At 39.7% G+C, this 288,358-nt stretch overlaps 17 protein-coding genes and 2 long non-coding RNA genes across 47 annotated transcripts; 7 read left to right on the forward strand and 12 right to left on the reverse strand.

Annotated features, from left to right (window-relative positions):
• Positions 1 to 47,502: 47,502 nt before the first annotated feature.
• On the reverse strand, positions 47,503 to 48,601 carry LOC121996227 (transcription factor MYBS3-like). The gene is made up of 3 exons (XM_042550154.1): positions 48,344 to 48,601; positions 48,068 to 48,264; positions 47,503 to 47,987 (listed from the first exon to the last, which is right to left on the reverse strand). Exons 1-3 carry the CDS (start codon positions 48,573 to 48,575, stop codon positions 47,703 to 47,705), a joined length of 714 nt encoding a protein of 237 aa, XP_042406088.1. The 5' UTR covers positions 48,576 to 48,601; the 3' UTR covers positions 47,503 to 47,702.
• A 1,286-nt stretch (positions 48,602 to 49,887) lies between these two features.
• On the reverse strand, positions 49,888 to 56,687 carry LOC121977345 (30S ribosomal protein S20, chloroplastic-like). The gene is made up of 3 exons (XM_042529931.1): positions 56,441 to 56,687; positions 56,171 to 56,343; positions 49,888 to 50,264 (listed from the first exon to the last, which is right to left on the reverse strand). Exons 1-3 carry the CDS (start codon positions 56,610 to 56,612, stop codon positions 50,040 to 50,042), a joined length of 570 nt encoding a protein of 189 aa, XP_042385865.1. The 5' UTR covers positions 56,613 to 56,687; the 3' UTR covers positions 49,888 to 50,039.
• Positions 56,688 to 57,184: 497 nt separating this feature from the next.
• LOC121977356 (multiprotein-bridging factor 1b-like) lies at positions 57,185 to 60,151 on the reverse strand. Its single transcript, XM_042529942.1, has 4 exons — positions 59,924 to 60,151; positions 59,741 to 59,824; positions 57,633 to 57,715; positions 57,185 to 57,517 (listed from the first exon to the last, which is right to left on the reverse strand). The coding sequence occupies exons 1-4, from the start codon at positions 60,063 to 60,065 to the stop codon at positions 57,398 to 57,400; spliced, it is 429 nt and encodes a 142-aa protein (XP_042385876.1). The 5' UTR covers positions 60,066 to 60,151; the 3' UTR covers positions 57,185 to 57,397.
• Positions 60,152 to 60,577: 426 nt separating this feature from the next.
• Positions 60,578 to 61,732, reverse strand: LOC121977334 (putative SNAP25 homologous protein SNAP30). Its single transcript, XM_042529921.1, has 5 exons — positions 61,394 to 61,732; positions 61,213 to 61,306; positions 61,021 to 61,139; positions 60,832 to 60,929; positions 60,578 to 60,750 (listed from the first exon to the last, which is right to left on the reverse strand). The coding sequence occupies exons 1-5, from the start codon at positions 61,730 to 61,732 to the stop codon at positions 60,651 to 60,653; spliced, it is 750 nt and encodes a 249-aa protein (XP_042385855.1). The 3' UTR covers positions 60,578 to 60,650.
• Positions 61,733 to 68,081: 6,349 nt separating this feature from the next.
• On the reverse strand, positions 68,082 to 69,243 carry LOC121977375. The gene is made up of 4 exons (XR_006110795.1): positions 68,612 to 69,243; positions 68,415 to 68,485; positions 68,276 to 68,339; positions 68,082 to 68,120 (listed from the first exon to the last, which is right to left on the reverse strand). It is a non-coding gene; the product is annotated as an uncharacterized LOC121977375 (long non-coding RNA).
• Positions 69,244 to 72,068: 2,825 nt separating this feature from the next.
• On the forward strand, positions 72,069 to 73,190 carry LOC121977365 (transcription factor CPC-like). Its single transcript, XM_042529957.1, has 3 exons — positions 72,069 to 72,339; positions 72,442 to 72,529; positions 72,835 to 73,190. The coding sequence occupies exons 1-3, from the start codon at positions 72,288 to 72,290 to the stop codon at positions 73,037 to 73,039; spliced, it is 345 nt and encodes a 114-aa protein (XP_042385891.1). The 5' UTR covers positions 72,069 to 72,287; the 3' UTR covers positions 73,040 to 73,190.
• Positions 73,191 to 84,449: 11,259 nt separating this feature from the next.
• LOC121977383 lies at positions 84,450 to 93,049 on the forward strand. Of its 2 annotated transcripts, none has more exons than XR_006110800.1 (6): positions 84,450 to 84,709; positions 84,827 to 84,886; positions 90,067 to 90,133; positions 90,777 to 90,837; positions 90,915 to 92,407; positions 92,497 to 93,049. It is a non-coding gene; the product is annotated as an uncharacterized LOC121977383 (long non-coding RNA). The 2 variants fall into 2 exon arrangements; XR_006110797.1 differs by having other exon boundaries at positions 90,915 to 91,015; positions 92,280 to 93,049.
• A 3,198-nt stretch (positions 93,050 to 96,247) lies between these two features.
• Positions 96,248 to 97,440, forward strand: LOC121996303 (MYB-like transcription factor ETC3). The gene is made up of 3 exons (XM_042550260.1): positions 96,248 to 96,378; positions 96,455 to 96,542; positions 96,989 to 97,440. The coding sequence occupies exons 1-3, from the start codon at positions 96,327 to 96,329 to the stop codon at positions 97,158 to 97,160; spliced, it is 312 nt and encodes a 103-aa protein (XP_042406194.1). The 5' UTR covers positions 96,248 to 96,326; the 3' UTR covers positions 97,161 to 97,440.
• Positions 97,441 to 98,772: 1,332 nt separating this feature from the next.
• On the forward strand, positions 98,773 to 110,071 carry LOC121977395 (membrane-bound transcription factor site-2 protease homolog). 18 transcript variants are annotated; one of them, XR_006110812.1, is made up of 14 exons: positions 98,774 to 99,195; positions 99,305 to 99,593; positions 99,760 to 99,825; positions 102,310 to 102,376; positions 103,019 to 103,123; positions 103,199 to 103,299; positions 106,221 to 106,368; positions 106,609 to 106,689; positions 106,765 to 107,205; positions 107,632 to 107,958; positions 108,493 to 108,837; positions 108,987 to 109,204; positions 109,285 to 109,388; positions 109,926 to 110,071. XR_006110812.1 is itself a non-coding variant. In XM_042530007.1 (12 exons), the coding sequence occupies exons 2-11, from the start codon at positions 99,505 to 99,507 to the stop codon at positions 108,661 to 108,663; spliced, it is 1,596 nt and encodes a 531-aa protein (XP_042385941.1). In that variant the 5' UTR covers positions 98,773 to 99,195; positions 99,305 to 99,504; the 3' UTR covers positions 108,664 to 108,688; positions 108,987 to 109,540. The 18 variants fall into 18 exon arrangements, 2 of the variants coding, with proteins under 2 accessions (XP_042385941.1, XP_042385919.1); XR_006110815.1 differs by lacking the exon at positions 109,926 to 110,071 and adding an exon at positions 109,462 to 109,540; XR_006110843.1 differs by lacking the exon at positions 109,926 to 110,071 and having other exon boundaries at positions 108,987 to 109,034; positions 109,142 to 109,204; positions 109,285 to 109,540.
• A 1,146-nt stretch (positions 110,072 to 111,217) lies between these two features.
• On the forward strand, positions 111,218 to 118,766 carry LOC121977470 (UBP1-associated protein 2C-like). Of its 4 annotated transcripts, XR_006110868.1 has the most exons (3): positions 111,218 to 112,629; positions 118,161 to 118,309; positions 118,418 to 118,766. XR_006110868.1 is itself a non-coding variant. In XM_042530032.1 (2 exons), exon 1 carries the CDS (start codon positions 111,321 to 111,323, stop codon positions 112,626 to 112,628), a length of 1,308 nt encoding a protein of 435 aa, XP_042385966.1. In that variant the 5' UTR covers positions 111,218 to 111,320; the 3' UTR covers position 112,629; positions 118,099 to 118,766. The 4 variants fall into 4 exon arrangements, 3 of the variants coding, with proteins under 3 accessions (XP_042385966.1, XP_042385972.1, XP_042385963.1); XM_042530032.1 differs by having other exon boundaries at positions 118,099 to 118,766; XM_042530038.1 differs by lacking the exons at positions 118,161 to 118,309; positions 118,418 to 118,766 and adding an exon at positions 117,483 to 118,092.
• Positions 118,767 to 125,690: 6,924 nt separating this feature from the next.
• Positions 125,691 to 133,410, reverse strand: LOC121977500 (ELF3-like protein 2). 2 transcript variants are annotated; one of them, XM_042530045.1, is made up of 3 exons: positions 132,731 to 133,410; positions 126,976 to 127,020; positions 125,691 to 126,886 (listed from the first exon to the last, which is right to left on the reverse strand). In XM_042530045.1, the coding sequence occupies exons 1-3, from the start codon at positions 132,845 to 132,847 to the stop codon at positions 125,897 to 125,899; spliced, it is 1,152 nt and encodes a 383-aa protein (XP_042385979.1). In that variant the 5' UTR covers positions 132,848 to 133,410; the 3' UTR covers positions 125,691 to 125,896. The 2 variants fall into 2 exon arrangements, with proteins under 2 accessions (XP_042385979.1, XP_042385977.1); XM_042530043.1 differs by having other exon boundaries at positions 126,976 to 127,023.
• A 1,205-nt stretch (positions 133,411 to 134,615) lies between these two features.
• Positions 134,616 to 152,695, forward strand: LOC121977519 (ATP-dependent zinc metalloprotease FTSH 5, mitochondrial-like). 4 transcript variants are annotated; one of them, XM_042530049.1, is made up of 7 exons: positions 134,616 to 134,815; positions 135,612 to 135,699; positions 147,752 to 148,012; positions 149,665 to 149,916; positions 150,023 to 150,150; positions 150,775 to 151,251; positions 151,471 to 152,695. In XM_042530049.1, exons 1-7 carry the CDS (start codon positions 134,789 to 134,791, stop codon positions 152,389 to 152,391), a joined length of 2,154 nt encoding a protein of 717 aa, XP_042385983.1. In that variant the 5' UTR covers positions 134,616 to 134,788; the 3' UTR covers positions 152,392 to 152,695. The 4 variants fall into 4 exon arrangements, with proteins under 4 accessions (XP_042385983.1, XP_042385988.1, XP_042385991.1 ...); XM_042530054.1 differs by having other exon boundaries at positions 150,026 to 150,150; XM_042530057.1 differs by having other exon boundaries at positions 149,671 to 149,916.
• Positions 152,696 to 153,097: 402 nt separating this feature from the next.
• On the forward strand, positions 153,098 to 157,000 carry LOC121977553. 3 transcript variants are annotated; one of them, XM_042530070.1, is made up of 6 exons: positions 153,098 to 153,284; positions 153,872 to 154,178; positions 154,280 to 154,931; positions 155,438 to 155,637; positions 155,715 to 155,959; positions 156,076 to 156,255. In XM_042530070.1, exons 2-6 carry the CDS (start codon positions 153,907 to 153,909, stop codon positions 156,117 to 156,119), a joined length of 1,413 nt encoding a protein of 470 aa, XP_042386004.1. In that variant the 5' UTR covers positions 153,098 to 153,284; positions 153,872 to 153,906; the 3' UTR covers positions 156,120 to 156,255. The 3 variants fall into 3 exon arrangements, with proteins under 3 accessions (XP_042386004.1, XP_042385998.1, XP_042386001.1); XM_042530064.1 differs by having other exon boundaries at positions 153,101 to 153,284; positions 156,036 to 157,000; XM_042530067.1 differs by having other exon boundaries at positions 153,102 to 153,284; positions 155,525 to 155,637; positions 156,036 to 157,000.
• Positions 157,001 to 157,142: 142 nt separating this feature from the next.
• LOC121977580 lies at positions 157,143 to 161,902 on the reverse strand. The gene is made up of 4 exons (XM_042530074.1): positions 161,602 to 161,902; positions 161,391 to 161,485; positions 158,592 to 159,305; positions 157,143 to 158,411 (listed from the first exon to the last, which is right to left on the reverse strand). Exons 1-4 carry the CDS (start codon positions 161,732 to 161,734, stop codon positions 158,082 to 158,084), a joined length of 1,272 nt encoding a protein of 423 aa, XP_042386008.1. The 5' UTR covers positions 161,735 to 161,902; the 3' UTR covers positions 157,143 to 158,081.
• Positions 161,903 to 192,957: 31,055 nt separating this feature from the next.
• Positions 192,958 to 193,849, reverse strand: LOC122041863 (vicilin-like seed storage protein At2g18540). The gene has a single exon (XM_042601722.1). The coding sequence runs from the start codon at positions 193,819 to 193,821 to the stop codon at positions 192,958 to 192,960; it is 864 nt and encodes a 287-aa protein (XP_042457656.1). The 5' UTR covers positions 193,822 to 193,849.
• Positions 193,850 to 200,956: 7,107 nt separating this feature from the next.
• On the reverse strand, positions 200,957 to 202,433 carry LOC121977602 (vicilin-like seed storage protein At2g18540). Its single transcript, XM_042530082.1, has 2 exons — positions 202,135 to 202,433; positions 200,957 to 201,851 (listed from the first exon to the last, which is right to left on the reverse strand). The coding sequence occupies exons 1-2, from the start codon at positions 202,241 to 202,243 to the stop codon at positions 201,025 to 201,027; spliced, it is 936 nt and encodes a 311-aa protein (XP_042386016.1). The 5' UTR covers positions 202,244 to 202,433; the 3' UTR covers positions 200,957 to 201,024.
• Positions 202,434 to 202,817: 384 nt separating this feature from the next.
• On the reverse strand, positions 202,818 to 209,998 carry LOC121977591 (serine/threonine-protein kinase PBL34-like). The gene is made up of 6 exons (XM_042530077.1): positions 209,435 to 209,998; positions 208,175 to 208,512; positions 207,927 to 208,062; positions 205,146 to 205,282; positions 204,953 to 205,076; positions 202,818 to 203,515 (listed from the first exon to the last, which is right to left on the reverse strand). Exons 1-6 carry the CDS (start codon positions 209,649 to 209,651, stop codon positions 203,010 to 203,012), a joined length of 1,458 nt encoding a protein of 485 aa, XP_042386011.1. The 5' UTR covers positions 209,652 to 209,998; the 3' UTR covers positions 202,818 to 203,009.
• A 691-nt stretch (positions 209,999 to 210,689) lies between these two features.
• LOC121977613 lies at positions 210,690 to 213,291 on the reverse strand. Its single transcript, XM_042530086.1, has 2 exons — positions 212,764 to 213,291; positions 210,690 to 210,929 (listed from the first exon to the last, which is right to left on the reverse strand). The coding sequence occupies exon 1, from the start codon at positions 213,237 to 213,239 to the stop codon at positions 212,772 to 212,774; it is 468 nt and encodes a 155-aa protein (XP_042386020.1). The 5' UTR covers positions 213,240 to 213,291; the 3' UTR covers positions 210,690 to 210,929; positions 212,764 to 212,771.
• A 31,369-nt stretch (positions 213,292 to 244,660) lies between these two features.
• LOC121977622 (2-oxoglutarate-dependent dioxygenase AOP2-like) lies at positions 244,661 to 279,088 on the reverse strand. Of its 2 annotated transcripts, none has more exons than XM_042530093.1 (3): positions 278,623 to 279,080; positions 278,189 to 278,549; positions 244,661 to 245,084 (listed from the first exon to the last, which is right to left on the reverse strand). In XM_042530093.1, exons 1-3 carry the CDS (start codon positions 279,009 to 279,011, stop codon positions 244,827 to 244,829), a joined length of 1,008 nt encoding a protein of 335 aa, XP_042386027.1. In that variant the 5' UTR covers positions 279,012 to 279,080; the 3' UTR covers positions 244,661 to 244,826. The 2 variants fall into 2 exon arrangements, with proteins under 2 accessions (XP_042386027.1, XP_042386031.1); XM_042530097.1 differs by lacking the exon at positions 244,661 to 245,084 and adding an exon at positions 251,876 to 252,736 and having other exon boundaries at positions 278,623 to 279,088.
• Positions 279,089 to 288,358: the final 9,270 nt, after the last annotated feature.

The raw sequence follows: 288,358 nt of genomic DNA on the forward strand, positions 1-288,358 counted from the left end.
GGTTCCATAGCTATGGGGTCAACCATAGGTGTAGAGGTCAAGTCAAAGATACTAGGGAAGGAATCCCTAAGAGTACTTTCGACAAGACAAATGTGACTAAGACTTCTAAGAAGTCTAATAAAGTCACAAAGAAGGTTACAAGGGAAGTTATTCCTCGAAGTGACCTAGTAGAGGTGACCAAGACTTCTAAGAAGCCTAGAAAGGTCCTTAGGAAGGTATCTAAGGAAGTCATCCCTAGTGAGCACCTAGAGCATCCAAGGAGCACCAATAGGTTGTGGGTTCCTAGGAGCATATTCTCTACACCCTAGATAGGTTTAGAGAGTGTCAACTCCAATTGGAAGGGTAGTTAACCCAAACTTGTTAAAGTTGACACTTGAGAGCATTTTCAAGGTTATTGTTAACCTTTGAAAATGAAAAGGATTGTAGGGTTATTCTTTAAAAGAGTAATATATGTGCCAAAATTTGAAGAGTTGAATTTAATCTAACTTAGCACACTTAAAAAAAGTATAAGAAAAATCAAGTTAGAATTTTGATACTTTCTTAAGGAATTAAGAGAAAACTCATGCTTTAATCAAATGTGATTAAAGCCTTGAAGAGCAAAATGTGTCAAAATTTGAGGAGTTAAATCTAATTTAAATTAACACACTAGAGAGAAGCAAAAGTAATGCCAAATTTGGAATTCAGCATTTTCTTATGGAAGTAAGGGAAATATAAACCTTAATCTAAATTGTCACTCTTGGAAAGAGTAACATGTGCCAAATCTTAAGGAATTATGTTTGAATTAAATTGACACAATGTGGAAAACCATAAGAAATACCAAATTGGGATTTCGGTACCTTCTTAGGGTAATTAAAGGAAAATTTAGGTCCTAATGTAAGATGTTTACTCTTTGGAAGAGTAAAATGTGTCAAACTTTGAGGTTTTTGAATTTAATTTAAATTGACACATTTAGAAAAGGATAAGAAATGTCAAGTTGGGGTTTTGACATTTTCTTAGAAGGTTAAAGGAAAATCTAAGTCTTAATTTGATTTCATTTACTCTTGAAAAGAGTAAAATGTGTCATACTTTGAGGAATTTGTTTAATTTAAAATGGCACAAATTTAGAAAGAAATTAAAGAAATGTCAAGTTGGGGTTTGACATTTTCTTGATGAAATTGGGCAATCTATGGTTAAATTTTGAGTTAGCTAGGGTTAAGAATACTTAGATAGGTAATCTAGGTAAATTTTATTTATGCTAACTTGCCATGATTGTTTGCCCATCATATGTCATGACATCATATTTAGCATTCACATTTTATTATGAAAAATACAAAAATATCATGTCATGTCATACATACATCATGTAGCTATAACATGTTTTGCTTTTGAAAATTACTTATTTTGATGTATGCCATTAAACATCATGTAGTATGTTAATTTTCATGTAATTAAGGACAAAAGGCATTTATTATGTATGGAAGTGTCCCAATAAGAGGGATCATATTAAGTGACATCATAGATGGATGATCATGATTTTTACAATGCCTAGATAGAGATGCATAATCCCTTAGTTTAGGGCAAGACCAAATATACATCTCACAAAGAACTATAAGGTGACTTATATGTGTTTTAATACACATTAGATACAAGTGAGATGTTAAGATGGTGAACTAAACTCAAGATGTTGATCTAGTGCATCTTATTGAGCTTTAGGTTCATCAAAACACATAGTTATGTGTCTTCCAATCATTGGGAAAGCTAATGTACAAGTCATGTGCATTGAGCCCAAAGAAAGTGGTTGGATATTGATTTTAAAAATGATTTCAAAATACTTTTGAAAAACCTTGGTGAAGACTATCTTTTGATAGTGATCATCATTGGAAAGTTAGACACAAACTAGGAGAAAACATTAAAATTTTCAAGAGTTTTCAAATTTGTGTCAATCTTTGAAAATAGGAAGTATTTTCATAGAAAACTATTTTTCCCTGATAAAGTATACCCTAAATAATGTCTACATGAGTTTTCATGATAAAAACAAGTATGTATTGGTTAAGAAAAACCAAAGTGAAGTTTCGGTTGAGGTTTAGTTTCATTATTGAATTTTGAACCTTAAAACTTCGAGTTTTGGTTTACCTAATTATTTAGGAACCCCAAGTCATTGTTGGTGCAATGATAGAAGTTTGACAATATTTTTAGGGGGAGTTACTCTTTGAAAACATAAAAATCTTTTCCAAGACCAAAAGGAGGTCAAGTGTTAAGGTAGCATATGACATTGGTATGGGAGGTGTTACCAAGGATAAGGGAGAGTTATCCAAGGCCAATAAGAAGGAATATGCTAGGGTAGCATATAATTATAGAAAGGATGAGGTGTCCAAGATTAAGGACAAGAAGAAATTAACCAAAGACAAGGTGTCTAAGGTTAAGAAGGTGAGTTTAGTAGGCCAAGTGTCAACCGAGGTGCACCGAAGTGGCCTAGCCATAGTGGATGAGTCACCAAGGGAGGTGACTAAGGTTAAGATTCCTAAGGTTAGGAAGAGCCTTTGGGACCCATGATAGATGGGTTATCAAATGTGTCAAGTGGTTAGGAGACAGACTTAAGTCTCTAACCTAGTGGGTTGGCACAATTGGGATGTGTTTCGTGCATAGAAATATGAATTGGGTTCATATTGCATGAAAATTAGTTTTTGATGTATAGATGTCATATAAACCCATGCTAGGAAAGTATTGTGGTTTACTATGGGCAGATACATCAAGAGGAAGCCAAAACTAGGACTTTAGGTCAAGATTCAATTGAACCATTTAGCTAGTTTTGAATTTTATGTCAATCTTGGGATCTGTGATAAATATATTTTTATATATATTTTTTCCAAGTAGATATGGACAAAATAGACCTCTCCACAAAATTTAGAATTTTTTGGAGGTCTGTAGAATTTCTGGTACATTTCTGAAGTTGGCCAGAAAAGGTTGATTTTTGCAGAAATAGGGTACCAGTCGACTGGTAACTGCCAGTCGACTGGTAACAATATTTTTGAGTACAGAATGTTTCTGTAAGCTCTTTTTGATGAGGGCAGTCGACTGGTACCAATACCAGTCGACTGGTAATAATATTTTTTGACCACAGAATGCTTCTGTAAGGTTGTGTCGAAGGGGGCAGTCGACTGGTACCTAGTTCAGTCGACTGATACCAGCCTAAAAGTGTTTTTAACGTTGTTCTTGACCGTGTCAACTCATTTAAATGTATGAGATCCATGGGGGATAAATACATGAGTTTAGGGTCAATTTGGATGACATGTTTTCAACAATTGGGATATTGTTGGAGCTCTTTTTGATGTATGGCAAAGGGGGAGAAGTTTAGGTTTAAGTGGGAAACCTATACACCTTTGCAAGAAATCCTAGCTCGATGGGGAGCATAGGTGAAGGGGGAGCGATTGTTTAGGCAAAGGGGGAGAAGTTTACCTTTGTAGGAAATTCTAGCTCAAGGGAGAGCTTAGGTGAAGGGGGAGCCTAGGGATTTAGGTTCCATTATTTATGCATGAGTTGATTTGCATATTTATTTGCATATGTATTGTATTTATGTTTCCCTAACTTAAACAGGTTGCCAAACATCAAAAAGGGGGAGATTGTTGGAGCAATCTAGGTGCCCTAGGTTTTGATGTTTAGACAAAGGTTTAAGTTAGGTTTATTGTTGTATTTGATATGCATTGTGAGTGTGCAGGATACAGGTACAATAAGGAAAGTCCAAGTGTGATCTTGGCAAAGGAGGAAAGTCTAAGTATATAGTCTTGGCGGTGTAAGTCCAAGTATGTAGTCTTGGCAACGTAAGTCCAAGTGTGACTTGACAATGGATGAAGTCCCGGAGGCGCGACCTCTTGGCAAAGGAAGACCCAACAATAATGACAAGGCCGATGGAAGTTCCAGAAGGCAAGACGTGAAGGATGGGGAGGCATCCGAGGGAAGCAAGGCTGATGAAGGAGGCTAGAAGGCTAGGTCTAGGTTGGTCGGGAGAGAACGAGTGCTGAGTGAATGTACTCAAGTCAAAATCCTAAAATTAGGGTTTACTGTAGCAGTATTGTAGCGTTACTATAGCAGTACTGTAGCAGTCGACTGATGACTGTAGCAGTCGACTGGTGTACTGTAGAGAGCCGTTGGGCTGGCACCAGTCGACTGGTGCAAGGACCAGTCGACTGGTAACGAGCAAATCAGCTTACTGATTTCCTCCAAGCTCTATAAAAAGGAGCTTGGCATGGCCGGCCAAGGTGACGAAATTAGATTTGGTTAAAGCCTAATTAGTAGTCACCAAACGTGCTCAAGGTTCTCTTGTGTCCAAGTGTTCTTGGTTGGTGTTGTGGTTGTTGGTTGCTACTCGGAAAACCTAGAGGTTCCACTGTACAAAAATTTTGTACAAAGGTCTGAACCTTTTCCTAGCTACCATGTGTTCTTTTAAATTAAATTTTGGATCGCCTGCGGAACTTAACACGTTTGATCCAAAACTTAATCTATTTGTTCTTTTAGGTTTTGACTTGGATCTCCTGCGGAACTTAACACGTTCGACCCAAGTCACCTTAAGTTATTAATTCCATTAAATATTAATTTCCATAATTGGTTCCCAGTACTGACGTGGCGAGGCACATGACCTTCTTGGATATGGGAGCAACCACCACCAACTAGACAAAACCTTTTATAGAAAGCTAATATTTAATTTCCTAAAATAACTTTAGGTTAACCGAAAAGAACAATCAAATCACAAGGGAAAGAAAAACAAAAGAACACTATATCGAAAACAAATTCGAAACTCTAGAATCGTATGCCTCTTGTATTTAGTATTATTTCCAAAAATAACTAGTATGATGCGAAAATAAAAATTACTAGTTATACCTTTTAGAAAGACCTCTTGATCTTCTACCGTATTCCTCTTCTAACCTCGGACGTTGTGTGGGCAACGATCTTCCGAGATGAGAACCACCAAGCACCTTCTTCTTCCTTACAAGTTTCGGCCATCAAAACTTCTCCTAGGATGAAGAGGTTCGGCCACCACCACCATGCTCCAAGGGATGCTAGAAAAGAGGCTTCTTTTCTCTCCTTCTTCTCCTTCTTAGATCCGGCCACCAAAGATATCTCCACCATGAGAAGGTTTCGGCCACACAAAGGAGAGGAGAGGAAAGAAAGGGCCGGCCAAACCTAAGGAGAAAAGAGAGGAAAAATAGAATAGAGTCGTTCACCTTGAAGTCTCCTCTACCCCCTCTTTTATAATCCTTGGTCTTGGCAAATAAGGAAAATTTAATAAAAACTTCCTTAATTCTTTTGCCATTGAAAAGGAAAATTTATTTAATTAAAATAATTTTCTCTTTTCAAATTATAATGGCCGGCCACTCTTCTCCCCAAAACAAGGAGAGTTTTAATTAAAACAAAAATTAAAACTTCCTAATTTGTTTCTAGAAATTTATAAAAATTTCTCCAATAATTTTAATCCCTTCATGATTGGTTAATAAAAAGAAATTTTATAAATTAAATTTTTTCTTTTAAACATATGGATAATTTCCAAAAAGGAAAGTTATCTCTAAAAATTAAAATCTCCTTTCAATCTACAAATAAGGAAAGATATTAAATCTTTTCTTAATCTTTTGTAGAAACTAATAAAAGAGAATTTTTAATTTGCAAACTTTCTTTTAAATCATGAATATAATTAAAAGGAAAGTTTTTACCAAAATTAAAATCAACCTTTTAATCTACAAATAAGGAAAGAGATTTTAACTCTTCTCTTAATCTTTTGTAGAATCTTATAAAAGGAAAGATTTAAATTTTTAAACTCTCTTTTAAATTATATTATCCACATAATAAAAATTTTAAAATTAAAATTCCTTTTTATTTTAATAGGGACGGCCACATGAATTCACCCTTGAACATACTCATGGTCGGCCTTAGCTTGGTCTCCAAGCTAGCTTGGCCGGCCCCTATAGGATGGGTAAGAAGGTGGGTATAGGTGGGTATAGTACTCTATAATTAAGAGGCTACGATAGGGACCGAGAGGAGGAATTGGTTCTGGTCTCCCGATAAAATTAAGCATCACGTGCTCGCCCCGAACACACAACTTAATTCTATCAATAATAATTCATTCCACTAGAGAACTATTATTGAACTACCGCACCAATCCCAAATTACATTTTGGGCTCCTTCTTATCATGAGTGTGTTAGTCTCCCTGTGTTTAAGATAACAAATGTCCACTAATTAAGTAAGTTACTGACAACTCACTTAATTAATATCTAGCTCCAAGAGTAGTACCACTCAACTTCATCGTCATGTCGGACTAAGTCCACCTGCAGGGTTTAACATGACAATCCTTATGAGCTCCTCTTGGGGACATTCTCAACCTAGATCACTAGGACACGGTTTCCTTCTATAATCAACAACACACACTATAAGTGATATCATTTCCCAACTTATCGGGCTTATTGATTCATCGAACTAAATCTCACCCATTGATAAATTAAAGAAATAAATATCAAATATATGTGCTTGTTATTATATTAGGATTAAGAGCACACACTTCCATAATAACTGAGGTCTTTGTTTCTTTATAAAGTCAGTATAAAAGAAACGACCTCTAATGGTCCTACTCAATACACTCTAAGTGTACTAGTGTAATTATATAGTTAAGATAAACTAATACCTAATTACACTACGACCTTCCAATGGTTTGTTCCTTTCCATTATGGTCGTGAGCTACTGTTTATAATTTATAAGGTACTGATAACATGATCCTCTGTGTGTGACACCACACACCATGTTATCTACAATATAAATTAATTGAACAACTACATTTATCATAAATGTAAACATTTGATTAATGTGATTCTTATTTCTAGATAAATGTTTATACCAAAAGCTAGGCTTTTAGTATACACTCTAACAATCTCCCACTTATACTAAAAGACTAAGTTGCCGTATCTGCTGACATACATCTGATTCCCATGCCTTTCAAAAAGCTCTTGCCTTAAGGACCTTAGGTTATCATCTGATGTAATCTAGGCGGCAACAACTTCTCCTCGTTTATACGATTTCTCGTATTGGGTGATACTTGCGCTCTATTGTGTTTTCTTACTTTATAGACTTATGGTTTCTTCAAGTTTGCTACTGCACCAATGTTATTACAATAAATTGTAATAATCTTTGGACAAACCAGAAATCATATCTAAGTCTATCTTGAGGTTATTGAGTCATTTAGCTTTTATGGCTATCTCAGAGGCTTGCCATATACTCAGCTTCTATGGTGGAGTCCAGAAAAACACCTATGCTTATCACTCTTCCATAGTTATGACTTTACCTCCTAAAGTAAACACAAAACCCCGAGGTTGACTTATTATTGTCCCTATCCGATTGGAAGTCAAAATCCATGCAACCCACAGGTACTAAATTAACTGCCTTGTAAGCTAGCATATAATCTCTAGTTCCTCTAAGGTACTTTAATATATGCTTTACTGCAGTCCAATGTCCTTGTCTAGGGTTACTTTGATATCTGCTAACTATGCCCTTGACAAAACAGATTTCTGATCTCGTGCATAGCATACATTAGGTTGTCTAACTGCCGAAGCATAAAGAACTACCTACATGTCCTCAATCTCCTTTGATGTCATCGGAGACATCTCTTTAGATAAAGACACTCCATGCTTAAAAGGTAAGAAACCTTTCTAGGAGTTTTGCATGCTTAAAACGAGCAAGGATTTTTCTGATGTATCAAGCTTAGGATAAGTATATTTTTGTTGCGATCCTTTGATCTCAAAAATATATACATTCTCCCAAGTCCTTTATATCGAATTATTTGGACTACCATACCCTTACTTCTGACAACATTTTGATATTGTTTCCAACTACCAAAAATGTTATCTACGTATAGTACAAGAAATACCACCACGTTTCCATCACACCTTTTGTATACACAAGACTTATCCGTTTACTCAATAAATCCATAGGTCTGGATTCCTTTGATAAACTGGATGTTCCAAGACCTTGAAGCTTTGCATCAGTCCATAGACTGATTAAGCTTGCACACAAGATACTCTTAGCCCTTTGCAAGGAACCCTTCTGGTTGCTTTATATGGATGCTTTCTTCAAGACTTCCATTAAGGAATGTTGTCTTGACATCCACTTACCAAATAGATAAAAGTATCCGGATAGACTTAAGCATGACTACCAGTGAAAAAGTTTCCTTTTTCATCTAGCCTTGCTTTGAAAGTTTCTACCTTCCTGTCTATCCCTCTTTTCCTATTATAGACCTTTTTATACCCCAAAGGCTTTTACACCATTTGGTGGTTCTACAAGCTTCCAGATTTTATTAGAATACATATATTCTAATTCTGTTATTCATTACTCTTTGCCAAGATATTGCATCTTTATCTTGGAGTGCTTCGTCATATGTCCGGAGATCGTGTTCATGTCCTCCAGGGATCGAGTCCAAAAACTCTCCCAAAACATGAATCTTTTAGGTTGCCTAACAACCCTCCCACTACGACAAGGCACTTTCTGCAATTGTGTATCATTTGTGATACGTGTTGCAGTTTCCTTGTGGTATCTCATCTTGTACAATTGGTACTAGATTAGACATGTCTTTTATTATTTCCTTAAGAACAAATTTTCTTATGGGCACGTGGTTTATTACATAGTCCTTTTCTAAAAATCGGTCATTGATGCTAACAATGACCTTCTAATTTTTAAGACTATAAACCTACTTTCATTTCTCTAGGATAACCCACAAACAAGTGAATTCCTGTCCAACTTATCATTGTCTCTCTTCAGCATATGTGCTGGACTACCCGAATCCGAATATGCTTCGAAATAGGCTTACGCCTATTCAGCAATTCTATATGAGTAGAGAGTTCTGACTTTGGAAGGTACTATATTCACTTCCGTTTCCAGAGTATATCCTAAAAATGATTTTGGTAATATTCTAAATAACTCATCAATCTACTTATTTCCATAAGAGTCATATACCTTCCTTTTTCTACACCATTCTGTTGGGGTGTACCAGGTGCAGTTAGTTGGAATTGAATCCCTACTTCTGATAAGTGACTCCTAAATTCTCCCAAGAGGTACTTGCCACTATGTTCTAACCATAGTGACTTTTACTTTAACATTTCTCCACATCAGCCTTGTACTATTTGAACTAATCAAAGTACTTAGTCTTGCGGTACATTAAGTAAATTTATTTGTATCTTGAATAGTTGTCTATAAAATAGACGAAATATTCAATACTACCTCTTGTCTGGATAGTCATAGGATCACACAAATCAGAATGAACCAATTTCAATATATCTTTGACTCCATACCCCTTAAACTTAAAAACTTCTTGGTTATTTTTTCTTCCAAGTAAGACTCACAGGTTGGAAAGATTTCCACTACCAATGAACCCAAAAGTTCATCAGCTACCAATGAATCCTACTCAAGTTAATATAACCTAGCCTTAGATGCCAAAGATATTAATGGTTCATTTCCGAAGGTTGCTTTCTCTTAAAATTAGAAGATGTGTTACTAATTTCCATTTGTTGCATCGTGGGAGTTATTGGATTTATAAATTGCCAACCAACGTACCAGAACAGATAACTTCCCTCTTTTTCTTAATAACAACTTTGTTATTAAAAGAGGCAGAATATCAAGTTCTTTGAATAGTTTAGAAACTGAAAACTAGTTCTTTCTAAACTTGGTGCGTAAAGACAATTACTCAAAAATCCATGTTTTATTCTTATCAAAAGATAAACATCTCCCACTGCAACAGCTACCAGTGCCCATGTGGATGGTGTTTTAATTTTCATTTAGTTGTCGGATTTCCCGGAACCCTGCAATGAATTACGGACATGATTGATGGCATCTGTATCTACACTCCAGGTTCTGGTAGATAACACCACTAAACATGTTTCAACTAATGAATTAAATACACCTATATTGTTCTTAGTTCTAAGAAGACAGTCTACCTTAATGTCCAAGTCCTATTTCCAATCATTACAATTGGGACTACTAAGTCTTTTCTATAGTATAACAACTAGGGATTGACAAACATTTTAAATCCTAAGAATAACAAAAATATTTGGTCAAGATCAATTCTTTAAAATCCCATGAATTTTGTATGCCACGATAGTGTGGACGTATACAAAATCAAAGAGGAGATTTTATCCATTAATTTTATTATCTCGTCAACTTTACTTTATGACGAATAAAATTAATAGTTGATCTGTCTTTGATCAAATATTTGGTCAAAACTCTTTGAATTTAAAATAAAATATTGATTCCTCAAACAATATTATTTAAATTCACCAACACCTCAAACACCGTGAATTTTGCATGCCACGTTAGTGTGGACGTATACAAATTCAACATTTGTAAAAGGAGGGTTTTACCCATTAACTATCTTGTCAACGTATCTTTATGACAAATAAAATTATCTCAAACACCGTTAATTTTGTATGCCACGTTAGTGTGGACGTATACAAAATCAATCATTTGTAAGAGGGGTTTTAACCCTTTAATTTTATTATCTTGTCAACCTAGTTTTATGACAAATTAATAGTTGGTTTCATTTGGTCACACAAATAATAGCAATGACTGACTTCGATGGGGAGGATACTATTAGATGTGTCTAAGTGTATACCATTACTTGACACTAAGTCCATTAATAAGATTATGCCCCTTCCGTTGGGGAAGATCACACGCTCTTAATTAACTTCCTATAGTCATCCAAAAATGGAAGTATGTTCTAGTGATCCACAAACAAGCTCATCCGTTATGGAGGAAGGCACTCAGAGCCAACGCGCAAGCTTGTTTGCATCACTTACAAACCAGTAATGGAGACCATGGGATTTATTTAAAAATCCCTCTCCCACTTAGTTATTTATAAACGAGGAATTTTAACTATGCTAGCCTACTAGTCATGTATACTAACATGCACACACAGCACAATATAAAAGCAATAAATAGAAAATCTAATTTTAAACTATTATGGCTTTTATCTCTAGTTGTCATCCGTGTGTTGTCATCCCAAGCTGCTGCCATATTTGGCCACCGCCACCGGGTCCATCTTGCTCCTAGTTCCGCTGCGCCTCTGGTCCTTAGAAGGTTCCACGCTTTGCAAGATTCGATCCGCGACATAAATAGAATTTTACATTTTGTTCCTATATTCCATAAAAGGAATGTACATGTATCTAGATCAAAAATAAAATCCTAATAAAACTAAATACAGCTCCTGTTGTATTTTAATACAATCATGCACACACAGATAAATGCCCTTGACATGTCCAAGGGTCCAATCACACACATAATAACTAAAAGTCATAATAGTTGGATCCTGCATCCACAAAGTTAGCACATCCTACTATTAACCTGCCTAAATTATGTATGACATGTGCATAATTAAACTAATACCAAATACACAGAGGCAAAACCCTAGCTCTGATACCAATTGTTGGTTGCTACTCGGAAAACCTAGAGGTTCCACTGTACAAAAATTTTGTACAAAGGTCTGAACCTTTTCCTAGCTACCATGTGTTCTTTTAAATTAAATTTTGGATCGCCTGCGGAACTTAACACGTTTGATCCAAAACTTAATTTATTTGTTCATTTAGGTTTTGACTTGGATCTCCTGCGGAACTTAACACGTTCGACCCAAGTCACCTTAAGTTATTAATTCCATTAAATATTAATTTCCATAATTGGTTCCCAGTACTGACGTGGCGAGGCACATGACCTTCTTGGATATGGGAGCAACCACCACCGACTAGACAAAACCTTTTATAGAAAGCTAATATTTAATTTCCTAAAAAACTTTAGGTTAACCGAAAAGAACAATCAAATCACAAGGGAAAGAAAAACAAAAGAACACTATATCGAAAACAAATTCGAAACTCTAGAATCGTATGCCTCTTGTATTTAGTATTATTTCCAAAAATAACTAGTATGATGCGGAAACAAAAATTACTAGTTATACCTTTTAGAAAGACCTCTTGATCTTCTACCGTATTCCTCTTCTAACCTCGGACGTTGTGTGGGCAACGATCTTCCGAGATGAGAACCACCAAACACCTTCTTCTTCCTTACAAGTTTCGGCCATCAAAACTTCTCCTAGGATGAAGAGGTTCGGCCACCACCACCATGCTCCAAGGGATGCTAGAAAAGAGGCTTCTTTTCTCTCCTTCTTCTCCTTCTTAGATCCGGCCACCAAAGATATCTCCACCATGAGAAGGTTTCGGCCACACAAAGGAGAGGAGAGGAAAGAAAGGGCCAGCCAAACCCAAGGAGAAAAGAGAGGAAAAATAGAATAGAGTCGTTCACCTTGAAGTCTCCTCTACCCCCTCTTTTATATTCATTGGTCTTGGCAAATAAGGAAAATTTAATAAAAACTTCCTTAATTCTTTTGCCATTGAAAAGGAAAATTTATTTAATTAAAATAATTTTCTCTTTTCAAATTATAATGGTCGTCCACTCTTCTCCCCAAAACAAGGAGAGTTTTAATTAAAACAAAAATTAAAACTTCCTAATTTGTTTCTAGAAATTTATAAAAATTTCTCCAATAATTTTAATCCCTTCATGATTGGTTAATAAAAAGAAATTTTATAAATTAAAATTTTTCTTTTAAACATAGGGATAATTTCCAAAAAGGAAAGTTATCTCTAAAAATTAAAATCTCCTTTCAATCTACAAATAAGGAAAGATATTAAATCTTTTCTTAATCTTTTGTAGAAACTAATGAAAGAGAATTTTTAATTTTCAAACTTTCTTTTAAATCATGAATATAATTAAAAGGAAAGTTTTTACCAAAATTAAAATCAACATTTTAATCTACAAATAAGGAAAGAGATTTTAACTCTTCTCTTAATCTTTTGTAGAATCTTATAAAAGGAAAGATTTAAATTTTTAAACTCTCTTTTAAATTATATTATCCACATAAGAAAAATTTTAAAATTAAAATTCCTTTTTATTTTAATAGGGACGGCCACATGAATTCACCCATGAACATACCCATGGCCGGCCCTAGCTTGGTCTCCAAGCTAGCTTGGCCGGCCCCTATAGGATGGGTAAGAAGGTGGGTATAGGTGGGTATAGTACTCTATAATTAAGAGGCTATGATAGGGACCGAGAGGAGGAATTGGTTCTGGTCTCCCGATAAAATTAAGCATCCCGTGCTCGCCCCGAACACACAACTTAATTCTATCAATAATAATTCATTCCACTAGAGAACTATTATTGAACTACCGCACCAATCCCAAATTACATTTTGGGCTCCTTCTTATCATGAGTGTGTTAGTCTCCTTGTGTTTAAGATAACAAATGTCCACTAATTAAGTAAGTTACTGACAACTCACTTAATTAATATCTAGCTCCAAGAGTAGTACCACTCAACTTCATCGTCATGTCGGACTAAGTCCACCTGCAGGGTTTAACATGACAATCCTTATGAGCTCCTCTTGGGGACATTCTCAACCTAGATCACTAGGACACAGTTTCCTTCTATAATCAACAACACACACTATAAGTGATATCATTTCCCAACTTATCGGGCTTATTGATTCATCGAACTAAATCTCACCCATTGATAAATTAAAGAAATAAATATCAAATATATGTGCTTGTTATTATATTAGGATTAAGAGCACACACTTCCATAATAACTGAGGTCTTTGTTTCTTTATAAAGTCAGTATAAAAGAAACGACCTCTAATGGTCCTACTCAATACACTCTAAGTGTACTAGTGTAATTATATAGTTAAGATAAACTAATACCTAATTACACTACGACCTTCCAATGGTTTGTTCCTTTCCATTATGGTCGTGAGCTACTGTTTATAATTTATAAGGTACTGATAACATGATCCTCTGTGTGTGACACCACACACCATGTTATCTACAATATAAATTAATTGAACAACTACATTTATCATAAATGTAAACATTTGATTAATGTGATTCTTATTTCTAGATAAATGTTTATACCAAAAGCTAGGCTTTTAGTATACACTCTAACAGTGGTGAGGTTTCTCCACCCACAAGGAGTTGCTTAAGTAGCCGGAGTTTGTCGGGGGTTAATCCACCGAAGGATCGGGATCGTCCACCTTACGGACAGCCGTGGAGTAAGAGCAAGTTATCTCCGAACCACGTTACATTGACGTTCATTGGTTTGCATTTCCTTTCTTGATATTTAGCTTTCATATTCGTATTTAGTTTCGTATTATTCCGCTGTGCAACTAACGAATACGTAGGAAGCCATCGATTTGGGTGAGACGCTATTCACTCCCCCTCTAGCGGGCACATCGATCCCAGCAGAGATCACCAAGCAAAAGAATAAGAGTTGTATCTCATGAAGCCCCCTCACCCCTTCTTTTATATTACTTGCCCAAGGCAAATAAGGAAAACCTTTTACAATTTTCCTTTTCCCTTTTTATTTTCTTTTTCTTTCCTCTTGATTGAATCAATCATCAAATCAATGGTTGTGATCAATCCTATTTGGTTTAGGATTGGGTTTGGCCGGCCCCTTGCTTAGGCACCAAGCAAGGTGGCCGGCCACCATATTTAGGAAAGAAATTAATTTTTTTTATAAAATTTTACAAGAAGAAAAAAAATTTATAAAATTTTACAAGCTCTCTTTCCTAGAGTTAAAAAGGAAAGTTTTAAAAAATTAAAACCATGTTTTAAAATTTAAAACTTCTCTTATAAAATTTTCTTTTTTAACATGATGATAGAAAATTTTAATTTTAAAACTTATCTTCCTCCTTTTTTCTTAAACCATGAGGATAGTTAAAAAAGGAAAGTTTTAAAACTTTTAAAACTCTCTATTAAAACATGTGGCCAAATTCAAATAAGGAAAATTTTTAAAAATTAATATCTCTCTTTTAAAACTTATAGTTTTCTACAAAGAGAAGATTTTAAAAATTCAAAAACAACCCTCCTTGTTTGAATATTGTGGTCGGCCCCTTCATGCTTGGTCACCAAGCAAAGGGCCGGCACCTATAAAGAGGATGTGGCCGGCCCTTGCTTGGTCACCAAGCATTGGACCGACCCACTTCTTGGACACCAAGAAGAGTCTTACATTTGGATGGACTTGAGGCTATAGTGAGGCTACGACAGAGACCTAGAGGAGAAATTGATTTTGGCCTTCCGATGAGCTTGAGTATCCCGTGCTCGCCCCGAACACACAACTCAAGTTCATCGATAATAACTCATTCCACTAGAGAGTTATTACCGCACTACCACACCAATCTCAAATTACATTATGGGCTCCTTCTTATCATGAGTGTGTTAGTTTCCCTGTGTTTAAGATTACGAATGTCCACTAATTAAGTAAGTTACTAACAACTCACTTAATTAATATCTAGCTCCAAGAGTAGTACCACTCAACTTCATTGTCATGTCGGACTAAGTCCACCTGCAGGGTTTAACATGACAATCCTTATGAGCTCCTCTTGGGGGCATTAGAGGAGAAATTGATTTTGGCCTTCCGATGAGCTTGAGTATCCCGTGCTCGCCCCGAACACACAACTCAAGTTCATCAATAATAACTCATTCCACTAGAGAGTTATTACCGCACTATCGCACCAATCTCAAATTACATTATGGGCTCCTTCTTATCATGAGTGTGTTAGTTTCCCTGTGTTTAAGATTACGAATGTCCACTAATTAAGTAAGTTACTAACAACTCACTTAATTAATATCTAGCTCCAAGAGTAGTACCACTCAACTTCATTGTCATGTCGGACTAAGTCCACCTGCAGGGTTTAACATGACAATCCTTATGAGCTCCTCTTGGGGGCATTCTCAACCTAGATAACTTGGACACAGATTCCTTCTATAATCAACAACACACACTATAAGTAATATCATTTCTCAACTTATTGGACATATTGATTTATCGAGCTAAACCTCACCCTTTGATAAGTTAAAGAAATAAATATTAAATATATGTGCTTGTTATTATATTAGGATTAAGAGTACACACTTCCATAATAACTAAGGTCTAGTTCTTTTATTAAGTCAGTATAAAAAGAACTTACCTAAATGATCCTACTCAATACACTTAAAGTGTATCAGTGTAATTTATTAGTCAAGATAAACTAATACTTAATTACACTACGACTATTCTGATGGTTTGTTCCTTTCCATCTTAGTCGTGAGCAACTGTTTATAATTTATAGAGAACCGACAACATGATCTTCTGAGTGTGACACCACACTCCATGTTATCTACTATATAAATTAATTGAACAATAACATTTAACAAATAAATGTAGATATTGACCAATGTGATTCTTTTATTTCAAAAATAAATATTTACAAAAGCTAGGCTTTTAGTATACACTCCAACACCATAAGCTTCCTCCTTCGAACTTTGGCGGATCTATCAGACCGGTCATCTTTGCTTCCTCGGTTGTTAGTCGGACGGAGAGCGGCCTCGCTCTGATACCAATTGTTGGAGGAGGATCTTATGACCGGCTAGAAGGGGGGTTGAATAGATGGCGCCCCCAAATCCTTGCTTCCTACGATGGTAGCGCAGCGGAATACAAAAAGAACACAAATAGAAAGCTAAACACCAAATACAAGAATGGAAATGCAAACCGCTAACACGTTCATTTACGTGGTTCAGAGATAACTTGCTCTTACTCCACAGCGTGTCCGTAAGGTGGACGATCCCTCAATTCGTCGGTGGATTAGTCCCCGGCAAACTCCGGCTAGCTCAATCTCCTTGTGGGTGGAGAAACCTCACCACAACACTCACCAAAAACACTTGGACACAAGGGAACCTTTGAGCACTTAGTGACTACTAATTAGGCTTTAACCAAGTCTAATTTCGTCACCTTGGCCGGCCATCCCAAGCTCCTTCTTATAGAGCTTGGAAGAAATCAGTAACCTGATTTGCCCGTTACCAGTCGACTGGTCCTTGCACCAGTCGACTGGTGCCAGCCCAACGACTATCTACCAATCGACTGGTCCCAGGACCAGTAGACTGATCCCAGCCATTTCGGGTACAGAGAGCTTCTGTGCTCACCACCAGTCGACTGATCCCGTACCAGTCAACTGGTACAACCCTATACCTAGGGTTCTCATCCCGAGTACATTTCTCTCAGCACTCGGACCCTCACGACTCACTTGACTCCTCTTTGCAGCTTTGACCTCTTGCCTTCAAGCCTACTTCTTTTGGCTCTCGTCCCTCAGATGCATCCAAGCCCGCGGCTCGTCCACAATACCATCCTTCGCGTATGCCTCGAAGTCGCTTCTCTCGGCCCTTGTCCTTGCTGCCTTGTCCATGGTCCCTCGGATGCTCCATCCTTCACCGGACCCGAAGCCATCAAGCTAAATCACATGTGTATCCTGTAAACCTGCACACTCACATACACATATCAAATAACGAGGGTAATCCTAACTTAAACCCTTTGCCCAAACACCAAAACACATGGTCCCGCGGACCATTGGGATTGCTCCAACAGATTATGCATACCTCAGTCTCATCCGGTCTTACAGGAGCTACTTCAGGAGGCTCATCGCTCTCGATTTGTGATCCACCCAGGCGAGACCCGCATGTATCGAGATTTGAGGCGTTCCTACTGGTGGAACGGTATGAATAAAGACATCACGGAATTTGTAGCTAGATGTCTTGTCTGTCAGCAGGTGAAGGCTGAGCACCAGAGACCTGCCGGATTACTTCAGCGGATTCCTATTCCTGAGTGGAAATGGGAACATATTACTATGGACTTTCTGGTGGGTTTGCCTAGGACACGACGAGGTCATGACGCGATTTGGGTAATCGTTGATCGATTAACCAAATCCGCGCACTTCTTAGCGATCCGGAGAACTGATCCCCTGGATCAATTGGCAGATCTATACTGCCGGGAGATCATTAGATTACATGGTGTCCCTTTGACTATCATTTCAAACAGAGACCCCCGGCTCACATCTCGTTTCTGGCAGAGTCTGCAGCAGTCCTTGGGCACTCAGCTCCTTTTCAATACAGCTTTCCATCCGTAGACAGACGGACAGTTAGAGTGGACTATTCAAACTCTAGAGGACTTGCTGAGATTGTGTGTATTAGATTTTGGAGGCAGTTGGGAGGACCATTTGCCTTTGGTAGAGTTCGCCTACAACAATAGCTTTCATTTGGTTATCCAGATAGCACCGTTTGAAGCGTTGTATGGTAGGCCTTGTCGGACACTCATCCTCTGGGATGAGGTTGGAGAGGCCCAGTTGTTGGGACCTCATAAGGCTCAGCATGACGCAGAGTTGGTTCATATTATCAGACGGAGGATGTCAGAGGCGCATGACCGTCAGAAGAGTTATGCTGATCGGAGACGCAGACCTTTGGAGTTCTCTATTAGTGATCATGTTTTTCTGCAAATTTCACCCATGAAGGGGGTGAAGAGATTTGGCCTCAGAGGTAAGCTAGCTCCACAATACATTGGCCCTTTCTAGATCCTGGAGAGGATTCGAGCAGTGGCTTACCGGCTGGCACTACCACCGTCCCTGGCAGGCGTGCACGATGTATTCCACGTATCTATGCTGAGGGGATACGTACCTGACCCGACACATGTACTGACAGATATCCCAGTTCCCGTTCAGCCTGACGTCACTTATGAGGAGATTCCGGTACGGATTCTGGACCAGAAAGAGCGTCAGTTGAGGAATAAGACTATCCGGCTGGTTAAAGTCGGATGGCAGCATCATTCGGACGAGAAGGCTACTTGGGAGCTCGAGGATACTATCCGAGCTCGATACCCCCAATCTTTTCACTTGAGGTATGTGATTTAATTTACCGTTCAGCATTTATACTCTATATCTGTTGTTAGTGCTTGCTGATGGTAGATAACGAAATTTGGGGACTAAATTTTTATTAGTGGAGGAGAATGTAAAATACCGAAAAATGACGAATAATAATAAGGGAATTTTTCAAAATTTTTAGAAATTTTTCGGGAATTTTTCGGAGCTCGTATGAACGAGTTAACGGGGATAAAAACGGGGTCCGGAAAAGTTTGTTTAGGCTACCCATTTAAGCGAGAAAATGTTTATTTTCTTAATTTCTTTTTCTTTTATTTTATTTTATTTTCTTTAATTTCCTTCTTCCCTTTCCTCGCCGAAACCCACCGAAACCACCTCGTGCCCTAACTGCTCTCTCCCAACCGGCGTGCTACCAAAACCGCCGCTCCCTCGACGCATCCCATCTTATCCTCTCCTCTTCCGAGCTTTTCCCCTCCCTCGTGCCCTAATCTCTGCTCTACTGTCGTACACCTACCTTTCCTCTTCCACTCCACCGAGCAACGACGCTGATCACCGGCACACGAGCACCCTTCACTTTTCTCTCGTCTTTGCCCGACGGCGTAGCCGAGCGCCGACCACCAGGTCCGGTACCAGTCGCTTGTGCCCTAGCTAACCACCGACGCCCATCGCCCCTCGCCGTGGAGGTCCCAATGGCGCTGCCGACCTCCCCTGTGCCCTAGCGCTACTGTTTCCCTATGCCCTAGCGACGACAGTCGGCCGTCAGCGCCCCTTTCCGGCGCCTCCTTCCTTCCGAGCAGTGCAGATTTGACCTAGGGCTCAAGTTCACCTGCACATCTCTCCTCTTTGCCCGATTCAGTCACGTAAGTCCTCTGTGATATGCTGATTTAGGGTTTCCGGTGGCCAGATTGGAGGTAGGTTTTCCTCCTGTATTTGGATTTAGGTAAGGCATGCCACATATCCGATTAGAGAAGACCTAATTTCTGTTCTTTATGTTATATTGTTGAGATTTAAGGCTTGGTCAGTGATTACAGCTCCGGTCATCTTTGTGCGTGGGCGATCCACAACTCTGGGCATAAACTTACTATGGATCAAGAAACGGCAGTGAGGTGAATTGAGGTAAGGTGTAGAGGAAGTCATTCCTTTTGTTACAACATACACATAATTGGAGCTAGGAAAAGATAAGAAATGAATAGTACAGAAATTTAGTTAAGTTTAAGTTGGTTATATATATAGATTAGGTTTGGAATTTATCTACCGGTATGATTAGAGTTTTACCCTAATTTAGGGCTAGAGGTTTTATTTAGCTATTTATAAGAATTGTAGCTAAATAAAATATATCTATATATTTGATACAGGACTTTGACGCGAGACGAGTATCTCGACGTCGGATTTGGACCGAATACGATCCTTTCTTATTGGAGGCGGGTACTTTTGACTTTATGTCATTTGATATGCATAGTAATGTTTTAACAAATAGCAATGATTGTGTTTCTCATTTTCTTCGGTTGATCACTACCCGATCTGTTACATGCTTGTTTGTTTACTTGTTATGCACATCATATTAGTATTTACCTGATTATACATACTTATAGAGGTAGTGACACAACCATGTTATTTATTATGTTCAGGATCTAGGATTTTTGATAACTTATCTAATCTGTGTACCTTTAATTTGGTTCATTTTCCTATGGTACACATTTTATATATGTATGGATATTGCTATGCTGTTCAGGATTTTTGTCATGCTTAGTGTCATGCACCATTCGCATGATTGCATGTTGTGCGATAGTCTACTCCATTATTGTTGAGCACATCGCCAGTTTCATCTCTGTCGGTGCTCCATTAGTCCGCTCATGGGTAGCGTGACGCAGCGTGGTAGCACATCAGTTTGGCTCTGTCGGTGCTCCGTTGGTCCGCTCATGCGTAGTGTGACGCAGCGTGGTAGCACGTCAGAGATCCCTCCCCGTCATTGTGTACCGGGAGATAAGAGCATTGAGCTCCCCCATTTATGATTTGGGGTAGGAGGATAGGTGTACTCCGACAGCATCCCGTCCACTCGGTCACTCATCAAGAGCAGTGATGGCAGAGTGCACGGTTGTCACAGCCCTACCCACTCGGTCTCACCATTATGTGTGAGATGACTGACTGGCGTTAGGGGTGACCATGACATTTGCATCATATGCATGATGCATTTATTGCTTATGTTTGCTACATTTATTTGCTGCATTTATATGGATGCATATGATTGACATGCATATAGGATTTTGATATTTCTCGGTCTGACGACCCTGTTATACTTATACCCTGGTCCTGGTTAGTACAGTTTTCTCCTGCTTGGTTCTGTTGCATTTATCCTTCTTGTATCAAGAGACTGTACGCATGATTTATGCTGGTTGTTATTTCCTTTATTATGCATATCAGTTGTTACCCGCTGAGTGTTGGACTCACACCCTTCGTTGCTATTTTCAGGTTGATGCTGTCCGGAGAGTTCCAGTTGCTAGTCCCCTAAAGACCCAGAGTTATTTGATCTTTTTGTTATGTCTCTTATTGCACTATTTGGACTTGTATTAGTTTACCTTATGGATACTATCGATGAGCTTATTTGGATTTGTTTTACTATACGCCTGCCTAGACGGCAGAAGGCGTAAGTTGATTTTATCGTCGGATTTGAGCTTTATGAGTGTAGTGGAGTAAAACATCAGTTTTGTGCTTTATGAGTGTAGTTGAGTAGAGTTGTTTTTGAGTCTTCTTATCATTGCTTCTTAGTTGTTCACTATTAAACTGCGTGGATGTTGGATGTGTGATTATTGCTTATTTATTGTTCTGACCGTGTTGGCCGATGTTTGTGTGGCCCTGGGGGCGATATAGAAAGTTTCAGATTGTCCGTCGTACAGGGGAGATGCTGCCAAAGTTTCTTCGGATAGAGACTCCTTCGGGGCGTGACAATTTATTTGGTATCAGAGCCAAGTTATGATACCTACTTTTGGTGTTCTGGACATTTGGGAAAGGGAACCTTAAACTCTGATCAAGGGAATTAAGGTTGGGCAATCAATAGCCCAAGGCCAATCAATTAGACAAAGTTCCTAATCAACTGGGGCATGTTCGAATCGATTAGGCAGAATGCCAAATCAATTGGAAGTATTTTGCAAAAACATAGTGAGGGCCAGAATCAATTGTGCAATCGATTGGGGTCAATCGATTGGACACGATTTCTCGTGAAAGTGTCACGAGAGAATAGAGGCTTGGTAAATCGATTAAGGCAATCGATTAAGTTTTTTCCAATCAATTGGAGTGTGATTTTCATGAAGCATAGTAGCTTTCTCGCAAAGGTGTTGAATCGATTGGCAAGGTGCCCAATCGATTGAGAGGTTTCACAAGAAGCATAGAGCTTCTGAATCGATCAAGGCAATTAATTAGAAATTATCAAGTCAATTGGTATGGCTCACCAATCGATTAGGAGTTTGAAAAAAAATCGTTCTATAAGTTGTTGGATGATCGGTTAACGTGACAATCAATTGAGTAAAAAATTAATCGATTGCGAGGCACCAATGAACCCTAGAAAAGGGTTGTTCATGAGGATTTCAAGAGCATCAGTTCATGCCAGTTCTTGAGGTTTATAGGATAAGTATTGTTGCACTTTCCAAGCTTAAAGAGGCCAACCAAAGCAACAAGAGAGCAAACGAAGTAAGATTTTATTATTGTAAATCGTTTTGATTTCTTTTGTATTTGCTTGTGCATTTCTTGTTGTATTTCTCATGCTTGAGTTTGTATGAAGATTCTCTTCCTCCACTGATGAGGTTTTCATAGTGAATTTGTGAGTAAGGAGTGGACCATTGAATTAGTCATCTCAAAGATGTGGATACTAAATAAAATCAAGAGTGTTAGTTGTTGGAGCCCGTGGTGTTTTGATGTGATCAATCAAGTTGGTTATGTCCTGCTTTGTGTCTGATCCCTGTGTCTGAGTGTGTAGGAGCTTAGGAGCGCAGGAAGTCGAGCCGAAGACGCAGCTAGTGAGAAAGACGGCACGGGAAGGGAGCCGACAGGCTTGGTGCGTCCGAAGGATGAGAGAGCTGCGGAAGAGTACACCAGTGGGCGAGAAGAACGTGTGCGGCGTTAGAGGAATGTTAAGCCGGGACAGAAGACTGCTCGAGGAGAAGGCTAGAAATTGGGTTCGGGTGAGCCCTATTTCGATTGACCGCAATCACCCAAACAAACGGAGCCTTGGAAGCCTCAGTCTGAGGCGCCTCAAGAACTGAGGCGCCTCAGACTTGCTTTGAGGCGCCTTCAGCCTGGTCAAATTTGACCATTCGCAGCGGATAGAGTTCTATCCACTATACCGAGTTGGAGGCGCCTTGGACCCTCGGGATAGACTTTCCAAGAGCTATATAAAGGCCCCTGGAGCTAAGAAATAACTAACAACTCAAGCAATCAACTGTGTAGTCTTTCCTAACAATAGTTCTAAGCTTCCAAAGTGTAAAAGGCTTCTCCGCCTTCAGAGAAGGAGATTTTTCAGTGCGCTTTTTCTTACTGCCTTGGATTAACAACTCCTGGGTTGTAACCAAGTAAATAGATGAGTTCCCTTTTTGTTTTTGTTAATTTATTTATTATTATTTACTATTGCTTTTATTTTGAGTTGAAAACTCCGAGGAGGGTATACTTTATTTTTTTGAAGCAATTCACCCCCCCCCCCTCTTGCTGGCCTCCGCTGCACCAACATTAGCATTATAAAGATCTTTGGTTTGAGTATCTGTTGAAAATTATCATCGAAAAAGTGAACGAAGTTATTCCCCCCATTAGCTATCTGCATGTCCTAACATTGTCCATATCTTCAACTATCCCCGATTAGGGATTGTTGGAGGTCGGGGCATCCCAGAGTTGAGAGTGTCATGTACTTGGGGATGCCACTGAGTCGAGGGCTTTTGCCAGTAGAGAGGTGGTTTAGGAACGAACGACCTAGGGTCGAGGCGCCTCCAAGTTTTTAAAGGGGGGGGGGGGGGTCAGTCGAGAGGCGATTTCAAGGACGAATGACTAAGGGGTCGAGACGCCACTGAGTCGGGGGCTATACCACTACAAAAAAATATCATTTTTAGCGACCGAATTTTCGGTCGCTAAATAAGTTTAGCGACCGAATTTTTGGTCGCTAAATAAGTTTAGCGACCGAAATTCGATGTCAGTAATTTTTTAGTCGTAATTAAATTTAGCGACTGGATCTAAATGTCGGTCACTATATTTAGCGATTGAATATTTTCGGACGCTAATATTAGCCATCGGAATTACCCTCGATCGCAAATTAAGTAACGGTATTTTTTCCGTTTCACAAAATAGCGATCGCCATTTAAATTCAGTCGTTAATATAGTGACCGACTAATTTGCGGTATGACAGTATTGTGATTGATGAGCGTAAAACATAGTGACCGACACTTAAATAGCGATCGCAAATTAACTACCGATATTTAATATTCGATCGTTATTTAGCGGTCACTATTTAACTACTGAATTTTAAACATCAATGGCTAAATAGCGATCGAGTTTTAAATAGCGGTCGCCAAATAACGACCGAATATTAAATATCGGTAGTTAATTTGTGACCGCTATTTAAATGTCGGTCACTATTTAGTGATAGATTTTTAAAATTCGGTAGCTATTGTGCGACCGGTATTTAAATGTCGGTCGCTAAATAACGACCTGTATTTAAATTTTTAACTCCTAATTTTTACTGATGAGATGACACCATTGATCGAAATTTATAATTCGGTCGCTAAACAGTGACTGAATTATATAATTCGGTCACTAAACAGCAATCGAAATCACTAAACAGACTAAATATAATTACATGCAATTGATGTTTTAGAAAATTTTACCCTGTTTACAACAAAATATCACACATAAACAATACAATAACTTTTGTAAAATTTCACATATCGCAACCATATCCAACATCATATAAATATATCCAAATATATCTAATATTAAACAGAAAAATGCACGATAACATAATATCCCCATGTCTACCATCCAATCTCTCACATCCATATTACAACCATATCAAAATGTTGATCACCAAAATGTCAACCTGCACAATAGAACCATAACAACATTTAGTGTTCAATCCTATATAAAATAAAACACGATATATTATTAAATAAAACAAGCATATGAAACTTCATCATAAATATCAACAACTTCACCGTAAATAAACAACTCAAGCGTTATCTATTAAACAAATAGTTAACATTGTCATAAGAGTGGCTAAATGAATAATCCTTTTATTACACAAGTAATGTCGCATTCTAGCATTTTCTCATCACTACCTTGACCATAAATTTACTTTCCAACTATAATCTACAAAAGACTAACACAGATAATAGTTAGAAACCAACCACCAAATATAATTGCATATATAATTCAAATGACTCACATATAAAGGACATCGGATTAATAAGATAATAAAAGTAAGAAGGCATTGCAAAAATGAAGTTGGATACCTTAGAAAAGAGAGAAGCAACCCTACACATGTAGTCAAGAGCCATGCAACGAAACCACCATATTGAAGAAGCGAAAGGATATGTTAGCAAGATAACAAATGAGAAAATACACTTGATTAACAAGTATTTCAACTTCATAATTATGGAAAACAAAATTGTATACATTCTATAGAATGAATAACAGAATATAAATTTGCACATTAAGTGAAGAGGAAACGTAAAGGATCAATTGCAAATAAAAAATTAAAGTAACAAAAGAATGAATGAATAAACATGTTCTGGTAAGTAAAATTACAAAAAATATAAGAACCAAGATCAATGTAGGGAATGATAAATATATAAACAAAGTTAAATGTCCAACACACCTCAGAATTTTTACTTATCAGAATCGTTTGGGTCCTGAGTCTCTTGTGAATCAAAATGATGCGATGTTAGAAAAGCAAAAGGACTCATTACGGAATAGCGATCAAAAAATTCTCTCATTTGTCGCTCAACTGTCGCTTTGACCCGATCTTCTATCAATCGCTCAGACTCTTGTACTGCAGACCTGACCCAATCATCTATCGACGACTCTATTGTTGTGACCCGATCCCTCAATGCTTGATTTTCTAGGCGTAAATCTTGCATACTAGTGGAAGAACTAGGTTGACCCCTAGCCCTAGGAGCCATCTCATGATCATATGCAACTCGTGCATGAGAGCCAAGGCCGTAGAGAGCGTTTTTTTTACTTCCACCAACAACATCATAATATATTTCATTTATAGTTTCATCTGATAAAATCTGTATGTCCCCTCCCTCTACAACAGGCTGAGACGCTTGTGCAACTCGATCAATCATATTATCCTATTAAAAAAGTAAAATTATTAATATCTAATAAACAAATAACAAAGCTAATCGGTAAAGTTTATATTCTTACGGCTATGGCTTTTGATTTTGAATCCACAAATGTGCCATCTTTTTTCTTGTGGGTTTTGTGAAATAAGTCCAACAAGTACCAGGTTTTTCTAAAGTCTTTTCCTGCATACATAAAATATTAAAAAGATTAAAATGAGTTTACTTACTCCAATTAGACCCAAATGATATTGTAAACTCACCAATTCACTAGCCTTTAATATGTCATATAGATGTTGTACTTCAGGTGTGGGTATTTCATCAACATTGCTATGATCAAACATATTCATCGTATTGTATACCATTGATTGCATTGTGTTGTCATTAGTGATGATTGTTATTGAGCAATAGGAGCAGATGACGAAGCACCAGAATGTCCAATTGACTCAAACACATAAGGTTCTCCATGAAAATACCAGTTATAATAATTTGGAACAAATCTTTTTTTACATAAATGTACTTTCACAATATCTGCATCACGGAAAGTCGTATTTCTACATTTGCAATGGTTACATGGACATTTTAACTTGTCTCCATCCAAACATTCTAGATGGCGCTTAAGCAAAGTTCACAAACTGTTCAACTCCGATAAAAAATTCATCATTAATAAACTCATTTGACAACCTATTATACATCCAATCCTTATTCATATACATTATAACCTAAAAAACAAAAATTTACAATATTAATTAAACATGTAAAACTAATCACGCATATAGTCATAAGATGAACTCAATTACATAATTAAAATATAATGAAATTATTCTATCAATAGCAATCGGTAAAAACCTAAATTCAAGATACCTGATTGCAGAGGGTTGGAAATAAGAGTTCGAAAAAATCAGTATACCTGAAATAACAGAAAACAAATAGAAATTAGCTGAAAATCAGTCACCACATTATAAATATAATATCCAATATAATCCATCCATCAATTCCTGAAATTATGTCTGCCCAAGTAAGGGTTCTTTATAAGTTAAATGAATCCTAGCTTGCATAGAATTCCCAAATCAAAAACCATGTAATATTAATTAATTAATTAATGCATTATTTTCTACAGAAGATCGTGTTAAAGGATAGCATCATTGGCAGCAAGTGCGCAGTGTGCGTGATGAGCACCATCGCTAAGTTTGACGGCATGACGTCGATGGCTTTGGACAAGAAAAAGGCGGCCAATCACTGGTCGGTCAATTTCAGGCCGACCAAGCTCAAGCTAACCAAACTCAGGCCGGCCACGCAAGCCGAAACTGTTGACGCCACCGCCGCCTAAGGAAAAGCCTGGCTAAGTTGAGGTAGGCCAAAGATTGCTAAGGAAGGAAATGTCGGCCAAGTTAAGCCTGTCAAGACCGCAGCCAACCTCGCGGCTTGAGCAAGCAGCCGAAATCATCAAAGAGGAGCGAAAGAGAAGTGAAAGAAGAGAATATTACCTGTGCGGAAGAGGATCTCACGCTCAAAGGGATCTTCGCCGCCTTTGGAGAGAAGGGATCGCGTCGGAGAAAGGGATCGCGATCACGTCGGAAGAGAGGGGGTCGGCCTATAAATACAATAAAAAAAATATTAAGTTAAATGACAAATGAAGAATTAACGACTGAGGTTATTACGGTCGCTAAACATCAACTGATTTATAAACACGGTCGTTATTTAGCGACTAAATTATAAATGTAGTCGTTAAATTTTAGGCCTGATTCACCCACAGCTCGTTATTTTTAAACGAAATTTTTTCAATTCTTGATTTAGCGACAGAAATTAATTTCAGCACCTAATTTTAGCGGCCGTAATTAATTTCGGCCGCTAATTTAGCGTCTGAAATTAATTTCGGTCGCTATTTAACGACCGATATTAATTACGGTCGCTAATTAGCGGCCGAAATTAATTACGGTCGCTAAAGTATCGACTGAAAAATTTTCGGGCCCAAATTAGCGGCCGAAAATTATTACGGCCGCTAAAATAGCAACCGAAATTAATTGCGGTCGCAATTTAGCCTTTCTTTTGTAGTGTACTGGCAGTCGAGGTCGTACATATTTGGGGGACAGCTTGATCCTTCTTTAACTTTGACCACCACATCGGTAGGACTATTGACATCTACGGCAACGTTGCATCCTATGATTACCTCTCGAATCAGATATTCTCAAAATGGATGATATGTTCATACGTTGGGTACCACGTGATCATCTCATCATAATCTACCAAAAGTGATAAATTTGTATTATTATCATATTGATTTATTCTATGATATTATTGATATATAATTTTCAGATGATATAAAGTTTCTTGGTGTAATTTGTTTATGCTCATAAAATTTATTTTTAACTTTTGATTTGAAAAAATTAATACAACTAGTTGAGTTCTATAAGATTTTGCAAGATTTATACTGATGATGAACTTAAAATTTATATATGAGATGTGCATTGAATCAAAGCATTTCAAAGATTAAAAAGCTTTGGTGATCTTTTCAAGGCCGATTGCACATCCCTATTGGCATACATCCCCGCTTTATTTCATCCACCTCGTAGCCTCCGCTCTAGTTGGGCAGACACGGTATTTTAAAACAATTGCTCAGTCTAGACGTCACCAAAGTCTCCGCTCCACTTATTAGTCCAACTGAACTGGAATGTCATCACTATACATATGAACAGTGAAAAATTATTTGTTAAAATGTATACTGAAAATTTAAACTTGTAAATATTCATTATGAATAAAGAATCATATTTGATCAAATTGTCTATATTTAGTTGTAGTTGTTCAATTAATTTATATTGTAGATAACATAGTATGTGGTGTCACATGCAGAAGATAATGTTATCAGTACCTTATAAATTATAAACAGTAACTCACGACCAAAATGGAAAAGAACAAACCATTAGAAGGTCGTAGTGTAATTAGGTATTAGTTTATCTTGACTATATAATTACACTAGTACACTCAGAGTCTATTGAGTAGGACCATTTGAGGTCGTTTCTTTTATACTGACTTTATAAAGGAACAAAGACCTCAGTTATTATGGAAGTGTGTGATCTTAATCATAATATAATAACAAGCACATATATTTGATATTTATTTCTTTAATTTATCAATGGGTGAGATTTAGTTCGATGAATCAATAAACCCGATAAGTTGGGAAATGGTATCACTTATAGTGTGTGTTGTTGATTATAGAAGAAAACTGTGTCCTAGAGATACTAGGTTGATAATGTCCTCAAGAGGAGCTCATAAGGATTGTCATGTTAAACCCTGCAGGTGGACTTAGTCCGACATGATGATAAGGTTGAGTGGTACTACTCTTGGACTAAGATATTAATTAAATGAGTTGTCAGTAACTCACTTAATTAGTGGACATTCGATATCTTAAACACGGGGAGACTAACACACTCATAATAAGAAGGAGACAAAAAATGTAATTTGGGATTGGTGCGGTAGTTCAATAATAGTTCTCTAGTGAATGAATTATTATTGATAAAATTAAGTTGTGTGTTCGGGGCGAACACGGGATGCTTAATTTTATCGGGAGACCAAAACCAATTCCTCCTCTCGGTCCCTATCGTAGCCTCTTATTTATAGAGTACTATACTCACCTATACCCACATTCTATACCCACCAATAGGGGGCCGGCCAAGCTAGCTTGGGAACCAAGCTAGGGCCGGCCTAGCTTGAACCCAAGCTAGTGGGGGCCGGCCAAATTAAATTAAAAAGGAATTTTAATTTTAATTTTTATTATGTAGAAAAAATAATTTATTAAAGAGAATTAAAATTAAAAAATCTCTCTTGTAAAAGATCTACAAAAGATTAAAGAAAGAGATTATATCTCTTTCCTTATTTGTATATTGGTGAGATATTTTATTTTCTCTTTAAAATTATCCACATGTTGATAAAATTAAAATTATAGAAATTTCTTTTTATCAACCATGAAGAGATTTTTAAAGAGAAATTTTAATTTTAAAATTTTTGGAAACAAATTAGGAAGTTTTAATTGTTGATTAAAACTTGTCTAATTTATCTCTTTTGATGGGGCCGGCCATTAGAGATTAATTGGGGAAATTTTATTTTATTTTATTTTTCTCAATTAAATCATGTCAAGGGAATTAAGGAAATTTTATTGTAATTAAATTTCCTAATTTGCCTAGGCCAAGGAATATAAAAGAAGGGGTGAGGGTGCCTTCAAGAAAAACAACCTCTATTATTTCTCTCTCTCTTTTATTCCTTGGAGTGACCGGGCATCCTCTTCCTCTCTCCCTCTTTGTGGTGGCCGAAACTCTCAAAGGCTTGGAGCTCTTGTCGCGGCCGGATACTACTTGGAGAAGAAGAAGAAGAAGGAGAGAAAGCTAGCATCTCTTGGAGCTTGGTTGGTGTTTTGTTCTTCATCCTTGGTTAAGCTTTTTGTGGCCGGACCTAGCTAGGAGGAGAAGAAGGTGGTTGGTGGTTTCTCATCTCGGAAGATCGTTGCCCACACAACGTCCGAGGTTAGAAGAGGAATATGGTAGAAGATCAAGAGGTCTTTCTAAAAGGTATAACTAGTAATTTTTCTTTCCGCATCATACTAGTTATTTTTGGAAATAATACCAAATACAAGAGGCTTACGATTCTAGAATTTTGAATATGTTTTTCGATGTTGTGTTCTTTTGTTTTTTCTTTTCCTTGTGATTTGATTGTTCTTTTCGGTTAACCTAAAGTTATTTTAGGAAATTAAATATTAGCTTTCTATAAAAGGTTTTGTCTAGTCGGTGGTGGTTGCTCCCATATCCAAGAAGGTCATGTGCCTCTCCACGTCAGTACTGGGAACCGATTATGGAAATTAATATTTAATGGAAATAATAACTTAAGGTGATTTGGATCCGCAGGAGATCCAAGTCAAAAACCTAAAAGAACAAATAGATTAAGTTTTAGATCAAACGTGTTAAGTTCCACAGGCGATCCAAAATTTAATTTAAAAGAACACATGGTAGCTAGGAAAAGGTTCAGACCTTTGTACAAAATTTTTGTACAGTGAAACCTCTAGGCTTTCCGAGTAGCAACCAACACTATTGAGCTGGGATGTCATCTTCGTGCATAATTTTTTTTTACAAAATTTTGTTTATCCCGGGTAGCTTCTGGAGTATGCAAACTGATCGTCGAGGCTAGTGTTCGACACTATCTCCGTAAACGATATTGCTCCGCTACGGTGCTTAACGGATTGTTGCAATTCGTTCCCAAGATACAACGACGACGAACGTCTCGGAATCGTAGCACTCCGACATCCGAGACCAGCGAACCTTCTAGTAGACTTCTTGGACTCTTGAATGCACAAGATGAGATGAATGCTTGAGGAAGAGAAGAGAGGATTGAGTCAATATTCCATCATCTGGAGGGTTCTATTTATACTGAAAGAAGAGGTTGAGTGTCCTTTGGGTGAGTGGATGTGTTCTTTGGGCTGGATCGATCTAGATCATCCATTCTGAAGGGTTGTAACCCTTCTCCAAGCCCACTTCAATCTCATCCATCAGACCTGAGGAGTTGTGACCCTCAGATCCCGCCTATTGTCATCGGCCATCGGATCTGGATCCATTGATTCGATGCTTCAGATCAAGTCTCATCCCAAGCCGTCAGATCGTTACTCTTTGCGATCCAACGCTCTAGATCACATCACAAGCGATCCATCATACCTATTTGATCAACGTTGATCAACGGTAGTCATCCATTACCCAAGTCAACTGTCCAGTCATCTCCCTTTGCCCACGAGGATGTCGCATAGGTGCTGCCACGTCAGGTACGAGCCTGACACGTCACCCGAGTGCCACGTAGGCACTGCAATGTCACCTGGAGCATAAATTTAAGCTCCTCAATGCGTACGTGCGAAGTGCAAAGTGCGCCTACAAAGCGCCCATTGCGCACGTGGCGGGTGGCGGGCTCACAGGTGCGAGCACCTGCTCGCCCTGGGCTAAGGGAGCACCTGTTCTTTTATTTTTGTGTTAACTCCATTAATACATCTTCATTAATAAGTAGAGAATACACATCGAGAATTTCCGATGTGGGACTATTCTTCCATGCACTTTATTAATGAATAATAAATGTTATTTTGGGCCGACTTTAAACATTAATTTCTCATTCACCCTTAATCGGTTTTGAGCAAATTAATAGTCTAAATCTATTTACGCGAATCGTAGATTTCAATTTTGAAGTCAATTACGACTTTCAACAATTGATGGCTTCCTTCCTCAAAATCGTTTTGGTCTATTTAAGGCCTCAATATCCAACAATCCCCCACATGAATGGAAATTAATACAATGCGTGTATGCATGCTGACACTTTACAAGAGTCCAATCGATAAGTCACTGCATCGGGAGAGGTAGCTTGTGGCTTTGAACCTTCCGTAGTGAAATGCTATCGAGTATACTAGGCTGCGCAGTGAACGTGATGTCTTGAACTGCTCAGCTGTTGGTGTATACTTAGACAATAACACCCACACAGAGATCTATCTCACCTACTTTAGGTTCTCATGGTTGGTTCCGTTTCGGCCATGGATACCATCTTGGATTCATGAGTGTTTCATTGAAGCGGCCTGTCTTCACACTCACATAGGTGACACTTCTATCAAGAGTATCCTACCATACTCCACCTTATCAGGTATAGAAGTCACTAAAAGCATAAGCTTAACCTCACTACATGAGGTAGGACAACACAAATTCATCCTAGGATTGGGATAGAGATAAACTATCTAATGTGTTGGACCACAACTTCTGTAACTTCGTTGTCCCATTGAACCAAGATCTTGGGATCTCCAGTCAACAAGGTTGGGTTACCGCTACAGTCGTTTTCAGTTGTAGATTTTTAATCTCATTCCTCTTGATGAGTAGTATACTTGATCTCGACTCAACCCCTTCGTTAGAGGATCTGCCAAATTATCTTTGGACTTAACATAGTCTATTGCAATCACTCCATTCGAGATCAACTGCTTAATGGTATTATGTCTACGACGTATATGTCGTGACTTCCCATTATACATATTACTCTGTGCCCTTCCAATCGCCGATTGACTATCACAGTGGATTAGTACAGCAGGCACAGGTTTCATCCAGCTCGGAATATCTTCCAAGAAATTCCGCAGCCATTCAGCTTCCTCAGCTGCTTTGTCTAGTGCTATAAACTCGAATTCCATAGTTGACTGAGCAATGCAAGTCTGCTTAGTGGATTTCCAAGATACTGCTCCCCCACCGATCGTGAATACATATCCACTAGTGGATTTGGAGTCTTTTGTATCTGATATCCAATTAGCATCACAATATCCTTCCAACACAGCGGGATATTTTCCATAATGTAATCCATAGTTCATAGTATATTTCAAATATCTGAGAACTCGCATCAATGCTTTCCAATGGGTGTCGTTTGGATTACTCGTAAAACGACTCAGTTTGTTGACCGTACAGGCAATATCCGGACGTGTGCAGTTTGTGAGATACATCAAACTGCCTATTATGCGAGAATATTCCAACTGCGATATGGTCTCACCATGGTTTTTCGTTAAGTGTTGACTTAGATCCATAGGTGTTTTCACTGTAGAGAGATCGTACGCATTGAATTTTTTCAATACAAATTCTACATAATGGGATTGTGTTAAAACTATCCTTTCTGATGTCCTGAAAATTTTAATTCCCAATATAACATCTGCTTGACCCATATCTTTCATATCAAAATTTCTGGTCAACATTTTCTTTATAGTCATGATTACATCATGATTACTGCCCATTATTAGCATGTCGTCTACGTATAGACAGACAATTGCATAGCCTTCAGGTGTGTTTTTGACATAAATGCATTTGTCACATTCATTTATTCTGAATTCGTTTGACAGCATTACTTTGTCAAATTTTTCGTGTCATTGTTTAGGCGCTTGCTTAAGTCCGTACAACGACTTAACAAGTCGACACACCTTTTTCTCATTTCCAGGAGCCATGAACCCTTCGGGTTGCTCCATATAAATTTCTTCTTCCAACTCATCATTTAAGAACGCAGTCTTAACATCCATTTGATGTATTTCAAGGTCATACAGTGCTGCAATGGCTATTAGCACTCGTATGGACGTAATCCTTGTCACCGGTGAGTATGTATCGAAGTAATTAAGGCCTTCCTCTTGCTTGTACCCCTTGGCTACAAGTCTGGCCTTATACTTGTCAATTGATCCATCAGCTTTATACTTACGTTTTAGTATCCACTTACAACCTAATGATTTATTACCAGAAGGAAGGTCTACTAATTCTCAAGTATGATTATTCATGATAGACTCAATTTCACTATTGACAGCTTCTTTCCACATTGGAGCATCGGGTCTAGAGAGAGCTTCACTTAATGTTCTTGGTTCCATTTCTGACATGAAAGTCATGAAATCTGGCCCGAACGATTTCTCAACTCTAGCTCGTTTGCTACGACGTGACTCTTCACTTTGATCGTCAATAGTCCTTTTATAACAGCTAAGTTCGGTAACGTCATTTTTGTTTGAACTTCCGTTGTTATTACTTTCAACGTTTCCCTTTTTACTTGGGAATACGTTTTCAAAGAATATCGCATTCCGAGATTCTATGGTTGTTCCCACATGTATATCAGGAATGTCTGATTTGTGAACTAGGAAACGATATGCACTACTATTATGGGCATATCCGACAAATACCGCATCGAACGTTTTAGGTCTGATTTTTTACTTGCTTTGGTTTAGGTACTTCGACCTTTGCCAAGCACCCCCACACTTTCAGGTATTTGTACGATGGCTCGCGGTCTTTCCATAGTTCATATGGAGTTTTATCATTTTTCTTATGAGAGATTCTGTTGAGAATGTGATTTGCCGATAATATTGCTTCCCCCCACAAGTTTTGAGGTAAGCCTGAATTTATCAACAAGGCATTCATCATTTCTTTTAGTGTCCGATTTTTACGTTCGGCAACACCGTTTGATTGAGGTGAGTAAGGCGTCGTTGTTTGATGGATAATGCCAGATTCTGTACAAAATTCATCAAACGGTACACCATATTCTCCACCTCTATCGCTTCGAATTATTTTAATTCGTTTGTCAAGTTGGTTTCAACTTCTGTTTTATAGGTTCTGAACGCCTCTAGGGCTTCGTCTTTACTTCTTAAAAGAAAGACATAACAGAACTTTGTGCAGTCATCGATAAAAGTAATAAAATATTTTTTACCTCCTCTAGTTTGCACAAATTTCAAGTCACATAGATCACTATGTATTAACTCTAGAGGAGTTGTTGTCCTTTCCACCGAATGAAAAGGTAGTTTCGTCATTTTCGCTTCCACGCACACTTCACATTTGTGTGTTCCGTCAACATTGACGTTTGGTAATAAATTTAATTTGACGAGACGTTTGAGAGTATTATTATGCACATGTCTGAGTCGATCATGCCATAAATTAAAACACTCAACAACATAGCTGGAAGCATTTATTTTATTACCATCAAAATTTCGGAGTACAGGCATTACAACCATTTTGAATAGACCCTTTTCTAGGTACCCCTTTCCTACGAAGACACCATTCTTCGTAAGTACAAAGTTGTCTGACTGGAACACTAGCCTAAATCCGGCCTTGACCAATGCCGCTCCAGAAACTAGGTTCTTACTAATGTCGGGAACATGGAGTACATCAATGAGTGTTAGCTCCTTTCCGGATGTCATCTTCAGAACAACCTTTCCGAGTCCAACAATTGGCGACGTCGTGGAATTACTCATATAGAGCTTCCTGCCATTTATCGGAGTATACTTGGAGAACATCGCCTTATCGGAACAGATATAACGAGTTGCTCCAGTATCAATGAACCACTGCTTCGGGTTGGTATCCACCAAGTTGGCTTCAAATACAACTGCAGTGAGATCCAAGTCCTCAAGAGAGGTTGCGACATGATTCGCAGCATCCTTTGGCCCCTTGGTTGGCTTCTTTGGGCGTCTGCAGTCCTTGGACAGGTGTCCTGCCTTTCCACAGTTGTAGCAGGAGCCTTTGAACTTCTTTGCTTGAGCCTTCTTTTTGAACTGCTTCGGCTTTTTAGCGTTCGGCTCGACCAGGTTGGACATTTCATCTATAGTCCGCTTGGTTCCTCTAGAGTCGGATAACTTTCGATTATCCTCCTCTATTCGTAGCCTCAGGATCAGGTCTTGCAGCCCTATCTCCTTTTGCTTGTGCTTTAGGTAATTCTTGAAATCCTTCCATGACGGAGGGAGCCTCTCAATTACCGCAGCAACTGTGAATGTCTCGTTTAGCTTCATGCCTTCGGCGTCCAGATCATGCAGTATTAATTGCATATCTTGGACTTGAGATGAGACGCTTTTTGAGTCCACCATCTTGAAATCCAGAAACCGACCGACGATGAATTTCTTCAATCCAGCATTTTCGGTCTTGTATTTCTTCTCAAGGGATTCCCACAAAGATTTTGCCGTCTCCAGAGAACAATATACGTTATATAACGTGTTGTCCAAGGCATTGAGTATATAATTGCGGCACAGAAAATCTCCGTGAGACCACGCATCGCTAGCAGCCTTACTACCTTCCGTAGCGGCTGGCGTGTCTTCGTGCAAAAACTGTACAAGGTTTAGCGTTGTTAGATAAAACAGCATCTTCTGCTGCCATCTTTTAAAGTCGGTTCCGGTGAATTTCTCCGGCTTTTCTCCGTGCGGAATGGTTATCGGAATGGCGGTCGAAATGACCGTCGGAATGTCATTGGTAGCCATATCAGTTTACACGAAATATCGTTTATGACTGTTTATCCCGGGTAGCTTCTGGAGTATGCAAACTGATCGTCGAGGCTAGTGTTCGACACTATCTCCGTAAACGATATTGCTCCGCTACGGTGCTTAACGGATTGTTGCAATTCATTCCCAAGATACAACGACGACGAACGTCTCGGAATCGTAGCACTCCGACTTCCGAGACCAGCGAACCTTCTAGTAGACTTCTTGGACTCTTGAATGCACAAGATGAGATGAATGCTTGAGGAAGAGAAGAGAGGATTGAGTCAATATTCCATCATCTGGAGGGTTCTATTTATACTGAAAGAAGAGGTTGAGTGTCCTTTGGGTGAGTGGATGTGTTCTTTGGGCTGGATCGATCTAGATCATCCATTCTGAAGGGTTGTAACCCTTCTCCAAGCCCACTTCAATCTCATCCATCAGATCTGAGGAGTTGTGACCCTCAGATCCCGCCTATTGTCGTCGGCCATCGGATCTGGATCCATTGAAGTGCAAAGTGGGCCTACAAAGCGCCCATTGCGCACGTGGCGGGTGGCTGGCTCACAGGTGCGAGCACCTGCTCGCCCTGAGCTAAGGGAGCACCTGTCCTTTTATTTTTGTGTTAACCCCATTAACACATCTTCATTAATAAGTAGAGAATACACATTGAGAATTTTCGATGTGGGACTATTCTCCCATGCACTTTATTAATGAATAATAAATGTTATTTTGGGCCGACTTTAAACATTAATTTCTCATTCATCCTTAATCGGTTTTGAGCAAATTAATAATCTAAATCTATCTACGTGAATCGTAGATTTCAATTTTGAAGTCAATTACGACTTTCAACAATTGATGGCTTTCTTCCTCAAAATCGTTTTGGTCCATTTAAGACCCCAATATCCAACAAATTTAAGATAAATCAATTTTTACTTGACAGAAAACAATCTTGATCATTAGAGAATTTAACAATGTCTCAAAAGTTTACAGTAGACTTGTAATTAAACGTATCTTATGCATAGTTGTATTTCTTCTATTATAATTACACTACTGATCTTAATTTGTCTTTGTGAGCAGATAAAAATATGCACAACAACCAGTTGTCTGCATTTAGTTGGCCTTACAGGTAGTGAAGGCACTGAGAGAGTGAATAAATCAAAAGCCACCGCTGATACATTGAAGGAAGCAAATTTATTAACAAATCATTACTTGGGAGATGTTATTATGGCCTTGGCTTGAAGAATTCCCACATTCCATATAGAAATAGCAAGCTTAATTACAAAACTCTTGCAAAACTCACTAGGTTCTGAACCACATGTAATCCTTTCTATTGCTCGTTTAACAACTCAATTGATTATATTTTTTTCATTCAAATCTTCTGTTTGTTTTTTAAGTGATATGTGGAAATGCATAAATGGTGGCGCTTACTCATGTAAGTCAGGAAACAAATTATTATAGTAAAACAATTAGTATACTTAAATTTGCAAAAGAACATTAGAGTCAAAATAAGGAAAGCTCTGAAATTCAGGAACTAAAAAGAACATGTATCACAATCTTTTTGAGCATGATTTAAACATTTTAGATTTTGAATACTTATCAGGTATGTGTTTAACAAGGTAGAGCTGCCCATTTCATTTATGCCGTTAACATTTAATAAATTTAGTAAGTTTTAAAATGTATTTAATTTAAAATGGGCACAAAATTAAAAAAAAAATACCTTAATCCTTTATTGTTAATTTTAGAGTAATCTCAGAGGGCTACAAAGAAAAGAGATTAGAGTTGACGGAATGTGTTTGCCTAACCGAATTAATCAAAACTAAATAAATTAAATTTTTTTCAAACTAATTGGAATGATCAAATTTTTTAATAAAAATTGAACAAATCAAATCGATAAAATATAGATTGATTCGATTGAAAATTGAATTCACCAAATTAATTAAAATTTTCTAATTAGGGAGCTGAATTTTAATGAATTTTTCTAATCAGAATTTATCAAAATCACAGTATTTATGATTATAATTTTATTGATTTTTATTTTGATTTATTCGATTTAAAGGATTTTAAAATTTAACTTGAACCGAATTTACCGATATCACTATTTTTTTAGAAAAAAATTAAAATTCTAAAACAATTAAACTAAATTTTTTAATTTCATCAATTTGGTCAGTTTGTTCTATTTGACTAAATTTTTATTTTACCCTACATGAGAGAAAAAATAGGGAGAAATAATATTAATAAATTAAAAAATTAAATTTAAAATATTAAAATAATATAAATTTATAATTATCTAATAAATTTCTTTCTTATTTATAAACATTTAAAACGGATTTTTTGTGTAAAATTTTATAAATAGATTTTTTTGATAAATATAATTTCCTCTCATATTTTATTTATTATTTATAGTTATTTTTTAAAAAATTATTTATAAATTTATCTCAAATTTATTTTAAATTCCATCTTACTATATATATATATATAATGGATTAGTAATTTCTAACAAATTCGTCATTTATTTATCTATTAGTATTAGCCCTAGTACCAATTATGAGATGATTATAAAGGGTTCATTTTATATCATATATCATTATTAATAAAAGGCAAAGTTGGTTATTATATTTATTTCAGTTCAGTGGCAATTGAATAAGTATAATAATGTCCTTGGGTAGTAGGTTCTTATCTACAGCATATCAATTGGTTGAATTGATAATGAGATATTGTAGATATATATGGAACACTACTCTTAACTATTCCTAGTCAAGCATTAATATACAAGGACAATATTAATGCGTTGAGACTAGCATGTAGGTCAACGGATGACTTAATCTCACAAGTCATGGATATAAGATATCAAGTTCACACATGGGTATATATTAAAGAATATATACTGAATGACCCGCAATGAGAATGTTTCATGGATCGTTATATGAGTGTCATAAACATTCTCATGTGACTATTTGTATGAATAGTCCTTAGACCTGAAGTCACTACGGCTCCCTACATAAGGAGTTGTGTACTTTGGTATTGGCAAACGTCACCTGTAACAAGGTGAACAATAAAGTCGATCACTGGGTATGAAATGAATTATGCTGAGAGATGTGAGTGATGTAAATGGGATATATCCCTTCCATATGACAGAAGCGATATATGTGGGTCCCTTGATTAGTAGAGCACAAGAATGCATGACCATGCTTAAATGAGTCAATATGAGATATTGAGCTTATTTGATTGAGTGTGTATACTTAGAGATCAAGAAACACAAAGATTGATAAGAGGATGACACGTTATATGCTTCACTGATCAATCTAGATATCAAAGATAAAAGGATTGAGTCATACAAGATAATAGACACGGAAAGGTTAGGTCAGATCTAGACATTCTTGTCACTTGGGTAGCAATGATGCATTGTTAGATGTCACTTATTGCTTATGTTTCTAAAATGGTTTTAGATACATTGCCAACGTTACGAGAGCCTATTGGGTCACACACAAAGAACATATTAATTTGGAGATGGATTATGGGGTTAAGTTTAATCCAAATTATACATATTGAGTTAGACTCGGATGAATTCAGATTAGACTTATTGAGTAATGGGTTAGACTCATTGGTTTATTGGGTTAATGGCTTATTGGGTTAATATTTAATCCAATATTCTAAATCCAACTCATTAAGATTAATGAATATTAATAGAGATTAATATATCATTAATCAAAAGGAAGATCAAGAGACAAAAATATTTTGTATTCATTGGATGAATACAAAAGTCATTTATAAAAGTAACATTTAGGTGAAGTAACCTTTTTGGTAAAATAATCTATTTGGTAAAGTAACCCTTTTATGAAGTCACCTTATATAGATGAAGTGGCCTTTTGGGTGATTATGCTCTTCTTGGTTTTTGCTCTTCTTCCTTCTTCCGCTCTTAGCCAAAAAACTTCCACAAGAGGTTGCTAGCACAACCTTTGGTTGTTTCTTTCCCCATTTCGTGAGTTTGTGAGACAGACGGAGAACGTGTTGGTGTGGATACCATAGAGGCGTGGACGTGTTGATCGTGCTAAGATCTACATCCTAAAGAAACGTTGCTGTCGGGATTGCGAAGGGCACACAGCAAAGGTATATATCTTTTAACAAAACTTAGTATATGGTTTCATTTGCATGAATCTTCTGGATAAGAGCATATTTTTCAGCTGCACTTTTCGGCGTGTTTAACGCTATAGTTCTTTACATTATCAAACTTTACATATATTTTAATTCCATCTTATAAATCAAGTCTTATTTCCTTATATGAAGTATACTAAAAAAATATACAACATTTTATCGAACCTTAGATAAGTTTTCGATAGTTTCAAAATTATCAAATTATATATCCATTTTTCATTTTATCCCTATCAATTGACTGATTTTTTTATCAGTTGAATCGATTTTACTTTGTGCCGAAACGTCAAAATTTTAAGAAAATCAAACAATTGTTTTTTTTATCAAAATCAATTTTAGGTAAAATCAGTTGATAGAGCAAACGATCTCAGATTGACATGAAACTAGTTCCTATGTGTTCGGCTACCTCTTCTAATTATATTTATATCCTCAAACGTCGATTTGATTTAATATATTAAGAACGGTGATTTTTTTAAAGCAAATATATTTGAAAAAAATAATTTATGTTCAAAAATCATTGCTCTCAATATATTATATCAAATTAATATTTGAGAGTATGGATATAATTAAGAGAGGTAGACAAACATATAGAAACTAGCTTCATATTAATCGGAGATCATTTAGTCCATCAGTCAGTTTTGTCCAAAACTGACTGATGGATCAAATAACCAAATTGACATAAAACTAGATTCTATGTGTTTGTCTACTTCTTCTGATTATATTTATGCCTTCAAATACTAGTTTGACCAAAAATCGACTGATGGACTAAATGACCTCGAATTAACATGAAACTAGTTCCTATGTGTTCGTCTACTTCTCCTGATTATATCCAATTCCTCAACATCATTTTGACTCAATATATTGAGAGCAATGATTTTTTTAAACATGAATATGTTTAAAAATTTTAATTCATGTTTAAAAACTTATTTCTCTCAATATATCAATATATCAATATATTGGGTCAAATTGATGTTTGAGGATATGGATATAATCAGAAGAGGTAGATGAACACATGGAAACTAGTTTCATGTCAATCTGAGATCATTTGGTCCATCAATCAGTTTTGGACAAAATTAATTGATGGACCAAATAATCTCGGATCGACATGAAACTAGTTCATATATGTTCGTCTACTTCTCTTAATTATATCCATACCCTCAAATATCAATTTGATCCAATATATTGAGAGTAATGATTTTTCGAACATAAATTAAATTTTCTAAATATTTTTATGTTCAAAAAATCATTACTCTCAATATATTAGGTCAAATTAATGTTTGAGATCATGGATATAATCAAGAGAGATAGACGAATATATAAGAACTAGTTTTATGTAAATCTGAGGTCATTTAGTCCATCAGTCATTTTTGGACAAAATCAACTGATGGACCAAATGATCTTAGATTGATATGAAACTAGTTCTTATGTGTTTGTCTACTGCTCTTGATTATATACATGCCCTCAAATACCAATTTGACCTAATATATTAAAAGCAATAATTTTTTGAACACGAATTAAATTTTTCAAACATATTCATGTTTAAAAAATCATTGCTCTCAATATATTAGTTTAAATTGAAATTTAAGGGAATGGATATAATCAGGAGAGGTAGATGAACATATAGGAACTAGTTTCATATCTATCCTAGGTTATTTGTGTTGGTTAAACCTAGGAAAACGTACCGGTTCCACTGTACAAAAATTTTTGTACAAGTGTCGAACCTTTCCTTAAATAATCTATTGTGTTCTTTAAAAGTTAAATAAGGAATCGCAGATGGAACTTAACATCATTGATTCCAAATTTAACTTATCTGTTCTTAATGGTTTAGATTTGAATCGCAAGCGGAACTTAACACTATTGATTCAAATCTACCTAGGTTATTAATTCCATAAATATTAATTTCTAAAATTGGCTTCCAGGACTGCATGGCGAGGCGCATGGCCTTCTTGGATATGGGAGCAACCACCACCGCCTAGGCAAAGCCTTTTAAGGAAAGCTAATATTTATTTCCTTAAATAACTCTAGGTTAACCAAAAGGAACAATCGAATCACAAATTCGAAAAAGAAGAAAACACAAAATCGAAAAATAAATTCGATAAACTAGATCTAATTGCCTCTTGTATTTAGAATTCATACAAAGAAAAATAACTAGTATGATGCGGAAGAAAAATACTAGTTATACCTTCTCTTTGTAAGCTAATGACCTCGAGATCTTCTGCCGTATTCCTCGCCTCTCCTTGGACGTCGTGTGGGCGACGATCCTCCAAGATGAACACCACCCAAAAGCTTCCTCCTTCTTCTTCTAAAATCCGGCCACCACCACCACCAAGGAGAAGAGAGCAAAGGGAGAGGAAGAAGGGAGAGGGTCAGCCACACCAAGAGATCACCCAAGCAAAAGAATAAGAGTTATATCTCATGAAGCCCCCTCACCCCTTCTTTTATATTACTTGCCCAAGGCAAATAAGGAAAAACCTTTTACAAAAAAATAAAATCATCCAAGAGTTTTTCCTTTTCCCTTTTTATTTTTCCTTTTCTTTCCTCTTGATTGAATCAATCATTAATCAATGGTTGAGATCAATCCTATTTGGTTTAGGATTGAATTTGGTTTAATCCTATTGGCCGGCCCTTGCTTGGGCACCAAGCAAGGTGGCCGGCCACAATTAAAAGGAAAAGAAAAATAATTTTTTAAAAAAAAATTTACAAGAAGAAATCCTCTTATAAAATTTACAAGCTCTCTTTCCTAAAGTATGAGTTAAAAAAGGAAAGTTTCTAAAAATTAAAACCATGTTTTAAAATTTAAAAACCCTCTTATAAAATTTCCTTTTTTAACATGGTGATAGAAAATTTAAATTTTAAAACTTCTTTTCCTTTTTTTTCTTAAACCATAAGGATGGTTAAAAAAGGAAAGTTTTAAAATCTTTTAAACTCTCTATTTAAACATGTGGCCTAATTCAAATAAGAAAAGTTTTAAAAATTAAAATCTCTCTTTTAAATTTATAGTTTTCTACAAAGAGAAGATTTTAAAAATTCAAAACAACCCTCCCTTTTTGAATTATTATGGTCGGCCCCTACAAGCTTGGTCACCAAGCTATAGGGCCGGCCCCTTCGAGAGGATGTGGCCGGTCATTGCTTGGTCACCAAGCAATGGTCCGGCCCCCTTCTTGGACACCAAGAAGAGCCTTACATTTGGATGGACTTGAGGCTATAATGAGGCTACAACAGGGACCTAGAGGAGAAATTGGTTTTGGCCTTCCGATGAGCTTGAGTATCCCGTGTTCGCCCCGAACACACAACTCAAGTTCATCGATAATAACTCATTCCACTAGAGAGTTATTACCGCACTACCGCACCAATCCCAAATTACATTATGGGCTCCTTCTTATCATGAGTGTGTTAGTCTCCCTGTGTTTAAGATTATGAATGTCCATTAATTAAGTAAGTTGCTAACAACTCACTTAATTAATATCTAGCTCCAAGAGTAGTACCACTCAACTTTATTGTCATGTCGGACTAGGTCCACCTGCAGGGTTTAACATGGCAATCCTTATGAGCTCCTCTTGGGGACATTCTCAACCTAAATAACTAGGACACAGATTCCTTCTATAATCAACAACACACACTATAAGTAATATCATTTCCCAACTTATCGGGCATATTGATTTATCGAGCTAAACCTCACCCTTTGATAAATCAAAGAAATAAATATTAAATATATGTGCTTGTTATTATATTAGGATTAAGAGCACACACTTCCATAATAATTAAGGTTTATTTCTTTTACTAAGTCAGTATAAAAGAACATACCTAAATGATCCTACTCAATACACTTAAAGTGTATTAGTGTAATTTATTAGTCAAGATAAACTAATACTTAATTACACTACGACTATACTGATAGTTTGTTCCTTTCTATAGCGAGCAACTGTTTATAATTTATAGAGAACCGACAACATGATCTTCTGAGTGTGACACTACACTCCATGTTGTCTACTATATAAATTAATTGAACAATTACATTTAATAAATAAATGCAGATATTGACCAATGTGATTCTTTTATTTTAACAAATAAATGTTTACAAAAGCTAGGCTTTTAGTATACACTCCAACAATTTGGTCCATCAACCAATTTTGGACAAAATCAACTAATGAACTAAATGACCTTGGATTGACATGAAACTAGTTCTTATGTATTGTCTACCTCTCTTGATTATATCTATGTCCTCAAATACTAAATTGACCCAATATATTGAGAGCAATAATTTTTTTTACATGAATTAAATTTTTTAAACATATTCATGTTCAAAAAATCACTGCTCTTAATATATTGAGTTAAATTAATGTTTGAAAGCATGGATATAATCAGAAGAGATAGTCGACCCCATAGAAACTAGTTTCATATCAATTCGAGGTCATTTGGTTTATCAACCAATTCTATCTAAATTTGACTTTGATTTGAAGAAAAAAAAAAGTAAATCAGTGATAAAAAAATCACATCCGGAGGTGTCACATGATTCACCTGGATTTGCTCACTCACGCGTAAGAGAGAGACTCTCCCCATGCGTTTGCTCACATCCTCAATGCATATGAATCAATATAAACCAATCTATTTGCCTTGGAGCTCTCAATATGGGACAAAAGTCTCATTCACAATGGAGCTCCATGCCTCTTCCACCTCTTCTCCATTCACAAATCTCCAACACAAACCAACAATTTTACTATTGCACCAAGGCTCCCCTTCAATTTGGTTATTTTAGAAAATTATTTTTTAAAAAAATATTAATTATTTCAGATAATTTGATTCAATTTTGTTGTAGAAATCTTAATTCGATTAATCTGAATAAATCGGATTGAACTAGAGCTACACCACTGTGGTATTGATTTTTGAAAACTAATATCACAGTTCGGTTAATTCTGTTTTTGATCGAATTAATTGATGTTCTATTAGTTTGATTTTTTTTTATTTTTGTTAAAAAGATCAGTTAGTTAGTTGGATTAGTTCAAAAAAAAATTTGGCTTGTTCTGTTTGGATTTAACGGTTCGGTCGGTTCAATTTTGAATTGATTCTTCGACCCTAGCTATGGTTTCGTAGTTGATATAATAGTTATAATAGTTAGTTACAATATAAATATTATTGAATAAGAAAAATATGTGTTGTAGCAGTTATAAAATCGTAATTGCTTTAATAGTGTAGCAACTATGGTTTCGTAGATACTATAATACAATAAATTGATATCCAAATGTGAATAAAAATTTGTGTTATAATAATTATGAAACTCTATAATATTATAGTAGCTATGCATTTGTAGCTGCTATAAATATTATTCAACATGTCAAATTTAAATCTATCTCTGATACTATATTTAATGTGGATGGAAGAGATATTGAGAATAACTTTATCATTTATAAGGGAGCCAAGAGTGGATAACTTTGGCAAAGTGTCATACAATAATTTCATGGTCATGTCCATTGGTGACGACCATTACTCATCATCAATTACTGTAAGGTAGAAATTTACGATGATAAAAGGTGATTTGTTCATCCAGCATCTCCATCAATTTATTTTTAAATCAACATAGAAGATGATTATTAGGACCTCGTATAGTTGGAGCTTTGTGCATCGGGTTGTCTTTTTTTTTTTATTAGCCTTGGATAATTGAATAACACATGGGGAGACGGACATCTGATTACTAGCCGGGATTTGATCCTCAAATCTTAGGATGGCAACATCACCATTTACTAGTCAATTGTCCATCCTGAGGGATGGTAAGATGGAAATTCGTGAAACAACATGTGGAGGTGGAGCTACTATTTGGCATCTCCACAACACACCAAACCACTCCTTGTGGTGGTCGTTCATCCATCAACATCTTCAAAAAAGGGAGCCTTCCTACTTTCCAAATCCTCTCACACTTGCTACTTGTCTCCTTCCATCCATTCATCTTGAGATACAAGACTTGCAGCAGAACCAAACAGACAATAATCAGGCCTGCAAACGAGCTTGTTCCCAGTAAATAGATATTCATTGATTTTCAATTAACTATTGAGTTTCAGTACTATTGTTCTTTTCTTTAGTAAGTAAACATGAGTTCCTCATGAAATGATTAACAAAGATAAGGGAAGATCAAGGGCAATCAGATGTGGCCTTACTGGTTCTCCATGCAGGAAACAATGAGAGCCCACCAACTCCAAGAAAAGTTGGTAGGTAAATCATGATTGGTGTACTATATTGTCTTATTATCACCTTATCTTCCAATATAGAATATGATGCCCCTCAAACCTTCATGGATAAGTCAAATGATGTGGCTTCCTATCCACCATTTACTGAATTTGTGTTTTATCTTTCCTTGGTTTCAAAATCTTTTCAGGATATCAAATAAAAATTCTCTTTTTGCCAGTTTATAGTTCAGTTCCGCTATAGTTTTGTGAACAAATATTAGTCATTTTTTGATAAGCACTCTCACAGTTCAGTGACTTTTTGATCCAGTCGCAAGAATATTGCAACAGTAGTAGAAAAAGTTTGAGCAAAATAGGTTCTTTGTAACTATACATAAATATAGGTACTCTGAGATCATCAACAACAAAAATAAGTTCCCTTGATAATTTTCCACACAAACAATACTACTTATCATTTCAAAAAATGAAAAAGGAAAAACATTCATCTCCTTATCTGCAAGTATTGAATTAATCTAAAAGATCCAAAGGGGCCTTGTGTCAGTAACACTGACTAAGCTTCCATCTTTGTTGCAGTTTGCAGCATTCATGAAAATCCATTTATGTAACTCTTATGGTACCAAAACATAGATTTCCAGTTGATGAGTTCTTCTGGTTCAACTTTGAGCTGGAAATTCTAAGCTCCAAATCGAGATGTGAGAGCTGCCCATTGACCCTTTCAATTAGGCCAGCAGATGAGGGCAGATGGTCTGTTTCCTGCTCTTGGATCGATGAACTCAGATCTACTTTTGCAGTCTCAGAAGCATTTTGTTTTGCCATGGTAAGAGATAAGAAGACTGGCTTGTAAGGATCAGTGTGTAGAACTGCCTTCTCACAAGTTGCAACCTGAAATGTAATGAGATGAAGAGTTGGATTGTAACTAGAACATGGCAAATGCAACGAAAAGCATAGATTGGTTGCATTACCACATCGAAGAGACTCGATCGGCGCTTCTTTTTGTTGAGGCAGTTTTGTCTCAAGAAGTACTTTTGAGCATGGCTTGCCACTTGTGTGGGAGTTCTTGTGTTGACAAAATTCCTCGAGATGCCTCTCCAATCTCCTTTTCCAAGCTTCTCAAGTCCTACAAGAAACTGCCTGTGCTCTTCCTCGGTCCATGAAACTCCTATCCATCACAAACACTGTTCTATGACAGTTGAAGATCACTAGCAATTCAAGCTCAAACAAAAACAATAATGGCTCACCCTTCTTCCTTTCTTGTTTTCTGAAACCAAGACCATCAGACAGATACCCATTAGTCGTCTTCTCAGTGGTTTCATCGACTGGGCCAAGAGAAGATGCGGATGAAGAAAAGGAAGAGGAAGGAGCAAAAGGATGAGAGCAGGAGAGACACTCCATGCTGAAGCTTTTCTTGAGTGGCGAAGAAGCCATATGAAGCTGAACCCCAAATAGCTTCACTCCACCTCCTCCAGCCATGCCTCTTTGCCCATACAAGTCCTAGAGTTGTGGCCATATATATATATATATATATATATATAAAAAAAACCAATGCTTGTTGTTTGGTCTAATGGGAGCATTGATGGTAAAATTATTGTCACGTGATCCGGTGACACGGATTTGAATTGTAAAAATAGTCTTTTACCATGTAGAATAAGATTACATGTAATAAATCTTTTCTTGACGATATTAATGAGAGTTTCATGCCCTAAAGATATAAAAGAGGTTGCATTTGAAATGTTATTTTGCTTTTGTCAGTCATCTTTCTCAAGTGTTTTTCTTTTGATAATCCAAGTATCTAACGTTTATAATCCGACTAATCCTCGAACTGACTGATCCGGCCTGATGGAAGTTTTTCATCGTCCATCAAAATAAATCGGAAAGTGCAGATGAGTAGTGAAAGGTCCAACGTCATAATTTTTTCAAACTCCCCAAGTGTAATATGTCATAAGTGAGATTTGAACTCTCATTGTCTAGAGAGCCTATCCCATCTTTTGCCATCGCATCCTATCCCCGGGGGCTGATTCTCAAGTGCTTTGATATCGTAATGATTTGGATAAAATCTATTTGGTGCCATTAGATTAATTGCTTCAATTAGCACCAACATTAATGCTTAATACTTTCCTATGATAATATGAATCAAACATGCCCCCATAGGTTAAAGTGGATCTATTTGATTTAACTAATGAATTTAATAGAACTTCATCCAGTTCAATTACCAATTTAATTTTATCTTATGATAAAATTAAACTTATTAAATCTTCAACACGATAAAACATAGATAAAATTTCCTTTAAAATTCGAAGATATCACACACTTTAATAAACCTTAACCAAAATAAATGAATATATAAATCTAGCTAAAACTAGATCAAAATTTAAAAGTTGGATCAATTTAATTCAGTTTGAACGCTGAATTTGTCTTCAAATGTTAATTTCTAAATATTATTCGTAAAATATGAGTTTTGAGGGAAATGTATTTAAAAATAATATGCTAAAGAAAATCGTTATAACGTATACTTGCCCAACATAATTCTCAATTGCATACGATTTACCATTAAGAAATCGGCTTGCTTTAAATTGTTCCAGAATGAAGTTAACTGTATTATGCTTAGTGACAGCAGAAAGAGATCACTGATCGCCCTGGAGATGGTTTGGCAGTATCAATGAAAGCTCATGAAAAGTGGTTATGAGAACTCAGTATCAAAAAATAAAGGTTCTTTGTTCAATGATAAGGAAAGAGAATTATTTATATGGAATTAAAATTTTTATGTGGTTATGAGAGCTCAGGATTAGGATTAATCTCTTCTTCCAGTTGTTACTGTGTAGTTGTACACGGGATGGTAAAGCTTAAGCCAACTCCAAACATTCTTCACAAAGAAAATAACAGCTACAGCAAAAGATTGACCTTTCAGAAAAGGTTCATACTCCAAACTCCAAAACATTAGCTAGCTGCAGCTGGTACGTACCAGCCATGATGAATTTCCACTGCTTTCTTCCGCCTTGAAAGCCTAGACTTGCGACGATCCCCAGTATTTCTGTGTAAAGTGCCTACCCTAACAGCTTTGTCGATCACAGAAAAGGCCTCTGCGATGAGTTTTTCAATTGGGAGTAGCTCCTCGGATTGTGCATCACTTTTCTTCCTCAGCTCATCGAGGGATTCCAGCACCTAAAAAAGAAAAAAGAAATCAATTGTTTTGAGTTATAATTGTTTCTCTTCACTGTATGCAATGACAATTTACATGAGATAGCCACTACGTGCGAAAGAACACTGAATGATTTACAATTTACCGTCAAAAGCTAAAAGTTACAGCACCGAATAATCAAACTGTAAACGATGCCAAATACCTTCTCTATTAGTCAATTACATGAGAGCATCGACTGATTCGATGGTGGTGTTGCACCTAGGTGATCATTTTTGTCAGTGTTTATAATGGCGTGCATTTACCGTATCACCTACATAATTTCAGTGACACTGAAAATTACGCCTGCAAGATGCCCACCAAAGTCAGAATCGAGTCTGAAATAAGTCCAGACACAAGGTACCCAAACCACATTTAACAAGCACGTATCCTTAGTGAAGATCAAATTAAGGGTTTTAACGAGACACATACAGAAAATGTTTAGTAGTATTACAAGATGGCAACAGATTCACTATGTAACTGTTTCTTTTTGTTTGTTTGGCATAGTGTTGCTTTATTAAGCCAACGCATACATTCAGAACATTTTTTTAGTTATCTGATCTTTGAGATAATTAATTCTTGAAAGTTAAAATACATCTCACAACTTTGATGGTTTCAAAAGTTTTGTACTGCAAATAATACTAATATACAATGCATTGACCTGCCCTGACTCAAAAATGGTAAATTAATGTTTCAACAGGCAGACATTTTCCCAATCCCACTAGTTATATTACATATTTTAGACAATCAGCTGAACAATTGTCCTGCACATTGGCATAAAATTATCCCCACAAATTTTATGTTCCGCTAAGATATTAATGGCTAACTTGTCACCAGATGATCATCAACCGATGCTCTAACCAGTTAATGCCTTTATAATTCATAAATTAGGGTTTACTATGTCTTTGAATGTTGATTAGTGATTATTATGAGAAAGGGCAAGGCAAGCATGAAGAGAGGTATTGAAAGAATATGTTTTCACTACTTAAGAATAATGATACAAGGTGTATTTATATATATCATAAAGAGATAAAGATAAGGAAACATATACAAACAAGCCCCCTCAAGATGGTGGGCTCATAGAGACACCAATCTTGGAACAAAGGAGACGAAGTCGCGCACTAGGAAGTGGTTTTGTCAACGCATCAGCTAACTGGTCAGACGACGAGACATGAGAGACACGAACTTTACCACTCTGATCCAGTTCACGAACAAAATGATAATCCAAAGCAATGTGCTTCATGTGTGAGTGAAACACTGGATTTGCACAGAGATACATAGCTCCAATGTTATCGCAATAGATAGAGGCTGCAAAGGCCACAATGTCCACACCAAGTTCATTAAGAAAAGATCGAACCCATTGTAGTTCTGCAGCAGTAGAGGCAATGGCACGATATTCAGCCTCAGTAGACATCCGAGCAATAAAACCCTGCTTTTTGGAGCTCCAAGAAATTGGGTTGGAACCTAGGAACACAATAGAAGTACCAATGGACGTGCGATCATCAATATCACCAGCCCAATCTGCATCACAGTAGGCATGCAAAGAGAGAGAGGAGTGTCGTCGAAGAATCAGATTATAAGAGTGTGTACCATTAAGATAGCGTAGCAGACGCTTAATAGCCCAGTGAAAAGATGAGGGAGCATGCATAAACTGAGACAGTTTATTAACAGTAAAGGCAATATCTGGTCGAGTAAAAGAGAGATATTGCAGATTACTAATTGTTTGGCGATATAAAGTAGCGTCCGCAGGAGGGGAGCCATCAGAGAGGTGCAGAGATGCGGACATGGCCATAGGCGTTTGAACAGGTTTCGAATTCGCCATGTCGGTTTTAGTAAGAATATCAAGCAGATATTTCTTCTGAGAGAGACAAAAGCCCCCTGGAGAGGAAACAACTTCAACACCTAGAAAATAAGATAAAGTTCCCAAATCTTTAATAGAGAACCGAGCACCCGATTAATGAATCCCTGAAGGGCATCAGTATTATTCCCTGTAAGAATCAAATCATCGACATAGGCAAGTAGATACACAGTGATACCTCCAGAGTAGAAAATAAATAACGACGTATCAGCAAGAAAGGTCGTGAAGCCAACACTAAATAAAAAATGATGAAGTGCAGTGTACCAAGTGTGTGGCGCCTACTTAAGACCATAACTTGCTTTGTTCAATTTGCAAAATAAGATGGAAAATCAGAGTCAACAAACCCGAGCGGCTGAGCCATATAAACACAGTCACCCAACTGACCCTGAAGAAATGCATTATTCACATCCATCTGACAAAGAGCCCACCCTTTGAAAACAGCAAGGGACAAGAGAAAGCGGACAATAGCGGGTTTTGCCACAGGACTGAAAGTGTCAGTGTAATCAAGACTTGGGCGCTGATGGAATCCCTTAGCAACTAGACGAGCCTTGTAGCGGTCAACAGAGCCATCAAACTTTCGCTTAAGCCAAAACACCCACTTACAACCAATGACATTCTGATTGATATCAGACGGAACAAGATCCCAAGTTCCATTACGAAGGAGAGCATCGAACTCCTCAGACATGGCCGCACACCAGCGGGGATCCTTGAGAGCCACAGTATGTGTTGTAGGTTCAGACAGAGTAGTGTCAATGATAGCGGTGAGACCAAAGCGAGGATGAGGCTTGAAAACATTGTTTTTGGAATGTATCACCATAGGATGGGTGTTAGTGCTAGGAGCGGGCTGAATTAGAGGAGTAGGTGCGTGTGGAGCTATTGCTGCGGCTGGCACGGCAGGCGAAGGTTTAGCAAGGAGAGGTTCAGCAGGTGGAGATTCAGTAGGGACTGGCCGGTGAACAATTGGTGATACGAGGCATGGGTTAAAGGAGGAAATAGGTGAAGAATCAACAACACGGGAATCCTCCAGAGGCATACTATGCAGTGCTTCAGGAAAGAGTCCAGCACTAAAACCACCACTAGCAAAAGGAAACTCAGACTCGACAAAAATCACATTACGAGAGATAAATTTTTCCAGAAGAGAACTCATAGCACAAATAGACACTCTGCATAAGAGAGTAACCAAGGAAGACACAGGGTAAAGAACGATGTGCAAGTTTATGAGAAGCATAGGGACGAGGCCAGGGGTAGCAGAGACAACCAAAAATACGTAAGTTTGGAGAGATTTGGCATGGAGGCAAAGAGACACTCAAAGGAAGATTTATAGGAAAGATTGTGTTTAGGTAATCGATTAATAAGATAGGTGGCAGTGGCAAAGGCAAAAGGCTAGAACTGAGTAGGAACAGATGTCTGATGAAGAAGTGCAAGATTGGTTTCGACAATATGGCGATGACCGCGTTCAGAGAAACCATTGTGTTCAGGAGTATGAGTGGTCAGGTGAGAGATTCCGTGCAAACTAAGAAATTCTTTGAGTGCAAGAAACTCTCCACCATTATCAGTATATAAGGTGAGGATAGGACGATTAAACCGTTTCTCAACAAGAGACTTAAAACACCGTAATACAAAAAGGACGTCCGATTTGCATTTTAAGGGATATAACCAAATACATTTACTATGATGATCAACAAATATAACATAATATTTATATCCATCACATGAGAGAACCGGAGAAGTCCAAACATCAAAAAATATTAGATCAAGCGGAAATTGCGAAGAGAGCAATGGGTCATGAAAAGGTAATTTATGACTCTTATTGCATTGACAAGAATTACAATAAAAATGACGAACTGAAGAAGCAGAGCAAGACAACGATTTAGACACGACTAACTGACATAAGACTCGACCCAGACGACTATGCCAAACAGGGAGAGAAATGACAAAAGAAGAAAGCGCCAGTGGTAGAGAAGAAATGGACGCAGACCAAAAATAGACATTGTCTTTAAGTTAGACCTTGATGGATAATAGCCCCCATACGAGGATCCTTCACCTGAAAACCAGAGAAAGAGAAAATAACAATGACATCATTAGTTTTACAGAGTTGGGAGACGGACAAAAGGTTCTTATTAATTGATGGAACACAAAGGGCATTGGGAAACTTCAAAGAAGAAGGGGTAGAGGGTGGTAAGAGACAACCTGTGTGAGTAATGGGAAGTCAAACGCCATCACCAACAACACCACCATCAGAACCAACATATGGAGCATGCAAAGAGAGATTTGAGAGGTCAAAAGTCACATGATGGGTAGCGCCAAAGTCAATGATACAATCAGACGAACAGGGTGATGTCATAGTGTATGCAGCGGCCGACGAAGTAGACGGTCCATAGACAGCACGATATGAGCCAGTGAGAGGCATAGGGGTGGGAGCGGGTTGATACAAAAAATCAGGACAGAGCCGAGCAGAATGACCTTGATGACTGCACGACTAACAACGTCCAAGATAGGGGCGTGAGACACGCTGAACAACGCCCTACATGTGTGGCTGCTGCCGCAGTTGAGAGGACCATGGACCAATGGGATGAGCACCATTGGGTGGATGAGCCGCATCAGGTGGATAAGGTTGTCCGCGTGAAGAGGGAGAAACAGGGTGAGCGGTTGCCAGGAGAGTGATTTGTGTATCCCTACGAGCAGCAAGATGAGCTTCATGATTGAGGAGCTTCTCATGGAGTTCCTCAAACGAGATTGCAGTGTCTCGAGCTTGAATGGCATGTGCGAGTTCCTTATAGTCATCATCAAGACCATGAAGAACTTTGATGGTGAGATCTTCAATGTCAAGAGGAGCATTCATGAGCGCCAATTCATCAAACTTAGATTTGATAAACTACATAAATTCAGTGATAGATTGAGAGCCTTTAACTGGATTGCGAAGTTGTGTTTTGAGTTGTGTAATACGACCACGAGAGGGCGTGCTATAAGTGAAAGCAAGAGTGTTCCAGGCATCACAAGATGTGCGAGCAGCAATGAACGGAATTAAGGATGGAGAAAGAGATCCAATAATAACATTTAGTATGAGTTGATCTTGACAGATCCAAGCATGATATGCAAGATTAGGAGTCTGAATACCGTCGACAATATGTAGTTTGTCTGGACAGGGGTGAGAACCATCAACAAAGCCAAGTAGATCATGACCAGTGAGGAGGGTCATGAACTGTAGATGCCATGAAAGATAGTTGGATGAAGTCAGCTTCAAGGGCACATGAGCAGCAACATTGAAGGAGATCGGGGCAGTCGCAGGTGCAGCCGTAGTAGCAATTGCTTGAGAGAGAGGGTAGGCGGCAACAACGGAGACGGCGACGGAGATGACAACTACTACTAGGCGTGGATAGAGTTAGGGTTTGTGGCGTAGGCCTGAGGCTCTGATACCATGAAGAGAGGTATTGAAAGAATATGTTTTCACTACTTAAGAATAATGATACAAGGTGTATTTATATACATCATAAAGAGATAAAGATAAGGAAACATATACAAAAGATATCCTAATATTTATGCACCATATATTCCAAGATATCCTAATAATTGCAAGATATCCATAATAAAGCAATCCAACCCCTTCCATAGTTTTCTCTAGTGAGTTAGCATTCAAATATGTCAGAGATTTGAGTAAGAAATGGAAAAGACAGTCAGTGTCTGATGAGTTCATTTTGCTGCAATGTGAGAAACTATTAACTGCAAGTAGTGAAATTTGCCTCGAGAAACCTTTCCGAGGAAGTACACAGGCCCTTAAACATGCAACATCTATGACCAAGCTAACAGAGAGTATCATCAAAAATGGATTAATCCAAGAAAACATACGGCAATATGAGGAGAGCATCCAAGGAAAAAAAAAAAAAACTGCGAACGAGTGTACTGTAGTAGCAAGCTAAATTAGAAGTAAAGAAAACGAATATAGTCGCAGTAATACGATCCTTCATTCAATGTAGGATTTTATTGAAAACAGCACATAAAGTAAACAACACCATTCAAGTAAAGCAGAAGATGGACCTTTTTCATTCTAGTCCGGATCTCGGATTTTCGGGCCTTGTTGTAGATCCGGCGCTTCTCGCCCTGACGAGCCCTCTTGGTCGCGGAGTCGTATTTCTTAGGCGCCGCCTCGCAGACAACAGTGGGCCTTCCCGGCGGAGGCGCCCTGCGTTTCTCCACCGCGCTCAGAAGGCCTTGGGGACGATCACCGCAACCCTAAAAACCGTCAATCTCACTCGAACAAAGAAATACCAGAGATTCGGTGTAGCAAGGCGAAGAGAAAAAAGTTACCGGGAGGGAAAGCGGCGAGGGAGAGAGTAGAGGCGAAGGCGAGGGGGCACTTGGAGCGGCGGATAGACGTGCCGGCGCTTCTGCTGGTGATTAGGAAGGAGGAAGGGCAGGGTTGGACCTTGTAAGGAAGAATAAGGCACGAAGAAGAAGCAGCAGCAGCCACCGCGGCCATGGCTTTCGTTCTGCTTTGCTTCCCTTACCAAAACGTCCCCTTGCTATCTTATTCTCTTATCTATCTACAAATTGCAGCATTTCATGTGGATAAAGAGTCACAAGAACACAATCAATCGCAACCGTCCGATCTGGAGATCGTGGCCAATGGACGACAGTGTTTTAAACCCGAATCTGCAAATGAACCAAGGATTCCGCCGGTTCGTGATTTTAATCATCTTACGTTGTGTTTACTCACCAAATAAAATGGTTAATTTTTATAATTCCGTCTTTAATTTTTCCCCTTTATTTTGGCTGGGAAATAAAGAAAATATAATGTAAACTATCTAATAACCATAAACAAACAATTAATATTTGATTCCATGCATATAAATCAGAAAAAAAAAAATAAAGAAAAAAATTCATTTACATATTATTTATTCATAAGACTAGCACGCGGCAATCAACCGTTCCAAATGCTTATTTATTCTCAAGATGTAACGGAGTTATCATATGCACACTTTCAAAGCAGTCGAGAATGTTCTGGAATACCATAACTCCAAAAGAGCATCAAAGCCAAATAAAAGAAGAAAATGAAGGCAAGAAGACAGTCATAATACTTTATCAACGCAATTTGAAACTTGGGTCGTCATAATACTCACTGGCAACGGTACCGAATGCCAAGACACTTGGACATCACATGCATTTGACAAACGAAATAGAAGATGAACAACTACATGCAGCATATTAAACACCCTCCTCGTAGACTTCTGATCACAGGTTGGATGCTGCTGGGCTGGGCATCCGTTATTTTTTACCTCGGAGTTTTGTCCCGAGCACCCTTTCCAGTTTGGTAATGATCTGTTGATTTGGAATAGCCTTTCCGGTCTCATAGTCTTGGATAATTTGGGGTTTCTCGTTGATTAGCTGACACAAATAGGAATGACTCAGTTAGAAATGATAGAAACATTAAACTGATGTTTTGCATCGGTTCTAATCTGCCTTTGTAGAAATGGTGGCTTGCTTCGCAAAGAGAGCATACCTGTGCAAGTTGAGCCTGGGTCAACTTCTTGGCCAGACGAGCTTGCATGATGTTCTTCTTCAGTTCAGTCGACACACGCTCATCTTGTTGAATAGGATAAAAAGGTCAGGAGCCGGAATTGGGTCATGACAATAACAGTAGAATTCAATAATGTAACAAAATGAATGAGGAATCACTAACAAATCTCCACATGAAAAACCAACCAACTACTGACTTGAGACTAGATTTCTGGAATGTCATTATTGCTCATATTTACTTTTTTATTTAGAAACAAAACTATTATCGAACGCAGCAATGAAGATCTCACAGATACAGACTGAAACGTTGTGCAGTAGCACATCTTACATCTATAATGGATTGTTTACTTGGGTGAACTGAATGAATTAATAGAATAAGGAAAAGAAACACAGTAAAGCTCATAGGAGGTCATTTTTATATCCAAAGCCTATCAAACTAAGTAAACAAGCAATATACATTCATCCAAATCTTGTCAGCGACCCATTTGAATTTCAATGAGGACCAATATAAATCAACTTCCGGAACAATTTCACTAATCCAGGATGATCATTTTTCTTTGTATATGATAAATCAACTTCCGGAGCAATTTCACTAATCCAGGATGATCATTTTTTTTTGTATATGATAAATCAACTTCTGGTACAATTTAATTATCTGGGAAACCCCATATGTGTGTATAAAGTACATAAGCCACGGGAAAGAAACAAGCATATAATGGAATTATACCAGAAAAAGTGGAATGCCTATTCTTGAAAACATTGGTAAGCCACTAACAGTATAGAAAATCCCTGACAAATTGTATGGGTTTTACAGGAGGATCTAATGCTGATAGCAAACAAAGGAAGTGGGAAAACTTAATAATGGAAGTCAAGCTTATATGCTGTGGCCAGCTATTGTTCGCATGATCCATACACTACCAATGATGATCCAACAACTTAGGTTAACCCTAATCATTCCATGGACACAATGCCGCACTTTAGTTGACTTACAGAATGAATGAAAATACAAAAAAGTTAAGTTTCATGTGGAACTGAAGCATGCCTTTGAAACTAGTACAAGACTACTCAAAATGTTTTTAAGGTGGTGGATCAACATGAAAGTTCATTGATAGAAGCAAAAAAGGGGGAAAAAAAATCAAAACCAAGATAAAGAATTAATGATTGTTTGATGTTAAAAATTTTACTTAGTTAAATACTCCTAAGCTGTAATTATGCAATTAAAACTTGCAAGTTTATGGGTTAGAAGAACAGATGAATGGTGCTACCAAAAAGTTGCTTGTAAGTTTCAATTAGAGACTTAGAACCTGACAAATTCAAAATTATAATATCATGCCCGATTACATAAACTTTATAACCAAATAATGACATGTTTGAAAAATTAAATCAATTCCACTATCCAGCATGCATCCAATTGTAAATCAGGAAATGAATTACTTGAATGACTAAAAAGATGAAAAAGAGGTCATCCACAGTTTAGATTCTACCCTTGAAAAATACCTTTAACTTCTATGTTACATACTGACTAGAATTTATGATTGAGGTTCCTCTAATAGAGGAAGGAAATGGATATGATTAATCAAACACAAATTAATCGCAAAAAAGTGAAGAGTACATGGGACAGTTGAGATTTTATTGAGCGGAACAAAGAAATTGAAGATTTCTCTTCCATAATCTAGAAAATGATCTTGAACATTACATTCATTCATGCTTATATGCTGTGGCCAGCTATGGCTCGCATGATCCTTTGACAGAGAAGACCAATATCTCTGCCCATTCAGGACTTGGATTGCTTGACAAAGCTTGTAAAGATGCTAAATGACAATGGAAAGTTTGAAAAGCGAAATGAGTGCACAGTGAACCAAGACGAAACAAAAAAGAAATTGACAATCAGTATGGTTCCCCCACAATCTAATAAACTGCAGTCGATTATGCCCATCCAAGCCCAATTCTTGAGAGACCGACAACTATGGAAAGCTGGTCTCCAGCTACCAACGAAATCCTAATTATCCAACTTATAAATGAAGAAAAACATAAAAACCAGAATAAAAACAAGCCACTTCCGAAGACAAAGATCAAATATTGAAAACTCACGAGAAAGATTCTCTGTTTCATCGTCAAGTTTCCTCGTGTTCAGGGACGTGCCGCTAGAAGCAGCTTTGTTCGTACCAGCATTAGCTGCAAAAAAACGTCCAAAAAAATTTACCAAAACTCAAGAAAACCAATTAGTAAGGTCAGATGGATCTCGGCATATCGTTCCCACGAAGGGAAGCATACACTTCTTGACGGTCTCGATCTCAGCACCGCTTCGACGGGCGGCGTTGACGGCCTTCTCGTCCTTCTTTGCCGCAGCGGTGGGAGCCTTCTTGCGAATCACGACGGGCTCCCAATCCTGGGTGAACGGTCCAGTCCCAGACATCGATCCAATCTTCGCTCTTGCGAGCTCCTGAGAATGATTAGGGTGGAGCGGAAAAGGCAGGAAGGGTCGACGAAAAGGCGACTCGTAAAGATTCTAGGAATGGATACGTTCTTATCGTCCCGTGACTTATTGGTCTTGGATATTTATTGGGCCTCCGATAAATAACGCAGGGCCCAGAACAGACTTTCTTTCCCCCCGCCATTTCTCTCCTGCGCCGACTCCGCCGACGCCGACGCCGACGTCTGATCCACCAAACTCCGCTCCCCGTCCCATCCAGGCGTTTCTTTGATCCCCACTCCACCCTCCTGCTTTGCTTCTTAATTATCTATAAGATCCAAATTTTCATTCATAAACATTTCGATTCATACAGTTTTTCAAACTACTATTCTTGCTCCTCGAAGCTCTGTTTTCAATCGATATCGAATCAGCTTTCGAAACATCAAACTGCAAAAATAAAATTACACAAGGAAAAACATTCCAGTGATACAAAACGAGATGTTATCGCACACCAAACCAAAGAGGCTCGAGTTCGAGATAATACAGAAATCTCCAGAAAAAATATAAAATAATAATAATATTTGAAACTTATTTCCCTAGTATCTTTCGAGCACGTTGATTAGCTCCTTTCACTCGAGAATTGAGCTCATCCACATCATCCTGCAACCCATCCAAAGCCTTGTTTTGTCTGTTTCATGCACACTCCATTAGCAAACAAAAGCTTGGGACAGGAAGAAGAAGAAGAAGAACTCTGAAATATATCTCTAACCTTTCGATCTCAGAACCCATGTCGACAGCCATGCCCTTCAGCTGCCCCAGGACGTCGCTTAGATCATCAAGCCCATCGTCTTGTTTAGACTTTTCAATCTACAACAAAGACAGGCCTATTAATCCAACAGCGTTCCATGGCTGGAGAGCCACTTTCATGTGGAAATTGGAATCGAGTGAAACCACAAACCTGAACTTTGTCCATTGCCGATGTGGGTTCAGCATACTCTCGTGGGTTTGATTGTCCCTTTCCATTGGAAGACAAGCCTAACTTGTCCCGTTGTTCCTTGGTCGCCTTCGATGAATTATCTGAGCATTGAACTGACAACTTAAGAGCAAAGATCGAATGAAAGAATTCAAAGTCGAGTGCTGAATTAAGTACCTGCTGTGACTGCAGGGCCCTTGATCTCTTTGGTCTTTTTTGGCTTCCATGGCATCGAGAAAAAGCCCCCAAGGCTCCCTAGCAGTGACTCGCCCTACAAAACAAACATTCAAACAGTCTGTCTTAAGGCGGGAAATAGAAGTGTATGGTGATTGATGGCAATGCGAAGCAAAGAGGATACTCGACTAAGATCCTTATCGATGGTGACACAAATTTCATGCGTTCGGTTGATCTGATCTCCTTGTTGATGCAGCATAGTGAGTGTGTTGGATGCATCTTCCTTTATGATCTCCGCAATCTTGAGACAATCGTTAACTTTGCTTGTTGTTTCTTCGGCCTTGTAAGCGGCATACTTCTCGAGTTCCTGCACGGATTGGTTCTCGAACCCGCCGGTGTCGCTGAAGTCATTCTTGTACTTGTTTCTAGCATCCTTGGAAGGAGGTTTATAAAGTTCAGTATCTGAATCGGAATCAAAAGGATCGGCTGCGCGACCTTGCTTTGGAACTTTAGAGACTGGCATTTTGATCGGGTTGAATTTGAGAAAATTCGATTTAAAAGAGTAAGAAAAAAAAATAGAATGTGATGGAAAAAGAGGTCTTGCCTCCTCCCCTCTTCCACTTTATCCTCTTCCTCTGGCAATTGGATTTATAACAGAAAAGAAGGAAGAAGCATTGACTTGTTCAAGCCATTTTTTATGGAGGAAGAGTAAAATAGATGGCAAAATTGGGTATCAACTAATAAGAGAAGTTGACAAAGTCGTAACAAATGGATTTGGTTTCCGTAAAATTTATGGATAAAATAGATTAATGCATCTTCCATATCCAATTGGTTTACTTCAATAATATGGGTTGGTGTAGTTGATATTTCCTTGAATATTTATTTTAAAAGGTTTTGAAGTTAATCTTCAGCATGTACAAAATGGCATAATACTTAATCGCTTAAGATGGGTGATATCACTTTTACTCTAAATTTTATTTTTCTTTCACTATTATTATTTTTTCTCTAGTATAACACGATATTTTTATCATTAGCCAAAGAGATGCAATACAGTTTTGCTCAATTTTGATTCATGCAATTGAACAAGTTAATTTGCTTAAACTATGCTGAACATAATTAGTTGGCTTCACAGATTCTATTCCTAGGATGAAAAATCTTGAGTGTTAACTGCCGTGCGAGAAGTTGAAGTTCCTCGCACTTCAATGTATCTTGATAAAAATTTTAATAAGATGATTGATCTGGTTCGAAAGTCGATGAGATGGAAAGTTGAGAATGTAGTACTCCTGTTGATCACCTATAAATTTCACTTGGACCTACAATGCAGATTACGTCAGTGCCGAGTCAGAAAAGGAGTCCTCAGCGTTGACCCTCCAATGTTCAAATCAGTCACCGACGATGAAATAGAAAGCGGAACAAAATGAACAATAGCGAGAAGTGTCTATTGCGTCTTGCATACCTCCGCCGATGCTTGGACCCCTTTTATATTGATCTTCTGTAGCATGTGTGCACTCTTCCCGAGGTGAGCACACTTCTCAAAATTTTCTCTAAAAAGACTTGTCAATAAAGTGTCCCTGACACGGTACCTTAACGGGTCGAGCATATCTCTGAAGTGACAGTGGAAGCTTCCGCCGTACGATCTTCTGGTTGCCCATGCCCGATGTCAGCGACACTTGTTGGAACCCCAAGGTTGTTTTGATGTGATCAACCAAGTTAGGTTAGGTCCTGTGGTATGTTAACTTTGTGTCTAAGTGTGCAGGAACTTAGGAACACAAGAAGTCGAGCAAAAGACGCAGCTAGCGAAAAAGACGGCACGGGAAAGAGCCGACGGGCTCAGTACGTCCGAGGGACGAGGTGCTGCGGAAGAATACGTGGGCGGACGAGAAGGAAGCGTGCGACGTTTCCGAGGGACGAAAAGCCGGAGCGGAAAGTTACTCGAGAAGGCCGAGTTTGGGTTTGGGTGAGTCTTATTTCGGTTGGTCGAAATCACCAAGCGAGCGAAGCCAGAGCGGAAGACCCAGACCAAGGCGAGCTAAACCGAAGCAAAAGGCCCGGACCGAAAAGGTCAATGGGGTTGACTTTGAGGTCCTGGCGCTCGGATCCATTCCAGGCACCCAGAAGTCCGGGCGCCCGGAACCCTTCCGAGCGCTCGAAATGTGACTTTGACCGAATTACTTTTGACCGCGATCCGTTGCGAAGAGGATAAAACTTTATCCCCCTCCAGGCGGCAGGTACCCCTTCCAAGCGCCCCGACCAAGGCTATAAATACAGCCTTGGTCCAAAAGCTTTTCAATCAACAGGCAATTGTAATACAATACTTGTGTGCTCATCATTGTTAGTTTAGCTTCTCATTTTGTGCTTTCACTGCTGTAAGAGGTTTCTCCGCCTAAAGGAGATACTTAGTACATTTACTTCCTTGGATTAACAACCTCTCCAGTTGTAACCAAGTAAAAGTTGTGAGCCTCTTCTTTTAGCTTATTTCTTTATTTCAATTTATGCAAGTGTTCTTTTAAAAAGTCCGAGAAGGGTATTTTTTTTATTTTATTATGCAGGGCAATTCAACCCCTCTTCTAGCCTGCCAAACGATCCCAACAAATGGTATCAGAGCCAGGACGCTTCAGGAGGGCTAACCGTCGATCGAAGCAAAGACAATGGTCGAACCAAGCATATACCCGCCGAAGTTCAAGGGGGAGTTCGCTAGCTGAAAAAAGCGAATGTAGATATTTTTTTAAAACTGATTTCGATCTACTTTTAATAATGGAATTCGATTTTATAACACTGGAAGGTAAAGAAAAATACCAGTGGACGAAAAAGGAGCATGTCGACTACGTGGCAAACGGCAAAGTAGAGTTCCATCTGCTGAACGTCCTTCCGCCACAAGAAGTCAACCAGATCGGCAACTACGACTCAGCAAAGGAGCTTTGGGAGAAGTTTCTTGAGCCACACGAAGGGATGTTCGAAGCCAAGCTCGCGAGACGGGACTTACTTCGCAACTAACTCACCAACCTGCGATTTGAAGAAGATGAAACGTTGCACACCTTCATCCGAGAATCAAGGAGCTCATCACTAGACTTTCGAATCTCGGAGAAAATGTAAATAACTGAGATTCGCTAAGATACGCACTCAATGCATTCCCTAGGAATATAAAATGGGCATCACTAGTAGATGTCTTCTATATCTCTAAGGAATTCGAATCTATTACCTTAGAAGAATTGTTTTCAACACTTGAAGTTCATGAATCGAGATGTGCAGGTACGAAGGAGCCAAAGCACAACATCACCCTCAAGGCATCGAGAAATGAACATGAGTCAGAATCTGCTCTCGACAACGAGGAAACGATAATGATGGTAAGACGCTTTAAAAAATTATTTAAATTAAGAAAATCTAACCATCCGCAGGGTAGAAAGAAAAAGATGATCAGATGCTATCACTGCAACGAATAAGGGCACGTCAAAAACAACTGCCCCAAGCTAAGGAACAAGGACAAGGACAAGGACAAGGACAAAGGAAAGAAGTCTGCCCAAACAAACAAGTTAAAGACACTAAAAGCGACGTGGGACGATACGTCGTCTGAATCGAAAGTTGAGACCTTCTCCAGACTTTCATTAATGGCAAGTCATTAAGACGAGAACTACAATTCAAGCTCATCCAAAATGAGCATCGAGAGCATCGATGAAGGGTGAGCTACATTGGAAGAAAGCAGCAGTTCAGGAGGGAACCACGGATAACGAGATCGACAAGGTAAGTCAGGTACGATCTCTTCCTCCCGATAAATTATTTAAATTTGTTAAACTATTAACTAAGATTGCTGCAAATTGGAAAAAGAAATTTGAAAATAATTCTAGCAAATCTTGTCCATTAGAAGAATTTGACAAATAAAAGCAGAAAATGAGATTTTATAAAACGAAATAAATAACTTAAAAATTCATGCATGCTCATCTAATACAAGTTTTAGAAAATTTAATAATCTAAATTGGTATTTTAGATATCACAGGGGACATAGAAATATTTCAAGGAAATATGCCCCTAAGAAATATCTAATTAATCAAGTTGGCTGGAACCTATATTGGGTTCCGAATTCTTGTTTAACTTGAACCTTCATTTAGACTTAGCACTTTCAACAAGAAAATTAAACGTTTAATTTTTGTATGAGGCTTTGTCTAGAAGTGGTTGATGATTTAATAACCAAGAAGGTCTAGTGCCTTGCCACAGCCTAGAAGCCAAAATATTGAAATAAAATATTTAATTGACTGACTGATAAAGCATTAAATTCGAATTAGTTAATGTTTTTTTTAAAAAAAATCAATATTTTTCTTACTTGAAAATGTCTCAAAAATATTTTGCAAAAATATCTAACTTAGATTTTTTTCCTCTTAGAAAATTCTCAAAAATATTTTTTTTTCTTGAAAAAATTTAGCAAAATTTCTCAAATTTTTTTGGATTTAAATAATTAGTCAAAAATATTTTTCTGCTTGAAATTTCTTAGAAATTTTTACAAATTTTTCAGAATTTTCAAAATTTGATAATGGTATTTCAAAAATTTATTACCCTTAGATTTTTTGGTACCCCATTTTTATGTGATCAAAGGGGGAGAAGGAAAATATTAAGTCTAAGAGGAGGTCGATTCAAATTTTTTATTTTTGCACTTTATTGCAGAATTTATTATTTTAACTTTATGTCTCTTTACCCTAACTTAACTTGGGGTGCTCACATCAAAAAGGATATTATTGGAATCCCAATATTGTTTTGATGTGATCAACCAAGTTATGTTAGGTCCTGTGGTATTTTAACCTTGTGTCTAAGTGTGCAGAAGCTTAGGAACACAAGAAGTCGAGTAAAAGACGCAGCTAGCGAGAAGGACGACACGAGAGAGAGCTAATGGGCTCAGTGTGTCCGAGGGACGAGGTGCTGCGGAAGAGTACGCGGGCAGAAGAGAAGGAAGCGCGCAACATTTCCGAGGGATGAGAAACCAGAGCGAAAGGTTGCTCGAGAAGGTCGAAATTAGGTTCGGGTGAGCCTTATTTCGGTTGGCCGAAATTACCCAAGCGAGCGGAGCTGGAGCGGAAGACTCGGACCGAGGCGAGCTGAACCGGAGCAGAAGGCTTGGACCGAAAAGGTCAACGGGGTTGACTTTGAGGTCCAGGTGCCCGAAACCCTTTCAAGCGCCTAGAATGTGACTTTGGTCGGATCGCGTTTAACCGCGATCCGTTGCGAAGGGGATAAAACTTTATCCCCTCTAGGCGCCCTGACCAAGGCTATAAATACAATCTTGGTCTAGAAGCTTTTCAATCAACAAGCAATTGTAATACAACACTTGTGCGCTCTTGATTATTTGTTTAGCTTCTCATTTTGTGCTTTCACTGCTGTAAGAGGCTTCTTCGCCTAAAGGAGATGTCACGCCCCAGAGGAGTCTCTGTCCGAAGAAATTTCGGCAGCATCTCCCCTGTACGGCGGACAATATGAAACTTTCTACATATCACATATACATCAGCCACAGGCGGCTGGAATGATAACAAAAATAAAAATAAACACCACGCAGTTAATAAAGATATTCAGCCTCTGGCTGTCACAACCACGCAGTTATAATAGTAATCAATAACCATAGGACTCGGACTCAAAATCCACCCTACTCCACTACACTCGTAAAGCTCAAATCCAACGAACTCACCTCTTCTGCCGTCCAGGCAGGCATATAGTAGAATAAAAAAAACCAAACCATCCAAAAGTCCATCAAACGGTAACCATCCGTACAATATCCATAAATAAAATCCAAAACCAAACTAAAACATAGTCTGATGGAAGGAAAACCAAAATAAAGCAAATAACAACCTAGTAGGGAACTAGCTCTACTTGCAGATGGGGGGCCAGCGACTGAAACTGCTCCGTACAGCCTCGACCTGAAAATATCAACAATGGAGGCGGGGTGAGTCCAACACTCAGCAGGTACAACTGATATGCATAATAAGGAAAATGCAACTGAAATGAAATCGGAAGATAACTGTTCGACCGGATCAAAGTATAAAGGTAACAGGTCATCGGACCGAGTGAGTCATAATCCTGTATGCATGTCAATCAATGCATCCAAACAAATGCAGCATATAAGTGCAACAATCACAAGCAAATAAAAATGCAATAAATGCATATGTCAACCCCATACTCGAAATCAATGCTCCTGTGCAATGACAGAGTAAACGGGATGCTGTACTCCTGTCCCGTGACCCCAAATCATAAATGGGGAGCTCAATGCTCTCATCTCCAGATACACGATGACGGGGAGGACGGCTACCACGCTGAGTCCTCGACCAACGGAGCCAAACAAAGTCCACCATCTGCCTACCGCTGCTACCCTAAATGCCAACGGAGCCAAACAGAGCGGGACTGACTGCCGAGTGACCAACGGAGCTAAACAGCAGAACCGCCACACACCAACCAGATATACAAATCCATGGGTGATGTGTGCAATACATGTAATTGGCGATGAGCTCAACCAAAGTAGAGCCGATAATCGCACAACATGCAATCATGATGCATGATATCGAATATGGCAATCTCATGAATAACATGGCATGATCCATATAAATAGATACAAAGTGTGTACCACAAGAAGACGTATCAAATAGAAGGTACACAAATCGAAGAGGGTATCAAATAAACCCTAGGTCCAGAATATAACAGAGCATGTGGTTAGGTCACTACCTAAGGCATATGTGATCAGGTAGATAATATGCAGTGCAGAATAAATAAACAAACAACATGTACTAATCATGTAGTGACCAACCGAAATAAACAGTTAACACAATTACTGTTATATGTTAAACATATTATCATGCATATCAAAAGACATAAGTCAAAGTACCCGCCTCCAATAAAGTGATCCAAATCTGACTCCGTGATACTCGTCTCGCGTCAAGATCCTGTGTCACGAATATAAATATATTTCATTTAGCTACATTCTCATAAATAGCTAAATAACTCTCTAACCCTAGTTTAGGGCAAATCCCTGACCAACACATAAACCCAATTCAACCCATACATGATCAATAGCATATATCAAATTCCTATGCCTTACCTGAAACTCACAGCCGTTTTATCACTGTTGGAAGTAGGATCGTTTGCTGCTGGAATCCTTCCTACTGATCAGATCATGTTGAGATCAATAATTGGGAATCACAAATCAAACAACAACCCATCTTACAACCTAATCTTACCTCAGGTGTGCCAAGCTGTTGACAGGGGGTGGTGGCCGGAATCAAACAGAGACAGCAACAAACTCTTGATGCTGTGATAACCGGAACCAACTAGGTCACTGTCTTCCAACAATCGAATCGAAAGAAATCACACTACAAATGCATCAACAACCCAATCAACTACTAGTGCACAACTAAAATTTCAACCTAATCCTTACCTTCATCCAGTAGCTCACTGGATTAGAGGACGGAGGAGTTAGGTCACCGGTGTTGTTTCCAGCAAGGGCTACTGAGGCAGTAAACCAGAGCAAAGGGGCGACGACGACATACAGATCCCAAGTGGTGGCCACGGCAGAACCCTTACCAGCGTCGGAAACAGAGGCTAGGGCAGAGGCTACAAATCGACAATTGCTTTGAGTGTTGGCAGCCGGCTATCTGCTGAGCGGGGGCTAGGGCATGGTGAGAACTCGGACAAGGAGTCTCGGAGTGGCACAGAAGAGGTCGGAAAAAGGCGTCGACGGCGTTGGCACCTAGGGCTCGGTGCTGCTCGGCGTCGGGAGAAAGAGAGACAGTGGCATCGGCAGAGATGCTAGGGCATAGAGGAAAGGCAGCCGAGGCTGGGAAATCGGTGCCGGCAGTGGCATCGCTGGAGTCGGGGCAGAGGCTAGGCACCGGCGATTTGGGGACGGCAGAGCGGAGAAGAAGAAAAAGGAACAAACCTTGATCGGGGCTTAAATCGCGAGCGGTTAGCTCGGCGCCGGTTAGGGCAAGGGGGTGAGGACTTCGGGCGCGCGGCAATGAAAGAAAACGGCGGAGGAAAATAAGAAAAAGAATAAAGAAAAAGGGAGAAAAATCAAGCATTTCCTCTTTAAAACGAGGTAGCCTAAACAGGCTTTTCCGGACCCCATTTTTATCCCCGTTAACTCGTCCGTACGAGCTCCGAAAAATTCCCGAAAAATTTCTAAAAATTCCGGAAAATTCCCTTATTAATATTCGCCTATTTCCGGTATTTTACAGGAGATACTTAGTGCGTTTACTTTATTGGATTAACAACTTCTCCGGTTGTAACCAAGTAAAAGTTGTGAGCCTCTTCTTTTAGCTTATTTCTTTATTTTAATTTATGCAAGTGTTCTTTTAAAAAGTTCGAGAAGGGTATTTATTTTTATATTGTGCGCAGCTATTCAACACCCCTTCTAGCAGGCCCAACAATCCTAACAACACTAATTTCCAAAAAGATGTCGATGGATACCAGAGAGAGTATGCTGCTAGGCCGACCGAGTTGGCCGCTCGATTGGAGCTTCGCTGTTCTTGTGTCCCGTCCGCTCGGTCGGAACTCCACTATGTATGTCGCGTCCGATCGGCCGGAATTCCATGGTACTTGTGTCACGTCCGCTCGGTCGAATTTCTGCTCTGTCAATGTCGAGTCCTGCTACCTAGTCAAGTGAGGTAGTCGCTCGGCTAGTCGGGTAGCCGCTCAGTCCGACTTCTGCACATCGTCTCCTCCGTCCGACATCCGATACTTTATTGAGTCGATCATTTGACACCTCCCCGTGTCGAAGGTGGAGTCGGACTGGGACCTTCTTCCCTCGATCGGGGCATGCTCACTCGACCGGTCGATGCTATCTGCATGTTGACCGTCTTAACTTTAACCTTTATCGTAACAGCTATCCTCCGTGGAATGACCCTTAATCATCACCACATCAATGATTGTCTTTGGGATTAAATGAGAATTTATAATAAGATGATTATATTCCGGATTAATTGGTTCGAGAAGAGCTGAATATATGAATTAAAAAGAAAAAGAAAAAAACCTATTCCTCCATCTCCCGTATTGATTCTCTGACGGAATTGAGGATTTTGTTGGTGGATTTCCAACTGCATCAAAAGTAATGGCGTAGTCAGGACTTGGCGCCCAGCGCTGTCCAGCAATTTCATCACGAGTGTAGTCCAACCATTCCATCATTTTTATGATGGAAAAAAAGGAGTTCACAGGTGAACCGACTAAGGCTGCACTGGCCTCTTTTGTTCCTTTTTCGTTAGCTGAGAAGTACGGTGTTTATTGGCGCCAATTGCCTTGAGGTCTTTTCAACGCCAACTATTCATAATTTAGCCAAGATAGTTGACTGTGTCATTGTTCAAAACTGCACAAGGAGTCTGAATCCAGTGGATCTTGTCGTAGAGACTTAGATTCTTACACATAGGGATTTGTGTGACTCCTATAACACCACATCAATATAAAATAAAAAATTTCACTCATCTCTCAATTATAAAAAAACTCTTTCAACAACTTTTTCTTAATTTATATTTTACATTATATATATAGATAATATATTTTATATATTATTTATATTTTAGGTAGAATATGCATTTAGTATATTATTATTTAGATTTATATATATTTTTAAAAATAATAATTGATAAAATATAATTAAATTATTATAAAATTTTAAAAGAATGAATAGAACGTTAAGCAGCAATGAATTCTTACAAATTATTAATACAACCTAACCTGAGATAATTAAATATATCCGAATTAATAATTGTTTATATTTTATTATTATTTTTAAAAAAGTCATTATCAAATTATAAAATAAATAAGATAATTAAATATATCAAAATTAATAAATTTTTATATTTTATTATTATTTTAAAAAGTCATTATCAAATTATAAAATAAATTTATTAAAAAAACATGGGTAAATTAGCAAAGGTTATGAAGTATCTAAATTTCGGACTTTAATTTTAAAATCATTAAATCACGTATTCAATATTAAATTTTTACCTCTGATATTATTTCCGACTCGATTCTGGATATTATTTATAGCACAGTAAAACTCTTAATGTAACAATCAATTAAAAAATATATTTTATATTAAAAAAATCATCACTCTCATTATAGTATGTCAAATTAATATTTATGGATATGAATATAATCAAGAGAACTAAACGATCACATTAGACTTGAATTCATATCATTCCAAACTTTCTATATTTATTAGTTGATTTTTACTCAAATTTAGTTGAGATCAACTGATTGATCTAAAGAGTACGAAGTAATATAGAATCAAATCCTATATATTCATCTAGTTCTTTTGGTTATGTTCATACCCTTGAATATTAATTTGCCACATTATATTAGTCTCAGGATTTTTGTAAATACGAATTAAATTTTTTAATCATTAAAAAAAATTATAGCAATAGATTAAAATCTGTCTATTAAAAAAATTAAATTTATGGACATTTATATAATTAGGAGAATTTACAAACATAAATCTACTTCTATGTCATTATAGTTTTGATTATATTTATATCTTAAATATTAATTTGATATAAGTAGATCGAGAGTAATTTTTTAATATATACAAAACATGTTTTTAAGCAATAGCATAGTGTAACAGTATATTAGGATTTATTATGCTGTAAATAGGATAAAAATGATATTGAGTATGATAATTTTAAAATTAAGGTGATTTGAATATTTTAAAATTTTAGCTACACAGTAATTTACCTAAAAATGTAAATAAAAAGGAGTGGCCCCATGTTAATCAATGACTTTGTAATTCGGAGACACATGTAACAGATAAGTTTTTTACTTTTAGTATCTCCATTAATTCATCCCGTCAATATAGAAATTACGAATGACTACTAATTAATATAAATGACCAAAATGCGAAGAAAAACTCGGACACTTCAAATTTCAACCAAGATCTCATATGTCAATCCCATATCTTAACCATTATACCGTCCGAAGTCATAATTCGGAGACATGACAGTAGGACCGCGTGGCCCAATCATGTACAGGTCGTCGATGTCTTTATACTACTGCAGCAGAACACGAAAGCGCACCATCTCTCGATTCCCACTTCCGCCATTTCCCCTTCAGAGAATCTAGCCATGGAGAAACGCAATCTCAGAGAGTCGAGGACCTCGGACGACGATTTCCAAGGCCGCACGCTACACATCTTGCTTCGCTTCTCCATTTGATCGTTCTATATATTTCTGCAATGAGTCTGTTGGATGAGCCATGACTGTTAACTGATCTGTGCAGAGGTAAGCAGCATGGAGTGGGAGTTCATCGACATGTCAGAGCAAGAGAAAGACCTCGTTCACAGGATGTATAGACTCGTCGGAGACAGGTAAAGATCTCGGCTACCTCGTCATCGAGCTGATTCAAGTTAATTTTTAACAGACACTCGACTGTTTTTTTTTTAGTTATGATACTAAATCATGCATCCTCGGTTTCTTTCTCTTTTATTTATCGCATTGATTTTTCCCATTAAACCTGCATGAATATCAGGAGCACACAATTCCGATGCCTGTAAAAACAAAGATATATATATCATTCTACAAAGACCCTTCTCTTACTGCATTCAGGCATGTTAAAATATTGAGCACCCGAAGCTCTTGGCAGATCGCTTAAATGCCCGGTGATTGTGTGTAGGTGGTCACTGATAGCCGCTCGAATCCCCGGGCGTACACCTGAAGCAATAGAACGGTTCTGGAAAATGGCTTACGATCCTTGTTTCGCTGAAAGGAGGCTAAAGAGAAGAACGAGAATGTCAAGCGACCATGGAAATGGAGACGCAAGGCAGACAGATGCCCCACCTGAAACGAATGTTCAGCTACCACTGAATAACATTAAATAAGAGGGGCCAAACTCATTAACGCACTGGGAGGAGGTGAAGGAAGGAAAGGGAAGGAGTAGAGAAATTTGAAATATTGTTTGGGAAGGAGTGAGTTAAGTAAAAGAAAGGTTAACCTTATTTATCTATATATGAAATAAAAGAATTTCTAACATCTTTTGGGTGTAAGTAAAGGCTAGAAGAATTTAAAAAAAATAATATCCTAATTTTACTAGTATTTTATTATATTAATTCTAAAAAATTATTATTTTAGATATTCTTTGTGTCCTGGCTAAAAATACTCGCACCACTCGACTCTTATCGTACGACGTTCAAACTATGTCGACGTCGATGTTGATATTGACGTCGACATCGACTTTGTCATCGACACCGACGTCGAAGTTGATATCGACTTCGACGCCGATTTTGATATCGACTTTGATGTTGATATCGATTTTAACGCTGACACCGACTTCGATACCGACATCGACATCGACTTTAACAAATGAGTTACAAATATTTAAATGTTTAAATGGGTAAATCTTAACTAATAAAAATATGTAAATTTTTAATAAAAATAAAATATTTTAAAATTTTATATATTTAATTTTCATTATCCGAATTTTCCTTCTAAATATAGTCAAATAAAAAAAATATATAAATAGTTTATACCTCTCTCTGAATTTTTACACACCTTAGAAGTATGATGTTATTTTTTTAAAAAATATTTTACAAAGAAATTAAAGGCAACTGCCTAAATGCTTAAATCGGGCAAAAGGTTTTTATTTTTTCTTTTATTCCAATGGCAATTTTATTATCCCCACTTAACACTTCAGTTATAATTATTGTAATAATGATAATTTCCGTGTAATTTGAATATCCTATTAAATAATTTATATATATTAATTTTTTCCCAAACTCACTAATTTAATCTATTTTTTGATTATATATTAGTGATCGTGCACATGCGTCACGTGTGTAATATAATACATTGAAATCACATTGACCATTTATAATGATATTATATTAATTAAAATATTTTAGCATTAAAATACTAAAGTAAAGTAATTAGTAGAGTCATTAGGGTAAAATATCTGACTTTTAAAAATCTGAATTATTTGAGTTTTTGAAAATCCGAATTGTTTGGATTTTCGAGTGTCACCATTACGGCTTCCCTATGAAAAAAAATTAATTTAATGTAATATTATACTTATCTTAGTAAAAAAACGTAAGAAAAATATTTTTTTTAATATTGTCATCCTAAAATATTTATAGAAACTTCTTTGATTATAGTGTTGTTAATTCTAAGATGTGGACTAAAGAGAACTATATTTTTTTATATAAAACAACCAGAGAAAATTAATGATGAGAAAAATTCATAATAATATGTCGTAGCTGAGTCTCGAACTCTAGATCACTGATTGTTTCGCTTGTGGAATTACTATTGTTAGTGAGAGCCCTAGAGTCAATCATATGATGATTGTTTTATGGACTCGATGTATCATATTCTTATATATATATATAAAGACATTTCTTTATGGTTATTATACTTACTTGTATTGGTGCTAAATAACTGAGTATAATAGCGTCCTTGAGTAGAAGGTTCTTATATATATCAATCGATTGGTTGAATTGATGATGAGATGATATAGAGAACGTTACTCTTAATCATTCCTAGTCAAGTATTAATATTCAGAGACAATGTTAATGCGATGAGACTAGCATATAGGTCAACTCGATAACTTGATCTCAGAAGTCATGGATATTGGATATCAAGTTGACACATGGGTATGCATTGGAGAATGTATACTGACTAACCCGCCATGAGAAAGTATCATTGATCGTTATATGAGTGTCATATATTTTCTCATGTGACTATTAGTATGACTATCAATCCTTGGACATGAAGTCACTATGATTCCCTACATAAGGAGTTGCATACTTTGGTTTCGTCAAACGTCACCCGTAAATGGTGGGACTATAAAGGCGACTACTGGGTATATAACAAATTATGCGGAGGGATGTGAGTGATGTAGATGAGATCTATCCCTCCTACATGATGGGAGTGACATCATGATTCTTGATAGAGTGAGACCACTAAGTGCATGACCATGCCCAAATAAGTCAATATGAGATATTGAACTCATTTGATTAGAGTGAGTCTACTTGGAGTTCAAGACATAGATTGATTAGAGGATGACACGGTCTATGCCTCAATTGATCAATCTAGATGTCAAGTATAGAAGGACGTTGTCACATATTGTGAGAGCCACAATTAGTAGTCACAATGGTGATGTTGGATCTCAATATTCTTGTAACTTGGGTAGTAATGATGTGTTACTAGATACCGCTCATTACTTATGTTTCTAAATGAGTTTAGGAGCATTGTCAATGTTACAAGAACCTATAGGGTCACACACAAAGGGCAGTTACATGGAGATTAGGTTCATATGATGGACCAAGAGGATTAGGTTCATGTGATGAACCAAATTGGATTAAGAGTAATCTAAATTAGACTAATTGAGTTGGACTCAATTTGATTCATGTGTCGAATGAGTCTAGTTTAGACTATGATTCATTGAGTCAATTTAAACCAATGAATAGAGATTCATTAAATTAAATTGATTTGAATCAAAGGTTAGATTTGATCAACCATGGGAGATAAGAGGTCAAGTTTGACTTGACTTGAGAGGGAAGATGAAGGGTCAAGTTTGACTTGACAAAATGTCACCTCATTGTGACTTGGCATGGGCCGACCAATGATGATGTTCCACATCATCAAGGCTACATCATTATGTGCCGCCTCATGAGGAAGACCAAGAGCCATGACTCTTGGTATTACATGGAGGTATAAGATGCTCCATTAAGTGGCCGACCACATTAGATGTGCATTCAAGGCTTCTTCTTCTTCCTCCTCTCTTGATCTTTCTCTCCTTCTCCTCCATTGCCGAGACCTGTCAAGGGTGCTAGCACACTCTAAGTGGTTCTCTCTACCTTTTGTCCGTGTGGATACGTGTAGAGGAGTGTACACTTGACACTCTACGAGATCCGACAACCATTTGGACGAGCGGGATAAGCGAAGGGCATCGCTACAAGGGTAAAACCTTTTTCCATGTAGATCTAAGGTAGATCTAGTGTAGACAAACATGTACATGAATTTTTATTTATCTTCGCACGGATCTGTGGCTAACTTCGGGGTTTCCGCAACGAAAAAAGCGATTTTTGCGGCTTGAAAGTTTAACATAATAAACCTTGGAATTATTTTTAGTGTGAATAAAAAAAATGATATTAATGTAAATTCATTTTAGACTTCACTAAAGTTAGTTAGTAAAGGGGGGGAGATTTTTAATAAAATAGTAAGATATTTTTAATATAATATTTATTTTTATTGAATTAATAATTAGAAGGAGATGAGAGGTTTAAGAACATCTATAGTCGTTTGAACTCTTGGAGAATTTCATCATTGCCACATCCATAATATGTCAAAATAAAAAATTTCATACATCTCTCCACTAAAAAAATTCTTTGAACAATCTTTTTATGAATCCCATAATTTTCAAACCTCCCCATCATATATCTCTTTCTTAATTAAAAAAACACTTTAAGTATTATATTTAAATTAAAAAATTATATTAACTAAAAATAAAAGTGAAGAGTCATTGTTGGTTTTTTTTTCAAAAAAAAAAAAAGCTGTCAGTTGACAGTGGAATGTTCTAATAGATGTAGAGGCTCTAATAAATCAGTTTAGATCCTCTGCACCAAACATCCTTGCTTCATCCCTGCACCACAAATTCCATATAAAATGTTATCACGTGCAAGGCACGTGCACGCTGGACCACCAACTCACGTGAAACGCAAGAGGCAGCGACAAGAGGCAGCAATCCCTAGCCTCTGCATCGTCCCCGCGTCCGCGACGGTCGCCGGTTTACCAGCTAAAACGAAGAGGAAGAGGAGCCCTAACCTCACGCCGGCGACGGAAGCCTCTCTCTACCACAGCGTCCCTGACGGCGAAAAACCCTCACGCCCACATATTTCCCAACCCTAACCCCTCGCGTCCCCGACGGCGCGCGGCGTTTGCGACGGCCTCCAACGGCCCCGACTCACGCAGAAAACCAACTTCGACGACCTATTACAGTTCCCTGACTCCTCTGAGGTCCAGCCCTGCCCGGCGACCAGCGACACCCAAGCTCTGCCGCCCTGATTTCAACTGTTGGTACATGTTTTGAGCTTTCCTCAGCGTCAACTTTCTTTTAATGTTGAGTTCCAGATTAGATGTTGAGTTTGTTGAGTTTGTTGAATACTGCACAGATGTAGTAATCATCTGGACCAAAATGCTGCACAGATGCAGCATTCATCTGGACCAAATTATATTAATTAAAATATTGTTTGGGAAGGAGTGAGTTAAGTAAAAGAAAGGTTAACCTTCTTTATCTACGAAATAAAAGAATTTCTAACATCCCGTTTTGGGTGTAAGTAAAGGCAGGAGAATTAAAAAAAAAAATATGTTCTAAATTTACTCGTATTTTATTATATTAATTATAAAAAATTATTATTTTAGATATTTTTTGTATCGTGATTAAAAATATTTGCACCACTCTACTCTCATCGTACGACGCTCAAATTATGTCGACGTCAACGTTGACACTGACATCGACATCGACTTTGACATCGAGACCGACGTCGAAGTTGACATTGACACCGACTTCGACGCCGACTTTGATATTGACTTTGATGTTGATATCGATTTTAACATTGACATCGACTTCGATACCGACATCGATGTAGACATCGACATCAACTTTAACAAATGAGCTACAAATATTTAAATGGTAAATCTTAACTAATAAAATCTTAACTAATAAAAACACGTAAATTTTTAATAAAAATAAAATATTTTAAAATTTTATATATTTAATTTTCATTATCCTTATTTTTCTTCTAAATATAGTCAAATAAAAAAATATATAAATAGTTTATACCTCTCTCTGAATTTTTACTCACCTTAGAAGTATGATGTTATTTTTCAAAAAAATATTTTACAAAAAAAGGCAACTGCCTATATGCTTAAATCGTGCAAAAGGTTTTTATTTTTTCTTTTATTCCAATGGCAATTTTATTATCCCCGCTTAACACTTCAGTTATAATTATTGTAATAATGATAATTTCCGTGTAATTTGAATATCCTATTAAATAATTTATATATATTAATTTTTTTCCAAACTCACTAATTTAATTTATTTTTTAATTATATATTAGTGATCGTGCACACGCGTCACCACTATAAATATGCCTGTGTTTAACGACGGGGTTATCGATGGAATCAAAACTCCGTCGGCGTATACTGACTAAATATACTTCTGTCGGTAGGTCCCGACGGAAATTATGTCAGTCGGTATTTACCGATTAATTCCGTCGATAGTTTCCGACGGAAAAATAATTCCGTCGGTAAATACTGACGGATTTGAATAATAAGTCGATAATTACCGACGGTCCTATATTCAGTCGGAATTTCGCGCGACGAGATAACGGATTTGCAAGATCTAGGTTTAGTTTTTTTGTTTATTTCCGACGGAATTAATGGTCCGTCGGTAAATAAGTACAGCTAACGGGTGCGGGCGTAAACATTACCGACGAAATTAAAATTCCGTCGGTGGATCCGAGTTTAGGGTTTTGTAGTTCCGACGGAAATCAAATTCCGTCGGTATACACCGACGGATGTATGTTTCTGTCGGTGGATTTCCGCCCGTACCCGTTATCTTTTAAATTCGCTAAAGCTTGCCCGTTAACTAGCCATAATCACCGACGGAATTAACAATTCCGTCGGTAATTACCGACGGAAAATAGTGTTCCGTCGGTAATTACCGACGGAAAAATTATTCCGTTGGTAAATCACGAATTAGGGCACAGATCGGCTTGGCTTTCCTCTTCGCGCGACCCTCTTTTTCCTCCGATTTTCCAGCGGCGGCGATTCTGTCGGCAATTTTCCAGCGCTCTCCAGCAATCTCGGCGCCCTCTCCTCCCGTTCACCTCGTTCTGACGATCTCTCAAGTATGCTCTTCTCCTCTCTCATTTTGGTTTTCACACGGCCGGCAGTCGTGCCCTGCTCGCGGATCACTGCCGGCGGCCTGCTCGCGTCTAGCAGGGTACTCGCGGGCGGCAGGGTGCTCGCGGACGACGGGGTGCTCGCAGCCGACAGGGTGCTCGCGGTCGGCGGGGTGCTCGCGGCCGCCGGCCTGCTCGGGGGTTCCTGGTCGTAGCTGTGATTTGCTACTGTTCGTAGCTGAGCACAATCAAAACCCTAGAAAATTTAAGTGTCGTGACATATTTTGATCCATTTCGCTATTGTACTTGCATAAAATGTAATGGGCAACAGGCGTTTGATCGATGCTTCTCATATATGTATGATTATTTTATTTGATGATGCTATAAGGAACAACATGTTTATAATAGTTTCATTTATTTGCTCTAGTGTAGAGGAGATTTTCGGTAATATGATATGATGATCGTGAGATGAAATTATGCATATAATTCTTTATTTAAGCTTATTTCAAGTGATACAACAAGTTTAATAATGTTTCAAATTATATTCTCTTTAGGTTATAACAATGTATATGAACAAAGCTTGGATGTACAATCGATTAGACAATGGTTTTATCAGAGATGATTTTATTGCTGAAGTTGATCAGTTTGTGATTTTTGCTAAAAGTCATCCTGAATGTATGAATGATGCTGAGTTACGGTGCCCGTGCAATCACAAAAAATGTCAAAATAGAGCATTTCGTGATGAGGATACTGTAAAAATGCACATATGTAGAAATGATTTTGTGCCACATTACTACAATTGGTATTGTCACGGAGAGTCTTATTTATATGAACCAATTGGGTCATCTGGTGGTTCATATTCTAGGACTACTGTTATAGCTCCTGAAGCATCAAATAATATTGATATTTCAATGCAATCAATGGTTCAAGATGCGATGAATGCAGTTGATTATTCGAATATAGATGAAATATCAACCCCTGAATATCAGCAACTATATGAAATGTTAAAGGCTAGTGAAAGAGAAGTGTGAGAAGACATTCCTTCTGGTCATTCACAACTATCAGCTACAGCAAGGTTATTGAATATGAAAGCAGAACATCATTTCTCAGAAAGATGTTACGATAACATTTGTCAATTGATGTCAGAGTTGCTCCCTACTGATAACATAATGACTAATAGCTTCTATGAAACAAAGAAATTGATCAGAGGTTTAAGTTTGTCTGTAGAAAAGATTGATTGTTGTATAAACAACTACATGATATTTTGGAATGAAGACAGTGATTTGAATGAATGTAAAATTTGTACTCACCCTGGTTTTAAGCATCGTAATCGCATACCAGGGAAGAAGAGGAAAAATATTGCTTGGAAAGTGATGTATTATTTTCCATTAACTGCTAGACTTCAACGCTTGTATGCATCTGCAGCAACAGCTAACCACATGTTGTGGCATTATGAGCATGAGCATGAGCACGAAGGAGGTATAATGTGTCATCCTTGTGATTCTCATGCATGGAAACATCTTAATACTGTGTTTCCCTCCTTTGCAATGGAACCACGAAATGTGAGATTGAGACTTTCTGCAGATGGATTTCAACCATTTGGTCAGTCGGGACAACAATATTCATCTTGGCCAGTTATATATATTAACACCGTACAATTTACCACCATGAATGTGTATGAAAGATAATTTATGTTCCTTATCGTGCTTATTCCTGGTCCAGCCAATCCAAAAGATAAGATAGATATTTTCTTGCAACCTCTAATTGCCGAGCTTAATGAATTATGGAATGTAGGGTCGGTTACTTATAATATTGCAAGTAAAACTAATTTTACATTGCATGCGGCCTTATTATGGACCATCAGTGATTTTTCAGCATACTCAATGTTGTCGGGATGGAGCACGACTGGTAAATTAGCATGCCCACATTGCATGACAGAGTCCGATGCATTTTCATTGCCTTACAGTGGAAAGGTATCTTGGTTTGATAATTATCGTAAATTTCTACCACTGAATCACCCTTTTAGGCAAAATAAAAAAAAATTCTAAAGAATGTTGTAGTCAGAAAACCTCCCCTAGCAGTCCATGCTTCAGGTGAATAAATCATTGAACAAATAGATAGTTATGGATTCCTCCCAGTATCTCAGCCTAATTCTGATGAGATAAATAAGTATCTTGTGAGGATGTGCAAGTGTGGTTGGAAGAAAAGAAGCATATTCTGGGAGTTGCCTTATTGGAAGTATCTACTCATTCGACACAATATAGATATGATGCATGTTGAGAAAAAATTCTTTGATAATATCTTCAACACTGTGATGAATGTACCTGGAAGAACTAAGGACACTGTAAAATCACGTGAAGAATTAAAAGAACTAGTCAACAGACCAGAGTTGCATCAGAATGAAACAACCAATAAGTTTCCAAAAGCTTGTTATACATTGGACAAAGATGGTAAACAAGCTTTATGTAGTTGGTTAAAAGAAATCAAATTTCTAGATGGATATGCTTCAAATATGGCTTGATGCGTTGACATGAACAAATTAAAGATGTTTAGAATGAAGAGTCATGACTGTCATGTGTTCATGCAAAGACTTATTCCAATAGCTTTTCATGATTTACTTTCCAATAATGTTTGGCAAGCACTCACAGAGTTGAGTCTTTTTTTCAGAGATTTGACAGCGAGGTGTATTATGACGATTGATATGATTCAGCTAGAGACTGTCATTCCTCTCATACTTTGTAAGTTGGAGCGCATATTTCCACCAAGTTTTTTTGATTCAATGGAACATCTACCGGTACATTTACCATATGAGGCACCAATAGCTGGTCCTGTGCAGTACAGATGGATGTACCCATTTGAAAGGTTTTTGAGAAAATTAAAAAACAATGTTCGTAATAAAGCAAGAGTTGAATGGTCAATATGTAATGCTTATCTGGTGGAGAAACATCTTCTTTCTGCTCTTATTATTTTGCTGATAATGTTAAAACTAGACACCGCAAATGTCCTAAAAATTTCGATGATACTCAGAATATAGATCCATCGATGCTTTCTATTTTCAAATTTTCTGGTAAACCAATGGGTGCATCTGTTTCTAGATGGTAAACTCAACAAGAATACCATGTTGCAAGAACATACATACTCTTAAACTGTGATGAGGCCAAACCCTACATAAAGTAAGTTAACTTCTCTAATCAAGCTTTTATTCCGTTGTACTTAATTGCTTGATATCCTAATTTTCTTATAATTACCTTCTTTCAAAGCTTGTATGAGCAACAATTACATCTTCAAAATCCATCAATGACTGCAAGTGAGGTTGCTGAAAAGTTAGAGACCGAATTTGCATTATAGTTTCAAATATATGTGAGTTAGAGAAATTTTCATAATTCTTTATTAAAATAAGTTCGGTCCTAATTTTTCTTATTACTATTTTGATAGGTGAAAGACCGAAAAATATCTAATGTACAAGATGATAGAATATTGAATCTTGCATCTGGACCCCTACGTCAAATAATGGTTTATTCTGGTTACTATGTTAATGGTCTCAAATTCCATGCGAGACAACGATTCGCAGAGATTAACTTTTAATTCTGGTGTCTGCGTTAAAGGATCTATCAACACCAATAATACTGAGTTTGATTACTATGGTAGACTTGAGGAAATTATAGAGGTTGAGTATCCTACATTACCGATAAAAAGGTGTGTCTTGTTCAAATGTTCATGGTATGATCCAACCCCAAGAACAGGTACCAGAATACATCCAAATTATAATTTAGTAGAGGTTAATGCAAACAGAAGGTTTAATAAGTTTGAACCTTTCACTTTTGTAATACAAGCGGGTCAGGTTGTTTATTTTGAATATCCTACAAAGAGAAGAAGAGCTAGTGAATGGTTGTCTGTTTGTCGATTGAAGTCTCGTTCTACCATAGAAATGTCGAACACTATTACTGCTCAAAACCATGATGCATTTCAGAATGACGAAGTAGAGAGACATTCGGTTGATTCACAACTCCAATCTATATCAGAATTACTTGTAAATGGTAATGCCACTGACGAGGAGATAGATGATGGAGAGAATTCCAGTAGTGAGGATTTTGTTGAACTAACAGAGTCTAGCGACGACGACTTACAAACTGTTAATGTTGAGTAGAAATGCTTCCAGAGTCTAACATTGATTAAATTTTAACATTATTATTTATCTAGTAAGTTATGCTTTAATCATGTTTTGTTGCTTATTTATCATGTTATTAAAGACTTATTATGATGTGCTGTAATATGTTTTTGTAGATATAAGGTATCATGGCAGATCTTCCAGCACCACTCCGTGGATCCACCGTCCTTAGGGTTGTTGGAGAGTCGTAAGTATTTTTTTTATTATTAGTAATTCAAGTTCTTTATTTATAACATATATCTTATGTCTTAATATTGCTTATATGTAGGTTTACTCCCGGTGGCCATCGAGTATCCACATATATCACACGGAAATTTAAGGAAAGAGTCTGCATATCTGGGACTACATGGAGACATGTAGATGCTGCAACTAAGGATTTCTATTATCAAGAATTTGTGGTAAGTAAATTGAATATGTACATTATATTTATCCTTTAATATACTAAAATTTTATTTTTAAATTGCAGAAAAAATATACATGAGAGGAGGGGCACGAGGTAGAATTTGCAAAAACTTGGAATATTTATTGTGCCAAGTTGTACAAAGACCTATTATACTATGTGAGAAAGGATGACACACGGCCTGCTTATGTATCCGACGAGATTTGGAGTGCATGGACGACCACTTGGTCTGCAGAAAGATGGCAGACAAAGACTCTAAAAGCTCGAGCAAATAGGAATACAGAATCAGGTGGCCCGAGTACCAGATCTGCTCGGCATACATCAGTATCTCGATCCATTATTGAGCACGCTATGGATCTGGTGATTTTAATTTAAAGTTATATAAATTAAATTTTTATTTATTAATGAACTTGTATAATTTTAGCCAAACTTATTTGTGCATGCAGGAACGTTCTTTAGAAAGACAACCCACTTGCTTGGAGATCTTTCTCAAGACTCACCAGAGAAAGGATGACACATATGTTGATGATCGATCAAAGAACATTGGGGTTTGAATTATTAACTTGCAATTTATATTTAATCTTTAATAATGATTAATTAGCTTTAATAATTGTGTATAAGATATAAATTGTATATTTTTTCTACACAGGAGGAAATGACAAGCAGGGTTGCTCAGGCATCTCAGCCACCAGTAAATGGAGGGGAGTCACAGGATCTATCCACCCAGGAAATAAATGAAATTTATTATGATGTTGTGGGTGAAAGGACAAAGAACTCCTCCCTCTACGGCCTTGGCTCCCAGGCAAAGGTGGTATTTGATCGCTTGAGGACTCCTAGGGGTCGTGCGAGTTCCTCTTCTTCTTCTTCTTCTGAGGTGGAGTCATTAAGAAAAGAAAACTAAGACTTGAAGACTCAGATGACTACCATGGATCAGAGGTGGGAGAAGAAGTGGGTTGCACAGGAACAGGCATTGGCCAAGATGCAAGCAATCATTGCACGATGTGACCCATCACAACAGCCCCAGTCAGAGGAGTCCCGAGACCCATCAGACCCAGACCCCGCTGATGATTAGATTTTTTTTGAGGTATGTTTAACTATAACTTTATTTTTTAAGAATTTTTTAGAAATTCATTAAGTCAAATATATTTATTCTATTGGGATATTATTAGATGCTTATCTTAAAGTGTTTTACATTTTTCAGGAGTTCATGCTCATACATTCACCATCACCACTATTATTGGTTATCCAAAATATAATCCAGGTATTTTTTTACAAGTAAAATTAGTTATATATAACAATGTTTGAGTTATATTACATTTGCATCGATTTATTATAATCATAATCTATTATATTTGACTTTTACAGGATTATATTCGGATATATGTATAGGTGATGTATCATGGTATTTATTTTGGATATTTTGTATTTGTCGTGCACTTATATACTTTTATATACTTATGATTGTGAGAACTTGATACTTAGATTTTATTATATTTTGGAGATTTTCTATTTGTCGTTCAGTGATGTGTCGTGGATTGATTTATATTGTGATATTGTTGTTGTATGTTGTTAATATATTGTGTGGATTGTGTTTGTGATTCCGTCGGTGAGGCCCGACGGAATATACCAACGGAATCAGAGATTCCGTCGGGAATCTTCGTTTACCACCGTTTGTTTTTTTACCGACGGATAAAAATTGCAGTCGGTAATATACCGACGGAAAATATAATTTCGTCGGTAATTACCGACGGAAATTATACTTCCGTTACCATGGTATCAGAGCTAGGGTAAAAACCATGAAATTATACTTCCATTGCTGAGACCTCTCAATGGTGCTAGCACACTCTAAGTGGTTCGCTCCACCTTTTGTCCGTGTGGATACGTGTAGAGGAGTGTACACTTGACACTCTACGAGATCCGACAACCATTTGGACGAGCGGGATAAGCGAAGGGCATCGCTACAAGGGTAAAACCTTTTTCCATGTAGATCTAAGGTAGATCTAGTGTAGACAAACATGTACATGAATTTTTATTTATCTTCACACGGATCCGTGGCTAGCTTTGGGGTTTCCGCAACGTAAAAAGCGGTTTTTGCGGCTCAAAAGTCTAACATAATAAATGTTGGAATTATTTTTAGTGTGAATAGAAAAAATGATATTAACGTAAATTTCATTTTAGACGTCACTAAAGTTAGTTAGTAAAGGGTGGAGATTTTTAATAAAATAGTAAGATATTTTTAATATAATATTTATTTTTATTGAATTGATAATTAGAAGGAGATGAGAAGTTCAAGAACATCTACAGTCGTTCGAGCTCTTGGAGAATTTCTTCATTGCCACATCCATACTACATCAAAATAAAAAACTTCATACATCTCTCCACTATAGAAAAAAATCTCTGAACAATCCTTTTATGAATCCCATAATTTTCAAACCTCCCCATCATATATCTCTTTTCTAATTAAAAAAACACTTTTAGTATTATATTTAAATTAAAAAATTATATTAACTAAAAAAAAGGTGAAGGAGTCATTGTTGTTTTTTTTTAAAAAAAAAAAACTGCCAGTTAACAGTGGAATGCTCTAATAGATGCAGATGCTCTAATAAATGTGGGTAGATGTTGTTGGAGTGTATACTGAAAGCCTAAGCTTTGTAAACATTCATTATGAATAAAGAATCACATTTGGTCAAATTGTCTACATTTAGTTGTAGTTGTTCAATTAATTTATATTGTAGATAACATAGTATGTGGTGTCACATGCAGAAGATAATGTTATCAGTACCTTATAAATTATAAACAGTAGCTCACGACCAAAATGGAAATGAACAAACCATTAGAAGGTCGTAGTGTAATTAGGTATTAGTTTATCTTGACTATATAATTACACTAGTACACTCAGAGTGTATTGAGTAGGATCATTTGAGGTCGTTTCTTTTATACTGACTTTATAAAGGAACAAAGACCTCAGTTATTATGGAAGTGTGTGCTCTTAATCCTAATATAATAACAAACACATATATTTGATATTTATTTCTTTAATTTATCAATGGGTGAGATTTAGTTCGATGAATCAATAAACCCGATAAGTTGGGAAATGGTATCACTTATAGTGTGTGTTGTTGATTATAGAAGGAAACTGTGTCCTAGAGATACTAGGTTGATAATGTTCTCAAGAGGAGCTCATTAGGATTATCATGTTAAACCCTGCAGGTGGACTTAGTCCGACATGATGATAAGGTTGAGTGGTACTACTCTTGGACTAAGATATTAATTAAATGAGTTGTCAGTAACTTACTTAATTAGTGGACATTCGATATCTTAAACACGGGGAGACTAACACACTCATAATAAGAAGGAGCCCAAAAATGTAATTTGGGATTGGTGCGGTAGTTCAATAATAGTTCTCTAGTGGAATGAATTATTATTAATAAAATTAAGTTGTGTGTTCGGGGCGAACACGGGATGCTTAATTTTATCGGGAGACCAAAACCAATTCCTCCTCTCGGTCCCTATCGTAGCCTCTTATTTATAGAGTACTATACCCACCTATACCCACCTTCTATACCCACCAATAGGGGGTCGACCAAGCTAGCTTGGGAACCAAGCTAGGGCCGGCCTAGGTATAAGATTGGGTGGCCGGCCCTAGCTTGAACCCAAGCTAGTGGGGGCCGGCCAAATTAAATTAAAAAAGAATTTTAATTTTAATTTTTATTATGTGGAAGAAATAATTTATTAAAGAGAATTAAAATTAAAATATCTCTCTTGTAAAAGATCTATAAAAGATTAAAGAAAGAGATTAGATCTCTTTCCTTATTTGTAGATTGGTGAGATATTTTATTTTCTCTTTAAAACTATCCACATGTTGATAAAATTAAAATTATAGAAATTTCTTTTTATCAACCATGAAGAGATTTTTAAAGAGAAATTCTAATTTTAAAATTTTCGGAAACAAATTAGGAAGTTTTAATTGTTGATTAAAACTTGTCTAATTTATCTCTTTTAATGTGGCCGGCCATTAGAGATTAATTTGGGAAATTTTATTTTATTTTTCTCAATTAAATCATGTCAAGGGAATTAAGGAAAATTTATTGTAATTAAATTTCCTAATTTGCCTAGGCCAAGGAATATAAAAGAAGAGGTGAGGGTGCCTTCATGAGACAACCTCTATTATTTCTCTCCCTCTTTTATTCCTTGGAGTGGCCGGCCATCTTCTTCCTCTCTCCCTCTTTGTGGTGGCCGAAACTCTCAAAGGCTTGGAGCTCTTGTGGCGGCCGAATATTACTTGGAGAAGAAGAAGAAGAAGAAGGAGAGAAAGCTAGCATCTCTTGGAGTTTGGTTGGTATTTTGTTCTTCATCCTTGGTTAAGCTTTTTGTGGCCGAACCTAGCTAGGAGGAGAAGAAGGTGGTTGGTGGTTTCTCATCTCGGAAGATCGTTGTCCACACAACGTCCGAGGTTAGAAGAGGAATACGGTAGAAGATCAAGAGGTCTTTCTAAAAGGTATAACTAGTAATTTTTCTTTCCGCATCATACTAGTTATTTTTGGAAATAATACCAAATACAAGAGGCTTACGATTCTAGAATTTCGAATATGTTTTTCGATGTTGTGTTCATTTGTTTTTTCTTTTCCTTGTGATTTGATTGTTCTTTTCGGTTAACCTAAAGTTATTTTAGGAAATTAAATATTAGCTTTCTATAAAAGGTTTTGTCTAGTCGGTGGTGGTTGCTCCCATATCCAAGAAGGTCATGTGCCTCGCCACGTCAGTACTGGGAACCGATTATGGAAATTAATATTTAATGGAATTAATAACTTAAGGTGATTTGGGTCGAACGTGTTAAGTTCCGCAGGAGATCCAAGTCAAAACCTAAAAGAACAAATAGATTAAGTTTTGGATCAAACGTGTTAAGTTCCGCAGGCGATCCAAAATTTAATTTAAAAGAACACATGGTAGCTAGGAAAAGGTTCAGACCTTTGTACAAAATTTTTGTACAGTGGAACCTCTAGGCTTTCCGAGTAGCAACCAACAGATGTATATCCGTTGCTGGTATGAATAGGGTTCCGGAGACGTATTAAGCTCGGCCCAACTTGTCTGGCCCGTTAAAACGGAAGGTTCGAGAGACTTGGATCATCGATGTTACGGTGGACGCTCGAAGTTCTCACAGCGGCGGCCTCCAACCCGGCGACGACGGTGGCGATCTTTCCCCGTCCTCTCTGTTGCTTCGCCTTATAATATTTATGGCCATCAAGCGGCCCAGGAGGCGAGGTCGGCCACAGACCGTCCTTCCGCTTCATACCAGCTCTATCCGCAACTCCGTCTCTTGCTGGTATAGTCACTCTTTTTTGTCTCGCCTTCGGTTTGCTACGCGTGCGGTAGGTGTTTCTTCCCTTGTTAATATATTATCAAGCAGTCTTTCTTTTTCTAGAACAATTTGTTTAGTGCTCTGCGACCTGCGCTTTACCTTATGGCGTATTACTTGCCAATGATTTCTAGGTATTGCGATTTCAAGATTCATTCATTCAATGAGGCATTGTTTTCTTTTGGTTGTCGGTACTCCAGGTATGACCCATTTGTTAGTCATATGAGCAGTGTTGTAAACGGGGTAGGTAGGCGGTGACAACGCTTTGACTAAGCACTGCTTAGTCGGTTGAGTTTTTTTTTTACTATTTGATAAAAAAAATTAAATAGAGGATCAAAAATAAAAAAAAAAATACTATAAAATATATTAACTAAAAATAAAAAATTAATCTAAATATGTTTTTTTTAAAAAAATCATTTTTAATATATATTAAATTAATAGAATAATTTTATTGGCCTTTAATTAAGTTTATTTAAATTATTCCAATCATGATTAAAATTATTAATTTAAAACTTTGATTAAATCCTAAGTTAAAAAAAAACTACTCTATTCGGTGATTGATTTCGGTGATTCGACGACGGACATGTCGTCATTGGGCATGACACGTTTGGACCTGTCGCCTAGGCCCGGTGACTAATCCGGACACGTCGTGCATGCCTTGGTGAATCGTTCGAGTCTGAATCAGAAACGTTTTTCCGCCACCTCAAGGCTATGCGGTTGAGATCTACCTCTTGCCTAGGAGCGTATAGGCAATTGCCATTTAGAACACTGTGTCTCAGTTTCTACTTTGCTTTCCTCTCACGGTCGTATGACCCATTGAGGTATGATTACTGGAGTATTGAGCCGATGGCTGACTTTGTCGCATTTTTGTTTCTTTCTGACTTATTATTCTTAATTAATGGAACTGAGAATAATCGCGTCAATAATCTAAAAGAGAGTTGCCCTTTTTAACAGTTATTGAATGAGATTTCTTTGTGTTATAGTACATCGTAACATGCTGACTAGTTTTTCTCCTAAGCAGTTTGTTTTTTCATCAATGACAAGACTCCGATTGTAGATTCTAATGCTAACTTATGGCTGTGTAGATTCATAAAGATGTGGTTTACAGTGGGCTTTGCACTCAGCTTGGTCATTCTGACTGGAGTTTCATTGGTCAGTAAAGTTCCTTATTTTTCTAAAATGAATGTAAAAGTGTGGGTGTTATCTAGAGATGTCATTTGCAATGGTTTCGCATGTTTTAATCTTCTACAATTTTGGTGTGATTACATATTATTACGATTTTAGTGATATGTGAACTTAGGAGGTTGGCCTTTTAAATTTTAATTTGTTTTTCTTAAATTGCTCGCTTTCTATTAAATCATTTATGTCACTGTAGTCCTTGGAATTGTTACTTCTTTGATCCTGCATCTTGGTAGTTGAAATCCTACTACAATAGACAACAACAGAATGGATGATACTTATAACTGGTTTGGTAAGCTTTGGAGTCGGTCCATCACACTATTAATAAGATGTGCAAGGTTAATAGTTAGAGATTTAGATTTTAGGTTTCCACTAAAGTCTATCGCATCTCAAAACAATTAGTTGAACTTCCTATCTTATTTGGATCTTGCTTCCATTGTTTTATATTTGTTGCTTGTTAGATGTTTTGTTCCTTTTGCAATTACTATGTTCTTCATTTGGATTCATTCTTAATTTGTATCATTAGAAAGAATTTTTTATTTTCTTCATTTCATTATTCTCTCATTATCACATATTGGCTATTTGACATTTCATATATCCGTTCTTGTATGACCAGATGCTTTTGTGGGATTCAACCGAAGCTCTCACTCTTCTGGAGTTAATGAACCACTTTTTTGGTTAGTGTTACTTTGATTAAAAAAAAATCTTAGCAAATGGATAGATAAATTATTGTTAAAAATATATATGAATGTAGTTTCCTGGAAGTGTATCAATCCTTGATGCTAGCTCTATGATCATTTCAACAATGTTGTTAGTTGGTGTTCATGAATTTGGACATGGAATTGCTGCTGCAAGGTCAGTATCAAGTGACATTTTATACCTTCAACTTTACTTGGTGCTGCTCAAATTGTTCATTACTCCATTTACACAGCTGCAATTATAGAGTATTGGCTTTTAGAGCACATTTAAAGTTTAAGATTATGTTTGTATGATAGTTTAGCTAGTCAAACACAACCTATATTTGTTGATCAGCAGTTACCTGATTTGCAAGATGTCACCATTTATGTTTAAAGTAACTTATTTTAGAATCATTTTGTTGGAATAATAGTTTATGATGGATTTCATTATATACTCTGAATGCTGAGTTAGATATAGCTATGGTAGATGATAAAATGATGGAAAAATAGGTAAACACAACACAAACATGTTCATGGATGAAGGTGACGAGACAAAAGAAACTCCATTATAACAAGCCATGAATTTTGACTCATTAGGGTTGGTTGGTTAAAATTTATCTCATCATTGAATTTTTGTAAGACTGTATCACATATTTAACTTTTTTTAATCACTTGTAAATATGATAAGTAGAATGAGTTTTGTAATCACTCTATATTCCTCTCATCTTCTAATTGGATTGTCTTGTGAAATTATAGAATCTGTTTATATCGGTGCAATCGACCTCCAGGGTTTTGATGTTGTTTGACAATATGCTAATGGAGTTTAGTCAGGACAAGGTTGACCGAATGACTAGCAAAGTGTGAAAAGTCTACCGAGTGACTAGTCCTAACTAGAGGGTAGGCAAGGGAAAGTCTTAACCGGAAGTTAGGCAATGAAAAGTCCTAACCGGAGGTTAGGCAAGGTTGAGTAGCCTACCTAGTGACTAGCAAGTCCAAGCAGGTCAAGGTGACTAGGTGTTTGGCAAAAGGAAACCCTAGGAGAGGTAACCCTAGGTAATGATAAGTCTTGGAGGAGTGAACTGTAAGCATGTGTGATCAAATCTTAAATGCTGCTATTACTTTACTATTTTATATCTATTGTGCTAACTTAGTATTGCAGAAAAATCTTAGTTAATTAAGTTGATCAAATACTAAGCAAGACAAACAGAAAGTCTAAACAGGACCAGATGTTTGATGAGGAAGTTTAGGTAAGCTCCTTGAGTGGAGTGGTGAGGTTGTGTCCCAGTTGGGACAAGCTTTAGGCAATGATAAGAAATCGACGGAGGTTTCTAAGTAAAGATCAAGACTGTTCTAACTGTCTTTATTACTAATGCATATTATTCTCTAAATCTTTTTTGCAGAATTATTATTATTATTCTTGTTGTGCTAACTTGGTTTTGTAGAAAGAAAGTTAGTTGACCGACAGTTGACTAATCCAAGTGGATAAGAACAATAAAGGATCGCGATCTAGCAAAAAGAAGGCAACAAGGTTCCATTGGATCAATGGGATCAATCGATGCAACCATTTTTGGTAAGCAATTACATATTTGATTGGATTGCGTAAGAAAGGAATCCAGTCAGTCAACCGAACAATGTAATTTACGGGATCGAACGGATCAGATCGAAGCAAACAAAGAAAGACATGAGCATCAATCAATGGATAGGAGGTTCCGTCGACGGAAAGGCCAATACTCTAAAGTCTAAACCCTAAATGTGCTTGGGGTAGGCTTTCGGCAACCTACGCTTCATCTCTAGTTCATTTGTTGTCGGTATATTATACATTTCATATTTGTACGAATTTGCTTCTTCTCCGAATGATTTTCGGAGAGAAGAACTATATTAGATTGTCCATCGGAAGCGATCAAAGATTATGGGTCTTAGAGTAGTAGTCATTGGACTACGAACCAAGTAAAACTGAATTATGTCTTTGTCTTTACTTTTATTCCGCTGCTATTCTAGTTTGATTCGGTTTTACGAAGACGAACAAGAAAAGGTTTAAAATAAGATTCACTCCCCATCACCTGACTTCTGTGATCCTACAGTTTGTTATCCACGAACATATTCATACCATCCTAATACATTTTTGAATTTTTTACAATTTAATTATATTGCAGCTACACCTAATCTCTATCAGATAATATATCTTTTTTCATTCTATCTTTTCTTGTATCTTCTTTTATTGTCTTATCTTCTATCCCAACTGCTTCTAGGCAATCTGAATAGAAAAATGATATGCTCAAGGAAAAAAACTCAAGGAAAAGTTTAAGGATAGATACATAAAGTGATGGAGCCCACAAAAAATGAAATGGTGGGTCATGACTTTATGTGTCTATCCTTGAATTTTTTCCTTGAGTTTTTTTCCTTGAGCATATCATTGCTCATCTGAATATTAGCCATTGCACTCTTGTCTTAGAAATTAAATTTATTATACATGTCCTTTTCTTCTTATCTCATAAAGTATGGATAATTATAACACTATTATAAAAGTTTCTGATAGTCTAAATTGTCAATAGGTGATAACAGATGACTTCAAAAGCTTGTTTCAATTTTAACTACTTTTTCCTTTTCATATTAATGATATATTCATCAATATCTCCTTGTTGAATAATAGATCCCAGATGTCCAAGGCTCATTCATGAATTTCTTCTCCATCCATCTTAGTGGTTTATTCTACTTTTTTTCTTATAATTCAAACTGCATTCTATGTTTGTAATTTAGTTTTATTTAAAATATCTAAGTTTTTAAAATTTCTCTCTATAACATATGCTTCAAGTTTATTTTATTCACACCCATTGTCTGTCTTCAGCTCATATAAATAAATTTGAGTGATACGTTCAGCATTACATAGAATAGTGTCAGAATTCCTGGGCATGAATCTTACAATTCAACATAATATAATTAGAAGTGATGTAAAAGAATTAAATTTTTAAAAAGTTGATGGGTCCAGATGTGGATAAGATCCGTATAGCTGACCCTAAATGGTTGGGAACTTGGGAGCCATGGCCTGTGATTGTTGCATTTGGTCTCAATTAAATTTGTTAGGATTTTCTGTGGACATTTCATATAGTTAACTTGTATTCAATATAGTTCAATTTAATTAAAAAATCATCAATGCCAGCCCCAGGCTGTGAAGAAAAAGGTTAACATATGCAAATCTTAACATGGATCTTAAAGAGACTCAAGAAACACCATGTAACATATTTAAATTACAAATATTATGAATCATCAGATCTTCCTTTTAATTTTTAAGTATTGAGCAGGTATTAGCTGTGCCTAAAGCATCTCCTTTATATGGGTATTTATCTCCTTATAATGTTATTGTGTCAGTGGATGGATCAAATATAAAAAACCGTCATGAATGGATCAATATAATGGCCAATTATGACTCGCAAATGCTTCCTGAACCTTCTGTAACAAAGGTATTCAAAGCTTTGAAGCTCTTTCTCATATTAAAGGATACTGTGTTCCTGATAATTGGATCAAAGCAAGCAGCACTTCATGTGGGGATGAGTTGGCTGATTTTGTCTACTGGCCTTGCAACAATTCAAGACCCGTATTTGATAATATTTTAGACGAGATGAATAAATCAGAAAGTAAACATTGTTTGATTGCTAGAGATGTGGTGAAGTGTAAAAAATATTGGAGTTGGAGTGACTCTAATGTCAATGGAAGTATTGGAAGAGTTTGTGAATGTTGTTCATTTATGCTGAAGACCTGTATGAACTCTAGATTCATCTTATAATGCTGTAGATATCTGTAAAAAATTTAGTTGAATAACCTCTTAATCTTACCTCACACAGTAAATTGTTACAGTCCATTTATACTAGGTGAGACCATTGCATTCTTGTTCATTAGGTACACTGGATCAATCATTATGTTTTTCTTTTGGATAAAACATTGTTCATGCAATCACACTTATAAATCGTTACATAGCATAACCTGATTCATTAAATTAACTGGTTTTACGAACTTATCTCCAATTATTGAGTCATCTTTGTAGCAGAAAGGATCATATTACCTTCATTTGGCTCAAAGATTTTTTGATCTTAGTTCAATAGTTTGTTTACTACTTTACTTCAGACTCATATGGTGAATTTCTACAGTATGAAACTTGCATGACACTTGTTCAGATTCCAGGCATATCATGGGTTGAAGTTGCATATTCAAGCCCTTATTCTTCACAGTGCTTGGAGTACAGAAGTAATGCATCAACCTATAGTGAGAATTATGGTTTTGATTCAACTTGCTTTGCGGAGGAACTTTTGTATTTATTGGTGATGCCCTTGGCACACTCGATTCATAATAGCTTACCAGTGAGTGATACTTAACCAATTCTCTCTTGATGTTGTTTTTCTTGATATTTGATTTCGCGGTTCCTTCCTAATTACTTTACCTTTAGGCATAAAAATTCCCGTCTTCCAGAATATTTTCTATAAATTTCCATTTATAGGGCGAACTGTATCAGATAGATTAGATTACTGGTGGCAAAGGCCATATTCCTTCAGATATCTACTTTTCTTGGTGCTCTTGACTCTCGATCTCTATTAGTTGTGTAAGATAATTTTTGGTTTAATAGTCAGGAGAACTCTTGTAGTTGAATTAAGAGTTTCTATACATGGCGTTTTGAATCGGAATCAAAAGGATCGGCAGCGCGGCCTTGCTTTGAAACTTTAGAGACTGGCATTTTGATCGTGTTGAATTTGAGAAAATTCTATATAAAAGAGGAGTAAAAAAAAAAAATGGAATGTGGGCCTTCCCTCCTCCCTTCTTCCACTTAATCCTCTTCGTCTTCCTCTGGCAATTGGATTTATAACAGAGAAGGAAGAAGCATCGACTTGTTCAAGTCCTTTTTCATGGAGGAAGAGGAAAATAGATGTCAAAATTGGGTATCAACTAATAAGAGACGTTGGCGAAGTCGTATCAAATGGATTTGAAAGGAGGTTTCCATAAATTTTATGGATACAGTAGATTAATGCAATAATATAAATTTTATATGATATTATATAAAATAATAGTTCTAGGGAAACCTTATTTTTCTTGTACTATTAATTGTCCGTCAATATAACACTATCAATTCTATATGGCTTTCACATTCTATATGGCTTTCACAAATTCTATTCCTCCCAACTCCCATATTGATTCTCTGACCATACTGAGGACTTTGTATAGGTAGATTTCCGGACAAAAATCTTTAAAAAATACAGATAAGGACATTAGCGCGAGCAAATCCTCACAGGAAGCCGGACCCGGAGTCCAAGCGTGATCCACGCTAGATCTTGTGTAGATTCTTACGCGTACAAGTTCGTAATTTTGATATCTGATAGTAGGCCCACGTGGGCCGAATCATGTACGGGTCTCGATGTCTTACATACTTGTAGCTAAACACGAATGCCCACCATCTCTATTCTTTATTCCCACCCCCGCCACTTCCCCTTTCAGAGAAGCTAGCCATGGAGAAGCGCAGTCTCAGCGAGTTGAGGACTTTGGACGACGATTTCCAAGGTCGCACGCTACACATCTTGCTTCGCTTCTCCATTTGATCGTTCTATATGCAGGACTGTTAAATTGATCTGTGCAGAGGTGAGCAGCACGGAGTGGGAGTTCATCGACATGTCAGAGCAAGAGGAAGACCTTGTTCGCAGGATGTATAGACTCGTCGGAGACAGGTAAAGATCTCTCCTATACCTCGTCATCAAGCTGATTCGAGTTAATTTTCTACACGCACTCAACTGTTTTAATTTGTTAGTAATAATACTAAAAAAATCATCCATCCTCGGTTTCTTTCTCTTTTTATTATCTCATTCAAAAGAATCAGCGACGGGTGCTCTACCATCAGAAGCACTCAATTCCAATGCCCGTAAAAACACATAGATCACATTAAAGGAGGAGAAGATGGTCGATTGGGCATGTGACTGCGATCTTCCATGTCAAAAGGAGTATTAGTAAGTGGCTCAAGAAAAGAGTTTTAGTGTTGATACATTCAAGTAAATTAACAGTACCAACTACCAGTAGTATAGTTGTATTGTTCTCCCTTATCTGCTGCATTCATTGGTTAAATATTGAGCAGGTCAGGCTGTTGCCAGATCATTGAATACACGTTGAATGTCTGCAGGTGGGCGCTGATAGCCGCTCGAATCCTTGGGCGCACGCCCGAAGCAATCGAAAGGTTTTGGAAAATGGCTTACGATCCTTGTTTCGCGGAAAGGAGGCTGAAGAGAAGAAAGAGAACTTCAAGCAATCATGGGAATGGAGACGCAAGGCAACAGCAGATGCCTACTGAATAACATTAAATAAGAAGGACCAAACTCATTAAATAAGATGCCACTTTTTTAATAATATTTTCAGACAGAACAATCGTGTGAAAGGAGTGTTGATGTTGAATTGGCAAAGAATAATCTCGATCGCGTGACGTGTCCGAATCTTGTGTAAAGGAGTTTGCAGCTCTTGGAATGGTAAGGAATATGTTGTTTATTATGTGGCTGAGATTAATGCTAAGAAAGCTTCCCTTCAATTAGAGGGGAGGTGAGGTGATGGTAGGGTCCTTTGATAATTACTGAAATAGAAACTCTGGTTTATGGATTTTTTTTTTCAACAATTTTATTCGGTGTTATCCATTCTAAGTACTTAACTTTTATAATTTTAAAAACAGGTAGCATATTTTTCTACGTACTTAATATTTATGTCATTAGACGTTCATAGCAATGAACTTTTAAGAACTTAGAAAGTTTATGAAAAAATTTTAAGATGCACGCATGCAAATCTATGTTATTATTTTCATGGAAAGGAGGGGTATAACGAGAACGTCTGGTGTTTTTAGAATTATGAAAATTAATTATGTGAAAATGGATCCCTGTTTTTAGTAGTTAGTATCTAACTACTAGCTATGAATTAGAAGCTCTTAATTATTAGGATCTTGCAAAAAAAAATATCTTTTTGAAAAAACATATATTTTTTTTATTTAGAATAAAGGAGCATTCAGTAATTTAGAATACTAGAGTTTAACATAAAAAGTTTCCGTTAATATAAAAATATACGAAGGATAATTATATATAAGGCTGTAAATAAACTAAGTATTTATAAATAAGTTTGGTGTTTAACTAGGTAAGTGTTTTATGTTAGTTCAATATACATAATATCAATTAAATAAATAAGCTTGAATAATTTGTTAAATTAAATAAACAAGTTTGAACGCATTTGTATTCAACTTATTAACGTTTGTGAACAATATTTGTTAACAATGTTCGTGAACAATGTTCACGAATCATATTTATTAATAAAATTTTTATTAATATATTAAATAAATAATAAAATAAAAATAAAATTTAACAAATAAGTTTGAATTAACCAACTCAATTTTCAATCGAACAATTAAACAAGCTTGAATTAAGAGTTCGATAATATCTAAATGAGCAAGTTTGAACCAAACTCAAGTCAAATTTGAATTGAGAGCTTGATAATATCTAAACGAATCAAGTTCAAGCCAAACTTCAAACAAACTCAAGTTCATAAAAAAATAAATCAAGCCAAGCTTGATCAATCATTTAAAAGTCTTAGTTCATTTTAAACTCATTTCGACTTGATTCGATTATTTTATTAAATAAATTTAAATATTTTAAAATTCGACTCAGCTTGACTTATTTACCTTCCTAGTTATACATAGTATTCTTGTTTTACAAGTGATTGTTTTCAAAGACTTGAACCTGTGATTTTTAAATCACATAAAATAATTTTACCACTCTAAGGCTCAACTTAATTAAATGATTTTAATTAAGTTGATAAAAATACTTTTAATATAATTTTTTTATATATAATATTTTTAATTAATTTAAATCGATTTATTTTAATGTGTGTCATGTTAAGATGCTGTTTTAAGGTTTTTTGTTTTAAAGCAAACGGTGGCCAAATAACTTTGCGTATGAGGTTTATCGAGGGCGGATCTTCTGTACCCATTTTTAAAGCCCAAGCCTCTCTCGACGAGAAAAAGCCCTAGCCTCCCTCCAGCTACCTCCACCGTCGCCTCGCCTGCGGCACCTCCCTCCGACGTTGTGTCCCTCCAGCATCGCCGACCTTCCGCGGCGACATCCCTCCCGCGGAACGTCGTCTCCCTCCCTGCTGCGTCGCCGACCTCCAGGGGCCTCCAACGACTTCCCTCACCTCCAGCCGCCTCCCTCCCGCGGCCTCCTCCTCCAACGTCGTCTCCCTCCCTGCTGTGTCGCCGACCTCCAGTGGCCTCCAGCATCGCGCCAACCTCCCTCCTGCGACCTCCAGCCGCCTCCCTCCGACTTCCCTCACCTCCAGCCGTCTCCCTCCCTGGATTAGGTAATAGTGGTTGAAAACTTCTCATATCAGTTAGTTGCAAATCTGAATTTTGTTTGCTTGGATGAAGCTGTCTCCCTCCCGGGGTCAATTTAATGATTTTTTGATGAAGCTGTCCAAATCTTTCACTCTATCTCGGAGACAAGTACTAAGCCCGGCCCAATTTGTCTGGCCCGTTAAAAGGGATGGTTCGAGACTTGAATCATCGATGTGACAGTTGACACTCGAAGGTCTCACAGCGGCGGCATCCAATCCGGCGACGACTGTGGCGACCTTTCCCCGTCCTCTCTGCTGCTTCGCCTGATAATATTTATGGCCATCAATCGGCCCAGGAGGCGAGGTCGGCCACAGACCGTCCTTCCTCTTCATAGCAGCTCTACCCGCAGCGGCGTCTCCTGCTGGTATAGTCACTCTTTTTTGTCTCGCCTTCGGTTTGCTACGCGTGCGTCAGTTGTTTCTTGCCTTGTTAATATATTTCCTAGTACTTTTTTTTTTCTAGAACAATTTGTTTAGTGCTCTGTGACATGTGCTTTACCTTATGACGTATTACTTGTCCATGGTATCTAGGTATTGCGATTTCAAGATTCATACATTCAATGAGGCATTGTTTTCTCTTGGTCGTCGGTACTCTAGGTATGATTGATTTGTTAGTCATGTCTGAGTTTCGACTTTGTTTTCCTCTCACGGTCGTATGAGCTGATTACTGGAGTATCGAACCCTGAGCTGATCCTTGTTGTTTAAAGGCCTCTAAATAATAATTATTTTAATCTATAAAATTTTGTTTCGTGAAATGGGATAAGGAAACTTTTTAGTTGTAAGATGATTTTTTACATAAGATGGTTGTTCCTTTTTTATTTATGTATAAATTTCTACCATTCTAACATAGAAATGAAGAACGAAGCACCAATTCCAAAACTATGGATATAAATTCTTTTTCCATTCCTACACTATTAGATTATCCAAGAATAATAATTTTATTTGTAATCAATTTTATTCAGAATGCAAGAGGTATTTACAAAAAAAACAATTACTTGAATTCTTAGTAAAAGAACACTAACGGAGAGAAAAATTTGTATTCAATTTTTATCAGTCTCAGTTCAAATCATTTACCTTTTTTTCCTTGGGTCAAAGAAGAAAAAAAAAAGGATAGTCTGAAAGAGTTGCGTCACCAATTCCTTCATAACACTGGTTTCAAGTTCCAACTTCAACTAATCAATTGAAACAACTCATGGATTCAAATGTAAACAAATAAGGACGTGATGTAAATGAAACACGAAAGAATGAAAGCTACTTAAAACTTTCTTTTAACTCAAAAGCATTTTATTATTCGGCCCAATTAATGTATATACTTGCCACATATCATATCCTACAAAAGGATAAGTGCCACCAAATGGCACTCATTTACCATAAAATCAAATTTGAGTTGCACGATCTCAATATGGTGTTGAAATAAGTGAGTAACTAATCATAGATCTTCTGCTTATATAGATTAAAGATTTGTGATCTAACATGATCAAGCAGAATATTTGGCTTCAGAATTAACAAAACCACCAGACAAGATGATGTTAACGACATCACAAAGGTCTAACTAACATAAGAGTAAAGAATTGCAGTATTGATCCAAAATTAATAATGTTTAGATGAGGCAACAACCCGTAATAGGTAAATAAAATTGCTACCATAGCAAATTAATTCCCCGTTAGAAGTGAACAGGACAGTATTCTGTTGACACGGAGTTCTGTTATGAAAATTAGCAAAATCGAACAATTCACACCAGAAACAATAAAGATCAAACGCAAACAATGTCAAAAGGCTTGCATGATACATATGCGACAACTCCACATTGTGACCTTCATCAAATATTTAGTAGCTTACAGGTGAGAGTAGTTGGAGTTGGTTGAAAATTATGAGATGAATCTATAGACCACAGCTTTTGAATTACATTCCACATCCAATCTCTTTCTCTCTTTTTATATATTCATCTAAATGAACTACTGCACACTCTCTGATCTAAAAAAATACTGAACCTATAATTCCCTCAAATTACAGACATTAACTAAGTAGCAATAACACTAGGCAGCACAGGATCTGAAGTTCAAAGCACGCAAGCAAAGGCCTCGAATAATTTTCTAAAATGCAATTTTTTAAAAATTGAAAGTACTCAGATGTCATATCCCAGATCAAAATAAGTAATTGGAAAGGCGTTAGAGTTCTTACGTAATATTATTTACTCAAACACTGCAACCAAATCCCTAATTTGGAGCAACAATAAGACAAACGATGGAAAAAGAATAGTAAAAATTGATGCAATAACTGGATTAATATGGCGAAAATTGATCGCTCAAAGTGACCAATTGAAAGAAAAGGGCCAATTAAGACCTAAAAATGAGTGGAACAAAAACTACCAATTTGTGTAGAAACAAAACATGATTAACAAGAAAATAAAAAGCATGAGCGTTACCAACAACGACAAGGGAGCTTCGTCGTGGCGAGGGAGGGTCGGGCACAGCGGGGAAAATCAACAACAAAAGAGAGAGTCTTGTCTCACCGATGTAGGGTGCCTTTGAGAGAGGGCTTGTAGTTGTCGTTGTGAGGGAGGGAAGGCGCGGCGAGGGAGGGCTTCAGCAAGGAGAATCACGAGGGCGAGAGAGCTGGGGCTTTGCCGCTTCGGCAAGGGGCGACAGGAGGTCTTTGGCGAAGAGAATCGCGAGAGCGAGAGCGAGAGAGAAGGGCTTCGGCCAGGAAAAGAGAAAAAGTTGATTTTAGAAAAAAAATGTTTATATATATATATATATATTAAAAATGGGTCCTGAGTATTTTTGGGCCTTGGACAGGAGCCCTAATAGCCCTGGCCTAGGGCCGACTCTAATCGAGCCGATGGTTGACTTCGTCAGATTTTTGTTTCTTTCCGATTTATTGTTCTTAATTAATGGAACTGAGAATAATCGCGTTAATAATCTAAAGAAGAGTTGGTTTTTTTAACAGTTATTGAATGGGATGTTTTTGCTGTTATAGTACATTGTAACATGCTGACTAGTTTTTCTCCTAAACAGTTTGATTTTTCATCAATGCCAAATCTCCGGTTCTAGATTCTAATGCTAATTTATGGTTGTACAGATTCATAAAGATGTGGTTTACAGTGGGCGCTGCTTTCAGTTTGGTCACTCTGACTGGAGTTTCATTGGTCAGTAAAGTTCCATATTTTTCTAAAATGAACGTAAAAGTGCGGGTGTTATCTGTTATATGGAGATGTTATTTGCAATGGATCCGTATGTTTTAATCTTCTACAGTTGGGGTGTCATTACAGATTATTAAGATTTTAGTGATATGAGATCTTAGGAGGTTGGCCTTATAAGAAACTTATAAATCTTAAATTGCCTGCTTTCTATCAAATTATTTATGTCACTGTAGTCCTTGGAATTGCTACTTTTTTTATCCTACATCTTAATAGTTGAAATCCTACTACTATAGACAGCAGTAGAATGGATGATAACTACAACTGATTTGGTAAGCTCTAGAGTCCATCACACTATTAATAGGATGCACAAGGTTAACAGTTAGAGATTTAGATTTTAAGGTTTCCACTAAAGTCTAGCATATCCAAGAACGATTATTTGAACTTCCTATCTTATTTGATCTTGCTTCTATTGTTTTATATTTGTTGCTTGTCAGATGTTTTGTTCCTTTTGCAATTACTATGTTGTTCATTTGGATTCATTCTTAATTTGTATCATCAGATTTTTTTTTGATTTTTTTTATTTCATTATTCTCTCATTATCACATATTGGCTATTTGACATTTCATATATCTGTTCTTGTATGACCAGATGCTTTTGTGGGATTCAACCGATGCTCTCACTCTTCCTCTAAGGACTTCTGGTTCTGGAGTTAATGGTCTTTTACAGAGATGGTTGTTTGGAACCACTTTTTTGGTTAGTGTTACTTTGATAAAAAATTTCCTAGCAAATGGATAGATGAATAATTGTTAAAAATATATATGAATGTAGTTTCCTCGGAGTGTATCAATCCTTGATGCTAGCTCTATGATCATTTCAACAATGTTGTCAGTTGGTGTTCATGAATTTGGACATGGAATTGCTGCTGCAAGGTCAGTATCAAGTGACATTTTATTGACATTTCAACAATGTTACTTGGTGCTACTCATTGTTCATTACTCCATTTACGCAGCTGCAATTATAGAGTATTGGCCTTTAGAGCACATTTAAAGTTTAAGATTATGTTTTTATGATAGCTAAGCTAGTCAAACACAACCTATATTTGTTGATCAGCAGTTGCCCGATTTGCAAGATACCACCATTTATGTTCAAAGTAACTTATTTTATAATCATTTTGTTGGAATAATAGTTTATGATGAATTTCATAATTTACTCTGAATGCTGAGTTAGATGTAGCTGTGGCAGATGATAAAATGATGGAAAAATAGGTAATCACAATACAAACATGTTCAAGGATGATCTTTAAATTCCATTACACGAGTTGATTTTATTAAAGTTAGTGTGAAGGTGAAGAGACAAAAGAAACTCCATTATAACAAGCCATGAATTTTGACTCGTTAGGGGGTTGTTGGTTAAAATTGATCTCATCATTGAATTTTTTGCAAGACTGTATCACATATTTAGCTTTTTTAATCACTTGTAAATATGATAAATAGAATGACTTTTCTGATCACTATATTCCTCTCATCTTCTAGTTGGTTCATCTTATGAAATTATAGAATCTGTTTGTTGTCTATGAACATATTCATACCATCTTAATACATTTTTGGATTTTTTACAATTTAATTATATTGAAGTTACATCTAATTTCTATCAGATAATAATATTTTCATTTTATCTTTTCTTGTATCTACTTTTATTGTCCTGTCTTATATCCTAACTGCTTCTGGGCAATCTGAATATGGGCCATTGCACTCTCGTCTTAGAAATTTATTATACATGTTCTTTCCTTCTTATCCAACACTTTGTCTCATAAAGTATTGATAATTATAACACAATCTTATAAAAGTTTTCTTTTTGTCTAAATTGTCAGTAGGTGATCACAGATGACTTCAAAAGCTTGTTTCAATGTTAACAACTTTTTCCTTTTCATATTACTGATGTATTCATCAATATCTCCTTGTTGAATAATAGATCCCAGATGTCTAAGACTCTTTCATGAATTTCTTCTCCATCCATCTCAGTGGTTTATGTTGGGGCCTTGATCATCGGCTGAACACTCACTTCATTTGCTTTCCTATACTTAGCGCAGCGGAAATACACAACCAAATATGAAAGCTAACTCTAGAGACAAGAAGAAAGAAAACAAATCCTAACACGTTTGTTTACGTGGTTTGAAGATGATGCTCCTATTCCGCGACTGTTCGTAGGATGGGCGATCCCTCAATCCGCCGGTGAATTAGTCCCCGGAACTTCGGTTAGCTCAATCCTCCTTGTCAATGGAGAAAGCTGACCACAAACTCGATCAAGAACTCTTGGATTGCTCTGAGCTTGGAGGCTCTATTAGGGGTTAACCACCTCTAATTTGGTCACCAAAGTTAGCCTATCTGAGTGCCATTATATAGAGTTTGGGAGGAAACACTTAAGCTGTGTTTTCGCCACCAATCAATTGACATACTTACCAATCAACTAGCCTATGTGGAATTCGACCGTTACAAGCTAACGGCTCGATTCCAGTCGACTGATCACACGGGCTGTTTCTGTTCACTTTCAATTGACTGCCCAGTCAATTGCACTAGTCGAATCATAACCCCACAAATCTTGAAATTTCATTCTGGGTTTGCTGGTTCTCAACCACCAGTCGAATATATATCGGTCGATTGGTAAACCTTAACTTAGGGTTTTATCCCCGAGTACAATTACTCATGCACTTGTCCTTGTCCGCATAACCTTGACTTGCCTTTTAGCCTCATCCATCAGCCTTGCATCATTCGGATGCTTCTCCATCCTTCATGTCTTGCCTTCAAGAGTTTTTTCGGTCTTGTTCTTGTTGTCGGGTCTTCCTTTGCCAAGAGGCTCCTTACCTCTCGGTCTTCATCCTTGCCAAGAAGCTCCTCGCTCTCGAAACTTCACTTGCTAAGAGCTTCTCACTCCGGGACTTCATCCTTGCCAAGAGCCACTCGCTCCAGGTCTTCACCTTGTCAAGTCACACTTGGACTTACACAGTCAAGCCTCAAGCTTGAACTTACACCGCCAAGACTCCCATGATTGGACTTCATCTTTGTCAAGATCACACTTGGACTTTCCTTTGCATCTGTCACCTACACACTCAATAGCGCATATCAAATACAAATGCAAATTCTAACTTAAACCCTTTGCCAAAATATCAAAACCTAAGGGTACACCAATTGCTCCAACAGTTTATTCACTTCTTTTCTTATCATTCCAACAGCATTCTATGTTTGTAATTTAGTTTTATTTAAAATATCTAAAATTTTAAAATTTCTTCCCTTAACATAAGCGTCAAGTTTATTTTATTCACATCCATTGTCTGTCTTCAGCTCATAAAAATAAATTTGAGGGATATGTTCAGCATTACATAGATTGTGTCAGAATTCCTGGGCATGAATCTTACAATTCAACATTATATAATTAGAAGTGATGTGAAAGAATTAAGTTTTTTAAATGTTGAAGAGTCCAGAGGTGGATAATATCGTATGGCTGACCCTAAATGGTTGGGAACTTGGGAGCCATGGCCTGTGATTGTTGCATTTGGTCTCCATTAAATTTGTTTAGGATTTTCTGTGGACATTTCATATGGTTATCTTGTATTCAATTTAGTTCAATTTAATTAAAAAATCATCAATGCAAGCGCCAGACTGTGAAGGAAAAGGTTAACATATGCAAATCTTAACATGGATCTTAAAGAGATTCAAGAAACACCATGTAACATATTTAAATTACAAATATTACAAGCTCTATAGATTCCCATGTATGGTAAATAAGATATCAATAGAAGTTCATGTTGAATTTTTTATTTAGTTCTACACCGAGTTTATTACTATGATGACAGTGAAGGCCTGCGAATTGAGTATATTGCAGTATTTCTAGCCATCTGTTTCCCTGGAGCCTTGGTTGCATTCGACTATGATTGGTTGCAAAGTTTGCCTCAATCTTCTGCCCTACGGATATACTGCGCTGGCATATGGCATAATATCACAGTAAGCTATATGTCAATTTAAGTTTCCAGTAAGAGTGTGCACTTTTTTTTGGGCTATATAGAAGTAAATTCGGGATTTTTCTACTGGTTTAAGTTAGTTAGATCAATTGAGTTTCAAGATATATATTGTGACATCTTGCAAGTTATCTATATACAAATTTATATATTGGGGGCTTTCTAGAGAATGTCTTTATTGCTATGTACTACAAACCACTTGTGCTAATACACCTTCATCTTTCAGTTTTCTGCAGCATGTTTCTTGACATTGATCTCACTTCCAGTGATCTTGCATCCCTTTTACCTATATGGTCAAGGTCCTGTTGTAAGTGTTTATGAAATTCCACAGTGTGATTATGAATCATCTGATCTTCCTTTTTAATTTTTAAGTATTGAGCAGGTATTAGCGGTGCCTAAAGTATCTCCCTTATATGGGTATTTATCTCCTTACGATGTTATTGTGTCAGTCGATGGATCAAATATAAAAAGCCCTCATGAATGGATCAATATCATGGCCAATTATGACTCGCAAATGCTTCCTGAACCTTCTGTAACAAAAGGTATTCAAACCTTTGAAGCTCTTTCTCATATTAAAGGATACTGTGTTCCTGATAATTGGATCAAAGCAAGCAGCACTTCATGTGGGGATGAGTTGGCTGATTTTGTCTACTGGCCTTGCAACAATTCAAGACCAGTATTTGATAATATTAGAGATGAGATGAATAAATCAGAAAGTAAACATTGTTTGATTGCTAGAGATGTGGTGAAGTGTAAAAAATGTTGGAGTTGGAGTGACTCTAATTTCAATGGAAGTATTGGAAGAGTTTGTGATTGTTTGGAGGTATGAAATTCTTTCCTGTGTTCATTTATGCTGTAGACCTGTATGAACTCTAGATTCATCTTATAATGCTGTAGATATCTGTAAAAAATATAGTTGAATAACCTCTTAATCTTGCCTCACGCAGTAAATTGTTACAGTCCATATATACTAGGTGAGACCATTGCATTCTTGTTCATTAGGTACACTGAATCAATCATTATGTTTTTCTTTTGGATCAAACATTGTTCATGCAATCACACTTATAAATTGTTACATTGCATAACCTGATTCATTAAATAACTGGTTTTACTCACTTATCTCCAATTATTGAGTCATCTTTGTAGCAGAAAGCGTCATATTACCTTCATTTGGCTGAAAGATGTTTTGATCTTAGTTCAATAGTTTGTTTACTACTTTACTTCAGACTGATATGGTTAATTTCTACAGAATGAAACTTGCATGACACCTGTTCAGATTCCAGGCATGTCATGGGTTGAAGTTGCATATTCAAGCCCTTATTCTTCACAGTGCTCTGATTACAGAAGTAATGCGTCAACGTATAGTGAGAATTTGGGTTTTGATTCAACGTTTTGTGGAGGAACTTTTGTATTTATTGGTGATGCCCTTTCCTTGGCACACTCGATTCATTTGTCTGCATATCAGCCCCGATGGATATTTACCGCTTACATGGCACATATGCCAGATGTGCTTGAAAAGTTTCTAGCTTGTTGTTTTCGCATTTCTGCTTCATTGGCTTTAGTTAATAGCTTACCGGTGAGTGATACTTAACCAATTCTCTCTTGATGTTCTGTTTCTTGATATTTGATATTGAGTTTCCTTCCTACTTTACCTTTTGGCTATTTTTTTTTGTCTTCCAGAATATTTTCTATAAATTTCCATTTATATGGGCAATTGTATCAAATAAGATTAGATAACTGGCGGCAATGGTCATATTCTTTCAGATATCTATCTTCTGTAGACATTTTGACAATTTTCAGACATTTATTCTGTAATGAAGAGGTTGCCCAACGATTTAGCATTGTGTATATAAATCTTGGTGCTCTTGACTCTTGATCTCTATTAGCTCTGTGTAAGATAATTTTTGGTTTAATGTTCTGGAGATCTCTTTTAGTTGAACTAAGAGTTTCCATATATTGCATTTGAGAAATATTTAATTCTTCTTTACTCTTTCTGAGCACTTAGTAATATCAACTCAGATGCTTTAACAAAAAACATTTGTAATTTCTATTGTCTGCAAATACTGTATTTTATCTTTGATCTCCTGTTTGAAATTGCTATCTTTTGTAGGTATTCTTTCTGGATGGTGAATCTATCTTAGAAATTGCTCTTTGCTATTTCACCTTTCTTAAACGAAGGCCACGACTTAGATTCTTGCGGTTTTGCCTTGTCGGAGGAACAATCTTGTCCATCATTTCCTTTTCCCGACTACTCTACTTCATGATAGTAGCCCGCGAATAGCATTTATTCACAACTTGTCTATTCTGTAAGTATCAATGTGTTTATCAAAGACTAAATTAGCAATTATGGGCTCAATTATGTGTGGGAACCTATTTTTGGAATATGGGCAAGTTAAAATTCAGTGTGATGATGCCAATATAATGAAGACTCCACCTCAAGAACATAAGGCTTTCAGTAAGTGTACCTCCAAAGGTTTTGGTATTCTTATAATGCAATCTACTTTGGATACAGTTTCCCTCGAATCAAAGTTTTGAGCGTGCCCTAGCTTTTTCTGGCTCTGTCAATACACTGATATCATTATACCTTTTTGTTTTATTTGGCAGCTTCGGCTAATTCATTAAGCCAACAGCTTCGATCTTGTTACCATCAAGGTTAGAGACAGGCACCTCCGGTTCATCACAAATCAGTAATGAAATTTGGCATCTGAAGGATTTATTCATCGTCTTCAGGCTTACTTGAATTCTTTATATGGTGTCAGAATCAGAATCAGAATACAGTTCCAATTTGATCATCAGAAGAGAAATGTTCATACTTTTAAGAGGTTGTTCATGAGCTCTTACATCAGTGCTCTGTGACATCTGATTTATTAACAGCTACCGAATCTGCTTCTTCCATGCTCAGGCATTCCCACTGTAAAGATTAGGATGTCCATGGGGACGATAGCATCAGGTGAGAAGACGAATTGGAGACAAGGTTAGAGGAGCTTCCAGCAATGATGATTCATGGTGAGTTCTAGTGGATTGTATGAATAAGGTCAATTTAAATTGTTCTAGACGTAAATTCCTTAAAATATTCCAGTGAGTTATCTATCCATATTTTATCATGGGGCTGGTGATATTGGACTGTTTGGGATTAGCGATATTTCCTTTTTCTCCAACAAAGTATTTTTATAGCCTCATGGCTAAGGAGAGATGGATTCCAAATCTCACCCAAGGCCTATTACATTCAGGAGTTTGAAAAACTTGTGACGTTTGACTGTCCATATTTATTTTTTAAATTTATCCCGATGGTTATTGGGAAATTTTTGTAGGATTGGATCGGACATCTTCAGGTTTATATATATCAAGAGTTTCCTGCTTGAACTATCCTAGTATAATGAAGACGTGGTCTTTCATTTTTACTTCGTTTGTTTTTTTAGTTAGTATTAGGTATTCAGTTGTTTGAATTGATTAATTTTGAGATTATTTGTTCGATTCTATAGAAGTTTTTTATTAGTAGGACTGAGTTATATTACTCTTTTCTCTAACAAAGTATTTTTATAGTCCCATGGCTAAGGTGCGATGGTAAAAGATGTGGACTCCAAATCTCACCCAATGCCTATTACAGCAGGAGAGTTTAAAAACACTTGTGACGTGTGATCGTCTGTTAGGATCCATTTGTTTTTTTTTTAATTTATCTTGTTTGTTGGAAAATTTTTGTAGGATTGGGTTGGATATCTTTCGAATCGTCTCTCTCTTTTTATATATATATATATATATATATATATATACCCATACACGGTGTACAGGCTAAAGAGTTTGCTGCTTGAATGGTCATAGTTTAAATGAAGACGTGGTCTTTCATTCTATGAAGTTATTAATTCTGATATTCGATTTTATAAAAGTTTTTTTATGTGAGTATTTGGTTAAAATTAAATTGAATAATTTAAAAAATAAATAAATTGATTTTTTTTAAAAAATAATTAAATTAATCAAATTTTCTTATTAAATTTGAATAAATTGAATTAATTAAATATTGATTAATTTGATTTTCGATTTTTAACTGAATTATCTAAAATTTAAAAATAAATTTATTAAATTTAAATTTTATTTAATTAATTATATTTTTAAATAAAAAATAATTAAATTAATATTTTTATTCAATTTAATTGAATTGTATATTTTAAATCAAATTAATTTTTAAATTTGATATGATTTTACAGAATTTTTGCTTGTCGAAATACATACATTATTGATATTGGGTAAAATATAGTCATGAAAAAATTTAAGATAAATTAGGTTGCAACATGACATCGCTTAATTTACTCTTTTAATTAGTCTAATATATCGTGTACTACTAAAATTAATTAATAGAAATATTAAAATATTAATAGATTAATATGTTAATTGGTATAAACAAGTTTTGTATATTGTGTTGGTTTTATAAATAAATATTAGTCTTGAAATTAATATAAATATTTCAATAACATTTATATGTATATTAAAGATATAATAAAAAAATTATTTTTTATTAATTTAAATCTAATTTATAAAATGTATAAAAATTATAAATTTTATTGAGTTTGTATAATAATATCTAATTTCTGGAATTTTGTATTCAATTTTATAAAAACTAATTTTTTATCGATAAAATATATTTATTTAATTTATTAAAAGATTTTATATTTTTCTGGTAGTTATACATGAAAGAGAAAGTAAATAAAGTTGTTATTAAGATGTTAAAAGCAATTTTTTTTTGAAAAATCTGCATTATAATTAATAAAAAAAAACGAGAACCTTGATATTTTTTGTGGTTCCATCTGCGTTGCAAAATATTAAAGCCTTCAATCCTCAGCATATTCAACGCAAGGTATTTTTAACGCCTCTTTGCATTATAATCCCTCTTGTTCTACTCTGGAGTTAGGGTTTTGCGCCGCTCCCAAGCGAGGCGATTGAACCATGGATCCTTCCTCCAAGAAGCGCAAGGCCGACGAGAATGGCAACCTCGCTACCACAATCCCTCTAGCGGATCTCTCTCACGACGACGGCCGTAAGATCATCGACGCCTTCTCTCTAGAACAGCTCCGTGACATCGTCGCTGCCGCTGTGTGCCGTGGTGAACCCGGGGTCCTTGCCGATGTGCGCACAATCGCCGACCGCGACCAAAGCCAGCGCAAACTCTTCACCCGCGGCCTCGGCCTGGATACCACCACTGAAGTTGTCCGCTCCCTCTTCTCCGCCTACGGCGAGATCGAGGAGGCCGCTGTCATAGTCGATAGAGTCAGTGGGAAGAGCAGGGGCTATGGATTCATCACCTTCCGTCACGTTGATGGTGCTCTTCTCGCCCTCAAGGAGCCCTCGAAGAAAATTGACGGCCGAATGACCGTCACCCAGCTCGCTTCTGCTGGGAATACGGGATCCGGTGCCGCTACTTCTGTTGACGTCTCTCTTCGCAAGATCTACGTGGCGAACGTTCCTGTTGAAATGCCCTCAGATCGCTTGCTCGCTCATTTTTCCCAATATGGAGAGATCGAGGAGGGGCCATTAGGGTTTGACAAGATGACTGGGAAATTCAAGGGCTTTGCGCTTTTTGTTTACAAGACGGCAGATGGAGCAAGGAATTCTCTTTTGGAGCCTAACAAAAATGTTGATGGGCATAACTTGGTCTGCAAGCTCGCTATTGAGGGGAAGAAAGGGAAACCAGGTGCCTCAGCCCCAGGTGTTGCAGCTGTTGGTGGGATGCCAGGCCAGCCTTTGGGTACTGGTGCTGACGTTGGTCCGGATGGGCTTGGATCGGGTGCGCAAAGTTCGCTCACAAGCCAATATGCTGGCACTGGTGGCCGTTATGGTTCATATGCTGGGTACTCTGGTAGTGCGCTGCCTGTTGCTGCTGGACTGAGTCTCCCTCATAATTTGAACTCATCTTTGCCAACATCAATCGGTGCAGTCGTTCCAGGGCTGTCAGTTGGAAATCAGATGCCTTCCTCGCATGGAAGTGGAGGTTATGGTGGAGGTTTGGGTGGTCCTCTTGGGTCATCTTCTCAGTATGGTGCTCCTGGCTCTGGTGGTTATGGAGGTTATGGTATAGGTTCATATCGTGTGCCACCAAACTCTGGTGGAACACCTTCTGGTGGTTATCCTGATGGTGGACTCTATAACCTATCATCGTCAGCATACCAGAGCCAGAATCAGCAGCCAACAGGTTCATCTCCTGGGCAGAGGCATCCTGGTGGAGGGGTTTATCCAAATGCCCCACATTACTATTAAGGTAATATATTGCCTCTAACACCACCTTTAGTTTATTGTCTTCTTTAATTTACTTTGATTTCATCCTTTTGTTTGCTATTTTTATTATTCACAGTCCTTGTCTTCTGCTATTGTTCCTGGTATTACTAACCCTATTATCATGGACTTGATTTTAGTACCACTCGTGCAATATTTAGACAATTTATCCCCGAAAGTTGCTAAGTAAGCCTAACTTGCTAAAGACCCACACAACAGAAGTTAAGAGATTGAGGGTGCTTGCTTCAAAAATCGTACATTGAATGCATCTAGTTAACTAAGTAGCATAATCATGCATTTAGTTTTTGATGAACAAATAAAATTTATGTTGATTCAACGACTTATTTGTTAATTAATAAATAATGGACATGGAAGGAGAAGAATGGACTATAGGGTGGAAAAGGAAATGGAATTAAGATTCCATTATATCATTACTCTTATGTTACAGGCATCTCAAACAAATGAAAGCAATTACATTTCTTTACTCTTTGTCTTTCAGTCTGGATAAAGCTTAAGGCGTACACATTTTATCTTGCATGCTATTTGTTTGCTTGTCTAGATCATGTTGTGGAGTGATTTATTTTTAATTATTCTTATGATGGTTTGGTTGCTACTATTGGATTTGAGATTCAGTTAGAGTTGTAAATGGGTTTTTATAATTCCAAGTTGTATTTTAATTTTGTATCTAAGATATTGTTAACCACCTAGTTAAGTCATTGGTTCTGTCCTTAATTCGTATTTCAATGAGATTATGTACTAGGTAACATGTTTCTTTGTTTTCCAAATGTTGTAATTTTATACTTTGCAACATACTATATGAATAGCATGCATCATGAATGCTTTAATCCTTTTTCTAAAGTTGATCATTATTTTTTCATTGATGGGAATGTTCGTTGAGTTATTGACTTGGTTGATTTTTCATGAATTGCCCTAAAATGGCTCTTTTCCTTCTAGATTCATATTTAATTCTAACCACATTTTTTTTATAGTTTCATGATTTTGCTAATTACCTTTGTTTTTTTTTTTTGTTTTTATTGTTCATTTTAAGTTAGATTTTGTCTCTGTGTGCTTGGTTAAAAAAGTAGGCATGTCTACTTCCATCTTGATTAGTTTGTCATTGTTAATGGTCAGTTTTGTTTGTCTTGTCATTGTCACTGATATTCTATATATGGATAAATTTCTTCATATGAGTTAAAGAATAAGATCTATCCCATTTGTTCTTATTGTGGTGTTGGTTTGCTAAGCTGGCCAGTGCAGAATGTTTGATCAGTAGAAAAAGATGTGATGGTGTGAGTAGCGATCATATTAGGATGCCTATTGTATATATGATTGTAAATGTATCCTAGCCAAACCACAAAAGTTCTTAGCTTTTCTGCTAGGTGTGGGTTTTGTTTAGTTTTTCAATATAATGATGAAAACCGATAGTAAATCCAAATATTTCAATTTCAAAAATCCAAACTGAAACTGAACTGAATTAATTTTGAGTTTGGTTTTTGTTTGGTTTGAAACCATTACTTAAATAAATAAATATAGATTAATCAAAAACCAATTAGAAACTAGTTTCCAAATAACAATATTATTGTGTTTCATGATAAAAGTTATTGTAATTTAAGGTTAATGTTGATCATGGAACATAAAAAGTAAATTAAGATAAGAAAACCATATTAATTACCACAGTTGTTTGTCTATATATACATATATAACGTTATAAAAACCTTAACACTTTGTTTCATGTTTAAGTGTTGGTACAAGTTCAATTTGAAACCAAAATGAATTCCATAAATTTACCTAGTATCTGGACAATAAGCAGACTGATATACTAAAAATCAAAATTTTCAGTTAATATTGGTTTAGTGCAGTTTGGTTGGTTTATCATTTTCTCTACACTTGCTGCTTGCTTTCTCTTATTTATTCATTTTACATTTTGTTGGTATCTGTTGTATTGCCTGTAGCAGGACTTTGCCTTCTTTGGTTAGTCTTAATAGACAATATGTAAATACAATAAAAATGTATTAAAAAGTCACTTGGCATGAATCTAAGCACTGATCGAGCACTGAGATGTATGGACCTTGTCGCATGTATGCAGGCTTGGGTGACACATATAACATTGATAAACAACATTAAAATGTCTATAACAGTTCCATCAAGGCATCAACCATTTTTTGTCATATCATCTGCAATCAAGACTTCTCTATCTTTCTTTATAAAATTTCATCTAACTACTTCGGATCTGCTTGCTTGACTAGTTTTATTTTAGCTGTCGACATATCCTAATAACTATTTGTTTTGCTTGTTTCATATTTCGAGTTCAATGTATTATGAAATCTACTTGCTCGACTTTTCGGTTTTTGCTTCATACAAATTTGTTTACTTTCAGCATTTGTATTTTTCTTCTGCTTTTTTGAATTGATTTTTGGGCATAATTTTCTGAATTTTTACTTCCCTTGCTCCCTGTCTATTCATATTAGATTCTGGGATCTAATAGCATTCTCATGTTAGCACAATTTTTTTTTTTAATCCTATTATGTTTTAATCCATAGGGTGGAAACCTCCCCAACTTCTTAATATGTATAGTATCTGAATTTTACAATGGAATTTATTTATTTATTTTGTACATTTAAGTCCTCTATGCACAGCTTTTTCAGTGATTTTATGGTATTTGAACATCATGTCGACTAAAAAGGTTCATAAACATATTTCTTCATTTTTATGCATGTGATTCTGGAAGAATTTCTTTGGCGTTTTAGTGTTTTACTTCTGTGTTTTCCTTGTGTTCTGGTGGTTTTATTTGGAATTATTACTACATTTGTTTGTATGTCTTTGACTCTTTGGGTTGTTGAACATCTGATTCTTTGTCTATGCATCACTTTTATCTGAAGTTATATTCATTTAATTTGGTTCAGTGATGTCTTTCATATATTAATATCATGTCAATGAGGTTCATAAACATCTGTTCATTTATCACATGTGATTCTGGATGTTGTTCTTTGATTTTTGGTTGTTCATAAACATATCTGTTCATAAACATGGAATGAACTTTATGTTATGAATTCTAGTTCTGAGAAGCCAGTGGTTTGAATATTTGCTTGTTGTGTTGCCAAATATTGTTTGTGAAACTTAAATTTTTCTGATATTGCTGCTGTTTGATGAATATGTTTTTTGATGGATGTGTCGTCAGGTGTATGGCAACTTGGAGCATTGATTTGAATGGTTGTGCTGAATTCAGATTTGTTGTCTGCTTTGATGCATGGTTTCAAAGTTTTGTGGCTTCTCTGCTCCTCTGCTCTGGAATGCTCTTTGTTTTCAGAATGTTAACTATTGAGATATAATAGATCTAGCTAAGGATATAATACTAAGCTCTATGAATGTTGAAGTTCTATAATTATCTTTGTATTCCGACTATGTTTACTTAGAATGGAACTTGATGCTTGTTCTTGAATTTTAATCTTTGGTGCTCGCTTTATATATATATATATATATTGGAACCATTTCCTTGGCTCATCTCCTAGAAATGCTTCTTTATCATACTCTTTCTTCTTGCAGTATGTCCACACTTAGATTCTGTTTTTGTTTATTTTTTCCTGTTTCTTTGGCTACTTTCTAATTTGCTTCCTGAGTACTGAAAATAGCTGGTTTTATGAAAATTAGTTGCAAGATGCTGGTTTGAAATGTTTACAAAGTCAGTTTTGATGTTTGTATGCTGCACTGTTGTTCAAAATATATTTCCGAGCCAGGGCAACTCAATCCTTGGTCGTAATGAAATTGTGCCGATGTGCCAGCACATGGACACTTGCCACTGGCATTGGTTAGGATGATGGAGCTTAGAAGAATCGGCTTACCTTTTCAAATTCATGGACAAGGCATGCCACTGGCATTGGCTAGGAGGACAGAGCTGAGAAGAATTTGCTTACCTTTTCAAATCCATAGACATAACAGTACCCTAATGTGGCAGACGGTTTTGGCCTCGTCTTTTGCTCTCTGCTAAACTCACTGAAGCCTCGTGGCCTTACTCAAGCTTTATCATTCTTTTGCAAGAATCCTCGAGTTGCATGCTATTCTAGTCTCCCTTCTCCCCTCACCACCTGACGTGGGGTATGGAACCTTCATGGTTCGTGCCCTGGCCTCCTAATGTTTCTAATCCTGACCTTGTTCTACATGTTGCTCAGTGGACAGTATCATAAGCTGCACCTGTGCCAAACTGGAAATATTTTCCATTTTATCCACTCATTTTTGTATTTATTTATTCACAAATTTTCAGTTTACAGATGCTACACCCATGATTGTACTTGTCATTTTCATTTTTAGTTTGGATTGTCATTTATTCTATATGTGGTGAAATTCAAGATGTTTTAGGCTTTTTAGTTATTTTGGTTTGGATATGTCATTATTCTATATATGGTGACATTCATAACGTTTTAGATTTTTTAAATTATTAGCACTTTGCTTTCGTGCTTATTGTATTGAGACATGATAGTGGTCATCTTCTTTGGATTTTTTAACATTAGATATGCTGTTATGAAATATTAATGAACCGCAAGAGTGTTATATTCGGTGATTACAATTGTTTCTTGCTTCATGGCATGCTCCTTTCATTATTTTTGTGCCTTGGAAGTTCTGCTATTGTTCTTCCCTTTTTTGTTTTGTTTGTGTTTTAGATGGCCAATACACTAGGTTCACCTAACATCTTATCACTTGTAATTGAATTCATGCAAGTAGAGGTTTAGTAGTTTTTTTTGCTTGGATTTTGAGTTGGTTTGTAAAATTGATCTTATCACTTGTAATCGTAGCAGCTGTAACTCCTTTTTGTTGACTTCTAAAGTTTCCTAACCTTTGCAACAGTGGACCCGTTTTATAGGATGTGTCTATGCGCTCGTTGTTACATGCATGTGGAGACTACAAAAGTGGGTTTTGAGTGTGCAAATTCTTTATCTATCTGCCAATTCGTGTACAGGCTAAATTTTTTCCTCCAAGTCTTTTATGCTTTTCCACATCAAAATTTTGGGAATGAACCATGTTAATGTATTGATGTTAGGAATGCACTGCTGCTAATAGACACATACCCCATTCTTTTCTGCAATTATGAAGGACATTAGTAACTAAAATGATGAAAAGTGAAATTTTGATTATTTTTTTTTGTTGTATGTGAAATCATGCCTTGAAAAAATAAAAAGCAAATCTAAGAGGTGAAGATGACGCTCTTCTTTAATGAACATCCTTTTAAGTTGCGATATATTAAAACTACAGCATATGATTGTGTATTGTTTATCATGCTGGTTGTCTTCCAAGAACAGTGGCGATATCTAATATATTTAACGCCTAGATGATAGTACGTTTCAACTGATTTTCATGTGAACCAATAACACCATATAATAGAATTGCATTGATTCAGAATGAGATGTAAAGTATCCGGCGAATTTTATGATTAACAGTTCATTTATAATCCATTGTCTCCCAGAATGATGTGAATTTAACCATAGCCAAGTAAACATCAAGGATTGGATAAACCTTTGTTTGCAGTAGGATGGCTTCTATTCCCGGCCCCGCTGCTCTTTTGGGAGCTTGTGAAGAACAATGCTCTCTGAAGCAATTTGATAAGGGCACTGCCAAGGTGCAGTTCAGCAAGGAGCCCAACAACCTCTGAAATGTGTTTTCTGACAGGTATTCTGGTAAATTAATTGACCTTTCTTCTGATCACCACTTTACTGTTTTACTGCATTTTGTTGCTTTCCGCCCTTTATCTGAATTTAACTAATATTAAACTGAGTAAATATCAGGATCGGCAAACAAGATGCTAGTTATTATTCAGCCAGGAGACCAGGATCTTGCAGTGTTTCACACAACTAAGATGTAGAAGCGGAATAAGCCCTCTAGCTTGCACTATCAAACTCTTGCGGAAAAATAAAGAGTTGTTTTGGACAAGCTACGATATCCAAAATTGTTTGGAACTCACTGTTGTAGACCATTATGATTTTATTATTTTGTGCGAACTGCAAAATAATTTTTTCTTGAGGAAAATTTTTCTAAAATTGCAATTTAGTTGGTAATATATTTAAGTGTTTAATATTTGTGGTGCATGAGACTTTTGAATCCTACGATATCAATAAAAGCTAATCTGTTAGTTTATTTTCTCTCCTCGCATTTTAAGCCTATTGTTTGATGATATCCACTGGTATGATTGATTGATTTTTTTTTTAACCTTTTTTCACAGACTAAATTATCTATCAATACTTCAACAGATTGCTCAGTTATTTTGCAATTCATCTAATTTTCTTTCCATTTTCATGTGATTATTCTTCCATCATTTGCTGTCTCTTCCAATGAGAGTTTGAGTTCCTAATGTTTTCCCTTTGTTCTAACTACGTTTCAGTGTTTAAGGCTATTGGAAAGATATAACTATGTTGATCTGTAACATGCCTTCGGAGCCCTCTTTTTCTTTTATTTTTTTATTAAATTCTATTACCCTCACCCTCTATTAGTCCTCTTTTCCTTTTATTTTTATTAAATTCTATTACCATCACCCTCTATTTGGGCAAGGGAGGAAAGGGGAAGGGGAACTTTTAATCTCATCTAGGAAGGAGTGAGTTAAGCAGATGAAAGTAGGGAGGGTAAGTCTTAACCTTGCGAGGGGAAAAAGGTTGAATTTTTTATATCTCAAATTGAAGTGAAAGGGAGGAAAGGGAAAACGTAAATAATATATTTTTTTAAAATATAATCCTCTGCTAGAGCTTGAGGACGAAATGACCAAGGCTCTCTTGACGAGCATCAACAACGGAGGTGATGTGTATCGGTGAGAGCGTGCTCGAGGAGGCGGTGTCGACGATGAGGAGATACCATCGTCTATTGTTCTCCTACTGCTTAATGGAGAAGAGGGGGGCAACAATAGTGGAGTAGACACATGGTGGTGAGAGCGTGCTCGAGGAGGTGGTGTCGGTGGCAAGGAGACATCGACGATAACTGTTCTCTACTCGATGGGGAAGAGGAGAACAGACAATGAGTGGATCGCGCAAGTGATAGGAGTGTGCCATGTGTGAGGGGAGAGGAGAGTAGGGCAAAGTTAGGTTTTTAATTATAACTTTAATTAATTAATTATTTCAATTATTTTCTAATTTAAATGAGATATATAAATTTATTCTAAAATTATAAATTTTTTAAAAAACTTTTTTATTATATATATTTTTATATTATTATTATTAATATCATTACTATTATTTTTAATAATTTAATTTATTCTAAAATAAATTTATTATAATTTATTCATGGGATAATTTTATAATTTTATATGTTTAACCTTTATTCCCTTTCCTCCTAAACAAAGTATTATAACTTTTTCTCTCTCTTAAATAAAGGAAAATTAAGAGCATCTCTAGTGCGAGCTCCTCCCACTATGGGAGTGAGGTTCGCCCCTCAAATGACTAAGCGACTCCGCAAACGGGGAGCTATTCCGTCGTCAGTATTTTTTTAATATTTGTTATTAAAAACACACACACAGTTGGTTGAAGAAGAAATTAAACGTTGAAGATAGACGTTAAACAACGGCTAATTTGATAGCCGTTGTTTAACGCTCAATTTTTTTAATTAAAAAAATTATAAATACATCACAAATTTTTATTTTTTTCATTCATTTTTTCACTTTGTCTTTCATCCTTTTATTCTCTATTTGTATTCGAGATGGATGAAAATTTCAATATTTTTTTTACAAATTTTTTGAATTCTTTAAATGCGAAAGAAAATACATCTTCTTAAAATACCTGCATTCCTCTAAATCATGATGCCCAATATCCTTAATTTTTCTCTCACACGTAATACCGTCCAAATTTTTAAAATATTTCATATATTTCATAAGGTCTTTTAATTTTCCTAAATTTCAAGAGTTCTCAAAATTTTTCTCTTCCCTTTCATAGTAACGCCGCCCAAACTCCATTTGGTATGTATTCATGTCAAGATTGGTCAACCATGAACAACCAATTTGGGATGCGTTCTCTGTCTTTCATATTTTCACCTCCTCAACCATCAGTCATGTTTTCGAATGAAGCAAGAAGGGCTACTATCGACCCATCTATTAGCAACAAAGAACCTTTAATACCATTGCTTGTTCCAACATTTCAGCAGCCACCGCACTTATCACAATAAGAGCATGAAGTTAAACCGGAGAAAGATGATATGAAATGAAGATTTTGGTCTCAGCACCGACGCAGCCAATGGTAATGACCAGAAGGATCAAGCTTTTTGGAACCGTATAGCTGATTGCTACAACAAGCATCGACTCATTGGAACTATGAAAAGAAGCTATCAGGTGTTAAAATCACATTACTATAAGTTTGTGTTGATGGTAAATGAATTTTCTACAACCTATAATAATTTGTATAATCATCGTCAAAGCGGATGGAGTGACGAGAATGTGTTGGAGAATGCACTAAATATGTTAAAAGCCAACAATAAAAATAAGGATTTCAAGTATATGCATGTGTTGAGAATTTTCATAGAGTAAGAAATGTTGGGGTAATTTTCCTAGGTCAAGGTTGACCAGTTTGACTAAGCTTGCGTTAAGTCAAGCCTGAGTCAGGATTTGAGTGTTGATGTTTGACAATAGAAGGAGATTGACAATATAAGGAGATTGCTGGAGCAATCGTCCGGTTATGGAGATGGTTAAAGGGTTCACCAGGTTGATGAGAATACAAGTCAAATAGGTCAGGGATGACAGGAGACTTGACTGAGTAAGTCTTAACTGAAGGTTAGACGTATGTAAGTCCTAACTGGAGGTTAGGCGTCTGGAAGTCCTAACTGGAGGTTAGGCGTCTGGAAGTCCTAACTGGAGGTTAGGCAGTGATGAAGTCCTAACTGGAGGTTAGACAGTGGTGGAAGTCCTAACTGGAGGTTAGGCAAAGGAGAAAGTCCTAGTGAGGAGCCAGACATTTGGAAAGTCCAAGTGTGATCTTGGTAAGGGAGAAAGTCCTGGTGAGGAGCCAGGCAATTGGGAAGTCCATGTGTGATCTTGGCACAGGTTGTAAGTCCAAGCATGTGGTCTTGGCAAGATAAGTCCAAGTATGATCTTGGCAAAGGAGAAAGTCTTGGTGAGGAGCCAAACAATTAGAAAGTCCAAGTGTGATCTTGGCAAAGGTTGTAAGTCCAAGCATGTGGTCTTGGCAAGATAAGTCCTAGTGTGGTGGTATAATCCGACAACTAGGATGAGGCCGAAAGAAGCTCCTGAAGGCAAGGTGTGAATGATGAGAGATATCTGAGAGATGCAAGGCTTATGGAGGAAGCTAGAAGACTAGTTCGAGGTTGGTCGGGTGTGGCTAAATGCCAGGCATGGAGACCCAACAGATCACAGTTGACCAGGAGTTGGGTTGGAGATTTTGGACTTGAGTTTGAGTCAAGTCCAGGCTGGTCAATCGATCGGGCGATCGATTGAACCAGGGGCCAATCGTTCAGTCGATCGATTGGAGTGTGTTGCGATTATGGGAAGGTCCAATCGATCGGTCGATCGATTGGGACGTGAAATCGCGAGCACAGAGGCTTTCCCAATCGATCGGGCAATCGATTGAGAGTTGCCAATCGATCGGTCGATCGATTGTGCAGCAGAAGTTCTCGCGCGGACGCGAGAGCACAGAAAGGCTCTGAATCGATCGGGCGATCGATTCAAGCAGTCCCAATCGATCGGGCGATCGATTCAGGCAGTCCCAATCGATCGGTCGATCGATTCGGAAGTGATCGTTGCACAGGAAACGAGTGATGGACGGCTGAGATGGAGCAGTGCTGACGTGGCAATCGATTGAGGATGATTTGGATCGATTGGGAGCACAGGATATAGCTGTTGGTTTTCTCCGTAGAATTTTTGCGTTCTTCTTCCTGCGATTTCTCTGCGATTCACAGCAAGCTTCTCCGATCTTCACCGCCTGTTCTTGAAGGCTTTTGGGAATGTTCTCTCAAGGTTCAAGAGGCAACAACAAACACAAGTAAGCAAGAAGAGAGTGTCCTTACGTGTATTTGTATTCCTTCTTCTTGTATTTTTGTGTGAGTTTGTACGAGGCTTCTCCGCCTCCGGCTGCGACCGAGAAGGAGTGTTTCATAGTGGAGATAGTGTGTCGTGTGTGGATCCTTGGATTAGTCATCTCATCTTGAGGTGGATACCAAGTAAATTATAGTTGTTAGCGTTGTGAGTGTTTGTGTCTTTGTATTCCGCTGCACATTATCAAGACGAAGCAAACCGACGCAAGCGCGACGAGCCGCTATTCACCCCCTCTAGCGGGCACAAAGGTCCTAACAAGAAATATGTTTCACAATCAGTTGCTCATTCCTCTAACAAGAAAGCAAGGACATCCAAATCAGGAGGCGGGGGCATTTCAACATCAAATGCAAATCTAGATACGAGTGTTGATATAGATGACTCTGAAGTCCACATTCGTTCGATAAGGCAAAAGGTAGCGAAGATGAAGAGCAAATATAAAGTCAGAGAGTACGATACAATAGAATAAATTTTCAACAAAGAATGACAAGATATTAAAGAATATCAAATGGAAAAAATTGCTTTGCAAAAAGTTGAAATCTTTCAAAAGGATTATGAAATTCTTATGAAGGATACTAGTGGGATGATACCAAGACAACTTCGGATACATGAGAAAATGGTTGAAAAAATTAAAACGAAATATGATTTGGAGTAGATGTGTTTAAGTTTATTATTTATGTATTATTATAATTTATATTTTTTTATTTGATGGATGGTAATATTTATGTATTTTTTAATTATTAATGTTATTCCGGGTGTTAGCAATTTATAAATTTATATTTTATAAAAGTTTAATTATATATATGGTAAAATATAAAGGAGAGATAAGAAATATATATAATGAAAAAATGTGGGATCCTACGAAGAAGTTGTTGAGAAGTTTTTTTTTATAGTGGAGAGAAATGGATGAGTTTTTACTTTTGACATGACGTTGATGTGGCATTGAAGGATCTCCTTGAGGGTATCCATGACTGTGGATGCTCTAAATACTTTACTTTCCGTTCCCTTCATTTTCCTCCCTTTCCTTTCTGTTAATGAACTTTTCCTCACCTTATCTAAACATAGGGAGTCGTTTCACGTTTGAAGGTTGTGTTTTTTAAGACATATCATTGACGAAAGATTTATATGCATAGTTGAGTTGGTATTTGGATGATAGATTGTTATAAGAGAATAAGGATCAAATCTTGGAGGAATAATTTTTTAGAAAATAAAATTTCTTCCATCTAAAGAGATGTTGTTTGGTCATTGTAATTTATCTTCCTTCTAAATGCTTTGGGACAGGTGTGGAGAGGTATCTAGGATGAGTGCATTACCTTTTGCCACAAGATGATCCTTATCAAGAGTTATTCTGCCACCCAACGGTGGATGCAAGGGGGCGCGAGGGGGTGCGGAAGCACCCCCTTGCTTCTGGAAACAAACAATAATAATATAATTATGATTAACAAATAAAGGGTATAGTTTTGATTTTTTAAATTTAATGGACTGTTTCTCAAAAGTGTCATTAAAACACTTTTCCCTTTCCTTACTCATTCACGAACTTTTTCGTGCCGACAATCATTTTCTTTCTTTCTCATTCCTTAACTTTTGGCAGCGGCTTTTGTTTTCTTTCTTTCTTTCTCGCTCCTGATCCTTTTTCCAACAACTTTTTCAGCAGCTGAACCTTCTTTTTCTAAGTCAACTATTTCTTTTTCAAACTAAAAACCCTAATCACACTAAGAGGAGATGGGATCCTCTGTCTCACTTTCCTTATGTCTCCGTGTCTCATTCACTATCGGACGGACTACATCAGATCATGCATCCTTGAGATCTGACATGATCTAATATGATCCATTCGATCAGTGAATGGGACACGAGGACATGAAGAAAGTGGGACAGAGGATCCCATCTCCATTAAGAGATCTCATTATTTCCTCCTCTTCGGTCTCCTCAAACCATTGCCCTCATCTTTGTCGCCTCTTCACTTCGTCGACACCTCATGCCAGTGACACCACTACTGTTCGCGGTTCGCCTGTTCCGTCGACGCCGCTGCCACTGTCGACACCGGTGATCCTCCACAACAAGTAAAATCTCTTCAATTTTAGGTGAATCTTGTTCCTTATTTCATCTAATTTCTAATTTCATGATTTATTCTTGGTAATACTTTAATTGTTATGTTGATTGTATAAATTAATAATTTTGAGAAATTAACATATGTTATGGAGAAATTTTTAAAATGAAGTATTGAGTCTTCTAAGAATTCCATGGAAGAAAATAGTAAGAAAAAATATTCTCGCGTTGAATTCAACCCGGATGATGTTGTTAGTGACCCAGAGCTACGCAAACCAATTAATGAATTTGATGTTTCTATTAGAGATCAGATTCGATGAGAATATTTGATTAGAGGACCTTGTCAACCATTTGGTCATAGTTATCCCCAAGACAATTTAGTAAAGAGCATAGAAGTTTTCAAGTTGCTTGATTTAAAAAAATTTCATGGTTAAAGTACAGTATATCAAAAGATGCAATTTTTTATTTTTGGTGTTATCTCTTTAAAAATTCTCATAGAAGATGTCTTCTTTGAGCACCCCTCTAAAATTTTGTCTGGATCCCCCACTGCTGCCACCCTCTTATCAGCTCATCACTGCTCTCAGGCTATGTCTTTCTTAATTTTTTTTTCTCTATATTGATCCTTCTAACCTTTGTTGTTGCCCTAATGGTTTTCTCTCAATACTCTTGAAACCTGAAAGTTATGAGCAATGATTTCCAGTGACACCAATATCTTGAAACCGGAATGTTATTAGTTGTTGCTCCTTTTTTTTTTTTTGTTGCGTTAAATTTCTGTCAAATTCCTAGCATTCGTGTAAATTTAAGAACCTTCGCATATATAGATATGTTTTTGTACGACTTTTGAATTTTCATTTTGACACACATGTATGGAATTTATCATATCCGTGGTTATTTTTGATTCTAATGTTTACGCGCGAAAAATTGCACCTTGAAATCTGTGAACCTTCAAACGCTTTTCATGACTATGAGGGTGACAAACCACAGACCGTAAGCGAGACCGAGAACCTTTCACCTCTACTGGAAGAACATTTAGGGCCGAGTTTAAATTGAAACAGGGTCGATATTGAAACTCTCGTACATGCACATAGAATTATACTATTACGGTACCTATAAGATAATGCATAAGTTCATATGTTGTGCTAAAGCTTCTTTCACGAACCACTGACATTGACAAGCCAATTGAACTCGATTGCTGAATTGATCATGGGTCGTGCTGCTGCCTCTCTTCCTGAATTGATTGGAAAATCCTCGCTGCTGACTCGGTAGCAGACCTAGCATTGTGAGGCACAACCTTAATAATGAGTGTTTGGCTATCCCTGCTAGCTGCCGGAGCAGCAGGCAAGGGAGGGACTGGACATCTATTTTCTGAATTTGCCTTCTCAGAGGGACTGCTTGCTGTACTTCCCTGCAACTCACTCTTCTTAGATAGCTGAAACTTCCTAGGATTGCCAACAAGTGCATCCTTCCTCGGATGATGGAGCATGTTATGTGAGCCTCGCGAGAGCTGACCGGTGTTCCCATTTACTTGGGAACCAGACAGATTACAAGCCTGCTCAACTGCAGAACTTGTGATGATTAGGTTGGAAGGTGGGAAGCTGTAAGGGATGGGAAAATAGGGAGATGACATTGTGGGCTGTCCAGGCAGAACCATGTTTGGCGGTTGATGAGATACTGGAACAGCATGAGCAGCGTTTATAAAGTCTCTGCTCGGAGGAGAGACTTCAAGAGGATTGCAGCCTCCATAAAGAGGAGGCATGAAGCCACCAGGAGGTGGACAATGTCCGGAGTAGGGTTTGTAAACGAGCCCATCTGATTGTGACATAACTGGAACTAACCATTGGTTTGCCAAGGGAGAAAAACACCAAGGATTTGTCATCTGATCAGAAGAAATTTGCATAGCTGAAAGCATAACAGAGTGTGCTCTGATATTTGGGACTTGATCTTGAGGACCCCTTTTGGATCCATCCACACATGCAGGGAGAACTGGGACTCCAGATATTCCATCCTCCTTTGGCTGCTCCGCATTATGGTTCATTTTACAAAGTTCATCTAGTCTCTTAAATTCCACTGACTGTGAATTTCTGTTGTATTGAAGTGATTTAGTATCGTGCCCAGTTTTTACTGAAGGTTTGCTCAAAGAAGAATTGGCTTCAAGAAGTAAATGGGGAGATGCAGCTATCAACTTCTGAACCTGTTTCAGGCAGAGTAATATGTGGATTGTCCGTTTATAAACTAAACAGAAAAGATGATCAATAAACAGCACAGGTTGCTAAAGCTGACCTTTATTAATCTGTGAAGCTCATAAACTTGAATTCCAAACACCCTCTGCTGATTGAAAAGAAAAAGACACAATTGAAGCAAAACATACAAAGATAAACTCACCAAAACGCTATAGCAAAATTTAAAAAGTATTGTGGGCACAGAATAAAAGTCCAATCATCAATATCAAATGGAAGTAATGACTTTTGAAACTTAAATTGATTCTCGTATCAACTTCACAGTTCACCTACATTAAGAAACATATAAAAAAGTGTACTTGGTTATGGCATAGCTCCTTGTAATTTGCGGTGAATAAAAAATATTTGACAACTTTATTTCCCTAGGCAGTCTTGTATATATTGAGATTAATGCAAGGAAATACAATTCAAAGTTTTCACAAACCCATGCATCTTTCAAGACAACTTCATCTATTTACAATTTGACATAGAATGGACTAATTCATTGAATATGTGCTACTAGTAAAATGAGGAATCAGTTCTAATAAATATGATAGCAACCTCTGTTTATTAACCTGTGCCAATCTGATTGTAGACAAAATTAAGCTACAGAAGTATAGATTTAGAGTCAATCTAGTTATACAGGGCATAGGAGAGTAGCAAATAACAATCGCATTCACACATCATATCAGATTGAAAATAGCTATTTACACCCAAGATATGCTTGTACGCCTCTTTTATACTTGAATTGCATAAAGAGTTGATTCTTAATGTAGTAGTTATGTCTGTGTAGAATTTATCAATATTTTAAAAGGAAATTCATATGACATCTGAATGTGGAGAAACTACCCCACTACTTTTCGTATGTTCACTTAAGTATGTGCAATTGCACTTGACTTATAATTTTTAATTGACTTGAACCAAGGCTAATTTATTAGTTCAGTCCAACTTGATACCACAGTAATAGACTAGTGAAAAAGATGATTGGTTAGTTTTTCATTAATTAAATCCAGACATAAAGAACAACAAAATGAGGAGAGATGACTAAAGACATGATGACAGCAAAAATTCGTATAAGGTTTTGCATATTAGTGATTGTTAAACAATATTTGCGAATTTCACTGATCAATATGTTTTAAATATGTTATTTAGTTTTTATTTTGATAAAGCTTTTACAATTATTTAAATATTATAATTGTTTGTTATTTTTAATAATAATCATATATGGATCTGCACATGTGCTAGCATAGTGCATACTCACTGTGGCAATCCAAATGGATGCTACCTACGCATTGCTTTTTATAAAAGCAGTGTAAGTCTTTTCAAGGGATGAGCTAGCTTCATGCATTAATTTCTCCTCAAGGCTGCGACTTTAATTGGAATATAATGAGCTTGCTTAACTAAATTATGAACTAAGCATGCTAATTCTACCAAAAACGAGTATATCTCCATGGTTGTCACAAAATTCCATGACTACTAAAAATGATAGATCCATCTGCATGGTTACTAATGATGTGTTTTTGGCCAGAGGTTGAATGAATCTCATTGGACGAATAGCCAATTGACTCATTAATTCAATTGTATCGGACAAGACAAACCCATCACAAAGACGTTTAAAATAGCACCTATTATGATTCACAGGGTGACAGTTTGACAGGGGAGGAGTATCTAACTTATTCAGGATGGATCACAAGCACAAGTTTGGTTGAATAGATAATCAAACCCAGAAAAGAGTTAACTCTTCAAAAAAAATTTCTAGGTGACCCTAAAGTTTGATTATGTTATCACTTCAATTGTCCTCACGGGCATAGTCTAGTTGGTACTTAGATGGTAAATTGCTACATGAGAGCATAGATCGAATCCCCGGGAAAATAATCTCTTCAAAATAAAATCCCTCCCACCTAAAGAAGTCGTTTGGTCACCATGATTTACTCTCTTCATCTCACTGTGGGCTAGTGGTGAGGGGCGTTTGGGATGAGCAAGCCACCTTTGATATGCTGCTCATCTTATACCACACACCTTGTATTGGTTTGAAAATTTTTGTGTGTTTAATATTATAACTCAACCCCTAAACTCTAAAGACAAAATCTTAAATGGATTAACCACACGCTAAAAAAATAAAAAAAAAATTATAAAGAAAAAGAAAGAACCCGCGCTCCACACAGTCACGCACAGTTGCACAACATGTGGTGCACAGGATAACATTACACTATATATAGATATAGATTTGATATGTTGCGAACCGGGCTTCCGACTTACGCTGCAGACTTGAGTGAGTCGGGATGCTCGGAAGTGATCCGGGTGCCCCGAGCGAGTCAGAGTCGGGGCGCCTAGATCACTTTCGGGTCTCGACTCTCGGGTCCACGACGCAGGTCCGCACGACCCGATATATAGCATATAAAACCCCTATATATATATGTATATATATTTCAGTTAAATGTAATCCATATGACCAAATTGAATGAAGTTTTTTTAAGATCAAGAGTGGCTTAAACACCTAATCGCACCATTTCAAAACATATAAATTGGATTTCACTAATGATCTGGAAAGATAAACACCAAATTAACCAATTAGCAAAGTAAATTCCAATGGAGAATATGGATACCCAGAATATATTATCGATAAAGATTGTCATATAATGTGAACGTTGAGCAAATAGTAACAAAAAAAAAAGGTATACATACTTGACAATAGCTCTTCGGGCCTTAACAAAGTGCTTTGTGCCAATTACTGCAATAATATCATCTGGGGAAATATCCAAGCTAGATTATGTCCCTGCCATTGAGGGTTCATATGCATCATCATCATCTTGCCTCTCTACATCATCGAATACCAGTGACCCTTTTTTCTTGGGATTGCCCTCATTAAAATAGTTCTTAGACAAATTAGAAGTTCTAGGATTTTTTCTAGGTGACAAATTGAGATATAGCTCGCTTTTGGCCTCTGAAGATTTACCACCATTACAAATAGCAATGCCATCTAAAGTATGGAAATTGCCTTGATCGCCATTTTCTTGACATAATCCCGTTTTCTCATTCATAAATTTCTCAACTAAATGAAAATTATTTATGTCAGTTCTAACTACAGAGTCTTTCGAACTGTTTCGTAGGTCAGTCATTTCATTGCATGGAGATTTTTGTTTTGTTTCCTTTGTTTTTTCAATTGGTGAAGTTTCTTTAAGATCTTTCATGTGAGTACTTTGAGAACAACTAACTTCAGCAATATATGTTTCTTCCAAAGGGTTCTGATCCAAATTAAGGCCTCGATATGAAGAATTATCAGATGTAAGACTCCTCCGTAGTTTGTGGGAAATGGAGGTAGTTAACATTGGACTTGTCATATGTGTATCCTTTTTAAGAATGCAACACTTTCCAACTGATCAAAGGTATGAACATCAATATCCTCTGCATCATCTAAAACTTTCTCACAAGGAATTTTCATACTAGGGTCTTCTTGTCTCTGTGATCTATATTCAGCAACTAATCCTGTGCCAAATAGATTCTCAGAACTTACTTGCTTAATGGATTTCCTGTACAATTCCATCCTTTTCCCAACCAGGTTCATTCCATCAGATGTTCCAGCCTTTTCTGCAGAATGAACAGGCATTTGAGAGGTCATTCGAAAAGGAGAAAGCATCTTCCTCCGCTGACCGCATCCCTAAAAGATAAATGCTAGACAATAATCAACAATGATCAATGTTTGACATATTCTGAAAATACAAGGAACATGAGAAAAAGGTCCAACTTTATACCATAGATCGGAAACAATGGAAAGTAAGATTTTTGGCATTCTACAAAAGAGAGAAAATATCTCACTAAATTGAGAGAGATTTCTTTGCAGGTTCAAAATCAATTTTGTTGCTTAGGATATACTATCTACTAATCAAATTCTTTAGTTGACCTAATACCTATATTGATATGACATGACCTTGGAATACCAATGAAAAGTCTCAATAATAAGAGAGGCGAGAACAAGCAATTAACCGAGTAGGAAGACACAGGCTCTCTCAGCTCTAAGAGGTGACCATCACCTAACAATGAAGAGTATAGGCACTAGCTGAGATACTTGAACTCGTCATTTATCCCCATTGTATCCATGTCAGATATTGACACTAGGCAACCACACTGAGAATGGACATCCTATGTCTTTGTTAATAGTGTGTAACACTTTTCGAGAATAGTCATTGGATGCAGATGCATGTTGAGTACTCATATCCGAATCTTACTAATACATCATGATAAAAAGTGAATATGTTCGTTCCCAGTGCTCCCGTCAATCTGTCACAGGATTAATATAGAGGAGATAAATCATGGGTGGCTACTAGTCTTTGAAATAGTGATTAACATATAAGGGAGGTATTTACCTTGACTTTGTTGAGATTTGAACCCCAGACCTGATGACGACAGCACCTAATGCGCTAGCCACTAGACTGTCCCGAGAGGACTCTAGAAGGGAGGGTGAGGACGGCTTAATTAGAGTTGCTACAAGATATAGAACTTCATCAGTGTTGATGATTTGTCAAGTTGGCGGTAACAAGATTTTTTTTTAAATCTAGTTATACAACTCTTATAATCCGACTAATCCTGGAGGTGATCAATCTGGCCCTACAGAAGTTGACCACTAAAATAAATTAGGAAGTGTAAATGGATCCTGGTGGATAGCCCAGCATCATAAAATTTTCAAACTCCCCAGGTGTAATGTGCCTTAGGTGAGATTTGAACCCTCGTTATTTAAGGAGCCTGCCCCACTTCTTACCATCACCATGGCCCTAGGGACAGCGAGGTATCTCTGATAGATGTGACGAATGCATGATGCCAATTGTGATAAACTCATTGAAAGATTGCAAAAGTTGGGTGTTACAAGGTAGCAACAAACTTGTATGCATGAGGAACAAATGCGAGGCAAAGCAGCACTTGTTACAAAAATGAGGATGGGTCTCCCATGGTGGCTTTATGAAAATCTTAATTCTGAGATGAGAAGCAATCCAAGACTTGCAGGGCGATGAAGCCATCAAGTGTCGTTGTTGTTACTTTGCAAACTCACACTTGTGTTTGGACAAGAACCAAAGTTAAACAACTTCGCTTAGGCGAGAACAAAAACCTGAGCAACATGGGATTTTGGTGCCTTGACATGCTTACCGACATCAATAACAATGGCACGCACAGCAACAAGAGAATTAAATGGAAGAGTTTATAAAGTCTTATAACAATCAAGTGTAAATATACACCTATGATTGGTTGGCCCAAATATCAGTTTTAGGTTTATAGTTGTTATGGTTTAAAGAGTGATAAATTTAGGCAGGTGCTAGCTAAACTTATTATATGTGAGTGCATATGAGAAGAAAACTCATGATTATTTATTACTGATGTAAGGATGCTTATTCTTCTCCCTTCCTATTCATTCAAGAATAACATAATCCAAGGAAATTGATTTCCTCCCTCCCTCGTGGTGTCATGATAAATCATCCGTGAAGGCAAGGTCAGTTCGTTTAGAACAAGAAGAATGAGAGCATGCTATTTGACAATGTGCATAGACATTAATTGCCACCTGAAATTTCAAACACAATAAATTTTAAAATCATATGCAATTATTAGTTTCTTCTCAAGGTCTGAGTTCATTTTGAACAAATGTGAAAATTCCAGCTGCATGCATTTCAGCTTCTAATGGAAACAATCTAATTAGTTTCCAGCATTACACAGATGCGTAATTTAATCAAGGAAACACGCACTGGAATAGATGCATCATAGCAGGAAAATAAGCAGTTCAACAAACAGAACAGGCTAGAAGGTGGCCAAAAGCCAAAGTTAATTATTCCAACCTGACTCGAGGAAAGGGAAGGGACCGAATTGTTGAAGTGGCAAGGAGGAAATGGCATGGTGGAGGAGCTCGAGTTGAACCTTTGAGAAGGAATGCTGAGCTGCTCGTATAACGCCATTTTGTGCCTTGGGGGAGCCTTCGGACCCCCCCTTTATGAGTGTCATTAACATGGAGCCTCGGAAAGAGAGGCCCTATGACCTTATCCTCCTCCACCCCTTTCATAGCACTCGATTCCCCCAAATCTTATACACCCAATAAACCTTGCCGAATCAACGCATCGCCGTCAGAGAAACCCTAGTTAATCGACTGAGAAGAAGCAATCGTCAACAATAGCTGCGAACAGCTGCAGATCGACAACCAATCTCCCAACAAAACCAGCTAATTCCGGTCAAGAAAATCCCAACTTTTGGACAGCACGCGTCAGTGGAGAAGGTAAAGAGTACCTGGAGCATCAAATCTGGTAGTCAAAATCCACATTGGAAACGGATTGGGCAATCTGGAGAAGGGTATCCAGACGAGGAAGATCTGCAACAGCGATCCGACAATTGGTGGGGACGTCGTAAGCCGTAACGCAATCCAAAAGGGAGAGACAAGAGAGTTCATAAGGGCCGGGAAAGCAAGTTTCCGGAAAGGGTGTGTGTGCTCTCTGGTTCTTCGGCTCTGTTAATAGGAAGAAGGCAAATTCAGTCAGGCAAAGTATGCGAGGTAAATTTGAAAATTACAAATAATAAATTTAAATTATATAATAATATTATTAGGATGGATAAATTTATTTCATATTTAATATAGTGAAGAAAAATAAAATAAAATGATAAGGACGCGAACATTTCTCAAAAAACTTCAGGATCTGTTCTACCTTTCTTGATTATAGGATGGTAGAACACGATTTGCTACGTTTCTAGATTAAGATGGATGAGGTAAAATTATGAATGATTATTAATTTTAATTTTTTTATTTTATATATATATATATATATATATATATGATAATTTTAATTAATTTTATCGACTATTCCTGAGGTGATCGGTTCAATTTCACGAAAATTTTCTACGGGCCATTAGGGTAAATTGAGAAGCGCACGTAGCGACCAACCCAGAAGTCCAACATCATTTGATTATATCTCTCATTTGAAGAAATTTTTTTATAAATACGTTATAATTGGGGTTCAAATCATGAATATGTGATAATAACCTGAATATTATATCGCAATATCATGACCCGTGGACAACCTTTCATTAATATATGATTAATTGAAGAAAGTTCTTTTAATCATCAAATGACATCCCATTTATTTCTTTTATTAAAAAATAGCCTCTCATCTCAGGTACGAATACAATCACCAACTATCTTTTAGTGTAGTATTTACTTCTGACACAAGTATCTTAGATCTAACTACTAGTTATAAAGTATAATTATGGTTATAGCACTATGACTATATCTATTATAGTTACAGTAACTACAAATTATAATAACATAATTGTTAGAATGCTATCTCGAATTAAAAAATATATATATATATATCCACATTATTAACGACTCTTCGTACTGATCCCATGAATATGAAGAAAAATACATATAAATACACAGATGTCAAATGGTAGGATAAATTTCAGATCGTTAATTTTTAAAAATTAATCCTTAATTATTATGTTAGCAATATCATACACCTGTCGTATGTGCTACATCAAGGGGTAATGCTATCTCGAATTAAAATTTAGACGGGGATGTTGGTGTGAAAAGCATATATATGTGTTAGAAGCGAGGGTATTTATACGATTTTATTTATTTTCTTTTGCCCTTAATGTATTTCATTTTATTGCTAAAATATATATTGTAAAATAAAATACAAAATAGTAAAGACGGTAAAGTTATAAGTGTATTATGCATTTTTCCATTAATTCATTTCTCGAGTGAGTCAAGGGTTCCGTTTGGGGTTCACCCTCTACCACCGCCGTCAGCACTCGGCAGTGCACCTCCTTTTCCTCCTCTGTCTCGCTCATCCCTTCTCCGGTCGTCGGAACAAGCTTCTCAACCACTCTATCGAACCACCAGTTTAACCATGGCTTGGAGGCGCGTCCTCGCGAAGGTAACATCTAAGGTTCCCTACGCGGATTGACTTTCTCGTTGTATCCGAGGGTTGTTCCAGATTTTTTTTCTTAGTGAAAACTCCAGATTTGTTTTCTATTTTGTGTGATCCGCTTGGCCCTTTGGGAGTTTAGCGGGATTGCATCTCTAGATTAGGGCTCCCCTTTTTTTAGATCGAAGAAATTCTAGAATGTTAAGGGTACTTTGTTTTGGATGTTTAACTGTTCGGGTCAAGTGCCTTGTATTATAGACCAACTGAAGGTGGTTGGGGGGCTTTTGACAACTGAAGGTGTCTTCCAACTTATGTCTCGTTCCTCTTGTGTGGCTTTATTCTCTTTTCGATGAAGGAACAAATCCTAATCGGAAATAGATATTGGTTTATGACCTTGAAGCAGTAGGGAAACTAACAGGATTGACTTTAGTTACTATCATGGACTCCTAATCTTCAAATATGTTGCCTTAATGTTTTTGATCCAACACTATGGATTAGGACCTAGTTAGACATTAATAGATTGTTTTATTTTGTCTTATGATACTTCATCATATGCTGTTCAGTTGAACTAACAGTTTTTGTTAATATTACTCTAATATATTGTCGTGACTTCTTTTTCCATGGGTTTTTAAGCATTCTCTGCTGTGCGTCAATTAGAATGTTTTGTTGCTATTGCTTCTCGAGCGTTATCATAAAAGTTGTTTCTATGCTGACACCATTAATATCCTAGGCGGATAATGTTGAGGTATGTGTTTTTGTTTTTATTTTTTTTTCTTATAATCTTGGTTGTTGCTGGTTGCAACAGCTTGGAAAACAACAATTGTTGGGGCGCTCACATTTTTATGGAAGATCTCAATCTCATCGTGTGACAGACAAGATTGAAGCTGGTATTGGTATGTGATTCATATTGTCTTATTAAATCCAGGAGAAATCTTAGTACAATCTATGATTCTCCGTTTATTTTTTAAATATTGGCTTAGAAGCATGGCACTGCAATAACTAGGTACTGGACTATTCAAAAAGGAACCAGTATTTACTCTCTTATCTGTCCCTCTACTGGCTAGTTGTCTCTCTCTGTTTTCATTAATGAATTGACCTTCTTGAAGAGTCAATTCATTGAAAAACCTCAACCACTATCAAGATCATGATTCAGGCCCAGGTGCAATTGTTTAATTCACATATATAGAGACTGAGATTTTGTTCCTGGTCGAATCGTTAGTCAAATGTTAGAATTTGCTCATGCAATTCAATGCTCTTCTTTCCTTCCTTTTGAACAGTTCAACCAATCCCCACATGCAAACCTAATATTTTCACCTATTTTCCCTTGCAAACCCTAATTTTTCTTTTCTTTTTCAGTTTCCATGCAATATCATCATCCACGCAAGCTATGGTCTATCCTTTTATTGCCTTCTCTCTCCTTCTTTCTTGTTCCTCTCCCACACTGTCTCCCTTTCCATCTATATTCTCTCTTCTCTCTCCAAATCATCTTTTTCGTAGTGCTTCTGCTCTCCCACATTTTGTCTCCCTTCCTATCCATGTTCTGTTTTTTCTCTCTCCTTCATTCCTTTTATTTTTGATGAATAGAAATCATCTTCCTTGTGCTTCTTCCTGAAATTTAATTAACCTCATTGTGTCCTGACACACCATAGACCTCCTTTTTATTGAATTTTTCTTGCTTTGATCTTGCTCTTTACGCTCCCACTCTTATCAATTACTTTTTGCACTTTGAATCTGAAGAAATGCAACTTATAACAAAATAAACTCGGACTGTAAATTAGCATATTCTCAAGTTAGAAAATTAACTTTGTGGTTAAATAAGTTGACAAATTAAATAAGAAAACAATAAAATCAAAATTTTCCCACTGTACAATTGAGCGTGAATGCTGTTATGGAACAATTTGAACTCATTAATGAACGATGAGAATTTACTGCATTACAAAGTATTTTAGAATAATTATTATGTAGTGTAATTTTATTCCTATTGTTGACATGTCTCCTGTATTAGCTCAGAAGGACTATTAGTATAGTGGCAAGTAGCAATCTCACTTTAGTGGCAAGTAGTAAACAAAGAAATCAACTCTCTAATCTGATGAGCTTTCAAATTGTGAATAAATAGAAAAGTACACGTGTCGATGGAAGTTTTAATTGATTTGCCAATTTTTAAACTCATGTTTTGGTTCTTAAATCATGATGTTCATTTTGTTCAATTTCTTCTTTTGGCTTCTATAGGTAACAAAAGTGAGTTATGATTTGTGAGTTTAAACCCTTTTAGGCATCATGTTGATGCTAATTGTTCTCTAAAGTGGTCAACTTAGTGAGAGGTTAATCTAAGGTTGCATTATGAAGGGAAATGAATTAATTTGCATTAATCGACTACCCAAGAAAGATCAATTACCAAACAATTCAAATTATTCCCAACCAGATAAAATTGACTTCGAAATTTAAAATTTAAATTTATTCCCAATCTACATTATTTGCTCTCATGAGATTGTGATTGTGCTATTTTAAGAAAACAATTGCAGTCGACCTTGTTCCTTATGTGGCTTATTGAAAAAACATAATTTGATATGCACAGATTTTCGCAATTTCCTAAACAAATTGTTGAGAGCAATATATACACCGGATTTCTTCCAAGCATCATTGATCTTAATCTTAGATATCTGAATGCAAAGACATAGTATACTTCATCGGATGTTTTTTTGATTTTGTAAATTAGACTACTTGGCTGAACTGCCATGTCTGTGAACCAATTGGCCAATGGTATCTTATGCTTCTCACTCAAAAGGCGTTCTAGCCATTGTTTACTCTTGGATAAAACTGAAAATAATAAATCAAAGGTCAGAAAGCAAGGGGCACAATATAGCTTCAGCTGTGTCAGATGCAAATGGATGGTTTTATTTGATCATAAATGATCCTGTCCGAATCGCCGAACCAAAGGACGCTGGGCACGTGGCGCGCTCCTAGTCGATGGAGTAGGCCTCCGAAGCTCCGGCGGACCTGCACAGAAGTCGGGCCGGGAAGGGGTCCCGACGGCGACCCTCCGACGCTCAAGTCAGGCAAGCAAACAGTGGAAAAGAGTGGCTCCAGAGATGTTTTACGCGTACCTCCGACGAAGTAAGAGGCTCTTTATATAGAGCGGTGAAAGAACCAATGCACGTCCACCGAGGCGCATACGTGTCCGCAGCCCATACCTCGGTATGCACCTGTCATAAAGCTTACCTGACACCATACTGCTACAGTCCAAGCATGTCTTCGATGAGACAAGAGAACACCTGGCCGTCAGACTAGGAGTATGGCCTAGCTCTAGGACTTGACGGCTGTCAGCAGATGTTCCTGTCCCTATTTACCCCTAGCCGGCCAGGACGTTCGTCCGGCCGGCTGGACGAAGAGCGCCGTCCGGACGTCCCTTATTCCCTGAGCCGGTCGGGCGGCGCACCCTTCCGCTCGGTCATTATTTACTGTTCCATTGAGCGTCGGAACCCTGACAGAGTCATTATTTACTGTTCCATTGAGCGTTGGAACCCCGATCTCTGTCAGGGTGTCTCAGATGTTTACTGGCAGACCGATCGGTCTGCCCTTTTCACATGAGTCCGGTCGGCTCACCCTTCTTCGACGGACCACCTGGCCCTTTGACCTCCACGTGACGTTGACCCCTCATTATGGGGCCCCGGGCTATTACCACCGGATCACTTGCCTTCCCCTCGAGTCTAGTCGAAGGAGGCGAGTCTGACTGACTGGACTGCCGCTCTGACTGAGCAATGATCACTGCGTTGGGCCGCTTGGCCGGGCATAGGGGTACTCATCCGTTCGGCGGTACCTTGTCCGTGCCTTGTGTTCTCTTGGAATCCATGTTCGATGCTATCTCCTACTACCCATCACGTGCGCTGTGCACGGTAAGGGGAGCCTCTTAAATGCGACCAGTATCCTGCTGACACGTGGCGATCGTGCGTTTGTCAGCGTATGGCGGTGGCGTCACTTCCGATGGGACAGCCGCCGTTTGAAATGGACGGATGGATGATGACCTCGTTATCGGCGACCTGGATCGGACGGTGGAGATTGCTCCCGGGCGGCGATATAAAGCCCGCGACTCCGCTTCCGCCGCATTGTTGCTTCATCCTCCTCCGGCGCCCCTCTGCTCGTTTTCTTCTCCGGCGACCTTGCCCCTCAACTCTTCGGCAACCCCCAGGCCCCCGGCGATCCTCTCTCTTGCTCGTAAGATCCTCTTTCCCGCTCCCAACGTTTTCTTCTTTCTGTTAATTGCTTCCTTTAATCGGTCTTCCTCCATTCTTTGCTTGAACCTTCCCTTTGGTCCCGTATTCTTGTCTTTCGACCATGACTAGCACCTCGCAGTCGACCGGCGGCGCTCCGGGTCTGTGGTACACGACCATGGAGAGCCGTTTTGACGAGGAGGACGCGTTGCGTCTCGCTCGGGCTTACGACATTCCTTCCGACCACCAACTAGTATTAGCCACACCGGCCGATCGGCCTCATGAACCGCCGCCCGACACCGTTCTTTTCTTCCGAGACCAATTTTTGGCCGGGCTGCGTTTCCCCCCTCACAAGTTCTTCTTACAAATCTGCAATTACTTTCGCATTCCGCTCGGCCAGGTAGTCCCCAACTCCATTAGGCTGCTGAGCGGAGTAATAGTCCTTTTCAAACTGAACAACATCCCCCTCGACCCTAAGATTTTTCATTACTTTTTTTATCCCAAGCAAGCCGAGTGAGGCACTTTTATTTTCCAGTCTAGGATAGGCTTCGTCCTCTTTGACAATATGCCGAGCTCCAACAAACATTGGAAGGAGCACTTTTTCTATGTGCGTTTTCCCGAGCGGCCAACTTTTCGTACCAAGTGGCAGACGGCGATGCCGACGCAACCGGAGCTCGGCAACTTTAGAGGTGACGCGGCCTACCTTCATGCGGCCGAGCGGTTGGTGGGTCAGCGCTATAACATTGACAAGCTACTCCTCCCAGGAGTAATGTATATATTCGGCCTGTCTTCCACTGCAGCCGATCTGCCCTGCAGCATGAGTAAGCGATTCTCGTCCCTCCTTTTTCTTTTGTTCTAATTGATTTAATCTTTGTTTCTGCAGCTGAAGTTATGTGGCGTGTTAAGGCGACCGAGAAGCTCAAATGACGAGCAAGGAGGTCGCCGAGCGGGCCTTGATCCGGCCGATCCGGCCGGCGAATCAGGTGAGGGGACTCCAGATGTCCCCGAAGCCTTAGACGCCGCTACCTCTCACGACGAGGCCGCGGGCGACATAGAACCTCCAACTCAAGCCGAGGTAGAGGGCCGTTGTGCCGATGATGTTCCGCTAGTCACTCGGAAGCGCCGACGACCGGAATTTGCCTCTGCCTCAACTCCACTTGATGAGCCACAGCCCGAGCGGGGCGCGGATGCTCCGGTGTTGTCCGGGACGGTCTCCCTAGAGAGTACACCGACCCCACATGACTCTCCGAGGGCAAGCTCTGAGGTGCCGCCGTCGAACCCTTCAAGAACTTTGTGTCGTATCAGGCGCTTGGGCGAGCTTCCTTCCTCGTCCACCGGTGGGCCATCCGGTAAGGCCAATGCTTCTCAGAGCGAGCCGAGCGGCGAATTTAATTAAAACTGTCCTGCGCCTCCCCTCTTGCTGATCGGCCAATGGTCCCTGAGCAGCAGATCACCTTGACGGGCCCTCTTGCCCAAGCTTGGGTGGATGCCCGGCGTCGAATAGCCATGCTGACTCCCGGGCAGCTCGGCGACAGCAACCTACAACAGGCCACCGGGGTATGCTCTTTTTCTTTGTTTGCGTATTTGAATTATGTTTTTAACCTGTTCACACTTGCTAGCAGAACTGGGTGGAGCAGATCGCCATTAGCGATCAGTTGGCCGAGCTGGAGGATGAATTGAAAAAAGTCAAGGCCGCGGGGGACAACCAACAGTTGACTGCCGCTCTGGAGAAGGGCAAAAAATTACTGGAAGCTGAACGGAAACGGGCTTCCGATCTGGTGAGCAAGGTTGTTCGGCTTGAAGCGATGATCAAGCAACGAGATAAGGAGATCAAGACGGCGATCACCCGGAAGCGCCAGGCCATCGATGATATGGACCGAATGAAGGTGGAGATCAGGGGGCTGGAGCAACGCATCAAGGACCTGGATGCTCTGCTGGCCACCGAGAAGGAGAGCCGCTCGGCCGATCTCCAAAGGTTTGATGGAGACTTGAAGGATCTCCAAGCCGCCAGCGACGCTGCCCACGCCGCGCTCAAAGAATATCAAGAGGGGGAGTCGGCTCGTTCTGACGAAGTGAGGAAGGCGTATCTCCGCTCGGAAGATTTCGGAGAGAAGTTTACCGACAATATATCCCTCACTTTTGAAGAAGCGATCAAGGCGGCGATGGATTACCTGAAGACCAAGGGCCATCTGCCCGCCGAGCTGGCCATCCCCCTTGAGGACCTCGCGACCGTGATGGGCGCCATCCTTGACAATCTTTTTGACTTTGACGCGTGATAAGCGTTTTTTTTTTCTTTTTATGAACTTTTTTGTATTCCGGCCGTTCGGCCCAACCTATTTTGTAGTAACCTTTCCGGTTCACCCAGTGCATAATAGATAGTCTTTTCTGTGCCTTCGACTTTTGTTTTGGCCAGAAATTTTTCCCTCGTCAAATCTAGTGTTCTTTATATCCACTCCGCTCGGCACCATGCTTCTGTCAGACTCAATTTGATCGTCTTTAATGCCTTTTATAATGCGACTGAGCAGCCGCTCGGCGTCCTAACGAAGCCGCTCGGCGTTTACATGCTAATATCTCTAACTTCTACTGACCATTTTTTGTTCTGTGCCTTACCCCAAAGGGGTTTTAACGTCGGAGCTCGACGATCTTCCGTTCGGACGTTTATAGACGCCGGCTCGTCTCTCGATATTTAACGTCGGAGCTCGACGGTCTTCCGCTCGGACGTTTATAGACGCCGGCTCGTCTCTCGATATTTAACGTCGGAGCTCGACGGCCTTCCGCTCGGACGTTTATAGACGCCGGCTTGCCTCGATATTTAACGCCTGAGCTCGGCCTCCGCCTCGGACGCTTATAAACGGCTCGTTTCGATATTTAACGCGTCGGCTTCCGCCGGACGTTTATACGGCTACTGCCTCGATATTTAACGCCTGAGCTCGGGTCTTCCTTCGGACGTTTATGACGCCGCGTGCCTCGATATTTAACGCCTGAGCTCGGCGGCTTCCGCCGGACGCTTATTCCGGACGCTTTATAGGCGCTGCCTCTCGATATTTAACGTCGAGCTCGACGGTCTTCGGCTAACCCATTGGCCATCCTTTGAATTAATTTTGCTTCTGCATTACAAGGACACGGGCGACTAACATATACAAAATTATTTACATTCGCACCTTTCACCCTCGATAAAGTGAGATGATTCGACTCCACGATCGCTCAGCTGCCGCCTCTTCATCCTCCAATAATAGGCTCCCCGAGCCGGAGCTTTCAATAACCTGAAGGCCCGCCCACGTGCCTCCAACGCGCGCCGACCGCCTCTTGACTTTCTTCCGACAAGATCGCCGACCGGAATGATCCGGGATTACACGGTTGTAATTTTGCTTCATCCGACGCGCCATCGACGGACGCCTGGCTCTTTCTTCTTTGACGCATCCACTCCATGTTCCTCCGCTCGCGTTATCATCATCATAATCCGAGCGGATTCGACTCCAATTTCAACAGGATGACCGCTTCGCCGCCATACACTAAGTGACGCCCGTCCTTCCTTTCGAGTCGTTCGGATGGCCCATAAGACGCTCATCCGCCAACTTCCTCCCAAATGGTCGAGCCGAGCGCAGAATCTGAAGAATTTCGATTGGCTATTTCGGCCGACCGTTGCTTTGGGGATAAGCCACGGACGTGAAGTGTTGCTCGATCCGTAGCTTTTGCACCAATCCTCTAGCATCTTCCCTGTGAATTGCCGCCCATTGTTGGAAACCAATCGGCGAGGGATGCCGAAATGATGTGTTGCCGGATAAAATTTTTGACCATCTGTCGGTGATCTTGGCTGGCGGCTCGGCCTCCACCCACTTGGAAAATAATCGACCGCCATTAGCAAAAATTTCCGCTGGCCGCCATCGGAAATGGACCAACAATATCCATTCCCATTGATCGAACGGATGAAACGCTGATGCCTTCATTTCCTCTGCCGGTTGGTGGTTGAAGTTATGGTACTTAGCATGAAAGGCATGTCGACACGGTCCGAGCGGCGTCCTGTAAGGTCGGCCAAAAGTATCCAGCTAGCGGGATCTTCTTAGCTAGTGCTCGTCCGCCATGTCCTCCGCGCGATCCTTGATGTACTTCTTGGAGGATGTAAGTCGAGTCCTCTCAGCGGTCGGGAGAAAGCCTTTTGTAAAGCTGATCGCCGATGAGGCCGACCGGCTCTCCTCCTTAGCAGCCGAGCTTCATCATTGGATGGCGTGGCACCCGAGCGGAGGAATTCCATGATGGGTGTCCGCCATCGCTTGGAAATGTGAGGCCTTCCATCCGGTCGACGCCTGACATTGGTTGCTGAATGGTGGCCGGCGTTATTGAGCTCGCAAGTTTGGCTAACTCATGCTTGATTTTCTGCTCTGGGTATCTTTCGGACAATAACTTCTCTAAAATCGGTCTTGAGCTTCAGCGTAGAGCTTGAGCCGAGCACTATTGATTTCAAAGGTACCAGAGGCTGAGCGCCAATCAATCCGGTGAAGCGTTACCCGACCGTCTCCATGCGGGCAGCCTAGTAAGCCGCCCATGAGGCTTATACTCGCCATTGTTGGTAGCCTTGTAATCCAGTCGGACGGATAAGTGCATCTTTTCTTCGAGGGAGAGTAACAATATTCCAATCCCGCAGCCGAGTGGACGACCCATCCATATATTCTCCACATTGCTTCCGGCCTCGCACCTCACCACAAAATCGCCAAGGATTGCGCTGATCCGCCGGCGGGCTGGTATTGATATCGAATTCACTTAACCCGTCGTCCACTTGATGAGCCGTCCGGACGCAGTAATACACCCGAGCGGGCTATTGGTTTTGACAATGATGGTATGCGAAGGAAATATGGACGGGCGTCGAGCGGCGAGACCGGGCGAAGGCTAGCTTTTCGAGCCAGTGTAGCGAGATTGAGATCTTTAAAATGTGACTAAGAAATACATGGCTCCTCTCCGCTCGCCCTCACCAATGCCGAGCCGATTGCTTCTCGGTGGATAGATACAAAGTGGCTCACCAATAGTCGGCTTGGCTAACACCGGGAGCGAATTCAGATATGCCTTTAAATCTTTGAACGCCCGGTCGTCCCGGTGAAATTTTGTAGCCTTACGTAAGATCTTGAAAAAAGGAAGGCTCGGTCGGCGGTTTTGGAGATGAATCTGCACAGAGCGGTTATCCGACCGGTCAACTTCTGCACGAAGGAGAGTTTCGTGCGCTTTCATCTTCTTTGGATTTGCTTCGATGCCCCGCTCGGTCACTATGTATCCCAAGAAACGCCCTCCTTTTGCTCCGAACAGGCATTTCTGGGGATTTAGCTTGACTCCATTTTTGCGTAGCGTTCGGAAGGTTTCTTCCATGTCCTTGTAGAGATCGGGCGCTCGGACGGATTTAATGAGAATGTCGTCCACATAAACTTCTAGATTCCGCCCGATCTGCTCTTTGAATACTTTATTCATCAAGCGTTGATATGTGGCCCTCGCATTCTTCAATCCGAACGACATTACATTATAGCAATAAGTGCCGTCGGCTGTCACAAAGCTGACTTTTTCTTGATCTTCATGGGCGAGCGGCACTTGGTGATAGCCCTGGTAGGCGTCGAGCATACAGATTAATTCGCAGCCGGCCGTAGAGTCCACCAGCTGATCTATCCGGGGCAGAGGATAAAAATCTTTCGGGCAAGCTTTGTTGAGATCCCTGAAATCTATGCATACTCTCCACTTGTTGCCCGGCTTGGAGACTAATACCACGTTCGCCAGCCAGCTCGGGAATTGCACTTCGCGTATATGGCCGGCTTCCAGAAACTTCTCCACCTCCGCCCGGATGATGGCATTCTGCTCGGTGCTGAAATCTCTTTTTCTCTGCTTCACCGGCCGAGCGTCCGGTCGGACATGCAACTCGTGCTGCGCTATGCTCGGCGAAATTCCGGACAGCTCATGTGTCGACCAGACAAAGACATCATGATTTCTCCGGAGGCATTGGATCAGCTCCTCTTTCTGCTTCTCCTCCAGATCGGATGCAATAAAAGTCGTGGCCTCCGGTCGGGTTGGGTGAATCTGCACTTCCTCTTTTTCTTCATAAATTAAAGAGGGTGGCTTTTCAGTGATGGCGTTTACCTCGATCCGGGGCACCTTCCGAGCGGAATTGGCTTCCGCTCGGACCATCTCGATGTAGCATCGCCGAGCTGCTAGCTGATCTCTCCCACTTCGTCCTCCACGGGAACTTGATCTTTGATGGAAGGTTGAGACGACCGCTCGGCATTCGCCGAGCAAGATGACGTTGTAGGACGAGGAGAGTCGACCACCACAAAGTTTGTTGTCCTTCTGAGCGGCTCTTCTCCCAATGAGGTAGCTAGCCGAATTTGTCTTCCCGTAAACCCGTAGAGCGGAGTTGTCATGGGTAACAGCTCGTTGCGGTGATCGAACGCCTTCTTGAATAAGATGTTGACTGAGCTCCCTGAGTGAATAGTGTAATTGGATATTACCGCTTTGATGGCGAGCATCGTGGGTACTGACTCCTTCCAAGTCCGGGTCCGAAACTAATTTGGGTCCTACGCCGTTTCTGCCACAACCGATTGCATGAATTTGGAGTTGCCGAACGCTTGCCTTCTAGCTCGATTGAGTCTCCTCCGGTCGGCCCGCCAAAGAATAACGTTGATCTCGTCTCGAAGTATTGCTTTATTTTCCTCCGACGGCGGGACCGTTCTCGACGCCTCGGCGATTCTCCCGCCTTGGAGAACGATGCGGGAGTCTGTTGTTGTGGCCTATCAGCTCGCGTCCGATCGGCTTCATGAGTTCTCTCTCTCCTGTCGACCGAAGGAGACCGTCCGGGAACGGGATGTGCCACGAAAGGAAGACTTCGACAATCCCTTGTGTTGTGTGTATCTGTCCGGTGGATGGAGCGAACATCGGTCCATTTCTTCTTTGGCTTGGTACCTCGCACGTGCGGATCGGGCATATCGGACTGCCTCGCCTTAGTCCTGGCGGTGATGAGTGGCGTCTGTTTCCGCTCCGGAGGAGCCCGCTCGGTTGGAGTTTCTTTTTCCTGGCCGCGCGCTTCCTCCATGTTATTCGCCCGCTGTAGCATGTGATCATAGTCTCGAGGCGGCTTTCGGATGAGTGATCGGAAGAAATCCCCATCCACTAGGCCTTGTGTGAAGGCATTCATCATGGTTTCCGAGGTGGCCGTTGGAATGTCCATCGTCACTTTGTTGAAGGCATCTGGCCGCCGAACGCCAAAACCACCGCCTTCTGCAGCAGAACGCGGAAGGTATCCCTTATGTTGATGGCGTTGAACTCCTTGAAGCTCTCGGCACAGTCACCTCCCTGAAGCAAAAACGCCTTCCCGACGGCAGCGTCCGAGAGTTTGTCCTCTAGTTTCCTCGCCTCTCCGGCGAACACCAACGGAGGGTACGTCGCCAGGCTTCGGAGCACCGACTCCAGCTCCTCCTGGTCCGGGTACGTTGGAATCTGAAGCGCCCGCCTGGATCTCCAACTATCCGGCGCCCAACTCGAGGAAGCATAGAATATCGGTCTCCGGGAGAAGCCGAATATCCAGGAGGATAAGGCTCGATGTTTCTTGGCGGAAGCGGCGTCGACCGCTGTGTGGAGGAAGGATGACGCGTCGGCGAGCGGCGTCATCGCTGGACCGAGGCGAGTTATTGCTCCAATGGCGGCCCTTATCTTGATCAGAGCGTCGAGTTCCTCGTTCGAAAGCGTCACCATGTGTTGTCTTCCAGCCTCGTCCATTGTTTCCGATCGGATGCAGGAGCGTTCCCACAGACGGCGCCAAATTGATCCTGTCCGAATCGCCGAACCAAAGGACGCTGGGCACGTGACGCGCTCCTAGTCGATGGAGTAGACCTCTGAAGCTTCGGCGGACCTGTACAGAAGTCGGGCCGGGAAGGGGTTCCCGGCGACGACCCTCCGACGCTCAAGTCAGGCAAGCAAACAGTGGAAATGAGTGGCTCCAGAGATGTTTCACGCGTACCTCCGGCGAAGTAAGAGGCTCTTTATATAGAGCGGTGAAAGAACCAATGCACGTCCACTGAGGCGCATACGTGTCCGCAGCCCATACCTCGGTATGCACCTGTCATAAAGCTTACCTGACACCATACTGCTACAGTCCAAGCATGTCTTCGATGGGACAAGAGAACACCTGGCCGTCAGACTAGGAGTATGGCCTAGCTCTAGGACTTGACGGCTGTCAGCAGATGTTTCTGTCCCTATTTACCCCTAGCCGGCCAGGACGTCCGTCCGGCCGGCTCGACGAAGAGCGCCGTCCGGACGGCCCTTATTCCCTGCGTCGGCCGGGCGGCGCACCCTTCCGCTCGGTCATTATTTACTATTCCATTGAGCGTCGGAACCCTGACAGAGTCATTATTTACTGTTCCATTGTGCGTCGGAACCCCGATCTCTGACAGGGTGTCTCAGATGTTTACTGGCAGACCGATCGGTCTGCCCTTTTCTCATGAGTCCGGTCGGCTCACCCTTCTTCGACGGACCACCTGGCCCTTTGACCTCCACGTGGCGTTGACCCCTCATTATGGGGCCCCGGGCTATTACCACCGGATCAATAAATATTTCTCATGTTTGTTATCTATATGATACTAATATCAGTAAAGACAAGTAGAATATCTTCAACTTTATTCTTATACAAATTGAATTGTAGTATTTCAGTTGCAAGTTAACTTGCTATTTTCAGTTACATTTCTGAGTTTTTTCTGTCATTTTCTTCTTGCAGATGACCGAATTGGAAACTTCCACGAAAGGTTCCAGTCGAGTTATGCTGGAAATTTTGCTCGAAGAGTAAGAGATACTGATGGCATGAATGATGTAACATTGCTTAAAGAGCTATACAAAAATGATCCAGAAAGAGTTATTAGACTCTTTGAAAGTCAGCCATCACTGCACTCAAACCCTTCTGCACTTGCTGAGTATGTTAAGGCATTAGTGAAAGTTGATAGGTTGGACCAAAGTACATTGCTGGAAACTTTACAAAGAGGTAAGAAGAAGAATAATATCCAGTTACTATTATCATAATTATATTTATATCTGATCAACAAGAATTAAAAAAAATATTGTAAGTTGATTTGCAAGCTTGCCCAGTAAGTCATTGATGATCACAAGTGTGAGCATGATATAGACTTCATAAAGTTCAACTGATGGTTAAGATCTGTGTAGCAGGATTCGAATAGTTAGGACAAACACAATTGCTTGATGATGATGAACACAGTTTGACATTTGTCTTAAATATGAAACCAGATCACAGAACTTAATGATTTTCTCTCCTTTAAAATTACAAAAGTAACATAAGATGGTAGTTCTTAAAAAAAAATAAAAGAAGAAATTGTGGATAGGGGAAAAAGAAACTGGATCATTGTGTGCAAGAGCATAAGAAAAAGGTTAGCTTGGGCCACATCTTCATCTTAGATATGAACCCTATGTGATGAATTGGCAATAACTTTCTGGAAATCTTGAAAGATGTTGATGGGTAGATTGAGATAGATAGCGAAAATAAGTAGATCTGTGACATAAGGAGATAGGTTCTGAATATAAGATTCTCTGAAAATGATGTAAGGAGAAATTTTGTAGAATTTGAATTTTTTATATTTGTCTCATGATAGAAAAATCTACTTGAGATTTATCTTGTGATAGATAAGTCTTATCTATCATGGAATAAAATATCTTTTCTTTTATTTTTAATAATGAGTTGAGTTTAGTTTATTGGTGGACCCCAACTAGTAATATAGCTTTGGATGGGAGCTTAATTGAGGAATGAAATTCATATAGATGATCCCAACTAGTCAGGACGAATTCGGCAATGATGATCACCATGTAGATTAATTATTTTCATATATAAAATTGTGGATGCAAACTTAAATATTTTATCGTAATATCATTGTGTACTCTTACTGATATAATTAAGTTCTAAATCTGTAGAATATAATCACACATACACCATGCAATGGTTCGACTCGATGCTGTTGTGTACACTTTTTAAAGCCTGCTGGAAGTTAAAAAGGGTTCGCGTATAACTGAATGTCTCCATTTGAAGCCAATTGTCTAAGTTGTACGAATATCACTTCAAAGTTCCCATATGAACCAAAATATATTCCCTTAAGTTTGTCAGGATTTAGGTAAGTTCTTGGAATGATGAGGGCTGTAGTTCTCTGTGACCCCTATCCCATTTCAAACCTAATTTGGGTTCACATCGTCTAGGGAAATTCTGGTTGCAAGATAATCATGTTTGAGATACATGTTATGCTTTTCCAGGAACATATATGCTATAATGTACTGGAATTTTTAGTGTATATTAATTTACATAAGTGACATCACAAATAAGTATATGCACATTTTGTTGGAATTTATAAGTTTTAGCTTTCAATAATTTTTTTTTTTTTTTTTAAATCCTCTTTGTTATTGTTAATCATTGGATTTTCAGCCATAAACTAAAACAGCTGAATTCTAGCCTATGATCATCCTGTTCTATTTTGCCTAGTCATAAATTACAACTAAAAGTTAATCCCTCTCATTGTGGTCAATTTTTTAGTCTAAAAGGAATTTTTTTAATGGAGAATGGATGGAGAGAATTTTCTATTCATGCTCTTGTTTTTATCCTTCTTATTGTGGCTGGATTTTATTAACTAATCATAGGTGTAGGCATTGCTAACTCAGCAAGGGAGGAGGATCTCTTAACCAACTATAACAGTATCCCAGCATTAAAGAATGCTGGCCTATCAACAAAGGATGGTATTCTTGGGACTGCAAATGCCCCCATACATATGGTGACTGCAGAATCCAGCAATTTTAAAGAGCAGTTATGGCGTACATTTCGGACTCTTGCAGTCTCATTTCTGGTAATATCTGGTGTTGGAGCACTTATTGAGGATAGGGGAATCAGTAAAGGTTTGGTTACTTTAAAGTTAAAGCTGTTGTTATGTTATGTGGAAGATGAAAATTTTTTTGTTCCAGTTTAGTGGATAAAACACTTCGTTTGGGTTGTAAACCTCAGCAGGCCTCGGTCTACATGAAGAGGTTCAACCAAGCATGGATTCTAGCACAAAATTTAGTGATGTAAAAGGCGTTGATGAGGCCAAAGCTGAACTAGAGGAAATTGTCCATTACCTTCGTGATCCTAAGGTCTGCTGCTTAATTGAAATTCTATGCCTTTGAAGTTTAGTTGTATTTTTTATTTTTCTATAAAGTTCCTTATCTATTTATGTGCATGTTTCTTGTACGTTTTGGAGATGTCAATTATGATTTTCTGATAACATTTATTTCCAAAATAGTCTGGGATTTTTTTAGCTGAAGACCTTATTAACAGAAGGTGAGGAAAGGTACTCATTTTGGGTAACCACAATTATCAAAACCTACTAAGGTAAAAGATATAACCAAAAAACAGGGAGATGAAGGAAAAGAAAAAGGCAAGACATAGGATAACAAAAGAATACAATAGGGCAAAACAATAAATTCATGATTTTAATTTTTAACCATTTGTGTGGCTTGCACGTGTAGCTAATCATTCAACTTGTAGTGCGCCTTTCAAATAATTACATACATTGTGAAAAATTTATGTAAATATGATGGAAGATTACTCCATGCATGCAAAAAAATTGTGTTTTATGTACATCACAAGGGGAAATGCCAATATCATTGTTCTTGTGAATATAATAAAGATTTTTTTTTTTTCTGTAATTTTTGTCAACTTCTTATTGTTTTATTGAATTGAATCTTTTTTTTTGTTATTTATGGTGCTTGCTTTAGCGTTTCACCCGTCTTGGTGGGAAGCTTCCAAAAGGTGTGTTGCTGGTTGGTCCCCCTGGCACAGGGAAGACAATGCTAGCAAGGGCTATTGCAGGGGAAGCCAGTGTCCCTTTTTTCTCATGCAGTGGCAGCGAGTTTGAAGAAATGTTTGTTGGTGTGGGAGCTAGGAGAGTTCGGGATCTTTTTGCTGCTGCAAAGAAAAGATCTCCCTGTATTATATTCATTGATGAGATTGATGCAATTGGTGGGAGCCGCAACCCCAAGGATCAACAGTACATGAAAATGACACTGAATCAATTACTTGTTGAACTGGATGGTTTTAAGCAGAACGAAGGCATTATTGTCATTGCAGCAACCAACTTCCCAGAGTCATTAGACAAAGCTCTTGTGAGGCCTGGTCGTTTTGATCGCCATATTGTTGTTCCCAATCCAGATGTTGAGGGAAGAAGACAGATTTTAGAATCCCACATGTCAAAGGTATACATATCTCCCTATTAGTAATTTACAGGCATTAGCACATTTTACTGTCCTCAACTTTTTAAGATCTCATCTAGGGATCTTTTCTACCTGTTGTTTACACCTAAATTGAATTCCTGCAGATAAAGTATTTGAAATGACTAAAAGAGACGAGAGACAATATCTCATTAGCCTTCCCCAGCAGTGCATATCTAATTGTTTAGCTTTGTTCTGTTGCAGGTCTTGAAGGCGGAAGATGTGGATCTGATGATAATTGCCAGGGGTACACCAGGGTTCTCAGGTGCGGATCTTGCAAATTTGGTTAATGTTGCTGCCCTTAAGGCTGCTATGGATGGAGCAATAGCTGTTACAATGGCTGACCTGGAGTATGCAAAAGACAAGATAATGATGGGCAGCGAAAGGAAATCAGCAGTTATTTCTGAAGAATCCAAGAAGTTGACAGCTTATCATGAAGGTGGTCATGCTCTTGTTGCTGTCCACACTGATGGTGCCCTTCCAGTCCACAAAGCTACAATTGTGCCCCGAGGGATGTCCCTTGGTATGGTTGCCCAGTTGCCAGAGAAGGATGAGACAAGCATCTCTAAGAAACAAATGCTGGCAAGACTTGATGTGTGCATGGGTGGCCGGGTAGCCGAAGAGCTAATATTTGGGGAGAATGAAGTGACTTCTGGCGCTTCATCAGATCTGCAACAGGCAACTAAACTTGCAAGAGCAATGGTCACAAAATATGGAATGAGTAAGCTGGTTGGTTTTGTTTCACACAACTATGATGATAATGGCAGGAGCATGAGCACCGAAACAAGGCTACTGATTGAGGAGGAGATCAAGGTTTTTCTGGAAAGGGCGTACAATAATGCAAAAACTATATTGACAACCCACAACAAAGAGCTGCATGCTCTTGCCAATGCGCTTCTTGAGCACGAAACACTTTCTGGTGCACAGATCAAGAACTTACTTGCTCAAGTAAATAGTCACACGCAGCAGCAACATCAGGAAGTGGCACCTGCTCAAGTGAATTCCCCAGCAGCACCTACAATGCCTCCCTCAGCAGCTGCATCAGCTGCTGCAGCTGCAGCCGCTGCCGCAGCCCAAGCAGCAGCTAAGGCTAAGGGAGTTGCTCAGCCTGCAGTTGGGTCTTAGTCACAAATTATGTTCTACATTTCAGCATGTATAGTTTTTTATGCTGCAGGTTATTTATACCATCAGAAAGCACAAACAGGATGGCCACAGAAAGAGATGACGTTAAAAATTCAATTATGGACAGCTTAACTTGTGTGTGTATGTGTAACATTCATTTTCTGCTTCACTGATTAACACAAGAACACAACTAGAACTTTGGTGTTCTGAATATTTCCAAATTTTGAATTGGTACCTGTCTACTGTAATACTAATAATGTTCAGTACCTTTAAATTATAATTATAATTCATGTTCTGTTGTCTCTTAGAACTCCTGCTACAAAAAATATTATATGGTGACTATGGTCTGATGTTGGATTGCTCAAGGGCAAAATGTCGACCCACGATAGTTTGCAATCATAGTATTGTCTTAAAAATGGAACTTTACAATGCCGTGATAGACGTTATCGTATATTATACAAATCTATTGCATTTATTGAAACTGTTAAAATCTATCTCATAACCATCATAATTATCTATCTCAATTCCATGTAATAAATACTTAACAATTAGATTTCAAAATGGAGATAAAAGATCACCATGATGTTACATTAGTGCCCATAATTTTCCATTTATGGCAATAACCGATTCTTTGAAGAAAAGGATTAAGATCGAGTTGATCCAAAAGTAGGAGACAGCGAGCCGTTCGTTAAAACTGTGCCGCCCCGCACCTGTTCGAACAATTGACGAGCCGAAACGAGCGAAGCTCCCTATCACCACAAAACCCCGTAACCCCGCCCCAAACCCTAATTCAACTCCCCGTCCTCTTTATGCCGCCCTTGCCGCCTTGTCTCGGCCGGTCAAATGCGTCGCCGATTACCACAGATGCCGCTGCTCTGTTATATTCTGACAGTCAGGTCCGTGCTCTTCCTTCTCGCAGTTCTCTTCTCTTTGTATTTCTTCTCTGCGACTGCTACTGCCACTACGCCCCATTTCGCTCTTTTTTCTTTTCTCCTGACCACCATGACCCATGTTGGAAGTTGGAACCACAAGTTTTTCCTACTGCCCAGTAGGTGGCAGCTACACTTGTAAAGAGTATAGGCCAGAAAGTTTTCGTCTTTATCTTTTTGCTCAAAAGTCTTTGTTTCTTGGAAGAAAACTATCCTCTCAAGTAAGTCTGCAGCATTAGAGGGGGTTTTCCCCCCTTCGTTTGCACGTATCATTGAGAATTGTAGGCAATTCAAGTTCTTAGCTAGATTGCTGAAATAATTCGTCTCTTGTTTGGTAGATAATATCACAATATAATCGAAACCTTGTGCTTTCATGCCCTTCCATAGTTTTTTCTTTCTCTCTTTTTTCGTATGTGTATGTGTGTAATACAAGGTGTTTGGACTTTGAAAGTTTCTTGTAATGATTGTTTGTATACTATTTAGAATCCTCTGAATTCAAGGAACAAGTTCATCTTTGGTTTGCATTTTTGGATATTAATACATTCTTCCTACAGGTTGTTGTATAGAGCTTGACGATAGGAGTGAGAAAATGGAGATAAAATATTCAATTGATGATATCGTGGTCCAGGATCCTCCGACAGAGGAGTTCTCTGCCTCTGACCTTACATGGACCAAGTATGAAAGCTTTGAGCATCATGTGGATGATGTTGCACTCATTCCTTATGAACGAGTTGAAGCCTTTATCAATGGAGAATGCTCAATTGCTGAACACCCTACTCGATTCCACATTGAAAGAGGAAGAAAGAGAGAGAAGGGCAGCCTGAAGGAAAACAAAAGTGATGAATACCTTCTATACAGGCTGTAAGTTCCTTGTGTTGATTTGCTTTGTAGCATTACTAGTCCTTGTAGAATCATATGATTTGATTCTAATTTTTCTTTGTCAATTACACTGACAACTGAAGGTACTGGTGTTCTTTTGGTCCTGAGAATTATGGAGAGGGGGGAACTATATTGCCTAGCAGAAGATATAGACTTAACACAAGAAATCGTGCTGCTCGGCCACAATCCATGCGTGGTTGCACTTGCCATTTTGCCATCAAATGCTTGTATGCACGACCATCAGTTGCTCTTATCATATATCATGAGAGGAGACATGTGAACAAATCTGGTTTCATATGCCATGGTCCTCTTGATCGAGATGCAATTGGCCCAGGTGCTAAGAAAGTCCCCTACATATGCAGTGAAATCCAACAACAGACCATGTCCTTGATTTATCTTGGTATTCCTGAAGAAAATATATTGCAAACTCATATAGAGGGTGTCCAACGTTATTGTGGTCCAAATGCAAGTGACAATAGTCTTGCTTCTCAGTATGTCCAGAAGCTTGGAATGATCATCAAGAGATCCACACACGAGCTAGATTTGGATGACCAAGCTAGTATTCGCATGTGGGTGGAGAAAAATAAGAAATCCGTGTTCTTCTACCAGGATTCTTCAGAGACTGATCCATTCATATTAGGAATTCAAACAGAGTGGCAGTTGCAGCAGATGATTAGGTTCTGTCATCAAAGCATTGTAGCATGTGACTCATCATTCGGCATAAGTAAGCTCAAGGTATTTAAATGATAATTTATTGTTAAATTTCTTATCATGCTTATCTTTTGTTTCTGGTATATTTAACTTATTGAAACATGAAATTTTTGTTTGAATTGTAAAATAAATATAGCTTCATCCTGACAATTTCTAATATGTAACTATGACTTATTGTGTTTGAATTCTGGCATACATTTATAATTAGGCACCTTGGTAACCATTTATTACAGATTGATAAGAATAGCAACTGTACATGGCAATCAAATGGATGCATTTCATCATTGTAAGCAAAGACAGTTTTTGCCTTTTCATCCAACTATGTTGGTAGCTACTGAGAATTTACATCTCTATACATTACTGCACTTATCAGTGGATGTTGGGAATTGAGCCTGCCTGATTTGCTGCTATTGTGCATATTTCTAAATGATAAATCTTAAAGAAGTGAACATTGTTGTAAAATTAGAGTATTTATACCTAATTCATTTATCAACTAAAACCTTACGAGATGAGCCTCTTTGGTCTTGCAGTATCCATTATATACACTCCTTGCTTTTGACTCTAGGCAACATGCTTTACCTGTTGCTTGGGTCATAACCCGAACTATCACTAAGCAGGATGTTGCTAAATGGATGAAAGCTCTCATGGACAGGATTCACGCTGTTGATTCTTTTTGGGGAATTGGTGGGTTTATTATCGATGATCCAGCTTTAGAGATGGACCCTATTAGGCAAGTTGGCAGTTATGACTTGTTTTTGAGTAATTTATTAGAATAATCACCTCGTGAAAATAATTAATTCTCTACAGGGAAATTTTTTGCTCTCCCATTCTCTTCTCACTATGGAGAATTCGTAAATCATGGCTCAAGAATGTTGTAAAGAAATGTGGTCACATTGAAGTTCAGCGAGAACTATTCAAACGTTTGGGCAAGATAATGTACAGCATATGGACCAAAGATAATCCTATGGATATCATGGAAGAATTATTTCAGGATTTCATTGATCAAACCGCCTTCCTTCAGTATTTCAAAGCATTTTGGGTTCCAAAAATTGGTGAGTTTCTTTATTTTATTATATAGTCATGGTCTATATTGTTAAATTATCTTTAATTTATTTTCAATCATGTTAGAGATGTGGCTTGGAACTATTAAGAGTCTACCACTTTCTAGCCAGGAGTCCTGTGGCGCTATTGAAGGATATCATACAAAGCTGAAGCTGAAAGTCTATGATGATTCTCATCTTGGTGCGCTCCAGCGGGTGGATTGGTTAGTTCACAAGCTAACAACTGAAATTCATTCTGGTTGTTGGCTTGACCTCTATGCTGATGAAAGCGGGTCCTTCCAATCAGTCAAAGAGGAATACATATTTTCCACTTCGTGGCACAGGGCCAAGCTGATTTCAGATGATGCTGTTATATTTGATGAAAAAGAGCACCATTTTGCTAAGGTTCAAAGCAAGAAGCATTGTGGTCAAGAATACGTGGTCTGGAATCCGGGATCAGAATTTGCTCTCTGCGATTGTTCGTGGTCAATGCAAGGCAACCTATGCAAGCATATTATAAAGGTTAACTTGCTCTGCCAACACAGAAAACAGCACCTGCCTTCAATGTCATTCCTCTCATTTCAGGATGTCTTGCTTGATCATTTGAAGAGACCAATGGATGACTCACTCGCACTTGATCTATCCATGGCATGGGCTAGCCAAATGCAACACAAGATACAAAGAATTGTGGAACTTACTACTACTGGTGATATCGCCACAGTGACTCAGAAATTGCTCTTAAAATGGGCTTGTAGGAAAGGAAGGACATCAGCCGGTAAGCCATCGACTACTATTGCTCTTTCTACCACAACCAACGGGAAAATTACAAAGAGAGTTACAGCTAAGAGGAAGAGCCGCAAGCGCAAGAGAATCTAGGGTCAAGTAGTTCCGTTGAATTTTACATTTCTTCAAAGTGATTGTCAATATGTTGGCCATGGCTTAAAACGGAAAGTTAGCTGTGGTGATATTTCTCCAGATTTTTTTCTTCTTTTGATTACTTTAGCTGATTGAATATACGGAAGATTCAGTTGAAATTCTTTATAAAATTATTGCCCCAAGCTATATATCTTTATTACTATTGCATCTATGGTTTCTGTGAACTTTCATATACGAAGATGGGGATGCAGAATAATGAATCTATCTACAGCGGTATCAAACATGGAGGCAGGAAACGATCAAACAGCTTCCAGTAATATATCCAACTAGAAAATTCATATATATATATGTGCTACAAAATTGACCCTTAGAAGGTTGGTGGGAGATTTCTCGATTGCGAACAGCAATCGCAAATAACATGGTACTTCTCTCACAGGACTTGTATATACATTAGTCGGTGTAATTCAATTCCACTCGAAATGTCACAAATACAGGCCAAAGCCATAGAAAGAAACATAGATACAACCAAGAGTATGAGTTGCTGACAGAAACAGCAGGTTGCACTCCATTTTCATAGTGTTGGTGACAGCGATATATAGTTATCCAACTTGAGTTTATTTACTCCACCAAGTGATGATAGATGATAGATTTTCCCTCTTTACCTTTAGACATTGCGTTTACATCCTCTTCTTGTATAGCAAATATCTTTGATCTTGGAATTTCAAAGTTAGATCTGAAACAACTCTGACACCATGCAGCGTTATTCTTCCATCGATCTGTGCTGGATTTCATTTTGAACAAATCTCGCGTCGGGGGAGGATGCTCCTCTGAACATGAACGATGACTATCACATATTTTCTTTCTCGTATCTCCTGAGCAACATGATGAAACAACTGCCTTCGTATCAGAAGCACTTCTCATAGACGTTTTACCTGGAAAAACTTTTGCCTTGCTGTGGCTCTGCTTTCTAACCAACATTTTCTTCAGCTTGCCAAGGATTTTTGTACCAAATGGAGCATGATGTTGTGACCTAATAACTAGTTGCGAAGAGCTGTCAGATGCCTGACAATCATTCAAGTAGTTGTTCTTCTGATCTATACCGAAACTTCCATGTTGAATCGCAATTAGTTCATGCTTTTTCTCTGTCTCAGCACTCAAGTTTTCACTTGGACAATTTTCTTCAGCTTTCTCAACGAAAGTCTGAGAACTCATTTGCTTACACTTTGACGCTTTGCTGGTTTTTGGTGGATCGTACAAGTCATTCAAGTACTTGTTCTTCTGCCCAATGTTGGAATCTGCATGTTGAATTGCCATCTCTTCTGGCTTCTTCTCTGCTCGAGTGCACAAGCTCACTTGAAGAAATTTCTGTTGTTTTCTCACTGGATGCCGCAGAATTCCATTGCTCACACTCGAACAAAGTATTTATCTGCCCAGATTGCACCATGTTTGCAAATTCTGCATCATTGTAACAAATCTGACACCCACTAGCCAATGCAAATTCTGCATCATGATCGTATGATAGTTGTACATTTTCCATTTCTTCTCGGTTTGCTTCTACTAAGCAATTTGCCACCAAGTCTTCATCATTCTAGTGTCAAAATAAAAGGGTGAACAATGGACAGGATTTCAAAACAATTGACTGACAAGGAAAACAAGTCTAGGCGAAGAACATATTTTCCACAAGTTGGGAGAAAAAAGGCACAATTCTCGTGCATATCTTACTAAATTAGTAAAAAAAAAAACACAGTGAACTATAGATGGGACTTACCTCAAGATTGTTTGGAGAGCAATTGGCGGCAGCCAGATTTTCTGTAACCTCCAACTTGTCAACGAGCTTTACAATTTTGGATTCTGAGCTCATGGTTGAGTTCCTAAGTTTTGTCTTCTCATTTTTGATCTCTACCGTCTTTGAACGGTCCTCAATCTTGGCATCACCTTGTTGTTTGTCTTCAATTTTATTATCCATCATGGTGATTCTTTTTGGCTCCAAAGCTGCCATCTTATGACTCAAGTGCCACCAATCTGATTTCAATGCCCTTATCAGACAGTCTACGACTATTATCACAGACTCAAACTCCCTGATCATTTCCCAATAGTCTGGGTTCCAAATCCTGAGATGATAAATTTTTATGTACAGGTATTTAGCCTTATATATATTAATTTTTAGCTGCTCCTCAATTTCTGTCATCAAATTCTGCTGATTATTCAGAATACAACAATCACGACAACGACATTTCTCGTGTTCTTGAATTTCTGCTATTTTTTGCTCCATCTCCACCTTCTTGGCTTCTGATTCAGTATAAGTCAATCGCTTAATAATACTATCTCGGTATAGTGGAAACTGTTTGACTGGTGGCAAGTGGCAACCCTCTTCAACCCAGCTCTTGATGATGTTTGCAGAAGTCCCCTTAATGGCACTGATGGCCATGGTGGAATTTGTGATATCTGAAGTGCCATGGATGATGTTTGCCAAGACTCCTTCCTTCACATACAAAATCTCCCTATCAATACACAATCTTCGAGAAATAACAACTAAATATTAGCCTTTTCAAAATGTACAACCATAAATCTAGAAATTTGCATTCTTTCATGACAATGCTTTCAGAATAATTCTTCCAACCATTCAAATACGTCTCTAAGTCCTTACAGCTAGTTTGGAACCATTGAGTTTGACGGAATTAGAATTTTATTTCTAACATTGTATCAAATTGGTCAAATATACACTTCTAGATACCATAAGGCTAAAGAGGGGATTGTAGGCCAAATGGGTTTCCACCATGAAATCTTGAAAACTTCAGCAAAAAGAAACAGAAAGCATCTAGGACAATCTCCCAACTTAGGAATCCAATACTGCTCATACAGCTGACACTCATCAAGTTATGCTTGATATGGTTTATTTCACTTTCTTTATGCTAATTTATGAACTTTTCTGCAATCTTGCGACAACTCCAACCTAATGGTTGTTTGATCTCGAAACATTATCATGTTTAGGGATGGCTTGCCAGTAGTCAGGTACCCACATCTTATGGTACTATCCAAACCTGAATCCAATCAATTACCCTACTTGAAGCCAAATTAAATTACTGCTACATGCATATGCCAAAGAAGTAGCCAAGCCCGGCGGAGCCTGCCTGTACCGACTAAATATGTTTAATATGTGAGTAGCTACAAGCTGAAGAAAACTCTAGTCCAATTTGTCTATATAATGTCAATTACGCACAGATACTTTACAAACTATTACTCATTTCCATCCCTAATCAGGTTGGGTAATAGTTTATATCATTATCATATGAATGTAAAAACTAGAAATAGAATTCCAATTATCATTTTCAGAGAGAAAAACAGGAATGATAATTCTTTCGAATTCTTTTCTATAGCGTGAATGATCTTGTTTGGAAGCGGAGAAGATGGCGTGCTGGTTAGGTGGCTCTAGTATTGACTGTGTGTGAAGACTCAAAGCTAGAAAAGATGACTCTGAACGATCCTACGTGTCCAAAGGAGCATTAGCAACCGGATCAGGGAGCGCATGCACTCCAACGCTCAAGTCAGATCCAGTTGAAGGTGACCAACAGTAAAATGAATAGTAGGATGAACAGTGGCTATGAGTATGTATAATTATGTAGCGTCGCATAATTGTGTCAGTAGATGGAGATCCCCTTTTATAGTGTTACTGTTTGTCTGTGCACGAATCTCAAAGTATTTCCAAAAAAAGGCTAGATTGTAAAGATGCTCTAATACCTTTCCCAAAATAGACCCGTAATCTCTGCATTTGACAAGATGGAAGTTTCAAGTGTACACATTGCATATGGAATATTCTCTATCATCCATGGCACAAAATGCCAAAAAAGAATGTTGAGTTGATGAACCATTAATGTGTTGCGGTGATAGGCCAATTAAGTCCTCTATCGTCCGATCAGACCTTGCTTTCAGAGGGAGTTGACTCTGATAAAGGATGTAGACCACCATGGGAACTTGGCTCGGCCAGGAAGAGTGGTCAGCTTGGATCAGCCAGGAAGAGTGGCGGATCCGCCAAGAAGAGTGGAGGATCGACCAGAGTGGCGAATCGGCCACTGGCGGATCAACTAGGAAGAGTGGTGGGTTGGCTAGAGTGGCGGATCGATTAGGAAGAGTGACAAGTCGTCAAAGTGGTGGATCGGCTAGGAAGTGTGGCAGATTGGCTTGAGTGGTGGATTGACCAAGAAGAGTGACGGGTAGAGTGATGGATCGATCAGGGAGAGTGATGGATTGACCAAAGTGGCGGATCGATCAAGAAAAGTAACAGTTCGGCTTTAGCGAATCTACTAGTTGGGTCAGTCGGGAAAGATGATCATTGACCTTAATTTTATCACAACTCAACTTGTTAATTTGACCTTCATACCCTTGTGGTCGCTCTTCCTATTCTCCGAATCAGTGGATGAAAGTTCTTTTCCTACTAAGGTTAGCTTGATTATCGATCGTTGGCTAGTAGGTTGCAACTTGTTTCATAATCCATGTTTAATCCAACATATAGATTTATAAATTCAGATCATGCTTTTAACAAAACTTGCCTCTGATCGCAATCACTTACACTTTCTTGGATATGAAGCTCATCTTTGAAGTTTCTGCCAGCCACAGACGATGCACGGATAACAGATTTGCCAGCAACGCCTGCTTCGGAGCTTGCTATGGTTGGATCATCAAAGCACACGAGAACATTATTAAGAAATAGAGTCAAGATCAAAGCAGCAAAAGGCGGCGCAGGAAGATTTAAGTTTTGTTGGTAAAAAGAAAAAAAAGACCTGAAGAGGAAGAACTCGCTTGATTGGAGTTGACCACGAGATAGCCAGCGATGGGAAGAGAGACAGCAAACCCTAGCTTTGAGAGCAGCAACCTCACGTCCACCTCTTTGCTTTTCTCAAACAAACCTCTCATCGTCTGTGCCGACGCATGGAACAAGAAGAAATCGCCAATCCAGTTGACGCATGGGAGGTCGATCTAATCCATCCGGGCCTCCCTTTGCTTCACTTTGCGATCCTCAGCATTTCAACTGGGAAAGGAATTGAGACCCCAGGAGATATTATCATATTATAGAAATCTATACAAGGAACTCCAAAAGGAGAAAACTTTAAAAATTGATTGATCAGCTTTGTCAAATTGACCCATAATTGAAATAGAGTATAATTTGCTCGGAGAACGTAAAAAAAAAAACAAAGAAGTAACCAGTTCAACATTCTGCTAATACCGTTAGGGTGCGTTTTGAATCAATAGAATTAAATAATAAATAATATAATTTTAAAATAAATAATTAAAATTATCATTAATAATTGATGTGGTGATAAAAAGGGGGTCACTGATCATGAGTCAAGGGTGAAGAAAGCAACTGATGTGGAGGTCAAAGTCAGGAAAGTCAACACCAGAGGACCTACGTACTCACCAAAAGTGGGTTGAGCGAAATACGACGCCAATTGCAGATCGGGCTCGAAGTGTCTGATCGGCCAATAGGTTCATTGGAGCAGATAGCTCGTTCGAACGGGATCAGTACAACCGAAACATCATATGCTCGCAAATGATTAAGCGAATGCTAGGCCTATCGAGCCCATGTCCAATTGGGTCCGAAACGATCTGCCGAACTGAGTCACCATGAAGAAGAGCAGCTGAGGTTGACTGGGTGGGGAGTCCCGGCCGAGCAGCCACCTCGCTCGGTCAAATAGTGGGCCCCCTTCTATATCTCTTAATATCCCTCTGGGAGGCAATACCACTCACAACAGAACATAGTCAATTGTCAAATTGTACGATGGAAACTTCTACTGTCTTGTCAGGGATTGACATACCCTGTTAAGGCATGATGTCAGAGATGCTTTTCTGACATGTCCTTTCATAGGACGATTGGGAAACCGTGCCCATGCCTCGAGGAGTGTGCACGCTGTCTACTGTAGCACTATATAAAGGGGGGATCCATGCACTAGCGGAGGTATGTGACATCTATTATTTGTACTTGTGCTCTCACTATTGCTACATTGCTCCGCTTTCTTTCCACTATTCTGGTTATTGACTTGAGCGTCGGAGAGCCAATGCCAAGGAATCCTTCCCTAGCCCGGTATTGACGTTTCTTGTGTTGCAGATCGGAGCGGAGTTTACTCCTATGACAATGATCTAGGTACACATGCCAAGTAATAAATCTAGGTACACATGTCAAGTATATCTAGTAGCTAGACTTGTACCCAGTAATGCCTTGTATGTCACTACTTCTATGAACATAAGTACACATGGCAAGAATCAAGAGGATATAAGCATAAATGCATAATGGATAACAATAAAGGCATACTACGGGTATCAAGTAGTGACATAATAAGATAGATATAAACATAACCATTAATACTAGCTAATCTACTATGCATATCAGAATGACAATATCAAAAGAGATAAGTCAAAGATACCCTCCTCAAAAATAAGATCGTATCAGATAAAGTCCACGTCGTGATGCCGTCTCAAACAGATCCTGCATCAAAGTATTTTATTTAGCTAAGTTTCCTTTGAATTAAATAGCTAAATGAAATCCTCAACACTAGTTAGGGGAAACCCTAATCGATATAATCATTAATTAATACTAACTTAATGATCAACTTCAATTAATCTAATCCATAAATCCTTTAAAATCTTACCATCATAATCTCATCAACTAGAAATCTATCATGAACCAAACATACTTAATTCATCTCAATAAGAACTAACTAATGTCAATCCATAAACCATCACAACCACATTAGAAAAGATATTCATAATTCTTCCACAACTAAATTGCATTAGATGAAACTAGGTAGTATGAAAATTCTAGTGAGTGAAGCTAGGTGAAGGCCCTAGTGAGTGAAGCCAGACACGTGAAAATCTAGGTGGGTCAAGGTTGACCAGACACCTAGTATTGAGAAGTCCAAGTAGATCAAAGGATTGATCGAATACTTGACACGAGGAGAAAAGTCCAAGTGGGGTCAAAGGGATTGATCGGACACTTGATGAGGAAGTCCTAGCAGGTCAAGGGTGACCAGATGTTAGGCATGATGTCCCAACAGGTCGTGGTTGACCGAATGTTGGTTTTAGGGACTTCAGACTTGATTTGGCAAGTCACAAGTGAGCCGAATCGATCAACCAATCGATTGACTCATGCCCAATCGATTGGTTGATTGATTGGGTGAGATGCCGCGACAAAACTTCTCCCAATCGATCAGTGGATAAATTGGTGAGAATCGCCGTTCGCACAGAAGTCCTCCCAATCGATCGGGTGATCGATTGGGAGGCTGGAAAATCGCGAGAAGCCTTGAATTGGTCGAGCAATCGATTCAGGTGATTTTCAGATAGCACAGAGGTGCTCTGGATCGATCCGATCGATCCAAAGCCTCCCTAATCGATTGAGAGCAATTTAATCGATTGAGATTCGACCGTTGGCGCTGGATAAAGCCGTTGCGAGCGTCTTCTTCAGCACTTCTTTACCCGATTCTTCTCAGATCTACACAGTGACTTCTCTGAGCTCTCACCGCCAGTTCTTGAAGGTTCTTAGAGGCAAGTGTTGGTGCACGTCCAAGTCAAGAGGCAATCTACAATAAGAAGAAGAAGTTAGGATTAGAGTTTTCAGTGTAAATCTTATAAGATTTCAATTGTATTTGCTTCCCTTTCTTTCTTCTTGTACTGAGAGTGTTGTAGGGCTTCTCCGCCTTCGGTAGTTACCGTAAAGGAGTGTTTTCATAGTGGAGAGTGCTCGTATGTGTGGATCTTTGGATTAGTCACCTCTTCTTGAGGCGGATACCAAGTAAATCCTTGTGTTAGCGTTGTATTTTTGTTTCTTGTACATTCCGTTGCATATCATCACCAAGAAGCAAGCAACGACGAGATATTCAACCCCCCCCCTCTAGCACATTTTGACCTTAACAAGTGGTATCAGAGTGAGGTCACTCTTCACCGGAATCATCACCGGAAGGGGCAACAAGGCTAGAGGGTGAAGAAGTTAGAGCAAAATTCTTCAAGTCAAAGATTTCATCAAGCTCAACTTCAAATGGAATTCAGAGATGGATTCGGATTCGACATGAGGGTGCCTCTACCATTTGTATCCACAAGCTTCGATCTTTGGAGATCAAGGATCGAAAATTTTCTTATGATGGAGATAAAGCAATGATTTGCTCTAATGGGAGGTTTTGAAGCTCCAACAAATTCAAAGGGAAAAACTCTAAAGAGGAGCAAGTGGAGCCAAGAGCAAATTCAAAGGAGCGAGATAAATGACAAAGTGACCAAGCTATTGGTCAATTTGTTGCCAAGCAATATTTTGGCTCAAGTTGGAGAATTCAAGGATGCCAAGGAGCTTTGGAGCAAATTGACAAAAATTCATGAGATCCTCTCTACTGTACCAAATCAAGAAGAATCCAAAGAGGGTGACTTAGTGGATCAAGATTAAGAGCAAGAGAGCTCCGAAGTTGAGAGATGCTCAACTTTCGAAGAAGAAGTCCAAGAAGCCTCATCTTCAAAGGAATGCAATGAAAAGGTCAAGGAGGGAACATACTTCTTGTCCCATATGCAAGATGAAGATGAAGAAGCCTCCACCTCTAGGATTGAGGATGAGCGACCTTCGTTGACACCGGATCAAGAAGAAGGAGAAGCTTCTACATCCGGGTCAAACGGAGAAGAAGATGATGCATCCTCCAAAAATCAAGAGACATCAAATGGAGGATCAAGTGTCATCCCTACATGTGAAGGTAAAAATATTTCAATTAAAAATAAAAATCATATTATATGTTTTGAGTATAGGGAACATGCGCACTACAAGAGTAAGTGCCCTAAATTAATTAAGAAGAAGGGTCAAGTGGTACCAAAGGGCAAGGAGAAGTCTAAGGAGACCACCCCTGTTAGAGTGTATATTAAAAGCCTAGCTTTTATAAACATTTATTTTTGAAATAAAGGAATCACATTGGTCAATATCTACATTTATTTGTTAAATGTAGACAACATGGTGTGTGGTGTCACACACAAAAGATCATGTTGACGGTTCTTTATAAATTATAAACAGTTGCTCACGACTAAGATGGAAAGGAACAAACCATCGGAATAGTCATAGTGTAATTAAGTATTAGTTTATCTTGATTAATAAATTACATTGGTGCACTCTAAGTGTATTGAGTAGGACCATTTAGGTAAGTTTTTTTTGTACTAACTTAATAAAAGAACTAAACCTTGGTTATTATGGAAGTGTGTGCTCTTAATCTTAACATACTAACAAGCACATATATTTAATATTTACTTCTTTGACTTATCAAAGGGTGAAGTTTAGCTCGATAAATCAATATGCCCGATAAGTTGGGAAATGATATTACTTATAGTGTGTGTTGTTAATTATAGAAGGAATCTGTGTCTTAGTTATCTAGGTTGAAAATGTCCCCAAGAGGAGCTCATAAGGATTGTCATGTTAAACCGTGCAGGTGGACTTAGTCCGACATGACAATGAAGTTGAGTGGTACTACTCTTGGAGCTAGATATTAATTAAGTGAGTTGTCAGTAACTTACTTAATTAGTGGACATTTGTTATCTTAAACATAGGGAGACTAACACACTCATGATAAGAAGGAGCTCATAATGTAATTTGGGATTGGTGCGGTAGTGCGATAATAACTCTCTAGTGGAATGAGTTATTATCGATGAACTTGAGTTGTGTGTTCGGGGTGAACACGGGATACACAAGCTCATCGGAAGGCCAAAACCAATTTCTCCTCTAGGTCCCTGTCGTAGCCTCATTAAAGCCTCAAGTCCATCCAAATATAAGCCCATCTCGGTGTCCAAGAAGGGGGTCAGTCCAATGCTTGGTGACCAAGCAAGGGCCGGCCACATCCTCATCTATAGGGGCCGACCCTATTGCTTGGTGTCCAAGCATGTAGGGGTCGACCACAATATTCAAACAAGGAGGGTTGTTTTTGATTTTTTTTAAATCTTCTCTTTTTAGAAAACTATAAGTTTTAAAAGAGAGATTTTAATTTTAAAAACTTTCCTTATTTGAATTAGGTCACATGTTTTAATAGAGAGTTTTAAAAGTTTCGAATCTTTCCTTTTTTTTTAACCATGCTCATGGTTTAAGAAAAAAAGGAAGATAAATTTTAAATTTTAAATTTTCTATCATCATGTTAAAAAAGGGAATTTTATAAGAGAAGTTTTAAATTTTAAAACATGGTTTTAATTTTTAAAACTTTCATTTTTTAACTCCCACTTTAGGAAATTAGGAGAGAGCTTGTAAAATTTTATAATGGCTTATAAAATTTTATTAAAAATTTATTTTTCCTTTTTTCTCTTGATGAGGTGGTCGACCACCTTGCTTGGTGCCCAAGCAAGGGGCCGACCATAATTAAAATTAAAAAAATCATCACAAAACTAATGTTGGTGATTGATTCAATCAAGAGGAAAGAGAAGGAAAAATAAAAAGGGAAAAGGAAAAACTAGAGGATGATTTTATTTTTTGTTAAAAGTTTTTCCTTATTTGCCTTGGACAAGTAATATAAAAGAAGGGGTGAGGAGGCCTCATGGGACACAACTCTTATTCTATTGTTTGGAGGTTCTCTTGGTGTTGCCGACCCTCTCCCTTTTCTTTTCCCTTTTGCTCTCTTCTCCTTGATGGTGGTGGTGGCCGGATTTTAGAAGAAGAGGAAGAAGCTTTTGAGTGGCGGTCATCTTGGAGGATCGTCACCCACACGACGTCCGAGGCGAGGCGAGGAATACGACAAAAGATCTTGAGGTCGTTAGCTTACAAAGAGAAGGTATAACTAGTAGTTTTCTTCCGCATCATACTAATTATTTTCTTTGTAAGAATTCTAAATACAAGAGGCAATTAGATCTAGTTTATCGAATTTATTTTTCGAGTTTGTGTTTTCTTCTTTTTCGAATTTGTGATTCGATTGTTCCTTTTGGTTAACCTAGAGTTATTTAAGGAAATTAAATATTAGTTTTCCTTAAAAGACTTTGTCTAGGCGGTGGTGGTTGCTCCCATATCCAAGAAAGTCATGTGCCTCGCCATACAGTCCTGGAAGCCAATTTTGAAAATTAATATTTAATGGAATTAATAACATAGGTGGATTTGAATCAATAGTGTTAAGTTCCGCTTGCGATTCAAATCTAAACCATTAAGAATAGATAAGTTAAATTTGGAATCAATGATGTTAAGTTCCGTCTGCGATTCCTAATTTAACTTCTAAAGAACACAATAGGTTATTTAAGGAAAGGTTTGACACTTGTACAAAATTTTTGTACAGTGGAACCGGTACGATTTTCCTAAGACTAATCAACAATTGGTATCAGAGCTAGGGTTTGCCTCTGTGTGTTTAGAATTCAAATAGGTTATGCACATGTCATACATAATTTAGGCAGAATAATAGTAGGATGTGCTAACTCTTTGGTTGCAGGCTCCAACTATTATGACTTATAGATGTTGTGTGTGATTGGACCCTTGGATATGTCAAGGGCAATATTTTGTGTGTGCATGATTGTATGTAACTAATACAACATGAGCTGTATTAGCCCTAGGATTTTAGAATTTTATTTTCGATCTAGATTACATGTACATTCCCTCGTGGAATATAGGATCGATATATGTAAAATTCTATTTTTTTCGCGGATTGGATTCTTACGAGACGTGGTACTTTTGAAGAACCAGAGGCGCAGCGAAATAAGAAGCAAGATGGATGCGACAACTCGACCCGATGACGGTGGCTAAAGATGGCAGCAGCTAGGGTTGGAGCACATGGAGGACAGTAACAGAAAAAGACCATAATAGTTGGAAAATAATTTCTATATTTATTGCTTTTATTTATTGTGATGTGTGTGTATGCATGTGATGTATGCTAGGATAATTTAAAATTCCTCACTTTAAATAACTAAGTGAGAGAGGGATTTATTTTAATAAATTCCACGATCTCCATTACTGATTTGTAAGTGATGCAAACAAACTTATGTGTTGGCTCTGAGTGCCTTCCTCCATATCGGATGAGTTTGTTTGCGGATCACTAGATCAAACTTCCATTTTGGATGACTATAGGAAATTAATTAAGAGCGTGTGATCTTCCCCATCGGAAGGGGCACAATCTTATTTAATGGACTTAGTGTCAAGTAAAGGTATAAACTTAGGCACGTCTAATAGTATCCTCCCCATCAGAGTCACTGCTATTATTTGTGTGACCAAAGGAAAACCAACTATTAATTTTATTTGTCATAAAGTTAGGTTGACAAGAATAAAATTAATGGGTAAAACCTCCTCTTACAAATGTTTGATTTTGTATACGTCCACACTATCGTGGCATGCAAAATTCACAGTGATTTGAGGTATTGGTTAATTTAAAATAGTATTATTTGAGGAATCAATATTATTCTAAATTTAGAGTCTTGACCAAAGTTTATTTTTGTGATTCTTAAGATGACTTTCAACCCACTAGCCATTATACTGAAAGAGAACAAACTTACTGGTCCCAACTATATTGATTGGAAAAGAAATCTGAACATTGTTCTTACTGCTGAAAGCTATAAGTTTGTACTGACTGAGGCTTGCCCTGATGCACCCGACGGTGACTCTACCCCAGAGGAGATTGAGTATCATAAGAAATAGGTAAAAGCTGATGAGATGGCGTGGTGTTACATTTTGGCATCAATGTCAAATATATTGCAACATCAGCATCAAGATTTACTAACAGCTTATGATATAATGAACAATCTCAAAGAACTTTTTGGGCACTAGAGTCAGACTGCTAGGCAAGAGGCAATGAGAAAATTAATCACAGCCACCATGTCTGAGGGAACACCCATAAGGGATCATATCCTTAAAATGATGGCCTATCTGAACGAAATACAAGTTCTTGGAGGAGAAACCGATGGGGAAACACAGGTCGATATAATTCTCTAAACGCTACTCAGAAGTTTTGAGCAGTTCCGCCTGAACTATAACATGAACAAAAGAGAGTATACGTTGGCGGAACTTCTAACAGAACTACAAGCAGCAGAAGGTATATTTTGTCCAAGTTCTCAGATTCACTATGCTGAAAATGGTTCTACTTCTAAGCCGAAAGGCAAGAAGAAGAAGAAACAGGTCTTTTCAGCAAAGAGAGTGAATAAACCTCGGGGACAAAAAGCTGGAATGAAGAAGCCGAAGGGCAAGTGCTTCATCTGCAAGCAGTCAGGACATTGGAAGGCGAACTGTCCTCGTAGGAATCAGAACAATAAAGGTATATCTCATGCTCTAGTAGTTGAAATATGTTTAGCGGTGTTATCTACCAGCACCTGGTGTGTAGATACGGGAGTCACTGATCATGTTTGCAATTATTTGCTAGGGTTCCAGGAAACCCGACGACTATTTGAAGGAGAGATTACCGTCTACATGGGCAATGCTACTAAGGTGGCAGCTGTTGCAGTGAGAGACGTCTACTTATCTTTTGATAGGAATAGAAAATTAGTTTTAAGAAATTGTCTTTATGTACCCAATTTTAGAAAGAATTTAATTTCAGTTTCTAAACTGTATTTGGATGAATATTCTGTTTTCTTTAATAATAATGCGGTTATAAAGAGAAATAGTGTTATTATCTGTTCTTGTGCATTGGTTGGCAATTTATATACTTTAAATTCAATTTCTCCTACAAAGCAATAAATGGAAATTAATAACACATCTTCTAATTCCAATAAGAGAAAAGAACCTTCAGAGATGAACTAAGCGTATCTTTGACATCTAAGGCTTGGTCATATTAACTTAAGTAAGATTCAAAGACTTATAGCTGATGGACTCTTGGATTCATTAGAGTTGGAAAATTTTTCAACTTGTGAATCTTGCTTGGAAGGTAAAATGACCAAAAGGCCTTTTAAGGCCAAGGGGTATAGAGCCAAAGAAGCGTTAGAATTGGTTCATTCTGATTTGTGTGGTCCTATGTCTATCCAGGCTAGAGGTGGTTTTGAATATTTTATCTCTTTTATAGATGATTATTCAAGATACAAATACATTTACCTGATGCACCACAAGTCTGAATGCTTTGATAAGTTCAAAGAGTACAAGACTGATGTGGAGAAACGTTTAGGTAAAAGTATCAAGACACTACGGTTTGATCGTGGTGGCGAATACCTCTTAGGAGAGTTTAGGAATTACTTATCAGAGGCCGGGATTCAATCTCAATTGTCCGCACCTGGTACACCCCAATAGAATGGTGTGGCAGAACGTAGGAATATGACTCTTATGGAGATGGTTAGATCGATGATGAGTTATTCAGAATTACTAAATTCGTTTTGGGGATACGCTCTAGAAACAGCAGCGCACATTCTGAACTTAGTACCTTCTAAATCAGTATCTTCTACTCCCACAGAATTGTGGAATGGGAAAAAGCCTAGTCTAAGCCAGATTCGAATTTGGGGTAGTCCAGCACATGTGTTAAAACCAGACGCTGATAAGTTAGAATCTCGTACAGAAGTTCGTGTGCTTGTAGGTTATCCCAGAGGAACGAAAGGTGGTTTATTTTATAGTCCTAAAGACCAGAAGGTCATTGTTAGCACCAATGCCCAGTTTTTAGAAGAAGACTATATAATAGATTACAAGCCCAGTAGCAAAATTGTTCTAGAAGAACTTAGAGAGGACACATCTACTTTAGTACCAACGGTACAAGATGAAATACCACAAGAGATTGCAACACGTGTCACACATGATACACAACCACAGACAGTGTCTCGTCATAGTGGAAGGGTTGTGAGGCAACTAGAGAGATTCATGTTTTTGGGAGAGTCTTCGGACTTGATCCCGGGTAAACATGAACCTGATCCCCGGACATATGACGAAGCACTACAAGATATAGATGCAGTATCTTGACAAAAGGCAATGAATTCTGAAATAGAATCCATGTATTCTAATAAGGTCTGGGAGTTTATAGAACCACCAGATGGTGTAAAAGTCGTTGGATGCAAATGGATCTACAAAAGGAAAGAGGGACAGACGGGAAGGTAGAAACCTTCAAAGCAAGGCTTGTTGCGAAAGGGTCTCAGAAAGAGGGAATCGATTATGAGGAGACTTTTTCGCCGGTAGCTATGCTTAAGTCTATCCGGATACTCTTATCCATTGCAGCTCATATGGATTATGAGATTTAGCAAATGGATGTCAAGACAACTTTCCTTAACGGAAGTCTTGAAGAAAACATCCATATGAAGCAACCAGAAGGGTTCATTGAAAAGGGTAAAGAGCATCTAGTGTGCAAGCTCAATCGATCCATTTATGGACTGAAGCAAGCTTCAATATCTTGGAACATCCGGTTTAATGAAGTAATCCAGTCATATGGATTTATTCAATGTCCGGATGAGTCTTGTGTATACAAGAAGTGTAACGGAAACGTGGTGGTATTTCTTGTACTATACGTAGATGATATTTTGTTAATTGGCAACAATGTCAAGGTATTATCGGACATAAGGGTATGGTTGTCCAAACAATTTGATATGAAGGACTTAGGAGAATGTGCACACATTCTTGGGATCAAAATTATAAGGGATCGCAAGAAAAAAATGTTATGCCTATCTCAAGCTTCATATATAGATACGATCTTTGCTCGTTTTAGCATGCAAAACTCCAAAAAGGTTTTCTTACCTTTTAGGCATGGAGTAGCTTTATCTAAAGAGATGTCTCCAAAGACATCAAAGGAGATAGAGGACATGAAGGTAGTTCCTTATGCCTCGGCTGTAGGAAGCCTTATGTATGCAATGCTGTGTATGAGATCTGATATCTGTTTTGTCGTGGGCATGGTTAGCATATATCAGAGTAACCCTGGACAAGGACATTGGACTATTGTAAAGCATATATTGAAATACCTGAGAATGATTAGAGATTATATGCTAGTCTACCAAGCAGACGATTTGCTCCCTGTGGGTTACACAGATTCAGATTTCCAATCAGATAGGGAGAATAGTAAGTCTACGTCAAGCTATGTATTTACTCTAGGAGGTGGAGCCATTGCATGGAGGAGTGTTAAGCAGAAATGCATCTTGGACTCAACCATAGAAGCTGAGTATGTGGCAGCCTCTGAGGCAGCCAAAGAAGTTGTATGGCTCAAGAACTTTCTAATGGACTTAGATGTGATTCCTGGTTTGCCCAAGATCATCACAATTTATTGTGATAATAGCGGTGCAGTTGCAAACTCGAAGGAACCACGAGCCTATAAGACAAGTAAACATATAGAGAGTAAGTACCACATGATACGAGACATTGTTAAGTGAGGAGAAGTTGTCGTCGCCAAGATTGCATCAACGGATAACCTGGCAGATCCTTTCACTAAGGCCCTTCCGGCGAAAGATTTTGATCGACATATGGAGGGGATGAGAATCAGATGTATGGCAACAGATATATCAGCTTAGTCTTTTAGTATAAGTGGGAGATTGTTAGAGTGTATACTAAAAGCCTAGCTTTTGTAAACATTTATTTTTGAAATAAAGGAATCACATTGGTCAATATCTACATTTATTTGTTAAATATAATTGTTCAATTAATTTATATAGTAGACAACATGATGTGTGGTGTCACACACAGAAGATCATGTTGACGGTTCTTTATAAATTATAAACAGTTGCTCACAACTAAGATGGAAAGGAACAAACCATCGGAATAGTCGTAGTGTAATTAAGTATTAGTTTATCTTGATTAATAAATTACACTGGTGCACTCTAAGTGTATTGAGTAGGACCATTTAGGTAAGTTCTTTTTGTACTGACTTAATAAAAGAATTAAACCTTGGTTATTATGGAAGTGTGTGCTCTTAATCCTAATATAATAACAAGCACATATATTTAATATTTATTTCTTTGACTTATCAAAGGGTGAGGTTTAGCTCGATAAATCAATATGCCCGATAAGTTGGGAAATGATATTACTTATAGTGTGTGTTGTTGATTATAGAAAGAATTTGTGTCCTAGTTATTTAGGTTGAAAATGTCCCCAAGAGGAGCTCATAAGGATTGTCATGTTAAACCGTGCATGTGGACTTAGTCCGACATGACAATGAAGTTAAGTGGTACTACTCTTGGAGCTAGACATTAATTAAGTGAGTTGTCAATAACTTACTTAATTAGTGAACATTTATTATTTTAAATACAGGAAAACTAACACACTCATGATAAGAAGGAGCCCATAATGTAATTTGGGATTGGTGCGGTAGGGCGATAATAACTCTCTAGTGGAATGAGTTATTATCGATGACCTTGAGTTGTGTGTTCGGGGTGAACACGGGATACACAAGCTCATAGGAAGGCCAAAATCAATTTCTCCTCTAGGTCCCTGTCGTAGCCTCATTAAAGCCTCAAGTCCATCCAAATATAAGCACATCTCGGTGTCCAAGAAGGGGGTCGGTCCAATGCTTGGTGCCCAAGCAAGGGCCGACCACATCCTCATCGATAGGGGCCAACCCTATTGCTTGGTGTCCAAGCATGTAGGGGCCGACCACAATATTCAAACAAGGAGGGTTGTTTTTGAATTTTTAAAATATTCTCTTTGTAGAAAACTATAAGTTTTAAAAGAGAGATTTTAATTTTAAAACTTTCCTTATTTGAATTAGGCCACATGTTTTAATAGAGAGTTTTAAAAGTTTTGAAACTTTCTTTTTTTTTTTTTAACCATGCTCATGGTTTAAGAAAAAAAGGAAGATAAGTTTTAAAATTTAAATTTTCTATGGTAATGTTAAAAAAGGAAATTTTATAAGAGAAGTTTTAAATTTTAAAACATGGTTTTAATTTTTAAAACTTTCATTTTTTAGCTCCCACTTTAGGAAATTAGGAGAGAGCTTGTAAAATTTTATAATGGCTTATAAAATTTTATTAAAAATTTATTTTTCCTTTTTTCTCTTGATGAGGTGGCCGACCACCTTGCTTGGTGCCCAAGCAAGGGGCCGGCCATAATTAAAATAAAAAAATCATCACAAAATTAATGTTGGTGATTGATTCAATCAAGAGGAAAGAAAAGGAAAAAAAAAAAGGGAAAAGGAAAAACTAGAGGATGATTTTATTTTTTGTTAAAAGTTTTTCCTTATTTGTCTTGGGCAAGTAATATAAAAGAAGGGGTGAGGAGGCCTCATGGGGCACAACTCTTATTCTATTGTTTGGAGGTTCTCTTGGTGTGGTCGGCCCTCTCCCTTTTCTTTTCCCTTTTGCTCTCTTCTCCTTGATGGTGGTGGTGGCCGGATTTTAGAAGAAGAGGAAGAAGCTTTTGGGTGGTGTTCATCTTGGAGGATCGTTGCCCACATGACGTCCAAGGTGAGGCGAGGAATACGGTAGAAAATCTTGAGGTCGTTAACTTACAAAGAGAAGGTATAACTAGTAGTTTTCTTCCGCATCATACTAGTTATTTTCTTTGTAAGAATTCTAAATACAAGAGGGAATTAGATCTAGTTTATCAAATTTATTTTTCGAGTTTATGTTTTCTTCTTTTTCGAATTTGTGATTCGATTGTTTCTTTTGGTTAACCTAGAGTTATTTAAGGAAATTAAATATTAGCTTTCCTTAAAAGGCTTTGTCTAGGCGGTGGTGGTTGCTCCCATATCCAAGAAGACCATGTGCCTCGCCATACAGTCTTGGAAGCCAATTTTAGAAATTAATATTTAATGGAATTAATAACATAGGTGGATTTGAATCAATAGTGTTAAGTTCCGCTTGCGATTCAAATCTAAATCATTAAGAACAGATAAGTTAAATTTGGAATCAATGATGTTAAGTTCCGTCTGTGATTCCTAATTTAACTTCTAAAGAACACAATAGGTTATTTAAGGAAAGGTTCGACACTTGTACAAAATTTTTGTACAGTGGAACCGGTACGATTTTCCTAAGACTAACCAACAACCCCCACAACTAAGAAGTGCAAGGAGCACATTGTGTGCTTCTTATGTAATCAAAAAGGACATTATCAGAGCCAATGTCCAAAGGGGAAGAAAGCGGTCAAAGCTAAAGGAGAAAGCACAAGTCAAGGGGGAGCTTCCAAGGTAAACCCCAAGGTATCATTTATTGAGCCTACCCCTTTAAATAATGGTAAAAAACATGCTAGCTCTAATTTATTTCATTTTAATGCTATTTACCATAAAATAGAAAGCATGATAGCATTAAGGAAAAATATGTAGCTCTTCATGCTAAAACTACCACACCTAAGGTTAGGAAGGTAGATAAGAATTTAGGCAAGAACTCTAAGGATTTTAGTTATAAGCCTAAAAATAAAAATGCTCAAGGATTCAATAAAAAACTAAAATCTAGGGATTTATGGGAAGAAAATCAAGTCTTGAGGTCAAGGCTTGATAAAATTGAAAAAAACCTAAAAAGGATGGAAAATATCCTAAAAGGGCAAAAAGAGCTTAAAATAAGTCTAGGAGCACATAAGTCATCCAATGGTCATAGGTGTTTGGGATACAAACCTAAAACCAAGAAGGATGTGCCTTCTTATCATAGGGTTCCATATAGCTATGAAACCAATTCTAGGTCTAGCGGTCAAGTTAAGGATACAAGGGAAGTTATCCCTAGGAGTATCTTTGCAACAACAAATGTGATTAAAACTTCTAAGAGGTCTAAGAAAGTCACTAAGAAGGTCACAAGGGAAGCAATCCCTAGAGTTGACCTAGAAAAGGTGACCAAGGCTTCTAAGAAGCATAACAAGGTCATTAGGAAGATATCTAGGGAAGTTATCCCTAGTGAGTACCTAGAGCATCCAAGGAGCACCAATAGGTTTTGGGTTCCTAGCAGCATTTTCTCTACCCCGTAGATGGGTTAAAGAGTGTCAACTCTAATTGGAAGGGTAGTTAACCCAACTTTGATGAAGTTGACACTCGGAGATCATTTTCAAGGTTATTATTAATCTTTGAAAATGAAGTGGATTTTCATTTACTCTGAAGAAGAGCAAAATATGCCATAATTTGAGAAATTTGAGGTAATTTTTAAATTGGCACAAGAAATCAAGTGTAAAGAAATGCCAAGTTGGGATTTTGGCATTTTATTGAGGAATTAAAGGCAAATCTAGGCCTTAATTTAATTGTTTACTCTTTGGAAGAGTAAAACGTGTCAAAATTTGAGGAAATATGCTTAATTTGAATTGGCACAAATTTAAATCAAGAGTTAAAGAAATTTCAAGTTGGGTTTTGGCATCTTCTTGAGAAATCATGGGCAATCTAGGATTTAAAATTTTAAGTTAGTTAAGGTTTAAGGATACTTAGATAGGTAATCTAAGCATATTTTATTTATGCTAACTTACCATGATTGTTTGTCCTTCATATGCCATTACATCATATGTTGCGTTCATGTTTCATTATGAAAAATACAAAAATACTATGTCATGTCATACATACATCATGTAGTTCTAGCGAATTTTCTTTTAAAAATTATTTATTTTGATGTATGCCATAGCACATCATGCATTATTTTTAATTCCTTGTAATTAAGGAAAATGACATTTACTAACAAGTAACATCCTAGGTGGATGTTCATAATTTCAAAATGTCTAGATAGATATGCATGATCCCTAGTTTAGAGCAAAAACTAAATTTTACATCTCACAAAGAACTATAAGGGGACTTGTATGTGTTTTAGTACACATTAAATATAAGTGAGATGTTAGGATGATGAACAAAACTCAAGATATTGATTTAGTGCATCTAGTTTAGTTTTGGATTCATCAAAACATATAGTTATGTGTTTTCCAATCATTGGGAAAGTTAATGTACAAGTCATGTACATTGAGCCCAAAGAACATGATTGGATATTGGTTTTGAAAATGATTTTAAATACATTTTGGAAAACCTTGGTGAAGACTATCTTTTGATAGTAATCATCATTGAAAAGTTAGACACAAACTAGAGGAAAACATTGAAGATTTTATAAGTTTTCAAGTTTGTATCAATTTTTGAAAATAGGAAGTATTTTCATAGAAAACCATTTTTCCTTGATAGTATATACCTTAAATAATGTCTACAATGATTTTCATGATTTTTAGAATTTTGTAGAATTTTTGGGGAGTTTCTGAAATTCACTGAAATTGAATTTTAGGTTTTCAGTGTTCCAATCGATCACCCGATCGATTGGAGAGCCTCAATCGATCGAATGATCGATTGAGAAGGTTGTTATTGCGAGCAGAAGCTCGCTAGATTGATCCACCGATCGATCCACACTGCTTGAATCGATCCATTGATCGATTGAAGTGCTGATTTCGACTGGAAAAGCTTAATTTCAACATTTTAGACCATTTTTAGTCTAGGTAACCATTCCTAACCTCTTGAAACCTACTTGTATATATTTAGGGGAAGTTTTCATGATGAAAATAAGATTGGATTGGTTAAGGAAGACTAAGTAGAAGTTTAGGTGGAGGTTTGGTTTCCTTATTGAATTTTTGAACCTCAAAACTTCTAAATTTTGGGTTTTACTAAAGATTTAGGGATTCCAAGTCATTGTTGGTGCAATAACAGAAGTTTGAAGCAATATGTCTTTAGGGGGAGTCACTCTTTAAGGACATGAAACTTATTTTCTAAAACCATTGAAGGTGGTTAAACCTTCGTTTAGAAAAATAATGCTCAAGGTTGAGCGTTGAAAAATAATGGAGAATGAATATCTTCATTGTGGGGTTATGGATGCTCTAGGATGAGCATCATAATGTGGAATAATGCTCCAGAGAGAGCATTTAATACAGTGAAGGGTATGAGACTTTCATTGTTGGATTGGTTAACGCTCAAGGGTGAGCGTTGAAGATAATGAAAGGTATGAGACTTTCATTATGGTGTTGTGAACAATGAGTGAAGTTGTGAACAACGGTGAGTAACTCTTCAGGGGGAGAGTTCTTTTTTATGTGTGCCAATAGGGGAAGAATGTAAGGTTTAAGTTAGACCTTCATTACCTAAAGAGAGAGTTTACCCTCTAGGAAAGGGGGAGAATGAAGGAAACCCTCATTCATACTTTGGCAGGAAAGGAAGTTGAGGTTATGAGATTAACCTAACTTAAAGGTATTGTCAAACATCAAAAATGGGGAGATTGTTGGTGCAATATCCCTTGGGTCAAGGTTGACCGATTTGACTAAGCTTGAGCTGACCTACTTAACTCTTCTTCACATCTAACTGGTCAACCTTGACCAGAGGAAAATTGTACCAACAATCTTCCCAAATGAATGATTGCATCTATAATCTCCATATCTTGTCAGTCTCCATGTATTGTCAAATATCGAAACCCAAACAATAAGACTCAAGCTGGTTTCGATATTTGACAATACATGGAGACTGACAAGATATGGAGATTATAGATGCAATCATTCATTTGGGAAGATTGTTGGTACAATTTTCCTCTGTTCAAGGTTGACCACTTAGATGTGAAGAAGAGTTAAGTAGGTCAAGATTGAGTGGATACTTGACTGGGAAGTCCTGGGGAGTGAATCCAGGCAGTTGAAAAATCCTGGTGAGTGAAGCCAGGTGAAAGACCTAGTGAGTGAAGCTAGGTAGAGGAGAAGTCCTAGTGAGTGAAGGCAGGCAGTTGGGAAATCCTGGTGAGTGAAGGCAGGTGAAAGACCTAGTGAGTGAAACTAGGCAGTATGAAAATCTTAGTGAGTGAAGCTAGGTGAAGACCCTGGTGAGTGAAGCCAGGCACGTGGAAATCTAGGTGGCTCAAAGTTGACCGGACACCTGGTATTGAGAAGTCCAAGTAGGTCAAAGGATTGATCGGTTACTTGGCATGAGGAGAAAAGTCCAAGTGGGTCAAAGGGATTGAACGAACACTTGGAGAGGAAGTCCTAGCAGGTCGAGGGTGACCGGATGCTAGGCATGATATCCCAACAGGTTATGGTTGATCGGATATTGGTTTTAAGGACTTCGAACTTGATTTGGCAAGTCACAAGTGAGCCGAATCGACCAACCGATCGATTGACTCATGCCCAATCGATCGGTTGATCAATTGGGTGAGATGCCGCGACAAAACTATTGGTCCCTTTGGAGGTCGGCAAGAGGGGAGAGGTGAATTGCCCTACAAAATAAAACTCGAACCTTTCTCGGATTTCAACTATATCATAAACACTTGTAATAAAAAGTAGAGACCAAGTAAAGAAATCATACACCAGAGATTTACTTGGTTTGCAATCAGAGGATTGCTAATCCAAGGAAAGTAAGCGCACTATGATCTCCTCTGGGCGGAGAAGCCTCTTTACAACGTTGACATTACAAATGAAAAGAACACAACTGAAAGCGCAGAAAGAATTGATTACAAGTGAGTTAAATGATCTGTGCAAACCAGTGCTATATTTATAGCACTGGTCGGGGCGCCCCGAAGGGGTTCCGGGTGCCCTGGGGGATAAAACTTTATCCCCCAACGTTCAGATCGAGTTTGACTCGATCTGGTCAACAACTTCGGTCCGGGCGCCCCGGACCCAAAAGTCAACTCTGGTTGACTTTTTCCGTCCGGTCGCTCCGCTTCGGTTCAGCTCGTCTCGGTCCGGGTCTTCTGTTCCGGCTCCACTAGCTTGGGTGATCTTGGCCATCCGGAATAGGGCTCACCCGAACCCATGTTCTGGCCTTCTCCTCGACCAGCCTTCCTTCCCGGTTTCTCGTCCCTCGAACGCCGTGCACGTTCTTCTCGTCTACCGGTGTACTCTTCCGTGGTCACCTCGTCCCTCAGACGCACCGAGCCCGTCGGCTCTCTCCTGTGTCGTCCTTCTCGCTAGTCGCATCTTCCGCTCGGCTTCCTGTGTTCCTAAGCTCCTGCACACTTAGACACAAGGGTTAAACAAACGCAGGACCTAACTTATCTTGTTTGATCACATCAAAACACCTTGGGGTTTCAACAATCTCCCCCTTTTTGATGTGAGCAACCCAAGTTAAGTTAGGGTAAACATATGCAATAAAAACAATTTATATTCAAATAAGTCCAAATATTTTTCAATTGAAAAAAAATTATATTACCTCCTCCTAGACTTAACATACTTCTCCCCCTTTGATCACATAAAAATTGGGGTTATAAACAAGTCTAAGGTAAATTCAAAAAAACTTTAAGTGTAAAATATTTAAAAATGTCTAAGTAAAGATACTCTTCAGAATTTTTCTTTCGAGAAAAATTTAAGTAAAATATTTTTCAGATAAAAATAGTCATAAGTGTTAAAAAAAATCTTAAGTTTGAAACTCATTTCAACATTCCCAAAAAAATTTTCTAATAAAAAAAATCTAAGTTAATATTCATAAGAAACAATTCTAAGTCAATTTTGAGAGAAATTATAAGGCAATATTATCATGAAAAATTCTTAGTCAAACTATATATATATATATATATATATTATTTTTTTTAAAAAAAAATCTTAATGCAAAAGAAAATATTCCAGGTTAACTTTCATAAACAATTTCAAAAAAAAATTCTAAGTCAAGTAAAAAAAAATTAAATATTTTCTAACACAAATTGAATAACTCTTTTAAAGCATTAAGTAATTTAAATTAATGTTTTTTCAGTTAGTCAATTAAACTTTTCATTTCGATACTTGGCTTCCAGATCGTGGCGAGGCACTAGGTCTTCTTGGTTATTGGAGCAACAACCACTTCCTTAGACAAAGTCTCATAATGAAATTAGTTGTTTAATTTCCTTGCTGAAAATGCTAAGTCTAATTTTAATTTTAAATTAAACAGGTTTTTGGAACCCAGTAGAGGTTCCTACCTACAGGATTAACCAAGTATTTCCTAGGTACATAAATTTTTGATATATTTCTAATTTGACTTTGATGAAATCTATAATACCAATTTAAACCTCTATAATTTCTAAAAATAGAAATATTTGAACCATTGGATTTTTTTAATATTTTTATTTCTTCTTTTAGTTTTTCATTTTCAATTTTCAATTTTTCAAAATCCTCTATAAGACATGATTTTGCCAAAATTCTTTTTGTTTCTAAAATTTTATTTTCTAATTTGGCATTTTTATTTTGTTATTTATACATGGATTTAGTCATAGCTTTGATACCAAAGTAAAGTTCACCAGGGGGTAAGAGGCATACCTCACTTACCATATCAGACTTGAAGCCTGAATCTCCCCCTGCTTCGCTACTTCCATCTGAGGTCGCTCCCCCTTCATCGATGCTGGGTTCTGATGTACTTTGTCCTTCGTAGCTTGCCATCAGTGCTATCCCGGCATATTCTTGAGCTTCTGATTCGGATGAAGAAGTGTCGTCCCAAGTTGCTTTTAGGTTGTGTTTCTTGGGTGTCTTCATTTTGACCTTCTTGAGTTCTGGGCAGTCTTCCCTTAGGTGTCCCTCCTTCTGACACTGGTAGCACCGTACCTTTCTTCTACCTTTTTGATTCTTTTTATTCTGCATTTTAAATTTATTAGATCTAAAAAACTTTTTAAAGTTTCTTACCATGTACACTTCTTGATCGTCTTCGGAGTCTGACTCGGGTTCATCCTTGTTGGTTGTGTTCAGCGCCATAGTCTGGGTTGTGTCCTTTGATATCTCTGCACATCTAGTTTCGTGTAATTCAAGGGTAGAAAAATATTCCTCTAATGTACTTACCTCCAGGTCCTTTGAGATGTAGTAGGCGTCGATGATTGACGTCTACTCCGGAGTTCTGGGAACGCGTTGAGTGCGTAGCATATGTTGTCCCGATTTGTTACCGTTTCTCCGAGGTTCTCGAGATCAGTAATCAGTTCTTTTACCTTTGCGTGTAGATTGGCTACCTTCTCACCTTTTTTCAGACGAATGTTCATCAACTTGTTCCGGAGGATGTCTCTTCTAGCGAGCTTCGCTTCAGACGTGCCTTCATGGAGTTCCAGGAACTTCTCCCAGAGTTCTTTAGCAGATGAATAGCTTCCGATGTGGTTGACCTCTTGAGGTGGTAACACACTCAGCAGGTGATATTCCGCACGGCTATTTGCTACAGATTCACTCTGCTCCTTCTTCGTCCAATTGCTCTCTTCTTTTTCTTTTCCATCTTGATTCGTCGGAGCTAAAAAAACCATACTTCATTATAAACCGAATTTTGAAATCAGTTCTTAGGAATACCTCCATACGACGCTTCCAGTCTGCGAAGTTCCCCTCGAATTTTGGTGGGATGATGCTTGGTCCGGCGATCTTGTTGCTTCGATCGGCGGTTAGTCCTCCTGAAGCGCCTTGCTTTGATACCACTTGTTGGTCCCTTTGGAGGCCGGCAAGAGGGGAGGGGTGAATTGCCCTACAAAATAAAACTCGAACCTTTCTCGGATTTCAACTATATCATAAACACTTGTAATAAAAAGTAGAGACTAAGTAAAGAAATCATACACCAGAGATTTACTTGGTTTGCAATCAGAGGATTGCTAATCCAAGGAAAGTAAGCGCACTATGATCTCCTCTGGGCGGAGAAGCCTCTTTACAACCTTGACAGCACAAATGAAAAGAACACAACTGAAAGCGCAGAAAGAATTGATTACAAGTGAGTTAAATGATCTGTGCAAACCAGTGCTATATTTATAGCACTGGTCGGGGCGCCCCGAAGGGGTTCCGGGCGCCCTGGGGGATAAAACTTTATCCCCCAACGTTCAGATCGAGTTTGACTCGATCTGGTCAACAACTTCTGTCCGGGCACCCCGGAGGGTTCCGGGCGCCCCGGACCCCAAAAGTCAACTCTGGTTGACTTTTTCCGTCCGGTCGCTCCGCTTCGGTTCAGCTCGTCTCGGTCCGGGTCTTCTGTTCCGGCTCCACTAGCTTGGGTGATCTCGGCCATCCGGAATAGGGCTCACCCGAACCCATGTTCCGACCTTCTCCTCGAGCAGCCTTCCTTCCCGATTTCTCGTCCCTCGAACGCCGCGCACGCTCTTCTTGTCCACCGGTGTACTCTTCCACGGTCACCTCGTCCCTCAGACGCACCGAGCCCGTCGGCTCTCTCTCGTGCCGTCCTTCTCGCTAGCCGCGTCTTCCGCTCGACTTCCTGTGTTCCTAAGCTCCTGTACACTTAGACACAAGGGTTAAACAAACGCAGGACCTAACTTAGCTTGTTTGATCACATCAAAACACCTTGGGGTTTCAACAAAAACTTCTCCCAATCGATCAGTGGATCGATTGGTGAGAATCGTCGTTCACACAGAAGTTCTCCGAATCGGTTGTCCGATTTGACTAAGTTTGAGCTGACTCAAGCTTGAGTCTTTTCCTCTTTATTTTATTAGTTGCTAAATCGCTTTAAGTTAATTGTGTTACTAATCTTGTTTGAAAAATCGAGAAAGACCCATTTTAAATTTACAAGCAATTCACCCCATCCCCCCTCTTATCGGCTGCATGGGTCCTAACACTATATGCAAGTTGTACATTAGAAGCTTGCACCCTGCCAAACGTAGGAATTGCGGGCCCAATTTGGGAAGGTGACAAAGCATCTTTATGGTATACCCTTTTTTGAAAATACTTTGAGATTCGTGCACAGATAAACAATAACACTATAAAAGGAGATCTCCATCTACAAACACAGGTATACAATGCTACACAATTTTACATACTTATAGTCATTGTTCATCCTATTGTTCATTTTCTATTCATTTATTGTTCATCACCTTCAACTGAATCACTGACTTGAGCGTCAGAGTTCCTGCGCCAGGGACTCCTTCCTTGACTTGGGCTAATGCTCCTTTAGACACGCAGGGTCGTTCAGAGTCATCTTTTCTAACTTAGAGTCTTCACACAGTCAACACCAAAGCCACCTAACCATCACGCCATCTCCACCGATTTCATATAGGATCATATTTGGTATCATCTATGAGAACTATGCCTACATCTGAAACGTGAAGATGGACGAGACTGGATGACTCACTATAGTAACTTTGTCGTAAGAAGATTTGGAATTGCTCATAGTTGCCCGAGCAGCTAAATTGGTGCAACAATAACAAGCAGCGACTGGGTGTCCTCTTCATAATGACCCGGCTGTATCTACAATTGGTCCTCAAATCGAATGAAGGACCCGAGTGGAGGGCCTGACCGAGTTCTAGTCGATCCATCCTCCCCCTGTCGCCTTCCCACAAGCACCAGCACATCCAACCAGCCTCCCGTCGTGCCTTTATTGCTGATCACATATCACCAGACGTTATTTTGTACGCCTCTTGATGATATGGGCCAAGCGGAAAGGCTCCAAGGATCGCCTTCTGAAGATGCACCTGCCCATAACCTGAGGAAAGGTAAAGTTTCGATGGACAGCAACTCTCCTGAGTGAATGAGTATGTCGTTCTCCCAAGAAATCTTAGAAGATAAATTGCTGAGTCATTTTCGACCCCTGTCGATAGGAGAATATGGAGGAGCGATCGACCTGAAGGACCATTTGCTCAAATTAAAAAATGCAGCTATCATCTATCAATACATGGATGGAGTCAAGTGTCAAGTGTTCTTCACCACTCCTTTTGGCTTAGCACAAAGATGGTTCAACCAACTCTCGACCTAGTCCATTTGCTGCTTCAAAGATTTCTGCAAGGCATTCCTTTATCACTTCGCCAGCAACTGATGTTAACATAAGACGATGCTGAGCTCATTTTCCCTCAAACAATGGTCTATGGGGACGCTGAGAGCCTACATTAAAAAGTTCAATCAAGTGTCCATGGATGTTACCTCGGCTACCTTGAAAATTCTACCAAGTGATTTGTCCCAAGGGCTCATTGATGACGAATTCTTCAGATCCCTCATTAAGAAGCCTCCGAAAGCCTTCGATCATCTGCTCGGATGAGCCTCCAAGTACATCAAAGTAGAAGAAGTTCAGTCTGCTCGAAAGAGGGAGGTTGCTCCTTCTGCTCCCACCTCTGCTCTCGAGCGCCAAGCACTCCCTCCTATCGTGCAGCCTAAAGGGCCCCTACCGAGTCACCCATCGCATCACCATGAACAAAGGCCAAATGCATTTCATCATGTAGAGGTCGAGTGGACACGATTCCCCGAGTCCTGCCGATGGACTCTGATGTTTTGTACCTCCCACCGGTTGGGAACGCGCAACACGGATGATTATTATCATTATAATCAAGAAATACGTCGATGGGCCAATCAGGGGTTTTTCCAATGATATCCTTCTTCTAGTCATCAGTGTCATCGTCAGCTGAATGGACCACCAAGGTGAAGCCCTGAGAGGGCCGATCGGAACCAACAAAGGGCCCAGAAAAGGAATAACCGAGTACCAACTCGGACCTTTGGATAACATCCTCGCCAGTAGACTCGAGAAGAAGAAAATCGTAACAATGCTTCTCAGGGCAATATTGGTATGATAGCGGGCGGCTCGATCGATGGTGATTCCAATCGGGCCAAAAAGTCAGACGCTCGTCGACTGAAGATTCATGCAGTCGGGTGTAGTCAAGAGAAAACACAAGGGTCCGAGTCCTAAAAACTTGGAGGGGTGGAGATACCCCATGATAATGTTTTAATTATTAAGGTTGTGATAGCCAACTATAATATTCATCGTACTTTTATTGACATAGGCAACTCAGTCAATATCATTTTCAAGAAGGCGTTCGAGCAACTTCAGATAGATAAGAGCGAGCTCCAGCTAATGGCAATGCCTCTGTACGGGTTCATTGGTAACGAGGTGTAGCCGACTCGACAAATTTGATTGACTATCTCTCTTGGGAAGGAGCCCCTTATGAGGACTCCTCGGTCAAACTTCATCGTGGTAGGTGCACCTTCAGCCTATAATGTAATTTTGGGTTGACCGACACTGAACTAATTCTGAGTCATTGTCTTTATATTCTGTTAGAAGATCAAATTCCTAGTAGATGACTCGGTAGGCAAGGTAAAAGGAGATCAGCTGCGTCACGAAAGTTCTACGTGGAGGTGGTGAAGACCGATGCTCACGCCGCTCAAAAAACTCAACGGGTAGAGGTTAATGCTATTCAAGAAGCTCCCTCGACTTTAGTTTATGAAGAAAAGGAGGAAATGCAAATCCATCCTAGTCGACCGGAGGCTGTCACTCAAGTATCGACTGATCTAAGCACGGAGAACAAATCAAAGTTGATTGCTTGCTTAACGTGCAATAATGACGTCTTCACTTGGACGCCTTAAAAGCTCACGAGTATCTCGCCAATAGTAATGGAGCATGTGCTTCACGTCCTCCTGGACGCTCGACCGGTTAAACAGAGGAAGAGAGATTTCGAAGTCAAGCAAAACTAAATTATCTGAGCGAAGGTGGACAAACTACTTGAAGTCGGGCATATCTGTGAAGTATAATTCCCGAGCTGGTTAGCAAATGTGGTGTTAGTGTCTAAGCCTGGGAACAAGCGACAAGTGTGCGTGGATTTCAGAGATCTAAACAAGGCATGCTCGAATGATTACTACCATCTACCACGCGTCGATCAGGTGGTAGACTCAATTGTTGGTTGCGAGTTGATATGCATGTTGGATGCATATTAGGACTACCATTAGGTCCCTCTGGCTAAAGAAGACCAAAAAAAGATTAGCTTCATTTTTGCTGAAGGAACATACTGTTATAATGTTATGCTATTTTGACTAAAGAATGTAGAAGCAATATGTTGGTGCAGTTTGTACTAACAGTCTAATTTAGGTTTTGATGAATGGCAAGTAAGTTAAGTTAGGTATTGCTATAATTTAACCATCTTATCAAGTATGCAAGAGATTAACCAGATAGGTCAACGAGCCGACCAGATATCTGGTACGAAGTCCAGATAGGTCAACGGGCCAACCAGATATCTGGCAAGAAGTTCAGCTAGGTCAACGGGCCGATCGGATAGCTAGTACGAAGTTTAGCTAAGTCGACGGGCCGACTGGATAGCTAGTACGAAGTTCAGCTAGGTCCATGGACCGACCGGATAGCTGGTGCGAAGTTCAGCTAGGTCGATGGGCTAACCGGATAGTTGGTACGAAATCCAGATAGGTCGATGGGCTAATCGGATATCTAGCAAGGAAGTCTAGTTGGGTCTGTGGACTAGACAACTGATAAGTTAAGGTAAGTCACTGGAAAAGAGTGACCTTATGAGGATGTGGCCCAGTTGAGGGACAGTAGGTATTGGTCCAAGTTAGGTTCATTTCGGATCCCTAATCTGAGACCTTGATTAGTTCATGGCCCTGGGAGGACAGAAACTAATTCATATTATTTATTATTATTGTGCTAACATTTGTCTTATAGGTTATTATTTTATTTATTGGACTAACATGATTTTGCAAGACAAAGGGGCAAAATTACCTTCGGATGAACATTGTCCGAAGGCGCCTTCAAGCTTGATGGAAGCCGCCTTCATACTATTCATAAAAGGCGCCTTCCATGACTATGGAAGGCGCCTTCCACAGGATAAAAATTGACCTCTTCGACGATAAGCACCAAAAAAACTCAAGATCAAATTTGACCCATTGGAGGTGCCTTCAACAGCTATGGAAGGCAGCTTCCAAGCTCTATTTAAGGCTGCTCGCCCAAAGCTTCTTCAACAACTCACATATAAGCTTTTACGCATCTGATTGAGGTTACGACTGCTCCGGCCTACTGTTGTGACTTTGCTACGACATTGTTACACCTGACTACTGTCGAGGAACCGACCGACACCGAGCCTAAGTTGACAATCTTCAAAGGTGTTGGGTAACGAGCTGTAATTTATGTATTTAAGTATTTGCAATAGGACAAGTGCAGGGTGTTGCACTTGTTCCGTCTTTTTGTACTCGATTTCCTTTTCTAGAGATATCAAAAAAGATATTTTAGTGGATTTCACATCGATAGATCCATGGGACCTGGGTTTTGGAGTAGGAGTCGCCAAAGACTCCGAATTAAGTAAAACCGAATACATGTTATTTTACTTGCTTTTCTATTTCCGTCTTTTCTCATAGTTTTCCGTTGCGTATTGAATTCTTAAAAATGAGAAAATAAGTTTTTGAAAATCACATGATTCACCCCCTCCTCCCCTCTCACGTGCGTATTGATCCAACACAACATACCAACGACTTATAAAAAGATGTTCCGAAGGTAGATCGACAGAAATATGGAGATATATGTGGATGATATACTAATCAAGTTCCTCTGAGCTGCTGATTTATGTGTAGATATAGAGGAGACATGCCGAACCTTGAGGAGGTACAAACTCAAGCTAAACCCCAACAAATGCTTATTTGGAGCCAGGAACAGATGATTTATGTGTAGATATAGATCGACAGACCATAGCCTTATCTTTTTTCATATCAAGGTTGTCTGAGCGAAGTATACCATTCTACAACATACTTCCCCGAGCCACAAAGTTCCAGTGAGATGTGGAGTGTGACAAGGTGCCGGTATCTATCCTCTTTACCTATACTTGCAGAACTCACAGCTAGCGAGCCACTGTGGGTATACTTGTCTACTACTAAAAGGGCTATAGGATCGGTGTTGGTACGATAGGATGACAATAAATAGTAATTTGTATATTTTTAACTTATTTATTAAAAGGCGCTGAATGTCGCTATACTGCTCTTGAGAAGTTTGTGTATGAGCTGGTTTTAGCCGCTCGGAGGTTACACCCTTATTTTCTTTCTCATTCTATAATTGTATTGACTAATAGTACATTGGGCCAGGTGCTTATCAACCTAGAGGCGTTGGAAAGATTGATCAAGTGGACCATAGAACTAAGTGAATACGACATACAGTACTAACCTCGATCGGCCATCAAAGTCCAAATCTTAGCCAATTTTGTGACGGAGATAAAAAGCCCTAAGCTTGAGGAGACTTGGAGAATTTATATGGATAGATCGTCTGTTTGACAGTGTAGTGGGGTCGAGATCCTTATGATATCCCGGAGTGAAGATAGAATACAACTGTTCATTCAGCTAGAATATCGGGCCACTAATAATGAAGTAGAGTATGAAGTACTAATAACCGATCTGCAAGCAGCAAAGCATGTAGGAGCTTCTAGAGTCCTAATCTACTGAGATTCTCAGCTAGTAGCTCGGCAATTAGCAGAAAATTTTGAAATAAATAATGATTTCAAAGATTGAGATTGTATACAGAAGTATTCGAGAAGTTAAAAGCGAGATTTCAAGAAGTGGTGGTAGATAAAATTTTCGGTTGGAAAATTAGTATGCGGATGAGCTAGCCAAGTTGGCTAGTTCCCTAAGTCCTTGGATACTAGATAAACCAGTCAGGCAAACATCATTGATATCTCACATTGAGTGACAAGCCAAAGTAGAAATATAAAGTGATTGGTAAGCGCCTTTGGTTTCGTTCCTCTAACAAGGAATCTTACCAGCTGATTGGGAACAAGCACGTATGATAAGGAAGAGGGTCGGTCGATTCACATTAGTAGAAGATCACTTATACAAGAGGGTCTTTTCTCGTCCGCTACTCAAGCATGTCGGGTCAGATGAAATATAGTACATTCTGTAAGAAGTGCATCAAGGTTCATATAGAAGTCATTCAAGCGGTTGGTTAATCGCTTGGAAGATTCTACTAGCTGGGTATTTACGACCCACTCTGCAAGAGAACTCAGCTCAGCTAGTATCCACTTGTTTATCAGATACACCAAAACATTTCACACCTACCCATAGAACTATTGAAGACCTCAATTGTCTCCTACTCATTTGACCAATGGGGTATGAATACTGTAGGACCCTTTCCAATGATGTCCGATCAGAGAAAGTTGCTCCTAGTAGTTGTGGATTTTTTTTTTTAAATGAGTGGAGGCCGAGGCACTGGCTAAGATAATCGAGCAAATGATCACCAAGTTCCTATGGTAAAACATCGTGTGTCGATTTAGTATTCCTCATAAGCTTGTCTCGGATAATGAAAGATAGTTCCAAGTGCGAAAAATCTAGGAATGGTGTTCTAGTTATGACATTCTGCAAACTTTTACCTTTGTAGCTTATCCTTAAAGCAACGGCCAGGCAGAGGTCACCAACAGGGAAATCATCAGGGGGCTCAAAACTAGACTCGATCATCTTGGGGGAAGTTGGGTTAATGAATTGCCTAGTATATTGTGGGTTTACAGCACTATGCCCCGATAGGCTAGTGGTATAATCCCTTTTTATTTGGTGTACTATGGAGAAGTAGTCGTACCAGTGGAGGTTGGCATAGAGTTTGATTGGAGGCAATTATACGATCAAGATAATATCGAGTAACGACTTATGGAGCTTGATCTTATAAACAAAATCAGAGATAAAGCAGCTGCTCGGCTGATGACGTATCTATAGCAAATGAAGCAAAACTACAATTGAAGAGCCATGCCTAGATTTTTTTTAGGACGATGATTTAATCTGGAAATAAATCAAGTCGGTCGATGATGTCGGCAAATTAGAGCTACAGTGGGGCGGGCCATACAAGGTGGTTCGAAAACTCACCTCAGGTTCTTATTATCTACAAGACTAGAAGGAAAGAACTTGGATCAGTCATGGAACGCGAATCATCTACAGCCCTATCGAGCTTGAGTGTATGTATGTAATAAATTGATGTAGATCGTGAGAATGTATACTTAATGAATGCAGGCAAATTCAACTTAAAAAGACTAAGTCCCAGACTTTCGAGTCGTTCGATCGAGTTATAAGTGAGTTTGCTCTGATAAACAAGTACCAGACTCTCAAGCCGTTCAGCCGAGTTATAAGTCAGCTTGCTCTCATTACCAAGTTCCAGACTTTCGTGTCGAGTGGCCGAGCTATAAGTGAGATTGCTCTCACGACTAAGTCCTAGACTCTTGAGTCACTCGGCTGAGTTATAAGTGAGGTTGCTCTCATGATCAAGTCCCAGACTCTCGAGTCGTTTGACCGAGTTATAAGTGAGTTTACTCTCACGATCAAGTCTCAGACTAGTGAACTGTTCAACCGAGTTATAAGTGATCTTGCTCTCATGACCAAGTCCCAGACTCTCATGCCGAGCGGCTGAGTTATAAGTGAGTTTGCTCTCATAACTAAGTCCTAGACTCTCGAGCCATTTGGCCGAGTCATAAGTGAGTTTGCTCTCATGACTAAGTCCTAGACTCTCGAGCCATTTTCCTGAGTTATAAGTGAGCTTGCTCTCATGACCAAGTCCCAGACTCTCGTGCCAAACGACCAAGTTATAAGTGAGCTTGTTCACACGACTAAGTCCCAGACTCTCAAACAATTCGGTTAAGTTATAAGTGAGCTTGCTCTCATGACTAAGTCTCAGACTCTCGTGTCGAGCGACCGAGTTATAAGTAAGCTTGCTCTCACGACCAACTCCCAGACTCTCGAGTTGTTCGACCGAGCTATAAGTGAGTTTGCTCTCACCAAGTCCCAGACTCTCTAGCCAAATCGGTGGAGATGACACGCTGGGTAGGTGACTCTGGTGTTGACTGTGTGAAGACTCCAAGATAGAAAAGAAGACTTCGAACGATCCTGCATGCCCAAAGAAGCGTTAGCAACCTAGGCCAAGGAGGGGATCTTCGACGCAGACATTCTAATACTCAAATCAGTGATCCATTTGAAGGCGATAAACAGTAAATGAATAGTGGTTGTGAGTATGTAAAATTATGTAGCGTTGCATACTTGCGTCTGTAGACGGAGACTCTCTTTAATAGTGTTACTATTTGTCCGTGCATGAATCTAAAAGGGTTTCCAAAAATGGGTAGGCCATAAAAATACTATGACACCTTTCATAAAATGGGCCTGCAATCTCTGTGTTTGGTAGGGTGGAAACTTCTAATGTACAACTTGCATATAGAATATTCTCTGTCATATGTAGCACAAAATGCCAAAAGGGAATGTGAGACCGTTGGATTGAGGGACCTTTAATATGTGTAACTGGCCAACCGAACGAGCCTATCATGTAATCCGATCGGCTATCGCTTACAAGAGCAATCTGATCGGATTTGAGGAATATTGCCGGGGACCCGTCCTTCGCTCGGCCTCCCCGTTTGACACCATAGTTTGGTCAGACCAAGTGCCCAGTTTGTCCGATCGAACCCCGTGTGATAAAATAGACCTTGTTTTGGATAACATTGACTTGACTTAGAGTTTTATCAATACTAAGGGACTCAGTATTTGATCAGCTCAAGGGTCCAATCGAATGACTTTTTGATCGATATGATCATCTTAACTAGCTAAGAATATTAACCCCTCTTAATTTTGACTACCATATCAATCGGTCTTCGAGATTTTGATCGACCAGGGTCTCATCTTACTCACCACATCAAGTACTCTTTTGTTTTTATTTAAAAAAAAAAACAAACAAAGGCTCGCTGTTATTTGAATTATGCAATCATAATGAATTAATTATACATTTGGCACTGCATGCCATGAAGGCCTGCCTTCATGTGCTTCTTGACCTCAGCTTCTGAGCCACAAAGAATCCCACTGAGAAGCCAACAGCTGCTGCATAGATCAACTTCTTCTTACTCTCAAAGCTCTTCATCAACTTATCCACCAGTCCACCGTCAAGCCAGTACTCTTCTATCTCCTCAATTTTGTTCCTCCAATTCGCACCTTCCCACCTTCCTTCTCCTCTCTCTCTCTTTCTGCAAGCCTTTGGCTTCTCTCCGTACATGGAAGGTGCTGCTTCTTCTGTAGTCTCTTTTTTACTCTTTGCCTTGTCCAATTGCCTCTTACGTTCCTGCTCCCTGTTGTCGGCACCAACAGTAGGTTTGTCCTCTGGCAAGCTTCCTTCTTTTGCCTTCTCCTCTGTTTTATCTTTCTCAATCTTTTCCTTCGGCGAGTCTGGTTCCTTGGGCATGCCTTCTTCTTCTTCTTCTTCTTTGCTTTTCTTCTGCTCATCTTTTGGCATGGGCTCTTCTTTCTTCTTGCTTTCTCCGCTCTCTGCCTTCTCTTTCGGGGTGAGTTTTTCTTCCTTCTTCCTTTCTCCGCTCTCTGCCTTCTTCGTTTCTCCATTCTCTGCCTTCTCCTTTGGCATTTCTTCCTCCTCTTTCCTATCAGGATCCTGCGTAATCCTCTTCTTCGGCATGGACAATGACAGCCATCCTTGTTCAAAACCCCCTCTGATTTGTCCGACGTCTGCATCCTTAGGAACGTCAAGTTCTAACTCGACTCGGGCGATGGTGGTTTGAGCCAGAGGCTTCCTGCACCACACCAACAGCTTCATGGAGTTCTTGTCGATCCGGACCCTGATGTCTTTAGAACTGAAATCTTGATTCCCGTGCAAAATAGATAAAAGGTACATGGAATAATCAGTGTGGTATTAAGATTTAACATGCATGGATATATAAGATCGAGCACAGTAGGACCACTTTCTGAAAGATGGTCGCATCAAATCTGCATGCAATCATAGGATTTATGGCCGAACGGAGGTAAGCCATGAGTTTACATTAAAGAACTTACTCCGGTGACTATTTGGATGTGATTGTTGGCCAAGGCGCCTGGAGGTAGCATCGCCGCATGGGCCCGTGCATCCTCCCAGAATCGAGCGACCCCCGAATGAGGATCTGGTGCTCGAGGGTCCGGGACTAGGCGCTCGGCTTGCTGTAGTCCTCCGTTGGCAGATGGAGGATCATCGTGACAGATTGTCGGCCGCTCGAGGCCGACTGGGCTGAGGCCTCCAGACCGGAAGCCGGTAAGATGTCGGACCGTTTAACCGCCAAAGGTTTCTGTGGTAGCGGCATGAAAGCTATGGGCGATGCGGCTACGACCCCTTGCGGTATCTCGGCCAAGGAGGGCGTCCGATCAGACGATGACGCCTCCATAGTCTCTGGGAGCGGAGCCAGAGTCGAAGTTTCGACCCTCTCGACTGGTTGTGCGCCTGAGGTAGCGGAACGTGAAGATGGCTCCGTTCGGTGCCTCTTGCGCTTGGTCAGTGGCACGTCAGATGAGGCTGAGCCCGAGGGTTCCTCGACGGGAATGATGGGGCGCCGCTCAGGCTGAGGTTGTGAGTCCGGGGTGGCCCCTCTGCTCAACGCATGGCTGGCTTCGCCTTCGCCCACTTCCACGGGCGCCTCCTCGCTCAGCCCGAGTGGATCTTCGTGGGAGCCGACCGACTGCAAAGCTCGGCTCACCAATTCTTCGGTGGTCGTCACCTCGATCGCGCTGTCTGAAAGCTTCACCTTGTCAGCCATCCGCACTCGCATTATGACTTCGGCTGTAGGATAAAAGGAAAAATCAGTTAGCATCAAAATATGTAAAGAAGGGTCTTACCTAGGTTGGTCAGCAGCCGGGTGTGGATCGGACTCAGGTCGAAGATGTTGAGGACACCCTCAAGCAACAACTTGTGGATCCATACTTTTGAGTAGCCAACATCACCGCAACATCCAAATAGTCCGATCGGCTCTTGAAACTCTTTAGCAGGGACTGAGGTACCACTTCGAGCTGCCAGCGGGTCAAGAATTCCGACCGCTCGAGAAGACGTATGAAAAAGTATTCCCTCCAATATTTGTTGGAGGTTGACATTTTATCAAAAAACACTAAACTGACCCTAAACTAGAAGAGAAAGGTCCCCGACTCGGACAACTTCGGGTAGTAAAAATAGTGGAAGACCCGAGGTGTAAGAGGGATATCGTGCAACCGAAACAAGACGACAACGCCGCACAGAAGACGGAAGGAGTTCAACACAAGTTGAGGAAGAGAGATGCAGAAGTATTTACAAACTACGATAATGAAAGGATGGATAGGGACCCGCAGACCGACGGTGAAATGGTCCCTGAATAGACAGATGCATCCGATCGGTGGGGTATTTGGTCGATCAGATGAAAAAGGCAGAATGATATCGTGGTTGGATGGAATTTTGAAGGCATTTCTAAGGCCCTCAGCGTCACCCTCGTCGAACATAGACTCCATGGTGGTGTACCAGGACCCAGGGATGGAGGCTGACGGCTGTGAAGAGCTGGTCATCGTTAAAACAGATGCAAAATGGAGGAAAGGCGATCGAAAAAGATACAAAGGGGTCATCAGAAGATCACCGGAATAGCGGAAAGCAGAATGATCGAAAGAAAAGGTGACGAGAAGAGAGCTTACTGAGAAAAAGGGGGACGGAGGATCGCCGAAGGACAAGACGCAAGGAATCACCGGAGAGCACAACGCGCAGAAGCGCAGAGGTCGTCGGAAACATAGCAACAAAAGCGTGAAGAAGGTGGCGATACAGCGGGCTCATATACCCCGGGCTCCGTCGACCAGAGCCGTCCGATCTAGGTCGCGAAAATCTAGGTCAAGATCTCACCGTTGAATTCAAACCACCAAATGTCGCAATCAATGCCTATCACGTCAGGCGTGCGACGGCTGTGGGCGTGACACGTGGCGTGCTACTATGGGTCGGCAATTAAGGCAGGCATGGGAACCTGTTCTGTCTTAATGAAAGGGGATTTGCATGCTTCCCAAGAAATCGGGGTGATGTCAGCCTAGCCCGCACTCGCCCGAGATAGCCCGAAGAAAAAGTTCTACAAGTGTAGGCCTTTGTCCGCCTGATCGGATTGAGGGAGCATGCTTATGACCGAGCGACAAGTTTCAAAAGGCCGATCGGCGAGGATCAGACCCATCCTAATCGAAGTCCATACAATGATGAAGGTCGATCGAGAGGGAATCTACGCACACAATGGTCCAGTCAGTCGGACTACAGTCTCCTTCGACTAGACTTGAAGGGGAGGCTTGTGATGCGATGATGATGAGGGGCCCCGCCCCGTTGCCACGGTGGAGGTCAATGGAGGTCATAGTCAAAACGGTCAACGAACGGATGGTCTTGGCTAGTAGGGTGGGACATATCCCGACCGGGGTTTAAGCACTGACTTGAGCATCGAAGGGCCATCACCGGGGACCTCTTCCCTAGCTCGGCACTGACACTGTTTGTGTTGCAGGCTGGAGCGAAGTCCACTGGAGGTCAATAAGAGCACCACGTCCCCAACATCCGTCTCTTCGACTTTTGGACAGGATTAGTGGAATATAATTACGGCAAGGATGAGGTGTCCAAGGTTAAGGACAAGAAGAAATTAACCAAAGACAAGGTGTCTAAAGTTAAGAAGATGAGTTTTGTAGGCCAAATGTCACCCGAGGTGCACCGAAGTGGTATAGTCACCAAGGGAGGTGACTAAGCTTAATATTCCTAAGGTTAGGAAGAGCCTTTGGGACCCATGGTAGATGGGTTATCTAATGTGCCAAGTGGTTAGGAGACGAACTTGAGTCTCTAACCTAGTAAGTTGGCATAATTAGGATGGTATCATGCATGAAAATATGACATTGAGGTCATATTGCATGAAAATTAGTTTTGGATATATATATATATATATATATATATATATATATATATATATATATATATATATATATATATATATATATATATATATATATATATATATATATATATTGTTATAATGTTATGTCATTTGGACTAAAGAGAATGCAGGAGCAACATATCAATGACTTATAAACAAGGTGTTCTGAAGATAGATCGACAGAAATATGGAGATATATGTGGATGATATACTAATCAAGTCTCTCCAAATTGCTGATTTATGTGTAGATATAGAGGAGACATGTCGAACCCTGAGGAGGTATGGACTCAAAATAAATTCCAACAAATGTTTATTTGGGGTCAGGAGTGGATGCTTCCTTGACTACATCATGACAGAGAGGAGAATTGAAGTCAACCCGAGCAAGGTGAAGGTTCTCCGAGACATGCTCCCGCCGCGTAATTTGAAGGAAGCACAACGCATGATCGGACGGATTATAGCTTTATCTTGTTTCATATCAAGGTCATCCAATCGAAGTCTACCATTCTACAAAATACTTCACCGAGCCACAAAGTTCCAGTGGGATGCCGAATGTGACAAGGCGCTGGAAAAGCTTAAAGATTATCTATCCTCTTTATCTATACTTACAAAACCCACAACTGGCGAGCCACTGTGGGTATACTTGTCTACTACTAAAAGAACAGTCAGATCGGTGTTGGTACAATAGGACGACAATAAACAACAACCTGTATATTTCTTAAGTCATTTATTAAAAAATATTGAATGTCGCTACACTTCTCTCGAGAAGTTGGCGTATGGGATGGTCTTAGCTGCTCGAAGGTTACACCCTTATTTTCTTTCTCATTCTATAATTGTATTGACTAATAGTGCCTTGGACCGGGTGCTTACCAACCTAGAGACATCGAAAAGATTGATCAAGTGGACCACAGAACTAAGTGAATACGACATACAGTACCAACCCTGATCGGTCATCAAAGCCCAAATCTTAGCTGATTTTGTGACGGAGATACAAAGCCCTGAGCCTAAGGAGACTTGGATAATTTTTGTGGACAGATGATCCATTCGACGGTGTAGTGGGGTTGAGATCCTTATGATATCCCCGATCAAAGATAGAATACAATTGTCCGTTCGGCTAGAGTATCGGGTCACTAACAATGAAATAGAATATGAAGCACTAATAACCGATCTGCAGGCAGCAAAGCATGTGAGAGCTTCTTAAGTCCTAATCTAGTCGGATTATCAGCTAATAGCTTGATAATTATCAGGAAATTTTGAAATAAATAATGATCGATTGAGGTTAAAAGCGGAATTTCAAGACATGGTGGTAGATAAAAATTTTCGGTTGGAAAATCAGTATGTGGATTAGCTAGCCAAGTTGGCTAGTTCCCTGAGTCTCTGGATACTGGATAAACCAATCGAGCAAACATTATTGATATCTCACATTGAGTGACAAACCAAAGTAGAAATATAAAGTGATTGGCGAGCGGGTTTGGTTTTATTCCTCCAATAAGGAATCTTACCAGCTAATCGAGAACAAGCGCGTATGATAAGTAAGAGGGTCGGTCGGTTCACATTAGTAGGAGATCACTTATACAAGAGAGTCTTTTCTCGTCCGTTGCTCAAGCATATCAGGTCGGATGAAATATAGTACATTCTACAAGAAGTGCATTAAGGTTGATATGGAAGTCATCCGGGCGGTTGGTTACTGGCTTGGAAGATTCTACTAGCTTGGTATTTTTGACCCACTCTGTAAGAGGACTCAGCTCAGCTAGTATCAACTTGTTTATCAAATACACCAAAACATTCCGCACCGACCCACAAAACTATTGAAGACCTCATTTATCTCCTACCCATTCGACCAATGGGGTATGAATATTATAGAACCCTTTCCAATGATGTCTAGTCAGAGAAAGTTCCTCCTAGTAGTTGTGGATTATTTTTCCAAATGAGTGAAGGCCAAGGCGCTGGCCAAGATAACAGAGCAGATGGTCACCAAGTTCCTATGACAAAACATCGTGTGTCAATTCAGTATTCTTCATAAGCTTGTCTTAGATAATGAAAGACAGTTCCAAGGGAGAAAAATCTAGGAATGGTGCTCTAGTTATGACATTATGTAAACTTTTACCTCCATAGCTTATCCTCAAAGCAACGGTCAGGCGGAGGTCACCAACAGGAAAATCATTAGGTGGCTCAAAACTAGACTCGATCATCTTGGGGGAAGTTGGGTTGATGAATTTCCTAGTATATTGTGGGCTTATCGCACTATGCCCCAATAGGCCAGAGGAATAATCACTTTTTATTTGGTGTATGGTGGAGAAGCAGTCGTACCGGTGGAGGTTGGCATAGAGTCCGATCGGAGGCAATTATACGATGAAGATAATATTGAGCGATGATTTATGGAGCTTGATCTTATAGACAAAATCAGAGATAAAGCAACCGCTCGGCTAATGACGTATCCACAGCGAATAAAGCAAAACTACAATCGAATAGTCATGCCTAGATTTTTTTTAAGTCGGTGATTTGATCTGGAAGCGAATCAAGTCGTTCTATGATGTCAGTAAATTGGAGCCATAGTGGGGCAGGCCATATAAGATGGTACGAAAGCTCATCTCAAGTTCTTATTATCTCCAAGACTAGAAGGAAAGAACTTGGATCGGCCATGGAACGCAAATCATCTACAGTCCTATCGAGCTTGAGTGTATGTATGCAATAAATTGATGTAGATTGTGAGAATTTATACTTAATGAATGCAGGCAAATTCAACTAAAAAAGACTAAGTCCCAGACTTTTGAGTCGTTCGACCAAGTTATAATTGAACTTGCTCTGATAAACAAGTTCCAGACTCTCAAGCCATTCGGTCGAGTTATAAGTCAGCTTGCTTTCATGACCAAGTTCTAGACTTTCATGCTGAGTGGCCGAGCTATAAGTGAGATTGCTCTCATAACTAAGTCTCAGACTCTCGAGCCATTCGGCTGAGTTATAAGTGAGCTTGCTTTCATGACCAAGTCCCAAACTCTCGAGTCGTTCAATCGAGTTATAAGTGAGCTTGCTCTCACAATCAAGTCTCAGACTCTTGAACTGTTCAACCGAGTTATAAGTGAGGTTGCTCTCACGACCAAGTCCCAGACTCTCGAGTCGTTCGACCGAGCTATAAGTGAGTTTGCTCTCACCAAGTCCCAGACTCTCTAGCCAAATCGGTGGAGATGACACGCTGGGTAGGTGACTCTGGTGTTGACTGTGTGAAGACTCTAAGATAGAAAAGATGACTTCGAACGATCCTGCATGTCCAAAGAAGCGTTAGCAACCTAGGCCAAGGAGGGGATCTCCGGCGCAGGCACTCTAATACTCAAATCAGTGATCCATTTGAAGGCGATAAATAGTAAATGAATAGTAGTTGTGAGTATGTAAAATTATGTAACGTCACATACCTGCGTCTGTAGATGGAGACTCTCTTTTATAGTGTTACTATTTGTCCATGCATAAATCTCAAAGGGTTTCCAAAAATGGGTAGGCCATAAAAATGCTATGACACCTTTCATAAAATGGGCTTGCAATCCCTGTGTTTGGCAGGGTGGAAGCTTCTAATGTACAACTTGCATATATAATATTCTCTGTCATATGTAGCACAAAATACCAAAAGGGAATGTGATACCATTGGATTGAGGGACCTTTAATATGTGTAACTGGCCAACCGAACGAGCCTATCATGTAATCCGATCGGCTATCGCTTACAAGAGCAATCTGATCGGATTTGAGGAATATTGTCGGGGACCCGTCCTTCGCTCGGCCTCCCCGTTTGACACCATAGTTTGGTCGGACCAACTGCCCAGTTTGTCCGATCGAACCCCGCGTGATAACGTGGACCTTGTTTTGGATAACGCTGACTTGACTTAGAGTTTTATCAATACTAAGGGACTCGGTATTTGATCGGCTCAAGGGTCCAGTCGAATGACTTTTTGATCGAGATGGTCATCTTAACTAGCTAAGAATATTAACCCCTCTTAATTTTAACTACCATATCAATCGGTCTTCTAGATTTTGATCGACCGGATCTCATCTTATTCACCACATCAAGTACTCTTTTGTTTTTATTTTAAAAAAAAAACAAACAAAGGCCCGCTCTTATTTGAATTATGCAATCATAATGAATTAATTATACATTTGGCACTGCATGGCATGAAGGCCTCCCTTCATGTGCTTCTTGACCTCAGCTTCTGAGCCACAAAGAAGCCCACTGAGAAGCCAACAGCTGCTGCATAGATCAGCTTCTTCTTACTCTCAAAGCTCTTCATCAACTTATCCACCAGTCCACCGTCAAGCCAGTACTCTTCTATCTCCTCAATTTTGTTCCTCCAATTCGCACCTTCCCACCTTCCTTCTCCTCTCTCTCTCTTTCTGCAAGCCTTTGGCTTCTCTCCGTACATGGAAGGTGCTACTTCTTCTATAGTGTCATTTTTACTCTTTGCCTTGTCCAATTGCTTCTTACGTTCCTGCTCCCTGTTGTCGGCACCAACAGTAGGTTTGTCCTCTGGCAAGCTTCCTTCTTTTGCCTTCTCCTCTGTTTTATCTTTCTCAATCTTTTCCTTCGGCGAGTCTGGTTCCTTGGGCATGCCTTCTTCTTCTTCTTCTTTGCTTTTCTTCTGCTCATCTTTTGGCATGGGCTCTTCTTTCTTCTTGCTTTCTCCGCTCTCTGCCTTCTCTTTCGGGGTGAGTTTTTCTTCCTTCTTCCTTTCTCCGCTCTCTGCCTTCTTCGTTTCTCCATTCTCTGCCTTCTCCTTTGGCATTTCTTCCTCCTCTTTCCTATCAGGATCCTGCGTAATCCTCTTCTTCGGCATGGACAGTGACAGCCATCCTTGTTCAAAACCCCATCTGATTTGTCCGACGTCTGCATCCTTAGGAACGTCAAGTTCTAACTCGACTCGGGCGATGGTGGTTTGAGCCAGAGGCTTCCTGCACCACACCAACAGCTTCGTGGAGTTCTTGTCGATCCGGACCCTGATGTCTTTAGAACTGAAATCTTGATTCCCGTGCAAAATAGATAAAAGGTACATGGAATAATCAGTGTGGTATTAAGATTTAACATGCATGGATATATAATAAGATCGAGCACAGTAGGACCACTTTCTGAAAGATGGTCGCATCAAATCTGGAAGCCCAAATAATGATTTGGAGGCCATAATTCAAAGTTTTCGCAATCAGGTCAATTGTAGTAGTTGCAGTAAGAAACAGAAGAGAGTTTCCTTTTGAATGACAAGCCAATGGTGTCCCCTGACTTGCTTAAGAATCCACACAGATTATACCTGGAAGATGAACACGGAGAACATGACTCTCGACAGTTTCAGTATGTTCGGTCAGGGGCGATATATCCTGGAAAATCACTTGTTTGGGCTGTCCTCTGATGCTATCCATCAACAACGATGCTATATCAAATCCGCCTCTGCTCACAGAAGAAAAGATCTGCGAGAGATTTATCTGCTTTGTACGATGTAACTCTCAGTTTGTTCCATGGATTTATAGAGATGCGTCGCTCTGTTTCTTGGCTTGGTGTTGCGGCTAAAATGGCTTCCCAGTCATTCCTTACCCTTCCTTCATGCTGGATGTTGTCTTTTCTTACGGAAGGAAAACTAGAATGTAAAGAATACCTTTCTGATGTTTTGGACTTCCAGTTTCCCTTTAATCAAATTTCTACTCATTAAAGTCTAACACCCTATTAGATACATTGTTCAAATCTTTAAAACTCGGTTTTAAATGAACATAACTTCGTATAACAGTTTGTAATGAATGCACATGCAAACGTGTTAGATTAAATAATCTAATTCTGGGATTCAGACTGCATGACACAAGAGTTGGAACTGCCATAATGACTCTACTTTGTGAAACGGGCATGCTCATGCACAAGTTGCATACTTCGAGCTAGGGACACCAAGCAATGGATAGTTGGATCCATTTAGATAAATGCTAAATATTTGAACAATGATGGACCAAACAAAGTTGCGTCGACCATAAATAAATACTCATCAGAGTTGCATTTTAAAGACACTCTAGCTATCAAATGGCATAGTATTTTTATCCACAGCAACCCCCACTGGACTTGCAAAGATGAATCATCTACAACAATACAAAGTTTTTAATTTGACTAAGCTATTTCAAATCCTTGAGTGTTGTATGTCGATGGTCATCTAACATTGGGCTTTGGTGACCGGCGATATGGTGAAGCATGTGAACCTTGTGAAAGGCTCCTTGTCGGCTGTTGTCCTTGTCTTCCGAATGAACCTTGTGGTTTCAATCCATTTCTAGCACCCAAGCTATTGGAATGTGTCATTGAGCGTTCTGTTTGCATGGTCTGGTAGAAATAAGAAGAGCTTGCTAGGTCTTTGAGATTGATAATCGGTCCGAGGGCTTCAACGACCTCACTCATCAGTGGCCTCGCTTTGGGATCACGACTGAGACATGCTTGTGCAAGTTGGGATACTTTCTGTGCACCTTTGATGGAGAAATTGCCCTCCAAGTGAGGATCAACAAGTTTATAAAACCGGCGCCTTTCTCCAAGGTGTGGGCGTGCCCACTCCACAAGATTGTGCTCTCCGTTAGGCCGGTTTTTGTCCATCGACCTTTTTCCCGTCATCATCTCAAGTAGCACCACTCCGAAGCTGTAGACGTCACTCTTTGAAGTCAAATGCCCTGAGATACATACATGATATTCAAGCATAACATTCATAATGAAGAAAAGTGTCAAATTCTAGCATGGACTTATATAACCTAGAAGAAAGTCTAGTACATCTTGAGTAAAAATATGAACTGCAATCACATAATTTGTCTGTCTAAATACTCATATAGTTTGCCCAAATTGTGCATAGAGTGTTGATTTTTTTTTTTCCTTTTATTTCTGTGAATTAGGGTTGGGGTCAGGTAAATTTCAGGTCAAAAGATATACAAGTTTATGAAAATGGTTTGAGTTTAAAGCAAACAAAATATAGCCTGGAGTTGGACTGGAAGGCATGGGGCCCAACCAAACTCTAAATCCCTATAGAAATAAAATAACTTTAAAAAAAACTGAGACATCATTCATGACCCAAAAGCCTGGAACTATTGGATAAGTTCAGGTTTGGTTTTTGCGTTTCCAAAATATTTGACATCCTTAACTTAGGGATTAAAGGGTGGTGATTAAGAACAGATTATTAGAAAGGATAGAAAACTATCACATGTTAGCAATTATGATACATGAATATGTAGCTCAAGATCAATTGGGAAAAGAAACATGGTATGCTAAACTTTATGACATGAGGGTTGAGAAAACCAAAGGAGACTTCTCTTAAACCATTAAACATAAATGTATCTGTGACAACTTGTGAAATTCTTGTGCGTGGATCAGTAGAAATGGCTGGAGTGACCATGGTGACCAACTTAGAATTAGCACATAATCTAACAAGGGACCAATATCAATACAAAGATGTAGCAAGGAGAGACCCGATAGTGTGAGCTTCCAGAGCATATCTAACACATTTTGAATAAGAGGAAGAGAAGAACTGAATAGCTCAATTTTGTTGTAGTCATCATTAGCACCGACCCTGTCTAAAAAATACACAAGCATCTAGAGGAAGAGAAGATATATTTAACAGAAATAGGGATCCTCAGCAAAGGTAAGATACGGTGAACCCAACAGGATTAAGTTATGAGCTTGAGGGTCAACAACAGCTTTCTTGAATAGGACTTATGTTACTTATGTTATACAGTAGGCAACCTTATCATTCCTTTATAAACATCCAACATACAAGCCAAATATTTATGATCCTCGCCAAGTTATAACGAATGTCCAACAGATATCCAGAACTAGCACAGGCCTAATCTCCGTGTTGAACTTAGGCTCTGCCAACTTGGGTGTTTAAGATGAATTGCATTTTCACCATGAAATATAACTAAGGATTAATTGAAGAATGATTTCAGAAACATTAAGAGATACAAAATTTAACAAATAGAGGGGAAAAATAGATGAAGAGAACAAAATCTTGAAGAAATTGACATGGAACCTTTCAAGATATAACCTACGATCTCATATCAGCAATATACCACAAAAGATCAGGTCAAAATTTCACTTAGAGAAGCAGCTCAATACTGCACCTGTCATAACATACTCAGGAGCTGCATATCCATATGTACCCATCACTCGAGTAGACACATGAGTTTTATCACCTTCAGGAGCATCTTTAGCGAGCCCAAAGTCTGACAGCTTAGCATTGTAATCCTGGGAGCATGGATTTCAGAACGGACAGAACAGATACTTAAGGGCAAGATAATAGTATTTGTTACCTACCACATCTAACAGGACATTTGATGACTTGAAATCGCGGTATATCACTGGTCTTTCAGCTTCCTCATGAAGAAAAGCAAGACCCTTTGCGGCTCCAAATGCAATTTTCATTCTTACAGACCATGGTAGAGGAAGGGTTCCTGTCAAAAAGAATAAACAAAAAAAACTACATAGCACTTGAACCTGACATACAGATAAGAAAAGAATAGCAGCATGATAAAATACACGTTCAGGTGTTCTACAAGACTAGATTAACATTGAAAAACATTAGTGTGATAACTGACACAACAAAACTAGAGAAAGAGAAAGATACAATATAATGGCAAATTGGACAAGACAAAAGACCCATTACTGGTAATTCATCAGGAACATTACCTATGTCTGCCATGTACAATAAGCAACTTAAAGCTTGAGTGGAAAATTTGTATTAATCAAATATTTCCCCTAATGGCTGACTAAGAAGGCATCAATTAGTACTAGTAACTGTATATACTAATAGAAATTCCACATCACTAAGATTCTGTAATGTTGTTAAACTTGTGGGAAAAAACAGACTAGTTTCCCAAAATTTATAAAATTTGTTGCAGAGAGAGGATAGATAATGTATGATAGGTGACACTTCAAAGACACATTTCTAATATGATAGGATCAACTGCAATGAAAAACAAAATGAATGGTCTTCATATCTGAAATTATAGAGGTAATTGAAGGACACAATTGAATAGGGAAATTGTGAATTTGCCACCAAGAAACATTGGTTGCGACATGTGTAATACAAATCAGTAGCCAGGAACAATGTCAAAATTGAATCAAACACAGGCCTCTAATCACATTGAATCAGATATAGCAGATTTATGCCACTTAAATTATAGGAGGCATTTTGTAATTCATGAGGCAGACACTCTAAACATTCCCCACTTCTAGCCAACCAAACATCAAAAGGAATCCTCATACTTATATGCAAGGGACCATAGCAGAGGACACCCCTTCCAACTACTATTTCTTGCAAGTAACTCCATCCTAACAAATCCTTGTAATCTATGTCAACAAACCACTTATGCTAATGTAGGTTAATTTATGTTCAATGTATAGCATGATGCAGTCTATTATTGTTGTTAATGCTAATACACATCTACAATGGTAGATAATCAGTACTCACTATCTGTTGGTATAACATGGCGGTTATAAGACATAACCCACCGCCCAAGATAACACTAAATGATTTACTCATGGATGATGGTTTACTAGCAAATGATGAGCCTATCACAGATGGGGCCATAATGGGGTAGTGCAAACTGCAACGGGTAACACCCATAGATAGATCCAAAGATGCTCATTGATTGGTCTTCAACAGTTAGTGAGCATTATGTTGATAGCAGTACATATTACTTTAGCAAATGTGGAATTCTTATAGTTATTACATTATCCATTAAGTGCAGTGTGTTGCTGTAGAAACTTATGTTGCAATAGACATAAAGAATACGCATGATAGATAGATAATTATTGCAGTGGCATGTATTTTTCTTTTTACCTTCTGTTTTGAAGTTTATGATGCATTATTGATGAACCTCAATTGTTGTTCAATTTTATTCTGTACCTATAACCATGTTGTTTTCATATCTACTTTTCAACATTTGTGCTCAATTTCCTTATGCTGCCTCCAATTCTGGATGCCTATTAGTTGAGCGCACTATGTACCCAAGGACAGTGGTTGTTTGTTTCTCAAGCGATGTCTTTTCTCTGACATTACGTTGAATGACATGAACCAAGGGAAATTTTCTGCTTGGTGGATTGACCTTGAGCTGGGTGTATAGTTTCCAATTGACCTATTTCTCCCTTCCTCATCTACATCTGAAAACTATGTAAAGGAAAGACCATACCAATATTATATCAAAACGAATTTTGTTCAAGAAATGATGCATGAAAAAATGTAGACAGCACTAACAGTTCTCGTATTGCCTTCACTTTCTCTCAGAAAAAGGGGCATGCATGTGCATATTTTAGACATCTTATTCAAGGTATAGCTCCAATCCAACCACACAAAAGTAAAGGTCATAACTACATAAATATCTCCCTCCAGCTCTCACTTGATTTGTCGTAGCTGTACAGGTTGCCTCAGTTGTTGAAATTATTGTTCTAGAAATTCCAGAATAATGGTTGTCCAGTAGTAGTTATGGACATGTAGTTTCACTATGAAACATATAAGTGCAATTCTAGGTGGCATGTAAGAAAGAGAGTTAGACATAATATGGGGAAATTTGTCTAATTGCTGCTACTTAGTTATTTAAATAAAAGTTAAAGTTGCAGTTTGCAAATTCAATCCTACAACACAATCTGAATAGTGTTATTCTTGTATTGTTCGGAGATTAGGTGGAAGAGCAATTATGGTTTTACAAGGGATATTTTTGTGCAGATTGAAGTGCCAAAGCATCATTGGCTTGTTTGTTTTTACAGGAGTGTGACATTTCCTTGCTTTCTTCGTGTATTTAAAAACCTCAAAACAAGTGTTGACTAGCTAAGTCACATGATAGCATATGGCAGAAAATTCCAATTAAATCTAGTGAAGAAGAATCAATATAGGATAAGTTCGATTGCTGTAAAATGCAAACATCATCTATTAGACTTCAAAGTTAACATCAAAAAGAAAAATGTAAAACTTGTTATTATATGATAAACAAGGGGGAAAAATCATAGTCGATGCAGGATTGTGAACATTTCAATAGTATGTAGGATCTTTTATGGAATCTAATGGAAGAACAAAAGAGAATGCATGGAGATACATACTTCTAAATAGATGGTTCTCTAAACTTCCACGAGGCATAAACTCATACACTAGCAGTCGTTGGTCATCTTCAATGCAATAACCGATCAATTTTACCAAATTTGGATGTTGAAGTTGACCAAGATAATCAACTTCAGCCTAGACATAAATGAAGAGCGATATACATCAAAATTATCCAACAGATGTACAGTAAATTATGTATTGATAACCAATTCATAGAACTAAAACTGATGCTTCTAGGATAGCATACCAGCCATTCTTTATGCCCTTGAAGTCCATCATGGTTAAGAGTTTTGACAGCAACAGTAAGCCCTGTACCAGGTTTCACAGGAGCAGTTCCATTCTCCTCAATCCATCCTTTAAATACACAACCAAATCCTCCTTCTCCAAGAAGACTTTCAGGTCTGAAATTTCTTGTTGCCGATTTGAGCTCATTGAAGGTGAATTTCCGCAGTTGAGTTGCAACCTTAAGCTCCTCCCCAACTTTCGACATAGATGAATTACTTTCAGCATTACTCGTGGTAGTAGAACCAGATGCCATTGGTGCAACTGGCTGGTCCCTACTACCATCATTAGTCGACTTACTTTCTGCAAACCCATATTAAATATGCTGGTTATAGGAAAATATTGTAATGTCACAAATTATATCTTAAATCAACAAAAGTAACAAATTCAGAGAGTAGTTTGGTGGCATTGCGAGATGATAACAAGCATCCCCTGATTATATAAAGAAAAAAAAAAAGAAATTAAAAGTGATAACTTCTGTCAACTGTACACCACATAAATGACTGCCATGAATACTAAATTCAACGCTCATCCTTTTAGCCAACACTTCAACATGGTGAATATCATTAACATTATGCTGATTTCTTCAAAGAAAAGGGCAATTTTATGAGGAAAGCTTTCTTCAATTAGGCAGGTAATTAACGTAACAGTTCTCTGAATAAGAAGCAACCTGTTAGACAATCGAAATAGTATAAAACATTGTTTATACAGAAAGAGAATGAATTAGAATCAATCTCTGTTTGTGTAACTAGGAGATAAACGTCTTATCCAACTAAGTGTAATGTTACTTGTATAGAAAGATTGCTACTTTATGAGCTAACTAACAGACCAGGATTTGAGTTAAGAATATGCTTGAATAGTGTAGTTGTGTAAGGGCAAATTCATTGACCTTTTCCGTTACCCAGCATCGGCAGCAACGTCATCATGAAGCTGGATAATTTACCAAGCAAATAATCTGTAACTAAGCATATGACCAAATCCCTTCTGATATGAGATAATACTACTCCCAGAATATTGCCGAAATAAAATTACTAAGATCGTGGCTACCAGATACCAAAAACAGAAAACACAGGTATTAGAGGTTGGAAAGGATACGTTACTGAAGTAAAAGGGAGGTTGTCTACCCATTATAACGACTACAAGCATCACGCACGACTTCGACAACCACAGAAAGACCACCGAGTGCCAAAGTGGAAGACAAGTTGCAGAAGTAAGGATAGATTACCGCACTGAGTGGCTGCGCTGCTGATGGAAGTATCCACCTTGTCTCTAGAACTGGAAGGGACGCAGCCCCCCATCAATCGAAACTTCATCCAGCAACTCGTCCCCTCACTCTTGCCGCTACTGCAGTCCTTGCTCTTCTTCCTCCTTTTCTTCTTCGAACTTCCTTCCTTGGAACCCTCCCACGAGGCCAGCTGCGCCACCTGGGGCCGCAATCCCATGTCCAAGAAAGCAAGCAGCTCAGAAGACCACGAAGCCACTCCGAAGATCACCTTCCAAGAAAATCTTTCGCCTTTCCACCGGCGCAAAAATCACCAATCAGGAACAAGAAACCACGAGCAGGAGGAGGAAGGGGAAAAGATCAAATTGGAGAATGATTGGCAGCGGAATGGTGGAAGAACCCAAGATAAGGAAGAATCTGGCGTGGAGTAAAGAAATGGAGGGAAGGAGAGGGAGGCGTCGGCCACCCTAAATTGATTGGGCGAGCGTAAGAATAAAGAAAAGCGAGTGGAGTAAAGCGAAGAGACAAAGGGGGAATCTAACGAGCTCAGTGTAGCAGCAGCAAACAGCCGCAAGCCTTATTTCTGTTTTTGTTTAAAAAACATTTTTGGTATTTTTGCAATAAAAACATAAAGTGATTCAATTGAAGAACTTCTCGATTTAGAATGATTTACTTGTTTAATAAATTTAGAATACACAAATAGAAAACGACTTCAATATGGTCACGGCAATTCGTTAACTTTTTCACATGGATCTCTGATAGCTCCGAAAGAATCATATCGAATGAGTTAACATCGTAGATTTAATGATGATTAAATGGTTGAACGTGCACATCAACATCTAATAGCGTTGTAACCAATTTATCTAATTTTTCAGCAACCAGCCGCTTCATCAATTACTTTAGAATTCCCCCCACAGACTAACGCAGATGATTCATACAGAGATATTAATAAGCCATAAGTATGAAATGTCTCACCCCCAGACGTGATTTATCCCCTTTTAAAAAGTATATGGCCACCCTGAGAACTGCCACCAAAATGACAGTTTCACCTCTTACTGCACATTACTTCAGAATTTTCCATTACTTTTGATTATACAAATTATGGAGGACCTGACAATCACTTATTTTGTATTAGTACTTAATTGCTATCGTATAAACATTGAGTCGAGTCCTTGAGCCACTTGCTAGTTGAGCAAAAGCTCCACACAAAATTGTAGTTTTGGTCAAATATGAACCTTTCACATCTCCTGAAGGGTGGTTAGGAAAATGATGCCCAATATCTGAGTCTTACATTAACCATTTCGTGAGACAGGTATCCAATGATAATGAACTGAGTGTTGTGCCATCAGTTATACAAGATGATGAAGAACATAAGATCGTATGTTGACAGACAACTACGTTAACATGGAAAAAAAAAAAAGTAAATGATTCCCGATGCTGCTGAAGAATCTATGAGGTCATGAAAATGTAGCATGTAGATTGTGACCTTCTTGGTCTCCTGCAAAGAAATATTGGTTCGTAAGGGCCATCGGGTATGCATCAATTTACAAAAAGTAATGTGTAGTCTTAACATTTTGCATTGAGTTTAATGAAGAAATAAGATCCATATAGTTGGTCCCAAAGAATTGGAGCGAACAAAAATTATGATAATGGTGAATGTTCATTCTGGAAACGTGAAATTATGCAGCAGCTTGTTTGAAGAAGCAAAGTACCAATATATACCACCCTGAAGTCAGTACTGAAGACACTAACTTGATTATAAAACTAATATTCATCTTCTGATATTTGAAATAAAAAAATGTTATTAAGAAGAAAAAAACCTAAACAGAGAAGCTGAGACTGTACAATAGCATAACCAGACGACAGTGATTCACCATAATTTTTGATTGAACCCCATATATAATTCATATTGGATTTGTGATTTATGGGAGGAATAAGAGATAATATAGTTAGACCAAAAAATTGGATACATTTAAGATGCTGCAAAATTATCTTTTGTTATTTGTCATGGACCTAAGGTTGATTGGTAAATCTAGCAACTCTCAATGTTATAACATATCTAATTTAAGCTTATATGGTAAACAGATTTATAATGTTTTCCATGTATAAATCGATGCATTACTAATCTACAATCAAATTTGTTGCAACTCAACAAGGTCGCAAGTCATGTGGTCAACACAACACTATTTCCAGCCAATAAGTATGACATATCATAGTTTAATTGAATTTTAATGAACCTAAAATGCAAGTTGGAGAGTTTAACAAATCAAATTATTAACTATAAGAACCAATAGAGCATGTGGTAGCTGACCAACTATAAAGACGGTGCTCGGTAGCTACTAGCTTCCAAGCATTGATAGGAAGGTGAAGTTAGAATTTTACAAAGTTAGGTTGATTGTATAACATCCCAGTATAGATATATATTGACCAATTGATACCTGAACGTATACAATGCAGTAGAAGTATTGAATAAACAAATATAATCAATATGCCAAGCTTATTGTCAGAGGTTGCTAAACTGTAATGGTGCTGAATCTGATCAATGGAAATAGTTGGCAGGCAGAGTTCACTGAGAAAGCTATTGGTAGACTGAGTATCCAGCAAAAGATTACAGAAACTAAGTCAAGAAGCTTAAATAACATCAAATAATTTAGTTTGAAATGTTCTGGAGCTTATTCAAAATGTTCTGAACCTTCCAAAACGAGATCATCCTGTTTTATTTTTATTACAGATGTTCCTGTCATTCTGTGCCCTAATAATTCCCAAACTATGGGGAAGGAGTGAGGGGGAATTGAGTAACAACCGAGGAACAATGCAGTAAATTTCTAATATCATAAGTAAAGATTCAAAGATTCTAGATCTAGTATAGCACCTCCTTTGAATAAGAATATCATGACTGATTGCAGGAGAAACAACTATACTAAAACAACTAAAACTATTATTGTTCCCCATAGCTGTGAAATCAGCTACCTAATATAATAGTATAGTTGTCCATGTTGAATTGAGATATCATACACCAAATGCACTTCTATGCTCCTTAATAACCAAAAGAAGAATTAGTGCTCAATATTGTATCTCTATCTGTATAATTAAGCGAACCATTCTAGACCTAGACATGATGCACAATGACTTGTGCTATTCCAGTTAGAATAGGCAAAAAGAAAAAGAAGAGGAAAAAAAAGACTACGATTGAGGTCTTTTTTGCTTTAATCTATTACAGTCCTTTCAGCGGAGCAAGATCATTGCGTTAGCGGCAACGACCTTAATAATTGCACGATATATGAGGAAGGAAGGGAAACATAAATTAAATAGAGTCCGATGTGCAGATTAACCTTTGGTTCTACGCAGCGGCAACTGTAGGGTTACGGCCCTCGCAATCAAGGCTTTGATCGAAGTTTCGGGAGGGATACTTGGCCGACGTGGGGCCGACCTCGAAGACGATATCTTTTCCAGAGGATCGGATCCCTGTGATCGACCACCACCGGAAGAAGGCGCGGACCCGTATGCCTTGAAGCCCCGTGATGCGGCCGGCGACAAGGTTCCCGGTGACCCGATTAGAGTAGGAGGCTAGATAATTGTCAGGAGGGAGGGTGACGCGGCATGCCTCACCGAAGTCGACCGCGAAATCGCCAGAGGTTCGGTTGAGGGAATAAGCGACGACGCCAGCGGGGAGGAGGCCGACCGGGAGGCCGCTACCCTGCAGCTCGTCATAGGCAGTGCTGGGATTAGGGTTAAGATTCTCGGAAAGGGCTGGGAAAGCGAGGATGAGGAAGGCGGCGAAGGCGAGAACACCTCCTCCTCTCAACATTTCCGCGGCGTATTGAAGTCAAAGTGTTTGCCGTTGTGATTTGGGAATGGCATAAATGGTCTAACCGAAAAAGAAATTAAGAAATATATATATATATTCAGTTTATTTTTTTTAGACGGAGGAGAGGAAGACTTTTCTTTATCTGTTTATTGATTTATGAGACGAAATGTGTGAAATTAATTAATTGCTTTCCGTGTTCTGTTTCCTTCTGACAATGTAGACAGAGAGAGGGGGGAAACTTCCCGAGCAAAGTCTTCGTTTCTGCGTAGGGGAGGCCTGCGGAGGCCAACTGTTCATCCAGTTACTGAGGTGCTTTTGGGGTGGGATATTTTTTTGGAATAACGTCGTAAGAATTGAAAATCTTGTGCGTTTAGTTTACGTATTTTTTATTTTTATTTTCTGAAAATATGTGTTTTTTAAAAAAATAAAAAATAATTTTTAGATATTATCTATTTTTTCAGAAAATATTATCTATTTTTTAAAATTAAAAATATAGACGAAATACTATTTTTCAAAAATGCATGTTTTCAAAAAAATAAAAATAAAAAATACACAAACAAAACATATTATTATAAAAAAAATATGAAAGTGAGAAAAGGGCGGGAAATATCGAAATATTCTTATAAATTTATTAATTTAGGAGATTAAATGTGAGGTCACCATCAATTTTTTTATACAAATATTCAAAATTTATAATTTAACTAATACTTAGATAAATGATCTAATTTTATATCCCGTCATTAAGTAGATCGGAAAGTATGTTAGGAGTAAACTCATTACAATTTGTCTCAGAAACTCTTTTTTACGCTTCTGAGTGCGTATCAGAGTCACAAGAACTTACAATCAAGTAGGTTTGAGCAGATAATCTCAAACTGTCGACTCTAGCGAGCCGAGCCACGCGCCGAGTAGGTGAGTCGCGGACACCGTGAGTTATCAAGCGGCGCCACGTTGCTGCTGAGAGTTGCTGACAGAATGTCGAGAGCTGCAATACGAACTCAGAGTGGATGCCGAGTCCAGCAGAGCGTTGTGTCCTTAAAACATATTCGGCCCCTCCACTGTGCTCAGAGGATTAGGTGGACGTCTGTTTTTCAGGATAAAACGGAAGGATCACGAGCACAACCGAACACTGATTGTCGTGACGATCTGAACTAGATCCGAAAACTATCACTATTTCTGTCGGTAAAAGAAGTGCACAACAGAAGGGAAGGAATCATGGAGATTTAAGGAGGAATGGAAGCACGTGCTCACTTGTACTCTTCTCACACAACGCTCACTTGAGCTTTTCTCACACAAAGCTTACTTGAGTTTTTCTGTGCTTTTTCTTCATTCCTCTCAAAGGTCTTATATAGACCTTGTCTGTTCTTGCCAACAAGTTGGCTTGCAAGCACAATGAGCAAGCCACGTTGTGGCTTGCATGCTTACCAACGAGCAAGCCACTTTGTGGCTTGCCTGCTTGCCAACAAGCCACAATGTGGCTTGCATGCAAGCTTGCCACATGGCTTACAAGCAAACTGACGACCTTCCTTGTCTTGTATGCTGTCCAACAAGTTGTCTTACATGGACATATCATGTCCTGACCGATTTTATGAGTAATGGGGTTCACAAAAAGACCCCTCGGGTTGATGTTATCCGGGTCCTGGATTCTCACTCCCTTTGTTCCGAATCAACCGGAAAGTTTCACTTTCTTTGTGGGACTGAAACCCACACGTCGTCTTGTCATTCAAATTTTTCCAACAATCCCCCACATGAATGGAAACAAGGATGTGTGATAGTCTTCGACAGTTGAGTCGAGTATAGGATAGGTAGGTGTTACCCTTTAAACCTTCCCTTGTAAACTCTGTTTGCTTACTGGCTGATTAGTAGACGTGATGTCTTTGAACTGTTCGGCCGTTGGTGTAAGCATGGACAGAGTTTTACCCACGACTCTCCCTGATATAGCTCAGGTCTTATGAGTGTGTTCGTTCTTGGCCATGAACACGCCTGGTTCTGTGAGAAGTTCTAAGAATTGTGCCTCCAATTCTCTTCGAAGTGGCCTCACTTCTTTCTCACATAGGTGATCCCTCAAGAGTTGTCATTTACTCTTCTTGATCATTAAAAGCCTATCGGCTTACCCTGGTTTGGTCACTGTTTCATTGGCCAACCCCCCCCCCCCACAGTGTGTCTAGTCAGTGCAGATTAGGTGCCCCTTTGAACCTAGTTCTTGGGATCTCCAGTCAGCATAAGTTGGGTGTCCTCTGCACTGATCGCTGACAACGGCATCAAGCTCATTTCCTGTGATGAGCTTGCAACTAACTCTCGATTTAACCCCTTGGTTAGCGGATCCGCTAGGTTATCTTTTGACTTCACATAGTCAACAGTGATAATTCCAGTTGAGAGTAGTTGTCTAATGGTATTATGTCTACGACGTATATGTCTAGACTTACCATTATACAGATGGCTCTGTGTCCGACCGATTGTTGATTGACTATTGCAATGTATGCAAATCGCCGGCACAGGTTTTAGCCAACGTGGAATATCTTCTAAGAATTGTCGTAGCCATTTAGTCTCTTCACCACATTTGTCAAGAGCTACAAACTCAGATTCTATCGTGGATCTGGTTATTACGGTTTGCTTAGAAGATTTCCAGGAAATAACTGCACCAGCTAGAGTAAAGACATATCCACTTGTAGACTTAGAGTCTTTGATATTAGATATCCAACTTGCATCGCTATATCCTTCGATCACAACATGATATCTTGTATAGTGCAGTCTATATTCACGAGTGTACCTTAAGTACCTCAGTTCTCTTGTTATCCCTTTCCAGTACTCAATACCGGGATTACTCATGTATCTGCTCAGTCTGCTTACTGCGTAGGCTAAGTTTGATCGTGTACAACTCATCAAGTACATCAAACTTCCAATCACTCGAGAGTATTCTATATGAGAAATACTTTCACCTCGATTTTTCGATATATGTTGACTCATATCTATCGGCGTTCGTGCCAACGCAGTATCACCCTTGGTGAATTTCTCAAGAATCTTGTCTACGTAATGGGACTAACTAAGAACAAGTCCTTCTGTCGTTCTAAGAATTTTGATTCCTAAAATCACATCAGCTAGGCTCATGTCTTTCATGTCAAATCTTGAGTTCAACGTATCTTTAGTGGATTTGATTATCTTATCATTACTCTGAATGATAAGTATGTCATCTACATAGAGGCACAAGAGGACATAGTCATTCTCTGTGGCTCTCATGTAGACACATTTATCACATTCATTGATCTGGAAGTCACATTCCTTCATGGCATTATCAAATGTCTTATGTCACTACTTTGGTGCTTGTTTCAAACCATATAATAACTTCACCAATCTACAGACCTTGTTTTTCTGTCCTGACACAGAAAACCCCTCAGGTTGGTTCATATAGATTTCCTCTTCTAAATCCCCGTTTAGAAAGACTGTCTTTACATCCATTTGATGTATTTCGAGATTCCATAGAGCAGCGATAGCCAACAATACTCTAATGGAAGCTATTCTAGATACCGGAGAGTATGTATCGAAGTAATCAAGGTCTTCTCATTGTCGGTATCCTTTGATTACCAATCTGGCCTCGTATTTATCGATTGTGCCATCTGATTTCATTTTCTTCTTGAAGATCCACTTACACCCTAGTGGTTTAGTTCCCAGAGGAAGATTCATAAGTTCCCAAGTGTGATTTTGCAATATAGATTCTATCTCAAATGCAATTGCCTCTTTCCAGTGAGGTCCATCAAAAGATCCTACAGCTTCTGAGTAACTTCGGGGCTTACTCTCCAACATGAATGTGATAAAATCTGATCCATAAGATTTTTCTACCCGAACTCTTTTACTCCGTCTAGGCTCAACCTCCACGGGTTCCTCGTCATCATCATCTTCTTCTTCGCCTGGTGTTTCGGTTGCCCGTTTTGAGGCGCTAGCATCCTCCCGGGTCTTATACAGAAACACATGCTCGAAGAACGAAGCATTTCTCGATTCGATTATCGAGTTCTTGTGTATCTCCGGTATGTGTGACTTATACACACAAAATCTATACGTAGTGTTATTTTGTGCATAGCCAATGAAGATGCAATCAACAGTCTTTGGTCCTATCTTAATCCTTTTCGGATCAGGCACGAATACTTTGGCAAGACACCCCCCACATTCGTAAATATTTATAAGACGGTTGTCTTCCATTCCACAACTCATAAGGGCTCTTATCTATTTTCTTCCGGGGCACCTTATTTAAAAGGTAATTAGCTGTTAACACAGCTTCCCTCCCACATGAACTCTGGTAATCCAGAGTTTAATAGAAGAGCATTCATCATCTCCTTAAGAGTTCGATTCCTGCGCTCAGCAACTCCATTTTGCTGAGGAGTATAAGGAGCTATTGTTTCGTGTCTGATCCCATGTTCAGCACACAACTCAATGAACGGTGACACATATTCACCGCCTCGGTCACTTCGAACCACTTTAATCTTTCTATTAAGCTGGTTTTCAACCTCATTTTTATAGAGAGCAAATTTCTCTATAGCTTCATCCTTACTTTTGAGAAGATACACATAACAGTATTTTGTGTTATTATCTACAAAAGTGATGAAGTATTTATTACCACCACGTGTTGGTGTACCTTTTAGATCGCACATATCAGTGTGGATTAAGTCAAGTGGTTCGTTACTTCTTTCAATATGGTGAAAGGATGACCTTGTCATTTTCGCTTCAACACAAATCTCACACTTGTGTTTTGGGTCAAGGTGGAATGTAGGTATGCTTTACATGTTTATTAATCTATGCAACACATAGTAGTTAACATGTCCTAGTCTACCATGCCACAAACACGAAGACTCAAGCATATAAGTGGAAGAGCTTTCATTTTTATTTATCTTGGGCCTAATGGCCATTACATTGAGCTTAAACAGCCCATCAGATACATAGTCTCTTCCTACAAACACTCCATTCTTGGACAATACAACTCTGTCCAACTCAAAAACAATGCGAAATCCATGCTTGCTCAACAGTGATCCGGATACTAGATTCTTTCGAATCTCCGGAACATACAGCACATTTGTCAGAGTGAGATCCTTGTCCGAGGTCATCTTCAGCACCACCTTTCCTTGGCCCATGATGTTTGAGATTGTTGAGTTCCCTATGAACAGTTTGTCTCCAGTGACTTCTTTGAAGTTGTGGAGTAGCTCCTTGCTGCAGCACATATGCCTGGTGGCTCCAGTGTCGATCCACCATTGTCGAGGATTGGAACCTATTAGGTTCACCTCAGAGATCACAGCGCAGAGATCCATATCCTGTTCTCCTGCCAGGTTGGCCTCAGACTTTTTCTTCTTTGGCCTTTTACAGTCCGAAACCTTGTGACCCATACGATCACAATTGTAGCATTTCCCTAAGAATTTCTTTTTCATGTTTTGTCCTTTGGGTTGCGTCGTGGAAGATTTTGGATGCTTCCGTTTTGAGCTTTGTCCATGCTCAACAATATTGGCTTTTACAGTAGCCTGAGAGAACAGTTTTCTCTCCGAACTCTTATTGTCTTCTTCTATACGAAGGCGAACAACCAGTTCCTCCAGGTTCATTTTCTTCCACTTGTGCTTCAGGTAATTCTTAAAGTCCTTCCAGCCAGTTGGTAGCTTTTCGATGATAGCTGCTACTTGGAAGGTTTCGCTCAGAGTCATACCTTCTGAGTGAATTTCTTGTAAGAGTACTTGAAGCTCCTGGACTTGACTGATTACAGACTTCGAGTCAATCATCTGGTAGTCCAGAAAACGACCAACAATAAACTTTTCGCCCCAACATCCTCCGATTTATATTTCTTGTCCAGAGATTCCCACAGTTCCTTTGCCGTTTTCTTCTCACAATACACAAGATAGAGTGAGTCGGCAAGATTGTTAAGGATGTAGTTTCGACAGAGGAACTCAGAATCGTTCCATTTGTCGATCAGAAGGAGGGTGTTCACCTCATCTACACCCTTAATAACCTTGGGAGTTTCCTCGGTCAAGATACGTGCCAGACCTAGCGTGGTTAAGTAGAAGAACATCTTCTGCTGCCACCGCTTGAAATTCACTCCTGTGTGTTAGGACCGAAATGTAGCTAGAGGGGGGGGTGAATAACTTGGCGCGATCTCGTGCTCGTCGTTGCTTGCTTCTTGTGATGAAATGCAGCGAAAAATACAAAGAAACAACCACACAACGCTAACTCGTAGATTTACTTGGTATCCACCTCAAGAAGAGGTGACTAGTCCAAGGATCCACACACTCACGCACCCTCCACTAATAAAACACTCATTTACAGTAACTACCGAAGGCGGAGAAGTCCTACAATACTCTCAATACAACAAGAAAGCAAGGGAAGACAAATACAAGAAATATCTTACAAGATATGTAATGAAAACTCTAACCCTAGCTTCTTCCTCTTATTGTAGTCACGCCTCTTGACTTGGATGTCTCTTCAAGATCCTTCAAGAACTGGCGGTGAGAGTGGAAAACGCTGTGGAGAAGCTGCTGTGTAGATCGGAGCTGAACAGTGCGAGCAATGGCGAAGGAATCGCACACCAACGGCTTTATCCAGCGCCAACGATCGGATTCCGATCGATTGGATTGCTCCCAATCGATCTGGGAGACTTTGGATCGACCGGCCGATCGATCCAGAGCACCTCTGTGCTCTCGGGAATTGCCTAGATCGATCAGCCAATTGATCCAGGGCTTATCGTGCGAAATCGTACCTCTCAATCGATCGCTCGATCGATTGGAGGCTCCCAATCGATCGGCTGATCGATTGGGAGGCTTTCTGTTCGCGCGACACTTCTCCCCAATCGATCCACTGATCGATTGGGAGGAGGCTTGTCGCGGGGACTCACCCAATCGATCGGCTGATTGATTGGGCATGAGCCAATCGATCGGCTGATCGATCCAGCTCATAATTTCACCTAAAATCAAGTCCAAAGCCCTCTAGACCAAACATTCGGTCATCCATGACTTGTTGGTCCATCATGCCTAGAATCCGGTCACCCTTGACCTGCTAAGACTCCCTTACCAAGTGTCCGGTCAATCTCTTTGACCCACTTGGACTTTTCTCCCCGTGCCAAGTGTCTGGTCATCCTTGACCGACTTGGACCCATCTCCACCAAGTGTCTGATCAACCTTGATCCACCTGAATTTCCCGTGCCAAGTATCCGGTCAATCCCTTTGACCTACTTGGACTTCCCAACACTAAATGTCTGATCAAACTTGATCCATCTGGATTTCCTATGTCTGGCTTCACTCACCAGGACTTTCACCTAGCTTCACTCATTAGAATTTTCCTTCTGCCTAACTTCACTCACTATGACTTCTTATTTGTCTGGCTTCACTCACCAGGACTTTCACCTAGCTTCACTCACTAGGATTTTCCTTCTGGCTAGCTTCACTCACTAGGTCTTTCCTTCTGCCTGGCTTCACTCACCGAGACTTTCACCTAGCTTCACTCACTAGGATTTTCCTTCTGCCTAACCTCCCAGTTAGGACTTTCACCTGGCTTCACTCACCAGGATTTTCCAGTCAAGTATCCAGTCAACCTTGACCTACTTGACTCTCCTTCACAATCTCACTACATGAACAATTGCACCTGCAATCTTCATGTCTTGTCTTCATGTATTGTCAAATATTGAAACTCAAACATCAAGACTCGAGCTTGAGCCAATTCAAGCTCAGTCAACCAGGTCAACCTTGACCTAGGGAAAATTGCACCAACACTGTGAACTTTTCTGGCTTTTCCCCATGATTGATTGGCACATTCCCAATCGGGGCGGAGGAGGCCGGCACATGTTGAGCCTGTTGCATCTCAACATTTTCTGTCGTCATGGCAACAGAACGATTCTGTTTTAAGTTTTGTTGGGAGTAAACCCGTTACAATTTATCTCAGAAGTTTTTTTCCATGCTTCTGAGTGCGTACCAGAGTCACAAGGACTTACAATCAAGTAGGTTTGAGCAGATAATCTCAAACTGTCGACTCTAGCGAGCCGAGCCACGCGCCGAGTAGGTGAGTCGCGGACACCGTTGTTGGACCCCGTGATAGTTTTGATGTGATCAACCAAGTTGGTTAGGTCCTGCGGTTTGTCTGACCCCTGTGTCTGAGTGTGCAGGAACTTAGGAGCACAGGAAGTCGAGCGGAAGACGCAGCTAACGAGAAGGACGGCACGGGAAGGGAGCCGACGGGCTCGGTGCGTCCGAAGGACGAGAGAGCTGCGGAAGAGTACTCCGGTGGAGCGAGAAGAACGTGCGCGGCGTTCGAGGGACGAGAAGCCGGACAGAAGCCTGCTCGAGGAGAAGGCCGGAAACTAGGTTCGGGTGAGCCCTATTCCGGATGGCCGCAATCACCCAAGGAGCCGAACCGGAGCAAGTCAACTGGAGTTGACTTGACAACGGTTCGGTCGACCGAACCTGTTGATCGGTCGACCGAACCCTTCATTAACCGAAGCCAACCGCAGCAGACACGTCGACTGCCACGTTAGAAGCTGACCGTTGGTGAAGCTGATCGGTCGACCGAACCTACTGATCGGTCAACCGAACCCAAGGTTATCCAGAGACCAAGTCGAGCAGTTTGATCGGGCCAACTCAGCTAGAGACCGTTGTTCGATCGGTCGACCGGTCGACCGAACAAAAGGATCGGTCGATCGAACCTAAGCTCGATCCACAGAGACTGCACCTGGACAGAAGACTGGGCAGGTACAGCAGGTTCGGTCGACCGATCCCTCTCGAGTCAAAATCTTATCCTGAAGATCAGGTCATCCGATAAGCTCTAGAACCCCTATATAAAGAGGGTCTCGAGCAACTTTACAGTACAACGATTCTATACGAAAAACCAACTCTTGTAATCTCTGTTTAAGCAACCTCTGTGCTCTCAAAGTGTAAAAGGCTTCTCCGCCTTCAAAGAATGAGTTTTCCTACTGAGCCTTTCATCGCCCTGGATTAACAACCCTCTTGGTTGTAACCAGGTTAAATTTATGTGTCTATTTCTCTGTTTATTTTTAGTTGCACTTATTTGAGAGTTGAAAATCTTTGAGGAGGGTTATTTTTTTTTTCTTGCAGGCAATTCACCCCCCTCTTGCCAATTCCCGCTGCACCAACAACCGTGAGTTGTCGAGCAGCGCCACGTTGCTGCTGAGAGTTGCTGACAGGATGTCGAGAGCTGTAATACGAACTCAGAGTGGATGTCGAGTCCAGCAAAGCGTTGTGTCCTTAAAACAGATTTGACCCCTCCATGGTGCTCAGAGGATTAGGTGTGCGTCTGTTTTCAGGATAAAACGGCAGGATCACGAGCACAACCGAGCACTGGTTGTCGTGACGATCTGAACTAGATCCGAAAACTATCACTATTTCTGTCGGCAAAAGAAATGCACAACAGAAGGGAAGGAAACATGGGGATTCAAGGAGGAATGGAAGCACGTGCTCACTTGTACTCTTCTCACACAACGCTCACTTGAGCTTTTCTCATACAAAGCTTACTTGAGTTTTTATGTGCTTTTTCTTCATTCCTCTCAAAGGTCTTATATAGACCTTGTCTGTTCTTGCCAACAAGTTGGCTTGCAAGCACAACGAGCAAGTCACGTTGTGGCTTGCATGCTTGCCAACGAGCAAGCCACGTGCCTGCTTGCCAACAAGCCACAACGTGGCTTGCATGCAAGCTTGCCACATGGCTTGTAGGCAAACTGGCGACCTTCCTTGTCTTGCATGCTGGTCAACAAGTTGTCTTACGTGGACTTATCATGTCTTGACTAATTTTATGAGCAATGGGGTTCACAAAAAGACCCCTCAGGTTGATATTATCCGGGCCCTGGATTCTCACCCCCTTTATTCCGAATCAATCGGAAAGTTTCACTTTCTTTGTGGGACTGAAATCCACACGTCGTGTTGCCATTCAAATTTTTCCAACAAAGTATTCATGATTATCCATCTAAAATGATCTGTATCCTTAGATTTATCATCCTATTAGAGAAAAAATACCACATAATACATCATAGTTAAAATTCAAACATTAAATATCTAATTAAATACTAAAATACCTTATGAAAACCCAAGGGCATACGACACCATCACATTTCATTAGATTAAATACTGAAATACCTTATGTATGAAAACCCAAGGGCATACGACCCCATCACATTTAACTAATGAAATCGATGGGATGAAAATGTCTTTAATAATATATATTATGTTTTGTTTGGAGGGTGAAAGGGACTATTTGGAAAAGAGAAAGGATGACTTTTCTTTTTTTTCGCACGGAAGAATATCCATAGTCATTTGATAATGCATGGTAAAAATATTTTTAATAATTAAAATTATAACACTAAGCTACTTTTTTGGTCCCTTCACGCGCAATTATGTAATCATTTTATCAATTGGAAAAAAAAATTTAAATTATTTTTTAATATGATCAATAGACAATAGCTATGTGATTATTTACTTTAATATACTAAAGATTTATTTATCGTACAAGTTTTAATATGGTACAAAAACAAAACAGAGAGAACATAAGGAGTAATAAGTAAAATCCAGCAGCTTATAGTAACCTTAGGCAACAACCCCACAGAAAGAGGCGAGCTTGTCCTTGGCCTGGATACCCTCCTCTGTAACCAGAAACCCCAAGAAATCACCGTACGTATAAGGTTTGAAGAGGGTGGCGTGGGCATTGTCCACCAGCTCTGCCGGGGCTTGAATCACATAGTCGTCCTGGGGAACTAAGAACATGATCGCAGAGTATCTAATCAAGTTCTGGTCACTCACAGTTATCCGGTGCAGCGGTGCGTGGACCCTGCCATTAGTCCATGCCTATCACAGAAATAAAGAACGATAAGTCATAACCAGTTTCAATTACAGACTATCAATAAACTAGTTAATATTAAACAAGACATGTCCAACAGAAAATCAACGATAAGTGTTTCGACATGTCCAACATAACCAACAGATAGTCAAGCCCTCATCAGACAGTAGTGATGTATTAAGCTTTGAATTTGAGTCTGACGTTTTCGTTTCCGTGATGTTTAGGGCACTGACAGAATATTCATGGATTGCTAGGATTATGCCACAAGTTTTATCCACTATACCTACCCTATTCAATCCAATAAGACCAACTATCCTCAATGATGAGATCAAATACATCATTGAGATAGCATTTAATTGTGTGAATCTTGTGAACATACACCAGAGAATTGTGCGTAAAATGAGGGGCAAGAGAAATCCATTTGGACCTTCATGGAAAATCTCTTCGAAGGAGGCCTTCACAGAACTTGCCGCCCAACAATGCCTACTGAATATGCATAAACATAATTGTGGTACTTTAAGGCTCCGTTTGGTAGAGATGATAGGATTAGGATTATATTTTCAAATAATTATTAATATGTAGTTTGGTAGAATTGATTAGGGGTAGGATTAGGATTGTTTAAGAGTGGGATTCACAATCCCTATGTTGGTTTCTTTTTGACAGCATGGAAAAACACAAAACAAAGTGGTAACCACTCACAGTGATCTCCCGATAAAATCGAAGAAGAACCGTCGGGCGTCATTGCTGTCAGAAACATGATCATGAGTAATCGGAAAGTGCTTCAAGGTTCACGAGTCAAATCCCCAACCTCTCGGATGTTCTTCTTTGCTCGACGGACCTCTGATCACCGTCGCCTCTGCCTTCACCTTATTCTCTTCTTGCTTGCCACCGATTGCTCTTGGACGCCATCATATATAGCAAGTAAAACATCGGTTATCAACCGATGCTTTGATGACTGGCTTTCAATGGAGGAAGATGAAGGTGAATGGGCACCCCTTCATCTTCCTGACATTGCAACTGATGCAACGTCTAACATCTCCCACATGTCCAAATCAATCCATAAGTTTATATGATCACATAAACCATGTCAGTCACATAGACTACGAGGTGATCATGTCATAATGCCAAAGTCAAATATTAATTGATCACAAATACCAATTAAGTCATATAGACTATTTGACGATCAGGTCACGAATACTAGAGTAAAATTAATTAGTCACAAACACCAAATAAGTCACATAAACTTTATGATGATCAAGTCACGAAGACCAGAGCATTAATTAGTCACAAAGATCATATAAGAACATCTATTCCATACATTAGGGAAAATGCTTCGTGCGACAGCAAGCATACTGAGCATTTATTGCTAAGAAGATTGTCACACCTTACATAGTTGCTCTTTAGAATGAATCATAGACATCAATGACTTGTCTTTACCCCAGATTAAATTATTTACATCATTATGAACATCTCTAATCTCTCATATTGATTATATGTCAAGAACATGTTCAACATCTCCAATTAAACAAATTATTCACAATTACATTTTATGTACTGAACTAAAAATGTAACTGGTACCAGTGAATAAATGTCACAGATGTAAATCAATCTTAATCTTCTTTTTTAGCTAAAATCTATTCATTCTAATCAATCGCTTTCCTAGTTATGCTCAATAGACCGAATCATCCCTAATCAATAGGAAACATGTTAAAGTAGCAGACACTGATCAGAACTTCAAGTAGTCAGTTAAATAGTCACTTAGGGTAAGATTGAGATTAACTTATAATCTCAAGGGTCTCACATAGTAGAGAAGCAGAATCCATTCTCCTACTACCCTTCTTGTCGCCATAGCACATGCTATACTACATGCTGTTGGTTGCTACTCGGAAAACCTAATGGTTCCACTGTACAAAAATTTTGTACAAAAGTCTGAACCTTTTCCTAGCTACCATGTGTTCTTTTAGATTAAACTTGGATCGCCTGCGGAACTTAACACGTTTGATCCAAAGTTTAATATATTTGTTCTTTTAGGTTTTGACTTGGATCTCCTGCGGAACTTAACACGTTCGATCCAAATCACCTAAGTTATTAATTCCATTAAATATTAATTTTCATAATTGGTTCCCAGTATTGACGTGGCGAGGCACATGGCCTTCTTGGATATGGGAGCAACCACCACCGACTAGACAAAACCTTTTAAGGAAAGCTAATATTTAATTTCCTAAAATAACTTTAGGTTAACCGAAAGGAACAATCAAATCACAAGGAAAAGAAAAAATAAAGAACACAACATCAAAAATAAATTCGAAATACTAGAATCGCATGCCTCTTGTATTTGATATTATTTCCAAAAATAACTAGTATGATACGGAAAGGAAAAATACTAGTTATACCTTTTAGAAAAACCTCTTGATCTTCTACCGTATTCCTCTTCTAATCCCGGACGTTGTGTGGGCAACGATCTTCCGAGACGAGAACCACCAAACCACCTTCTTCTTCTTTCCTTCAAGTTTCGGCCAAGCAAGACTTTCAAAGGAAGAAGATCCTTTTCCACCAACCAAGCTCCAAGGGATGCAAGCTTTCTCTCCTTCTTCTCCAAGCTAAGATTCGGCCACCACTTGATCTCCAAGAGAAAAGAAGGTTTCGGCCACAAAGATGGAGAGAAGAGAAAGGGAAGGGTCGGCCACACCAAGGAAGAAAAGAGGGAGAAAAATAATAGAGTTGTTCACTATGAAGCCTCCTCTACCCCTCTTTTATAATCCTTGGTCTTGGCAAATAAGGAAAATTTAATAAAAACTTCCTTAATTCTTTTGCCATTGAAAAGGAAAATTTATTTAATTAAAAATAATTTTCTTTTCATCATGATAATGGTCGGCCACCTTTAATCCCTTAATCAAGGAAATTTTAATTCACACAAGAATTAAAACTTCCTAATTTGCTTCCGGAAATTTATAAAAATTTCTCAAATAATTTTTCCCTTCATGATTGGTTAATAAAAAGAAAATTTTATAAATTAAAATATTTCTTTTAAACATGTGGATAAAAAGAAAGTTATCTCTAAAAATTAAAATCTCTTTCAATCTACAAATAAGGAAAGATATCAAATCTTTTCTTAATCTTTTGTAGAAACTTATAAAAGAGAATATTTAATTTTTTAAACTCTCTTTTAAATCATGAACATGTTTAAAAAGGAAAATTTTCTTAAAATTTAAAATCCACCCTTTAATCAACAAATAAGGAAAGATTTCAAATTTTTAAACTCTCTTTTAAACATGTGGATGATTTACAAATAAGGAAAGTTTTTACTAAAAAATTAAAACCATCTTTTTAATCTACAAATAAGGAAAGAGATTAATCTCTTCTCTTAATCTTTTGTAGAAAGCTATAAAAGGAAATTTTTAATTTTTAAACTCTCTTTTAAATCATGATATCCACATAAGAAATAATTTTAATAAAAATCTCTTTTAATATTCTAGTGGTCGGCCACCTAAGCTTGGGACCCAAGCTTTGGGCGGCCACCAACTTGGCTCATCCACTTGGTCTTGGCCGGCCCTAGCTTGGGTTCCAAGCTAGCTTGGCCGGCCCCATTGGATGGGTAAGAAGGTGGGTATGTGGTGGGTATAAATCTCTCTATACAAGAGGCTACGATAGGGACCGAGAGGAGGAATTGGTTTTGGTCTCCCGATAAAATTAAGTATCCCGTGTTCGCCCTGAACACACAACTTAATTTTATCAATAATAATTCATTCAACTAGAGAACTATTATTGAACTACCGCACCAATCCCAAATTACATTTTTGGGCTCCTTCTTATTATGAGTGTGTTAGTCTCCCTGTGTTTAAGATGCCGAATGTCCACTAATTAAGTGAGTTACTGACAACTCATTTAATTAATATCTTAGTCCAAGAGTAGTACCACTCAACCTTATCGTCATGTCGGACTAAGTCCACCTGCAGGGTTTAACATGACAATCCTTATGAGCTCCTCTTGGAGACATTCTCAACCTAGATTACTAGGACACAGTTTCCTTCTATAATCAACAACACACACTATAAGTGATATCATTTCCCAACTTATCGGGTTTATTGATTTATCGAACTAAATCTCACCCATTGATAAATTAAAGAAATAAATATCAAATATATGTGCTTGTTATTATATTAGGATTAAAGCACGCACTTTCATAATAACTGAGGTCTTTGTTCCTTTATAAAGTCAGTATAAAAGAAACGACCTCTAATGGTCCTACTCAATACACTCTAAGTGTACTAGTGTAATTATATAGTTAAGATAAACTAATACCTAATTACACTACGACCTTCCAATGGTTTGTTCCTTTCCATCTTGGTCGTGAGCTACTGTTTATAATTTATAAGGTACTGATAACATGATCTTCTGTGTGTGACACCACACATCATGTTATCTACAATATAAATTAATTGAACAACTACATTTATCATAAATGTAGACATTTGACCAATGTGATTCTTATTTCTAAATGTTTATACCAAAAGTTAGACTTTTAGTATACATCCTAACACATGCTACGATATTATTCTCTTTACTAAAAAGAGCGCATGTTTTTTCAAAAATTTAACATCGTACAGATTTCGATCTAGACATTCCTAATGTTTAATCCTGAATTTAACACATGAATTCCAATCTGACCTTAAGCAGATTCAGTAAATGGTGGGTGCATTTACTCTGATCATTACATAAATGATCTCATCTTGACACAATTATTAAGACGACCTTAACTTACGAGTATGTCTCTATTCATAGCTACATAAACTATCCCATAAGTAACGGTCTTACCTCTATTCGTACTTAACAAATAGAGATGATTGTTCATGTGAGTGAATCAATCTCAATCTTCCAACATCCTTATCGAGACTTTATTCGAATGTAACAAAGACATATACACTGATTAGATCATGACATTTTTCATTTATCAAAATGTCTTTACAATAAGTTACACTATTCGAAGTCCCAAAGACTTCACATGTCCATGAAATAACTCTTTAGTCAATGGCTTAGTAAAAGGATCAGCAAGCATATTTCGTGTAGGGATGTACTCAAGAATTATCTTTTTCTTGTCAACAATATCCCTTACAAAATTATACTTAATTTCTATATGCTTGTCTTTGCTGTGATATTTGGGATCCTTGGAAAAAAACTATTGCAGCTTGACTGTCACAGTACACTGTAACAGGACTCCCACTGTCCTCAACAATCTTTATATGCTTCAGGAACCTTCTTAGCCAGACAGTCTCTTGCACAATCGCTGCACAAGCCACATACTCAGCTTCCATTATCGACAAGGCTACACAAGTCTGCTTCTTGCTGTTCCATGAGATGGCGCCACCATTCAGCAAGAAGACATAGTCAGATGTGGATTTTCTATCATCAAGGTCCCTGCCCAATCTGCATCTGTGTAGCCACTTAGGCTCATATCTGATCCTTGGAAACAGAGGCAATAATCCGATGTTCCTTTGAGATATCTGAATATCCTCTTCATCGCTTTTCAGTATCTCGATCCTGGGTTTGACTGGAAATGACTAACTAAGCCAACATCATAGCTTATATCAGGACGAGTACACACAACATGGTGTACATTAAACTACCAATAGCACTGACATATGATTTTTTCTTCATTTCGGCTATTTCCTCAGGAGTCTTGGGATACATATTTTTTGCTCAAAATGGTACCTCTCGCTATAGGCGTCTGTTCGATATTGCAATCTGACATATTGAAGTGTTGTAGCATCTTAGTGATATAAGTTTCTTGAGACAAATTCAAAAGCCTTTTTGATTGATCTCTAATGATCTTCACTCCTAAGATGTACTCTGCTTCTCCCATATCTATTATGTAAAATTGCGATGAAAGCCAACATTTTATGTCACACACTTTATGTCACTTCCAGCTATTAGCATATCATCAACATATAATGATAAAATGACAAACTTTCCTTTTTCCTTTCTAAGGTAAACACAATGATCCTCATTGATCATTTCGAAATCATAAGACAAAACGACTTCATTAAATCTCATGTTACATTGTCTTGACACTTGCTTTAGCCCATATATAGACTTCCTAAGTCTACATACTTTATTCTCTTGGACTTCAGCAACATAACCTTCTGGTTGTACCATATAGATTTCTTCGTCAAGATTACCATTAAGGAAAGCCGTTTTACATTCATCTGATGTAATTCTATGTCAAATTGTGCTACTATAGCTAGGATGACACATATTGATACAAACTTCACAACTGGGGAGAATGTCTCTTCAAAGTCAATACCCTCCATTTGGGTATATCCTTTTGCAACTAATCGAGCTTTGTATCGATTAATCGATCCATCTTCTTTCCTTTTTATTTTGAGAATTCACTTATTCCCAATAGCCCTTCGGCCTGGAGGAAGATCGACTAAATCTCAAGCTTGATTTTTTCTCATTGACTTCATTTCCTCATCCATTGCAATTTTCCATTTTTCTCTTACTGAGTTTCTCAAAGCTTCCTCAACTGTTCGAGGTTCCTCATCATCAACTGGGAGAATCATCAATACCTCATTCTCAATATCAAACCTTCTCCGAGGAATAATCTGACGACTACTTCTTCATATGTTAGACTGTTAAGAAACTGACTCATTCAGTGACAAATTACTCCCACTAGGTTAACTAGATTCAGGCATCTCCTGATTTGTTGATAAAGTAACATCATCCCCCTCCTCTATCTCATATAGAGGAATTGTCTTATCAACTTCACCTCGTGTTGGGAACTCAGTTTCAAGAAAAGTACCATCTCTTGACTCTATTTCAGAGATGGTTCCATCGTATCGCTCACCAATAAAAACATAACCCTTAGAAGTCTCATAATACCTTATAAAGATATACTTCTTACCTCTGAGTCCTAATTTTCTATGTTCATGAGTCTTATGATGAACATAGGCAGCTGACCCCCAAGGTCTCAGATACTTAAATCCGACTTTCTGCCTGTCCAACATTCATGTGGGGTAGATGGAACTAAGTTTGAAGATACTTTGTTAAGTATATATGCCGCAACTAATAATGCATCTCCCCAATAGGAGATTGGCAAATTAGCCTACACCATCATAGACCTAACCATTTCAATAAAAGTCATATTTCTTCTTTCAGTAACCCCATTTTGCTGTGGAGTTCCAGGGATAGTTAGTTGTCTAATAATTCCTTTCTCATTACACATTGTCTTGAACTGATCAGACAAATATTCACCTCCACAGTCAGTGCGCAAGGTTTTAACTTTACGTTTCAATTGATTCTTAACTTCGTTCAAGTAACGAATAAAGCAATCTAATGCTTCAAATTTATGAGAAATCAAATACACATGACCAAAATGTGTGAAGTCATCAATGAAAGTAATGAAATAAGAACTCTCATTTCTAGACTTCATATTCATTGGACCACAAATATCCGAATGAATTAATTGCAATGGTGATTCATCCCTAATAGTCTTACCAAATGGTTTCCTAGTCGTCTTTCCAACAAGACAATGCTCACATATAAATAAGTCAATCTTAGCATGAGTGTCTAAAAGGTCCTCCTTAGCTAATCTATTTATTTGTTCTTGTCTTATATGTCCTAATCTAGCATGCCAAATTTCATCATTAACATCAACATTACTAGTAAGAGCAATGTTTGAAAAACAACCATCATTATTATTTGGTTCTATATCAAGAACCATAAAACCATTTGTTACATAACCATGCCCAATTAACACAGAGTTAATTCGAAGTTCCACACAACGACTATAAAAATTTACACAATAACCTAAATCAAGAAGACAAATGATGGAAACCAGATTCCGTCGAATATCAGGAGCATACAGGATATCATGTAGAAACAGGGTACGCCCACCACGTAGGTTGAGCTTGCAAGTATCAATTCCTTTGACTTCAATTCTTGCATTGTTTCCTACATATATCCATTTGTTGTCAGCTGGTACCCGACGGTACTCCACATATGTAGCTTGATCGCATGCTACGTGGTTCGTTATTCCTGAATCTACAATCCACAAAGGATACGAATCAGCTAACAGTACTGTACTTGCAACATGATGCTCATGGAAAGAAGATAGAGAATGATCTACCTTTTAGGCTTAGTACAATCCCGAGCAAAATGGTCCTTCTTGATAGGACCTTGAGTATGGCTAGAGGGGGGTGAATAGCCTTTCTTTGATTCTTCACCTACAATTTGTTAGCGGAAGCACGAAAAGAAATGAAGTTGAAAGACAATAAGAGAACAAGGCTAACTCCTCGATTTACTTGGTCTCCACCTCCTTGAGGTGACTAATCCAAGGCACACACACACCCAATCAAGCTCCACTAAGATCTTCTCCTTTTCAATCCAAGAGTGATGGTGGAGAAACCTTTACAAGATGATCTCCTCCTTTTACAAGTTTTTGATGAGCTTAGGGAGGAGAGAATAAGAGTTGTAGGACTTGAAGATCACTTGGAAAGATTAAACAGTAATTTGAATCAGTTAAGTTGTTCTTTCCAAGCTTTCAACTTTATATACAGTATGCTGGAATTCCCCATATCAGTCGACTGATGAAACATGCAGTCAACTGGTATCACACAACGGCTACTGTTTTATTCAAATCTGGGGAGATCCTGTGCGTCATCATCCCAACGGTATTATACCAGTCGACTGCTGAAACATGCAGTCGACTGCACCAGTTGACTGGTGACTGTGAACTGAGCGAATAGAGACATTCTCTTCGCTCCCAGTCGACTGCATCAGTCGACTGGTGTCCGGAGTTGCTTTTGAAGTCTTCCTCCTCAGCCTTTGTCCCTCAGATGCACTTAAGCCTGCAGCTATTCTTCGTGCCATCCTTCACATTGCCTTTGAGGTTCACTTCCATTCACTCCGTTTGCTTCTTGTCCATGGTCCATCGGATGCACGATCCTTCACCAATCTCCGACGTAAAAATCGAGAGTCGCACCGGCGACTATAAACCCTCCGGCCGGAAGACCGTCGAGCTCCGACGTTAAAAATCGAGAGTCGCGCCGGCGACTTTAAACCCTCCGGTCGGAAGACCGTCGAGCTCCGACATTAAAAATCGAGAGTCACGCCGGCGACTATAAACCCTCCGGCCGGAAGACCGTCGAGCTCCGACGTTAAAAATCGAGAGTCGCGCCGGCAACTATAAACCCTCCGGCCGGAAGAAGACAATAAAGAGGTAACTTTTTAAGTCATTTGGCCGATCGGTCAAGTAACCAAAAGTACTTCATGAATGTTCGGCGGAAATCCTGTTTGCAAAACAGGATATATTCAGCCGAGCGGATTAGCTATGCAAAATACTTCGCAAAAATCCCTTTCGAACACAAGAAAGGTGGGAGGAGAGGCGAATAACGAGGAGAATTAAGGGAATACGAACAACGGTAGTTAGTAATCCGAGCGGCCAACACGCATATTGATTAACAAATGAAAAAGTAAGCAAAAGGATAGCATTTAAGACATTAAGGCCGAGCGCCTGAATTACAAAAAAAAGCTAGTCTTTGGCCGAGCGGCCGAATTACATAAAAAGCTTCTATTCAAGGAAGTCTAAAAGGTCCTTTGGGATGTTGCCGAGGAGCGACGCCTGGTCTTGGGCCGGGATGAGGAAGGAGTCGGGAAGATGACCCGTGGACTTCAAATAGGTTGTGGTGGCCGTCATAGCGAGCTCAAAAGCAGTATACATCCGCTCGCATACTTTTTCAGAGAATTCGACCGAGCGGATGTAATTCTGCCTCAAGGTGGTGACCCGGCCCGGCTCAGCATCCTGATATTCTTTGAGGGACGCTCGGGAAGCATCGGCAGCTGCCTGATGTTCTTGCAAAGGAGCCTCAAGCTTCTTCACTTCGTCCGATCGGGCCGTTTTCTCGCCGGCCAGCTGATCCATTAGCTCCTTAACCCGTTGCCCTAGGCCCCGAGCCTCGACATTCTTCTTCTCCAAGTCAGAGATAGCCGTTTTCTTCCGCTCGGTGGCCAGGCTTATCTTGCGATCCAGTGATTTGTTCTGGTGTTCGAGCTCTGCCAGAGTGTGAGCCTGGTCGGCCGTCTTCTTCCGTTCGGCCTCCAACAAGTCCTGGGTCTTCTTTAGCTCCTTCTACATATCGGCGTATGAAGGGCCTTGGGAGCCGGACGGACCGCCTGCAGCCTTTAGCCTTTTTAATTCTTCATCCACCAGGGCCAGACGGTTGTTGACCGTAATTTCCTCCACCCATCTCTGGCATAAACAAGAATTATTGAGGGTCGATCGGAAAGAATACATAACAAACTTTGGAAGCAAATGCACTTACCCCGGTGGCCTGTTGCATGTGGCTATTAGCCAAGTTGCCGAGTGGGATCATAGTGACGCGTGCCCGAGCGTCGGCCCACATTTCGGCTAAGGGCCCCTTCATCGTGATGGTGTGCTCGGGCACAGTTGGCCGATCGGATTCAGGCATCAGCTCTTCGGTTGGGAGATACAGAGAGACCCTGACGGTGCGGCGCCGACCGGGAGTTGTATGAGCGGAAGCCGGGGACGGATCGGAGGCCGGCATAGAGAACTGGGACAAAATTTTCGAACGCTCTACTCGGCGGGGAGCGGACGGAAGGGCGCTGACTGGAATAGCTTCAAGAGGGTCCGTAGAAGCATCCAGCTGGGATGGGGTCCGATCGGACGAAATCGGCTCGACCTGTGGAGCTTTGCCGCGAGCAGATGCGATGGCCCGTTCGGTCGGCTGGACCGCGGACGTGGCCGATCGAAGAGGAGTCTCCACTCGGTGCCTCTTTTGTCGGAGGGGCCGCTCTTCTTCCTGAGCGGAGCCCTCCTCCCGGACGGAAGGCTCTTGGCTAACAGTTGCTCCCACCGCCGGCTCCGGGAGAGAAGCCTGAGCGGCTGACTCCTGTTGAGTCCCGCTTTCCCCTTCATGTGAGCCGACCGGCTCAATGCCGAGCGCCTCCATCTCTTTGGCAGCCGCGGCCTCGAGCACCGCCGCCTTCCTCTTCAAAATTCTAGTCATCACCGACTCCATGACAATGTTCGCTGCAAAGGAAAAAGAAGAAAATCAGTTAGCAATCAAGGCAAATGTAAAAGTAAGATTCTTACCGAAGCCGCTCGGGAGGGGGGTCCTGATCGGACTCAGGCCAAATATGTACATCACCCCTTCTGGCAGGAACTTAGTGATGTCAAATTTCAGCCCGGCTAGCATGTTGGCGGCATGAAGATAGTCCGGCCGGGTCTTGAATCTTTTCAGTTCTGGGGAGAGAGGATGTCCGACCTGCCATTGGGTTCGGAAGGGGGCCCGCTCGGGAAGGCGAATATAAAAGTAGAATTCTTTCCAATGCTTATTGGAAGAAGGTAGTTTGTTGAAGAAAACTAAATCGGGCCGAGCCTGGAACATGTAAGTGCCCAGCTCGGATTGTTTAGGGTAGTAGAAATAGTAGAATACCTCCGGTCGGAGGGGAATGTTGTGGATTTTGAATAGGATGACAACGCCGCATAGAAGGTGGAAAGTGTTGAGAACTAGGCTTCCGAGCGGAATGCCGAAAAAATTGCAAACGTTAATGATAAAGAGATGAATTGGAAGTCGCAAACCGGCTGTGAACTGGTCGCGAAAAACACAAAAGTCTCCGCGCGGCGGTTTGTGTGGACGAGCGGAGGGAGTGGGTAAGATAATTTCGAGGTCGGAAGGGATGTCAAAACTATTTATCAGAATGTCAGCGTCGCGCCGATCGAAGTGTGACTCCATGGTAGTGTACCACGGGCCGAGGGCTTGGTCTTGAGGCTGAGAGGAACTAGCCATTGTCCGAACGGACGAAACCAAAAGACGCGAAGAAAGGTGGAGGATAGAAGAAAGAGGATGGCAAACGAAATAGCGCCCCGAGGACAAAAACTCGGAAAAGAAATGCAAAGAAGACACAAGAACTAAAGTGAGAAAGTGGGAAAGCCTTACAACTAAGAGGGGGATCGAAGGAAGAACGCCGGAGATCGTCGGAGAACAGAAGAGCAGGATCACCGGAGCACTGAGAGAGAAGAATTGCGGAGCACGCGAGAGCAAAGGTGTGGCGGTGGACGAAGACGAAGGCTTTATAGAGCTAAGCCCGAGCGGCCTCAGCCGTCGATTGTAGGTCACGAGAATCGAAGCCTGCATCGAAGGTAACACCGCCGCCGTACGCTGACAGCACCAGGGGTGCCACGTGGCGTCGCGACATAGGCCACATTTAATAGGCGCGTGCTCAACCTTAATGTCGAGGATTGACACAGATTTCCAGAAGATCCGAGGAATGTTGGTGTTGACCGACGTTACGGTTACCCCCGTGTAGCCGAGCGGAGGATAGTTGCATGGAAACGCCGCTCGGAGCGACTGACGGTCCAGTCAGTCGGACTAATCGCCTCCTTCGACTGGACTTAAGGGGGAGGCAAGTGATCCTGCAGGAAGAAAGGGGGCCCCCTTTGGGGGAAGTCAATGACACGTAGAGGTCAAAAGTCCAAGGGCAAGATGAGGTTTGGCCGGTCGGGTAAGGGTCGGATCAACCGACCGGACCAGTCAGAACCGAATCAAAGATAACCCGGGGGGAGTCGGGTTTCCGACGCTCATGGGGAACAAGGTCGCCGGGCCGAGCGGATGGCCCGCTCGGCCGAGGCACAAGGCAGCAATGCCGTGAACAGTCTTAGCCGAGCACATGACAGGGAATCTCCGGGCACACGACCGGGTATCTCCCGAGCGGATCCGTACATACGTCCGGTCGGACGCGAGGGGACTGCCGAGCGGCCGGATGCTCGATGCGGGAACAGAAGGGACAAAAGGACAAGGGAAACATCGAAAAATATTTTCTGACAACAAGCATGTCCAGCGACCAAGTCATACACTAAACCTTACGACAGAAAGTTCTGCTGTCCCATCAGAGAGGTGTTCGGACTGTAGCGGTATGGTGTCAGGCAAGCTCCTCTGACAAGCCCATACTGAGGTATGGTAAGAGGACACGTATTCGCCTCGGTATGTGTGCATCAGCCTCCTCATAGCTCTATATAAGGGTCCTCATACTTCGCGGGAGGTACGCAATCTTTGATCTTCGAAGTCACTTCCTTAGTTTCCTCTTGCCTGACTTGAGCGTCGGAAGGTCGTCGCCGGGAACCCCTCCCGGCCTGACTTCTGTGCAGGTTCACCGGAGCTCCATACGGCCGGTCAGAGAGCCACGTCACCGATTCAGATAGCGCCACGTGCCCAGCGTCCATCAATTCAGTGTTCGGACAGGATCACCAGCGGTGATATTCTAGTCTGAAATCAGCGGTGATACTCTGGTCCGAGACCGATGGTGATATTCTAGTCTGAGACTAGTGGAGATACTCTGGTCCGAGACCGGTGGTGATACTCTAGTCCGAGACCGGTGGAGATAACTTGACCCCAAATGGAAGTTGAGCTCTAAAGAGGATATATCAATAGAGATACTCTAGTTCGAGACCAGTGACGATACTCCGAACCAATACTGGTGGCAATATTCTTGTCTGAAACCAGTGGAGATACTCCAGTTCGAGATCGGTGGTGATTCTCTAATCCGAAACTAGTGGAGATATCTCGATCCCAAACGGGGGAGGTTGGCTCTGATGTCAATGGAAGTAGAGTCAGTTGGTGCAATTATCCCTAGCTCAAAATTGACCAGTTTGGCTTAAGCTTGAGTTTTGATATTTGATAATATATAGAGATTGCAGGTGCAATTGTCCATCAGGGAGAATGGTGGTGCATGTCTCATCTAGTCAAAAGTTGACCAGTTTGAAGTAAGAGTGCAGTTAAGTAGATCAAGGTTAACCGGATACTTGACTAGGAAAGTCCTAACTAGAGGTTAGGTAGGGGCAACACCAATAAGATGATTGACAAAAGAAGAAAAACTAAGTGAGTCAATGTTGATCAAACACTTGGTATGAAAAAGTCCCGATGAGTGAAGCCGAGCAATGAGAAAGTCCTGGTGAGTGAAATAAGATAAATGGGAAGCCATAGTGAGTGAAGTTAGGTAGATAGAAAGTCCTGGTAAGTGAATCCAAGTAGTTGAAAAGTTACAGTAAGTGAAGCCGGGCAATGAAGAAATCATGGTGAGTGAAGCCGATGGAAAAATCCTAATGAGTGAAATTAGGTGGTGAAAAGTCCTAGTGAGTGAAGCCAGATATTGAAAAATTTAGGTGGGTCAATAGTTGACCAGACACCTGGTGTTTGGAAGTCCAAGTGGGTCACAGAGGATCAGACACTATAAAACTGTTATTAAGCAAGTTCTGAGTAGGTTACTGACGTGGTAATCACTTAAGTTTCTACTTAAGTGATTAAGGCGCTCGAGGTAACTCTAGAAAAGATTTTTTTGTGGCCATTCTCCACACAACACTTAACGCCAGTTCTTGGGAGTTCTTGGAGCTTAGTGTTGTTGCATTTCCATCTACCAAGAGGTAGATTCAAGCAACAAGAAAAGAGCAAGGTAAGATTTCATTGTTGTAATCTTGTGTAAGATTTCATTGTTGTAATCTCATGTAAGATTTCATTGTATTTGTTCTTATTGTTCTTAGTGCATTTCATGTTGTGAGCTTGTACGAGGCTTCTCTACCTCCAGATTGTTTCCGAGAAGGAGCTCTTTCATAGTGTATGTGTAAGAGAAGGCCGGATTCTTGGATTAATCACCTCAAGAAAATGGATACTAAGTAAATCAAGGAGTTAGCCTTGCTTCTAAGTTTCCACTGTGCAATCAAGAAGATCAAAAAATCAAAGCGAGTTATTTACTCCCCCCCCCTCACCCCTCAAGCTCCTCTTGGTCCTAACAAGTGGTATCAAAATGAGGTTGCTCTTCAATGAACTTATCGCTGAAAAAGGCAACAAGCTAGAGGAAGAAGAAGAAGTTTAAGCCCTAAAGTCCACAAGTCAAAGATTATCATCAAAGGAGCCCTATGATAGTACATGCTTGATTGATGATAGAAACAAAGATGAGACAGATGTTGACATTAGTATGGAGCCCTCCGAGTGGGAAATGGTAGATAGCCAGAGTTCCCAAGGCTGGACACTTCCATTTTTGCCTACACTTTATTTTCATCAAAACAAGGCCTCAACATCAACTGTAAAGACCGCGCTCTTGACCTAGGGACTTTAAGTGAACCTTCTCCAACCATCACGAAGAACCTTTAAGAAGAAGGAGAGAACAATTCCTAAAGTTGTGTTTCCCACGATGAAAGCTCCCTCCACATTATAGGTCATTAGCCAAAAAGTCTGAAGGTATCTAACTCCGACAAGATCATGATTTAAGTGATCTAAATAAGGGGTTAAGCTAATGATTTTAAACAAGTGCTTCTTGGGAGGTAACCCAAGTTCTCTTTTGTTTTCATTTATATTTTTAGTTCTTTCCAGTTTCATTTCTTTCTTCATAATAAATCTAAATCCTCTAAATTTTTCTTAACTATCTTCTTTTATAAGATTCAAAGATTAGAAAAAGTATGACTATCGGATGGAGAAGTTAATGACGTGGCATTTGGCACGCATCATTTGGTAACTTCTCTTACTTTAAATCTCCTCTGCATTATTTCTAGTTTTCATTAAGACAATGAAAAGTTTAAGTTTGAAGAAATGTGTTAAGTTTAATTTAGTTTTTATTATATTCCTTAGTTTTTGCACTTTTTTGCATAATAAAATTTTTACTAGTTGCATCATTCATCACATCATGATTGTTTGTTTCTTAATATAAAATACTAGCATGCTTGTTCTAGATTTCATATGGTTTATTGGTTACTTATGGTGATAGTATGTTTAGTGATATATTTTTTTCCTATCTATAATAGCATGAAGTCAATAATATTTTTACTATAAGAGTTTAAGTATTAACCTTATTTTAGGATCTCTTTACACTTTATCTAGTTTTAATGGTAGATAACTCTGAAAATAGTCATAATTCATAGAATTGGACTAGTACTTGTATTTTTAAGGTAACCTCTTAATTATATTTTAATTACTGAATAATCTCAGATCATGACAACTCACTTGGAAAAATCAAAATCCCTAAACTTGCATTTATATATTTACATTTGTGTTAATGCTACACTTTTAAAGTACTAAAAAAATAAAATAAAAAATAAAAATGAAAGAAAATCATATGAATAAGGAATAAAAAAATAGTTGTCGTGAGTAGAAACTAACAATTTACCCCTTTGAGACCGAGTTAGATTATGGAAGAAATCAATGTTATGTTTCTCTTGATTCCGAGTAGTCCTTTGAGACCTTGTGTAGTTTTAAATATATGAACCATGTGTGTGGCAAGTAAATGTCTATTACCATAAGCATAGGGAACACAGTTCTATGACAACTTGACTATGCTTAGGGATTGAAACTTAAAAAACTTAGGCCAGTATTGCACTTAGCACGGAGAACTATTTCTTAGGCCATATTCAAATAACTTTTGTATCTTACTCACCAATGAAATCATTTGATAGGATTAGATATACTTGCTAAAGATTATGATATACTATTTAACCACATGAGTTTAGATACAGTTTTTACTTGAGGATAAGTAAAAGTTTAAATCTGAGGGTGTGATGTGAGTAAATTATATACACTTTTATGCATTTTTTGACACAAATCTACTTGTATTTTATAAGTATAATCTATGTTTATTGCACCATATTTCATTATAATATCATATTTCCACTCCTTTTATTTGGAGATATGCTCTTTCTGTGTTTTCTTATTGACAGGACGTGATTTAGAGCAAAAATAGAGCTTAAATAGAGTCCAGAGCCTCCAAAAGGTTTAGGTCATGCCTAGGAGGCACGACCATGTGAAGATCAAGGGTTTCCAATGCTTTGGCCGTGTGGAATTCACACGGCCGTGTCACAGCCGTGTCTCAGTCACGTAAAATTTTCTACATTGCAGACTAATTTTGTAACAGCCATAACCTTTTGTCTTATTGGATTTTTAAGCTGTTTTGATACCAAAATGTAGATAACTTCAAGATCTACAACTTTGATGAAGACTTCAACTAGAGAAAACTACGTCTAGATGGTCTAAAAGATATTTTCATGAGACACAGCCATGTTAGGGTCATGCCAGAGCCATGCTAGGGTCAAATTTTTCACACGGGCGTGTGCTTTTTCCATAGCTGCATCAAGGCATGGTCATGCCAAATGGCACGACAGTGCCAACTTACTAAAGCCTAATCAAAGAGGGAGCGTGCCTTTTGGCATGGCAATACATTTGTGGTTGTGTCCAACCACACCCAGGCCGTGCCAAAAGGCATGACCGTGGAGGAGTACCTAAAGGGGTCATGCCCCCTACTATAAAAGGGGATTTCTGCCCCTTTTCACAAATCTTGGATCTTGGGGAAGGGTTCTCCCCCTTGGGGAGCCCTAGGTTTCATCCTCGCTAATTTTCATCGATCCGTCCACCTTCAGAGTAAGGAAACACCTTCAAGGACACCACGCTTCAAGGATAAGTATTCTCTTCTGTCTCAATCCATATTTTAAGCTGTAGATGTTATATTTATCATCTCTTGGTTGTATCTCCTTTACAATAAAGTAGATCTCTAGATCTAGGATGTAAGAAGCAATTATGATGTATTGTGATGTATGAACTATGTATTTGGATATTTTCTTCTGCTATAAAGTTTTATATCATGTTCTATGTGTATTGTGTTTTGTATGTGTTTGATAAAATGTGTGTGAGGTCAATTCATGTAAATATGAGGGATTTGTCTCTATATTAAGGTTACTACTAGACTTGATAACTGGAGGATCCTTAGTGACAGAGAGTACTTATTTAATCGGATATATTATATCCTTAGTGATAGAAGATATCGATACTTACCGACTTTCTAGAGTCAAAAGATTGTAACATAAAGACTAATTCTTATTAGGGCATTCTAATTGAAGTGAATACTGCAATGCTATCGTTAGGAAGTGACTGTGTAATATAGGAGCGTATGACCAAGGGATCCTAGTGACAGAGATTCCCGCTTAACCGGACTTCCTAGGTTACCTCTCTACTTAATGATATTAGAACTTGGGTAGACTCTCCGGTGTAACCTATGTGGGGGTTGTAATAGGCTTTTGTTAGAATCCCTACACGAGTGTAAGCATAGAATTAGGTAGATGAACAATACATAAGAACATTAACTAGCATTGTAATAAAATTGAAATCCTAGCATCTATCATCTATCCTCCTCCAAGATCATCTCTTATTCCTTTTCTCTCTCCTTATCCTTAATCTTTCTCTTACTCTCTCTTTTTCAACTAACCTTTTATTTATCTATGGAATTCTGTGTGAAATCATTTAGTGCTTAATCAACAGTCGATGTGGAATCGATATTTTTATTAGTGACGACATAGCCATATAATTACAGTTCATAATAATTAATAAGGGTGGATCACCGATGATGTGCTTGGAATGTTGATCAAGTCGCCATAACCTGAAAGAAGTAGGGATGATGAACTTTCTTCTATATTGATCGAGTTGCTAGACCCCCCATAAAAGAGAAGGACTGAAGGTGTCCGAAAGTCTTCAGTCAATAGTGTCTGTATGGTTATTAGAAACCAGATCAAGAGCTACTCCGATCTGACCCTCCAATGCTCAAGTCATCATTCAACGATAGAAATGAAGAAAATAAATATTACTGTAATGAAATGACTGAATGTAAAGTATACTAGGCTCGCAAGTGCAGACCGGAAGAGGCACATTACTGGAGGCGATAATGCGGAGCCGAAGATGACGACAAGGAACCAGATGCGACATGGATCAAAGTCAATGACACGGAGTCGAATGCATATGGATCTGAAAGACGACACGCAACTGTAATATGACAACGGTATGACAGTTGGAATATGATACCAACACGCAAGTTGGAATACAACGGCGACTCGAAGGTTGGAACACAGCAGTGACTCGCAGGCTGAAATATAACAACGTCTCAAAGCTAAAATATGAGAGTAACTCGCAGGCTGAGATATAACACCAGCTTACAACCGGATGGGTCGAAGGCCTAACGTAGTAAATCATAAGGAGTCGAATGGAGTAGGCAGTACAGGGTCACGGACTCAACCAATGGAGGGTCACCGACAAGAGAGAGATGGCATAGCCAACCCCGCGAGGAGTGAGGGCGGCATTGACCGGCTGTGGCAGAAGGACAGCAACGAAGAGGGGGTGAGGAGATTGCTCCGGCGGCAGAAACTATGTTGGATCTCTGCCGGGGATGCCGATAGCAACACCGGCGACTAGGGGCTGCTCGCCAAGGGCCGTGAAGTGGCACTGGCGGCGGCTACTACCGGAGCCGCGAGAGGTGGCAAGTGTGCAAAGGGAAATGAATGAGAGCGGCAACACGAGTCCACTGTGGCTGCGCTTGGCCGGCGATGAAGGTGTGGCCGGCGTTAGCAGCGGCGACGACCTGTGGCGACATAACTGCTGATGTGAGAGGAGGAAGCACGCGTAGTAGCGGCGTGGGACGGTGGGGTGTGAGAGGGAGGAAGTCAGCGACGTGGCCTCGGCGGGGAGAGGGAGAGGTGGGGCGGTGGCGTCAGCGTGGAGAGGGAGGAGGCGGTTGCTACTGGAGGGGACGCCGGAGGCGGCGGCGTGTGAGCTTGGCGGCGGCGCCTCTGAGGCGGCAGCAGCCTGTTGTTAGGGTTGCGAGGCGGCGGTGGCCGAAGGTGATGAGGCGGCGCATGAGGAAAGAAGAGAAGGGGAGAGGTGGCCCAGGTCGGCCAAGGCTGCTCGCAGCCAACGATGAGAGGGGGGTCGACATCAGAGAAAAGAGAGTCGGCGGTATTCTCATGTGCGAGGGAGCAAGGAGACGGCGTGAGGCTGCGACGTGCGTGGCCGAGAGACGAAGGAAAAAAAAACACCGAACTCCTCGTACCCAAACCCTCAAAACCCTTCAAAACCATAATAACAAAATGACCTCAATACCCCTCATAACCGCCTATCCTCATCTCTAGTACTGTCCGCATCATTATTATTTACCCTTTCCTCCCCTCCCCTCTCCCAACATACTGTAAGCGATCCACCCAAGGACGTGGCACCAGCCCCGTGCAGTCTTGTTCCATGGTGCAAGTCGTGCTCAGGACATCGTATTATGCTGCCCATGCTTTAAATTATATGCTCCTACAAGTTGCTGTATATGATTGGTATTTTAATATATAGTGGTGAAGGATGAATATGTTCGTTCCTAATGTTTTCGTCAATCTATCCTAGATAAATACGGAGGAAGTAAATCACGATCGGCTATTACTCTTTGGAATAATGACTAACACATAAGGGAGATGTTTACCTCAACTTTGCCAAAATTAGATATCCAAATCTCATAATAACAATATTTCATATGTTAATCATTAGATCGTCTCGAAGAGATATTGATATTATAATATATGAATAATGGACTGATTGTCAAAGGATACGGAAATCCCTCAGATTATCTTGTAATTTTTTTTTTTTTGTAAATTTATCTCTCGCACTTCAACTATTGATGCTACCCTAAACAAGTTTAACTTAAAAAAAAAAAAAAGGACTACAAAACGGATACTCAAACCGTAAATTGATAAAATAAATTTACTTTAAGCAAACCAATGTCCATTGCAGATACCGTTAAAATTAATTAGCTAATCATTTATCTTGGGGGGAAAAACATATTTATGTATTTATTTTGATCAATAGGTATATGATTATTTACTTAATATACTAAAGATTTATTTATATATCGTACACCATTACAAGTTTTAATATGGTAAAAAAAACAGAGAAAACATAACGCCTAATAAGTAAAATCCAGCTTATAGTAACTTTAGGCAACAACCCTACGGTAAGGGGTGAGTTTGTCCTCAGCCTTGACGCCCTCCTCTGTGAGCAGAAACCCCAAGAAATCACCATACTTATAAGGATTGAAGAGGGAAGGGTGGGCATTGTCCACCAGCTCTGCCGGGGCTTGAATTACATAGTCGTCCTGGGGAACTGAGAACAGGATCGCAGCGTATCTAATCAAGTTCTGGTCACCCACAGTTATCCGGTGCGGTGCTGCGCGGACCCTGCCATTAGTCCATGCCTATCACAGAAATAAAGAATGACAAGTCATACCCAGTTTCAATTATCAATAAACTAGTTAATATTAAACAAGACATGTTCCAACAGAAAACCAACTATAAGTGTTTCGACATGGAATTGGCAATAATACAAATAAATTATTTCGACAGTCAAGCCCTCAACAGACAGTAGTGATGTATTAAGCTTTGAATTTGAGTCTGATCATTTCGTTTCGGTGATGTGTAGGGCACCGATAGAAGATTCATGGATTGCTAGGATTATGCCACAAGTTTTATCCACTATACCTAGGATATTCAATCCAATAAGACCAACTGTCATGAATGCTGAGATCAAATACATAATTGCTATAGCATTTAATTGTGTGAATCTTTTGTGAACATTCACCAAGGAATTGTACGTAAAATGAGAGGCAAGAGAAATCCATTTGGCCTTCATGCCTTCACAGAATTTGCATCCCAACACGGTGGCTACATTAGAGATTGATATGGGAAATAATCGGGGGTGAATAACACTCATGGTTTTCACGTTCGTTTTTCTGAAAACACTCGCGTAAGAGTTCGTGCAACGGAAATAAAGGAATAAATAAAAATAACGACACAAGTTGATTTTACTTGGTTCGGAGCCTGTGACGACTTCTACTCCAAGACCTACATTCGTTGAATGTTTACTTTAGGTAATTCACTATCAGTTCGTAAAATTACAAAGACAAGTACAATTACAATGTGATTAAAGATTAAGTACTATAAATGAAATTATACTGACGACTTGGAGAGTTGGAGATGCGAGTTTTCAATCGTCGGAACAACATTATGACTTCGTGGACTTATCTTTGGAGCAGCACGCTAGAGCAGAAGATATTTGACTCGAAGCTGCTGGTCGAACCTTCTTTTATCGCCGAGTTTAACCTGATCCAGATCCACTGATCTCTGGACCACTATTTGACTCGATGTTGATCGGTCAACTGATACTGCCGGAATCTGCCTAGCTTTTCATCCAGATGCTACTACTTGGATAAGAGTCTTTGTTCAGTCAATCGATCCCGTCGTTCGGTAGATTGATCCATCCCCCGGCTTATCTAGTCCGATCAACCCAGCCCGATCAAATCGCTACTTATACACTGTTCGGTTGACTGAACCCGACGTTCGGTCGACCAATCCCTTGGTCAAGATCTGATCTCCGAGGTTCGATCGACTGATCCCAATGTTCGGTCGATCGATCAAGGTAAAATCTTAACCTGCAAAATGTTAGTCTTCTTACAAAATAAAGTTAGAATAATAGGCAAACAATATATATAAAAATTAACTTTTGACAACCTCCAGACTGTCTGGTCCTGACTTTGAGTTTCACAGAAACTCTAGATCGGACCGACACCTACTGTTCCCTCTTCGGGAAATGCGTCCTCACTTACTTCTCTCAGAAGAAATTACCTTTTGTCAAACCAGTTATCTAGACCGTCTGGACTTTTGCTCTGCGTACGAGATTTCAGGACTTCATGTTCGACATCCGATCCATGACTCATCTAATCTTTCACCAAGTGTCTGCAACCCGCATGATTTTCCAATAAGACCAACTGTCATGAATGCTGAGATCAAATACATAATTGCTATAGCATTTAATTGTGTGAATCTTTTGTGAACATTCACCAAGGAATTGTACGTAAAATGAGAAGCAAGAGAAATCCATTTGGCCTTCATGCATTCACAGAATTTGCATCCCAACACGGTGGCTACATTAGAGATTGATATGGGAAATAATCGGGGGTGAATAACACTCATGTTTTCATGTTCGTTTTTATGAAAACATTCACGTAAGAGTTCGTGCAACAGAAATGAAGGAATAAACAAAAATAACGACACAAGTTGATTTTACTTGGTTCAGAGTCTGTGACGACTTCTACTCCAAGACCCACATTCGTTGAATGTTTACTTTAGGTAATTCATTATCAGTTCACAAAATTACAAAGACAAGTACAATTACAATGTGATTAAAGATTAAGTACTATAAATGAAATTATACTGACGACTTGGAGAGTTGGAGATGCGAGTTTTCAATCGTTGGAACAACATTATGACTTCGTGGACTTATCTTTGGAGTAGCACGCTAGAGCAGAAGATATTCGAATTGTTGTACTCAAAGTTGCTGGTCGAACCCCCTTTTATAGCCGATTTTAACCTGATCCAGATCCACTGATCTCTGGACCACTGTTTGACTCGATGTTGATCGGTCAACTGATCCTGCCGGAAACTGCCTAGCTTTTCATCCAGATGCTACTACTTGGATAAGAGTCTTCGTTCAGTCAACCGATCCCGCCGTTCGGTAGATTAATCCATCCCCCGGCTTATCTGGTCCGATCAACCCAGCCCGATCAAATCGCTACTTATCCACTGTTCGGTCGACTGAACCCGACGTTCGGTCGACTGAACCCAGCGTTCGGTCGACCAATCCCTTGGTCAAAGCTTGGTCGTACGCTGATCTGATCTCCGGGGTTCGATCGACTGATCCTAATGTTAGGTCAACCGATCAAGGTAAAATCTTAACCAGCAAAATGTTAGTCTTCTTACAAAATAAAGTTAAAATAATAGGCAAACAATATATATAAAAATTAACTTTTGACAGTCTCCGGACTGTCTGGTCCTGACTTTGAGTTTCACTGAAACTCTAGGTCGGACCGACACCTACTGTTCCCTTTTCGAGAAATGTGTTCTCACTTACTTCTCTCAGGAGAAATTACCTTTTGTCAGACCAGTTATCTAGACCGTCTGGACTTTTGCTCAGCGTACGAGATTTCAGGACTTCATGTTGGACGTCCGATCCATGACTCATCCAATCTTTCACCTAGTGTCTGCAACCCCCATGATTTTCACCTAGAGTCCTCGACTCTAGGATTTCACCCAAAGTCCTCGACCGGTCAAGACTTCGTCCAGTCCTCCGGACCATAACTTTGTTGCCTAACCCCAGCTAGGACTTTCCACCTAACTAACCACAGCTAGGACTTTCCTTTGCCTAAAATCACTTAGGACTTTCCTGCACACTCAGTTTAATTTGTTAGACAACAAGACAACTTAACTTTGAACCCTTTGCCATAATCAAAACTTAGGTTCGATCATCTGGTGCTTTCTGCACCAACACTGAAGACCAAGAAAAGGTTAATCTCATCATGTCTGGCAGGACCTTTTGTTATACTGTTATGTCGTTCATCTTAAAGAATATAAGAACAACTTATTAACGGCTTATGGATCGGGTCTTCAGGCTTTAAATCGGGAGGAACATTGAGATGTATGTGGATGACATCCTAATCAAAACTGCTCAATCTAAGAATTTAATCTCAAACATTGAAGAAACATGTAGTACTTTGAGATAATACATACTCAAACTTAATCCCAATACATGTCTATTCAAAGTCAAGAGCGAGAGATTTCTCAGATACATCGTAACGAGCGGGGAATTAAAGCTAACCGCAAGAAGATCCAAGTACTCCAAAATATGCCTCCCCACAATCTCAGAGAAGCACAACGACTGATCACTAGCATCACAGTGCTTTCTCGATTAATCTCTCACTCCGCTGACTGAAATCCCTTCTTTAAGGTGCTAAAGAAGGCTTCTAAGTTTGAATAGAATGTGTTGGGGTTCAATCAAAGTCCCACATTGGAAATATTTGGAAAAATCATGAGTTTAAAAGGATGTAAGATATCTCCATTGGCATGAGGCCTTTTGGGGAGAGCTCAAGAGCAAAGTCATGAGGGCCTAGTCCCAAAGTGGACAATATCATGCCATTATGGAGATATGTAGATATCCTTTGGGCACAACAAATGGTATCAGATCCATAGTCCAAATCAGATGTCATGTGGGATAACCTTGAACGAAGTTGAGGGTAGACCCGGAGCTGGTCATGAGTGACTAGATGCTCGTGAGAAGGCTCAGAGCAGGTCAGGGTGAATGGATTCTTATGAGAAGGCCTCAGAGTAGGTCAGGGTGATTGGATACTTGCGGGCAGGCGAGTAGGGTAGGATGACCAGATGCTCACAAGGAGACCCGAAGCAGGTCATGAGTGACTGGATGCTTGTGGGGAGGCCTGAAATATGTCAGAATGACCAGATGCTCGAGGGGAGACGTGAAGTAGGTCAAGAGTGACCGAATGTGGATGCTTGCGGGGAGGTCCAGAGTAGGTCAGGGTCACCGGATGCAGATGCTCGCAGGGAGGCCTAGAGCAGGTCAGGGTGAAAGGAAAGTCCAGGAAGTTGAAGGAAGTTGAAGGAAGTTCCTAACTAAAGTTCCTCATAATATTAAGTTGAAGGAACATGGAAATTTTATATGAATGGATCGGCTACTCTGCAAGACAGCAATGTCAAAATATTATTAATATCCTCTTGGGAAGACGTGCCATAACTCTTTGTTCGAGCGTCCAATAATGAAACTGAGTATAAGGCTTTGCTTGCAGGACTCCAATCAGCAAAGCGAGTCAAGGCTTCCCGTGTTGTCATCCACTCAGACACTCAATTGGCTGCTCATCAGCTAAAAGGAAGCTTTCAGATCAATAATAATCGACGGATTCTTCAAATCGATCAAGTACCAAGCAAAAATAAGCCTACTGATTGGAGGACCCCTCTCACTACTTTCCTCTAGCAGGAAACTTTGCCCACTGATCCGGAGCAAGCCCAACTACTCAAGAGCAGAGCTCCTGAATTCACTCTAATCGGGGATCAGTTATATCGGCGAGCCTTCTCACGCCCCCTCCTCAAATGTCTTGGTTCCGATGAAGTGGATCATGCCATGAGAAAAATTCATGAGGGTATTTATGGAAACTATATTGGGGGCGGACGGACGCTCGCTCTAAAGGCATGGTTGGCGGAGTATTTTTTGACCGACTATGCAAGAGGACACAACCCGATTTGTCGCCGCTTGTATTCATTGTCAAAAACATTAGCACCTCTATTATCACCCGACTGAGTTCCTGAAGACCTCCACTGTCTCCTACCCTTTCGATTAGTAGGGCATGAATATTGTAAGTTCCTTCCCAATTATGCCTCAACAGAAGAAATTTCTTTTTATATAGTGGACTACTTCTCCAAATGGATTGAGGCTGAAGCCTTAGCCCGGATAACAGAAGATGTCGTCAAGAAATTCCTATGGCAGAATATTGTCTACCGATAAGGTCTGCCTCACAGGATCATCTCTATCAACGATTGACAATTTTAGGACCGCAAACTTAGGGAATGATGTGAAGGCTTCAGTATTCAACAAACTTTTACCTCGATGGCCTGCATACAAATTAATGAGTAGACGGATGTTATTAATTGAGAGATGGTCTGAGTGCCTAAAATTAAACTAGATCATGTTAAAAGTAGCTGGATGGATGAATTGACGAACATCCTCTGCACTTACCGAACCACTCATCAGGAAAGCACGGGGATGCACTCCCTTTCACCTTATTTACGACAGAGAAGCGATCATCCCTGTGGAAATTGGTGAACAGTTTACTCGGAGAATCACCTATGGTCAAAACAACTCCGACCAACGATCATTGACCTCGACTTGATCACTGAGACTTGGGAAAAAGCAATTGCTCGATAGAGGATGTGCCGAAACTACAACATGCGAGTCATTCCTCGCACTTTCCAAGTGGGGGACTTGGTTTGGAAGAATGTCAAGTCTGTTGGAGATGCCAACAAGCTAGATCCACAATGGGGAGGACCTTTTTGAGTCATCTGCAAGCTAAGTTCAGGGGCATTCTAACTGTAAGATTTGAACAACAAGGAGCTCGATCAACCATAGAGCACACACTTGAACCCATATTGTTCCTAAAAAGTTCATGTATCCTTCATTTATCCTTCACACACTATCAAAGTTTTGTATCTTTCTTATTTATCAATGAAAAAGAACTCCTGGTATATTCGTGCCCTTTCTCCCAACCGCCCGACTTAGACATAGCCAGGGTCGAGATCAAAGGCGACAATATAAATCTTCCCTTCGTACAAGGGTCAAGCGCATATCGTATCTCCATCGGCAATATTTGTTTCTGGTTCAAAACTCTCCCAACTCAGACATAGTCGGAGTTGAGAACAAAGGGGACAATATCAACCACCCCTTCTTGTAAGGGTCGAGCGCATATTGTATCTCCATCGACAAATATCTTTTTCAGGTTGAAACTCCCCCGACTCGAACATAGTCGGAGTCGAGATCAAAGGCGATGATACCAACCTCCCCTCATACAAGTGTCGAATGCATATCGTATCCCCATCAGTAAATATTTGTTTCTTAGCACAAACTCCCCCGACTCTAACTTAGTCGGGGTATATCAAAGACAACGATATCAACATCCCCTTCGTACAAGGGTCGAGCGCATATCGTATATCTATCAGTAAATATCTATTTTGGGTCCAAACTTCCCCAACTCAGATATAATTGAGGTTGATATCAAATGCAACGATATTAACCTCCCCTTTGTATAAGCGTCGACTGCATATTATATCTCCATCGACAAATGTCTATTTCTGGGCCCAAACTCCCTTGACTTGGATATAGTTAGGGTCAAGATCAAAGGCGACGATATTAACTTACCATTCATATAAGGGTCGAGCGTGTGTTATATCTCCATCCACGAATGTCCATTTTTCGGCCCAAACTCACCAGACTCGAACCTTATCGGGGAAGAGGTCAAAGGCTCGGTAGCAACAACCTCTCCCTCTCAATCATGATTGAGCACGTAAGGCTTGGATTCTCCTTGTCAATTCCTCAACCGGATTTCTTATGAACTTAAACGGAAATGTTACTTTGACTCCTCCATTGGTGCCAAACGAATCTTTTCATTATGATATCAAGAAGTCAAAGGATGGACAACAAAAATTTCAATGGCTTTTCATTGCACCTCAAGAAATTAATTATAACCATTCGGAATCACCAAAATAAAAAGAAGATATTACGTAAAGTCCGCCATGTCTTCTTCTCGGATGCCTTTTGAGACTCTAGCCAAACTGATGATGGGAGGAGGCACATCAACTGGAAGGCTCTCAGTCTCTCTCAGTTGATTCATTGTACCCTCCATGCCATACTGGACCATTTTGACCATCCGGGTGTCAAGCAAATCGTAAAATTCTGACGAGCGAAGGAAAGCCTTCTTCTTGATCTCTTAGCACTCACCTTCCCCGGCTTGATTCTCCTAAAGTTCCACCTCTTTATTCTTTAACTACCCCTTTGGGCCTCTAGCTTTGAGGATCCCAAGGCCTCCAATTCAGCTTTAGTCGCCTCCACCTCAACTCGGGTGGACTCCAACTCAGTCTACCAAGCCTCAACCACAAGTTTGTTTGCTGCTGTCTCAGCTCATGGCACCCAGTTCCACCTTTAGAAGCCTAAATTTGGTTCTGCTCACCTTCAACTCAGCCTTGGCTACATCCAACTCAATTTTGTGTGCTTCAAACTCAGCCTTTAACTCGTCCAGAGCCTTTCTCCATTTCCTCCTCCCTAACTTCAATTTTTTATTCTGGACTTCCAAAGACTCTACCTCCCTCTTCACCTTGTCCAAGTCAAAATGCGCCATGCGTTTCTCCGCTGTCAGGGTGGCTACTGCTATCCTTGATCAATCTCCATTTGCGCTGAGGAGAGTGTCGGTGTGGCGGAAGCTGCTTGTCTCATTAAAGAAGAGGGGTGAATTATGACCTGCAAATTAAAACCGATTTTTTTTCTCTTGCAAATGATTCAACTAGGACACGCACATTAATAGTAAAATAAACACAACATAAAAGAAAACAAGCACGAAGAATTACTTGGTTACAACTCTCAGATTAATAGTCCAAGACTATGAAGAGCACTACGAAAAATCTCCTTCTTTGAACACAAGTCGAAGGCGGAGAAATTTCTTACAGCAATTGAGCACTAGACGAAAGTAAAGAACTGAATACAAAGTTAAATGAGTGTGTTGATTATAAACTTTGAACATCAGTCCTCCTTTTATAACCTTCGTGATCGATGTGAGTGTTTGCTGACGGGGAACATTCCAGGCATTTGGACTCGTCGAATTCGATCCACTTAGCAACGGACCGCTCAATGGATCTTGATAACTTCAGGCATACCAGGTGTCTGGAAGGGATCCCGGGGCTTAAATTCTGCTGAGGTAGACATCGTCCTGATCTGTTTTGGTAACAGCTCATGTTGATGTGAGCACTCAATCCAAGCGCTTAGAATAGATTTAGACGCCTAGAGTCCGAGCGCTTGGAAACGTTCTAGGTGCTAGAATGGTCAACTTGTAGAGTTGACCATTTTCTTATCTAGCCATCTCCAACTTGATTCCATTCTTCTCGAACAGTCTTCTTCCCAACTTCTCGTCCCACGGATGCAACCTTATGTCAAACATGCTCCACCAAAGTACACTTCTGCAACTCCTCGTATCTCAGATGCATCAAGTCTGTCGGCTCCTTTCCAGTGTTATCCTTCTTGCTTGCATGCATCTTCTACCTGTTAGTTAGAGCCCTAGAGTCAATCATTTGATAATTGTTGTATGGACTCGTTGTATCATATTCTTATATATATAAAGACATTTGTTTATGGTTATTATACTTACTTGTATTAGTCCCAAATAACTAAGTATAATAATATCCTTGAGTAGAAGGTTCTTACCTATATCAATCGGTTAGTTGAATCGATAGTGAGATGATGTAGGGAACACTACTCTTAATCATTCCTAGTCAAGTATTAACATTCAGGGACAATGTTAATGCGACGAGACTAGCATGTAGGTCAACTCGATGATTTGATCTCACAAGTCATGGATATAGAGATATCAAGTTGACACATGGGTATGCATTGGAGAATGTATACTGAATGACCCGCCATGAGAAAGTATCATGGATCATTATATGAGTGTCATATACTTTTTCATGTGGCTATTAGTATGACTATTAGTCCTTGGACCTGAAGTCAGCGTGGTTCCCTACATAATGAGTTACATACTTTGGCTTCGTCAAACGTCACTCGTAACTGGGTGGACTATAAAGGCGATTACTGGATATGTAACAAATTATACGGAGGGATGTGAGTGATGTAGATGAGATCTATCCCTCCCATATAACGAGAGTGACATCATTATTCTAGATAGAGTGAGACCACTAAGTGCATGGTCATGCCTAAATGAGTCAATATGAGATGTTGAACTCATTTGATTGAGTGAGTCTACTTGGGATTCAAGATTTAGATTGATTAGAGGATGACATGGTCTATGCCTCACATTGATCAATCTAAATGTCTAGGATAGAAAGACACTTATCATATATTGTGAAGAGTCACAATTAGTAGTCACAAGGTGATGTTGGATCTCAACATTCTTATAACTTGGGTAGTAATGATGTGTTGCTAGATACCGCTTATTACTTATGCTTCTAAATGGGTTTAGGAGCATTGTCAACGTTATAAGAACCTATAGGGTCACACACAAAGGACAATTAGATGGAGATTAGGTTCATTTGATGAACCTAAAGGATTAGATTCATGTGATGAACCAAATTGGATTAAGAGTAATCCAAATTAGGCTAATTGAGTTGGTCTCAATTTGGTTCATGTGTTAGATGAGTCTAATTTGGACTTAGACTCATTGAATCAATTTAATTCAATGAATAGAGATTCATTAGATTAAAATTGACTTGAACCAATGGTTAGATTAGATCAACCATGGGAGAGAAGTGGTCAAGTTTGACTTAACTTGAGAGGAAGATGAAGGGTCAAGTTTAACTTTGACCATTTGCCACCTCATTGGTGAGTTGGCAAAGAGTGGGCCAATGATGATGCTCCACATCATCATGATTGCTTAAGTAGGATGCCACCTCATGGGAGTTTTCAAAAGTTGTGACTCTTGATATCCCATGGAGATAAAACTCTCTCTTAATCTGGCCGGCCACACTAATTCAAGGTGTAAGTTTCATTTCTTTTGTGTAACTCTCATCTTCTTCTTCAAGCTCTCTCTTCTCTCCCTCTCCTCCACTTTGGCCGAACCTATCAAAGGTGCTAGCACACCTTTTGTTTGGTTTCTCCATCTCTTACTTGTGTGGATACACATAGAGAAGTATCTACTTTGATACTCTCGAGATCCGGTGAACTTTGGACGAGCGGGATTAAGCGAAGGGCATCACATCAAGGATAAAGCTCTTCTCCTTTGTAGATCTAGTTTAGATCTAGGTTAGAAACTCGTACTCGAAGTTTTATGAAATTTTTATTTCTTCGCACGAATCCGGTGGCGGGGTTTCGGGATTTCCGCAACGCAAAAAGCGGTTTTTACGGCCCGAAAAACCCAACAGTGGTACCAGAGCCATGTGCGAAGCGCGTACGAGTTTTTGTTTGTATTTTTATGAAAAATATCAGTTTTGTAATATTCTGTAAATTTACTATTTTTATAGATTTTATGGGTATTTTTCTCGTAGAAGAGAAGCACAAGAGTTTAGACACTTGTAGGCTTCGACTACCGAGAAAATTTTTCCGAAACGACAAGGTTTCACCCTAAATCGTTTTGGGACAGCGAGCTAAGGCGCTGTAGGATCGCTTAGGAACACTCGCGATGGCTATATCGCGAGTAGGGGTGTTGTCCCTAACCCCGCAAGGGGCTTCGTTTCGCGATTGCGCCCGAAAATCGCTAAACGGGACCGCTGGGAATTTTTTACTCATAAAAATTGAAAAATTTGTGGATAATTTACAGAAATTTATAGAAATTACATAATTTAGAATTATGTATCATTTTGTGATGGTCATGGCCCAAAGACCCCAATTTGATTAGAAATTGTGTTGTAATTCATATTATGGCCTGCGTGCCATTTTCTGTGATGTGCGTGTTGTACTTGATTCGCGACCTGCGCATCGTGCCCTTCTATTTATTTATTCCTGTTATAAATAGTTTAGACTCGAATGTAACTCGAGTTTCACCTTTTGTAATGTACAAAATTGAGGCGGTGGAAGGTCCACTCGAGACGGAGTTACGAGGAGGGTGCGAACAACACGAGGTGGTCAAAGGAAGGAGCTTGAGAAGCTGTTGACCTTAGGTTGACCATCCGATCTTCTCATTGGCTTGAGAGATCGTAGTAGGGCCATGACTAATCACAAAAAAATTAATTAATTGCTTGTGTGTGTATATGTGATGCATGCTAGATTAGTAATTAATTAGTGGCTTAACGATTAGATTAGATCTAAGTTTAGACTCGAATGTAACTCGAGTTTCACCTTTTGTAATGTACAAAATTGAGCCGGTGGAAGGTCCACTCGAGACGGAGTTACGAGGAGAGTGCGAGCAACACGAGGTGGTCAAAGGAAAGAGCTTGAGAAGTTGTTGACCTTAGGTTGACCATCCGATCTTCTCATTGGCTTGAGAGATCATAGTAGGGCCATGACTAATCACAAAAAGTTTAATTAATTGCTTGTGTGTGTATATGTGATGCATGCTAGATTAGTAATTAATTAGTGGCTTAACGATTAGATTAGATCTAAGTCGCGCACATGATGCACCTCCACGATTAGATTAGATCTAAATCGAGTATATGACACACATCGACGATTAGATTAGATCTCAATCATGTCAACTCGAAATGCCAACCATGCCGTGATACCCATCACTACCTCGATCGCATGTTGTTGTTGAATCTGCCAAAGCAGAGCAACGCATACTATCTTGGTAGGGTGCGGAGGGACAATCTTGGTCCCGCCTATCAACGCATGGGTGAGTACAACTCAATTAGATTGAGTAACTAGTTAACTCAATTGGATCGAGTTTAACTATAGGCATTTTCCAATTGTTGGTAGATAGGACAAAATCACGTTTATATTAACTCTTGGGCGTATTAGCCAAAGCTAACTCGAGTTTTAATATAAATGTGGATCTTGATCTTATAAACAAGAGTTGCATAGAGATGTAATTGGTAGTTAGTTACCTACCGATCATACTAAGTCTTGGGCATTTTAGCCAAAGCTAACTCAGGGTATAGTATGATGTGGATCTTGTCCCACATGAATTATAGAATTCAGTGGGAGCATCATTTAATTAAAGGCCTACTTAGATGATTAATTGGAATATGATATTTATTTTCTTGTATTTTTCTGTTGTAAATTACCATGACGTCAAATACGAACTATTTCTCCCTGCGTTCTGTCCTCGATAAGGATAAGCTCAATGGAGCTAACTTTCTGGACTGGTACAGGAACCTGAGAATAGTTCTCACACAGGAACGAAAACTGTACGTCCTGGAGCAGCCCATTCCCGAGGCACCTCCTGTCACTGCCACGCGAGCTGATCGAGATGCTTACAAGAAGCATCAAGATGATGCATTAGATGTGTCATGTCTTATGCTCGCGACCATGAACTCTGAGCTTCAGAAGCAACACGAGTTGATGAGCGCTTATGATATGGTTGAGCATCTTCGTCAACTATATCAAGGACAAGCGAGGCACGACAGATTCAAGATCTCTAAGGCACTGTTTCAGTGCAAGATGCAAGATGAGACTCCCGTAGGCCCATATGTACTCAAAATGATTGGGTATATAGAAAACCTACAGAGGTTGGGATTCTCACTTGGCCAAGAGCTGACCACTGACCTGATCTTGCAATCCTTGTCGGATAGCTATAGTCAATTCGTTCTAAATTATAATATGAACGAAATTGACAAGTCACTGTCCGAGCTGCTTAGCAAGTTAAGAACTGTTGAACTCAACCTTAAAAAGGTTAAGCCCAACTCTATTCTGATGGTTCAGAAACATAAGGGCAAGGGCAAGCCCAGAGGTAAGGGAAAGTCTCAAGCCAAGAGTAAAGGCAAGGCACTGAAATCCAAAGGAGGGATTGCCAAGGATGCTACCTGCTTCCACTACGGTCAGACCGGGCACTGGAAGAGGAACTGCAAAGTGTACCTGGAAGATCTTAAGAAGAAGAGAAGTGAAACTTCCACTTCAGGTTTATATGTTATAGAAGTCAATCTATCTATTTCTTCATCATGGGTATTAGATACCGGATGTGCTTCTCACATTTGTACTAATGTGCAGGCGCTGAGAAATAGCAGGGCATTGACGAAGGGCGAGGTGGACCTACGAGTAGACAATAGAGCACGAGTTGCTGCTGTTGCTGTAGGAACTTATTCTCTATCTCTGCCATCTGGGCTTGTACTAGAATTGGATGATTGTTGTTATGTGCCTGCTTTAACTAAGAACATTATATCAGTTTCTTGTTTAGACAAGAAAAGCTTCTCATTTATAATAAAGAACAAATGTTGTTCAGTTTATTTAAATGATATGTTCTATTGTAGTGCACCTCTGATGAACGGACTCTATATTCTAGACCTTGAGAACCCTATCTATAACATAAGTACCAAGAGGTTCAAATCAAATGACATGAACCAAACCTATATCTGGCACTGTCGTTTAGGTCATATAAATGACAAACGCTTATCCCAGCTCCATAGAGATGGTTTGCTGGACTCATTTGATTTTGAATCATATGAGACATGCGAGTCATGCCTACTGGGCAAGATGACCAAGACTCCCTTTAGTGGACACAGCGAGAGAGCGACTGACTTGTTAGGACTTATACATAGTAATGTATGTGGCCCTTTCAATGTCATTGTCAGGATGGTTATAGGTACTTCATTACATTTACTGATGACTTCAGTAGATATGGTTATGTGTATCTGATGACACATAAGTCAGAATCCTTTGAAAAGTTCAAAGAATTCAAGAATGAAGTACAAAACCAACTTGGCAAGAGTATTAAGATACTTCGATCAGATCGAGGTGGTGAATACCTTAGCCATGAGTTTCGTGACTATCTAGCTGAGTGTGGGATTCTATCTCAACTCACTCCTCCTAGAACACCACAGTGGAATAGTGTATCCGAAAGGAGGAATCGTACCTTATTAGATATGGTACAGTCTATGATGAGTCACACAGACCTTCCCATGTATCTTTGGGGCTATGCTCTAGACACAGCAACCTTCATTCTCAACCGAGTTCCATCTAAGGTTGTAATAAAGACACCATATATGATATAGACTGGGAGAGATGCTCAGGTGTCTTTTATGAGGATTTGGGGTTGTGAGGCTTACGTTCGACGTCAAGTCTCAGACAAATTGGGACCCAAATTTGATAAGTGCTATTTTATTGGATATCCCAAGGAAACGAAGGGATATTACTTCTACATTCCCAGTCAACACAAGATAGTTGTGGCTAAGACTGGGGTATTTCTAGAAAGGGATTTTGTTTCTAGAAAGACTAGTGGGAGTACGTTCGATCTTGAAGAAGTTCAAGATATAGACCATAGCACTGAAGCCTCGATGGAAGTTGAACTGGAACCACAAAGTGTTGTGGATGATGTTGTTCCACAAGGAGTTGAGGAACAACAACCAGTTCAAGTATACCTACCTCTTCGCAGATCTGATAGGGTACGTCATCAGCCTGAGAGATACTCATTTCTCTTGTCTGACCATGATGATGTTGTGCTCATTGAGGATGAGCCTACCTCCTATCAGGAAGCTGTGATGAGACCAGATTTCGAGAAATGGCTAGAGACCATGAGATCCGAGATGGAATCCATGTACACTAACTAAGTATGGACTTTGATTTATCCACCTGAAGGGGTCAAACCCATTGGGTGTAAGTGGGTCTTTAAGAGAAAGACTGACATGGATGGACTTATTTATAAGGGTTGCTTGGTAGCTAAAGGTTTCAAGCAAATTCATGGTATTGACTATGATGAAACTTTTTCTCCAGTAGCGATGTTTAAGTCCATTCGGATCATGCTTGTTATTGCAGCGTACCACGATTATGAGATCTGACAGATGGATGTCAAAACCGCGTTTCTGAATGGAAACCTGCTCGAGGATGTGTACATAACACAACCTGAGGGTTTTGTAGATCCACAGCATACTGGCAGAGTATGCAAGCTGCATAGGTCCATTTATGGACTAAAGCAAGCTTCTCGGAGCTGGAATCTTCGATTCGATGATGCAATCAAACAGTTTCGTTTCAACAAGAATGAAGATGAATCTTGTGTCTACAAGAAGGTTGTAGGGAACACAGTTGTCTTCCTTATATTGTATGTGGATGACATACTACTCATTGGGAAAGACATCCCTTTGCTACAGTCTGTCAAAACTTAGCTAGGGACTTGTTTCTCAATGAAGGACTTAGGTGAAGCATCCTGCATTCTAGGCATACATATCTATAGAGATAGATCTAAAAGATTGCTTGGCCTAAGTCAGAGTACATACATTGACAATGTACTACTACGATTTGCCATGCAGAACTCCAAGAAGGGATTTCTGCCGATATCACATGGTGTGAGTCTTTCGAAGACTCAAGATCCCTCTTCTAGAGAGGAGAGAGACTGCATCGATCAGATCCCTTATACCTCAGCCATAGGATCTATCATGTACGTCATGCTATGTACTCGTCCTGATGTCTCGTATGCTTTGAGCATGACGAGCAGATATCAGTCAGATCCAGGTGAAAGTCACTAGATAGCGGTCAAGAATATTCTTAAGTACTTAAGAAGGACTAAAAAATATTTCTTGATATATGGAGGCGATGACGAGCTAGCTGTAAAGGGTTACAGTGATGCTAGCTTCCAAACTGATCAAGATGATTATCGATCGCAGTCAGGGTTCGTGTTTTGCATAAATGGTGGTGCTGTGAGCTGGAAGAGTTCGAAGCAGGACACAGTCGCTGATTCTACAACAGAGGCCGAGTATATTGCTGTATCAGAAGCAGCAAAGGATGCAGTTTGGATCCGCAAGTTCATTACTGAGCTTGGGGTGGTTCCTAGCATAGCTGATCCTATAGAGCTCTATTGTGACAACAATGGAGCAATAGCACAGGCTAAGGAACCTTGCTCACACCAGCGGACCAAACACATACTACGGCGCTTTCATCTCATTCGAGAGATCATCGATAGAAGATATGTGAAGATTTGCAGAGTATCCACTGAAGCTAACATCGCAGATCCCTTGACCAAGGCTTTGGCACAGAGAAAGCATGATGGTCACACTAGGTCTTTGGGCCTTAGAGCCTATACTGATTGGCACTAGTGCTAGTGGGAGATTGTTAGTTAGAGCCCTAGAGCCAATCATTTGATGATTGTTGTATAGACTCGTTGTATCATATTCTTATATATATAAAGGCATTTGTTTATGGTTATTATGCTTACTTGTATTGGTGTCAAATAACTAAGTATAATAGTGTCCTTGAGTAGAAGGTTCTTACCTATATCAATCGGTTAGTTGAATCGATAGTGAGATGATATAAGGAACACTACTCTTAATCATTCCTAGTCAAGTATTAACTTTCAGGGACAATGTTAATGCGACGAGACTAGCATGTAGGTCAACTCGATGACTTGATCTCACAAGTCATGGATATAGAGATATCAAGTTGACACATGGGTATGCATTGGAGAATGTATACTGAATGACCCGCCATGAGAAAGTATCATAGATCGTTATATGAGTATCATAAACTTTCTCATGTGGCTATTAGTATGACTATTAGTTCTTGGACCTGAAGTCACCATGGTTCCCTACATAAGGAGTTACATACTTTGGCTTCGTCAAACGTCACCCGTAACTGGGTGGACTATAAAGGCGATTACTGGGTATGTAACAAATTATACGGAGGGATGTGAGTGATGTAGATGAGATCTATCCCTCCCATATGACAGGAGTGACATCATTATTCTTGATAGAGTGAGACCACTAAGTGCATGGTCATGCCCAAATGAGTCAATATGAGATGTTGATCTCATTTGATTGAGTGAGTCTACTTGGGATTCAAGATTTAGATTGATTAGAGGATGACACGGTTTATACCTCACATTGATCAATCTAGATGTCTAGGATAGAATGACACTTGTCATATATTGTGAAGAGTCACAATTAGTAGTCACAAGGTGATGTTGGATCTCAACATTCTTATAACTTGGGTAGTAATGATGTGTTGCTAGATACCGCTCATTACTTATGCTTCTAAATGAGTTTAGGAGCATTGCCAACGTTATAAGATCCTATAGAGTTACACACAAAGGGCAATTAGATGGAGATTAGGTTCATTTGATGAACCTAAAGGATTAAATTCATGTGATGAACCAAATTGGATTAAGAGTAATCCAAATTAGGCTAATTGAGTTGGTCTCAATTTGGTTCATGTGTTAGATGAGTCTAATTTGGACTTAGATTCATTGAATCAATTTAATTCAATGAATAGAGATTCATTAAATTAAAATTGACTTGAACCAATGGTTAGATTAGATCAACCATGGGAGAGAAGTGGTCAAGTTTGACTTGACTTGACTTGAGAGGAAGATGAAAGGTCAAGTTTGACTTGACCATTTGCCACCTCATTGGTGAGTTGGCAAAGAGTGGGCCAATGATGATGCTCCACATCATCATGATTGCTTAAGTGGGATGTCACCTCATCGGAGTTACCAAGAGTTGTGACTCTTGGTATCCCATGGAGATAAAACTCCCTCTTATTGTGGCCGGTCACACTAATTCAAGGTGTGAGTTTCATTTCTTTTGTGTAACTCTCATCTTCTTCCTCAAGCTCTCTCTTCTCTCCCTCTCCTCCACTTTAGCCGAACCTATCAAAGGTGCTAGCACACCTTTTGTTTGGTTTCTCCATCTCTTGCTTGTGTGGATACACATAAAGGAGTATCTACTTTGATACTCTCGAGATCCGGCGATACTTGGACGAGCGGGATTAAGCGAAGGACATCGCATCAAGGGTAAAGCTCTTCTCCTTTGTAGATCTAGTTTAGATTTAGGTTAGAAACTCGTACTCGAAGTTTTACGAAATTTTTATTTCTTCGCGCGAATCCGGTGGCGGGGTTTCAGGGTTTCCGCAACGCAAAAAGCGGTTTTTGCGGCCCGAAAAACCCAACACTACCATCTCCGATGCTCCTTAGTCATCGGATCCCTATATGTTCTCCTAACTCCCTGCACACTTAGACATACATATTATATCCATAACGTCGAACTTAATCTGTGTTAAACTTACATTAGAAATGTGGCTAGACTACTTGGGGCTTACAATCTCTCTATTTTTATTGTAAATCAACATAGATTAACTTAGAGAAAAAATAAATAAAATACAATATATATTTTCAAAGTAGCAAGTCAATAAATATTAAAAACTCTCCCTAGAGTTATGTATTTTTCCTTCTAACTTTTTATACCTCCCTTTTGATCATATTTAAAATTATTTAATTGTCAAAAAAAATCTAAATTTTTTACCCGTTGTAGCCCAAATTATTTTCTAACGCAGAAAAATATTTTTCACTAAAAAATTATTTTAATTGATTTTTTCTCAATTTTTAATATTTTCTTTGAACAATTATTAAAAAAATTAACATGTCCAAAAATTCTAAAATTTTAAATAATGTTAGGAAACATGTCATATTTTTATATGAAAATAATTGTCATAAAAAATTTCGTACAATTTATCTAAAAAAATTAATTTATTCGTGTATATCAAATCAACCATATTTAAGAATTAAAATTTCCTTAGTCGATCAAAATTTTTTCTAAATGATTAAAATAGTTTTAGGTACCTATATCTTACCTACTAGATTTATCAAATATTTTTGCAGGATCCAATATTTTGATACTTTTCTTATTGGCAACTAGCATTTCAAAAATTAAGTTTTGGTCCCTCTTTTTCAAATATTATTCTTTTGTTTTTTTAAAAAAAAATTTGTTTTAAGGGTTTCTACTTGTTTCCTTAATTTTGTATTTTTAATTTTAAGGTTTTTAAAATCTCCTTTTGCGCAAGAATTGTCCAACTTATTTTCTACGTCTAATTTGACATTTTTCAATTTTATGCACTTATTTCTAACTTTGCATAAGGAACTAAAAAATATTTTTATTGCCTCATAAAAGTTGATCTGAGAATAGATTACGTACCTCACTTATCATTCCAAATTTGTCGGTTGAGGTTCCCCCCACACTATTGCTTTCTCCTAATGAGTTGTACCCTTCATTCTGATGAGTCACCATCATTGCAAGCCCCGCTATTTATTCTAACTCTGAATCTTCTGAGGAGTCATTCCAAGTTGCTTTTAGATTCTTGTATTTGTCTTGTGTAGGCTTCTTTTCCTTACCTTTTCCTTTGTTCTTCTGGAGCAATTGTCTTTGATGTGATCTTCTTCGTCGCAATTGAAGCACCTTACCTTCCTTTTCTCTTTTCTTCTTGACAATCTTGAAGCTTGTTTCTAATCAAATTTGTTATATTTAAAAATCTTCTTCATCTTCCTTACCAGATAAGCTTCTTCATCGATGCCCAAAGATGTGTCTGATTCCGAGTTGCCCTTCTTGGCTTGTAGAGCGATGTCGTGATTCGTCGTTCCTGTTTCTTTCATAGCTACACATCTAGATTCGTGTAATTCCATAGTTGAAAAAAATTCTTCTAAACTACATACCTAGAGATTTTTTGAAATATAGGAGTCTACTATTGATACTCATTCTTGAGTTTTTGGAAATGCATTGAGTGCAGATCTGAGCATGTCTCGATTTGTAATTACTTCTCCAAAGTTGCTGATGTAGGTGAGGATCTCTTTTAACTTTGCATGTAATTACGCTACCTTCTCATTCTTTTCTAGCCGAAGGTTGTTGACTTGATTTCTAAGCAAATCTTGCTTTGCCAATTTTGCTTCCAAGGTTCCTTCATAGAGTTCCATGAACTTCTCCTAAAGATCTTTGGCAGAGTTGTAGGCGCCAATCAGGTTGAGTTCCTATGTGGATAATACGCTTAGCAGGTGAGATTTAGCCGTATCAATTCTTGTGAACTCGTCTCGTTGCTTTTTGATCCATCTTTGTTCCTCAATTTCTTCACCATCATTGTTCCTAGGTACTTCGAAACCAAATTTTATACAAAGCATAATATCAAAATATGTTTTAAAAAATTCCTCCATTTTCTTTTTCCATATTGTGAACTCTCCTTCGAACTTAGGTGGATGGATGTTTGATCTGATCATTCCTTCCAATCTAGTTGCATAGTTAGCAATTAGTCCTTCTGAGCGGTTTGAATTTGATATCAATTGTTAGTGTGGCAAAAGCAGTTTGGATCACTAGAGGGGAGGGGTAAATTGTGACCTGTAAATTAAAACTGATCTTTTTCTCTTGCTAATGATTCAGCAAGGACACACACATTAATAGTAAAATAAACACAACATAAAAAAAGTGGCACGAAGAATTACTTGGTTATAACCCTCAGGTTTTTAGTCCAAAACTATAAAGAGCACTACGAAAATATCCTTATTCTAACATAAGTCAGAGGCGGAGAAACCCCTTACAACAATTGAGCATTAGACGAAAGTAAATAACTGAATATAGAGAGTTAAATGAGTGTGTTGTTATAAACTTCAAATATCAATCCTCCTTTTATATCATTTGTGGTTGATGTGATCGTATGGTGACATGACACTTTCTGGATGCACTCTAGGCGCTTGGACTCGTCGAACTCAATCCACTAGGCAAAGGTTTGCTCAACGGGTCTAGATGACTTTGGGCATTCCGAGCGCCTAAAATGGATCCAAGCGCTTAGATTCTGTTGGCGTGGATATTGTCCTGACATGGCTACTAAATCCAAGAGCCTGAAATAGATCCAGGTACCGAGAGTCCAAGCACCTAAAAATGTTCCAGGTGCCTAGAATGGTCAAGGGTTGACCATTTTCTTCTCCAGTTATCCCCAACTTGATTTTGTTCTTCTCAAATAGTATTCCTCCCAGTTTCTTGTCCCTTGCATCCTTACGTCCTTCGCACTCCACCAGAGTACTCTTCTATAGCTCCTCATACCTCGGATGCACCAAGTCCGTCGGTGATTCTTCTTGCTCGCTTGTGTCTTCTGCCGTCTCTGATGGTCCTTAGACATTACCTGTATGTTCTCCTAAGTCTCTTCACACTTAGTCTGACATGCATGGCTCGATGATTTTGCTAGAAATTTGGAAATCATTGATCGATGATACCAGTTTAGCTAAATGCATGGTTCCATCTAGCACGATCGCATCAGCCAAGGCCTTAATGGATAGGCTATCAACTGCCTCCTTCGCTTCAGACCATGTCCTTGTTATAGGATTGAAGAGAGTGAGCTCAATCTTGTACTCTTCAGGAACCTTTTATCCCTGGGGCGCCTATGAAGTAGTCAGGACGGGGTCTTCGCCTACATTGAGGTAAGGGGACTATGCTGGAGTATCATTTTGACGAACTGGGAAATTAGCCTGAATGTGGATGTGAAGAACTGGCCTTGAACCAGAAGCCTCCTGACTCAATAGGTGAAGTTCGGGTCAGGACCACCAATGGGGAGGTCGGGCTAGTTTGAGTCATTAGTGAATAACACCTCTTCCTCCTCATTCTTAAGGGAATCCTCGACTTGCCCAAAGGGACTGATTTTGTAGCTATCATTTGGGAGATCTCTGTTGGAGCCACGATAGGGGCAGGTAATGCCCTCTCCTCGGGCATAATTGCATCCACGATCAAATTGATGACCGTCACACCCCTCGCCTTTAATTCAACTTCTGTCATCTTCACCACTTTGTTAACAAAGGCCTTCAGCATAGCATCAACTACATGAGTCGACAAGTCTTCAGTTAGATATTAAAACCTATGAAGGTGAAAAGTCTTACCGAATAGAGCTTTGAGAGGAATCAGGACGAGGTTCAACCCGAATTTGCGAAGTAACTCCTACTCGAGTAGCAAATTACTATCGAATTTCTGGGATGGAACAAAATCACTCGACTCCAAATGGTAATTCTTCAAAGAAGGAGTTGTAGGTAACTTAAGTTGCTATCGAGTAGGCCAAGACATGGGACTTGGAGGCTTCACAAAGAAAAATCAGGTTTCCATCCCTTGTGAGAGGAAGGGAGTTTCTTTAGTTGAACGTAGTTCTAGAGGAAAAGAAGAATACTTCGTCTTCTATTTTCTTTAGGTAGAAAAAATAATGAAAACCTCGGGGAGTTAAGGGGATTCAGTATAGTCGAAAGAGGGTGGCTATGTCAGTGTGGATTCGAAAAGAGTTTGGACCAAGTTGGAATAAAAGAATATGAAAATACTATGACCCTGCAGAAAAAAAAAATTAAGATGGGGAAGAGAAGCCCGTTTAATAAGTAACCCCGAAAGAATCTCACAAAACCGAGTGGAGGGCGAGCGAGACCGTCATTATTGTTGGGAATGACTATGCAGTGGTTGGCAGACATCTTATAAAACATCCTTATTAGATCTAATGGATCTATACTAAGTAATGGAAGACGACTCTGTAGTCATCGAAAGGCATGCTACAGAGCAATAGAAGTCGAAACCTAGGGCTAGAAATCAACAGTTGATCAAAGTGGAGCGTGAAGGCAAAGAATAGACACTTACTGAAAGGTTAGACGTGAAGCACTCAAAGACGAAGAAGACAAAAGTGGCGGCCGCATAAGCAAGGATTACTCGATGAAAGCAACGAAATCTCTTTTGGACCTAATATACCTTCACTCTCCCGACTCTGACCATTGAATCTTTGCAATCAAAATGATGGGATGGATTTTCAACCGTTCGATCGAGCTCATAAATCAAATCTCAGTAATCATTACAATTCGGATAACGATTCGACCACATCACATTAATAGACGTGACGATATCCAACTTCTGACAAGTAAGGTATTGAGTCATTCCTCACTGAAGATACGAACAACGTAATTATTTTTCTTCGAAGAACATGAGAAACATAGCATTTAGCCCGGAAGACTTGACAGTGTAGCTATTTATTTAAAAAAAATATGGGTAAAATAAGCATGAATCTTGGAACACGTGAAGACTATGAAAGTACAACTACAACTCTATAAAAGGTCGCTCACTCTTGTGAGCTAAAGAGGGAGGTACCCATCTCTATTTTTTTTTCCATTTTTCCTTGTCATAGACTTACGTAAGTGTTGAAGTGGCCGATACGGAACATCCCTGGCCGTCATGCTCTCCTTATGTCTTCTTTCCAAGCTCTAGCGGATCTCGTCACAAGTCCTTACTATCCTTAGAGATTGACGACTTGGTGAACCTCAATGTCAATTCACCGGTAGTTTGTTCGTCAACAATCTTAGGCATGATCAGAGATAATGCTCATTGCCAACTCAATGTGCACAACATAGTGGTGGTAGTTTAGAGTGTAATTTAATGATGAACAATTACGGAGCTAGAGATATTATTTATTTCAAATACAGACAATCAAACATATGGAAAAGAAGCAGCTCTGGGAATAGAATGAACAGAGCACCTGTATAATCCAATTCCGCCTTGCTTTCTCTGATAATTTGTTGTTGGTACAAGTATTTACTTTTAAACTAATTAATCTTCAGATGACGAATCTAGTTTCATAAAAGTTTTGTATCGATAAATTAAAAAGTACTCAGGACAATTTTCTCTTACTCATATGATAAAAGGTGATTCGTTCATCCTCAGCGTCCCCGTCAATCCGTCTCTAGACTAATACGGACGAGTAGTGGTGCAAATGGTAAGTGATCATGTCCGAGTGCTGAGACGATGGTCGCTGGGGACGTGGAGCTCCCCGTTGCCTTCACGTAGACTCCGGGAGGGTGTAGACCTCTGTCGAGAACTTGCAAGCACAAACCGAGCCGGGAAGGGGTTCCCGGTGACGGTCCTCCGACGCTCAAGTCAGTTCCCGACGGCGAGAAATCGAAGCAGAGTAACGAATACTATAGCTACAGTGGTGAATAGTGCATACCTCCGTTGAAGTCTGGAGGTCCTTATATAGGACTCCCTGAAAGCGCGCGCACGCTTACCAAGACATACACGATTCTCAAAGCATACCTGTGATGAGTGTGTCAGAAAAACATGTCAGACGTCATACCTTAACAGACCAGGCATATCCCTGACGGGACAGTGGAAGCTTCCATCGTACGATTCTCTGTCTGACCATGCCGCCAACCACGCCGCTTGTCGGTGGCACCTACCCCGAGGAAGATATGCCCCCCTGCTCATCTTGTCGTCTACAAGACTGGGCGGGGGAATCCGCTCGGCAGCGCCTCGCTCCTATTGAGGGATTGGCCTAGCTTAGGAGGAGGCTCGCTTGTCCCCTAGCGCCTCATCCTGCTCCCGCCCCGCTACGCGTAATCGGGCCGTGTACATCGTCCGGCCGAGCGGTGACTATGCTCGGCCCCCGAGCTTCAGAAACCCAGTCGCGCGGGGACTCCGCTCGACCCCTGAGCGTCGGGAGCCCAGTCGAGCGGGGACTTCGCTCGACCCCTGAGTGTCGAGCTGGGTTGTCTAGTTGCCGCCCGGGTACTACGTCGGTCGTCCGACCGGGCCTGGGATGTTGACCGTACTGCTTCCGACCCCCACGTGTCATTTGCTCCTCTACCATCTGGGTCCCACTTTACCTCCGGACCACATGCCTCCCCTTTAAGTCTAGTCGAAGGAGACTGTAAGTCCGACTGACTGGACAAATTGGTGTAGTGCTTTGCCGGCCAATAGGCAATGAGGATGAAATGATTCAGGTGGGCTTGGGTGATCCGCTCAGTCGAACCCTCGTTGGTCGCTCGGCAAGGAGTGCGCCAGTACTTGTTAATCTTATCGCTCCATATCCGGGTCTACTTGCGGTCAAAGTTGTCGTCATCGAAATCCCCTCAGAATTCGTGCAAATCCCGTCATTAAAACCGAGCATGTGGCCACGTTGAACGATGGCCTCCATTAAATGCCGCCCTGTAACCTGGCACCACGTGGAACCGTCGACATCATCGTGCAGCGGGGGCGTCAGCTCCGATGGGACATGCAGTGGTTTGAATGCAACGGTCGGATGCCAACTTCGATCCCCGCGACCTAGATCGGACGGCTAGGGTTGACCGAGCCTGATCTTTATAAAGCACCGGAGCCGACTTCTGTTCCATCGTTACTACCTCCGCGTGCTCCAGCGACTTCTTCAGCTTCCACCGTTCCGGCGATCTTCAACTTTCCTCTCCCAGGTCTCCTTTTGTAAGTTCTCTGATCCTCCCTCGTCTTCGCACTTGCTTCACTTTGCTTTCCTTGGCGTCGCCTCTATCGGTGCTCTTTCCGTTAGTCTTTTCGACAAACCTTCTGTGTTTTCATTTTCTGATCATGGCCAGTTCTTCCGACCCCTCTCCTGGCCTCTGGTATCACGCCATGGAGAGTCGGTTTGACTCGGGAGATGCCTTCAATCTAATTGATGCTTATGACATTCCTGCCGACCACAAGCTTACCCTGGCCAAGCTGTCTGACCGACCCCACGATCCGCCGGTTGGTACTATTACCTTCTTCCGCGACCAATTCCTAGCTGGCCTTAGGTTTCCCATCCACCCCTTCATCATAGAAATGTGTAACTTTCGCATTTCGCTCGGCCAGCTTGTGCCCAACTCCTTTAGGCTGCTATGCGGCGTAGTGGTGCTCTTCCGAGTGCACAACATCCCCCTTAAGCCTAAGATTTTTCATTATTTTTATTATCCCAAACAGTTCGAGATAGACACCTTCTTGTTTCAGTCTCGGATCGGCTTGGTTTTCTTTGATAAGATGTCTACCTCCAACAAGCACTGGAAAGACTATTTTTTCTTTTTGAGTCTTCCCGCGTCGCCACCTTTCCGAACCCAATGGCAAACTGCTCTGCCACCTCCCCCGACCTGAAAGGTATAGGACCAAGCCCGCTTTTCTCCACGCGGCTAACCTGCTGGCGGGGCTGAAGTTAGACATCCAAAAGCTACTGCTCGAGGGGATGTTGTATCTGTTCAGCTTAAGTCCGATCCGAACGCGGCTTCCGAACGGCCCAGGTAAGGAATTTCCCTCTCCACTCTTCGTTGGGTCTAACTGATTTCCCTTCTTTCTTTTGCAGCTTCCACCATAATAAAGTCGGTGGTGCTCGGCATGCTAAAGCTCAGAGCGGCGGAAATAGAGGCAGCGACGACGAAGGAGGCGGAGAAACTGGGCATCCAGCCGGTCGGCTCTCACGAGGGCGAGAGCAAAGAGGCGCAGACGGCGGGTGATGTGTTTGTCGTTCGGACCGCTACTATCGAGGTGTAAGGAGAGACTGCCTCGTTAGGTACTCAACCAGCCGATCAGGCCGAGGAGGCTGGGTCCCCTGGTGATGAACTTCCGTTGCTCAGACGCAAACAACACCAAACGGGCACACCAACATGCTCGGCCACCTCAGCCGTACACGTGTCCAAGCAGACGGACGTTCCCCCTCCTTTGGTTCCTGCGACGGTGGAAACGCTATCATCCGACCGGACCCCTTCTCAAGGTGATTGGCCTTCTGACCCTATTGTTGTCCAGCCCCTGAGCTCACTCCCTCCCGCTCGGCGGAAAATTAGGCGGTCTCTTATACGCTCTGATCCGGTCGGCCTCCTCTGCCCCTTCAGCGTTTACTCAGTCTACCCCGGGCCAGCGCAAGACTATCAAGGCCCTATTCCACCTACCGACACAGGAATATCTGCAGACGGTCGAATAGTCGGCGAGCCCCGAACACCAAATAACCATCCGGAGACCCCTCGCGAAGGTATGGGAGGACGCTCGAGCGCGCATTGCTCTGATGCCCCCGGGGCTGCTCGGTAACAACCACATACAACAGGCCACCGAGGTAACACTCATTATAACCTTCTCTTTTTCATTTCGGTTCGGTACTGACCCTTTCCCTTCCGATCTAGTTGCAGTATTGGGTGGAAAGCATTGTGGTAAATAATTGTCTGACGCTCCTAGAAGAGGAGTTCAAAAAGCTCAAGGTCTCTGGTGGGGCTCCCCCTCAAGGCCCCTCTTATGCCGAGTTGAAGGCGGAACTTGACAAGACCAAGAGACTGCTGGAGGCTGAGCAGCACAAATCTTCTGGCCTGCAGACTATGGTGGATCGACTCAAGACCGAAGTTAAGACCTATGACAAAAAGATCGAGTAGGCCAACACCAGAAAAAACACGGCTATCTTCGATCTGGAGATAAAAAAACACTGAGGCCCGGGCCCTTGCGCGGAGGGTCCAAGAGTTGGCGGACATGTTGACCGCTGAGCAGACTACCCGCTCGGCAGAGGCGACTGCCCTGCGAGAGAAGTTAAAGAACCTCCAGGACGCGCTGGAGGCCTCCTGAGCTGCGTTCAAAGAATACCAAGAGGCCGAGCCGACCCGCTTCGCTGTCATGCGGCAAAACTATATCCGCTCGACAAAGTTTATTGAGATAGCGAGCGCTCGGCTTGTGCGTGCGTTTGAGTTGGCCATCACTGCCACGGTCGATTTTCTGAAGACAGAGGGTCGTCTCCCTGAAGACTTCACCATTCCTGTCCGCGATCACGCCGGGCTTCTTACCACGATCCCGGATGAGGTCTTTAATTATCTGGAGTGAAGTTGTTGATATAAGCTTGCCATTCGGCCTATTTTGACCTATGTATTCGCCGTTCGACTTATTTTGATTAATGAACGCTTTTTGGGCCTTCCCATTGCTTGTTCTCTATCTGTGTATATCCGAGCAGAATACTTGTCTCCTCGATCGCTACTAAATTCGTCAGGACCTCGTTTTTTTATCTATGAGTTGTTATATGGCAATCGAGTTTAGGATCGCCTCCTTTCTCGGGGGCCAATGCTAGATTGAAACGGTGCGAAGGCGGAGCTTTATAGTCGCCGCTCGACTCTAGGGTTTAACGTAACCGCTCGATCGCCTTCAAGCCGGGTGTTTATAGCCTCCGGTTCGGCTCTGGCATTTAACGTCGCCGCTCGACGGTCTTCAGGCCGGGTGTTTATAGCTGTCGGTTCGGCTCTGGCGTTTAACGTCGCCACTTGACGGTCTTTATGTCGGGTGTTTATAGCCGCCGGTTCGGCTCTGGCGTTTAACGTCGCCGCTCGACGGTCTTCAGGCCGAGTGTTTAGAGTCGTCGGTTCGGCTCTGGCATTTAACGTCGCCACTCGACGGTCTTCAGGCCGGGTGTTTATAGCCACCGGTTCGGCTCTGGCGTTTAATGTCGTCGCTCGACGGTCTTTAGGCCGAGTGTTTATAGCCTCCGGTTCGGCTCTAGCGTTTAACGTCGCCGCTCGACGGTCTTCAAGCCGGGTGTTTATAGCCGCCGGTTCGGCTCTGGCGTTTAACGTCGCCACTCGACGGTTTTCACTCATGACTCGCCATTCAGCGAAAACCTTGGCATACCTTGTTTTTTGATTTTACTCCTATAATCGAAGAGTGCAGGAAAAAACAGAAGCGTACGACAATAAATACATTAACGCACCTTTCATCCAGCTCGGTATGGCTGGAGATGGTTTGCGCTCCAAGGACGCTCCAGTCGTTGTCCATCCATATCTTCCAAATAGTAAGCCCCCGAGCGTAGCTTCTCCATAATTTTGAACGGTCCGGTCAAGGGAGCCTCCAGCTTGCTGACATCGCCACCGGCTTCACCTTCTTCCATACAAGGTCGCCGACCTGGAAGGATCGAGGAATCACCCGTCGGTTGTAGTTCTGTCGCATCCTTTGGCGATAGGCAGTTAGCCGAATGGCCGCCTTCGCGCGTGCTTCGTCCACCAAGTCCAACTCCAACTGCCTCCGCTCGGCGTTGTTCTTGTCATATTGTTGTATCCGATCGGATTCTATTCCGACCTCTACTGGAACGACGGCTTCACCCCCATACACCAAGTGGAAAGGGGTGACCCCCATTCCCTCCTTAGGGGTCATGCGGCTCGCCCATAGCACGCCAGGGAGCTCGTCTACCCAACTGCCCCCTACATGGTCAAGCCGAACCCGAAGTATCCGTAGGATCTCCCGATTAGCGACTTCAGCTTGTCCATTGCTTTGCGGGTATGCCACGGAGGTGAAGTGCTGCTGAATGTCGTACCCTTGACACCATTCTCTGAGATGCTGGCCTACGAACTGCCTCCCATTATCCGAGACGAGCCTGCGTGGGATGCCGAACCGACAGACGATATGCTGCCAGATGAATTTCTTGACCATCTGTTCGGTTATCCTGGCTAGCAGCTCAAATTCGACCCACTTGGAGAAGTAATCAACAGCGACGAGCAAAAACTTTCGTTGACCAGTTGCCATGGGGAAGGACCCTACTATATCCAGGCCCCACTAGTCGAACGGGCAAGATACCGCGGACGCCTTCATTTCTTCCGTCGGGCGGTGCGATAGATTGTGGTACTTCTGGCAGGACAGGCAGGAGGATACGATCCGGGCGGCGTCGTCTTGGAGGGTTGGCCAAAAGTACCCAACTAGCAGAACTTTCCTCGCCAGTGATCGGTCGCCCGGGTGCCCACCGCAGGACCCTTGGTGCACTTCTTGCAGTATATAGTCGACGTCCTCTAGCCCGACGCACTTGAGAAGCAGCCGGGAAAAAGCTTTCTTATGCAACTGGTCTCCAATCAAGGTGAACCAACCCGCTCGCCTTCTCAACAAGTGTGCCTCTTCCTGATCGGCAGGTGTAGCTCCTGACCGCAGAAACTCTATCAGCACCGTTCTCAAGTCGCTGGGAAAGGTGAGTTCCTCCATCGGGTCGATGGGAGTCACGAAGGACACCTGCTCGATCGGTTGTTGGATCACAATCGGTGATATTGCACTTGCAAGTTTAGCCAACTCATCCGCTGCCTGGTTCTCAGCTCGGGGGATTTTCTGTATAACGACTTCGCAGAAGTTGACCCAAAACACTTTGTTCATCAGCCGCTGGTATGTAGCCCCGGCTTGGAGACCAGCACCACATTCGCGAGCCAGCTCGAGAACTACACCTCCCGTATATGGCCGACCTCCAGAAGCTTCTCGACTTCCGCTCGGATAATGACGTTCTACTCAGCACTGAAGTCCCTCTTCCTTTGCTTCACCGGTCGAGCGCCCGGTCGGACATGGAGCTCATGTTGCGCGATACTTGGTGAGATGCCCGATAGCTCGTGTGTCGACCATGCGAAGATGTCATGGTTCTGCTGTAGGCACGTAATCAGCTCTTCCTTCTGGCCCGCTTCCAAGTCAGATGCGATGAAGGTGGTGGCTTCCGGTCGGTCAGGCTGAATCTGCACCTCCTCTTTTTCCTCATAAACTAAGATCAGAGGCTTCTCGGTTATGGTGTTTAACTCAAGGCGCAGTGTTTTCCGAGCGGATCTGAATTCAAAGCGGACCATTTCCACGTAGCAACGCCGAGCTACTAGTTGGTCTCCTCGAACCTCTCCTACTTGGTCCTCGACAGGAAATTTTATTTTCTGACAAAAAGTCGAGACGATCGCCCGAAACTCGTTGAGGGCTGGGCGACCCAGGATCACATTGTAGGCGGAGGGGGTGTCCACCACGATAAAGTTAGTGGCCCGCGTCCTTCGGAGTGACTCTTCTCCCTGCGATATAGCTAGTCTGGTTTGTCCGACCGGTAGCACCTCGTTTCCTATGAACCCGTACAGTGGGGTTGTCATGGGCAACAGCTCGGCTCGGTCAATCTGGAGTTGGTCGAATGCCTTCTTGAAGATGATGTTGACCGAGCTGCCTGTGTCAATAAATATGCGGTGAATAGTGTAATTGGCTATTACCGCTTTGATAATGAGAGCGTCGTCATGCGGTATTTCGACTCCCTCAAGGTCTCTCAGACCGAAATTAATCTCGGGCCCGTTCGCCTTCTCGTCGCTGCAGCCTACAGCGTGGATCCTTAGCTGCCGGGCGTGCGACTTCCGGATCCGATTAGAATCTCCGCCGATGGGCCCCCCTGCTATGATATTGATCTCCCCCCGAGCGGCGTTGCTTCTGTTTTCTTCCTCCCGTGCGGATGGTTTAGCTCGCTCGTGGGAGGTCCGGGGCTGATCACCGTGATGTGGCCGCTCGGATGATCGCCTAACTTCTCGCCGCCCGGCGCCCTGGTGCCAATGCCGCTGGTTGGGCGAGGCCGATCGGCGACGATAGTTTCTTGGCGTTGGCGAAACAACTGGGAGTCCTGAACCCTCGACAGTCGCGGGTGTTGTGACTAGCCGACTGGTGTAGGGAACAAAACATGGGAGTCCATACCTTTCCCCTTGCCTTCGGTCGTTCGGATGTCACATGTTGAACGGCGCGTGGTCTAGCTTCTTGATATGGCCTCATCCCCTCGGCTCGAGGCCCTCTAGGTGGTTGACTGACCGGCTGCCTCCGCTCGGTTGACGCTGGTGGCTCAGTAGGCATCTCCTTCCTTCTGGCCGCCTGGGCCTCCTCCACGTTAATGTACTCGCTTGCCTTTTTTAGCATATGGTCATAATCGCGAGGCGGCTTTCGGATGAGCGAACGAAAGAAATCTCCATCGTTCAATCCTTGGGTGAAGGCGTGCATCATGGTCTCGGATGAAACTGTCGGGATATCCATGGTCATCTGGTTGAATCGTTGAATGTAGGCTCGGAGAGTCTCTCTGAGCCCTTGTTTCATGGAGAATAGGCTGACGCTCGTCTTCTGATAACGCCTGCTACTAGCGAAGTGGTGGAGGAGCGCCATTCGGAAGTCCCTAAAACTCCGAATTGATCCGTCCGGCAACCTCCGGAACCATCGTTGCGTCGAGCCGGATAAGGTAGTAAGGAAGACTCGGCACTTAACTCCGTCAGTGTATTGATGGAGAGTAGCAGCGTTATCGAACTTACCGAGATGGTTGTCTGGGCCAGTCGCACCACTGTACTCTCCAATTGCCAGGGGCATAGTGCTTCGGGAGCGGATCCTGCAGAATCACCTCTGAGAACTGGCGATTGATCCGCTCGGGAGAAGCATCGATCCGAGGCACCTTGCCCTTCTTGACATCCCGAGCAGGAGCCTCATCGGATGATCCTTGGTTGGCCTGGGCGAGCTCGGAGGGAGTTTGGAATAGAGCCCGATGAAATGGAATTGGGGCGGGCGGCACCTCTCCTGGCATGCCGGTCTGCCCCTTATTCTGCGCCCAGGTAGAAAACTGCTCCGGTCGGTCTTCCAATGTCGCTCGACCGCCGGATGCCGAGGTGGCTTACGCCTTCTGCTGCTGCTCCACTATCTTTGTCGCTCGCGCCTGGATGAGCGCGTCGAGTTCTTCTGGAGAGAGTGTCACGGTGTGTGAACGTCCAGCTTCCTCCATCTTCTCGGCTCAGATTCAGGCGTTTTCCCACAGACGACGCCAATTTGATCCTGTCCGAGTGCTGAGACGATGGCCGCTGGGGACGTGGCGCTCCCCGTTGCCTTCACGTAGACTCCGGGAGGGTGTAGACCTCTGTCGAGAACTTGCAAGCACAAACCGAGCCTGGAAGGGGGTTCCCGGTGACGGTCCTCCGACGCTCAAGTTAGTTCCCGACGGCGAGAAATCGAAGCAGAGTAACAAATACTGTAGCTACAGTGGTGAATAGTGCATACCTCCGTTGAAGTCTGGAGGTCCTTATATAGGACTCCCTGAAAGCGCGCGCGCACACTTACCAAGACGTACACGATTCTCAAAGCATACCTGTGATGAGTGTGTCAGAAAAACATGTCAGACGTCATACCTTAACAGACTAGGCATATTCCTGACGGGACAGTGGAAGCTTCCACCGTACGATTCTCTGTCTGACCATGCCACCAACGATGCCGCTTGTCGATGGCATCTGCCCCGAGGAAGATATGCCCCCCTGCTCATCTTGTCGTCTACAAGACTGGGCGGGGGAATCTGCTCGGCAGCGCCTCCCTCCTATTGAGGGAGTGACCTAGCCAAGGAGGAGGCCCGCTCGTCCCCTAGCGTCTCATCCTGCTCCCGCCCCGCTGCGCTAATCGGGTCGTGTACACCGTCCGACCGAGCGATGACTCCGCTCGGCCCCCGAGCGTCAAAAACCCAGCCGAGCGGGGACTCCGCTCGGCCCCTGAGCGTCTGGAGCCCAGCCAAGCAGGGACTTCGCTCGGCCTGAGTGTCGAGCCGGGCTGTCGAGTTGCCGCCCGAGTACTACTCCGGTCGTCCGACCGAGCCCGGGATGTTGACCGTGCTGCCTCCAACCCCCACGTGTCATTGGCTCCTCTACCATCCGGGTCCCACTTTACCTCAGGAGCATTAAGTATGAGGAGGACATGCTCATTCATGGACTTTGGGTGGCATCGAATTCTAAAATAAAATTGCTCAAGTGAATGTAAACAAGAACGTTTCAATTTTTCCATGATTGAGTTTTTCAACAAAATAATTAAACATAGAAACCAAAGGAAAAAAGAAAAACAAAGAAGAGGAAGAAGATACCCGGATGGCATTGCCAGCTAAGACGAAAAAGGAAGCCGGTGAGGTAGGCTTCGCTGAGACCCATTCCTCTTCGTTGTCTCCAATCTCCACCTCCAATGCATCCACCTCGTTCAACTGACACACCACCGAGAACGCGTTCGTGTCCCGGTGAGCCCCATATCCCGCCAGCTTAACCTCCTCCCCATTTTCCTCCGCCTCTAATTCCTTTTCCTCCCCGTACTTGGCGAAACGAATCATATAATACAAAGTGGACTCCGATGGCTCCACTTGGTACTTCGCCACTCCCAAGCCCTCCCACACCATCCCCCTCACCATCTCCTCCAGTTCCACCAGCTTAGTCACGAATGAGAGGGTCGTCTCGCTGCGAGGCAAGCAACAATTTACCAAACTAATCGGTCGATCGGAGAAATCAAAGGAGTTAGTAGATTACATACCTGAAACGAGGGTTGCCATCGGGCCAGAGTAGGCTGAAGAAGTTGTCGACGCTGGCGGCGTCGTTGGCGCACGTGAACGTGATGGCCAGGCTCTCGTAGGCGTGCCCCGGGATCTGGCCTATGTAACCGCCGTAGACCCTGGCAGAGCTATTCTTGATTTTGACCTCGCGAGGCAGCGGGAACAGCTCCTGGGAGACCATGCGGAGGAGGGAGTCGCGGAGATGAGGAGAGACGCGGTCGTACACGGCCTCAAAGCAGCCAACGGTGACCATGGCGTGCATCACCTGGGTCCGGACGGCGGTCCAGGCGGGTGATCCTCGATCCGCCAGGCCAATCCCGGAGAAATCGATCTTATAAGGGAGCTGCCCCGGTGCTGCTTCGGATGCCATCGTCGCCTTGCTCTTTCCCCCAATTCCAAATCTCTAATCTCTGCGTTCTTTTACTTTAATGAATAACCACAAAACGAAAAAGAACAATCAGCAGGCAACCCAGGACTTGGCACCGGTCCAACGCGGTCTTCTTCCATGGCATCATACTGTATGAATAATAATAATAATAATAATAATAATAATAATAATAATAATAATAATAATTAAAAAATGAATTAGATATTTATTGGATAGCTTTTACGACCGCCCTTAGATATTGGAATTAATGAATGTTCTTTAGTGAGATTTGAAATGCGTGCCATCGCTTGTGATTTCTATGTCCTTTCTACAACCACCCGGAAGCATGTCGTAGTGAGATTTGAAATACGTGCCATCGCTTGTGGAATTAAATTTGACTTTAATAATTTAAGTTTAAATAATTAAATTTAAATATAAAATTTTAAGTTTAAATATTTAAATTTAACTTTGATAATTTAAGTTTGAATAATAAAATTTGAATTTAAAATTTTAAGTTTGAATAATTAAATTTAACTTTGATAATTTAAGTTTGAATGAGAAAATTTAAGTTTAAAATTTTAAATAATTAAATTTGAATTTGAATTTTGAGATTTATATTTGCTTTGATTTAAATATTAAGTTAGGTTTAATGTATAATTAACTAATTAAAATCTAAATCCATCTCGTCATTTTCTAAATTATCAATCAAGTAACTTTATCTGTTTTGTAAGATGGTTAATTTTATCTTCAATTTAGATTCAAATCTAAAGATTGATGTACACATGAGTTAAATTAAAGTTTAACAGTTAGTCAATTAAACATTCATTTCAATAATTGACTTTCAGATTGTGGTAAAATACTAGACCTTTTTGGATATTGGAACAACAATCACTTCTAGACAAAGCTTTTTAAAAAAATTAAATATTTAATTTTCTTTACGAGAATCTTTGGTCTAACTAAACAAGTGTTGATCAAGCATAAATCCTTATCTATTCTAATCTAACCATGTATTAGAATAAAAGTAGTAAATTAAGTATCAATCAAGTTTATTTATAAGATGGTCATTCTATTGGCTTCCATGGATCGTAGCCTCGACAAGGTTTATCAAGATAGTGGATTTGATCCCTGTGGATCTAATATTGATCAAGTCCAACTTGATTAGTCAGGTTAGACTTGGGGACCTATGTTTGGACTAGGTTCTTAGTTGATCGATTCACTAAAGACAAGTAAGATTTGAATCGATGTCTAGTCTTGTACCCAAGTTTGGTTCGGTTGTATATAGTTTTTGTTTTCTAAGAAGCATATCAAGATTCTTAGAACCCAAGGAGAACCATTCCAACGTGTCTTTGAGTTCTTTGACTTAAGTTTTTAAATTAGAATTCTCTTCCTCAAGTTGTTAGACTTGTGTTGAGGTTCCATCTTGAGCTTGTTCAGTCAAAGAACTTAAGTTAATCACTTCCTTAAGGGTTCTTATCTTCTTTTAGAGTAACTTGATATTGGATTTGACCAACTTCCTTAATAAATATGAAATTAAATTCTGTAGATCATTTACTTGAGCACCAGTAACCGGAGAACCTACAGTATTGTTTGGTCATTCGGAAACGCATACGGATCCGTAGCTTCTTTCAGACTCGGTTTCTGATTCAACTCCAGTTTCAGACTCAGATGGTTTCAGCAATGTAAGCTTGTACAGGTAGAGCAAGGAAGCTCGCTTCCTCGTGTTCTTTGTCGGAGTCTTCTGAGGATTCAAACCACGTGGGTTTTAAGATCTTCCTTCTTCTTTGCTTCTGGTTTGGATAGTCAAGCTTGATATGTGCTTTCTTGTTTCAGTCATAGCAATTAACTTTGGACTTGGCCTTCGTGTTTGATTGAGTCACCTTTTTTTGTACATTTTTCATACCAGTTTCATGTGCTCGGTGGTAATTTTGTTGTCGTCTTCTGAGTTTGATTCATCTTCAGCCTCAGGTTCAATTTAGCACTTGATTTTTTATTTCCGTGTTCTGCTTATACCTGCAACCAAAGCAATACCTTTTTCGACCGAACGTGCATTAGTATGTTCGTGCAATTCAAATTCTGAAAATAGCTCGTCTAGTCTAATTGAAGAAAGGTCCTTTGATACTTTGTAAGCATCTACCATCGATATTCACAAGGTATTCCTTGGAAAAATATTTAGTGCGTACCTGATGACATCGCGATTCTCTACTTTTTGTCTAATTGCGTGGAGGTCGTTTAGAAGATCTTGGATGCGAGCATGTAACTGGCTTACCGACTCACCTTCCTACATTTTAATGTTATATAACTTGATCCGGCGGTTAGAACAGGGGACCCCCATTTGGAGGGGTCAACGCCACGTGGAAGTAAAAGGGCCAGGTAGCCGACCGGGTAAGGGAAGGTCGGTCGGCCAACTGGAGAAGGATGGGTCGACCTCCCGGCCGGTCGACCGGTGAATAACCGAGGGCAAAAGGCGCCCCGACAGGGGTCGGGTTTCCGGCGCTCGATTGAACAGTAACGAAGGGCCGAGCGGAAGTCATGCTCGGCCGTAGACATAAGGTAACATACTGCTAGCAGTCCCCACATAGCACCTTACCGAGGATCGCCCCAGCATACCGACGCATACGGAGGGACAGACGTGAGGTGAATGTCGGCCGGCACGGCCGGCTGGACGTGAGATGAGTGCCGACCGGCCGGACGGGAGATGAGTGTCGACCGGCCGGACGGGAGATGAGTGCCGGCCGGACGTCCCGGCATGGACTAAGGAGAGAAGGACAAGGAACGTCTTATGATAGCTGTCAAGTCCTATTGTAAAATACCGGAAAATAGGCGAATATTGATAAGGTAATTTTCCGGAAATTTTGAAAATTTTTCGGAGCTCGTACGGACGAGTTGACGGGGATAAAAATGAGGTCCGGAAAAGCCTATTTAGGCTACCCCAATTAAGTGAGGAAATGTTTATATTTATATAATCTTTTTCTTTTTCCTTATTTTTATTTCCCGTTTCTTTTTCCTCTCCTGCGAGCCCGAGCCTTTCCCCAACGCCGATTTCCTCTCAGCCTTTCTCCTTGCCCTAACCGCCGGTGACAGTTTCTTCCTCGCCGCCACCCATTTCCTTTTTATTCTCTTCTCTCCCGAGTTTTTTCTTCCGCACGGAACTAGGTCTGCAGCGCGCCGCCGACCCGAGTAGCATCGCCACTGCCCGTTGCCCTAGCCGTGAGATCCCGATCACTGGCCGCCGGCTCTCGGTCCCAGATCGTGACCCCGCCGGTCTCCCTTGTGCCCTAGCCACCTTGCGTCGCCGTCATAGCGGAGAAGTGCCGTCGGTCGCCTCCTTTGTGCCGACAACCGAGTCTAGTGCCGATTTTTCCTCTCTTCCCTTCGCTGTGGAGTTCTGGTGCCACCACCGCCGACGACCGAGCCTATTGCCGACGCTCTTCCTTCTGTTCTTTGTGCTGTTAGGGCCGAGCCTCACTGAAGGACCTCACTGTGCCATCTCTCTTCTGTTCCTGATCAATCTTCTTGGTGGAATTAGGTCACGGTTGAGGTAAAATTTGATCTTGGTTTTGGATTTATGTTTTTGATCAGGATAGTGTGGCTGGTTTTTGGTAGTAATTAAGTAATTGTTGGCAGCAACAACTCTAAGTGGGGCAACAACTCTTTGGTCTCCAGCAGTAGTTGTTCATTTTGGCAGGACTGTCCCTAGTTGTGGATCAACATCGGTTGCGAGTAGAGGTAAGGTGTATTAATTTGTTTTGGTATTAGGTTTGTATTTGGAAGAGTTCAAGTTGATTTAGGTTTAGATCTAAATCAAATTGTATAGTGGATCAAATTAGGGTTTATGAAGCTAATCCTATTTGGTCGAGGTTTATGGATTAGGGGTTTGCCCTAATTTAGAGTTAAAGAATTTATTTAGCTATTTATAGGAATTTAGCTAAAGAATCGTATATCTATTTGATACAGGATTTTGACACGAGACGAGTATCTCGGAGTCGGATTGGACCTTTCTATTTTCGGAGGCGGGTACTTTTGACTTTTTGTCTTTGATATGCTTAGTAATGAAATTAACATATTGCATCAATTGTGTTTCTTATCTGTTTCGGTTAATCACTACCCAAATCTTGGTATGTGCTTGATTGATTGTTTGATTTGCATCTCATGTATATTTTACCTGTTTAAACATGCTTATAGGGGGTAGTAATATACCATGCTTCACCATGTTCAGGACCTAAGTTTTTATACCTTCTGTGTACCTTTGATTCGATATGATTCATTGACCTAGGGTGCACTTTTCTATATATATGGATTAGGTCAGGATGTTTATATGGTTATTGTCATGCATCATTTGCATGATTGCATGCTGTGCGATAGTCCGCTCCATTATTGTTGAGCACATCGCCAGTTACATGGATCTGCACACACCACCACTCATGGGTTAGTGGTCGATTCAGGCAGAGTGTGTTGCAGCAGGGACTCTGTTAGGCACCGTTGGTCCGCTCTTGGGTAGTGTGACACAACGTGTTATCCGGCAGAGATTCCTCCCCGTCATTGTGTACCGGGAGTTGAGAGCATTGCGCTCCCCCATTTATGATTTGGGGTAGGAGGATAGGTGTACTCCGACAGCATCCCGTCCACTCGGTCACTCATCAGGAGTAGTGACGACAGAGTGCACGGTTGTCACAACCCTACCCACTCGGCCTCACTATTGTGTGAGATGATCGACTGGCGTCAGGGGTGATCAGGACACATCATTGGCATCATATGCATGATGCATTTATTGCTTGTGTTTGTGTTTGCTGCATTTATATGCTGCATATTGTTTGGATACATATGCTTGACATGCATACAGGATTTCCATATCACTGTTTGTCCTTATACTCGGGACTGGTTAGTACAGATTCTCTGCTTACTTCAGATGCATTTTATCTTTCTTATCAGTACGCATGATTAGTGCTAGGTGTTGTTTCTTTACTTTGCATATCAATTGTACCTGCTGAGTGTTGGACTCACCCCGCCTCCATTGTTGTTATTTTCAGGTTGATGCTGTCAGGAGGGAGTTCCAGTCGCTAGTCCCCACAGCACGTAGTACTAGATCTCTGCAGACCTCGATGGTTTATATATCGTTTAGTTTTGTTTTGCATTTATTGATTATGTGTGGACTTGGTTTGTTTGGATACTTGGTTGTTGTATGGATTTTTGTGATGATGATGGATTTTTATTCGATGTGTTTTTTTTACTACGTGCCTGCCTAGACGGCAGAAGAGGTGAGTTCGTCGGTTTTGAGCTTTACGAGTGTAGTTGAGTAGGGTGGTTTTTGAGTCAGAGTATTACTACTTTGTTTGATTATATATAACTGCGTGGTGATGTTTTATTTTGTTGTTATTATTCCAGCCGTCTGTGGCTGAGGTATTTGTGAGATGTAGAAAAGTTTCAGATTGTCCACCGTACAGGGGAGATGCTGTCGAAATTTTCTCGGACAGGGACTCCTCTGGGGCGTGACACCTATGACTAGGCTATACTCCAAATCTAGCGGCAAGGTGTTCTGCTGTCCCATCGAAGACGTGTCTGGACTGTAGCAGTATGGTGTCAGGTAAGCTTTCTGACAAACACATACCGAGGTATGGGCTAAGGACACGTATTTACCTCGGTAAGTGTGCGTGAGCTCTTTCACCGCTCTATATAAAGAGCCTTATACTTCGCCGGAGGTACGCATTCTACGATTTTTGGGAGCCACTTCTTCATTGTTAGCTTGCCTTACTTGAGCGTCGGAGGGTCGCCGTCGGGAACCCCTTCCCGGCCCGACTTCTGTGCAGGTTCGCCGGAAGTTTGTGCGACCCGACGGAGATCTACATCAGCGACTCGGAGAGCGCCACGTGCCCAGCGTCCGCTGATTCAGCTTTCGGACAGGATCATAACTTATTCAATATTAAGTCACGTATACTTACTTTTGCATCAGAGGTGATCTCGTGTAGTTTGATCAATTTCTCCCTTAACTCCTTGGTGCTGTTGAAGGGGCCAACTCGGTTCAACTCTTCTTTGGTTAGGGCTCATTGGAGGGTACATGTCGCTTTTGCATCCGCCTTGATCTTCCTCTTTGTTTGTACATCCCACATGTCATAGGGGATGAGTACTCCGTTTTCTGTGGGAAATGTGAATCTCATCTAGATAATTATCCACATTTCCACCTGCGTTTTGAAGTGGTACGCCATTCGGCTCTCCCAGTAGCCGAAATCCTCGCCGGAGAAGAGAGGTGGACGAACGGTGCTGTAGCCTTCTTGGTGGGCCATTTAGAAAAATTGAAAAATTGTTAGTTTTATGCAAAACAGAGTTAGAATAATAAGCAAATAACATGTAAAGATAAGTTTTGACAACCTTCGAACTGTCTGATCCTGACTTTGAATTTCGCTGAAACTCTAGGTCGGCCCGATGTCTACTGTTCCCTTTTTGGGGAATGTGCCCTCATATACTCCTCTCAAGAGAGTTTATCTTTTGTCATACCAGTCCTCCAGACCATCTGAACTCTTGCTTAGCATCTGAGACTCTAGGACTTTATACTAAACGTATGCTCCACCTGGTATCCGCGATCCCTAGTATTTTCACCTAGAGTCCTCGACTCTAAGATTTTGCCCAAAGTCCTTGATTCGCCAAGACTTCGTCCAGTCCCTCGGACAAGGACTTCGTTGCCTAACCGCATCTAGGACTTTCCATAACCTAGGATTACCACCCCCTACGACTTAGGGTTACCTTCCCCTAGGGATTCCACCTGCCTAGAATCTACTAAGATTTTTACCTAAGAACACTTAGGACTTTCCTGTAAGCTCAGTCACGCTTGTTAGATCACAAAACATCTTAACTTTTGAACTCTTTGCCATTATTAAAACTCATGTTTGATAGTCTGGTGCTCCCTGCACCAACACCTCGAGCACTGTTTATTTGAGAATGAACAACTTTGACTGCTTGTGTGATGTTCTATTCGTTCGGAGTTGAGATCATCCTAACCCAACTCCGATCTTCTACTTGAATAGACTTCCTCTCGTCTTCTCGTCCCTCAAAATGCTGAGTGCGTCCTTCTCGTCCACCGGTGTACTCTTCTGTAGTTTTCATCCCTCAGATGCACTGAGTGCGTCGACTCGCTTCCTGTATCATCCTTCTCATTCGTTGCATCTTCCGCTCGATTTCTCGTCTTCCTAAGTTTATGCACACTCATACACAAGCATCAAAACCGCAGAACCTAACTTAACTCAGTTAACCACATCAAAACTAACCTGGGGTATTTACAATTTCTCCCTTTTTGATATTAATCAACCCGAGTTAAGATTAGGGTTAAACAAATAATAAAATAAGTTATGTTTAAAAATTGAACATAAATATTGTAATTTAATACCAGAAATAGATTTGTAATAAAATATACAACACAAAATTTGTAATTTCCCCCTTAACCTCTACAGTTTCTCTATTTGATCAAATAAAAAAATTAAAAAGAAACATAAGAAATGATGAGAAAATTTTTTTAGGGGTTTTTTGCAAAGTATCTAAATTTTTGTATTTTTACCAAAATAAATTTTCACGAAAAATATTTTAAAGAAATAAATAATTCTTTTTTTGCCAAAAAATAATTTTAATTTTTTTTTAAGTTGTGAAAAATTCTGAAATTTTTTATCAATGTTACACGTAAACATTCGGATTAGAAAAAAAATCACGAAAATACTATTTTCTTTCATAACCAAAATAAATATTTTGGAACAGGAATATGTATTGTGAAATTTTAAGGATTAAAAATATATTTAGATTTCAAAAAATCTTGCTAATTTTTCTGAACATATAAAATATACAATTTATCCATAGAAAAATTAAATTTTAAAAAAATCAAATTTTAGAATATTTTTAGATTTAAAAATTTATTTTGTTAAAAAAAATCATAAAAATAATATAATGGTAAAAAAAATTAAATTTTTTTATTAACCGATAATATCTTTATTTTTCATAAAAAAAAAAAGTAAACAAAAATTTGAATAGAAAGTTTATGAAATAATTAATTAAAAAATAAAACAATTTAAATTTCTAGCAAACTAGATAAAAAATTTAACATGTCAAGATGAATTTTAGAATCTAAAATAACTTTCTACTAGATTTATCAAGTATTTTTTAGAAATATTATTTTTTAGTACTTTTGTAATTTATCCACTACAATTTTTTTAAATAGCAATTAAGCCCTTTATTATTTTTAAAATTTAAACTATAAATAAAGTTTGAATTTCTGCATGCAGAATTCTTTTTTTATTATTTCTACTTGATCTTTTATTTTTCTATTTTCAATCTTTGGTTTATTAAAATTTTCTAATAGACATGCAAATTTCTTCTTTTCATTTATATATTTAGTCCTAATTTTACAAAGTGATCTAGATAACATTTTAATACCTTCGTATAATTGATCAAGGAAGGGTTGCGTACCTCACTTACCATGTCGGACTCGTAGTTTGACGTTCCCCCTTCATCGTTGCTCTCGATGCTCATCTCGAATGAGCTTTCCTTGTCTTCTTATTGATGACTTGCCATTAGTGCAAGTCTAGCATATGCCTCAATCTTGGATTTTGATGATAACTTATTCCACGTAGCTTTTAGATTATTGTGCTTTGATCGTCTTGGCCCTTTGTCATTTTCTTTCTCCTTTCTTTTCAATTTTGGACAATTGTTCTTGATGCACCCTTCTTTTTGGCAGTTGTAGCATCTGATTTTCCTCTTTCCTCAGAGAATATTGTTGGTCTGTTTCTTATCAAAATTGTTAGACTAAAAGAACTTAAAAAATTTTCTTACCATATAACTTTCTTCGTTTTCGTCGAGTAATAATTCTGACTCCGACTCGATCTTCTTGGTTTTAAGTGCTAGGTTTTGAATTGACTTCTATTCTTTATTTCTTAAACCTGCACATCTCATCCCATGTAATTCAAAAGTGGAAAATAAAATTTCTAAACTACTTACCTTGAGGTCCTTGGAGATGTAGTAGGAGTCTATTATAGACGCTCATTTGGTGTTCTTGGGAAAACATTTAAAGCATACCTTTGCTAACCCTAATTCGTTACCATTTCTCTGAAGTTCGTGAGTCGGGTGATTGGCTCATTAATCCTTGCGTGTAAATGGGCTACAGTTTCTTCCTTTTTCATCTGGAGGTTACTGAGTTGGATCCTGAGCAAGTCCCGTCTTGCCAGTTTTGCATCCAAGGTTTCTTCGTGTAGTTCCATGAATTTCTCCAATAGCTCTTTAGCGGAGTCGTAGGTGCTGATATGGTTGACTTCTTGGGGTGGTAGTACGCTGAGCAGATAAAACTCTACTTTGTTGTTAGCTATGAAGTCATTTTACTC

Source organism: Zingiber officinale, chromosome 1B (genome assembly GCF_018446385.1).
Source record: "Zingiber officinale cultivar Zhangliang chromosome 1B, Zo_v1.1, whole genome shotgun sequence".
NCBI classification, from domain to species: domain Eukaryota; kingdom Viridiplantae; phylum Streptophyta; class Magnoliopsida; order Zingiberales; family Zingiberaceae; genus Zingiber; species Zingiber officinale.

Bases quoted from the DNA above. Each gene is read 5' to 3' on its own strand.
- LOC121996227 (XM_042550154.1), bottom strand. From the start codon at position 48,575: ATGGCTGGAGGAGGTGGAGTGAAGCTATTTGGGGTTCAGCTTCATATG. The intron at 48,265-48,343 runs GTGAGCCATTAT...TGTGATGGATAG, and splicing joins AAAACAAGAAAGGAAGAAGG to GAGTTTCATGGACCGAGGAA. The intron at 47,988-48,067 runs GTAATGCAACCA...ATTACATTTCAG, and splicing joins GATCGAGTCTCTTCGATGTG to GTTGCAACTTGTGAGAAGGC.
- LOC121977345 (XM_042529931.1), bottom strand. From the start codon at position 56,612: ATGGCCGCGGTGGCTGCTGCTGCTTCTTCTTCGTGCCTTATTCTTCCT. The intron at 56,344-56,440 runs GTAACTTTTTTC...ATCGTCCCCAAG, and splicing joins CCTCGCCGCTTTCCCTCCCG to GCCTTCTGAGCGCGGTGGAG. The intron at 50,265-56,170 runs GTCCATCTTCTG...TTTCTTTTTTAG, and splicing joins TCCGGACTAGAATGAAAAAG to GTGCTGGAATCCCTCGATGA.
- LOC121977356 (XM_042529942.1), bottom strand. From the start codon at position 60,065: ATGTCTGGGACTGGACCGTTCACCCAGGATTGGGAGCCCGTCGTGATT. The intron at 59,825-59,923 runs GTATGCTTCCCT...GTTTTTTTGCAG, and splicing joins GATCGAGACCGTCAAGAAGT to CTAATGCTGGTACGAACAAA. The intron at 57,518-57,632 runs GTATGCTCTCTT...TATTTGTGTCAG, and splicing joins CCCAGGCTCAACTTGCACAG to CTAATCAACGAGAAACCCCA.
- LOC121977334 (XM_042529921.1), bottom strand. From the start codon at position 61,732: ATGCCAGTCTCTAAAGTTCCAAAGCAAGGTCGCGCAGCCGATCCTTTT. The intron at 61,307-61,393 runs GTATCCTCTTTG...TTTGTTTTGTAG, and splicing joins TCGATAAGGATCTTAGTCGA to GGCGAGTCACTGCTAGGGAG. The intron at 61,140-61,212 runs GTACTTAATTCA...TTCAATGCTCAG, and splicing joins GGGCCCTGCAGTCACAGCAG to ATAATTCATCGAAGGCGACC.
- LOC121977365 (XM_042529957.1), top strand. From the start codon at position 72,288: ATGGAGAAACGCAATCTCAGAGAGTCGAGGACCTCGGACGACGATTTC. The intron at 72,340-72,441 runs GCCGCACGCTAC...TGATCTGTGCAG, and splicing joins CTCGGACGACGATTTCCAAG to AGGTAAGCAGCATGGAGTGG. The intron at 72,530-72,834 runs GTAAAGATCTCG...GATTGTGTGTAG, and splicing joins TATAGACTCGTCGGAGACAG to GTGGTCACTGATAGCCGCTC.
- LOC121996303 (XM_042550260.1), top strand. From the start codon at position 96,327: ATGGAGAAGCGCAGTCTCAGCGAGTTGAGGACTTTGGACGACGATTTC. The intron at 96,379-96,454 runs GTCGCACGCTAC...TGATCTGTGCAG, and splicing joins TTTGGACGACGATTTCCAAG to AGGTGAGCAGCACGGAGTGG. The intron at 96,543-96,988 runs GTAAAGATCTCT...GAATGTCTGCAG, and splicing joins TATAGACTCGTCGGAGACAG to GTGGGCGCTGATAGCCGCTC.
- LOC121977395 (XM_042530007.1), top strand. From the start codon at position 99,505: ATGGCCATCAATCGGCCCAGGAGGCGAGGTCGGCCACAGACCGTCCTT. The intron at 106,690-106,764 runs GTAAGTGTTTAT...AGTATTGAGCAG, and splicing joins TATATGGTCAAGGTCCTGTT to GTATTAGCGGTGCCTAAAGT. The intron at 107,959-108,492 runs GTGAGTGATACT...TATCTTTTGTAG, and splicing joins CTTTAGTTAATAGCTTACCG to GTATTCTTTCTGGATGGTGA.
- LOC121977470 (XM_042530032.1), top strand. From the start codon at position 111,321: ATGGATCCTTCCTCCAAGAAGCGCAAGGCCGACGAGAATGGCAACCTC.
- LOC121977500 (XM_042530043.1), bottom strand. From the start codon at position 132,847: ATGGCGTTATACGAGCAGCTCAGCATTCCTTCTCAAAGGTTCAACTCG. The intron at 127,024-132,730 runs GTTGGAATAATT...CTTTTCAATCAG, and splicing joins CTTCCCTTTCCTCGAGTCAG to CAGAGGGTGTTTGGAATTCA. The intron at 126,887-126,975 runs GTCAGCTTTAGC...TGCCTGAAACAG, and splicing joins AGCTTCACAGATTAATAAAG to GTTCAGAAGTTGATAGCTGC.
- LOC121977519 (XM_042530049.1), top strand. From the start codon at position 134,789: ATGGCTTGGAGGCGCGTCCTCGCGAAG. The intron at 149,917-150,022 runs GTTTGGTTACTT...TGTAAACCTCAG, and splicing joins GGATAGGGGAATCAGTAAAG to CAGGCCTCGGTCTACATGAA. The intron at 150,151-150,774 runs GTCTGCTGCTTA...TGCTTGCTTTAG, and splicing joins ATTACCTTCGTGATCCTAAG to CGTTTCACCCGTCTTGGTGG.
- LOC121977553 (XM_042530064.1), top strand. From the start codon at position 153,907: ATGGAGATAAAATATTCAATTGATGATATCGTGGTCCAGGATCCTCCG. The intron at 154,932-155,437 runs GTATTTAAATGA...TTGGTCTTGCAG, and splicing joins TCGGCATAAGTAAGCTCAAG to TATCCATTATATACACTCCT. The intron at 155,960-156,035 runs GTGAGTTTCTTT...CAATCATGTTAG, and splicing joins ATTTTGGGTTCCAAAAATTG to AGATGTGGCTTGGAACTATT.
- LOC121977580 (XM_042530074.1), bottom strand. From the start codon at position 161,734: ATGAGAGGTTTGTTTGAGAAAAGCAAAGAGGTGGACGTGAGGTTGCTG. The intron at 159,306-161,390 runs GTAAGTGATTGC...TTGTATGTGAAG, and splicing joins AGCTTCATATCCAAGAAAGT to GAAGGAGTCTTGGCAAACAT. The intron at 158,412-158,591 runs GTAAGTCCCATC...TTTTGACACTAG, and splicing joins GCTCTCCAAACAATCTTGAG to AATGATGAAGACTTGGTGGC.
- LOC122041863 (XM_042601722.1), bottom strand. From the start codon at position 193,821: ATGTACCTTTTATCTATTTTGCACGGGAATCAAGATTTCAGTTCTAAA.
- LOC121977602 (XM_042530082.1), bottom strand. From the start codon at position 202,243: ATGGATAGCATCAGAGGACAGCCCAAACAAGTGATTTTCCAGGATATA. The intron at 201,852-202,134 runs GTATAATCTGTG...ACGGGAATCAAG, and splicing joins TCTCCGTGTTCATCTTCCAG to ATTTCAGTTCTAAAGACATC.
- LOC121977591 (XM_042530077.1), bottom strand. From the start codon at position 209,651: ATGGGATTGCGGCCCCAGGTGGCGCAGCTGGCCTCGTGGGAGGGTTCC. The intron at 208,063-208,174 runs GTATGCTATCCT...ATTTATGTCTAG, and splicing joins AAGGGCATAAAGAATGGCTG to GCTGAAGTTGATTATCTTGG. The intron at 205,077-205,145 runs GTAGGTAACAAA...CCATGCTCCCAG, and splicing joins CAAATGTCCTGTTAGATGTG to GATTACAATGCTAAGCTGTC.
- LOC121977613 (XM_042530086.1), bottom strand. From the start codon at position 213,239: ATGTTGAGAGGAGGAGGTGTTCTCGCCTTCGCCGCCTTCCTCATCCTC.
- LOC121977622 (XM_042530093.1), bottom strand. From the start codon at position 279,011: ATGGCATCCGAAGCAGCACCGGGGCAGCTCCCTTATAAGATCGATTTC. The intron at 278,550-278,622 runs GTATGTAATCTA...CTTGCCTCGCAG, and splicing joins GATGGCAACCCTCGTTTCAG to CGAGACGACCCTCTCATTCG. The intron at 245,085-278,188 runs GTATCTTCTTCC...TTTCTGTGATAG, and splicing joins TAGCTGGCAATGCCATCCGG to GCATGGACTAATGGCAGGGT.